The sequence below is a fragment of the Ochlerotatus camptorhynchus genome, unplaced genomic scaffold (genome assembly GCF_037179485.1).
Source record: "Ochlerotatus camptorhynchus isolate MF236.1 unplaced genomic scaffold, CSIRO-AGI_Acam_v1.1 ptg000008l, whole genome shotgun sequence".
Taxonomy (NCBI): Eukaryota; Metazoa; Arthropoda; class Insecta; order Diptera; family Culicidae; genus Ochlerotatus; species Ochlerotatus camptorhynchus.
In genome coordinates, this window is record NW_027040500.1 from 623,895 (window position 1) to 876,183 (window position 252,289).

A 252,289-nucleotide genomic window follows, 5' to 3' on the forward strand; every position below is an offset into this window, starting at 1 on the left:
GTAAGAGCATAGATGTAACTCTAAGACAAGTAGGTCCCGAAGAAACGTGCTCAACTTTTTGGCTCAGCTCTGGTACTATCTTCGGTCCCAAGCTAATCGATGCACCCCTCGAAAAATGGGAAAATCCACGAACCCCTCATTTTATCTGTCAAACTTTCATACTTATTTCACATAGTGTAGTACTAGAGTTCCGACTAGAATGGGATACGTTAATCGTTTGCTTGGGACCAATAGGCTAGTCAAGTAGTGAGCCAATTTCAAATCGATAGTTTCGTATTGATTGTTGGTAAGAGCGTGTGATAGAAAACATGAACATGAATTGCAGCAAACCTCACTCTCATTTACCCCCCCTTAACTCACAAGCTCTGAAGAAAAAGGCTACGCTCGACTTATTTCTAACTCACGAGTTAGGCTCCGTCAAGCCTGGTAAAATAGAACACCGAGCTTTCAGTACTGTTTATATTTTACTGAAACAGTCATCAAGCGAAATTCCAAGTAACTGATCACACCAGTAAATTGAATTACTTTACGTGAACCTCCTCCGTTTCACTTCACGCGCTTGACTTCAGGATTTTGTGTGTGAACACTGCAAACCTTTGTGAAAATCACTGAAGCTACTTCCTCGGCTACTTCCAACATTCACGGAATTGGGCAGTTTCTGGCACTCCAAAAATGCAAGCAGCCAGCCGAACTACGAGGAACCTCTGACCGCTGAAGCTGGACTAGCTAACGTCTAGTTTAAGTTTCAACAGCATCATACCAACAATCAATACGAAACTAACGATTTTAAATTGGCTCACCACTTTAGTAGCCTATTGGTCCCAAGCAAACGATTACCGTACCCTATTCTAGTCGAAATTCTAGTACTACGCATGTTTGTTTTGATTCGCTATGAAAGTTTGACAGATAAAATGAGGGGTTCGTGGATTTTCCAATGTTTCGAGGGGTGAATCGATTAGCTTGGGAACGAAGATAGTACCAGAGCTGAGCCAAAAAGTTGAGCTCGTTTCTTCGGGACCTTCTGGTCTTAGAGTTACCTCTATGGTAATAGGGTCGACAGGAGTGGAGATTTCCACACCCACCGCTTCGATCATCTTCATCTGGAAGCTCGGTAGCAGTCGACAGCCAATATTTCTCCTCAATGCGATAGCCACTCCTCCTCCGCAGGAGCTGGTCCGGTCTAGCCTTACGAACCGAAAATCGGGCAGGGGAACATTCATCTCCGGCTTCAGGTGTGTTTCGGTGATGAAGGCGATGTCAATGCTATTTTCATTGAGGAAATCTGCGAACTCAATGATTCTGCTCTTGAACGAGCAAGCGTTCCAGTTGATTATTTTGATGGCTTTATGGTCCATACTTTTGCACGAAGCTGCTGAGGTAGTGTCTTGACTCTTGGTGGTGCGCAATATTATGATCACCTCAGTCACGAGGATCAGTAGTTCGTCGCTTGTGAGTAGAGAATTGTCTCACTTGACACAGCACGGGCGTACGGTAATCCTGGGGTAGTACTGGAAACGTGTCCATGTTGACAGTAGGAGCACGATTATTGCGGTAGCGACCGGGTTGGTTAATCGTGGAAGCCTGTTGTCGGATCTGGATGAAGGCCGCTCGCTTGGAACATCTCCTATCGCTGCCTAGGTGGTTGGAATCACAGTTCACGCACTTATGTTCAGTTTCTTCTTGCGAGCCTTCATGTGACAATTCTTCGTACCGTGTCCAAATGCCAGATAATTAGTGCACTGTGTCACGCCACGGTGCCGATGGCGATACTCCTCCCACTGAATCACGATGTTGAACAGCGCGTGAAGCTGCCGCATAGCAGCCACACTGGTAGAGCCCTTATCGAAGTGCTCCAGGTGCAACTGATCCCGGAATGCACTGGTTTCATCACGTTGATTGGTTGCACTTTAATCTCCGCAACAGGGAGATTTGGAAGACCACTGATCACCATTTCTAGTGGTTTGCTTCCAGGGACGTCGTGAGTGTAGAACTCAAACCGGTTCAGGTGAAGAAATGTGCCAACTGCTTTGTAGTCCGCCAGAGTTGAGCACAAGATTTTGATTAGCCAGCTCATTCCTGAGCAACGCGAGTTCCTTCGTCGAAGTGAATAGTGGGTAAACTTTCTCCCGTTTCTCAACTGGATCTATATCTGTTTCTTCGGGGAGTGCCGAGAACGGATTACTGTGAAGCAACCTTTCCGTGTGTTGTGGCACCAGCTTTCGTGCGAGGCCTTTTCGGGGCATCTTGAACGGATGCGGTTGCATCCAAACTTTGACGACTCATCACCTTTTATTTTTTCAATGGGTGAGTGGAGGCATTCAATTGTTGCTCCTCTACCGCCGATTTAGCGACTGCCACAATAGAGGCGAGAACTGACGACACGTTGCGAGCCAAAGCGAAAACTCGCAACGGGTATCACGACCAAACGACCGACTTAAAACACCGAACGACTCGAGAGAGCGAACGAAAATAAAACCGGCCTGTAGAGCTTAAAGACTTATCAAAAACCTTACCTCCTAAAGTACTCATCCCCTGGGTAAAAATGTCAAGATCACAGGTATAAAAATGAAACTACAACGTGTAGAATCGGAACCTACCTAACTAATAGCCAAAGATTTAAGTAAAGTAAAGGAGAAAAATATATTCAGAACACTATTAAGGAAAAATTTCCAAAGGCTTGGTAGCCATCATCATGAAGTAATGAAATTGGGTTGTTAGCAGAATGCTTAAATAAAACAGCAAAAAAAGGTTATCTTCCATTTCATTCTACTTAATTAATTTTGGTATCCATGACAGATACATGTTTCGACTACAATGTACAGTCTTCATCAGTGTCATTCCCAGTTCTATGTACGAAAGGATGTAGGAATGTTATTTCTCCATACATTTCAACCAATATCCCAATATCAATTTTAATTCAAAAGCGCCAGTTCGTGTTACATCCGAATTAGTTGAAATTTTCAGAGAGTGGTTTTCTCACCGAATGGCACAAATCTGAGGGTTGGTCCGTTGAAAAAAAATGATAAAAAAAAATCTATCATATAAATATGGGCAAGTATTCTCATATGCATTTTTTTCATGATTTTTTTCAAAACAAACTGTGGAAAGTATTATCAAGAATAACTTCTATTTAAATTCTTTGAAGCACATGGCTTATTTGTTTTGTATGAAAAATAAATCGTTAAGTTCAATAGTTTAATGGAATAAACTATTAAAGCTGTTAATAGTTATATGTTGTGTGCTTAAGAATAGTGACAAAAAATGACAAGACATTTTGACCTTTTTATCGGATTTAAATCTAATTTCATTGATGATACATAAAGACAATGTTATAAACTTATTATTCGATCCAAAAACTCCTATACATATTCGAGGAATCGTAAATATAAACGGCCCATATTTAGTGACCTTCTTGCCCCTAGTTCCCCTACATCTTTAACAGAATTTGACCAACAAAATGTTAAAGTTATCATCTAATTCCTGGTTGTTTTAAACTTTCGGTGTTTAGTGGTCACCTTGCATAGCCCATACGTTTAGGCTAATTATATGAATAGGTCGACTTCTTATGATATTTTCTATACGAATGGGACTAGACCTGGATAATCAATCATAAAACTGATTCTACAAACTAGCTACAAAATTACAAGAAAGTTGAAGGCAAATACCAAAGGATTTCTTTTAGTAAAAAAAACGGTAGAATGTTTTCCTATCAGACATCTTACTCTATTTATCACATATATCAAAATGATCTTTGCTAGCATTCAGATTTTCGAGTATCTTGGATTTTACCTTAAATGTACAACGAACCATCCGCCGGTCCTAGGTAGTGCAGTGAGATCAGCAGCACATCGATCAAAGTCCACACACCCAAACCCCCAAAACTAAACAGCTTACCGATTCCTTCCTGCCAATGTCCGAGGAAGAACCGGTCTACGCCAAATCCTCCCAACGTAATGCTTAAAATCAGCGTAGTAGACCAGCGGTAGCCTTGAGTCCAGTTGCATGGTACCTTCTTCATAAATGTCCTGTGACCCATGCATAGGATCTCCGTATTTACGGTGCAATTAGTTTTGAACTGGGAATCTATGGAATTACAGCCACCCTTCTGCTCACAAGCCTGCTCCCATCGTTCCGTTTGATAGCAGTACCGGCAAATGGTTTTCCGTTTGATCTCGTGACTGGGCCCATCACAACTGACAGAGCTTTTAGGTATGCAAGTTACGTTCATTTCCGCTCCGTAGATGCACTGAGCGTTGTAATTGCACTGGAGGCAGGAGTTTGGCAAATCACCGCACAGGGTGCCATTCGGACAGTGACTGGTGTCTGATGGTATTTTAATCTGTAGAAGAGTAAATAGCATGATTTTTTTTTCTTATAATAATGAAGCATAAATCAAATTGATTCACTTACCCCAGAATTGATGGTTAGAGCACTACGGTCATTATCGGTGCTAGTTTTCTCCAGTTTAGTGGGCTGCAATGGAATGTAATTAGTAAAGCAATTTCCAACACTCTTTACAAATTGAAAAAACTTACGATTACTTCTGGATTATTCGAATTTACAGCTGAAAATTAAACAATAAAAATTAATCAAACCCAGAACGAATACTCGTTGCTTCAAATTTAATATTCACTTACAGGTTTGTGTGATCCTTACATGTGTCAGAATCAATGAAATTATCAAAAAGATCACCGATTTTAAATTTAATCGAACACAGCCTCTGCCTAACATTTTCGTTTGCTTTAATCTACAGTGGAAGTGTACTGAACTACTTTTAATTTTTGCGTTATTTAAGTAATTCAATGAATTTATACTGCTGTTTTTCGATTCGCAACGCAAAGAGAACAATTTTTTCGCTGGTTTGTTTTGGTTCACACATTCTCCTGACACCCGAGGGATAGCCCATTTGATCATCCGCTATAACGCCTTTTATTACACGGAAACTTTCATATTATGAGCCCATTAAATATTACGTAACGCACTAGGGGTAGTGGGGGTAGTCTGGGTAACCCGCATAAAACTTTTCACGTTCGGTTATATTCGTTATATTGCACACCCTAATAAAAAATAACCATAAACGAACGACAACCCAAATCATTGAACTATTCCACAAATGGTTTGGATGATACCCAGAACACGTCGTTAAGCAAATTAACCATACAATTTTTATTAGGGCAGTGGTTGAAAAGTCCATTTTGACGCTCTTAATTAATAGCACCATGGAGAGCGGATTTAGAGTAAGGACGTCTTCAACAAAGTTGATGAGTATGACATGCTTTATATTTTGAAGGCATGGATTTTGTGATTAATCCCCCTAAAAGTGAAATGAAAAATTTATTTTTCCACAATGTCGAGATAAATGGTTGACGCCTTTAGCAAAGTTGTAGCAAAAATAATTACAAACAACTTTGCTGAAGACATAAAAGTCCTAAATTTCACTCAAATCAGGATAGAGAGCGTTGTTTGAGGACGGACCCCAAAAACACGTTTTTCATCAAAACACATATTTTCTTGAAGTTTATGTCCTCATTATGTTGAACAAAGTTGATTGGTATACTAAAATACACATCGTTCTAGAACATACTATACCTGCATCATTTTAATAGGATGAGTTATTGATAAATTTTCTTCTATTTTCCTCATATTTTGGCCTTGCGTATCTTTCTTAGGTGCAGGAAGGTGCAGATGAAATCAAATGCATCAAAAATTACATTAAAAGAGCTTTCAAATGGTGGTAAACTTGTCCGTCCACAACCGTCTGCTGGGGAGTTGTGATCAAAACAAGTATGTATCTATATCTTTACTCTGTTTTATGGTATAACCAGTACAAAAAAGATAATCAACTTCAATATATCTACATATTTTTCTTGATTAAATTCTTTTTGTTCGATTGGTTTTGCATTTTTGTTTTTAATATTTTGTATTGTATTCAATTATCTTCATTATTATCATAATCATAATCATTAATATAATCATTATCGTTTCCCTCAGCTTCTTCTGCTAGCAGCTGTTTAGCATCGCTCGACAATGGCTTCTCGTGCTTTTTCGGCCATCCACGAATGCTAGTAATCAATGGATCTGATAATACTAGGAGCCAGTTCAATAGATCACGATTTGTAAGCGATCTTGATTGCTTGCGGGTATTGAAGTCTTGGTATCTGTTAAATAAAAGTTTTATTAATTTATTCGTTGTTATTTTAGTTAAATACATGTACCTCTTCCAATCCTTGTTCCTTGCCTCCCGTGCTTCCTCAGAAAGCTGACCGATTAGAACAAGGAAATGTTCAATCACGGCTGATCCATGTATCAATACTTTATGAATATTATTATCATTATTTATCTTTATTAAGGAGGCTTTCAGCCTGGGGCTGGTTCGCCTCCAAGCTACTTTATGAATACTAGCTGGCAAGTAATACCAGGTTCGATAGGTTGGTGTTGATTAACAAAGCCAAAGCTTGTAGATCTGTGTATTCGGGTATAGGATTGCTCAAAGACTTCTTCAAAGAATGAACCAACTTATTTTCACCTGCAGGACTTGCGTGAGAAACGGTTTTCAGGATATCCGTCACCTCTTTCTCACCTGATTCTCTCATCTTCATTTGTGTCGCAAATGCTAGCTCATTAAGATGGTAGCTGTGTGGTATGCACCAGCCTATATAATGATAGCCCAACATGTATCAGCCTAATGCGTGAGTGACAACAGCTCAGTCACTCAGCGCTCACCAGCTAGCTCACACGAAGGCACTGCTGTACAGTCGTACCGCCATCGCAGTCATCATTGACGAGTGAACCTTCTTTGAGGTAAGTTGAGTGTGTGCCTACTGCTGCGTGTTGGGTAATTCCTAGCAAATGGCGGAACTGCACAGTAGCTATTCTGAACCTCTACAGTTTTCTTCCTCTACGTTGTTTCACAACATTCTTCGAAAGGAACAACCTTCCGTCCTGCCATACTTTTTGCATTTTCAGAAGTAGACGGAAGCAAGTTTAAGCCGTTTTCAGGAAGCGTGAACGGCTTACTGAAATACTCGGCGTGACACTTGACAACCATGCACGAGCATGTTTGGTCCAGAGCTTTTCCAAAAAGTCGCACATCGTTTTCACGGGTTTTCCGACATGTGCAGCCACATCCGGCATAATATTCACATTTATGGCATAACACTGGAGTACCTTCTTATAAACGCAGTTGAATTTTGATGATCGGCCTCCACTCGTTTTTGACCAGAGTGATAAGAGATCACGCTTATCAATTTCAACTTAAATTGAATCAAGAAAGAAAAACATCATTGGCACTTGTTGCGATCCAACGATGAATTGAAAAAATTAAAAGAAATTAAGCCCTTCCAGATAATTTCATTTTACTTCAAAATCCTGCTCTCGTAGCTTCCACTGCTGTCCGGTTTCTTTGACAGAATTAGTCTCTTTCTCCTTCGCTTGGCTTCCGCAGTTCTTCTATCTTACATGCTTTCATATCCCGACCAACCATTCGTGAAACTTCTTCAAAGTTCTTTATACAGAAATAAAGATTTATGTCAGCAATTCTTTACTTTAAATTTTCTATGATTTCGATGTACACATTTAAAAATCTTTATTGATCGATACTTACATTTAAGATTATTTCTTCATCGGTCATATGATAGTAATCTATAAAGGTGCCATACTAAATTTCTTTTAATTTCGATATGTCACATGGACTTTAGTATTCTTTACAAATATTCATCAATAAATATTTAAATACTGATATCATCGTAACTTTGAACATTGACAAAGAACAACAAAGATTGCCATCGATACACATTTATAATCTCCTTGTTTTCGATTTGCAACGCTGGTTAAAGAGAGTTCGAGACACACCAGGTGACAGGTGGCAATGTTTATATTATTTATCGACATATTCGGCATATCATCGGAAGAAGCAATCTGCCGGTAAATGAACGAGAAGACCGATGGCCGCGATGCAGCAAATGTTTACTATTGTCGTTCTTCAAGTTTACGTCTATATATTTCATAACCCGTGATAGCATACGTGGTGGGATTCTCGGCATTTGGAACCCAATGAGGAAAATTTACACCTTTTTTACCTCTATTACACCTACATGGCTGACCGGTTGATGGTTATGACAAATAAATATTGAATTCATGTATGAAAAGATTTACAGAAATTTCAGTACACCACATACTAGAGTGTGTTTGCCTGTCGTTGATAAGCTCATCAACAGCAGCCGTGGATCCGAGGATTAGCAACGAACAACGAAATCAGTAGTTGTGTATCGATATTTTGATTTTACAACAGAAATCGATATTTTGATCTGGCAACACAATCGATATTTTAACATTGGTAACGATTGGTAGCAATATTTTGAGAAAGATCTTTATAAACGATTCACGATTAGACTTTTAGCATCTTTACAATTATTCATGAAATGGTGACGATCGCTATCGATTTTTCTTATGAATGGCTTTGAAGATCGATGTATAGAAAATTAAAGAAAATTAACGAAATGGTTGGTCGGGATACTTTCACAATTCTCGATGAACATTTCAAATGGTCCTATCTGCTTTGATCGATTCTCTTCATCGAATTTTTCTTTTGATAACCACTGCTATGCAAACATATTTCGCGCTAATTATTCAACATAGTTTGATAAAGGAGATTCTTATCTAGCATCCAAAACGTGAAATACAATAGCGAAAAGTTTTGAAGCTGAGTTAATAACGGAAGAGAAAGTCGATGAAGAGAATCGATCAATGCCGATAGGAGCTTTTGAAATGTTTATCTAGAATTGCTTCACGCTTGATGAAAAACAGTGATGAGCACTCTGGAAAAACACTTATCGACTCACAAGTGTAACTGAATTTGACAGTTTTTTTTTCGTTCTTGATGCTTCAGTTTTGCCTTCTGGGAAATGTTTGGAAAGAATATGTGCCGTTCTTGAATTTGATAAGCTCTGAGAAGTGGGAAATTTGTTTATTGAGTCGGTTACTATGGAAACGAATTTATTACGCGGTATAGAACACACTATCCCCTTGTTGTTGACATGACTTCTATAAAGCCTATCAATGGGTGTTTGTTTTGATCATAACTCTCCAGCAGACGGTTGTGGATGGACAAGTTTACCACCATTTGAAAGCTGTTTTAATGTAGTTTTAGATGCATTTGATTTCATCTGCACCTTCCTGCACCTAAGAAAGATACGCAAGTCCAAAATATGAGGAAATAAGAAGAAAATTTATACTATTATAGTACGTTCAGACTACAGAGTTATAACATGTTATAGCACTATCTTGATGGTGGTTTCTGTGTTGCAATTATTTGACAACCGTTATAACATGTTATAACTCTCCAGTCTGCACAGCGTTTTATAGTACATTAAGACTACAGAGTTATAACAACAATCAATAGGAAACTAACGATTTTAAATTGGCTCACCACTTTAGTAGCCTATTGGTCCCAAGCAAACGATTAACGTACCCTATTCTAGTTGAAATTCTATTACTACACTATGTTTGTTTTGATTCGCTATGAAAGTTTGACAGATAACATCAGGGGTGTGTGGATTCATGCAGAACATGCAGGGGTGAGTGAAATAGCTTGGGACTGCTTGGGACCGTTGTTCTGGTACTGAGTGAGCCAAAAATAATAATGATTTTCTTCGGGACCTACTAGTCTTAGAGTTACCTCTATGGTTATAACATGTTATTGCGCTATCTTGATGGTGGTTCCTGTGTTGCAATTATTTGACAACCGTTATAACATGTTATAACCAACAATCAATACGAAACTAACGATTTTAAATTGGCTCACCACTTCTGTGCTACACTAACATAGTGTAGTAATAGAATTTCAACTAGAATAGGGTACGTTAATCGTTTGCTTGGGACCAGTAGGCTACTAAAGTGGTGAGCCAATTTAAAATCGTTAGTTTCGTATTGATTGTTGGTTATAACATGTTATAACGGTTGTCAAATAATTGCAACACAGAAACCACCATCAAGATAGCGCTATACCATAGAGGTAACTCTAAGACCACTGGGTCCCGAAGAAAATCATTATTATTTTTGGCTCACTCAGTACCAGAACAACGGTCCCAAGCAGTCCCAAGCTATTTCACTCACCCCTGCATGTTCTGCATGAATCCACACACCCCTGATGTTATCTGTCAAACTTTCATAGCGAATCAAAACAAACATAGTGTAGTAATAGAATTTCAACTAGAATAGGGTACGTTAATCGTTTGCTTGGGACCAATAGGCTACTAAAGTGGTGAGCCAATTTAAAATCGTTAGTTTCGTATTGATTGTTGGCTATACCATAGAGGTACCCTAATAAAAAATAACCATAAACGAACGATAACCCAAATCATTGAACTATTCTACAAATGGTTTGGATGATACCCAGAACACGTCGTTAAGCAAATTAACCATACAATTTTTATTAGGGTAACTCTAAGACCACTGGGTCCCGAAGAAAATCATTATTATTTTTGGCTCACTCAGTACCAGAACAACGGTCCCAAGCAGTCCCAAGCTATTTCACTCACCCCTGCATGTTCTGCATGAATCCACACACCCCTGATGTTATCTGTCAAACTTTCATAGCGAATCAAAACAAACATAGTGTAGTAATAGAATTTCAACTAGAATAGGGTACGTTAATCGTTTGCTTGGGACCAATAGGCTACTAAAGTGGTGAGCCAATTTAAAATCGTTAGTTTCGTATTGATTGTTGTTATAACTCTCCAGTCTGGACGGCGTTTTAATGTAAACGCCTCGTCAGTCCGTGCATTTAGATCGGATTCTAATATGACGATGACGCTGACGTTGACGCAGAATTCTGCATGGATCCCGCTTCATTCAGTAACGTTTTAAGTTTCTTTTCCCTCGTTGCGTAAAGCGCAGCTGTCAAATTTGACATTTTTATTTTCGTCTTTGCTTTGTCCTTGCTTCTCAAACGATGTTTTGAACGCAATCTTCTCAAGTAGTAGCACAGCGAGCTCTCTTGTTTTACTGCGGTTCAGTCCAGTTTTGAATTTTGTGCCGTTTTGAGGCAGTTGCTTGGCTTTCGGGGTATTTGTTTGTCAGTAAATTGAAATATCTGTGTGCGGTGCATTTTATTCTTCGGATGATAAAAACCTTCTCTCAACAGAAGAAAGAGGTGCAAAATAAAAAAGTGAAGTGGTCGGTGTGACAAAAATAACAAAACAAAAAAAAAAAAAAAATCGAAGGAAAAAAGTCGGAAAATCGTCTAGCTGTCATTGGAAATAATTTTCCTGCACGGAATATCGAATCTGTCAGGGTTTTCCTTGTTCGATTGTTGTCATCCGTCGTCTGGAGGTGCATTAAAATTTTCCTCGTGTTTTTCACCCACTTTATGCGTGAGTTCATGTGTTGCAGTGTCTGGATTAAAGGGCGATTTTTACGAAACCATAAGCGAAGAAAGTGCGAATTCAATTTATGTGTTACTGGTGGCGTTGAAGAGCAAGTTTTGTTTGAAGATTCGTAGACGGAATAAAACTCATTTATTACGGAAAAGGAAAAAAGTGATTCATTCGTAGAGGGGCAAGAAAACGTCACTATTTGGATAAGCAAAAGATTTTCTTTCGGCGTTGAATTACCCACGGGAATTTTTTTTTTTAGCGCTGAATGTGGATAGGTATCTGATGTCATTGTTAAAATAAGATTCAAGAAAATAGCGCTTTAGTTCCGAAGAGTCTGATTGCTGTGTGGAATCGTAATACAAGCCCAGGGGAACTACTGAAGAACACTAGCAATTAACACCGTTCTCCGTGTTTCATTGATTTTTGCGGTATTCTTTGACCTCGGTCGAGTGCAGGCACAGCGGCCTGCAGTGCTTTTGAAAACAATTCAAAGGAAATCGAAGAAAATCATCATATAAGCCGGTGATAGTCGACTAAAGTGGTGGGTTTCCCGACACGCCAAAAGCAGCACGGAGGTATATTCTAAGAGCATTGGAAAGAGGGAGTACACGCTTTCAGTAGACACCAGCGAGCTCCCGTGTTTCGGAGCCAGTCAGCCAAGCAAGAGGTGAGTGCAAAGATCCAGAATTGACTGGGGAGATATAAAAGGGAGAAAAAAGTGGAAATGTGCCAACCAGCAATCATAATAATGGTCTGGCTGAGTTTGTTGGCGCTGAACTGGTTCTTCGTCGAAAACCAGAAGAAGAAAATAAAACTAGATGTTGAGGTATGCAAATTTTGAGTTCTCCAGTTTTGATTCGGCTGTTCCGGCGAAAAGTGTGTCACTGCTGATATAGGCAAGATTTGATACAATCTGGAATGAGCAACTACATAGTTAATAAAAATTTCACCTAAATCGGCAACTAATTTTATTATCTCTTTTATTGAAAACTAGGACAATATTTTTAAGTTGACAGGAATGATATCATAAGGTAAATTGAAAGTCGATCGTTGCAACAAAAAATTGAGCTCAGTTATTCACGCATGATTCTGTGAATTTGGTTGCCTGAATTTCAGGGATCTCGGTTACAAGACTTACGGGAATTCAGATTTTTTTCTACAAATTTTCAACCAATTGCACAGTTAAAAGAAATCCTAATATTTTGTTAAAGATTGTTTCTAACTCTTTAATTTTTGAAACCGTTGCATAGAAATTCATTGATTCTTCCTCCAAAAGGCAAAGTTATGAGCTGACAACCTGAATAACGTGTGGTGTCTCCATTCACCGTTTTTTACGTATACGCTTAAGTATACGCTTAACCCTCTTCTTACCAGCTCAGGTGATCCACATCTTTTCGGTCCGTCTCATGTTTGTTAATCTACCATTAAATATGCAATACTTACTTAAGCTTCTCCATGTGCTCATCCCAACAAACATTGAATGCTGAATAAGAGCTTATTCAGGCAAACATTTACTTCTTGAGCTAAAAATGGCTTATTCAGCTTTTAATCAGCTCAAATTGTATGTTGGGATTATTCTCGTCTATATATATTACTAGCTGATTGTGCCCGGCATTGCTCGGGATTCAATATTCGCTTGAGTTTATGCGCCAATTTAAAAAAAAAACATGCTGTATTGTACGTAGCCCCCCCCCCTTCTTATCTAAGGGGGTACCCCCTATGACCTCCACATACCAAATTTGGTTTCATTTGCTTGATTAGATCTCGAGTTATGCAGACATTTCTGTTTCATTTGTATGGGAACACCCCCCCCCCCCCCCCTTACAAAGGGGGAGGGGTCTCGCACCGTCATAAAAACCTTTCCCTGCCACAAAAAACCCTGAATACAAATTTTCACGCAGATCGGTTCAGTAGTTTCCGAGTCTATAAGGGTCAGACAGACAGACAGACAGAAATTCATTTATATATATATAGATAGAAGATAGATTGATAATTCAACTAGGCAACTATTGAAAAACAACTAACTTTATTGATTGTAAGCTAAAAATTAGAAAAATTAGTTGAATTTTAGACTGGAACTTTTTTTGTAGTAGAATCTTTTTTCAAAAACCTATTTTTGCAACTCAAAACGACGAAAAACCTTCTGGAAAAGTTTAATCGACTATGTTCTTAGGGAACTATTACATCAAACTGTTCAAGAGGCATTCAATAGACCCATGTATCGAACTCATTAAGGTTTCATCTTAGTCCCCGTTCCCAATCGGCATTTTTTTCCGAAACAGATGATAATTCCTTGAAAGTTGGCTTTTATAATGTTTATCATACGAAAAGTGTGGATTTGGAGATTTTTTTTCGAAATCGACGGTGAAACAGAATTGACAAGAAACTTATCCAGGGTAGCCACTGAATCGGGAATTAACCGGGAAGCATACAACCGGGAAAGTACTGTCGTTTAAGCTCACTTTTTACATGTGTACCAACTTTGCAAACCTGATCTATGGCCATATTCATTGTTGAATTGGTTGCAAAATGTAGATAATCAACAAAGATATCTAATTAACAAGATATCCCACTAATCAATCCCTCAAGGCCCAAGCGCAATGACAGCGGAAGCGGAACGGCAGCGGCTGCGGAAAAGCCCGATCTGAGTAAGCCTACTTGTCGGATTGAAAACTAGTTAGATCCAAATCGACATCGGCTACGTTTCTTGATGTCATTTGTGACAACTGCCAAACTTTCCGTTTCCGTTCCGCTTCCGTCCACATTGCGTGTGGGCCTTCATACAAGGCACATAATGACCACCCGTATGTGCTCGCAGTGCCATCTGTTGAGTGCATATCCAACTTCACCACCAGGGCTCAATAACTGACAGATGTCAACGCGGACGTTGATGATCAGTCGAGGACGATACCATCCTCTAAGTCATCATCATTATATTGTGATAGCAAGATTTTTACTTGTTTTTGATTGATCCGATTTTCAATCATTACCACTTTATACGCAACAGAAACACTTGAGAATGTTTTGCTTTCGAGCGAAAGAGTTTCCAATACATCACCGGTGTCAGTAAGATGCAAATCTTTAATAGAAATTGATGATTTGCGGAGCTGGTGCTCAAAATAATCTTAATAAGCATAGAAGTAAACATGGGAAAAGCATTCCAATTATTCCAACACCCAGCCACTGGAAATGCAACGTATCGGAATCATTGCTTTTTTTTTGATAATTACTTTATTTGTACAGGATCAATCGAATAAACTGTACAGAGCTAAGTTATCATTTTCTTTATACATTATAAATGTCTTATATCTAAAATTAAAGAATTTGACCGATTACTCGCGGTCTTCTCGAGGTTAGTGGATGACAATTGTTTGGATCGGGAGAGGGAAAAGGAGATTTGGAATATGATTTATGATTCAAAAACGGAATCATTGCTAAATGTAATAAAATATGCCGTCATCTTTGGCCAACGCCGCACGCATTCTATTATTACGTGCGAATAATCATTACTTTCCTATTTTATAACGTAGGAAGTATTTGTCAACGCCGGTGAAAGCAAACGCAAACGGAAGTAACCGAAGCTGAATGATGATGATGAGTGATGACACTGCTTCGTGTTTTGATTCACCCCTTCTTCCAACGCTGCAGTTCAACGTTGTCTCGTCACAAACCGTTTGGCGCTGTTATCTGTCTCTAAAAATTCCAAAGAGTGAAGGGGGTCTGGAATCAGTAAAACTACATAATTTTACAACACATTCGGAATCATTGCTAAACGTAATAAAATATGCCGTCTTCTTTGGCCAACGCAACACGCATTCTATTCAAAAATTACGTTGGAATAATCATTACTTTCCTATTTTATAACGTAGGAAGTATTTGTCAACGCCGGTGAAAGCAAACGCAAATGGAAGTAGCCGAAGCTGAATGATGACGATGAGTGATGACACTGCTTCGTGTTTTGATTTGCACTGTACCATCCGCTTAGTTGTGTGGGTTCGTACATGTATAGATAGATGTTGGTGTGTGTGTTTTCTTCTAACGCTGCAGTTCAACGTTGTCTCGTTACAAACCGTTTGGCGCTGTTATCTGTATCTATAAATTCCAAAGAGTGAAGGGGGTCTGGAATCATTAAAACTATATGATTTTACTAAACAATCAATTGTAATATGGCCATAAATTAGATTTAAAATTAACCATAGAAAAAAGTATGGTTACGCGATGTTACTGACATATCCGGGAAGTTGATTCGAACCGTTTTTTTATCCTTATAAATCGAATGAGAATTGAAATCTATTAATAAAAATGTGAAGTCGGGTAGCTCGAATATTTCTTTTCAAATCTTTAATATTTCTTCTTTCTTCCAGCTCGCTATTCTTAACTTTTCCTCATAGTATGGATAGGAAATAAAAAAAATAAATCTGAGATCTCAAAATATCAGCAAAATTTTTGTCAGGTTCAAGATCGTGATAATTTTCCAAAATGATTACAATCAGAAACTGAAACAATATCCAAGCCCACGACACGTGATTTTTTGGTGTTGAATTAGCAATCTCAATAGTTTTGCTATGCCTGTTCTCCGGCATTTTGAATATTATTGTTAATTTTAGAACTTTTGAAACTTTGCATGTCACAGAATCTACAATCCATTTAAGTCCATTTCAGTCCTGCGTATCGAAGATATTTACAAATTTGAAATCTCACAAATCTTACTGTTACACTTTTCCCCCTATCGCTCACTCTATATCACTGTTACACTTTTTAGAAATTTATAGTCCCATAACCTTGGACAGTTTGATATTGAAACATCCAATGTATGAATTACCTAAACTCTGAATAACTTCTAAAATTAGGATAGGATCATTCTAAAATATCTTCAAAGTGTCCTTCAGGACTACCCTTAATAATCTTATGATTCTCTCTGGTATTCCCTAGAAATTTTCTCCATAACAGTCTCAGAATTCTGTGCAGACCACTTAAAAAATGCCCTCCAACAAATTTAAATTCACTCTACAATTATCTTCGTGCCCCTAATAACTCGCCTTAGAATATGCTTTATTTTAATTTTCAATTCTAGATGGGGTTGAATTTACTCTGTGGGCTCCCCTTGCCCTTTCTCGTAGTTATGCCAATGATTTTAATTATCCTAATTATCCTAATTATAGAACAAAATTTGACAATTTGTAGCGATCTGGAGCCTATTAAATTTTTAAAGCTCGGAATTTTGAAAAAAAAATATGCCCTTATTTTTTTACAAGTGACATATTTATGCTGCTGCAGTTTTCATACATATTTAACCGGAAAAAATATGCTTAATTTCAGTGGCAACTTGCGATTAATAAAATTTGCGTGTACGAAATGCAAGATAAATTTCAAGAAGGAATCGGTTGATTGCATTTAGTTCTCATAATGTGGTTGGTTCAGGCTCCTGTCACATACGTCCAATCACGTGAAGTACATAATTCAGGATAGGTCTACGGATACGGTCTGTCAACTTTTGTTGGTGGACTTGTTTTGCAAATTGCTAATGGGGAAGTCTGGCCAAAGTGTACGGTTCATACGAATTTTCGAAATTCTGTATGGACGAAAGTCTACGAGGAGAGAGGGAGATCTGCTATTCCGTAAAATGGGTTTACGTGATTAATGAAGAGTGCTATGATAAGTACCAACTGTATGGGACAGGAAGGAGGAAGAGTGATACATCCTTATCATGCTACCGAACCACCGCGAACAAGTCCACCGTATCACAATGTGTGTCAGCAGAATACTTCTTCTGGCGCATTTGTGCAGGCTAATCAAATAAATCAATGTTAAAATGAAAAACATAATTTGTCATTTGTTGGAATTGACCACATAATTCGTTGAAACAGCAGCAATGATGAAGAAATATCAAAAATAGATTTGCGATAACGATGCTCGATTAATTTGTATTGCCTTCGACAGATTTAAACAAACCACAGTACATCTGGCGGCCATTCGAGGAAACTCATAAAGTCTGGAACGCGCAAAAAATGGTCAACTTCAAATTGGTGTATTTCTGTTAAAACGCATTAAAAAAACCTAAAATGATGCATTTGGAAGTTGAGTGTATATACAATGGTTGCTATGATGAGTTTTCACCGTTTGCTCTCCAGTTTTCAAAATGACGTCCAAGCAAGAGGAGCAGCGTGTCAAAATTTTGCTCGCGCAACAAGACAATCCGACGTTCTCACACGCCAAGTTGGCAAAATTGCCAAATCGACCATGACAAACGTTTTAAAAGTGTTCGGGGAGCGTCTTTCGACCGCCAGGAAGCCCGGAAGCGGCGGCAATCGTAATCCGGACATGGCAGCGACGACGAAGAAGGTGGCGGTGAAATATAAGCAGAATCCTAACCTCTCCATCTGGGACGTCGCTGGCAAGCTCAATGTCTCCCAAACTACTGTGCAGCGGGCCAAGAAACGAGCCGGGTTGTCGACGTTTAAAAAGGTGAAGGTGTCGAACCGAGATTATAAACAAAACACGTCGGCAAAGCAGCGGTCCCGAAAGCTGTATACGAATCTGCTCACAAAGTTCGACTGTGTCGTCATGGACGATGAAATTTATGTGAGGGCGGATTTCAAGCAGCTTCCGGGACAGGAGTTTTATACTACATCAGGAAAAGGGAAGGTGGCTGAAATTTTCAAAACTATCAAACTATCGAAGTTCCCGAAAAATATCTCGTCTGGCAGGCCATATGCATGTGTGGTCTAAAAAGCGGTATTTTCATTACTACGGGAACCATCAATCAAGAGTTCTACGTTCAGAAGCAAGCTTGCAAATGCTCATTACAGCTAAAATGCTATTTTTCGGATTTTCGAAGTTATGAGATATATTAATGATAATTTTTTATTTACAAGACCCAAGAAGAGAAGGTAAAGTGTGTATATGTCACATAAAACCTGTCAATTTAGCTTTCAGAGGGTCACAATAGTGATTTGCTCTAACGATGAGCAACGCGATCATAAAGTCGCTAGTTGTGTCCTTCTGAAAACAAAATTGACAAATATTAAGGGTAGAGAACTACTTCGGCCTAAGCGCCCATTTTGGGCCTATCAAGCAGAAAACATCAAATAAATCCATGATTTCGACGTTAAAAGGTAAATTATGCGTTTCGTACGATACTTTAGCTCAAATGCTACCGAACGAAGTCAATAAGAACGCGTGCTACGAATGTTTGCACCCAACATTCTCAAATAAAAATGAAGCGCTCTGACCGAATCAATCTTTCAATACGTTAGGCCGAGTTTAGAATCCGTAGGCCAAGTTTGGCGTCAAGAAGCAGTGTTAGACTTTTAACAATATCTCAGCAATTTGTTTCTCTTTATCAAATCTTACGGTACATACGGAAAGGTAAATAGATTTGGAAGCCATCTGTATTAACAACATTCCGTTTGGTGCTAAACTACGCTGGACTAAGAAATATAAAAATAAAAATTATCATTATAGTATCTTATAGTTCCATAATTAGGAAAAATTGCATTTTAGCTGTAATGAGCGGTTGCAAGCCTGTCCAGGAGCGATGTCAATTATACAAGGGCTGGCCCAACCGGCTTATTGGTATTAGTGAAAATGTGAAAATGTCTAGTGGTGGTTGTATTTCATCGCAATGTTTATCTTTTTACACGAAACAGCAGGTAATACATCTGGCAACGCTTGTTAAATGATTCTTTTACGTTCGCAAAGAAGTGCAGTCGAAATGATTTTCGTGGTGTTTTATTTTGTTCACCAAGAGATTTGACCTCCCGTTTATATTAATTTTGTGTATTCGACTACGTGAAGTTGTGAAATGCTACGAAGAACACAAGTAAGTAAATGCAGTGATGGTGTTTTACTCAGAAAATATACGATGTAAAATCATGATATACTTGCTTTAAATTTTCGGATGGCTTGTGCAGGGTGGCAAGTTAACAAGGAAAACCGGGAAAAAACAGAAATGTCATGTTATATACCAGGAAAAACCGGGAACAAATCGGAAATTTTAAAGCAAAACCTTGTAAAATAATAATTTATAGATGTATGTCGGTTTGCTAAGCTTTTTCATGACATTTGCTGCTGCAGTTGAACTATTCCTGAAAAGTGTTCAAAACGATGATCCTATGGTGCCTTTTCTTTTCACCGAATTAACAAATCTAATTAAATTAGTTAAGCTGGGTTTAGACTAGGCAAGTCAAATGATCAACTCATTTGAATTCAATTGGCTTGACAATTTAAGCCTGGTTCAACTTTTTTCAATTCAAGTTACACAAAAATTCATGTAAATTTAGGTGCTCTGAGACTGACATATACGAGCGTCATTTTTGACATAAAATTGAGTCGTAATAGACGCAAAACTCAGCTCAATCAAACGTACTTTTCGTCGAGTACCGAACTTTCCAGTCTCGGAGCACTTAATTTTACATGACATGTTTCTTTACGTCTCATCTTTTATGTCAAAGATGGATTCCGTCACGTGTAAAATTAGGTATTTCTAAGTGTGTAGTTGAATGGCATGGTTTACACGTTCAATTTGCGATCAATTGACTTGCCCTGTCTAAACCCAGCTTTATGGATAAATCGGTCAAACCAGCGCTTTTGAAAGTGAATCTCAAATCGCTCATTAGTGTCGAACTGTCGGATGGTTCTTTCTTGCCGGCAGCCAAGATTGAGCTGGGATTTGCTGTGAAAGCTGCGGTTGAAAGTCCTGTGGGGGAAAACATAGTATCGGAGAAAACCCTCCTAATTTTCCGACAGAACTGTAAGGATTTTTACGTAGCAATCCTTCGTACAATGCAAGATCGATCACCATTGTCATACCGTATGACCAGATATGTTTCTTGCTTGAATGCTGGAGGCGTGACGAAAGTCGGAATCACGAAAAGTCTTGTTCAATATGCCAAAAATTCCTACGATCGGTACAAGGAAACTATCAACAGGAAGAAACAGGATACTATCGATAGGGACAACGTTGCTGAAAGAAAACGAAAAGTTGCTCAAAATGTTAAAAGCAAAAATTCTTGCAACTGCTCAAAAAGAAGCATCATTACTCGACGAGCAGATGAAACATCTTAACCCTTAAATGCGCAATATTGCTTTAAAACAGCATTGCCAAATATGTTAAATCTTTTTTAATAGCTAGATCGTTTATTTGGAAGATTCAATTGAATTTGCTTTACGGAGCCAAGAGTTCACTGTTCATTTTCTGTAACATTTAAAAATGATCGAGTGTAAAATTCATCCATTCAAACATTGCAAGTTTTCCGTTACACATTCTATAGAGGCCTTGTAATCGGAGTGTTAATAACATATAAATGCCAATATCACTTAGGACCAATGTACCCATTTTATTTAGTTAAACAAGGATTAAAGCCTGAGTCTAGAACGAACTAGTTAAAAAAAGGCTTGAGCGGAGATCGAGAAATTGGCCTTAAGCTGCTTGAATACAGTAGAGGTTAGCTAAGTCAAAAACCTTGTACTACAAATGCTCAGTTAATGGATATTTATCTGTCAAAATTTAGTTTCAATTTGTTGACATGAACCGGATGAGCACTATTTTTTTTTTTAATATTTTTTGTTATCTGGTTTGATACATTATATGCATTTTAGTTAGCGAATGCCCTTTGTTTGGTAAAAAGTGAACAACGTTGAATATACTTAATGGAATAATTATTTTACTTCTGTTTTTTCAAACCCAGTTTAGTGTGCATACGAAGCATATAATTTGAAGTATTTCACTAAATACATATATAATATAGTTAAGACATTTCTGTCATGTAGAAGAGTTATAGTAAATTTGCAAAACTGATAGATTTGAAGCTTTATTGAAAAACCAGGAATTTTTAAAGAAGAAACCAGGAAAACCGGGAAAACCAGGAATTTAAAATCAGAAATTCACTTCCCACCGTGCTTGTGTGTACTCAGTGGCGTTTCCTTAACCTCAATCTACCTGTGCACCAACTCTCAAAACATAAGCAATTATCAAAATATTGCTTGCATTGGATAGATATCGAGCAAACTGGAAGATTAAGTGTATTTTTCAACCGATTCGAGTATGAAAATGGCATTAAATCTGGGTTTGAAAGTTTTTGGTTTTTGCAGCTGTATTTTTTCGAATGAAGTTTTATAATTTTATGCAATTTTAAAACGCGAGTGATGATTTCAAACGTGTTTTTAAGTGTTCGTGATTCAGACAAAAATCTTTTCAAATGTGTCCTTGTTGAGGGAAACCCGTTCCGAAAAATTAATTTTTAAAGCATGCTGCTCGTGTTTGTCGAGGAAAAAACGTTATTTCTCTGAGGGAATCTTCCCGAACCGATTCGCGGGCAAAACGGGTACCTCTAGAGCAGTGGCGTCACGTGAGAAAATTCACTAGTTGTGCACCTATTTTATTTATATTTTGTCTGTAACAGTAGAAGCCAATTTTGATACATAATAAAAAAAATGGGATACAAATCTTTCGACGGGGGTACCTGCATAAAAAATAAACGAAATGATGATGGGAAACAGTTCTGCTACCAGTTTTGCTTACTCTTGCATAGAAACATTGATTTTCTTTTTAAGTCTCATGTTTATGATATTTGCCATCGTTACTCACCTTCTGGCAAACGGTCTTTTCAGGAGTTCATCAACAATATCCTGTTCCATGATTCCTATTTAATTTTGCACTATGCTATGAACAATATTCCATCAATGCTCTGAGGCTACTGAATGAAATGCAGACATGGTAGCAGAGATGCCAGATTTATTTTGAAAAAATCTGGCAAAACCCGAAAAAAATGTCTGGCAAAAATCTGGCACAGCAAATTAACATAGGAAGCTGCCAGATTTCTCAAAAAATCTGTCTGGCAGAGCTTAAATTTCTCTGGCTGTGCCAGATAAATCTGGCAACCTGGCAACGCTGCATGGTAGTGAGAAAATTTAAAAATTTAAAAATTCGATGTGTGCGTGTAGGTAGGTATGCAACGAATGAAGGCTCTCCAAGATTCAATCAATTCAGAGAGAAACTCAAATGCGACGTAGCCTATACGTGCCAATTTATTCTCTTATCTTTAAACTGTGCAAAGATAGAAGTGCACAAAATAAACACTAACACAGCGGCAATTATGCTTACGGGACTTCAATACATATACAACTGATCTGGTTGTAAATACGAGCGTATCTGGTGCACAAGCATAAGTGCTCAGACTGGGAGAACTTAGCATGCGGTGGCTTTGGTAGAACGAAGGCATATTTTCCTTGCTTGTTTTGTGTCGCTCATTCGCCATAGAAGCGCAAAAAAAGTGTTGTCTGCACGTGGTAAAATCCCAGCGTGCCCGTACGTGAAAACAAGATCGCTATGCCTCGCTTCTGTTTTACGTACATTTCTTTCAGTGGTGGGTAAAACCATAGAGGTAACTCTAAGACAAGTAGGTCCCGAAGAAACGTGCTCAACTTTTTGGCTCACCTCTGGTACTATCTTCGGTCCCAAGCTTGTCGAATCACCCCTCGAAACATAGGAAAAACCAATAACCCTTCATTTTATCTGTCAAACTTTCATAGCGAATCAAAACAAACATTGCGTAGTACTAGAATTTCGACTAGAATAGGGTACGTTAATCGTTTGCTTGGGACCAATAGGCTACTAAAGTGGTGAGCCAATTTAAAATCGTTAGTTTCGTATTGATTGTTGGTAAAACGGAGGTTGAGCAGCGATGTGGTAAACAATTCAGCTACTATCCAGTGATGTGGTGGATAATTCAGTTACTATCCATATGAAACCAATAAATAGGGCGGACAAAAATGGTTTTAATTGAGTATTAAATTTTTGCCTCTTAATTTTTATGAAATATAAATTTTACTTTTTGAAAATTCGAGACTGTGCAGTGCACGAGGTGCACATATGGACGAGACGCCACTGCTCTAGAGTGCTTGAAAAACCTGGTTGAATTGCCTTAAGAAATTTTAGAAGAAGAGTGAAAATAGCGCATACTCGCAAAGAATGAGATAAGAAAGATTGGTGACGGCTTTGGATAATATTGAGCAAGTGGATTTCTCTACAATTTTTGAAACAATTTTAATGAACTGAAATCGAATACGGGGATTCAAGAAGAGATACGAAAAACATCGAAAAGTGATAGAGAAAGAGAGAGAAGAGTATTCCACTACAGATGCCGATTATTCAACAGGACTCAACGAAAATCAAGATGACAAAGATTCAGCAGCAAGGATACAATACATAAGTGGTGAGATCTAACTGATTACAACTAGATATAAAAATATGAAATGCATCCTACTAAATACGTGCCATCTACAAAGCAGGAATTACTTTGATGATGGAAGTGTACACGCAGTACCAATATACATTTTATATCGGTACTACGTGTATGCGGGGTTTGTTGTAAGTGAAAGTAACCTCGGTATGGACGTGAGTGACCTGGCATTCTGAAATGGGTTACTGAATCTCAACAGAGCTATCACCTTTCAACTTCCGGGCTAAACTTGTTTGCAATGGGATCAGTATAAGATAATAATAGATTATATTGCAAACATTTTTCTTCCATAAAAACACTGCCGGACAGTGGAAGTCTGGGTTTGAAAGTTGGTGCACAGGTAAAAAGTGAGGTTATGGGACGCCACTGTGTATATATGATTGAAGAACATTTCAAAAACAAAAAGATTCCCAATTGATTGACTGTGTCTTGATTCTTAAACTATTGTATGCAGACGACCTGAAACTCTACGTCGTGATAAATGATCCTAGTGATGTCATTTTCTTCCAGCAACAATTGGAAGTCTTCACTGAGTGGTGTCGTATTAATCGCATGTTAGTTCATCCGATTTGCTTTAAGTTATTTTCGCTGGAATGACCCTACAAATCTGCCTAGCTACGAAAGCCATTGTATGCTTATCAACATAGAGTTTTTGGAAGCGAAACGTAACGTAGCAATGGCGAGTTTCGTCGGTGATCTTCTTCAGGGAAATATTTACTGTTCTACACTACAGATTAGTATCGACATCTATACCCGCCGCTGGAATCTAAGATCGCATGCTTTCCTGAACAACCGCCTCTTACGAACCAACTACGGATGGAAAGAGTCCATGCGGAGGATGTGTCGCATCTTTAACAGATGCTACAATGTATTTGACTTCAATGTTTCCCGTTTTAAAAATAAATGCAATTTCAAGAGTATTTTATGTTAATTTGTCTAGAATCAGTATACTGTCATTGGGGTGAATATTTTACCTGCTGACCATAACATAAATAAATAAATAAATAAACATGTAATCTGGAATCAAAAAAATTTTATGCCTAGATTTAAAAAAAATCTATAACCAAGATCATAACATGTTTTCTTTGTTTCAGAAACATTATGACTGTGAACATAATATTTAAGCGGCGCCGGTGGTGTAGTGGTAAGCGTGATTACCTCTCACCCCAGCAGGCCTGGGTTCAATCCCAGTCGGCGCTGCCTGGATGTTCTGAGGCATAACATCTTTGATCACGTTTTCCTTCGGAAGGGAAGGATAGGTAGAGTCCAGGTGTGGGAGCTGCCTCCCTGGCGTCGGTAGCATTGGTGCTCAGCACGGAAAACAGACCAAGGAAAAAAAAAATATAATATTTAAAATATCGGAAAAAAATAACCGCACCAATTTTCTTAATTTGTTTATCTGTGATATCTCGATTTATTAAGTCTCAGTGTTAAACAATGATTGGTCAAAAATCTCTTAAAAATTTCCCTAATTTTTAAAACATCTTTTTAACATCGAGATTTTAAGTCCTAAACGCATGCAACATTTTCTATGCCCGTGATCGTTCCATCTTGAAATCTTTTCCTTGTTCCAGAATAATGACATTTTTTATAGACTACGGTCTTGAAAAGTTGTTTTGGTCTCAGAAGTACAGAAGTTTCTTTATCCTAGATATTTAAAATTGTCAATTGATTGACTTAAATCCGACTACATGAGAATTTTTCTGTGCATCTCCATTTTTTGTTCAAATCACAATTCGCGATTTGAACCTTAAATCTACTTAGTAAATTGTTTTTTTTTTATATAAAAATATAGGTAGCAAAGAGTGTAGAATGAGGTATACTATGTTTTAGACTTGAAGAATGCTTTAAAACTTCGATAACATTTGCAATGTTCCTTGGGAAGAAAACTCTAAAATTTCTCGAAGTGGGTCGCAATCAACGAAAAATCTTTTCAATCAATAAATTATACTATTGATTACTTTTTGTTTTTCTTTTAAAAACACTATTCGGTCTCTATTTTAGTTATTTTAGTCACTACACTCACTACTATTATGCCACATACCCACTGGCAGCCCTGTGTATCTCAACTGTTTAAATTTTTCTTGAAGTTTTATGTTCTACAATTTTGACAGCATTTTTTTTTTAATCTCCTAGATTCAATTCCTGGCCCACCGTGCACTGTGTGACAAGCTATAATTTTATTCTAAGACAAAAAATCTAACCATGTTTGACTACATTTTGGTTCCTTCTGTCCTAACATGTCATGTTTTTTTAGGTTCGGTCCTTATGAATTGTGATATTATTCATGATCTTGGTAATTTATTACCAACCTAAGCATGTGGCATTATTGTTGTAGTGTACCATTTGTAGAAAATATCATTGGTCTGGAACATTTTAAAACACTACCTCGATATTTCACCTCTCATTTCTGTGATATTTCTAATAAATACTTAGACGGTGTCTTAGGCGGAGCTCCTTTACTTTGCAAGCTCGCGGATCTAATACACGTTCGTAGGGCGGTATAGGCTCCTAAAGAAAGCGGTTCCGAAAAAACGTGACGTGTTCTAGACTTTAACTTAGAATACCATAAGAAAGTCAAATATGTTAAAAAATGTCTGTTCTAGAAAGTTATGTTGCGTAGTGTTATTTTTATCTAAAAATGTAATCGATTTTTCTGCAGAAGCGAATAATGGATCCGAAAAAAAAATCAAGACACTTTCCTATTTATGTTTCCAGATTCAGAAAATTAGTGAAGCAGTTGTTGATGAATCGGATTGTTGAAAAGCGATTATGAAATACTAAACAGCTTTTTACAAGCTAACATTGATTTAAACTGAACACAATCTTACAAATCCCTACAAGTGTTTGCTAAGTAAAGCTTCACCCATTTGTCAGCATGATATTTACATCGTTCATTTGTTGCTCCTCGATGAAAGTAAATCGCTCAACGATCAGATCTGCATCAATCGTCGTCGAACAAGCAAACCCTTTCGGCCAACAATCAATGTATGTATACTTACACCTTATTTGCCATCCAATTTCCGCATACACGTCGGTGATTTTCATTTTGATTTCACTTATATTCATACCGTCAATCATCATCGACCGATTGCAAGTCTTCGCCGAGACGGACAGGTGGAGGAGCGTTTGTGCATGAAATAACACAACGGTCAAGTCTGGCTGCATCTATGTGAGCCTATGCCGTGTGCAAGCTAATATTAACATAGCATCATCATCGCCATCATCGGCTTTATTACTATCGTTGATCGCGTGCCGACTGGCCGAGATATGCGCGCTGAATGCAGTAAATCTTACGCTGCGTTGAAACTCTTTTTTTTTGCACTTTTCCGCCGAAGCTCCTAACCGTGATAGTCACACTTTTTGCACACAGCCCAGCCCTGCCCGAGGCGGGTGAAATTAGGGTGGATCATTTTTATATTTATTTCATCACTCACTGAAGTGATTTGTAGACAAAATCAAGTCCGGTGCAGATACTGAATTCAACATGGTGTAATGCATTTCAAAATATGTAATTCAAAGTGATGATCATTTAATAATAGTCGATCTTGAGGAATAAAATATTATCATTTTATCAATAACATCAAGGTGAATACACTCAAGTCTTTTTTACACGGCTTTGTTAACGCGGTATTTTGGTGTGAATACAGACATTTTTAAACTATGTCTATATGGACCATACCATGCTATAATTAATCCCCCGTGTAAAAAATGATCTGAGTGTTCTTCTATTATTACCACAACTAACCATGTAAAATATCGATAAAAGAACCCCATTATTTTGGGTTGGAAAATGACTCAACTTCCCTGAGCAGGGTATCATTGTACCTCACAATGTACAAATTCAGGCAGTAGTAAGTAAGAATAGAAAGGTTTCAGTGAACAACTGAAGTGCTGGCATGAATCTCAACATAATATGCTAGAAAGATAAAGCGTAAAACGGTTAGAAATTAAGTTTTTCTCCCTCCAAATACAAAATTATATCTTTTTGCTGTCCAATATATGCTAATCACAGACCGGCATGCACCTGTACACGTCTTCCTCAGCATATATGTACGGTACGAGCCCCCCTCAGCGTGCACGTGCACCACCCAATGACGGTGCTTTCTTCACAAACAGCTACCCTCAGCAGCTCGAGCTCATCAAAAAGCGGTGCTCGATTAGTTAAATTAAACGAGAGAAGGAGAGAGTTTACCGGTTTATGCACACATGATGCCGGCCCAGGGCAATGCATGATGATGATCATAATGATCTGGTCCATCATTGACTCTAATACTAATAATCATCGTTAGCATAAAAGTTATCATTGACAGCCGCTAATCGACGCACGGTCCGTCAAACGGGAAACGAACGTCGAGGGGGTTGTTGGGTACAGATTAGTGATCGAAGTGTGTTGGTTAGTAGTGCAACGTTTAACTTTGTAGAAGCGATCGGACTCATAGTGTTAATGCAACTAGTCTAAATAAATATATTTCTAAATCAAATTGGCCATTCACGGCATTTAAAGGCTTTTTAATAAGTTTGAAAATTCGGTTTTGATTCCTCCTCTGGCTGGGTGGATTTCTAAATTTCATACCCAGTTTCTTTCGCATCATTTCAGATTCTGGGTTGTCACGAATACGCAATTTTTGTGGATTTTCCGTGGATGTAGCGTGGATCAGCAAAACAATGTTTTAGAATGGGTCATCAATCCTCATAAAATTTGAGCCCATTTGATTGCGATCTCATACTGAACTATCCCTTTAATGTTAATATGGAAATTACTATGGTAATTTTTTTTTTCTTATTATAGTCACTTTGTCACTCTTGGGTCGTTCGTGACTTGTCCCGAGATGAGATTTGAATTATGCTGGGGCTGTCTCCTCCAAAATCAGACCTTTTTTTATGTCATACCAAACTTTATTGTTTATTGTTTATTGCATTCATCTTATTGAAAAAAAAAATAATAACAAAGAAACATTCAAAATCAGGACAGTCTTCTAATAAAAACAGTTAACGGCACATTAAAGTCAAACGAAGAATAAGCGTCATTAAGCGCATTAGCGACGGCACGGATAGATTTTTTAAATCTTTATTAACGAGATTTTTAGCCATCGGCTAGTTCATCTCGAATGAAATGTCAATCCGACATGGATAGATGTCAATTCCTAGTAGCCGACAGTAGGAAGGCAATTTAGCCTTATCTCGTCAGGGCAGATGATAGAGCGCGTAACGAACACACTTCATATGTACATTCTCGAGTCTAGTATTTCAGCATGCTTTTTAAACTTCAATATTGAACGGACTTATGAACAGTACAGCACCCGCAGGCATAGCGGATCGCGAAAGTCTTCCAAGATTTTTTGTAGGTGGTCACTTTAAAGTCTATTTTTCGACAAATAATCACTAAAGTCACTTTTTTCGCCATTCCTTCTTCTTCTTTTTCCTCGCATTTCAAGCTTATTCCCTATGGTATATTAGCTTTTTGCGAGCTCTCAATTTAGTGTTCTAGATGCACTTCCACAGTTATTAATTGAGAGCTTTCGATGCCTGTACCATTTTTGCATTAGTATAATTGTGTGGCAAGTACAATCATACTCTATGCCCATGGAAGTCGAGAAATTTTCCAACCCGAAAAATTCCTTGACCGGACCGGTTGTAACCAGTTTAAAGCTGGGTTTATACAAGACAAGTCAATTGAACAAGTCAGTTGAATTCAACTGACTTGAACGCGAATTAAACATGTAAACCATGCCATTCAACTGACTTGATCAACTCACTTGAATTGAAAAAAAGTTGAACCAGGTTTCAAGCCAATTGAATTCAACTGAGTTGATCATTTGACTTGCCTAGTCTAAACCCAGCTTAAAGGAAGTCTATAGGCACCTATAGGTATGAATCTTCAATGCGAAACGCATACATTTTTGATAGTGCAATTCGCCTAAAGGTATACTTATTCATCGTTGAACTCTTCTGCAGAGTAAAGAAGAGAGCGAGATCGCTTTCTAATTTGCGTTCACCCGCTTAAGGGGAATTTATGGGCAGCGTTGCCAGAAGCTTTCGTTTCCATTCAGCCCTATAAGAGAGAACAGCCCATAATGCACCCCTGGGGTAAAATGCCCACTTATAGAAAAACAGCGATAACTTTTCCTCAGATGCATTTTCCGGGTAACGGATTGTGTTTATTTTCAATTGGAGGTTTCACAAAGAATTCTTGATCATAAAATCATATATTGACCTAATGATTTATTTAAAAAATAGCATTTTGTGCAAAATATGACACAGTTGTTAAACTCGTCGACTGCAAATTAAGCTTTTAACAGCATAAATCGCAAAAAATTGAACGAATTCACATTTCGTATATTTTTTAGATGTTTTACTTAATGAATTACAGTTTAGAACTCTATCGAGACATTATTTCTGATATAACGTAAAGGAATAATCATTTAAAATACCTCATCCCTTTGCATTATCTACTTGCAGGGGTTATGGTTTGTCTATCATGCGGTGCAATATACCCCAGTGTTGTGGTGCGTTTTGGTCATTGTTGTCGTGCGTCTTACCCCAATATTGTGGTGCATATCGCACCATGAATCAGGCGTTTTGCCCCGCTATCATTTTGGAACCAATTTATAAAATACCTTGAAAATCTTGAAAATTCATCATTTTGTAGTTCGAAATCACTTGATCTTCTTAGAAAACATGGTAATGAACCATACACCATTACTTTCTACTTGATTTTAGCTTCCATACGCCAGCAATTGATAATCCCCATAAAAGTGCAATGTGAATTTTTCTCTATTGGTTATTATTTACCTAATTAAATTTATATAATATGTTGCAACAGAGGTATTCCACGAAGGTTCGCAAATCGATCCTGACCGATCATTTCCAATTACGCTGAAACTTTGCACCGTTGTTCCTTTTTAGTAAAGGCGCCATTTTGTGCTCTCAGTTTTTCATATTGAATTACGACTTCTTTTTGAAAAGGGCCTGTGTAAAAATAGTACTAATGAGTTTAAAAATATATATTGCCGAAACGCTTTGTTCGATTGATTTGGGGTCTAGAGCAAAGTTGTAGATATTATTTTGGCAAATATACACTGTAAAAAATTTCGTTTGTATCAATGAAAAAAATTATATTTATTATTAAAAAAGTTAATTTCTCAAAAAGTACACAATTTTCGTTTTAAGCCTCATTGAAGCTCATAATGTTTGCTACTAACTGGCAAAGTTTGGTGATGGTAAACTCAAAAACAAAAAAGTTATGGTTTTTTGAATATTTCACGATTTTTACATTTTCATTAAAAACACATTTTTTTAACCGTGTATATTTTTTCAAGAAATGCATTTTAATTTTGCCCACCTTTTTCGAAGACACCATAGCAATCAAGCAAGCCGTTTTTGCAATGTATTAAAATGTTTATTTTATAAGCGCTTTTCTACACAGGCCCTATTGGAAAAGTAGCCGGGGTTCGCTATTACAATTTGTAATAGCGAATCCCGACTACTTTTTTATTTTAAAATTTCAACTTAAATCCATAAAACACATTTTCTGCTCTTTTTTCCTTGTTTTTTATTCGGAAACCTTATGGACAGATGATACATAATTTATTTTCATTGTAATACACTTACTTTCTATTTTTATTTACAGCACTTCTTAAATACATCGAATATTTTGGCATCATTATCATTACAGTTTGAGTAACGTTTGGCTTTAATTTTATTTTCTGAAACAGGAATGAAAGAAAGAAACTTTTGAGTTCCTTGAATTATTTTTGCATTATTATATTGCTCGTTGAGGTGTGAAGCCATACATTCGTATTCCTCTGTTGTGGCAAAACTAAATGATAATTTTGTTAATTCTTCTTCTTTTCGATTATTTGCCCAATTATAAAGCTCTCTTGCATTTTTTATTGGATGTTCACGTTCTTTGGCCAAACTTGCTCTAGTAGCCATACGTTTTATTGTACCTCCAATAGCGTCACAAGGACCTTTCCCATGTGATGTTGCAAAGAAATGCCATTCGGCTTCAATTCCATACTTTGATTTAAATTTACAAAGGCTAGCGAAATTTTTCCGGTTCTTGTACTGTGACGCGGCTCCATCGGACATAAAATAAATCTTGTTGATATTTTTACTTTGGTTAATACGTAAAAAACTTATCATTTTAGAAATAAATAAGTTAACAGCCACTGAGTCATGCCTTAACTCTTCAGAAATTATAATAAAACTTAAATGTTTAACTTGCATATTTTCTCTAAAATATATAACAAATGGATGAATGGTAGCTTGTTGGACATTCCAGTGATGAGACTGAACTTCATCCTGTAACACAAAGCTGTAGTTTTCGGAAAAATCGCAAGTAACTAAAAATTCACCTTCTTGCAAATTATTTCGTGTAGTTTTCAAAAAATTAGATTGCTGTGTTTTTATGAAATCATGTGGTATCAAACTTGTCAATTTCAAGCAGAAAAATGAAACAAACTCGTCTGCAGGCTTTACAATAGTTTCTAAATCACATCTATCCGTGGTAACCCACTGTTCAAATGAAAGCTGATCAATGCATTTTTCCTCTAATTGTTTTAATAAATTTTTTTCTAATGCGGAAGAGTCTGGACAATCTTCACAACACCGTAGATAGCAATATGTTGTCTTGTTTTCACAAAGTAAGCTGTTAGTGAACGTTTTTACATCATTTAAATGGTTAAGTTTTTTCAAACTGTGTAAAATTAGATTGATGTTTTCATGCGTTGTGCACACGCAAACATTGTGGGTTCCAGAGCTGGTTAAAAGTTTACATTGCTTAGGGCGGAGTTTTGCAAATGAAGAGAATCCAATTTTTACATTGCAGTGAATTTCATTGAATCGTTTATAAGCTTCTCTCAAAGTCATCATTAGTAATCTTTTTTGAATGGCTTGTCGTTTTCCTTCTTTCTGCACAGACACATAATCTTTTTGACCACGCATTGCCCGGCTTATATCATCATCTTCAAAAAAATTTATGACTGCCAATTTTGTTTCATCACTTAAGGCTGTGCCATATTTTGCGGTTTTTGACGAATGACCTTCCTTTATCAACTTAGCCTCTGTTGCAATATATCTACTAGCATTAAATTGATCCATAACTTTTTGTGTTGACCATGAATAAGGCAATAACGATAAAATTAATAATTTTTAACTTCTTGCAGTGGATGCATTGGAAAACTTTTCCTTCATGTTTTCTAAAACTTCTTTGAGTTCATTCACTTCGTCAGCCTCAGGCTCGAAGTTGAAAAGATTCTTTCTAATACCTTCGTTGATTTCACTGTGCTTCTTTTCGGGGTAGTGGATGTAGTTGAGTTTTCCCACGTCTATCGGTGATACCTGGATTCCTGCAATGCCTCGGTTGAATATCTCGATGTTGACTGGTTGAGTAAATTCTTAGTACGATTGAACTGAAGTAACTGATGTCATTGATGGTACAGTTGTAAGGCTTTCACAGCTCGGTACGACAGGTACTATCACTGTAGTTGGCATCTTTGAGCTTCCGGCAACATGCTGTTCCTCGTTTGAGATGAAAAGAGCTTGTTTATCAACACGAAGACGACAGGACGTGCAAATGCGAAAACCAGTATTCAATCCTGATGCTTCAGAATATCCAATCGATTTTAATTTCTGGATGGTAATATTCGAAACATTCCTCAGCTCTTTCGAGCACTTGACTTCCTCGAACGGCCAAATGCACCTGATAAAACATGCTCGTTCACTCATGTTGCTTCCTGTATTAAAAAAATTAAAAATAATAATCTTTAAAAATGATTTCATTGAAATACAACTGAAGGTTATGCTTACCTTTTAACCAAATGGTGTTACACTTATTTCCTATGATAACTTTTTAAGATGTATGCGGTAAAAAGCAATCTTTGTGATCAACTGCTTGTTTTCACCATTCAAACTCATTTAAGTATCAGATCAATAGGTATAATTTCTACATTAGGTACAGACAGATATTTTTGGTGTTCACTACTACAGTGTTGAGTATTTGACTTATTACCGTTAAGATCACTGATACAACTATGCAAAATTGAAGACAATGAATAAAAAAGAAAATTAATCGCTAGTTTGAGCATCATTTCACTTTTATTTAGTTCTAGCTCAATATTCATCAAATGAATTTTTTTGTTTTGTTAGTAACGATACCTTTTCATGGTATCAGATGTAATGAATCCTAACTTTTCAATAGGGCCTGTGTAGAAAAACACTAATGAAATAAACATATCTATATTGCAAAAACGGCTTGCTTGATTGCATTGGTGTCTTCGAGAAAGTTGTGCAAAATTAAAATGCAATTCTTGAAAAAATATACACGGTTGAAAAACATGTGTTTTTAATGTAAATGTAAAAATCGTGAAATTTTCAAAAAATCATAACTTTTTTGTTTTTGAGTTTACCATCACCAAACTTCGCCAGTTTGAAGCAAATATCATGAGCTTCAATGAGGCTTAAAACGAAAATTTTCAAAAATGTACTTTTTGAGAAATTAATTTTTTTAATAAGAAATATATTTTTTTTTCATTGAAACAAACGAATTTTTTTACAGTGTATATTTTTAACATTATTGCTAAAATTATATCTACAACTTTGCTCAAGACACCAAATCAATCCAACAAACCATTTCAGCCATATATATTTTTAAACTCATTAGTACTATTTTTACACAGGCCCTGTTAGAAAAGTAGTCGTGATTCAATTTGAAGAACTGATAACACAAATTGGCATCTTTACTAAAAAAGAACAACTGTGCAAATTTTCATCAAAATCGGAGCCGACAAATTAAAAAAAAAATAAAAAATTCGTCAATCTGTAGAGAATTGCTCAACATTATTTCATCATCAATTATAAAAATACTCTTTATATACTCAAATACGACGATCTAGACTCTAAAAACAATGAATGCGATGAACAGAACTTACAAAAAGTGCATGCAAAGATATACAAAATGAAATATTTATCTTGGCAAAAAATACCAATAGGGTAGAGCGCTACTTCGTCATACTCGCCCATTTCCGTTCTATCGAGCAGAAATCATAAATAATATCGATGAGTTCACCGTACACAAATCGATAATACGTTTGTATCGATGCGTTAGCTCATAAGCTACAACACAAAGCCTATACGAGTGCATTGTATGAATATTTAAACTCATTGTTCTAAAAACAATCTTAAAATAAACGCTCCTAGCAAATCCATTTTTTCTGTTTAAAAATAAATCACATCTCCAATGGAAAATATCCATTAGAATTTCACATAACGCTCATGTGATCTCATAATTGGGCATCGCACTACAAAATCACATGAACCGTATGTATCCAATGAAATTTATGTGATTTATCATATGAATGTTATGTGAATTTCAGATAAAAATCATTAATTTTGTTTTGGAACTATATGAAAACTTTTTCGGTGTAGAACGAAGAAAATCCTAGATAAACCAATGGCGTTTCAATGCGTTAGGACGGAATTGAAACTCGTAGAACGAATTTGCAATCAAGAAGCATATTGTTAGATTTCTTACAATATGTCAATAAATTGTGACTTTTTATCAAATCCAAGGGTACGTATAGAAAGGTGAATAATTTTGAAAGTCATCTATAGTAGAATCACTCCATTTTTGAGTTCATATCCGTTCGAAAAAGAAAGGTTAAGTATGGACGGAAATTATATTCAACCCCTATATAGTAATTTCGCAAAAAATCGCAAAATTTCCTGCCAAAAATAAGGAATTTTACATGACATGTAAACCAAAACCATTTTAAAACTACATCGCTTTAAAATATGTTTTAATTTAATTTTACATTAAAAATCATGCACATTGAAGGAACATGATAAAACTCATAAAATTACACGTTTATTCGACTAATTTTCTCTTACAGTGTATTATTCTCCACGCGATGTAAAAACTTATCGAAGAACATCGAATTTTCGATGATACAACCTATACATTTAGTTGCTCGTGTAAACTTAAATCCTCAAACATTGAGAAAGCGAATATGCCGATTATTCGATCAGTTTTTTCTCCGCCAGGTCACTTCATTAGTGGAGAATGTTGGAAAATTTGTATTGTAAGTTTTGTGCGCTCAATTTTTAATATGTGGAATGATTCATCGTGCATAAGCACGTCCACCAACAAAAATGGATGACAGACAAAATTTTGATTAAAGCGGTTTTATACAGAGAGCACTTTTAGTTCGGTCAGAAAATCAAAAATTTGGATATGGAAAAATAGAAAAACATTAAAAAATGCGCTCGTGGTCCCTTTTTTGTCCTGACTGATCGTTTTGATGCAGCGGTGAAATTGCAAGGTATGTACTGTGTCGTGAAGGTGGGTTATTCCGCGTGGGTGATAAATCCACGTACTTGACAATCAGTTCGATTTTATGCAAATTCTTTCAAAAAGCGAAATGCGTGTAATTCTAAATGTCTTCTAAAATTACAAGGTGAGACCATCTAAAGCCATCCATGTAAAATTTAAGTGGCGTTTAATTTTACATGCATTCGAATTTCAAGAGTCTCTTTTTATGTGCATGGAAATTGGTGTAAAATTACAAAATAATTTTAACTGTGTGCAACTAACAGCAGAACTTTGACAGCCGACAACGGGATGATAACAAAACAAAGGAACACAAAATGGCTGCCACATAGTGCACTGGAGAGCTAGGAACACAGTGCAAAATGATGTGCTAGGCAGCTTTTTGAGTTTTGCCATTTTGGTCAACTTTCTTGTCCAAATACTCCCTCTGTGTATTGGTTCATTCACAAAGGTGAACACGCTCTGGCTGTTTGCTGAAGATGGTGTCTTAGCTTTCACAAAATGTAACGGCTTAATAAAACAATCAAAATGTACATACACACTTAGAAATTTTAATTTTCACACGAGACGTAATTCAGCTTTTACGTAAATCATGGAACGTAAACAAACATGGCATGTAAAATTAAGTGTCCTGTAACTGAAACTTATGCAACTCGACGAAATGTGCGTTTGATTGAAATGGTTTTCTCGTCCTTTTCAACTGATTCTTATGTCAAAAGGTCCACTTGCATGTGTCGGTCTCTGGACACTGAAATTTACATGTGTTTTTCGTAGTGCGTAATCGTATCACTACGAAAAAAAAAAAATGTAAATTTCAGTGCCCTAAGATCGACACATGCAAGCGGCCCTTTTGACTTAAGAATCAGTTGGAAAGGACGAGAAAACCAATTCAATCAAACGCACTTTTCGTCGAGTTAACATAACTCTGTTTGTCTGTGACTTTATGTCTGATATTTGACGTTAAACATCTCCAACTATGTAAATCGTTAACTTCACGTATGAAGTAATACAAAAATCATTAGTTAAACTTACAACATTGATATTGAATATTGGCGGGTCGCGAGTTTACGGAATTTCTCAAGGAAGGTCGTAATCTATAAAAGTCTGCGATCAACTGTATTACTTTGTTACTGTGTCCAATTTTTAATTTAATTCAGTGTTAGTGTTTTGGTATCTGGAATCTATGTACGTGTTAGGGAATTCGCTAACGGATCGTGTATCTACACTCGTTAGACATAGCAATCAAGCACGTTATAAGTTGATTTTGATTAATAGTTGACTGTAGCCTAATACATAACTTTCATACTAAACAAACTTTACAACAAATGGTACAATTACATTTGAAATCCATCCATAAATGGTCAAGTAATTATCGTTTAGAACAGTTTTGTTTGAATCCCAGTATATTCCACAAATATGTAGGTGGTTCTACGTCAACATTCTAGAGTTGAACTTGATACATCATGTTACGCTTGAGGAATAATTATTTAAAAGGTTGAATGGACAGAACATTGAATAGACAAAAGCAGTGCTGTTAATTTTCATATCATTCGATTGAAGATGAACCAATACAACCATTCAATCAATTCTGTGAAAACGAATTCTCACATGCCCATCATTGGAAGGCCCCTTTCTCATTCGAACCTCATCGTCACTGTCAATGGATCATTGAAGATGCTGAGGTTTTGACAGCACCGTACTGTGGCTACCACAGTATTTTACATTGGTTCGTCCGTATACAGTGGCGCCAAATGAAAGCTGTGGTGGGTTCAAAACTCAGTCATCTAAAATGATCCATTGAGTTTTCTTTCCTTTATTTAACGTCGGTCTCTGTTCCGCAATCTAGTGCCAATCACCGACGGACATCGATTGCCATCCATTGACGGCAATCGAATGTGCAGGAAGGCAGCTTCCACACCTGCGTAGGATATCGGACCCATTCAACACACATGGGTCGGGACCAACGGCTTTACCTCGCCTTCCGAAGGAAGACGTGACCAGAGACTTTTATGCCTCAGAAAAATCCCACCGACCTCGGCTGGGATTGAACCCAGACCCATTGGGGTGAGAAAGCAGTCACTCTTACCAGTACACCACCGGAGCCGGCACTGTCAATTGAGTCAGTCACTATCATTTGATATACGACAGAAGAGTATGAATGAAACCCAGCAAAATGATCCAGAACTATGTCGGATCAATGTAAGGCAAATTTTAAGGTCGATGTCGACCCAATGTAGGGTTGATGTTGGGTCAATTTTGGGTTTGTGATGGGTAAATGTCGGGTCATTACAGGGTTGGAGCTTGGTAGAAGTCAGGATCGTGTCGGGTTGGTATACACTCTAAGTTACGATTACCTAAAATTATCGGTAAAAAATATTGGTATTTTTTGCCGATAAAAATCGTTACTCTTTACTTAAAATAGGTTATTTTTTACTTTAAATTAGGATATTTTTATCGTAAATTTTTGGTAATCCATGATTACCGATAATTAAAGTATGTGCACTTTTTTCGATTATCGGTAATTTTTACCGATATCTAGGTATTCTTTACCGACTTTGAGGTATGTGCATCTTAGCGTGTAGCTTTTTCGCCGGAATGTCGACCAGAGCTTCGTTTATGTGTAGGTTACACTCAATTTAATGATATAAAGCGTTTCGCAAATGAGAATGATCCATGCTTTCGAAACAGCTGATAGCGCTTCTCGGAAATTGATTTTTAGTCAATCACCGGAAAGGTAATGAGTTGATTTTTTGCAGCTATTCATCAGAATGTCATTCATCAGCGATCCATGAAACATTTAATAGTTTTAACCACTTAATTTTAATATTTTGATTTCCATCGGAAATTTCTTCCAAATTGCCCTACGACTTCTATCGCAGTTTTTTTTTTCGACCGAAGTCTGCGAAAAATTAGCATGTAACTTAGAAAAATTTCATAATTCTATGACTTTCACATTTCGGACTTCACATAATTATCTAAAATTAAATTTGATAATTAGTTGCCAACTAGCCATATGAATTTAAAAATGATTTAGTATTGCTGAATAAATTAGTTTTTGACGAAGGTTTTTTTTTAGCGTCTTAGAATCATATCGACAGAGCATTTTCCACACTGGTAGGAAGTATTAAAAATCTTCAAGTAGATGGCCCAGACCTTATATAACCGTCATTGGGCAAGGAGGGAGTCCGGATGTTTATCTAACTGCATATGTAGTGGTACCATACAAGTTTTGACCGCACTGTCGCCTCCTGTTACCAATTGTGGAGAATTTGATGTATTCAATGGAAAGCTTATCACTCCGAAAAAATAAAATTACGTTTTGATTGTGTAAACCATATTGCAGTCGGGTCTACAAAAAAACCAGTTTTTTCATGAGATTCTAAAGAAAATCTACGTGTTAAATATTTTTTTCTATTTCATCATGGCAAAAATTTGGACTTAATAAACCGCAAAAATCGGGTTTGTTTTTAGTCTAACTTAAGATATAAAACATGTAAATTTTCTTAACAATCTGAGCAAATTCTATTGTCCTTAGATTTTCCAATACCTTTTAAGAAAAATTAATATTCTGCAATGCTTGCAACAGATCATGCAAAGAAGTGGTAAATTAATTTGCCCTGAATCAAAAGCTCATGCAAAAAAAATAATCCGGTTTCCTGCTCAACGAAGAAAAGACGCCGCTTTATATAAAAAATCCTCTCGCCGACTCAAAACAAAACAAACCCGATCGGGGGAGGCCATTCCGAAGAGGAATCGTTTCGAAAGAGAAACGATTCATTTATATGACTGACGGTCAGTAGCAGAGTCTATTGTTCATAGCTTTAGGTCGGTTTCTCTCCAACAAGCTCCGCGTGGTCAATCGTCATCGGCTGTCACGGGGCAACCGAATGATACAGTCCTCCCATCCATCAAACGAGCAGTGAGTAGTTCACGAATAATAATAATAATAATAAAATCAAATCGAGTATATTGCTTTCCATTCCTGGATCTGTGGCAGCTGCTTGGAATCGTCCGGTGTGGTGTGGTGCCCCCAAAAATTGGACCTCATATTCGATTGATGCCGAGGCTGCTGCTGCTGCTGCTGCGATGACCTAATTCCGCTTTATGGGGGAACCATAAAAAGTAGCCGGGACTGACTAATATTTTTTTTTTCTTGTAGTTTCGGCAAAAGTTGTTCACTGGAAGAAATTGTAAATTGCTCCAAAACACTTACCATGATTGCCGGCATGGCTTGGTTGATATTTATTACAGCACATACGCGTTAGATAAAAATTTACACGCCTATTAGTTGTAAAAATGAGAAAATTACAAATTGATGTAAATGATATGGGATTTGAACTCACGGGGCTGATAGTAGATTTATGACTACGTGTGTAATAAATCTGAGAAATTTTTCTTCACATCCAGCACTTGAGATGATTTCCTTGGAGACCCAACACTTCTTCTTCTTCATCCTTGTTTTGCTGCTCTTACACAAGTTTAAGAATGCTCTCAATGTCTCAACATAGTGTTCTTTGAAGCACTTCCACGGTTATTAATTAAAGGATTACTATGCCAACCAATGCATGCATTTGTATATTGTGTGGCAGCTAATTTCTAATCCGAAAGATTTTCTGTAGATCGGACCGGGAATTGACCCTGCCGCCTCCGACTGAGTAATACCGTGCCTTAACTGACTGAGACCCCAACGTCAACTCGTTTGCCCATTTAGTTGCACTTTTCATGAGGCAACACCCGGAGATGGCATCTGCTCTTCCCGTTCGTAAACCGTGAAAAAAAAAAAAAAAAAACAGTCACTGACAATGATGCAAATTAGTCCACGTTAATGACCTTGCCCTTAAAAAGCTCGAGCGGGCTCTCCCTTGGTTGTGCATAGCCGTCGTCTTCTTGGCGAATGCAGTTGGGTGAAAACGGTAAGTTCAAGTTGCGTATGGTTTCGGATGGATAGTATACATCCACAATTACAATTGGAACCGGTTTTAAACACGCAGTGTGAACGTTTGCCTTTCCCGCCGAATCGTACACCCGGACTCACGGTGAGGCGCATCATTCGAGCATTTTTCTGTACGAGCCAGTTAAATTATATGTGCACTTTCGAAGCACACGAAGTTTTGAAGCACACTGTATGCTTACTGCTGTGCCAGTTGCTAAAAGAGAGCAAGATCCTTTCGATTTCCAAAACTACAAAAAAAAAAATGAATTCGGAGAAGTGGATCACAACTGTGAGCTGACGGGGTAGTATGATTGAAAAGTAAATAAAATAAGCTGTTTTATTGAACCGAAAAGCATGTTGAAGTTTATTTCAATGCCCGGTTGCAAGTGAAATGATTCGTTATCGAATTTGCATTGATGTTCAGGATAAAGCAAATTTGTTCAATTTAATTAGGCGAGGCTAAAAGTGAAATTAAGTGAAAGGAAAGTTCACTTTTCTTTCACATGGATAAAAAAATCAAGCTTTTGTTATTAGCAGTTACTGTAACAGTTGCTGACATCTAACTTTTCAAAAAAAAATCACCACATTTTTTTAACAATTAATGCAGGGCTGTTACAACACTACTACTACTACTCAGCATGAAGCGTGCGTATTGATCGATTTCATACTGACCTAGTGCAGCATGTGTTAAAGCAATACCGCGCACGTTTGAATATTTGTAAACTAAGTAATTGCGCGCATCGCAGTTTCGCGGCGCATCGCTTTATTGTTAACCAAGCAAATTTTGGCCCAGACGTAGTGGCACCTAGAATATTTTTGTATAACTTTTACGGGTATAAAAGCCCTCCAAAAAACTCAATAAAGTCAGTTTCTACTCGGTGCTTACCAAGTGGCATACAACCGGTCTTGAACCAGTTATTGAATTCACTAAGATCCGTAAAATCAGTGCTGACTGCAACTATGTGATGTACAGACACATTCCGCAAGTAAACATAGTGGATCCTAATGGTTGGAACAAAACACTGTTATCTAACTTCTAACTTTTCATAGTTAGAAACTATATTCTGGTTTGTTTTATTAAAGTTACCTTTAACACATTTTGGGCCATTCGTGACTTGTCAGGGATAATACGTGAACTCGTAACCTTCAGCAAAGGAAAAGAACTCTGTGAAGGGATATGACTCTAAACAAAATTCTTGAAGATATTTCAAAGAGATCCTGTAGATAGTTTTGAGCGTATACAGTCAAATTTTGTAGACTTCGATTATAGAAATTAAAGATCCAGGAAAAATTCTGCTGTCTTAGTTCTGACCCATCTACACGCAAACCAAAAATCTATTACAATGAATGTTAGTTCCGTTTCCTATCATCCTCTGTTCATGAACATCGCAACGAATGTTAGAAATTGACCATGCAGGCGATGTAATGTTTTTTTTTTCGACTATACCAGTAAGCTTGTAGAACGACGCACACACTTGCCTCGAATCTCTCCAGCAGAAAAAGCATACGAAGTCGAAGTGTTTGCTTTTAGGCTATTCATACGCAGAAGCATGGAGAGAGCAGTGGAGAAAGCACAGGTCTGATAATCGCAACGTTCGTGGTTCGAGTCCAGTCGGCAATCTGTTTCCTATTTTTTTCGACATAACTAATTTCACTCACTAATACACTCTACATTTTTCGGTCTCCAATTTTCTTGCATTGGACCGCAGCTAGGTATATCGCATCCTCGGTTCATGCGGTCTCCACATCCTCTGATGATGAATCCCACATAATTGGTTGGGTGTACCATAGTGTTCCATTCAGCCCAATCGCACTCGGTTTTGTGCTTGATTTACATGTATATCACATAACCGAAAACACAACACGGGGGAGGGAATCTACCGTTCTTTGATTTGTCTTAGAACAATGTGTCATCTGGACAATACAAGCGGCTATTGTTAGTAGCACACGAAAACTTGATCAAAAGTACCTTATTTCCAATATTAAAATTTAAGGGACACCAACCCTATTGTCTAGCGGCGCCGGTGGTGTAGTGGTAAGCGTGATTACCTCTCACCCCAGCAGGCCTGGGTTCAATCCCAGTTGGTGCCGTCTGGATGTTCTGAGGCATAAATTCTCTGATCACGCCTTCCTTCGGAAGGGAAGTAAAGCCGTTGGTCTTCGGTTCATAAGTTGATGGGTCGATAGTTAGGGTCCATGTGTGGGAGCTGGAAAAAACGGATAGTTGGAAGAAGCTGTCAGAATCTGTCGGCAGATAAACATCCAGAAGCTTCCGGGGAAATCTGAAAATCCTTTCTGAGTAAGTCGGAAGAAACTTCCTGAGAAAGTTTACATTAACTTCCAGAAGAAGTCTGCATAAACTTCCGGAGCAATTCAACAGGACTTCTGGGGGAAGTAGGAAGAAGTTACCAGAAGAAATCTTAAGAATCTTCCGGTGTCAGTCATGAACTTTCTGAGCAAGTCTGGGAAAACACTAAGATGATGTCGGAGGAAACTTCAGAAGGAAGCCAGATGCACTTCTATTGAAAGCCGGAATACACTTTCAGAGTTAGTTGCAGGAATCTTCCGGTGGAGGCTAGAAGAAATTTTTAAGGGGAGCCAGAAATACCTCACGGAGAACTTGTACACAACATCCTAATAAAACTGCATCTAGTTTCCTCGGAAAGATGGAAAAAGTTTTTGAATACTCTCGACCCTCTGACATGATATTTAACATTGGCGTAACTAAGAAGGAAGGTCTTTTGTTTTTCTTTATTTAAGAGATTTTTAGCCATAGGCTAGTTCATCTCTGCTATGTGGAAAGGGGCTATAGCCTCAAGTAGAATGAATCTAGCACCCTCTAGAATAGTTACTATAATTTCTTATTTTCTTTACACATCAAAATTGTTCGCTAATTGGGTTGGTTTATTTCGGAAAACATATCAGTTTTTATAACCGTATGCGTGATAATAAAAAAATCTCAAAAATTTCGTTTTCGAGTTTTTTTTTATCGGCAGGTTCTAATAATGTAGTCTGGATCCATTTCTCTCCAGGTACGGGTCAATGTTTGTCTGAGGCTTGCTGTACTCGGGTGGTGTTTAGAACAGGCCTTGGCCTTCATGACGCGCCATATTGAGTAATCCAACGGATTAAGATCGGGGCTGGATGGCGGTCACATATCCTTCGCCCAGAGCGGAAGATGTTCCTGCAACCACTTCTGAGTGCGGTTCGTGGCGCCCCATCTTGTTAAAATACCACAACAACATTTGGCTTTGGACCGTACTGTTCTTTGATCCACGGAAGAACATACTTACTTAAAATCCCGATGTAGACCTCCGTGTCTACGACCTAGTCGCCTTCTGGAATGAACACCGGGTCCATTTTTTGCCATCGGAAGCCACCAATCCAAACACCATAACACTAGCAGGATGATTGGTCAGATACACGTTCTTGTGCTCGTCGGTCACGTCTTTTACCGGGAGAGAACTAATATACCGGTCGGTTCTGGAATTTGATACGGGATCGACGGTAAACATGCTCTCGTCGGGGAACAGGATTACCGGATTTTTTCGCTTAAGGAAATTCAAGATTTTCTTGCATCGTTTGACTCGTACCTCCCGGATGCGGTTGGTAATCATGTTAGTTTTTTTTCCGTGCCCTCGACTTCGCCCCGCAATCTTCCTTTTCGATCTTCCGAGCCGTAAAGTCACTGATCCCGTGTTCCTTTGCCATTTTCCTTATTGAACGCACTGGATTCACCCGAATCTTCCTTTTGATAGCAGCGATAACCCTCGGAACCCGAGCTGACCTCGGACGACCTGTGACCTCCTTCGCGGATAGTTGTCCTTTCTTTTCTCGGTCTAAAACACTTTTGATGGTCCACCGGGACACTCCCGCGGCGATTGAAATGTCTTTTTGCGACATTTCCGCGTGGGGCAAATCACGAATACGCTGCCACTTCGTCATGGTGCAACTGTCAAACTAAGTAAATCATTTTCTTTTATACACAGCCTACTACGGTATGAGCTATAGGTTACGTGCATGCAGAGAAAACCAAGGCATTATATGCACAGGTGAAACGGGAACCTTATTTGTACGATGGTGCAAACATTATCACGCATACGGTATCATCTGAAAGAGCTTCGATTACTGAGCCCAACGATATTTTTTTCGATTTCACAAACAATCATTCCGGTTTTCAAATCAAGAATTAAATTTTTAATTTTTGACACCAAATCTATTAGTTGTCAGCTTACTCCCATACAAAGTCCCACCATTTATTTCGGTTCCATTTTTAAAGCAGATCACGAATATCGCAAGGAACTTTGTGACAATTTATCCGAAAAAAAAAATCTTTTTGGATTTTAAGAAAACATGCGGTTATGAAGTGTCGCCATGAGTCAAGGGTGTCCAGTTTCCCCTACATGATCCAATACGGTTAGTGTGTTTCAACGAAATTTACGCATTTCAAAAGCACAGCGGAAACCTTTCATTACCGGAGACTGCTGGATAGGTGATAAGTGAAACCCTGCCAATTTAGAGTCGGTACGCTTTGAATCTGTTTGTTTAGAATAAAACGTTATTAGAATAAAATTTGTAATCAGTCACTATTTTAATCTTTTTTTTGTAACATGAATTTATTTCAAGAGTGATAATTCTTCTTGCAGTGTGTAGGATAGGCCTACATTTTGTTATAATTTTTAACATTTAGAAGTTGACGATCTTGTATAGCATTTTTTGACGTTTAATCGTTTTTCATTTGGCTAAATAAAGTTCCCTGAGTTTTCCAGGTTTTTACATAACTTTGGCGGATAATTTCTAGGTTTATAATAAGAAGTTAATTTCATAGTAGCAAAATTGAGGAAACTTTTAAGAACTTCTATCTATCTCAGAAAAGCTAGATCTATAGATCTTTCGAGAATCTTAAGGGGAAGTCCCCGAAACTTTAGCTCAGACTATTGGGTTGGTTTTAAAATCTATTAGCGTTAGTTTAGACACATTCAAGATAGTTCCATGATGTGCTGAAATTAAATCGAGAACCCTTAAGATGTTCCGAGAGATTCAGTACAGAGACCTTCAGAAAATATATAAAAACTTCAGAAATATTTCAGGAACTTCACAAAAATCCAGAGAATTCCAGGGAAGTTTAAAGGTGGTCACGAGAATTCCATTTATTTTAAAGCAGAACCGAGATCTTCATTAAAATTGAGAGCTTTAGGGAAGCTCCGAGAACAAAGAAAAACTCAACGAAATTGCAGAACCCTTAAAGATGTTTCGAGAAACTCGTGGAATTTTCGGAAACATCAGCATGATATTTGATAGAGAAGTTAAAAACAATGTTGAGAAGGATTGCGAGCATCAGGCTAGTTTCTCAAACTACAAAAGAACTTCAAAGCAGTTTCATTAACTTCAGGAATATTTTGGGAACTTTAAAGCTGTTCTGAAGACCTCAGAATAGTCCTTTACATATTCAACTGAGATTTCTCATGCAAATTCGCTTGAAGTTCTCCTAATCTAACGCTCGTATTCTTTCGAAACTCTCATGGAATTATTTCAGAAATGCACTTGAAACTTGGAACAGTTCTCTAAATTCTCTAAAAAATATATCACAAGAATATAGTTAGAATACGTCTTGCAATTCCATTGAAACATTCCTCAAAATGTCGTTGAAACTATCCTCCGAATTCAATTTTCTTTTAATTTTCCTAGGAATTGCCTTGAAATTCTCCTCAGTAAGAAATCCTATGGAAAGATTATCAGATTTTTCATTGAATTCATTTCAGTTTTCCATTGTAATCTCATTCCTTCCCTTGGATTTCTACTCACATTGAAAGTCTCATAAGAATTCATTTTCATGTCTCCTCACAAATTCCTTAGATTTCTCCCCTGAATTTGTTTGGCAATCTCTCATGGTAGTATTTTCCGAATTTTTTTGAAGATCGATCTCTGGAGTTATTCTCAGATTTAATTGTTATCCTCCGTTTAGCATCCCCTCTACCACCTAAGTATTCACCAAAAAAATACGAGTACTTATGCTCCGATTTCATTGTCTTTCACAAACTTCATGTAATTATCTTAATGCCCTTGGAATTTCCCTCTGAAGTTCAGAGGAGGAGAAATTCCTATGAAATTTCAATAAAATTTACATTGAATTCAATTCCGGGTTTTCTTGAAATTCTATTCAAAACTATCTCAGGCTTCATATGAAATGTAAAATTCTTCAGAACTAGCAGATTGCACTTGATATTTTTCTCATAGATTCATATTCAAATCAATACTATTCATCTACTAAAATTGAGTTCGTATTAATGTGACGCATTATTGTATTCCAAAATTATCTTTTCAAAAAGTTTACTTGTTGATGAAAGAAAACTTCCATAAATGTTCGAGATTGCTTCCAAAGTAGAGCTGTTGGGATTAGATAGAAATTCTTTCTTGAGATATTTCAAAAGTTACGGGAAGTTGATTAGAACCGATGTCAATATGGGTAACCAATTGGCTACAAAGTTGACATGAATCACCAAATGAATAGTTGAGGGATTTCTTGCTGAAGAAAAAAATTTGAATATTGAATAGTGTAAAAAACCTGCAGAACAATCATCAAACAGAATATTACCACTGGAATTGCTTTGAGCATTATTCCATGAGCGGTGTTTTGCATTAGAATACAAATCCACACGGTAAGAGAGAACGATCCGATCTGGATTTGTAATTATTATTTTTCTTGTGTCTTAGGGGCTATACATTTATTACGTATGCTTTTTTTGATTTTTCTAACCCAGCTCCCCCTAAGAGTCATACTCACGATCATGTTTAATGTTTTATGTGGTTAATTATGACTAACTTGTTCTGTATTCTTAAGTTATTCTTCATGATTTCGTCATATTTTTCTGATATTTCCTGTCTCCCTTGTATCATAAGAACATTTTTTTTTAAATATTACGTAATAGGTGCATGGTCCCTTAGTTTGTATTGTATTTATATTAAAGTTACGAAAAGATACAGGCGTTTTACGCCTATATGAGCAAGTTATCCCAACTCCACTTGGCTTTTCCCCATCAGGTTTTATTTGGCCAACAAAGGACGGATAAAGAGAATAAATTAAATTGAATAATAAAAAAGTAGAAGCAATTCCTGATCGATTGGAACCGGTTTTATCAAAATCGGCTGAAAACTATCAGATTGGGCGCAATATAATTTTGTTTTGATGAAAAATGATAAATACGCAAAGGTTAATCACATAACTGCCCCATATGTTTCGTAAGTAACCAAGAATAGTCAAATACAAAGCGAAAGGAATTTAAGAATAAGAGAATTTAATCGACCAGATTCACAGCATAACACTGGAGCTCTTTCCTCTCACTAACTTAAGGTCTTATCACTTATACTTGCTCTAAGGCAGTACGTAATTGATGAAAAACTTTTGAAATTATTGTCTGAAAAAGACGGAACGTTTTTTTTAGGCAAACTCACGACCATCTGCTTGTCACTTAACCAATAGATTACCGAGCTCGTCATCTTATTTTAATTGACATCAATTCAAATTTCGGTTCGGTGAAATCTGTAGCGTAATTTCAAACCGTCTGTAATTTTAAAAGTGTAGTTTATGCACGGCACGTTATCGCATTCAAACTAGCCAATTACTAACTGTTTATTATTAAAAAAAATGCACATTCCGTCAGCCAGATGCCAGCAAATTGGAATGCAATCGAGCGTGTAAATTCATTATTTTCAAGTGCGTGTGACTTGTTAGCGTTTTTTGTGTTTGTTTTATCGTTGCTATCTCTATTTATATATGATTTTTTGCTCACTTCAAAGGTTCAATGACCTTCCATTTCTAGTCTAGGTGCGGTGGTACGACTATCTAGTTGTGTGGCATACCTGCTCAGATCACTGTAAAACCTGGAAATAATTGTATGTACGCTTCTCGCATCACGAAATCGAACATTTATACATCGCAAAACAGATTGTAGGTACTTATACCGAACACGTGTATCTGCTTTGCAGTTACGTCGATTCGGACTAACATTTCTGATCGATAGGGTTTCTTTAGGCTGTGTTCCTATCGCAATCTATGATGGCAGGCATATTCAAATCAAACGCTATAAACATTCCTTGAAAATGTTAAAACGAAGATTTTTGATTGCAGACCTTTTGCTTGAAATCTGTCGGCAATTTAGATATGGTTAGGAGTTTTCCTTCTCGCATTTTAGTTCTTCTGGAAACGGTACGTTACAGTCAATGGAGGAAACAAAAGAGCGAAATTAGCAGAAAAACCACAAGCGGCTATGGTACATATACACGTTACTCAATTTTCCACCTACATGACCACGTCGATGAGTGTGCCGTGCGGCCCAATCGGAATCTCAAGAATTGCTAGTTGGTGCTGTTGACGAGGAAGACCACGCCAAATAGGGTAACCCGTATGGGGTTGGGTTTTGATTCGACTCAAAGGTAAGTTCTGGAACACCTAGCAGTGCCACTTCTAGGCCTGAACGTTTTATTCACGCCGGATCCGGCAGCACTGCCATCATTCACTGCCTCCACCACACTTGAATGACTTCGGTGGACTATTATTATTCATTTTATGCGGCTAATCAACATGCTTACACGCCGATTATGACTGCGCGAAGTAGGAAAGCTCCAGAGCACAGAGTTCTTTGGCATTTTTATGGCCGTGCCCTGTGCTTGGTGTAGTTTAAGCAAATTTAATCCAATTTTCTTTTGTAACGCATTGGTGCAGTTGAATTGATCAACTGATCTTCCTACTTCAGTCATTATGCATCCGGAATAATTGGATTGTTTGTCGTGCAGAAATCCAATTTTTCATACTCGGCTAAAAGGGGCTTTAAAAATAGAAGGAAATTCGGTATATTGTGGGTAAGGTGCCTGAACTAATGTTGTGTGTAGCTTTCTTGTGCTCATTCATTTATTTGTGCCAGCCTTTGATTCATTCATTCATTTACGCTGAAGTACGTAGATTGTTGCGCAGAAAACGTGAATAATCGCCTACATGTGTATGCTCTAGAGTCTATATCTAAAAGACCGGTCTGGGTACTAGAGAATCAGGATTAGAACGGTGGGTTTCGGGTTGGTGGCTTTGAATCTACATTATTTATGGCAACTTTTGAAGTTGTAGCAACTAGTAGGTACAAGCTTTCATGAGTTGTGGTGTGCACTGAATGGAAGGATGTACAGTATGCTGTGTTTTGAGTGTGTATTTATTTATTGTGCTACATTGTAGCGTTCAGTTTGTTAATTCCTTTTTTATACATAGAAATTATGTCAATTCTGCAAAAAGTTTTTTAATCAATTTTAATATTACAAAAAAAAACTCAGGTTAATCCACTCCTCGTGGCCGTTTTTCTACTTCTAGGGGCTTTACGCTTCTTTAGCCAGTGTGTTGCCGGCTCTCAATTTAGTGTTGTTATTGCACTTCCACAGTTATTAATTGAGAGCTTTCTATGATAACCAATGCATGCGTTTGTATATTGTGTGTGTAAAGCTCAATGATACTCTATGCTTAGAGAATTCAAAATTTCCAATCCGAATGATTTCCTCTACTCGACTGGAAATTGAACCCGCCGCCTCTGGCTTGATAATACCATGCCTTTACTGATTAGGCAATCTGAGCTCCCCCCAGGTATAACGACATCTCTTCTGATGCTTTCAAACATGATGAATCACGTTTTCTTTCTCGATTCTAAAACATCCAAGGAAGCGAGAACAACATAAACAACAACATTGTTCACAAGCTTATACGCAGCACTGCTGATTACATGAAATATCGTGTATATCAATACCTACCCAAGTAACATTTTAAGTTTTATGAAATACTACAAAGCAACTATAAAACAACATTTATAAAACCCTGGTCAAGGCTATTTTGTCATTAATGCATCCACCAAAACCTCAATAAGACTAGAATATGTCTAGTTGGCCCACCCTGGAGAAGGTTCTGAAGGGTGTATTCTCGAAGCTCTTCAAGATTGATTTACTTCAAAAGGTTGTATGACGAACGCATTGAGAACCATTTGAAAGCTACAATAAAAGCTATTTAGCAACAATAAAAACCCTTTCTGAGCCATTTCTCCTAGCCGCTTGCTAAATCCACTAGGAAAGCATTGATCAAGATAGAAAAGGATTTATGAATCCGATCTTATCAAAATAATTAAAATAGAAACTGATGGTATAAAAATTTTGTTGAATATCCAAATTTATTACAATAGTTCTCATTAAGTGGCCTAGTTTGAAGTGCCATATTAAATTTTATAAATTTTCGAAAAAAGTTAGTCCACCCTCGTAAAACGTCGATTTAACTAATTATTTCACATTGAAAAAAAAAATATATATATATGTATTCTTCAGATTGAGCTTGGCCGAGATTTTTTTTTTACTTTCGCATTTAAATGTTTACTCATTGCTAAATTTACCAAAACATAGTTATATCTAAGGAAATTTAGATTGAAAATCGAAGATTGTATAAAACAAACAAACTTATTGTAACATGGCGGTGGCATAAAAATTGATTTTCATGGGTCATTTGTGAAAAAGTTGTTTGCTTTCAAGAATTCCTTAACAAATTAATAAGGTTTTAAAATGGCTTTTATGAAGAAAACTTGCAGGCTGAATTGTATTTATCTAAAGCCATTTTGCTTGATCCTTACCCGTTCAGATTTATGGCAGCATTTATGGAGGCAAAGTTGCCTGCAAAAAGTTAAACGTCAAAGTTTGTTTATTTTTCGATAGTTGCGCTGTGGAATCCAGGGTTCTTCCAGGTGGTTTTCTCCCGATAGATTGGGAGATTGGTTACTCAGACAGTTTGCGATACTTTTTTTTTTTTTTTTTCCTTTGGTTTGTTTTTTCCGTCGATCTTGTTTTCCGTGCTGAGCACCAATGCTACCGACGTGCCAGGAAGGCAGCTCCCACACCTGGACCCTACCTATCGACCCATCAACTCATGAACCGGGGACCAACGGCTTTACTCCCATCCGAAGGAAGGCGTGATCAGAGATGTTATGCCTCAGAACATCCCGGCGGCGCCGACTGGGATTGAACCCAGGCCTGCTTGGGTGAGAGGTAATCACGCTTACCACTACACCACCGGCGCCGTTAGTTTGCGATACTGTTTTACAACATTTCGCATTTCGAACAGCGGAAAGCGCAATCGTTCCCGAAAAAGATCTCCTTCTTCCGGATGGTTACAGAAGTGCACCATCCAACGATGCAGAGATATACGCTTGAAGGAAATTTTCGAAGAGTTGAATCTTTCGCCGAATAAAATCGCTGCTATGGATCGGAAACCTGCTAACTAACAATTTCAGTGGTTTGCTGTCGGTTGTCATCTTTTCGCAAGATCTGGAGAAGGCTGGTATGTTTTTTAAACTTTCGACAATGTTTTATGAATTCGAGGGTCCCGCTCAGTTTGCTCTTCTCCGCCAGATGGTCAGTCGTTGATGGTGTGCTGGTTCTTCTAAAGAAGTAAATTTTGCTGAAATCGACTTGAATTTTTCATCCTACTTCGTCTATCCTTCGAGATTTCCTTGTCATAAATTTGGCATTTATTAACTATGACGAACCATCTTTTAAGCTCAATTTGTAAACAGAGTAATTGAGGAGTTAATGATGCACTTTAAAAAGCCTAAAAAGCAACAATAAATGCTTTTTGCTCTAACGCAAAACCTAATGGTTTTATGGTTGCTTTTATAATGATAGAACACGTTTATAAAGTATTTTATCAAGACATTAATAAACAATTTTTAATGACGTTTATGCTTGAATTTCAGAACAGTTTTAAGGAGGGATTGATAACTGTTTTAAATTTATTTTTAAAGCAAGAGAGTTTTTGACTTTCTTGCCAGACTATAAAAAGTTTTAAAAACAGCAAAAAGCTGAATTACTAAGCAGGAATGTTTAACACTTTGAAATGCTATATTTAAACTAAATGGATTGTTCATTGCCGTTATAAAACCATCATAAATCAGAGTGGATGCTAAATCGTTACTGAATTGTTAGTTGGGTAACCTAGCGTTAACTACGGGTGCGCTGTATATCGCAGGAATTTAGATGAATTTTCTAACCGCAGGGTAGGTTCCAATTATGGCTTTTTGGCAGTGCTGAGAATCATCAATGTCATTGAAAGTTTTCACGCGGTATTGACAGAATTATTTTTGAAATTGTCATTGACCTACGTCAAAAACTTATTCACTTGTAAGGCAATATCAACGATTCGCCTTATAACAAAAATTGTAATTTCTTGCAATCTCTTTCACATTTTTGCTATCACGACTCGATGGATTTATTTTGTTTAAGTCATTAAATTTCGTTACAAATTTAGGTGATAACAAACACTGGATATGTTCGTCACTGATTACATTGCCGCTGTTAATTTACATGATTTCTCTTTTTTTTCGTCGATCTTGTTTTCCGTGCTGAACACCAATGCTACCGACGTAAGGAAGGCAGCTCCTACACCTGAACCCTACCTATCGATCCATGAACTCATGACCCGGGGACCAACGGCTTTACTTCCCTTCCGAAGGAAGGCGTGATCAGAGATATTATGCCTCAGAACATCCCGGCGGCGCCGACTGGGATTGAACCCAGGCCTGCTTGGGTGATAGGTAATCACGCTTACCAGCATGATTTCTCTTGAAGATGATCTTAAGCTCGAGTGAATGACGAAAGCTGTTTTGTCAATTTCGCCGTGTATGGCCGGTTGAAGTCACAAAGTTGAAAAATTGAGGAGTGCCCATAGGGGACACTTCTAAAAAGAGAGGGAGGGTTCCTGAGAGGAGTTTCTTAAAATAGAAAACTTAAGTAATGCTGTCTTTTTATGCTGTTTCGTGATGGTGGGGGTTTCCTAGGGTGGTTGACAGGGGAGAGTTCAAGTTCGTAGCGATGGTGGTGGTTATTGAAGGTGTTCCTGATAGTGTGATAGCGGGGGTTGTTTCTATCTGTGGTATGCTGTAGGCGGTGATGACTCTATCGGGCTGAGTTATATCTGGTTGTACAGGCCTGTCTCGCGGAGAAACGCCAATAGCGCAGCGGAACGACTGGGGTCCTTGCTGAGGGCATTGTTTATGTTGCAAGAGATACCGTATAGGTCTCTGGCGTCTTGGTATTGTGGGCAGTGGCATATCATGTGCTCTACCGATTGATGGATCTGGCATATTGGGCAACGTCGATGGAATTCGTCATTCCCTACAATATTGTGTGACATTCGAGTGTATCCTGACCTCAGCCTAGACAACACCACTTGAGAACGGTGGTCAGGTAGGTCTTCCCATCGGTGCGTCTCTCCTTTTATCTTACGAATAAAAAGATCTCTTCTGCCTAACCAGTCCCTGCTCCATTTCTCCTATGTTATTTTTAATAGCCAATTCAAGACCAACAGTTGAAATGGCCTTAACTCCATTTTGTAAACAAACCTTGTAAGGCCATTTTCTCGCGAACATTGACATGTAAATTGACATTTGATTAATTGTATGATTTTATGGGGTGTTGTTAAGTGTTTACGGCTCATATTATCTGATTGCAGTGGGCATTTTTGTTTATCACTTGAAGAAGTTCCTTCCTTCTGACCCCTTCAATTGAGATCTTTCTTTTTCTTCTTTGGATGAGACGCATATCAGACACTGTACAAAAATAATAATAATAAAATTTGATAGTTTAGAGATAATATTCCATGTCTAATTTTCTTATGAAAACAGTACCTAATGCTATCTGTGCGGAGTGGCCACTGAACCAGAAAAACCGAGGGAACCAGCAATTAACCGGGATTCTTTAACATATAATTTTTGTTAATAAATATCCATAGTCCAATATCTCGAATATTTCTCTTAGAATTTTAGCCTCATGATATTGAAATGTTTTCTAAGACCAGGGTCTTTAATTTTTTTCACAACCGAATGTTGACAACTTTTGTTAATCCTGGATCTTAATTTCTATGCATGGAATCTGAAATTTAAATAAATGATTTCTTTGAAACTTATCTCAGGACATTTCTCAAGGATTTTTCAACCTTTCAAAATGTCGTCAGATTTACTTTTACCTTCCGGATTTCCCTCAATCAAATTATGACTCTGTCCGGTAGTCCCTAGAAAGTTTGTCCATAAAAGTCCATTTTTGTGCATAACACTATAAGAATTTCTTCCAGACTACTCTTGAAATTTGCTGTACATTTATCTTTATATTGGAAGTGTCTTGACATTTTCATTAAAATTCCCTTGGATATACACTACACAGAGTTTATTTGAAAATATGCTCAAAATTCCCAGCTAATTCCACCCAAACTTTTTGATATTTCGTAACAATTCTTATAAATTATAAATTATCTTGAAATTGAGCTTGAGCTTGAGCTTGAGCTTGATTGACCGCCCACGGTTGCTACTCTGTTACTGCCAGATCAGCTGTAATTACACAGAGAACCAATAGACGATGCTTGGGACTAGCAATCATCATCAATGTGTAAAAACTGGTGATCTTAAATTAGGCAATACCAGCGCCGGCCGCGCCCGAACACAGGTCAAGAAAGGAATGGGAAGGATTGTGTTGACATGACACTCGCTTTGATGGAAGCCGAGAACACCTCTGCACTTCCACGAGGAATCACTGGGATGTTGGATAAGAGGGTTGGGTTTGCAGCAGGGTTCGTTTTGGTAAACGATAAGCTGAATTGATGTCCTAACGATCATATAACGCGAAGGAGGTTGGGACTAAACCCACGATTTTCTGCTCAGTAAGCAAAAACGTTTGCCACAAGGCAGACGAGCACCTTTTTAATCACCGAGTTGCTGTTATTACCATGTAGTCATATTAACAAATAAAACGATTGACGAATCTTGAATGTGGATGGGCCTGAGATTAGACTCATGATGTTCTGCTCAGTGAGCAAAAACGGTTGCTCTAAGGCCACCGAGCCCCTCATATCACATAATACCGTTGCTCAAATTTGTGTATCCATTCAAACCCGGAACCAACGACAACAACGAGTTTCGCAAAATACACGATACACAAGCGATTTTACCATAAATCTCTTTGATATGTAAGGACATAGGACCGCGTTTTTCTGCTCAGTAAGCAGGCCACTGTAACCGACGATCTTTCAAATAAGAAAACTAAAAACTACGAAAAAGTACTTAGGCCTTCATTAAGTTCCACTTTCACGCGACGTTCAATGACAGGGTCCTATCCAGGACTACATCTGAAAAATCCAAATCTGGCCAACGCCGACCCTAAACCTAAACCTGTTCTAAAGGGTGATACGGTCAAAATTTGGTCAAGGGAAAACGCGTGTAAATCGGTGAAATCGTTTATTTAAAAAATCAAATTAAATTTCTTTTTCAAGTTCAATTAGTATAAAATTCAGGAAAAATATTCAGTTAGGCTTCCGCTTTTCCAAATCCGAATTGCCGGGCCTTACGCTTGACCCCTGCCATCAGATTTTGTACAGCCACCTTGTCCACCTTCTTCGCCGCAGAAAGCCAGTTTGCCTTGAACTGCTGCTCGCCCTTAGCAGTTTTTTTGGTCTTCTTTAGGTTCCGCTTGACAATAGCCCAGTATTTCTCAATTGGGCGGAGCTCTGGCGTGTTGGGAGGGTTCTTGTCCTTGGGAACCACCTGCACGTTGTTGGCGGCGTACCACTCCATGGCCTTTTTACCGTAATGGCAAGATGCCAAATCCGGCCAAAACAGTACGGAACAACCGTGTTTCTTCAGGAAAGGCAGCATACGTTTATTCAAACACTCTTTCACGTAAATTTCTTGGTTGACAGTCCCGGAAGCTATGAAAATGCTGCTTTTCAAGCCACAGGTACAGATGGCTTGCCAAACCAGATATATCTTTGCGAACTTTGACAGTTTCATGTGCTTGAAAACATCTGCTACCTTTCCCCTTCCTTTTGCCGTATAAAACTCCTGTCCCGGAAGCTGCTTGTAGTCGGCTTTGACGTAGGTTTCGTCGTCCATTACCACGCAGTCAAACTTCGTCAGCATCGTCGTGTACAGCCTCCGGGATCGCGCTTTGGCCGTCGTATTTTGTTTATCATCGCGATTTGGAGTCACTACCTTCTTGTAAGTCGATAGTCCGGCTCGTTTTTTTGGCTCGATGCACGGTTGTAGACGATACACCCAGCTTATTTGCGGCATCTCGGAGAGAGAGGTTAGGGTTTCGCTTGAAACTACCGGCAACTCTCTTTGTCGTCTCAGCGGCTTCCGGTTTTCGATTTCCCCCCGATCCAGACTTCCTGGCTGTCGACAAACGTTCCCCAAACACTTTAATTACATTTGTAACGGTTGATTTGGCAACTTTTAGCGATTTTGCCAACTTTGCGTGCGAGTAGCTCGGATTTTCGCGATGCGCGAGCAAAATTTTGATACGCTGCTCTTCTTGCTTGGACGGCTTTTTGACAACTGAAGAGTGAATTCCAAAATCAAAATAGGAGCAACATTCTACACACACACACCTTCAAAATGAGGGGTGTTCAGGTTTTTTAAATGCAAAATTGAAAGAAATACGTCAAGTTGATATTGACCAAATTTTGACCGTATCACCCTTTAATCCACCTGAAATGACTAACGAATGGAAGACTTTGACTACCCAGCCATGCAATAGTCTCATTCCGTGCCTTATGGCAACTTGATGATTCTATTGCGCTCATCTTTTGGCACCACCCAGGGGAGACTTGGTCCTGTACCCAATGCTTTACTTATCTCCATTCCACTCAGCTACTCGCAATTTCTTGTGATATAGTGGGCGGAATATTATTATATGAGACAATTCAATGCAGACGTCTTTCCAAATTTGGCAGATCGACAGGTAATCGGTGAGTTACCACGATAGTTGCTATTCAATAGCTCGACAACGTCCCATCGTCAACGCCTGCTATAAGAATTTCCCATTGCAGACGCCAACGAAATGACGTAATCGAGCTATCGATCAACTACCCTGGTTATCGCCTGGTACTTTATAGCACGATGCTAGGAGGCGAACCGGAAGAATCGATGAGCTACCTCTCCCCCTCTTTTAGGAATTATCTTGAAATTATATTCAAACTAGCTTTAAATTCTTTCTTTTATAAAAATGAGATTCTCTTAGTATTTGTATGTATGTTTCGTTGCAGCTCTCATAAGAATTTTTCTTTGATTAATCGATCGAGATTGAGATTAAGAGATTTTCAGCAGTAGGTCATAGCTAGATGTAGTTTCTGGATTATAGTCATATCATCATTAAATTTTCCTCATGATTAACTCAGTTTGAAATCCCTTGGAATACTTCTTAAAATTATGCCCGATTTGCTTTTGAGTTCCATTAAATAGTATTCATAATCCTCATAACAGTCCTTCAATTACCTTAAATTTCTATTCTAATTGCATTGAAATTATCTCAACATTCGTTTTAATCATCTCTACACTAAGAAAATAGCCAAAGAATTCAAATTTTATTCCGTAAACCTCGTGCATTAAAAAAGATGTCAATTGATAAATATGGCCTAATTCCGTGAAATCAATCATGCTGGTATTAATTTTCTACCATATTTAGCTGTTTATTTGTAACCGGGAAAAATATGGTGGAGAACTGGGGAAAACCGGTAGAAACCCAGGAATTTAAATTCTTAATTTCAGTGGCCACCCTGCTATCTGCAGCTTCATTGGTGCGGAGATATTCATTAAAGCCAGTAGTGCATCCTTGAAAATACCGAACAATAAAAAAAAAAATGTTCCCCCCAACCGAAAGGGGAGGGGTGTTAAGCACTGACCGGCACAATGAGTTAATCTGAAATAAGCGTAGATATTGTGTGAAAAGCATCAACCCAACCCGAGTGATTTTCTAGCCCGGACCGGGAATCGCACCTGTCGCAACAAATTAGTTTCAACTCACACTCATAACGCCATAAAATCATTCTAGCTTAAACTTGATGCAATTAGTAACAGTAATAACAATGAATAACGCTAAAATATAAAGCAATGTTTTTTTTCCGAGCACTGGTTGTTAGCAATGGAAGAAATTGAAATTGCAAGCTTGATTTACCATGATATTTAGGTTAATTCAAACTAAATTATTGTTGCGTTACTTGTATATCACATATTCCAAAAGTTTAAAGAAATTCCTTGAAGTTAAATAAAAATTTCTGATCTTCAACAAAGTTTCTTGTAAAGTCCTCTAAAGTTTGCTAATGAACAACAAAGTATGATGGAGCTTTACGAAGATCACTGAACTTTTACAAAATTCACTGATCAGTTACAGTTGTCAGCACTCCGCTTGAATCCACTGGATATCTACACTTTAACTGATATTTTAACAAAGTTTTCTTAAATTCATAAAAGTTCAATAAAGCTCTACAAAGTTTGTAGTACTTCTTCAGAATTTACTGCATTTCAAGATAGTTTCTTGAACTGTATCGAAATTTTCTGATTTCCACAAATGTACTTGAAGTTCTGCAATAAAAGCTCTTGGAAGTTCTTAAACTTTACCTGATCTTTTACGACGTTCTCCGAACTTTGTCAACACACACGGATCTCTTTCGACATCTCCAACGTAATGTTTTGCTGCAGCATAGGCACTCGGAACGTTTTGGTCGGTAAGTTCATGGTCACACAATTAAAACGACTACTTCTCGTTGGTAATCCAGCTAGATCCAGCTCATTGTGCTACATACCAGATTTTGAAGTTTATTTGCTTCACTGTAAACAAAGCTTGACACAATTGTCTCAATAGTTGGTGAAATCATGTTTACAACATTTTTTTTTTATGTTTACGATATTTCTGAAACTGATTCGGGCATATTCTCATTCAAGTTTCGAGAAACCAAATATCAGTAGATCTTATCTGTAAATTCTGTTTGGCATTAATCTCCGAAAGAAAATGATGGATTGGGAGCAATTTAAAATAAGCAGTGGATGTTTTGTTTCATTTTAAAGAAAAGCACTGATTACTGTTTCACGTTCTATATTTTATTAAAATGTAGTAATGGGGAGTTTTCCACGTAGTAAGATGCGTTATCAGGTAGAGTCATTTAATAAACGTTTTATTCATACAGTAATCAATAATTCATCGTATTCGTGAAACTTCTAGAAATCCTGAGATCTTTTGGAAACTTCTGAATATTTGAGATACCCCGGAGCTACAAAAATTTTGAAATATTAAATATGAGATTTTCGCGAACCTCTTTATATCGAGTAATTTTTCCAGACATTCTTGCAGCATAACTCTTAAGCCCCGCATCTTCTGAAAGTGCTGAGACGACAATTTGTAGCATTAAAACTAAAATAACTCCAAAAAACTCATAAACTAACACTTCGAGATTATAAAGTTTTGAAGATTACTTAACCCCACTTTTAAGAAGCTCTTCGAATCAAATAAAGTTTGTAAAGTAATTCAGCACTTTGGGAACCGAGACACCGTTTTTTCGAGTCTTAGTCTAATCCAATTTTTATTTGATATCATATATGCAATCAAAAAGCACTTTACAAATCTGGCAATAAATCTGTATTGGATATTTACCCAATTTACAAAAAAAAAATGCCAGTAGACATCAGGAGATTTCATATCACACACACGGCCATATAGGAGCAAAATCATTGCCAAAGGCAATAGACTGGGCAATCGAGCAGATATGCTCATGTGGATCCTTTTGCAAACGAAGCATCAAATTGCAATAGAATTCAATCAACTTTCTTCCTGTCTGCTCTGCTTTGCATTTCAAACGTTGAATTACATTTGCCATCTACATGTTTGATTCTTGTTTACGTATGTCACGACACGTATGAGTTCAAGTCAAAACAACACCAACGACATTGTAGGGGTGTGCCTTTTGAGTTGTCGTCATTACACCGGTACGAAATGCTAATTAACACCCCCGTAATAGTATAGGGCATGTAAAGGTAAACGACAAGTCATAATTACATGTTGATAAAACGGTTGATCGCTATCACCGGTGGCACAAATGTACAACGATGGCTGACTAAACTTTTCGAGAGAGTTCCCGACAGATGGTAATTATGTTAGTGGTGGGCTTTCTTATTAAACAACAAACAGTCTCAAGAATAACGAATAACGGAAAACCAAAGTGTGAAAACGCGATACATTATAGCCAAAATGCAAAAACAAACAAATCCGAGTTCCGAACTTGGCTTGATAGTGAATGAAAAACAAATAAATTCACATGGTTACGACGCCGTCTCTAATCGCTCAAGTGTCGAGTGGCGTGTGTTTAGCCGGCAGGGTCGAAAGTAAAAACAAATGTAAACAACAACAAACACGGCGTTGATCGCGTCGTGGGTCACCACCACCGCCGCCGCCCGGTTGTCTAGCTATCTGTAGAGTGGGGAAGTACAGGAATTCCCCAAATAGTGCGGTCGGTGGTTCCGTCCACGCATCGTAGTTTCTCGACTGTTTTCCAACCAATTGATCTGGTTTTCTGTAGGCTTCTGGTTGACCCATGTTCACATTCCAAAAATCAGCTCTATTGGATGGAGGACAGTAGAGAAAATGCGGTGGGAGGACGGAACCGCCCATCGTGCTATTCAGGGGATTCCTGTATTCCCCTTCTTTTTCGCATCTCGTCCTCATTGAAGTGATTTCCTAACTTTCCGTGTCGATTTCGGTCTCGCTAATCGTATACCGGGTGTCGAGTGACCAAAGACGTGCCGGAATGCACCAGTTTTGGCCTTTGGTGGAAGCAGCGAAAAAAGTTGGCCCCCTTGTTTATTTTGATATTTTAAGGTACTGTTAGTTCGTTAGTTCAAAACATAATTCCAAAATAAAACTAATTTTTGAGCTAACATACTTGATACAGAACATTACGGTGTCGAAATAAAGAAGGGAGTCCCAACTTTTTGCGTATCAAAAATCTGGCAATGTGGCGTCGCTGGGTGCAAGCAAGCTTAAATTGCTATCGTCACGTTTCTATTTCGTCTTTCATAAGTAGGGTACGATGGTGCAAAACGCAGCGTTTAAACAAAATCGTGACTTGCTAAAATTGTTGAAAAAGTAATTAAGTATGGATCATACAAATGTTTTCTACGAAGACTGAATGATTTCGAACTCCAAAACGAAGATTTTTTATGATTTTTTAAACATTTTTCAATTTGGTTCCAAAATGATACTGGGGTAAAACGGCTAATTCATGGTTCGCACAACAACATCAGGGTAGAATGCACCACTTGAAAGATGTTAACTATAACCTGCATGTAGATAATTGAAAGGCATGAGGTACATTTAAAATGATTAATCCTTTATTTGATACGAAAAGTAAGGTTTAAATAGAGTGTTAAAATGTAATTCATAAAGATTTTATGTGACAAGTAAATTCGTTCCAGAATTTTGTGATATACATATACTTTTTTTTCTCTTGATTTCTTTTTCGCCGATCTTGTTTGCCAAACTGAGTACCAATGCTACAGACGCCAAGAAGGTAGCTCCCACACCTGGACCCGACCTATCGACCCATCAACTCATGATCCGGGGACCAAGGGCTTTACTTCCCGGCGCCGACTGAGATTGAACCTAGGCTTTTTGAAGTGAGGGGTAATCATGCTTACCACTACACCACCGGCACCGCTCGTGATATATACTGTTAGATGCTTAATTTGTGGTTGATTATTTCAACAACTTTGTCATTTTTGCACAAAGAATCAATTTTCAGAATAATCAATAAGCTGATGCATAATTTCTTGACCAGGAATTGTTTGTTTTTCTGCAAGTGGACATATAGCCAGGGGTGCATTATGAGTTGTTCTCCCCTATAGGTAATTATACGGGAAATATAAGGGCATCAAAAGTGCTGACAGTACCAACCGGCCCGTCGTTGCATAGTCATTGACATCAAGTGGGATCCATACCGTGACTAAAGCAGAGCGTAGTCCTGTTAGTAATAAACAATCGATATCATTGTCTGGTTGATTCTTGGATGGTTGATTATTTTGTTGTCATGCATTTTGGGGTGAAATTGTTATCTTCCTACACAGCAAGAAATTAATTTTAATATTACCTTAAGGTGGATGCACTCCAATCGTGTCAAAAATATGGTGTATATTACTTGCCAAAAAAAGGCAAAATTATCATTAATACAGTGCATGAATTGACATTACGCTGCTTTCACTGTATTTGTTTATTGTTGTGGCCATAAAAATTACATGGGATTTCCGACATGATTGATGTGCATCTTCTTGGATGTAATATTAAAATTTATGTTTTGCGGTGTAGTATTTTTTTACCTGAATTACTAATGGAATACGTTAACGAAATTCGGAGTATAATTCTATAGAAATTTCAATGCAATTTTCAACTACAATTCAAAATTGTGATGAGAATTCTAAGAGCATATGAAGCTGAAGTTTTTTCCGAAGAAGAATTCGGAGGATAATATCAATTTTTTAACAGTATTCTAACATTCATTACTTATGAAATGTAGAGGAGAATTCGAGTAATAGTAATAGTTATGAGTAGAATTCCATGGTTCTTATGATTTTTATTTTCCTGCAAACTCCTCAGGAGAATTCTTAGGTTTATTCCATCGGAAATTTTGAGAATTAATTGAAAATTATGAAAATGATTCTAATAATAATCCCATATAAATGCTGATATGTATTCCAGTGCAAAACACATCAAAAGCACTTCCACAGTTATTAATTGAGAGCTTTCGATGCCAATACCAATGCATGAATATGTATATTGTATGGCAAGTACAGGGCTGTTAGAATAGGTGCGGATTTCACGATTTTCGCGGATTGGAACATTCAGTCGCGAAAATCACGGAAACATTAAATGATGTCGCGAAAATCGCGAAGGGACTGATGTTATAGGTTCTGAAATCATTCTGGAGATCAGATTAATTTTCCACTAGATCACCCAAGACTAATTCAATATCTGTAGTTTCGAAATATGCCCAAATCAAATTTGCAGTGTCTATGTGGATCATGCCAACCTATTTCCAGATCGATATTTCGATACTACAGATATTATCCCAGTCTTTGTTGATCTAGTAAAAAAATCATCTGAACTGCAGGACGATTTGGTGAACCTAAATCGTCTGCTATACGTGGAAATAATTAAACATTATCCATATAGACACTATGAATCTGTTGGGACATATTTCGATACTAAAGACATTATCCCAGTCATGGTTGATTTAGTAGAATAAATCATCTGAACTCCAGAACGATTTGGAGAACTTAAAACATCTGGTATACATGACAATAGTTCATGCAAGATCCACATAGACACTGTGCATCTGTCTGGAAATATTTCGATACTAAAGACATTGTCCCAAACTCGGTTGATCTAGTAGATCAAATTATCTGAACTCCAGGACGATTTGGAGAACCTTGAACATCTGGATTGCTCGGAAATAGATCATGCATGATCCACATAGAAACTTTGAATCTGATTTGACAATTTTCGATAATACAGGCATTATTGCAGTCTTGGTTGATCTAGTAGACCAAATCAACTGATGTCCTGGACGATTTCAAATACCTATAATTTCCGGTATACAAAGTAATAAGTCGTGCATGATCCACAAAGTCTCATATATACGATTCGGTTATGATTTGACAACGAAAAGTGCTAGGTTCACATTAGAAATAAAAAAAAAATATGAAAATGGCTTACCATTGGACAAAACCCAAGGAATATTCGTGTAAACACAACCGCGACGTGACCAACAAGTGTGACTTATGAAACTCTGGTAGTTTCTCGATTATGTGCAGGGTGTTTGGTTTGAATCTGTAAAAAAATTAGAAAACTAGAGCCAAATTAACTACAACATTTAGGACGGCAAAATACGTCAGAGACGCAAAGGTTAATTTTCAAGAAAATTTGCATTTCAAATGAAAATGCATTAAATTTTTTTAAATAATGTTTCATCAAATCTAGGCCGGTATTATTCAATAGAATCTCATAATTTAAGGGTGTTTTATTATGTTCACTAATTACTCAGAATTTATACTATACATGAATAACTGAAGAGAATATAATGTTATTTAAAAAAATCAAAGGTTACAAACGATACTCCTTTAGCTCAGTCGGTAAACTCGCAGCTACAAAGCAAGTCCATGCTGGAGGCGACTGAGTTCGATTCTCGTCTGGTCTATTGATGTTTTGGGTAGGAAAATTTCTCTAATTTCTTGGGCATAGGATGGTACAGGCATAGAAAGCTCTCAATTAAAATGTGAAAGTACTTCAAAGAACACTAAGTTGAGAGCAGGCAAATATCTAATATGCTATAAGCAATAAACTTGAAATGCTATGTAGTAGTATACAAATGCTATTTTTAGGCAATTAAAACAGTTTTTTTTGTCGCGGATTAGTATTTGAAGTCGCGGATTTCTTTTGAGAAATCGCGGATTTCGCGGATCAAATTTAGAAAATCTTGTTACAGCCCTGCATTTTCTAAGTGTGCGGAACACATATGAAGAGTTTGTTTGTTTATACTTATTTGCTGCCTGTTACGTTATCAATTCAATTCCAATCGACTGAACTATCGAAAACTGCTTTAAAACGATTTTCGCAGGTCCGCGACCATTAGTACCGTCCCAATGACGCGTTTATCTAGATAAAATTAATAAATAGCAGATGTTTAGCGATGGGCCCAATCTTAGATCCATAGGCCAACATTAGAGCCATTTCCTCTTTATTTTGATAGAGTTATTTTAATGTGTTATAGGGGAATGGCTCTAATATTGGCCTATGGATCTAAGATTGAGCCCATCGCTAAAAATCTGCTATTTATCAATTTTATCTAAATGAACGTGTCATTGGGACGGTACTACACTGAAAATGTATTTTCGTTATTTCTCTGAAAACCGTTTCGTAAAAATCAATATCGTACATACAACACATCTATCATAAATGGTACGAAAAATTCGTTTTCCCAGTCATCTGGCGCAATGTCAATATTACGCCTTATTCGTATAATATATAAATTCATCTTCGTACAATCAAACCAACAACTGCGCTTATAGTCTCCTAAAGTTCTGATTGTGTGTTGGAGATGGGATACTGGTTTGACCAATACATGCAAGCTACCATTATAAATCAAAATACTGGTCACGGTGGTTTTATGTCAGAGAAAAAAAAAATACATGCAAGCAGCAGAAAAAGCAAACAAAATCGAATTACCGCTACATGAGTACTTCTTATTTGCCTTTAGCCTTTCCCTTACTCGTAGCACAGATAGAGTGATGGATAAGGTGCATATCTGGCTATTGCAAGGTTCATGATTCGAGTCCGGTCTGAAGCCTAATTTTATATTTTTGTCATGTTTATCGCTTACAATAATGAAGTTATTTTTAACCATCCTCACTAACACACTCCACATTTTTCGGTCTCCACAACCAACACTTGAGGCCCGCTGGTTGGGTGTAGCAATAGCGAGTGTGGCAGTTCTAACGAAACTAGCTTCATACAATGTACAAATCCATTTCGTTGCAGAAAACAACGAATAAATTCGTAGAACAAACGAGCGATTTCGTTGTATAAACGAAATTTTATTTTCAGTGTATTGGATATTTTTGTATGGGCCATTAGGGGCATTTAAGCCGATCCATTTCCCGTATTTACTTTTCAGTGTGTTGCACTAGATAACTTAATCTTCATTGGAATTGGATTAATTTATTATAAAAATTCTAAGGTGGGCTCACCCATTGGACTTATCATGGGGTTCGACTCTTAAAGAGTATTTCTAGACCAGAATCTTAAATATTTTATTGCAAGGATGAAATCTAAAAATATATTTAAAGTCACAGAGTTTTAAAAGTACAGAATATTCAATCTAGAATCCTTAAATATTGTCGATTTTTTAATTGACTAGACCATCGATTCTCAGCGCTCCAGTACCGTGTAGTCAAGCTAGCAGGGTGCCACTGAACTGAAAATAATCTTGGATTTTAATTAAATTTATTGAAACATTTTTCGTTCCTATGTTGATAGAGTCCTATTATTGAATCTGTTAAGTGCGATGTCTCGAATATGTCTATAAATGTAGATTTTACGTTACTTTTCCATAGCACCAACATTTTTCCAGAGTCTAGGGTTTTTAATATGATTTTAACAAATTTTAGAAATTTTCTCCACTTCTGGAATATTAAATGCACGTTCATAGAGGATTTTTCCATGTTTGAGATCTCACAAACCTTACCGTTACACTTTTATGAAATGTCTTGCTCAATATTCAGTTTTCTACAACCAGGATCTTAAAGATTATTTTCAATTTTGGCCCTATCGTGCAGAAAACATCAAATTAGTCCATGATTTAAAAATAAACAACTCAATTATACGTTTGGTACGATACTTCAATTCAAAAGCTACCGAACGAAGGCCATGAGAAAGCGTAATATGAATGTTTGCACCCATTATTCTCAAAAACTCCGACTGAATCAATTTTTATCTTTATCCGATAGGTCGAAGTGAAATCAATATGTTTGGGAGTTTAGGGTCAAGCAGCAGTGTTAGATTTTTAACAATATCTCAACAATTTGTTTCTCTTTATCAAATCTTACTGTACGTACGGAAAGGTAAATAAATTTAGAAGTCATCTGTAGTAAACACATTCAATTTTGTAAAAAAAATACACTCGAATACTAGAGACAAAGGGCGGGTTGTGCTTAGTAGACCCAAAATTAGATCTAAGCCCTATGTAATTTCAGTTCATTCTTGATAAAAACAAATCATAGTTTTTACAGCAATTCGGCCATCTCTTTGTTTTTCATGGGTTTTCGCATAACATTTATGCGATCACTTAACTTTTATATGATTTTTCTTATAACTTTCAGCGGCCTCATAATTTTCATGTGATTTTGAGGTGGGTTTTGCGGTTATGTGATCACAGGAAAGCTAAGTGAAATGCACATGTTTTTTTTCCATACCTATGTGTTATTTTTGTTAAGTTTACATTAAAGAGAAAATCAATTTCATTTAACCAGGGATACATTACTGCGTGTGCAGTTAAAATCCCTTTAAACAAATTAAAAATCATCACTACGGTCACCGTATCGAGTCGATCATGAGCAAATAAAGCTGCACATGGACCAAATTAGGTTCTAGTTTCAAATTATTCCTTTGAAACAGTTGGAGTCGGTACTCTTTCTTCGACTCTGACTCCACGAATCAAGCTTCATAGCTCCGATTCCGACTCCACAGCCCTGGTTTAGCCTTATTTTTTTTTTAATTTTCGAAGAATACGGATGATGTATGGCGATGTATGCATGATATTTAAAATTACAAATAAATGGTCTATTTAACCATGTGACTCATTCGGCTTAACCGCATCCGTATTAATGGTGTTTTTGGCCTAAGGTCGGATTCAGTCAGAATCCGGAGGAAAAGAATATAAAAGGCAAGAACTCCTCTTTCATCAATTCTGAAAATATAATCACGGTTTGTGAAGTTTTCAAAAAATTATGCTTGATGGAAAACGAAAAAAAAAAAATTTTTTTTTTTTTGCGCGCAAGGGAAATGGCTTTAATGTTGGCTTATCGATCTAAGATTAGGCCCATCGCTAAAAATCTGCTTTTTATCAATTTTAATTAGATGAACGCGTCATTGGGACGGTACTAATGGACATTTTTCGTCGCTATTGAAAATTTAGTCGAATATTGAATTTATGTATGGGCCCAAATTAGGGGCATTTATGCTTTACATTACATCAATTTCCCTAGCTATTCAGTTGAATCCTCATGAATAAATATGGACGATAATAATAATGAGCATACGGAGTAGCTTAAATAAGTACTGAATATTTAATGGAAGACTAACAAACATGAGACGGACCAACAAATTGTGGGTTACCACCTGTCTGTGCTACCATAGTAAGGAAAGGATTAAGTTCGTTTTTTTCCGACAAATTCACCCGGAAGCTGAAAAGTTATCTGTACATATGGCCGCAATAAACCCAGATTTTTGTCAATCGAAGGTGTACAATCAAGAGTGCCTGAAAAAACGCATTCGACAGTTCGTTAAGGCACACAAAAGATCTGTGAAGTTTTGACCGGATTTAGCAACCTATCACTGCAACCGGAAGGTGATTCAGTGGTACCGTGACAGCGGGGTGGACTTTATTGGCAAATACATCAACTGCCAACTGCCCCCAATGCCAGCCAATCGACAAATAGTGTACAGTTGTAAAGCGATAATTGAAGAAGACTGGCAAGATGACTGCAGAAATAGCTGCGGAATATGCGGAATAATAGTTGGAACTAACTGGTCACTGAGGCATGCTGGGGAGACACTGTGCAAACAATGATGGTAGGTGTGAAAGAAAATTCCCACAAATTGTGCATAACCACTACTAAATAATGTTTTCGTTACTTTTTATTAAAAGTCTATTCAATACCTTTCGATTTGATGCATTTGTTTTTCTTCTGCGTCAAACCAATCTCAAAATAGAGCTGTTTTCTCACTTCCGGATTCTAACTGAAGCAAAGTTTAATGACCCATTTTCAAAAATAGTCTTTGAATTTTTTTCCATTCGACCTTTTGAAACGCTGCAGCATTTTGTCGTTCGGCTCTCTTGGAGTATTTTTACTAGTTAATATTTTAAGGATTTCAACAATCAATTTATAATGGCTTTAATTATTCTTGTTCAAGTAAAGTTTATTTTCCTGGATTTGTTTTCCGTCATTCTCTAACAGATCACTTTAAACAAAATCTACTATATGTAAGTATAAATACTTACAATAATAAGAAGCAATCATTTGCTCTTGATGTAAAACTACTTCACTATTTAGAACGTCTCTTTCGATGTTGGATCGTTCACACAACTCATTGAATAAAATGTTTGCACCGAAAATCTACTAGCTCTCGTATTCACACCAGTATGAACGTGTTTCTTCAATTTCTAGCAATAAAGACAAATACTTTGAATTGCCCGAATAACTTCTGTGGCACGCTCAAATTCATTATTCTCGTAAGTGAGCACAATATACATTATAAATGCGCCCTGGCTCCCTTTGCCGCTTGCACGGGGGTGTATAATCAACATATATCTATGTTCCATGGGACGATAATTTTACCCTTATAAGAACGTTATTTACGACTATACGAATCTCCCCTGGTGACTGCAAACTGTTAGACGAAGAATTTATCGATCTTTTTCTTTATTTAGAGAATTAGATTAGTGCGAAGTAGTAATTCTCTTATGCAATATGTAGTATCAAACAGATAAATGCTGACGGCATGTGGAATTTAACGGTAAGGGCTTTATTGGTTCCTTTGTTTTGGATGCTGCTAGATTGATCCCTCAAGAAGACAATCGACATTCCAACAGTTGGTTTCATGCTTTTCTTTTTCATCATCATTTGTTATGATTATCACGGGCGATGTTGCTCGCTATCACGTGCTCCATCTGGCAGCACGTGGAGCATAAATATTGATGACCACTCAAAGCGATGATGATGCTAATAGTGAGGAGGCCAGTGCTTTCCATTTCTTAGATATTGCATACGGTAATAGTTGTAGAGCTGCCGAATTCATTCCTTCCAAACACCGACCGCCCGGAGAAGAAGGTACTCGACGGATGCATATCCAAATATTTGTATGGTCTACTTGTATCGATTGTTCAGAGGAAAAGCGAAAGTAAAGTTCAATCGACTGGCCTTCACGGCAATTCGCAAGGTGAAAATGAAAGCTGTAAACGGGGAATCTATATAAGGAACTGTGGATGCTGGGTAATTATTCTTTATCAAATATGGAATGAGTAATGTGTATTTTATACTACTCATCTGAAAAGCTTGCCTCACATAAAGGTGTAAACAATCATTAAGTAACTGAATTATAAACCGTTTCGAGCTGCAAGTGGCAGACATGACACCACTTGCTATTTTTGTGATGCAATCAAATCTTACGAGTGTTTGTTAACAGATTTGTATTTTTGCTTTTCATTCGTTTCAGGTCGACAGAACTTCGGCAAACTGGCCGCGAGCTACCAGCACTGTTATTAATGTGAGAAAATGTCACCGGCAAGATTGTCGCTTCGGGAGGAGGACATTGTTCGGTTAGCTTTGGAATTCCTAAACAATCGCGAGTTGCACATTTCTCAATTATCGCTAGAGAGAGAAACGGGTGTCATAAATGGCCAGTATTCGGACGATGTGCTATTCCTGCGGCAACTTATTCTCGATGGTCAGTGGGATGATGTGGTGGAGTTCATTCAGCCATTGGAAGCGCTGCAGAACTTTGACATGAAGCAGTTCAGGTACACCATCCTTCGACACAAGTACATAGAATTATTGTGTATAAAGTCGGAAGCTGGTGGACTAGGAGGACCGCCTCTGATCAACAATGTCGAAGGAGCAGTCGAGGAGGTGGTCCAGGTGCTCAGTGAGCTGGAAAAACTCTGCCCCACCAAAGAAGAATACTCAGCACTGTGTCTGCTACTGACGCTACCGAAGCTCGGCGATCACATGCAGTATCGCGATTGGAATCCAAGCAAGGCTCGAGTGCAATGCTTTCGGGAGATTTTTCCGCTGGTTGAAAAATTTTTGCCTGGTGATAAGAAGGCCGGTACACCGCAGTCCATGTTTGCCAAAAATGATCGGCTTGTGCAGTTATTAATTAAGGGTATTTTGTATGAATCGTGCGTAACGTATTGTCAGGTTAAGGCAACCGGAGCAGCAGATACCGCTTCGCAGAAAATCAACTTCTCGAGGGTACTGGATGGATCGATAGGTGAGTCTCAAATAGTTTTTTTTTTTTTTTTTTTCCTTTGGTTTGTTTTTTCCGTCGATCTTGTTTTCCGTGCTGAGCACCAATGCTACCGACGTGCCAGGAAGGCAGCTCCCACACCTGGACCCTACCTATCGACCCATCAACTCATGAACCGGGGAAGGCGTGATCAGAGATGTTATGCCTCAGAACATCCCGGCGGCGCCGACTGGGATTGAACCCAGGCCTGCTGGGGTGAGAGACAATCATGCTTACCACTACACCACCGGCGCCGTTAGTCTCAAATAGTATTCAGATATTGAATACACTTATATATAATAGCTGTTTTGAAGAAAAGTTGATTATGGGTGGCTAAACATTTTTCAAAACTCGTCTTTATAGACAAGAAGATTGCGTTACATTTGGAGTAGAACACCGACATCTCAAATTTCCTAGAACGAATCTGGAATTAAATCTACTGCCAGTTTGCATTATTCTTGCACCAAAATGATATATGGGACTGTTTGTAAACTACGTGGACAGTTTTTTCGAGATTTTAGTCCCACTTCCCAGCGTAGACAATCGTCCATACACATTTTTGCAAATTTTTATGGACCGTAGACACTCGACAATTCTTATGTCGAATATGCCACTATGCCAAATTTAAACTTTTTTGAATTTTCATGTTCAATGCATAAAGCAGCCTATTGACATAAAAAATATTAATTTTAACTATTCCCCGAGCCAAATCTGAGATCAATTTGAAAACAACTCTAAAAATTGTTGTGATGTCGCTGATAATGATTGCTGTGTATGCTGTTGTTTTTAACGGTTAAAATATCAAAATTGAGATCACAAAAATCTTCCTGTTACATTACATTGTAAACTAATTCTGCTATCAATGAGAGCAAACTGAAAACTCAATTTGATGAACGTTTTTCCTGTTGATAACAAGACGAGCAGCGGCGCCGGTGGTGTAGTGGTAAGCGTGATTGCCTCTCAACCCAAAAAGCCTAGGTTCAATCCCAGTCGACGTCGCCGGGGTTTTACTGAGGCATAAACTCTCTGATCACGGGAGAGAAGTAAAGCCGTTGGTTCCCGGTTCATGAGTTGATGGTTTGATAGGTAGGGTCCAGGTGTGGGAGCATCCTCCCTGGCGTCGATAACAGCACGGAAAATAAATCAAGGAAAAAAAAAATGAAAACGAAACTGCAATAACATATTTTTGAAGAGCAATTGTACCGCAAAACGAAAAGAAAATTTATTATAAACATTGTCAATCGCGTCATTTTGATGCTGGACTTTGCTCGGGTCTTCATTACTGCGAAAGTTTTTCTTCGAACGTCACTTCGTTGCAAATTGTCGATGTGAAATCTGCCTGCATGTGAGACCAATAATTTGACCAGTAGGGTAAATGCTCCTATAGTTGTGATACGTAAGAAGCATTTTTTCCTATTGTTGCTTATGCAGTCTCCGTAACAGCTATAACCTTATGAACTTTCAACTATCAATTATATGCGGCGCCGGTGGTGTAGTGATAAGCGTGACTGCCTCTCACGCCTCCCACAGGGCCAGGGTTCGATCCCGGTCGGCGCCGCCGTGTTTTCTGAGGCATAACATCTTTGATCACGCTTTCCTTCGGAAGGGAAGTAAAGCCGTTGGTCCCGGTTCATGAGTTGATGGGTCGATTGTAGGGTCCTGGAGTGGGAGCTGCGTCGCTGGCGTTGGTAGCATTAGTAATCAGTACGGAAAACAAGATCGACGGAAAATAAGATCGACAGAAAACAAATCAAGGATAAAACTATATGCCGGGTCACATGCAATTTATTGTATCATTTAAAGAAGGAATGATAAGAGTAGTAACGTAAAAAATAATTTGATCAGAATAATGTTTTGTCCATAAAACCCTCAATGGTAAACCTGATTCTATCGTCATTCTATCTTTCGTCCAGTTGAAGTTTTGTCCTTCACAATTTTAGTTCTTTCTGAGTATTGTTCACCTTGAATTATAGATATAAAGAGTACGCATCTAATCATGTTAGAATTAAGTCAATTGATTAGCAAATTTGACACTAAGATACAAGTTAAAAATAAATAAACTTATATCAGATCTTCGCTATTATTTTACTGTTCTGAACGTTCTAGATTTATTTATGGATTATGGTGATTCGTTAAAAAATATTTGAACTTTTTACAATAATCCGAATTATTATCCCAAGGATTGGAAATAACTTGAGGTTCCAGTAAATATATTAACTTAATTAGCTTTCTGGCCCATTTATCGATGACATGTATTTGACACACTGTGTCTCCACTCTCCTCTACTGATCACAATTTTTACGAAATGGGTTTATTTTCTAACGAGAATAAGTCATTGATCATTTTTTTCTCTGTTCGGAGCAAAAAACCACTGCCACCCGTAATTTGATCTATTGTAGTACATTCCGTGTTAGACTAGCCCACATTTATATGAGAGATATTCTTTCTTGAGGTGATGTATGCATTTTGTCCGTATATTGCAATAAAATTTAGGTAGCTTATGCAACGTATCAACTAGATTACAACTAAAAAAAAAAAGTTCATATTTTCACAGGCTCGTGTCAGTAGGTGAGATAACCACTCTCTGAATGTCTTAGCTGCCTTTGATTTCTGTTTATATAGGGGATTTGGTTCAAATATACAAAATGCTCATATATGTATATTCAAAAACGAATATCTCAATAAAACTAACCGGATTCATTATGTAGTCCTCAGCAAAAATGCTACTCATTATTAGAACTACAAGAAACTTTGTTATGATCAATAGAGTGTACGGGTGTCATTTTTTCATGTATTTTATTCAAAATCTCCATACAAATTTCAAACTAAAAGTGTCAGCTCACCCTATAACCAAATGAGCTGAAACGTTCAGAGAATGGTTTTCTCACCTAAAGGCACAAATCGAGTGGTTGGCCCGTGTCCGTGTGCACTAATGTCGTATTACTTAATCACTATTGAGAAATGAAGTATTTGGCTATGATACAGTTGTCATTCTTGCCTTTATCGCAAGGAATCGATTCTAATTGAAAGGTCCCGCTTTTTATACCCTTCGAAGACTGAGAGCACCCTCCAAAGGCACGCCCCTTTGTCAGTCAAAACTGGATTCCTTAGCAACAAAATTAAAAAATGGCACCGATAATGACCATGCATCACAACTCTAGTCTTAACCACTTCAAACTAGAGAACAATGAATATATGATTAGGAATCAAATAGATGAAGACTAACTAGCTCATTTTTTTTTCCTTTTTTAAAGGTCATCCTCGGTGGACAAAGCCGAGTCTTGTCACTATCAATAAGGCATAACAAGTAACAAGGACTAAGATGTGTTCCTTTGATTACTGAAAAATCATGTTCCCCAAGTTTGAAGCAGTCAGGACTAGGAATCGGTGGTAGATCTTACATCCCGTAACGTATCACGAAAAGGTGATCTACCCACGTTTTGGGGCCATTATTCATTTGTCATAACTTTTAATAAAATTGGTTAATGTTAAAAGAAATAGAACACAACTTCAAACAAGAATGTCTCACTTTCCTAACTTTGAAGTAAACTGATTTAAATCTTTAAAATAATTACGCATAAAACCCTTTGCAAAGAAAATGTTTTGGCTGTATTAAATTCTAATCCGATGTTACTAAACTAGTTGCAAATAAAAGCTATATTTATCTACTTTCAATTTGGTTTGGTGGACCTGAGTATTTTTTTTATCAAAGGGACGCGGTTTAGTGCTAACAAACTTTCAATTATATAGTAGGTATAATTAGAAATGAATTAACTTTAACAGTTCGTTTAAGGAGCACTAGAGGGTTACATATAACTTCGACACAGTTAAGAATGAAATTTCATAACTCCGAATAAAAACAGACGAAAAGTCTAACGAAATTGACGAAACTGCCGTTTGTTGCAGCTCACTTTTAAGATACAATTTTCAAACCATTACATAGGGTTTTACCTCACTTTACTTTACCTCTATTTTTCGAACGGATATGAACGCAAATAATGAGTAATTCCGCTATAGATTACTTTATTTACCTTTCTATACGTACAGTTGTATTTGATAAAGAGACTCACATTATTGAGATATTGTTACAAATATAACACTGCTTCATTATTCCAAATTTGTTCTACGAGTTTCAATTCCGTCCTAACGCATTGAAACATCACTGGTTTGTCTAGGTTTTTCTTCGTTCTACAAATGAAGGCAGAAAAAATGGATTTTTAGGAGCGGTTCTTTTGTTTTGAAAACAATGAGTAACAATTGAACAATTAAGTGGGAGCAGTAATAACTGGCCCAGGGATAGACATGTCGCATCCTGTGTGCAGATGGCCAACTGTGTTCCAAGCTGAAATCCAAGCAATTGTAGAGTGTTCCATTATATGTTTGCGTAGAAACTATAAGAGTTCAAATATAAAGGGCGAACACGAAATTATTGCGACACCGAAAATGTCATGCCAATTTTCTTATAATGTTTAGAATCAAACCAAAATTTTAGGGTAGTTTTATACATATATTTACTTCAAAAATCAAAAGAAAAGTTAATCGATGGAGCCTTGAGTGTAAAATTGAACGCATTTTCGCTTGATGCCCTCCATCAAAGTCTTTACAGTGTCATCCGGTACCAGTTTCTCAGTTTTTTTTCCATTTCCTTAACATGTCCTTCTCGTCTTTGACTGTCTTCTTGCTCTTCCGAAGTTCCCGCTTCATTATTGCCCAGTACTGCTCCACCGGGCGCAGCTCCGGACAGTTTGGCGGATTCATGTCCTTTGGAACAAAATGGACAGAATTGGCCACTCCAGGACACTTTTAGAATAGTGGCATGATGCCAAATCCTGGCCAAAAAAGCGGAGCTTCGTCGTGCTGCTGCAAGAACGGCAAAAGGCGCTTCTCGAGGCACTCAGATTTGTAGATCTCGCCATTTACTGTGCCCTTTGTCACGAAAGGCTCACTCCTCAAGAGTCCGCAAGAGCAGATGGCCTGCCAAATGAGATATTTGGAGGCGAACTTCGACATTTTCTTCTCCTTAAATTTGTCGTCCACATCGAACTTGCTCTTGCCGGTGAAAAACTCCAACCCCGGAATTTGCTTAAAATCGGCTTTTATATACGTTTCGTCGTCCATCACACAGCAGCCATATTTTGTCAGCATCTTCTCGTAGAGCTTCCGTGCCCGAGTTTTAGCCGTCGATTGTTGTCGGTCATCGCGGTTTGGGAAGTTCTGTACCTTGTATGTATGTAGTCCAGCTCTGTTCTTTGCATTCTGGACGTAGCTCTGCGACATGCCGATCTTTTTAGCCAAATCACGGCTTGAGACGTTGGGATTTGCTTTAATCATCCGCTTCACCTTTCCCTCCGTCTTTTTGTTCTCCGGTCCCGGTTTTCTTCCAGCTCCTTTGCCGTGGTCCAACGTCAACCGCTCCTGGAACCGCTTCAACACTCTGGAGACGGTTGAATGGTGAATGTTCAACATTTTTCCCAACTGCCGGTGCGACAGGTCAGGAAATTCCAGGTGTTTGGAAAGAATTTGTTCTCTCAACTCGCGTTGGTTCACCTCCATTTTCGTTGAATCGAAAAACAGGACTTCGAGTTTGACAGCATGTACACAATACACATCAATGAGAAAGTGTGCAAAATTTGGTTGATTTTTACCCAATGGTAAAAAAGTTATGCCCTGTTGAATGTGTCGCAATAATTTCGTGTTCGCCCTTTATGCATAATTTCCGACAGTCAAGCTGCTCTAAATGCTATTTAGTCGGCGACATGTACATCAAAACTTGTCTGGGAGTGTTTTCAATTTCTTCAAAAATTGGCTTCCCGACCAGAAGGAAGTATCAGAAATAATGCCCACTGTGTTACTGAGATATAAAATTATTCGTAACATGGTCTGTTATAAAACATGTACCGTTAGTAGTTAAAATAACAAAAAATATAACAAGAAATCTTCTACGTACTATCAAGAATATAACAACTATTGTTGGGGTAATATCATATTTTTAACACACCTTGTTACAAAATAATCCATTAGGGTAAAAACTAAAAAGGGTATGAACTGGACTTTTTAACACGGTTTTGGGTAACATATTTTTAGAGTGTTTTCTATTTTTAGATTGTTGTTAAAATATTTCAAAAATCATATACTAATTCTCAAATATTGCCGTTTACATTGCACTCGCTAATAAGAAATTTTATTGTTTTTCTGATTATAAAGTAGCCTAAGCATTAAACTTAGCTATATGAAAGTAATTAATTTAAGTATATGTATCAAAACAAAAATAAGATGAAAGCGACTCATTGATTGCATATGCACTATTTGAATTCTAATACAGTGTTAGTTGCACATTTTGTTTGGTTATGCGTTGAGATCTGTCTCCCACACCATTGTAAATATATTCGAGGTTAATTTTGGTTGCTAATGTTCGACGATTAGTGTTGCAATTTTCCATTGATCATTTTAATTTGTATATCATCAAAAACATATTGATTTTCACAAATTGCAAAATATTTTTTTGAAAAGGCTCACGCCAAAATTCAAAGAACGCAACTGAACTGGTAATTTATGTTTTTGGATTCCGTTCATGAGCGAATATATTGCGGATTGCTTTGGTTAATAGACTCACGTGAAAATATTCGATGGAGGAAAAAATATATTCCCACATAAAATACTAAAGCAATAGCATGTAAACAAACCGATTTTTTGATACGCCACCTAGGAATGCACCCTTGCTACTGGAAACTGTAGCAACGATACGAACCAATGTATGCTAAAAACGGTGTGAACATTTTGTGATGTGACAAAATTATTTTGCAAGGAGTCTAATTGGGGGCAAAATGTGCAATATCATTGGTTCACACTATTATTGCGCAATCGTTCCTAAACAGTTAAAATCTAGGTAAGCCTTTTGATCAGAAGCGTCTTGCAGTGGCAATTTCAATTTTATAATGCTAGTTGTGCATTCTTAATCACCAACGTAACATTTTCAGGTTTTACGGAATCAATTTATAGTAGCCTAGTCGCTTTGGGCTAGGTAGTTTGATTAGACTTGCGAAATGAGGCCCCTGGATTTCCATCGAGCTAGGGAGAATCGAGTTAAGGAGAGATCGAGTAAGGGAGAGTTGGCTGTAATATTTTTTTTAATTCTTAGCATCCCAATCAGAAGAGAATGCTGTAAAAAATAGGGAAAAAAGCACTAGCTTTGGCCTATGGATCTAATAAAAATCTCTCGTTCTTCAATTTTTCGTAGAACAATGCATCATCTGGACAATACAAATGAATATGTTTGATTTTTAGTTTATCATTATCAAAAAAATGCTTGCCTTCGAAATTAATTTATGGGCCCAATATTAGGGACATTTTGGCTGACATTAGGGACATTAACCCTATTAGCCCAATTCCATGTGACACACTTTTCCGTAGCCCTTAAATAAATTTAAATTCTACTACAGGCTCAAGACTAAAACAAAACAAAAATTAAAATAAAACAAACCGTTTCATTTTTCGTGCTACTAATGCTAACAAACTTAGTTAAAATGTTGTTTTAAATTTTATTCTAACAAATTGTGTAACAATTTTATACCATACTCATTTCACCACAGAGCTCTTAAAACAAGATTATATCAACGGTTGTTATGTATAACAGAAGTTGATATAATCATGATATAATTTTGTTATAACGTTCTGGTCAGGTTATCATTATCAAGTCAACTTATATTGGGTTCCTGGTCATTGCGGGATTGACGGAAATGAAAGAACTGATGCACTATCAAGACTCGCATCTTCTCATAAGTTCATAGAGCCAGAGCCTTTCTGTGGCTTATTAGCTGTATCTTTTAGAATGGAGCTAAAACCGTGGGAATCTTCAAAAATGGAGGAAAACTGAAAGAATACTTCCATTGCTAGGCTGTCGAAGCGATTCATTAATCCAAACATTTCTGTGACGAACAAAATCCTGGAACTTTCTAAGAAAGAGCTTAGCATATATACAGTTCCTGAAACAGGTCATTGTCCGAGCCGTTATCACTTGAAGCTGATTGGAAAACTTCAAGATGATGTATGTCGCTTCTGTGGCATAGACTCGGAACATTTGCTATGCAACTATCCGGTAATTTTCCATAAAAGGCGTAAGTTCTTCGACAAGGGGCTGATATAACCCTTTGACTTTTGGAGAACAACTCCCAGTACGTCAGTGCACTTTATTCGAAGTGTAATGCCTTGCTGGGATAACGCTATTAGTCAAACAATGCCGATCACTCCTAATAATAGTGATACGGCATCCTGATATAGTTAAAAAAGGGGAATAGGGGAAATGGCGCTAATCTTAGCCTATGGATCTAAGATTAGGCCCATGGCTAAAAATCTGCTATTTATCAATTTTATCTAGATGAACGCGTCATTGGGACTGTACTAACGCATATTTTTGGTCGCTTTTGAAAATTTAGTCGATTGCTGAATTGTATGGGCTCAAATTAGGGGCATTTAAATTACATGTGATATAGGGGAAATTACATCCATTTACCCTATATCACAAGTGATCAGAAAAATGGTCGCAGGTGAATACACCCGACAAGGATAAAAAAGAAGAAGCAAAATCAATAAAAATTGAGATAATCATAGTGGATTAAAAATTTCCTCAGCTTCGTTTCACTTTTGTCAGATTTGGTAAATGTTGCAAATATTACATAAGAAGCAATACTTCGTTTTGCTTGAAATAAAAAAATGCCACTTCACACCGGTCTGACGTAATACCGACAAAATGTCAAATAATTATGCAAAGTTTTTTGCAAATCGGAGAAGGTCGTGCCTGTTCGATTCGTCATTTCGTGTGGAATTTCTCTTCAGGAAGATTGGATTATGATACCCTCGATGAAAGATCATTACTCGATATTTTTGTTTTAATTTTTTAATTATTAGCATAGAAAATCAATGCAGAGTGCAAATTGAAAAAACACTCGAACCCATTAATACATGGGCCGGGAAATTTTGAGATGAACTAGCCAACGGCTAAAAATCTCTCTAATAAGGTTAAAAAAAAAAAACAAAAAAATGGGCCGGAAAAATTCCAACCACATTAGCTAGGATTGGATCCAGCCACACTGGAGTGAGAAAGCAGTCACGCTTATCACTCAAACACCGGTGTCGTCTTACGTATAAGTTGAATTATTATTGATATAAACAAATTTGAACTAAACAATGGAAAAACCGAATTTAAGAGAGTACGACGAAGCTTAGATGAGCACAATAAAATGGCATGACACCCCATTTCTCAATAAAAAAATTATCAATTTTTTAACTCCACAGGTTTCACAGATTCGGACCTATCGTTACTCAGCTGGTTACAGAGTATTCCGGCCGAAACATTCTCGGTTCCATTCGAGCAAAAAACTCTCAACGTGGACGTGGAAAGACTGGAAAAACCTTCACTTGAAACCTCATGGACTGAACATATGCTCATCACTCCCATCAAACCGAAAACTTTCCCTCATTCTGTGATGCCATTTACGCGGCCCCGTAGCGCAGCGGACATCATGACCCGTTCGCTGCTGCCCTCACTGGACGCCGTATCAACCTGTCTCAGTAAGTTACAGTGTGCGGTTCTCACTTCAGATTATTAATGATATTTCATTGCCGCACGTAACCCAAAAGGTCAGTAGGACTCTATAGCCAATGATATCCATTTTTCCCTGTTCCCGTTACAGATCCTAAAGCAACGAACGAATCGTTTCCCATGTCCCGTTCAAGTTTTGCCAGTTTCCACTTGACCGGAATAAAGCCTACGAGCGGCAAAATGATGACCTCAAGCGTGGACCGGCTGTTCGAGAATGGCGACGGCGGTGACGTCTACCGCAGCAGTAACTTTAGCGAATATCAGGTTTGTAGATTTGTAGACTGCTTATCTGCTTCTTTTCTCGATTACGCGCCTCTTGCAAGCATAAATCTGGAAATGTAGCTTGCTTGAAATGGCATATTATTATGCAACTAGGATTCCATCCCTACTTGTCGGTATCAAGCACAGGGGTGTAATATCCAAACCTGAATGAAAGTATGCTAACAGCTTTTTTGAACAACTTTTCATGTGGCAAATAATTCTTTTCCCTCTCTGGGCCAGTACTTTCTTTACCATCCTCTGCATAGAGTTCTTCTGGCGAGCGTTGAATAAAAAGGAATCAATAATTTATGAATATGCATATGTATAGCTACCGGCATCTCGCGCACAATGCCCTCCGTATCCGCTGGTAGTTAGTTCGGGCCCATGGTGGGTAGAAAGGCGATGTAAAACGACGTGTTTGCTTACAAGCTGTAGAACACAGCCTATGATAAACTGTCTCAGTGGAAAAATTGTCATTCTGTTTACTTTCACTTGTTCTATTCAAAGCTTAAAGCCTCGGTGTTTGTTTGTCAAGGCTCCAACGACGTTGGAAAGCTTTCAACATAGCGTGGGTAAACTCAATCTTTCGACGTTCTATGCCTGCGGATATTTCCTCTGGTACAGTCTGCAGTTTTTGTTTTAGGTTCATCTATTTGACATTATTTCTTTGTAAACGTCATCCCCGAACCATCATATCATATGATGTTTCAGCTTTTGGAGTCACTAAATCAAAACTGACACCGTTCATTCAGAAAGTGGGTTGTTTACACGAAACTGTGTGTACAAACAAATCTGTTATAGATCGTTTTTCACTAGGTACACTGCAACCTGCTGTGAGCTTTTATGGCATTCTATACCTACAGAGAGAGGAGATTAATGGGGTGATTCAAATATGACATCCACACCCCCTCCCTCCATGTAACACGCTTTTTCCCATACATGTTACACATTCTAGGACCTCTTCCCCTCGTAAAGAATGGACGTCATATTTGAATCGCCCCTTACTAGTTCTCTGTTGCAACTGCAACCGTTATAGAGGAAATTACTTTTTTTTTTCTTTCCGCGTGCCCTATCTCGTTGGTAAGGATTGGGCTCCTGCAGCCAGCACCGTTTCATATGACAGCGTTGCACAATCTTTGCTGCTCTTGTACATTGCGCCAGAAGTATGTCGTTACTAGGCGGGAACACTTGATTCGTGTTGATTTTGGGAACGTTTTTTTCACAGCTAATCAAGTTTTATGATTGGATGCTGGGAAGCAATGACTCGTGAGCACGTTTCGGTTCTTTTTTTTTGTGTGTGTGTTCGTGTGGGTTTTGTGGTAGGAGGTCCTAGCCCTAGATATAAGTATTCAGGTGCTTCCGTTCTAAGATTCTAGTCTAAACAAGGTGTCAACTTAGGTTCCTACAGAGCAACAGAGGAAGCACATTACTTTTGCATCATGTTACGTGTAGTAATGGTTTTGGTTCATTTGGATTAAGATGCTTTGTAAAAGTTAACAACAGCTAGTGTCAGCGCTAGGTATATCGTTTGACAGTAAACTATGATACGATCAATTGTGTTGTTGTTCTATGTTGTTTAACCGAACAAAAATGCATTGTTTTTCAGAAAATAAAGCCGTCAAAGTTTTTGTGTTTTCGTCAATTTTTCATTTTTTTTATGTCTGGTCCTCCGAAAGATCTGTAAAAGTTCATGAAACTGATTTTAGAGCTTTGTGAGTCTAGATCTCTGTTGTTTTCACCCTTCTTACAAAGAAAATTATACATTAGGGTGGGTCACCGTTTCTTGGAAAAACGTAAACTTGACCTCAGAACAACCCTTGTTTAGTTCCATTTGGGGTCCCAATCAACTGTGAAAAATTTGGGGACGATTGATTGTAACCCGGCTTTCCGCATTGCGTTTGACATTTGTATGAAAATGAGTATGGGAAAACCTACTGCATAAGCATTTTCATCCCTAGAGACCACAATTTTGCTTGAACCATGCAACTAACCATGTTTAAATATAGTCCAAAGAGTGCCTAAAAACTTTGTCAAAAGAAGTGAGGTGCTAGAATGTCTCTAAAAAAAGTTATAACTGTTCAAATATTTATGGTTTAAATGAAATGCCAGAAAGCACTTTTCCTGCCAACACTGCCGGTGTACCAATGGAAGTCAGATTTGAAATTGAAATAATTTCTGAGTTTCTTATCTGATCGATTTGGTATGTTGAGATGAATTATTCAAATTCAATTTCTCAATCTTATAAGCGTTGTTAGATATAGGGGGGGGGGGGGGGGTAATTGTAACCCCGCCCCCTCATTCATATAATTGAAGGAAAGCTTCAAACTGAAATAACTTCGTTGATTATCATCTTTTAGAGTTGGTATGTTCAGATGAGTGATTCAAAAATATTTGCTCAATCTATTAGGCGTAGTTGGGTAAGAAGGGGGGGGGGCGCCTCACTTACATCAGTGAAAGTAAAGTTACAGACTGAAATAATTTCGAAGTTTCCCATCTCCAGGTAGTATGTCCGGAAGGGTTATTTAAAATCATTTGCTCAATCTCATAAGCGTAGTTAAAAAGGACAGAGCATTTCATTCAACTGTCAAAATAAACTAATCTGTTGTGTTTGACAAAACAAAAAGTAACTCTTGAGTTAAGATTAACTTTCATTTTATTAGTGATCAATGAAATCACCTTTCGTATATGACTATGAACTCCGAAGTTATTTCAGTCTGTAACCCTTACTCCACCGGTGCCCTTAGATTTTCTCGCAAATTTTCTCACACACACATCTTTTACCGATGATATGTGCTTACCTATCAGTATGTTCAAACTTTCTCATAAAAAAACATTAGATTGACTGCAAAGTCGCTAAACCGCAAATCAAAGTCAGTCTGTAACTTTACTTTCATTGATATAAGTGAGGGAGGGCAGGGGATACAGTAAGTCCCTTCCCCATATCCAACTGTGCTTATTATATTGAGCAAATATTTTTGAAAAACACATCTGAATCTACCAACTCGACAAGATGAAAAACAACGAAGTTATTTCAATTTGAAGCCGGCGCCGGTGGTGTAGTGGTAAGCGTGACTGCTTTCTAACACCCCAATGGGTCTGGGTTCAATCCCAGCCGAGGTCGGTGGGATTTTTCTGAGGCATAAAAATCTCTGGTCACGTCTTCCTTCGGAAGGGAAGTAAAGCCGTTGGTCCCGGCCCATGTGTGTTGTGAATGGGTGCGATATCCTACGCAGGTGTGGAAGCTGCCTTCCTGCACATTCGGTTGCCGTCAATGGATATGGCAATCGATGTCCGTCGGTGATTGGCACTAGATTGCGGAACAGAGACCGACGTTAAATAAAGGAAAAGAAGAAGAAGATTTTAATTTGAAGCTTTACGAAATTATTGTTATGAGTGAGGTTGCCTGGGGGTATAGTAAGCCCCTCCCCCCTTTAATTACGCTTATCACATTGAGCAATTGTTTTTAAATAATTCACAGCAAATCCGTTAGATACGAAACTTCGAAGTTACTTCATTAACTTTATTCCAATTGATATGAGTGAGGGTGGTGGGCGGCCCCGTCCCCTTCTCCAACTGCGCATATCAGATTAACCACCTTTTTTTTTAGCAATGCATCTGAACATACCAAATCTATAGAATAAGAAAAACCGATTTTTTGAGTTTGGAATCTACACATCTATAACTTTTTTTAGAGACATTGTAGCATCGTACTTCCTTAAGCAAAGTTGTTAGGCACTTCCTTGACTATATACTTTTGCATGGTTAGTTGTATGGTTTAAGCAAAACTGTGGTTCCTAGGAATGAAAATGCATAAAAGTAGGTTTTCTCATTCTAATTACCATAAAAGTTTCAAACGCAATGCGGAAAGCACAGTTGTTTGTTACCCTAAGTGGAACAAAAAAAAAACATTGTTCTGGTAAAATGGAAAAATGATGAACCCTAGTATAAATACCAAGGGTCAAGTGTCATGTACCAATATACTCAGCTTGACGAGAACGGAAAATGTCTGTGTGAGTGCCAACATTTTTTTCAAGACGTGTAACCATTGAACCGAATTGGTCGCAACAACCACCAAATGAAAAGTTCCTTGGTTCCATAGAATACGTTTAAATATTTTTGAAATCGGTCTACTGGTTCCGGAGTTATGGAAAGAACAAAATTCGAAAAACACGGCTTTTGGGCACTAAGTCGTGTTTCTCGACAACAACCAAACCGAATTTGACTCAACATCCACAAAATTAATGGTATCATGATCCTATAGGACGCATTGTTTATTTGTTTTTTTTTTAACACATTGTAGGTCATTAGTGACTTGCCCAGGGTGAGATTTGAACCCAAGTCTTTCAGTGTGAGAAGCATGGATGCTAACCGTTAACGCCAGGCCCGTATTCAGTTAAATATTATGAATGCAAAATCAGTAATCAAATTGATGTAATTGAAAGCAAGATTAGTTGTTCGTTTGATTAAACAGTGTAAAATTTTGCTCTAATTTTTGCTATGTCAACCGTTAAGGAGAAGTTTACCGCTCAAAAAAAAAAATAAAGTTTTGATTTTTATAAAAAAATTTGGGTTAGGCAAAAATGTGCGTCTATCTTGAAAAACTGTCGCATTAATGGCCCTTCGCTTATTTTCAACTTCTATTCAATTTTCATACTGCCGTACTCTAACGGAACTATCCACCTACCCTCTTCTAAAGATCATTCTCTAGCTAATAAATCATCACACTAAAGCTTCATGTTAGCATTTCCAACCAACAATAATAAAACGATTCCCTAAGGAATAGTAATTTGATAATAATGTGTCGTAATAAACCCTTTGGGAAACTGACAACATTTTTGAAAATAAAATCTTCTTAAGCCTATTTTAGCTTGAAGCTTACCGCCGCACAGTGGTAAGAAATCAATAAAAGTGGAACGTGGCCATTTGCGATGAAACTATTGAATGTTTTCATGTCTTCTAAAATGTTTCTTTATTTATTGAGTACTTTATATGAGTGGTAAAATTTTATTTTAAGGGTGGTATTACACTATATATTATAGTATAATACACTTAGATAAAAAAAAACAATGCTTGTATTTCTTGTTAAAATGGATGGACATCTTTGGAAACACTGTAGATAAAGTCACTTTAAGAAACTTTGTTGAAGACGACAATTTTCTATCTCTCATTTGGACGAAGTTATAGAGTGGAAATATAGAGTTATAGTTATAGAGTACAAACGGTAGTACCCCTTTAAAAAGCGTTTTTTTTTACAATAACTGTTTTGTTTGAATTTTCCAATTATTTCAATGTTCTACAAAGATGTAAGTGCTCTAAAATTGCACATATTTGTTCAAAGAAATAAATCGTTATCTCTTCGTTCAAATGATTTATGTCCGCTTTTATATTTTTTTTAATTTTCATAAATTTTAATCTTCTGGAATTCAAGTTCTTCAAAACTATGTCTGACAAAGATTACTCACTAGATGGCGCTAAAACGATAATGATCAAGTGCGCCATCTTAAATACTTATTATATGACGATATCTACAGATCCCGTCTTCAGAAAAGTTGTTCAGATGGACAAGACCTATCTTAAAGAAAATAGTTTAGTTCAGAATTCACTCACCAGGCGGTGCTAGTGTGACATTCATTTTTCATTGTTTGCCCTAGTTTAACATATGGACTAGATAGAAGGTTTCCGTCTTCGGTAGAGTTGTTCAGATGGACAAGATCTATCCTAGACTATCGATGAACAACAGGAAATTATATGAACCGTTGCTTACTAAGAAAACATTTTTAAATAAACGAAGCTTAAATTGAGTTGCGTATTTCTTTTTAAATATAGATGACAGGAATCTACTGAACAGATTTGGCAACTAATGGATTATTTTTTTTCTGAAAAAGAGAGAGCGATATTCTAATTAGTTAAAATGGCAATCAATAAAAAATGATTGTCACAAGAGCGCCAGTTGGTGAGTGAATTCTGTACTGAAATTTTCACCTCAAAATAGGTCATGTCCATCTCAACAACTTTGCTGAAAAAGGAAGCCTTCTATCTATTCTATTGGTGAGTGTATTTTGAAACTCTTTACCTTGGGATAGCTCTTGTGCATCTGAACAACTTGGACGAAGACGGATACCTTATATCTAATCAAGATGTTAAGTTAGGACAAACAATGAAAAATGAATGTCACACTAGCACCACTTGGTGAGTGAATCCTGAACTAAACGCTTTTAGTTAAGATAGGTCTTGTACATTTGAACTACTTTGCTGAAGACGGGAATGATCTATATGAGCAGGGTCTGTAAATAACGTTATATATGTTATATATTTAAGATGGCGCATCTTGTTTATTTTCATTTTAGCACCATCTAGTGAGTAAATTTTGTCATACACTATCCATAGTTTGAAGACCTTGTATTCTTGAATATCATTGCATATTTAAGCAACATTCTATATGGTTGGGATCTCATGATATATTCATCTCTAACATCAACATATGGGTATATTTTTACAATGACGTCTCCCCCTGACAGTGACAAAAGTCCCCTAAATCACCCTTTGCAAATCGTTTAAAATTTCGAAAATCCATTGAAATTTCGTTAAGATACGGCAATTTGAATTCGGGGTCAAATTGAACCCAAGGTACGGACATATTTCAAGTTTTTTGGAGCTGATTTCATCTAATATTACAAAGCTCTGGTGGATGCACCACGGAAGGATTAGTAAAATCTATCGACAAATAAAAAAGTTACAGCCTTTCAAAGTGGCCTGGGGTCAAATTGACCCCAAGGTTAAACAAAAGGTTAAGGTGGTGTATCTTGTAGGTTAGCTGGTATTAGCAGCTAATCTCAACGTTATTTTGTTCAACAACTTATACCCTACTGTTACATTTTTACATGAATTACAAATTACCTCCATGTTTTGTTGCGTTTTGCTGTTTTCATGACCATTTCTCCTAGTATGTATTAACATTAGACTAGTTCGCAACTTCGGCAAAGTTGTTTGAAATATATAATACCTAGTACCGTAAAACGGGGTATCTTTGATAATGCGGGTAACTTTGATAGTAGAATACAATGTTTATATTTTCTCTCTGCGCCTTTTCCGAATTGGAAACATTGGTTTCATATTGTAGCTTAGAGCATTTCCGTTGATATGGTATATAGTTTTTATATTGTATGTGTTACATATTTTATAAACATATTAAAATTCAATTTTCTTGTTTATCGCCTATTTGAAAAAGCACTTAAACCATCACTTATGAAATGTATTTCTAATACAGCCATCACAAAATAAATGTTGTATTCTTATTTCTTTGTGATGTTTTCTAATTATTTACTCATTCAAAGTTGCAACGCATTTTCTTCTACATTCAACGAGCATTATCAAAGTAACCCCAAAGCAAAATAGTGATGTTCGGTCACAAGACTAAAAAAATAGTGCAAATGATTTAATTTCCGTCAAGCATATTACATAGCAAGGATCATCAGTATTTGTTTAAAAAAATAAAATTTGAAAAAAAAAAATAATTGCTGTAAAAAATATTTAGAATATACTTAACATAAACTATTAATGTTACCCCGTTTTACGGTACTCTCAATCTAAGTCCGAGCTTTGGTGAAATTATTCACATGCAAACACATTTTTTCTACATCATGATGGTTGGATATAAAAAACCGAAAATCCTGTCCTTAAGATTTTGTTTTTACCCAGCTTTTTAAAATTATGATATAGAAAACATATTTTTACATGTACATACATGAATCTATGGGAAAAAAACTATTTTCTTGGATTTTTTTATATATATTATCTTAAAGATAAAGCAAAATGTGCAAACAATTTTTATTTTATTGTCGTGGCGATAAGCTTCGCGTTTACACCGTATTATTCAAAGGAAGCTGGGTACCCGGGCAATCCGTTGCGCACATAACGGTTAAAGATTGATTCATTAGTTGTGTGTTTTTTTTTTTTAATTTAATAAAAACCAGTTGGCATTTAAAAAATCAACGACGGTTTTGACGACGGTAATTTTATTTGTATTTGTTGTGTATGAGTTCCCAATCGAATTCAAATGCAAATTATTGTAAGCTTTGGCGAATTGAGTTTGTAACCGTACTTCAATCCGTTCAAGCTTGCGCATTTTCAATTTTAAATCAACTGTCTATAGATATAAGCTTCTATCCCGTATCGCACTCTCCATATCGTAGTTGACAACTTTTTATTAAACAAAATCAACCCCCGTGCACTGCCAGTTCTTACGATTGCCAGCATGCTTAATTGCCGATAAATTAAAACCAGAACGCCACCGTTGCCGAATCGCACACAAAGCACTTTGCTCACTTGTTGCACCCGCGCGCGCCAAACAGGGACCAGGCTGGATTAAATATGCATCTAATTTTTGCTATTCTCTCTCGTTTCTTATCCCACTCACCAGCAGGGACTTCCATCAATAGAAGAAATCGCTTCAGTGCAATCGAAATCACCCGAACTGCAAGCCGTTGCCGGTGCAATTGTGAAAACCAGTGACATTCACCAGAACAGTGCCGAACGGGATAGTCCCAATACGAGCAACTCCACGGCGAAAAGTTCCCGTCGAGATTCGCTGACGGATAAGATCGCCACCACCAATCAACCAGTGCCAACGGGCCTTCCTCATCACAGCCAACTTCCACCGCCGCCACCTACGGTTGGTCCACCACAACACTCCTCCTCATCCGGGGTCCACTCCGGGATTAGTGCTAATAGCGCTGGTAGCAGCAATCACCAAGGGCCTCCGCATCCTCAGGTTGCACCACCGCCACCTCCTACCGGTGTGATATACGACCATCCTAAGTAAGTCAAATTTAGTTTTTTTTAAATATATAGTACTTAATATACTAATGTTTACTGTTTGTTTTTTTAGAAGCAACGAAATCCTAGCAAACGGTGGTGGAGGCGAGCTGTACGAAAAGTTCAAGCAGCAAAAGCAGAACAAGGAGAGTGATTATATTATGAACGGAAATCCGACCATCATGCCACCATCACATCCACCGAGTAGTCATAGTCAGCAGAATGGCGCCGGCCCGGTCGGTAGCAATGGTCCGTCACGGCTTTCGCATTTGGCAGATGAGAGCAACGGAAAGGATTTTGAGGTGAGTAGAAAATGATTTCGTAATTTCTCTGCATGCGAGCTGAGTTCACCTATATATTCGCCGTCTACTTGTCTGTGAGACGTGTCTTATCATCCACTTTAGATCCACATGAAAGCGCCTAAATACAGACTTAGTGAGTGGCTTGCGTGTTGCCTACCGTAAAGGCGAGACGGTTTATTTGCAGAGGCAGATTGATTTTTTTAGTGGTTGTATGAGATACTCCAGTGGGTGCATGACTGTCCCATTTTTTTTATTATTATTAATTTATTTGATAAGGCTCAACCGAATTAACTTTACAGAGCCGAGGATTCTTGTTCACTATACAATACATCTTAAAACTATAGTCAAAAGCAGTGATGGCATAATTCTCACTCAAATGATTTTGTTTCGCTCTCAAGGGCTCCTAATATCACGCATGATATTAGAATAAAATATCAAGCATGATATTGTTTTAACAAGCTCCTTTGATATTGCGAGACTATTCAGAACATGTAAAATTGCAGCCACGAGTTGACTTACCACAAAAATGATTCCTTTGCACGTCGTTTTCTTAGAAAGAGAAAGCATAGTTTGCTATCTTTCTTTACGCTTCACAAATGGCAGACACGAAGTTACTGCTGCCAGCAGTGATGGAAGTTTCGTTTCGTGTTCGGATGTACAGCAAAAATCTTGAAGCTCAAACTCAACACAGTTTGGTGAGAATTGTAGCCGGGGAGTTTTGTTAGCATGATATCATAGCAACCGTATCACAGCTTGTAATATCATCGGCTGTTGTTTGCGTGTTGAGTTTTTGGTCTACGATACTCAAATGAGATTATGCACATTGGTGAGATTAGATCTTTTGATATTTTCACAACACTGGTCAAAAGGTGCAACACAATAAACATTTTATATTCCGCTATTCAATAACGCACCTCCACCAGAACGGGAGCCGCTTCCAGTGGTTTCATTGTATGGCAGATTCGCCAACGGGGATCAGAGCGCTTCCATTGCAGCAATGGACGCAAAACGTAGTCAGCACTCACACATTCATCACGAAACGGTTGCTTTCCAAAGTCGGCGTCGCATCGACTGAAAGAACTGCTGATGAAGAACAATGAGGAGGACCACACAATGGTTGCTGCCGAGTAAACAGACGATCCTGTGGCACACATCGAGAGTGACCTGCTTCTGTCGACAGCGGAGTGAACACTGACTGTCCCATATTGCAAAACACAAAATTATTGTGAAAACCTCGTGCAAAGTTTGAATACATGTTTTGCTCGAAAAATAAAGTGCTGTTGGAATATAACTACACTCAACTCTCCAAACCCAATAGTCTAAACTCGACATTTTCTATAACTATATATAATAAAAGGACAAGGCAATAATGCCACATCCATAATGTGCAAAATACCTTCAAAGAAGTGATCAAAAACAGATTATAAGCATAATCTGTTATGCCATAGATCAAATCTTATGAGCTTTAAATGATTCAGTCATTTGCGGTAACAGTGCTTTCCCGTTTTGGTAACACAACTTCATCGGTTAGTCCGCATCGTGCTCTCTAGCCGTGCGGATCTATTTGCTTTTTGCTGAAGTAAGTGTTACTGCTACCTAAAGCTACAACAAATTTAAACAGCGCTTTTCAGTGCTCAATATACCGTAAATTTTCTACCTTGTTCGACCCTTGATCCTTGTTTGGTAATCCTGCTTAGATATCGATTTGGAAAAGTCCTCTTTCTTATATTAATCTGCTTGGAAGTCGATTAGGATAAAAATTTTACTGGCACCATGGCGCCCATGCTCAAAAGAAAATGGCCATCTCTTGATCCCCCTTCTGATGAAATTAATTTGAGCAATCAATTTGATTTAGCGGTGCCGGTGGTGAGTGGTAAGCGTGATTACTTCTCACCCCAGCAGGCCTGGGTTCAATTCCAGTCGGCGCCGCCGGGATGTTCTGAGGCATAACATCTCTGATCACGTCTTCCTTCGGAAGGGAAGTAAAGCCGTTGGTCCCCGGTTCATGAGTTGATGGGTCGATAGGTAGGGTCCAGGTGAGAGAGCTGCCTCCCTGGCGTCGGTAGCATTGGTGCTCAGCACGGAAAACAAGATCGACGGAAAACAAATGAAGGAAAAAAAATCAATTGGATTTGCTCACGGGTGATGATAATGATCCAAGAAAAAATTTAGTAAACTTTCCTGGCTTAATGTCAACAAGGAAAAGATTCCCCGCACGGAACTTTTGAGCTTCGTGAAATTCAAGTTATCACTGTAAATTGGCCGTAGGCGTGAATGACGTGTATTGGCTGAAACCTTGGACGGTTTCAAACGTCTTCTCTAGTATCTTACTGAAACAGCTCAGAAACTTGCTAAGCAATTCGAAAGTTCCCATAATTTCAGTTTGGGTCTTACTAAAACTAAACTATCTATAACTAAAAAGTTTTATAATATGAAAGCTCCAGGTGATGATGGAATTTTCTATATCCTCATCAAAAAACTCCCAGAGAGTACCTTGTCTTTCTTGGTAAAATTATTTAACAGATGTTTCCATTTGGCATACTTTCCAGATAAATGGAAAAATGCAAAAGTTGTTCCAATTTTGAAACCGGATAAAAACCCAGCTGAAGCTTCAAGCTACCGTCCAATAAGTTTGCTTTCCTCAACAAGTAAACTTTTTGAAAGGATAATTTTTAGATAGAATGATGGTTCACATTAATACGAACTCATTTTTTGCAGATGAGCAGTTTTGATTTCGCCATTGGTACCCTAATATAATTGGTATGGTTATTTTGCAGGGTATTATCCAAACCATTTGTCGAATAGTTCGATCATTTCGGTTATCGTTCGGGTATGGTATTTTTATTAGGGTATTCAACTAGTCATCAACTCTTAAGAGTTACCAATTTAATTCGTTCAAACAAACTGAAGGCTTCTAAGCTGGAGTTGCTCTTCTAGACATAGAAAAAGCATTCGACAGTGTTTGGCATGAAGCTTTGATTGCTAAATTGAAAAAAGTTTAATTTTCCGCTCTATACCATGAAATTAGTTCAAAATTATTTAACTGGCAGAACTCTACAGGTAAATTATCAAAATTCCAAATCTGAACGATTACCTGTTAGAGCAGGGGTTCTCAGGGTAGCATTCTTGGGCCTATATTGTATAACATTTTCACTTCGGACCTCCCTGATTTGCCTTAGGGTTGCCGCAAATCTTTGTTCGCCTATGACAGGTATTTCCGTATTCGTGTTATTTGCAGCAGGCTGCAGAAAAGTTTAGATATTTTCTCTTCTTATTTTCAAAAAAGGTAGATTTCTCCCAACGCTTCCAAAACTCAACTTATAATATTTCCACATAAGCCTAGAGCTTTTTTTTTGAAACCTAGTACACAGCAACAAATTAATTTTAATATCACATCAAAGTAGATGCACTTCAATCGTGTCGAAAATATGGTGTAATATTACTTGACACAAAGGACAAAATTATCATTAATACAGTGCATGAACTGACACTACGCTGCTTTTACTGCATTTGTTTATTGTTGTGGCCATAAAAATTACATGAGATTTTCGACATGATTAAAGTGCATCCTCTAGGATGTAATATTAAAATTTATGTGTTGCTTTGTAGTAGTCACATAATCACTATGTACGGAGTTCCAAATTCCTGGTCAAACTAAGTGAAACATCTTGAATTAGCATTAAACCAAAAATTAACATTTAAAGATCACATTGAGGGCATTCAAGCCAAATTGTAACAAATATATAAAATGTGTGTATCCTTCTTTAAGGGGGTATTCCCTATCTTTTGCTTTTTTCGGCCTGTTTTTCAATTAATTTTTTTTCAAGGAAAATGAATAGTAATGCGCCAAACTCTTTGGGATTCTTGTTTATTGAACATTAAAGTTTACAAATAATTTTTTTTTGACATAAAAAAAAGACATCATTGACGTCACAAAATGGCGGCAAACAGACCCCTGTTCGCCGCAAACGCCTGGACGGGCGAAGACTTTTCTCTGGAACGGCTTCATCTGAAACAGATTTCGTGATGAAGTTAATAATCTGCATAAGATTCTCTGGAGCTTCTCCCGTTGGCAGCAAAAAATCTTGCAAATTAACAAAATGGCGGCCATATGAAAAAACAGGCGATTTTTAGCCCGCTTTTTTGCAGCTTTAAGGTGCTTCAAACAATGTTAAATGTTAATATTTTTGGCTAAAAGTGGGAGAAGCTCCAAAGAATTTAATAAGGAACAAAATGCGCAAAGATTCAAGTCAATATCTCTTATAGTTTCTGAGAAAAATCTTCGCCCGATAAAAAAATGTGGTTTCGAGAAAAACGCGTTTAAAGTTTTGACTTTAGTTAAAACCATTTGGGGGTTCTTACCATTAGTCAGCTATGCCTGGACACCGAATTCGCTGATCGGAAAACGGCTTGGGGGGATGAAAGTATATAGTCTAAAGTACAAAAAAACGTGTAAAAAAAAATTTGATTTTTCGAAAAAAAAAAGATCGGGAATACCCCCTTAAACAGGAAATCCAAAGTTTGTCTGACAAACCAATTACGTTTATTTTTGTTAATTATGAGCTTACATTATTTTAACATTTTAATTGATTAGCCTATCAGGCTCTTCATCTTTGTTTTATAAGATATTCTAATTCACGTTTTTCTACTAGTCTACACCCCTTGGGGTGTGTTATGTTTGAATTGAAAAAAAAAGTGATAACCTACCTAACTACGAGTACAACTTAGCCTAATCTGCTGGATCCCGTTTGATCTGATGAGTTGATCTCAGACAGGTGTCTCTGAACCTTTCCAGGATAAAAACTCTCCGTTCTTCTAATGTCTGAATTCCAGCCAGGATCTTGTTCTGGATCCTTTGGAGTTTGAGGTGATGGCATTTGGTACAACTCTCCCAGATTGGCATACGGTTCTCGATTACGGGAAGGATGATTTGTTTGTAGACAGCAAGCTTATTTTCAGGGACAGAGTAGACCTCCTGTTGATGAGTGGATACAGGGATCTTATCAGGATGTTACCTAGGATGTTACACTTGGTTTTCGTTTTATCAGCTTGCTGTCTAGTGTTAAGCCGAGGTAGCCTACCTCTTTCGACCATTCCACCACTGTGCCGTTCAGGTAGATCTTATTATTCTCCGACGGAACAAGTCTGCGAGATTTAAAGTGTGGAAAGATGATGACCTGGGTCTTTGCCGCGTTGATACGGCTCTTCCAGCTGTTGACGTCCAGGCCTCTCTGTAGTTTGGCAGTCAGAGCTCCGATGACCCTACCCTTGTAGACGATGGACTTCATCTGCGAACAGAGACAACGATCCGCCATCAGGGAGAGCCGGCATATCGGAGGTTAAACAAACAGGTTGAATAAAATGAGGCCAACTTTGCCTGACGAATAAACTTCTAATATTTAAACAAGTTTTTAGACCAGCCATGCTTTACGCTGTGCCAATATGGTCTAGTTGTTGCACTACCAGGAAAAAAGCACTTCAAAGGATTCAGAACAAAGTTCTGAAAATGATTTAGAAGTTGTCTTCCTGGTACAGTACTACCGAAGTACATATAATTTCGAATGTTGAGACTTTAGAACAAATGTCCAACAAAATAATTAACAATTTCAGCCAAAACTCGTTGCAATTCTCAATTGCAATGATTAATTCCCTTTATACTTAGATTTGTTTAGTGTTAGTTATTAGTTTAAGATGTAAATTGTTATACTGACATTGTGGAACAAATTAAGGGTTAAAAAATAAACATCATCGTTTATTTGCTTACCCGTTGTCCTTGGGGAAATTGAACAATACTTATCATGAACCAGTACCTTTTTCATGCGACACATCAAATTTTAAGAATTGGCAGTTTAATTGAGTGCCATATTCATATGTGTAAATATAGTCATATATCACAGAAGATGGAATAGTTCGGAAATTTTCTTAAAATTATGGTCGAATAAAAACAAATTAAATAAAAAAAAATGTTATTCGATGATTCTTTAACTCGATAGTCCCTTTAATATCGAATTATGGAAAGTGTATTATTAGCAATTTGATAAAACTATACATTTTTTTAAAAATAAATAAGTGTCCCATGCCTTTTTTTTTATAAAATATCAAATTTTGTTTTTAATTATATTTTTTAGAAATATTAAAATAATATCAACATATGAATTCAACCGAAACTAAAAAAATAGCATATCAAAATATGTTATCAACATGATTTCAAAGACATAATTTGATATAATTTTGATAGTATTTTGATATCCGACTTTGCTCGGGTCCTTATCCCTGAAATCTACATTTGTTTACATTCAATTTTTTTTACGAATCATTCAGGATGTTTGCTGGTTTTTTCATGAACATCACAAAGGCAATTATGATTTTTACAGTTATATTTTACCATACGTATTGATATTAATCTACCTGCACATTGCCGAATATTCCTATTTTACTTTCGTGGGCTTAGTCGCTTTCTTAGTTCATATTTAAACATGTTTTCATAAATCTCATTAACTCTCAGTTCTCTCCCAACAAAATAAATATCGTCAATCATATCTGTTAACATATGCTCAATGTGAAGGAATTGATCATTCATAATAAGAGTCATCGTAGCCTAATTTAATTCCACTGGAATTTGTCATGAAAGATATACTCTAAATTAAAAAATTCACATTGTATGCTATTGGATCTAATGAACTTCAATCGTTCGTCACATTTTAACTTTTGGGGTTTCTTCGGGTTCCAAATTCGCGAATGCCAGTTTTTGATTAGAGGTGAGTCTATTATTTGTCTTTAATGACAAAAGCGATTCATTATCTTAGTTGGTTAATTAATGGCACCAAGAAATGTGCAAAATATTGCGATGCAATCAATTATTATTTTGCACCTGAATCGAATCAAAAATAAATGTCATGTGAAATGCTATCTTCTAGCAAGGGTTGCAAGATAATTTAGGTACAAATCACTGCTGCCGAATTGTATTTTGTTTTCTCCGTCCATCTCTTCGTCATTTAGTGATAGTGATAGATTAATACGATTTGCAAACAAGGGATATACTACAATAGATCAAGGTCGCAGTGAATGTATGTCTCGAACAGAGGAAAATACATATTATGTCCACCGTGTCTCGTTAGCGGCGCCGGTGGTGTCGTGGTAAACGTGATTGCTTCTCACCCCAAAGGGCCTGGGTTCGATCCCAGTCGGTGGCCGCCGGGATGTTTTGAGGCATAAAATCTCTGATCACACCTTCCTTCGGAAAGGAAGTAAAGCCGTTGATCCCCGGTCCATGAGTTGATGGGGTCGATAGGTAGGGTCCAGGTGTGGGAGCTGCCTCCATGGCGTCGGTAGCATTGGTGGTGCTCAGTACGGAAAACAAGATCGAGGGCAAACAAATCAAGAAAAAAAAAAATCGTTTAACATTCGCTTAATATGATCGTCGTTAAATCAGAAAAGTATTCAAATAAATAATTGGTACATGGAACGGGAAATAACATCAAGATTATTTTGTTTCTCATCTGTAAATATTGTCGAGAATTACTTAAGTTCAAGGTAGCAAATCGTAAACAAGGTAGAGTAAGTCATTATTTTTCATTCCTTTTCTGGACTGCTTTTGCCAAGTTCTCGTGGTTCACAATACACGATGGCGACCGATATTGAGTAAATATTTAGGTAAATTATTTAAATCACCAATTAATCATCCAGGTCAATACTTTTAACGACCGTGTCTCGTTACATACGGTTTACAATTCACGGAATGGTTGAACAACCGAACCGAACCAACCACCTATTGTCACCCAGGTAGCTCTACACGCGAGAAGTTGCTTCTCGTGTGATGCCGTTGCTCCGTAAAAGGTAAATCATTCAAGTTCAAGCTCGTCGTCAACATCGTCACTAGCCATTTAAATAAACATCATATCTCATTCGCAGCGGAAAGGAAAGACCCTTGACAATACCTTATTTTTCTGTAGGCTTAAGTCAGTCACTGTAGTATAGGGTTCGATTGGTGTCAATTTCAAGGCTCGGGCTTAAATACTGAAATCAAGTTCTCCTCCTACAACTGCTTCTTGGATGCTAACACTAATTCACCGCAGCGAATGCAAACACCATAAATTATCTGAACACAGCCTATCGACATTTATGTTGTGCTTATGGTTGCTAGACGCATAAAGTGATGAACTTCATAATCACCCAATGTGTTTAAGTGGGAACCGTTTTGACTACTATGAAAAGTATAATTTGCGGTGGCACTGTTTTGCAGATAATAAAGTTAGAGCAGAACATAAATCTAAATTGTGCATTAGGGCGAGCATCACGCACATCGAATCCATTTGAATTTGTCTGAAATGTAATAAAGAAATCAATTATGAATGATAATGTCAAGATATTTGTTTGGTGTAACAGGTTTAGAGACAGCAGCACTGAAGGTACGGAAAAGATGTATCTGCCCGTCGACCCTTACCAACAATGCTGGCTGGCATATAACAAGAACAACAGAGCATAGGATAAATACGTTATGGCACCGTCATCCTCAATTTACTTCTCATGGCAAACGAAGGGGTTCCATAATGTGCTTTGACAGAGATACACAAGAATGGGAAATTGGAACAAACAACAATATACATGCCTTAAGCAAAGATGAAATATGTTTTGGACAAAAACGTAATGTATGGAGCGTGACTTTTTTGTACGCCAACAACCCACCTTGAGCCTTACTCGATCATCTCAATACGTTTAGTTTAACTGGCTGGGTCTTGCCAAAAATAGCGCTGAGCCTATTCGTCACTAATTAACACTAATCCGTCGAACTCGTCGAAATGCGTATTCGGTTTGACATGGCCGCTCGGCGATTGTGGATGAATTTAATTAACCAGTTCTACCTACACTGCAAATTTGTTGTTACAAGTGTCGTATGCGCACGTAAATGGTTACACCGATATTATTTTTAGAAAGCTGAATTTGACGACGGCAAGCGTTTGACATGTGAAAGTTGTTCCTAGATAAGTAGGGCCGTTTTTTTGGATCAACCGCCTATGTCCTGCAATAATTTTGCGATATCAAGACGGATATTGTAACGCTGGGTATTGATTTTCACATTAAAGAAACATCGATAGGAACTTTAATTTGGGGTCTTTTTCATAAAAAAATGACAAGTTGATAATCTGACAAGTTCAAACCCGCTTAAGTTGACATTGGTCTACATGTCCATTGTATGTGATGTGTTTTCAATTTTCGGTTCAGTTTAGGAAATCTTTCGGGTTGGACATTTTCTCGACTTCCCTTGGCAGGTATGGAAAATTCGTTTCGATCGAAATAGGTAATAGTGGTGACCGTATTATTGTGCGTGTACAATATACAAGTTCATGCCTTGGTGGGCAGAATGCGCGCAATTCAATAACAGTTGTTTTTTTTTTATCAAAGAAATTCATATGCATTCTACGCCGTATAGTGAGAGAATTCCTAACTGAACTGTTTTACATTCGGGAAGCTTTAGTCTCCTTAACAATTTTGGCGACTGTTGACAGCAACTTTCTGAATAAATAATAAAATACCTAAAATCAGCTCACAAGCTGACTCAAAATCATAAATTATTGAATAACAAACTGTTACATAAATGTATTATAAGTGATACAAAAAAACTTCCTTAGCTCAAAGAACACTAATTTGAGAGCCGGCGTTAAGTCCCAGTGCGGACGTAATAAATCCATAGAAGGAATAGATAAAAATACGTTTCTTTTTTTTTGTTAAACTGTATGTTGTTGATATGACAATTGAAAGCTTCAGTTTATTTTGAGTTTGAAGTCATTTATGAATTGAAGAATAAAAATATTCCATATGCTAACAGAAATTTGTAAAAATAGTAGAACTTTTCAATATACGTAACATATTCAGGATTGATAATCTTTTTAGACTGATAATGCTCCTAGTCAGGGTTACTGATATTCGCATCGTACGCCTCGAAATCAGGGCTGTCTTGCATCAACGTAGAAAAAGCGAAGTCAGTGATGAATAATATTGTATTACTATCTTCGTCGCACTCCAAACAGTGCATGACAAATTCCGTATGAAGATTAAATTCCTCTTTCATTTACGTCGTGAAAAAAACTATATCAGTACGTTCTCGCTCTCTCTTAGATCTGCCGGTTTCTCGGAGAGGATTAAAAACTGCACGTTTTAGTCAGTCGTTCCGTATTGTTTGATATTGATATTGTTAAAAAAAAAAACTTATAATGGATATCAAACGGATTCGATTTAAGAAAATTGAAGTATTTTAGGCATTTATATAGTTCACAATAACAATAGTAACTGTATCTCAGTATACAACATTTAAAATATGCGAAAAGCTTTCCAAAATTTATGAAAATCGATAACAATTTAATTTCATATATTAATAAGAATTTTTGTGAATCTTTCGATTGATAGGCCCTTTTTGTTAAGCCGTTGTGCTTGTCATTAGAAATGGTACGCTCTTTGCTAAGCCTTTTCGCAACGTAAAATAAATTCAAAACAAATCATCGGCCCTGCCTCAAGCAGTAGGGCCTAGCTTTGGTTTGAAAATTTTCAATCTTGGGCCCTTCTACGTCACTAGGTCTATTATTGAATCGAAAAATTTCGTTGATCAAGCGGTGCTAAAGAATGGTATTAAAACCCGATTTGTTTACGTTTTAAACATAGGCCCATTTCAAATGTTACTCTAGATTTGCTTTTTTTTCTCGATGCATGATAGAAAAAAGAGAAGTGAAGTTAAACGATGCGATAGGATTTGTTCAAAGGGATTACTGTCGGCCCCTCTGGAAATGATGGTTTTTGTACCGCGACAATTTATTTTTGGTTTTCGTGAAACGTCACTGACCAAACTGACCGTTACCAACCCGGCTCGAAATCACTCTTCTCCGAACGCGTTTGAAAGAACGAAGCAAAGCAAGCATTCCCAAGCGATGCGAACGCTGCTTTGATGTGAGTCTCTGTGAGTGACCAAGGAAGAGTATTCCAGCTGTTTTTGCTATCCTCCTTTCAGCCTCGTTCCATTTGCATCGTTCGTTAGGAAATTGTTGCGATCGGATACGAATATAGTTGCGTGCGATTCGAAGCGATGCGATGAATATTCGCGGTGAATATATGTCGCGAATGCAATAAATAGCAAAGTTAACTGTGAAATGTTGAAAAAAAAAAGTTAAGTGTCGCATTGGGAGATAGCGATCATGCTTGAATCAAGTATTGGCTAGTAAGGAATTTGTTCACGAATACAACAACAATATTTTGCATTTTTAACTAGACTCCTCAATAGTGCGGAATTACTAATAAAAGTGCAATTTTACATTGTATCATCTTGGTTTCCTTTGCGCACTGTTTCGTTAGAAATCAAGGAAAAAGTACGAAGAGGACAACAGAACGATTAAACGTAAAAGCACACTGTTATTACCCAAGTAACATTTTAAGTTTTATGAAATACTACAAAGCAACTATAAAACAACATTCATAAAACCCTGGTCAAGGCTATTTTGTCATTAATGCATCCACCAAAACCTCATTAAGACTAGAATATGTCTAGTTGGCCCACCCTGGAGAAGGTTCTGAAGGGTGTATTCTCGAAGCTCTTCACGATTGATTTACTGCAAAAGGTTGTATGACGAACGCATTGAGAACCATTTGAAAGCTACAATTAAAGCTATTTAGCAACAATAAAAACCCTTTCCGAGCCATTTCCCCTAGCCGCATGCTGAATCCACTAGAAAAGCATCAATCAAGATTGAAAAGGATTTATGAATCCGATCTTATCAAAATAATTAAAATAGAAACTGATGGTATAAAAATCTTGTTGAATATCCAAATTTATTACAATAGTTCCCATTAAGTGGCCTAGTTTTAAGTGCCATATTAAATTTTATGTGAATTGTACGTGAAAACATCGAAAAAAAATAAGTCCACCCTCGTAAAACGTCGATTTGACCAATTATTTAACATTGAAATAAAAAAATATATTCTTCAGGTCGAGCTTGGCCGAGACTTTTTTATATATTTTCGTATTTAAATGTTTTCTCATTGTTAAATTTACCAAAACATAGTTATATCTGAGGAAATATTTATTGAAAATCGAAGATTGTAAAAAACAAGCAAACTAATTGTAACATGGCGGTGGCATAAAAGTTGATTTTCATGGGTCATTTGTGAAGAAGTTGTTTTGCTTTCAAGAATTCCTTAACAAATTAATAAGGTTTTAAAATGTCTTTTATGAAGAAAACCTGCAGGCTGAATTGTATTTATCTAAAGCCGTTTGGCTTGATCCTAACCCATTCAGATATATGGCAGCATTTATGGAGGCAAAGTTGCCTGCAAAAAATTAAACGTCAAAGTTTGTTTATCTTTCGATAGTTGCGCTGTGAGATCCAGGATTCTTCCAGGCGGTTTTCTCCCGTTGGATTGGGAGCAGCTACTCAGATAGTTTGCGATACTGCTTTACAACATTTCGCATTTCGAACAGCTGGAAGCGCAATCGTTCCCGAAAAAGATCCCCTTCTTCCGGATGGTTACAGAAGTGCACCATCCAATGATGCAGAGATGTACGGTGAAATTTTCGAAGAGTCGTTCGCCGAATAAAATCGCTGCTTTGGATCGGAAACCAGCTGATCTCCGCTAACTAACAGTTTCAGTGGTTTGCAGTAGGTTGTTATTTCTATTGTCATCGCAAGATCTGGAGAAGGCTGGTATGTTTTTCAACTTTAGACAATGTTTTATGAGTTCGAGGACCCGTTCACTTTACTCTTCTCCGAAGGGTGGTCAGTCGTTGGTGGTGTTCTAGTTCTTCTAAAGAAGTAAATTTATCTGAAATCGACTTTATTTTTTCATCCTACTTTGTCTATCCTCAATTTGTAATCAAAGTAATTGGGGAGTTAATGATGCTTTTTAAAAAGGCTAAAAAGCAACAATAAATGCTTTTTTCTCTAATGCAAATCCTAATTGTTTTATGATTGCTTTTATAATGATAGAACACGTTTATAAAGTATTTTATCATGACATTAATAAACAATTGCTGATGACGTTTATGCTTGAATTACAGAACAGTTTTAAGGAGGGATTCATAACTGTTTTAAATTTATTTTTAAAACAAGACAGTTTTTGACTTTCTTGCCAGACTATAAAAGGTTTTTAAACCAGCAAAAATCTGAATTACTAAGCAGGAATTTTTTACACTTTTAAATGCTATATTTAATCTAAATGGATTGTTCATTGCCGTTATAAAACCATCATAAATCAGAGTGGATGCTAAATGGTTACTGAATTGTTACTTGGGTAGTGTTCCCGCACTTTTAGTCGCACTCCCAATGTGCGTAATCCGCTATAAATAGTATTAGTTCGTTCTCAGAAAATTAATTATGAGTATTTAATTTTGTATAACACATATTTCATACAATAAAACTGCTATCAGCATCGATCCTATTATTGAGACCTATTTTTATCTCCATGAAAAGGATTTGCGTAATTTCGTTCCAAATTTAGCTAAAACAAAAACTGCAAATATTGGACACTGACAGCATTGTGACTGACTGTTAAATTTAACTCGGCAATTGGGACACAGCCTCAATAGAGGAGAGATTAAAGCCTTTTATTAAACGAAACTTAATGAATCGATGTGCCTGCAGCGTATGTACACTGTACCATTTGCGATACCCGCTTCCCGCTATTGAAAGATAACAATGACATTATTAGTCGACATTCGTACTAAATGTTAAATGTTGAAAGTATATTGCCTCCTTAAGTATGTCGTGTCACTTACAGCTGTTAAACTGTAGTTGTCTATACACATCAGCTCATTAGATGCTCTACAAGTTTCAACAATGAATTTTCAAAACTAGCTTGACACAGTTTTCTGATCGTAGGGATGGTGGGGATAAAATGGGCACTCTAAGGATATTGTTATTTATTCATTCCTTTATTTAACGTCGGTATCTGTTCCGCAATCTAGTGCCAATGGGCCGGGACCAACCCTTCCGAAGGAAGACGTGACCACAGATTGTTATGCATCAGAAAAATCCCCCAGTCCTCGGCTGGGATTGAAGCCAGACCCATTGGGGTGAGAAAACAGTCACGCTTACCACTACACCAACATGCACACGATGCATCGATGGTGAAAGTGAAGTAAGCGACAGTTCTGAAAGCGACGAAGAAATGGGTAGCGATGAATATTTTTTTTATATTGAATATAGATAGTAATCATTTGAGATATAGGTAGTAATCATTTGAGGTAGTAATGTTTTTTTTTAATGATCAACATGCGTATTTCCGTTATATGTAAAAAAAGACCAACAGTGACATAATTATCCGGGAATTCGTGACCCTATAGGTTGGTAATAAGCAGATCGGCTGAGAATACTAAAGAAGACTAATGATTTGGGTAGCTGGTTTCCCAACAAACATTGAATGCTGAATAAGAGCTTATTCAGGCAAAAATATACTTCTTCAGCTTAAAAATTGCTTATTCAGCATGGGCATATTGTTGGGTTGCCCAATTTGTCCAACTTTGAGCTGTTAGCCTTGGAAATAGTGCTATTTCGGGTCAACACCTTGAATATTTTGAAGAAATATTAAAGATAGGATCTTGCTTCCTAAGGCAAAATGGCGTATTAAAAAAAAAACAAACATTTGTGTAGAACATACTATTGTCAAAAAATTGCTTCCTGGAAAGTTATTGGCAAAACATTGATTTTCTGAAGGCTCTTACCGAAAATAGTACATATCTCGGTAAACATAACAGATAGCGGGTTGACGTCTTCAGCAGAAATGTTTGATTTAATACTGTCTAAACTTTGCTCCAGATACCAACTTGCTATCTCGACAAACAAAACATGGATTTTTCAATCTATTTGCTACGTAGATTAATCATGAAATGGCTAGTCCATAAGAAGGTGCTTTTTAAGTGCACAAACTTCTCCCAAGACACTATATGGCTTAAATAGACCGTTTTTTGCATAAGCAAAAAAACGCACGTTTTGGCACTTTTAGACCAGTCTGCACCGGCGCCGGGGGATATTGTTATTGTTAATGGTGGAATTGAGTGTATTCTCAGTATCTTATTAGACATAATTTTAGTTTAACTTATATGTGGTGACACTAAATACAGATGTTAAGTTAAACATTGAAAAATGTTTTTTTAATAAAAACCAAAAAACCTTTTTGATTTAATTTACTTTTGAAGGTGCGGGTAAAACGGGCATGCGTTAGGTTAAATGGACATTCAATCGTAAGGTTGGTGAAAGTATTTTCGATGATTATTTAGTAATATGTGAAATAGCTAAAAGTTTTAGGAACAGAATGGCATGTTTGAAATACACGCCTAACATTTGAAAAGACCTAAGCTAAAAAATTGAAAGATTTATTATTAGCATTATTTTCACGTAAATAATGTATTACTCATATATGTATGTCATAATATTCCAGCTTGTTAGTTATGCATGAATGATCATCGTATGAAATCTACAAATTAGAAGTAACAGTTCATGTTAACACATTTACAAGGCTTTTCTTCTTCATACCTGTCCATTTTACCCCATCGGTCAGCATGTTTTTAAAATGCTAAACCCCATCAGTCTATTTTATATAATCCAATTCTCAACATTTTAAGACGAGGCATTATTGATTAAGACCATAGACCTGCATTTTTGCAAATGGGTAGCGGTTTTAGTAGTTTGCACACGTTTGCTCGTTAAATGCTTAGTTTCGGCATTGGAAAAAAATTAAACTTGAACGCGTGTTTAGAATGGTGTCACCAGACATGGAAAATCATTTACATTCATTTCATGCATTCTAACTTTTTTCATCAACAGAATTCCGTAAAATGATGTATAAAACTTTTTTTTAGTTTTTATGATTAACTACCACTTTTGTGAATATCTCAAATCCGTATCTCTTATGCATGACGAACTAGAGCGGGCAGAACTTGTGATTGTTTTTCAATGAATGTAATTTACATTCACTGGAAAACAATAGTGGCAAAATTATGATTATGATATCATGATTAGCCTCCCAAAATTTAAACTCATTTGATAAGATACTGACTTGGCACAAACTATTCGTAGTTTATATGGAAATTACTATGGTAAAACCAAAAATTTTTTGTTCATTATCTTCTACCCGTTTTCCATATTGCTTATTCGAAAATTTCTATAACTATTCTTACGGGAAATTTTCTAACCTACAACTTTGCGGAATTTCGTTTTTCAGCCAAATCTCATATTAATTTGTTATTAATTGTTTAAGTGATTGATAATCTTATGGCATGATCAAGCAGCTGTTCTGTGGGCAACACTGTATTCTGCAGTGTGACATAGTAGCCATGATATTTGTGCTCTATTCTTCGCACCAGTAGCACTGGTAATGGTAATGCTGGTTTAAGCTTCAAATTTTAAAGATATTGTTGAAAAAACCGAAAAAACAACAATTTTTGAACTTTATTATCTCCCAAAGCGCAAAAAATCGCAACCTAAAATTTTCAGCAAAAATTTAGCAATACTCGATAAACAAAATATCAAAATTTGAGAGAGGTATATTTTGGTGTTTTTGGGATTTCTTCATTTTAGTGGAACATGTTTTTTTTTCAAAAACTTTTTTAATGCATTGAAATTGCGATTTGAAGACTTGACGACTTTGACAAAGTTGTTTATCTTGATAAAATCAACAACTCTACTTAAAACAGTACGCTGTGGAGTTTTGACGTCTTATAAAAGTTATAGAAAAAAACATGTTCCACTAAAATAATAAAATCTCCAAAACACCAAAATATACCTCACTCAAATTTTGATATTTTGTTTATCGAGTATTGCTTAATTTTTGCTGAAAATTTCAGGTTGCGATTTGTTGCGCTTTGGGAGACATTAAAGTTCAAAAATTGTTGTTTTTTTTCGGTTTTTTCAACAATATCTTTAAAATTTGAAGCTTAGATCAACATGTTTCTCAACAAAAGTTATTTATTTTATGCATTTGCATAAGAGAAAAATATAGCATTATATGGTTGTAAGCAAAACAACCGAAACAGAAAGAGAAAAACATATTTTCGACATTTTTTTTCTCTAACTCCATATAACCCGGAACCAGTAGGCTGTGGAAATTTTACGTTTTCAAAATAATTGTTTATTTTGTCAATATAAACAACTTTGCTCAAGACATAAAGTCTTCAAAACGTCAGAGAAAGAAGTTAGATTGTGGTGCTTTCTTTGCCGAAGAGTTTTGAACTATTTGTTTATGTCAATTGATGGTCCTTATTATGATGAGAAACTTTGCCGAAGACACCAAGTCGCGAAAATGTTTCGTTTCTGAGTTATTAATTTTGCTCCGCTAGATTGCATTCCTGGCCCGGTGTGCAATGTTGCCTACTGAACAGTTGAATGAGCATAATCATAAAACATCAGTGACTTGAATCATTAATAACTTTTGTTCCTTACATTTGATTGAAAAGTGGTTTTCAACAAAGTTGTAGCTGAGAAAATTTGCAACAATCACTGTTGTCATTTTTAAAAGCATAGTGAGGTGGTGAATTGTTAGATAGATATGAACAAAAACATAAGTTTTCCCATAGTAAATCCCATATAAACTTGAAATGGTTTGTGCCAAGCCAGTTTCTTACTTAAGTAGTTCAAATTTTGGGAGGCTAAGCAGGACCCAATTTGGAACCGTTTAAGCACTGTGGAGCGAAAATTTCAAATTTTGCATCAGTCTAGTGGGCAGTGTGCTCTACACTTCAAGTTTTTTTCTTCAAATCATCCCAAATTTAAACATTACCCATTGAGTGTTGATTCACAACGAAATATTGTGATAGAGCACGGACTTGAGATTACTAGGGTATTAAATAATACAGAAACTTTTAATTATTACTATTATTATATCCGCAAAAATCTAAATTTGGACAGCAACCAAAATCACCTATCTAGAATTGTTTAGAATTAAATTTAAAAACCCAAATTTGGCAAACACCCACCAGTATAAATAAATCAAGGAAAATGTTCTAAATTGGCCATTTCATTATAATGTTCATTATAATGAAGCATAGAACTTGAAAGAACATTCTCTTAGCGTAAAATCACCACTCCTAGTTTATCTGAACTATTTCATACTAGGAATCTATAAATCATATTATGGTTCCTCTAAGTGGCCCAAGACCTTCAAAATAAAACCCATAAATTACTCACGTTAAATACAAAACTTTATTAATTAAACCTTTTTCAATTTTTGTTTAAATGAAATTATTAATTCCGATGAAAAGTTTCACATACTAATTCCAAATCTAAAGAGCCAACATATGTACAAAACAAAACATATAGCCTACTCATTTGGTCAAATTGAAATATTTATCCATTCATCCATTACCCATCTCAATGAAATACTGTGACAGAGCACGGACTTGAAATTTACTAGAGTATCACATAATCTAGAACCTATCAAGCATTAAAAAAAAAATCCAAATTTGGTCAACGCTCACCAATAAACAATTATCCTGACGTTCAAATAAATTACGGGCTTCATCAAAGTTGTAGCTGCTTCACATAAGTACAGATAGCAAATTTTTCCGTACATTATTACGGCGAAGTGCTACACGGTCAATTAGAACAACCCAAATTTAAGTTTAGTTCACTCATAATCGCCAAAAGTGCAGGGACTCTGCGATAAGTAAATTTGCATCAATTTCCTGTGGAAAACCTCAAAAATCTGCCGAAAATATTACTCAGTCTAGGATTAAAGATTTTTTTCCTAGATTTGTTTTCCGTCGATCTTGTTTTCCGTGCTGAGCATCAATGTTACCGACGCCAGGGAGGCAGCTCCCATACCTGAACCCTACATATCGACCCATCAACTCATGAACCGGGGGCAAACGGGTTTACTTCCCTTCCGAAAGAAGGCGTGATCAGAGATGTTATGCCTCAGAACATCCCGGTGGCGCCGACTGGGATTGACCCCAGGCCTACTGGGGTGAGAGGTCATCACGCTTACCACTACACCACCGACGCCGCTTAGGATTAAAGGTTGTACACGAAAAAAAATGTAACACTTTCTTTTGTGTATAACTTTGTATTGCATTGGTAAAAATTGATGAAATTTTGAGTAAAGCTAGTTTAGAGTGCAATGTTTAGATGTGCAAAATCTCGTCACAATCTGTCAATTGGTTATCGAGATGGCTTCCAAGCAAGAAGTACTTCCACAAAAAATTATGGAAGCAGTCGTCGAAAATCCAGGCCAGTCCCACAGGTGGATCGCGAAACAGTTTTGAATAGACAATTAGACCGTGTCCCGAGTGATAAAATCGTTCAAGGAGACTCAGACAACCCAGCGACGAGCTGGCAGCGGAAGAAAAGCGAAGACGACCGACCTCGTGAACGCAAGGAAGGTGAGGGATTACTTCAAGCGCAATCCGAACCTTTCGATTCGGGACGTGGCCAAGAAGGCCAATTCTTCCGTCTGGTTCATCCAGCAGACAATGAAGCGGGTCGGATTTCATGTCGTCAAGGTAAGGAACGCGCCTAACCGAACCGATAAACAGAATACGGTTGCCAAATCCCGCGCCAGAAAGCTGTGCCGCGATTGATTTGTGCAGCAGAAATGCATCATAATGGACGACGAGACGTACATTAAAGCGGACGCCAAGCAGATCCCGACCTAGAGTTTTTCGTCGGGAAGTCCCGCCTGGATTTTCCGGAGAAGTTCCGGAAGAAGAAGGTCGATAAATTTGCCAAGAAGGCGATCTGTGGGTGCGGCAAATTTAGCAAGCCGTACATAGCGACCGGCACAATCAACGGCCGAATATATAAAGAAGAATGCCTCCAGAAGCGCCTGCTGAACTTCCTCCGGTCCAACTCAGGTGACACTCTGTTTTGGCCGGATCTGACATCGTGCCATTACGCGAAACCGGTGGTGGAGTGGTACGAAGCCAACGATGATGTTTTTATGCCGAAGGAGGCAAATCCGCCAAACTCGCCAGAAATTCGCCCAATAGAAAATTCTGGGCGATTATGAAGGGCTAGCTCCGAAAAATAGGGAAGGTCTTCTAAAACGAAAAGGATTTGAAGAAAGAGTGGATGAAAGTGTGTAAGAAAGATGACGCAAGTGTTGCATAGGATTTGATGGGTAGCGTTAAGTCCAAGGTGCGGGAATTTAGCCTAGGAGAGGAGGTTGAATGCACCAACTTTGCAAAAACACAAATAGCAACCAAAAATACCCATTAGTAACGTCCCAATAACGCGTTTATCTAGATAAAATTGATAAATAGCAGATTTTTAGCGATGGGCCCAATCTTAGATCCATAGGCCAACATTAGAGACATTTCCCCTATTTGTTTATTTATTTTTGGTGATATTTTTTGTCTGCTGAATTTTTTTCGAGTACAGTCTTTACTACCAATAGACTGAGGGAATCTAATCTTTACTTTTCTCATATTCGGGATTTTTTCCTGGGCAAATCTGGAAAAACCTGGAGAGGCACAATTTACGCATCGCTACTATGTGTAAATAAAGAACACTTTTCCCATAATAATTTCCAGGCCAGTGCAGTACGAATTTGCATCCATTTGGTTGATCAGGACCTGATGTACAATATATTGAGTGGCGTGGATCAAAATCGCTATTTTGTACCACCCTTAAGTGCAGCGAACAACTTTACCGAATTCAGATAAATTCTGTCTTGCATAGCTCCTGATCTATATGAACTTAAATTTTCCGCCGTTTACTCAGTGTATGGCAAGACATTCATTTACATTAATTTGCCTCTAACTTTTTTCATCAACAAAAAACCGTAAAATTAGGTATGAAGCTTTTGTAGCTGTTGATATTAACTACAACTTTTGTTAATAATCAAAATCTGAATCTCTTATACATGACGAACTAGAGCTGGCAGAGCATGCCATTGTTTTTCAGTGAATGCAATTTACATTCACTGAAAAAAAAATGGTGGGTTCTTATCATGCATAAGAGATACTGATTTGAGTTGTTTACAAAAGATGTAACTAATATTAAAGCCTACAAAAGTTTCAAACACTATTTTACGGAATTCTGGAATGTAGCAAATGAATGTTAATGAATGCACGAAATGAATGTAAATGATTTTCCATCCCTGGACAAGACTGCACGTGAGACTTTTTGTTGACTCGACTGCTGGAAGGTTATTAAAAAAAACTGGTTTTATGTATTTTTTAGTTTTTTTTTCTTGATTTTTTGTTATATAAGTAAAAGTCATACAACTTCTGAAATTTTGAATGATAAATTAAATATTTCAAAATATCTGATGTTATTAAAATTCGATTTTATTCGTTTACTTTTTGCCATCTGATGAGAATTGCAGAAAACACACAAATGAAAAACGTATTATTAATTTCACACCCAGTTGTGAAAACAATTCACAAAAGTTCACAGCTTCCAGAAACCATTTTAACAAACCATATTGATTTCATTTGTGTATTGTTCGTTGTTTTTTTTAGATTGTGGGTATTCTTTTAACGAGGCGTCTACTTCCTCGCCTTATTGTGGTATCCATTAGTTGAGGTTGAAATTATTCGTACAATAGCAGATGAGTGTCATCCATCACACTACACTACATAATACAATAAAGAAGGAGCCTACATAGTTTTCAAACTGTTTCAGCAAACTAAAACGAAAAAGTTAGTGGCGACAGCCAATCGACAACTTTATAAATGGCAGTACGCCCTCTAGAAATTATGAAGATTATTCAATCACTACAACTTTATGGCTAGGAAACAGGCGATTATTGATGCGAGTTTGGACTGTTTTTCACTTTGAATATTAAACAGCTTACCACGGGATGCTCTTGATCGGGGATGATGACTGTGAAGACTGTAGTGGTATTTATTATGAATTCATTTTAGAGTCCGATCTCGTGTGAGTCAATAGACATTTTTTTCTGCAGGTCTCCTCCGATATGTAGATCACTCATAGAGAGTGGGACACCAACTATGACGGGAGTAGCGTTTGGCGACAATTGACACCTGAAAACGCGCCTTCTCTTATTTGCTATATCTGAATGAATGAATTGGGTGAAGACGCTTTTGTCAGAAATTGTAAACAAACAACTCAAGTTGAACAACATGCATTAGGTCCTCAGTAACATTGATCGATTCTCTTCATCGGCTTTCTCTTTCTTTAATAATTGGATACTCAACCGTTTGTTATTGTGTTTGTTGTATAAAATGTTAGATAAAAGCTTGTTTTATCGATCTGTTAGCTGGAATTAAATCGAAATGTCTTAATATGACCGTGAGAGTGCAAAGAGAAAGTCGATGAAGGTAATATGTCAATGTTACTTAGGACCTAATGCATTGTCAGCTTCTGTGAATGAATAAGTTAAAGCTTGCGAATTTATTGTACCATTTTAAATATCACACACATATGAATAATATGAAATTGAGTGTTTATATGCCGGCAATAGGCCAGAGGAAGTGGTTCAAAGCAGGTTCGAGCAAACGCACCGCATATTCCAGATGTTACAGTCCCTGCCATTGCTCTCTAATACAAGCATTGCTTTTTGAAATATCAATACAGAGCTGGAAAAAGGGCCTAAATGCTTTTGTAAACAATGTCTTCTCTAGATGATTTCAACGGTAGGGGCAGTGTACCCGATAGTAATTTTGGTTTGCGTGGGCGTGTCTTGAGTTCCTAGAAATCATTGACAGCAGTCATTCTTCAGAAATGCTCTTTTTAGGCCCTTTTTCCAGCTCTGTATTTATTTATATTTGTCGTCAATCAGTGTAGACCGTTTTACAATTGTTGCGTTAAGTACTATTTTTACATTTTTTTTTCTTTGTTATACATCATATATGATGTTTAGTGTTTAGTGCATAATACTGAATTATCATTCATACAAATTTCCCATCACATCGTTTATGTTGTAATAATTGTGTTTTTTTTATTATAACGTGAACTATAATTTGGCCGTTTACCCACTTATCGTTGAGAAAAAGTTGATATTTCTCGTCTTCCAATGTCTTATTGTTGATTCGCTACAATTACGCCGTGTTTAGTGCCATTCACACTTTATCTACGATCCAACCGTCATTTTCCTCAATTAACTTAAGCGATAAGCAAAATTTATACCAGGTAATGCCGGTTCATAAACGTTTTGCCTATCGGTGTGTGCATTCAAGAGCGAGGTGTTTTTTTTTCAAATCTGGATCACCTTGCTTGCCATGCCGGCTTTTATTTGCGGGTTGTATGTAAATATCGGTAAATAGCGTGGACACACGCGCATACTCATAAATATGGAGAAAAGTTCCTCTTTCGTGGGAAGACATCCAAGGATGCTAACGATCAATCGACAATTGTTCGTATAGTCGTGTGCTGTGCACTGAATGCAGAAATACAAACTTACGAACAATTGAGTGATCGCGGTGTACTCTTATACACATTGGATCGATTAAATCAGCTGTTTGTTTGTATTTTAACGGACTCCTGCTATGTGCTAGAACTAGAACTTGGCCATTCTAGCTTTCCTTTTATGGCTACTTGATTGCCGCTTGAACGCTACAGCACAGCGTAATTTGAGGGTCATATTCTAGCGGGCCAAGTTGTAAAATATAGATGCTTATGATGGCATTAAATTTTTGTAACATGACACTGATGTCCTCTTGCCTGTACCGTACTGTTAGTGTTTGTTATTAATGTACGAGGCTATTAGTTTGATTGGATTGAATTTATAAACGCCGTGTAGTGTAAAATTTCCAATCACAACATTACATTAGGGATGCCTTGAGTGTGGGTAGCTAGTGTGAAGCAAATCGTCATCGCTCTGCTGTCGACCGGTATGTCGTAAGGTATGAACAGTGTGGCTAGTTCCATTCTACTATATATGTAAGATGGGACCTTTCGATAGCTTAGCTAAAAAAGGTGTACCATGTGGAAATGAAATTGTATGGATTTTGGATACCTTCAGTTAAAATTAAAATGTTCTCGATGTATGTTTCAACTTATTTTCAATACACAATGTTAATTTTCATAATTAGTGCTGTCTTCAGGGTCGGATTTAAGGGAGAGGTAAAGAGGGCAGCTGCCCTGGTTCCCCGACCATGGCGGCTGAGCAAATATTTAGTGTATTTTAAATCGTTCAATCGTAAAGTTTAGTTCTGTACATATGGTTTAATTTTATACGTTGGTTTGCCAATAAATTTAAGCCTGTTGGTAACCAGTTTTTGGGGTAAAACTAACGATAACTGATAAATGGCTGTGTTTTTTTTGTTTGCTGAACATCGAAAGTAATGTTTTAAGAAGATTGATTTTGATGCACTGACGTCTATAATGAAGCTAAATATAGGCTTCAATGCTGCATTGATGTTTCCAATTATTTTTACTGATTATTGTTTTTATGTAGCATTGAAACAAAGAGAATAAACGCATAAAATTGATCACATAATTCTTTCATTATTGAAAATTGAAATTGATGAACTTATGGTTTCCTGATGAATGTGGGCGTCTTAGTGGAATACCTGTATATTGAGAGAGAGAAGGATTAGTATTTTCCATTTAATTCCACTACTTTATTTGCTTATCCTTGACAGATACGCGTATTTCGTCTACAATGTGCAGACTTCTTCAGTGTCTTGTACTAATACTCGACTGAAGAAAAACATCGCATTTACCGAATATATATTAACACAGGTACATTTTCACTTAGAAACTAGGTAAACTTAAATTTAATTTTCTATAGGAACAGGTACTCCGCTGCTTACTCGTTGATGTGTCCTAGGTAGTAACTTGAAAAGCCATGTGTGTCCGTTTCCTTGATCCCTGTTGGTATTAAAATTAATAGTCTGTGATGATCCTATCGTTCCGCATGATTACTTATTATATTGAGTGTTTTGTTTAGTTTTTGGACATTTTTGAAATATAGGAAAATATAGAAACTGGGTGAAATTTTCTATTTCTATACTCTATTAAAACAGCATTTTACCACTTCTCTTGAAAATAGACCGAAATTTAAATAGCTTTAAAGCATGAAATTTACATTTGCTTCAATTTTCGCTTCAAAATTCAAGCTCCCCTGCATTCGCTAAATCGATATAAAAATTGAACTGCGAGATATGTTTTTGGATCAGGTGAGCACGAATTTGGAATGGAAAAGCAATGAAATGCCACATCGGTGACTTTTCACAGAGTAAATATTGAACTGTCTTCCCTATTTTGAATATGGCAACATGGGCTGTTCGTCGGTGAGGAAAGTCCGTGTTGAACACATCACCAAATTTTTCAATTAATTTACCGGTTCTTTTGCTCTTCCACTTATGTTCTGATTACACACTTACTATGTTTCCCGGAACTCGGTATATTTTCTGACGAGATTAGAACAGTTGAGCACTAGGCGTTCGTTTTGTTAATTATACCAGATGCTGAATACTCGGTGGTTAAGGGGGTAGTCCACTCTGGCGGCATGAAAAATAGGTCATTTTCACTATTTTTTTTAGGGTAAATAACGGTCAATTCAAAAAAAGGAATGCATGGTTTTGTCAATTGAAATGTCCTCTTTAATATAGATTTTTTTTTGGCGCAATTGGGTGTCTCCTGTAGCCGCTGCACCAGGTTCCCCAGGAGACTCCCGTCTGAGTCGTCACGGGGCGGGACGTCTGGCGGTCACACCACTAGAGCTGGAACAACGAATTTTTTGTGGTTATTATCTGATAGATGACCCAGTCTTGTACGTAGCCGTTTTTGATTTGGTTAAAAAATAAAAATTTGGCGACGTTTTGAAAAAAAAAAAAAAACAGTCCGTTTTTGTACCCTAAAATTGGAGATAAAAGCTTGCACCAAAAATCCATTTTTGATTCTTTTGAAAATCGGCTACGTACAAGACTAGAAACAAAGGTACTTAACTCGAAAATTCAATCGCCGTTTAAATCGAATGAGCCGTTTCTAAAATACAGCGCCCGCCAATTTTGAAAACATCGTTTAGAGATAATCGCGGCAGCAGTTGGAACTACTAAGACACGCCGTTTCGCCGGTAACGGGTGGGTACTCCGAGCGCTCACCTGAGCGCGCTTGGAGCGTCTGGACACGAGTCCACTAATCGGCCTATAACTTTGGAACGATGTCACTTGCGGACTTGCGGACAAGTCTATGTCAAAGTAGACATTCCAAAGTATTTTTTAAGCAAAAAAAATTTTTTTTGAATATTCCAGAGTGAACTCTTAAGAGCTTGTCAAATATTACCGAAACGATTGCTTTAGCGTGTCGACAAATCAGTACTTTTTTGATAAGCTTGTAAAAAAAAAAACTACGAGATTTTGATTTTTCACATGCTTAAATGTTTTTAAAAAATCGGATTTTGATGCAATTTGTAATTATAGATGATATGGTCCATATAGACATATTTTAAAATTTTGTGTATTTACACCAACAATTGTGATTTTTTTAGTATGACATTCGATTACCCATAGCTTGAAACGAATAATGTGATTGGAATCAAGTCGATAGGTTGTATCGTTGTCGAGGAATTGTTAAAATCGTCCCGTGTAAATCGCGAAAAACCGTGTAAAAAAAAAGACTTCAGTGTATGTAGGGTTGAAATTACCACACTCTCGTTGAAGGTTTACGGTATGCCGCTTCTTGATATGGAGGACCTCTGCTGTTATTATGATCCCGGGTTCTCGATTCTTTCTAAAAATGTTGTTTTGTTGAAGTTGAACACATGTCCTTCCTTCATGCTAAAGGGTGATACGGTCAAAATTTGGTCAATATCAACTTGACGTATTTCTTTCAATTTTGCATTTAAAAAACCTGAACACCCCTCATTTTGAAGGTGTGTGTGTGTAGAATGTTGCTCCTATTTTGATTTTGGAATTCACTCTTCAGTTGTCAAAATGCCGTCCAAGCAAGAAGAGCAGCGTATCAAAATTTTGCTCGCGCATCGCGAAAATCCGAGCTACTCGCACGCAAAGTTGGCAAAATCGCTAAAAGTTGCCAAATCAACCGTTACAAATGTAATTAAAGTGTTTGGGGAACGTTTGTCGACAGCCAGGAAGTCTGGATCGGGGGGAAATCGAAAACCGGAAGCCGCTGAGACGACAAAGAGAGTTGCCGGTAGTTTCAAGCGAAACCCTAACCTCTCTCTCCGAGATGCCGCAAATAAGCTGGGTGTATCGTCTACAACCGTGCATCGAGCCAAAAAACGAGCCGGACTATCGACTTACAAGAAGGTAGTGACTCCAAATCGCGATGATAAACAAAATACGACGGCCAAAGCGCGATCCCGGAGGCTGTACACGACGATGCTGACGAAGTTTGACTGCGTGGTAATGGACGACGAAACCTACGTCAAAGCCGACTACAAGCAGCTTCCGGGACAGGAGTTTTATACGGCAAAAGGAAGGGGAAAGGTAGCAGATGTTTTCAAGCACATGAAACTGTCAAAGTTCGCAAAGAAATATCTGGTTTGGCAAGCCATCTGTACCTGTGGCTTGAAAAGCAGCATTTTCATAGCTTCCGGGACTGTCAACCAAGAAATTTACGTGAAAGAGTGTTTGAATAAACGTCTGCTGCCTTTCCTGAAGAAACACGGTTGTTCCGTACTGTTTTGGCCGGATTTGGCATCTTGCCATTACGGTAAAAAGGCCATGGAGTGGTACGCCGCCAACAACGTGCAGGTGGTTCCCAAGGACAAGAACCCTCCCAACACGCCAGAGCTCCGCCCAATTGAGAAATACTGGGCTATTGTCAAGCGGAACCTAAAGAAGACCAAAAAAACTGCTAAGGGCGAGCAGCAGTTCAAGGCAAACTGGCTTTCTGCGGCGAAGAAGGTGGACAAGGTGGCTGTACAAAATCTGATGGCAGGGGTCAAGCGTAAGGCCCGGCAATTCGGATTTGGAAAAGCGGAAGCCTAACTGAATATTTTTCCTGAATTTTATACTAATTGAACTTGAAAAAGAAATTTAATTTGATTTTTTAAATAAACGATTTCACCGATTTACACGCGTTTTCCCTTGACCAAATTTTGACCGTATCACCCTTTAATCAATTCTGCCCGGAAGCTACTGCAATTTATATTTCATTTGCCTCCTCCACGTTCCGTCATCCATCTGCACTCCACCGTAGATGGTACGCAACACCTTCCGTTCGAAAATTTCACGAGCATAGTCCAGGTCTCGTGGCCGTAGAGTACCACCGGTCTAATCAGCGGCTTGTAGATAATCAACTTCGTGCGGTGGCGAATTTTATTCGACCGGAGTGCCCTTCGGAGTCCAAAGTAGGCACGATTCCCTGCCATAATGTGTCTTTGAATTTCTCTGCTGGTATCATTTTCGGCGGTCACCAGTGAGCCCAAATACCACCTCGATTTCGTCACCGTCAATCTGAACTCGGGGTGGGAGGCTAACATTGTCTTCCCTAGAACCTCTTCCTTTCATGAATTTTGTCTTCGATGCGTTGATGGCAAGTCCAATCCGCCTAGCTTCAGCCTTCAGTCTGATGTACGTTTCCCCCATCGTCTCAAAGTTCCGTGCCATGATGTCGATGATATCGGCGATGCCAAGAAGCTGGATGGACTTCCTGAAAATCGTACCACTCGTGTCTATCCCAACTCTTCTGATCACACCTTCTAACGCGATGTTGAACAGCAGACACGAAAGTCCATCACCTCAATGTCCACTAACTCGATATCGAGTTATAGAACCATAGTAAAAATGAATGTCATGACTACTGTGTCAGCGATTTTGTATGAGATTGTTATTCTTTCACTCGATCATTCTGTAACTCGATGAACTCTTCAATATCGAGTTATAGAGAACTCACTTTATCTATTTATGTCAATAGATGCTCCTTTTTATAGTGAGACACATTCTACCATAATGTTTTCACGTTTGATTTTTTACACTTAAACTGTAACTAAAAAAAAACAAAAAATAAAAAAATAATCCTCAAATATTATTGCAGATTTGGAAATTGTGATACATTAATACTATAATTGATCCGTTACATTCAGAGATAACTATTCTACGAACGAAAGGAGCACTGATGTGTTACCCTCTCTGTTTATGGGTAAACTAGAAGGTGAGCTTAAGGAGACAGGATTGCTTCCAAAACGATCGTGGAGATATGTAGACGATATCTGCGCCACCACTGGCACCCCTCACCATCCCTCTCCAAAGAGGGAGTTTGGTAAAGAGAGATGAAAAACCCGATTTGTACCTTCCTTAAAAGTTTTCCTAACTCGCTATTCTACTATCAACAGGGTGCGTGACGAATTTTTGCAGTAAATGGCATATTTGAGAAAAAATACACCATTTATTTATTCTAGCAATGAATTTTGTGCGATTTATTTTCTTTCGCAACATATGGAAGTTGTAAGTAAATTTATTCAAAAAAATTGCCTTCCTTTTCGACGACTGTAGTTAGACGCTTCCGGAAACTGCAGTATGCACGTTTTAAAATGTTTCGATCCATCGATGTCATCACTGCCTTGATTTTAGCTTTTAGCGACTTAAGTGTGGTGTGAGGGGTTCTATTGGTATCCCGTTGGACGACGCCCTATACAAAATAATCCAACGGATTGATATCGGGACTGCTTGGGGGCCAAATTTCTTCCTCCCAAATTTACGAAATATTTTCCGTAAGCCATTTCTGTGCTAGTATGAGCAGGTGCTCCGTCTTATCACTTTCCCAAGCCTTTTTTAATATTATACACTGTTCATTCAGACACATTTACCGACCGAATTATTTCTTTCATGCATACTCCGGCGCGCAACAAAGCGACAACGGCTGACAGATTGCTCTCTTGTTTCGACATCTTTACGTTTACTTAACATTGTTTGTTTAAATCTTACACCTAACAGTATAAGCTATCCAGTGCTGCCAAATATATCTAAATCATGATGCACAAGCATGAGAAATTACTATTTGAAATTTACTGCAAAAATTCGTCACGCACCCTGTATATGCAATTTTCACACCGCCGTACTCTAACGGAACTATCAACTCTATGCTTTCATCTACTCCATCTATCGTATAAAAATTACCACTACAGTCTCTTATTTGAAATTAACATCTTCAACTATGTAAAATCGTTGACTTCACGCAGAAGTAAAACTTAACATATAGTCAAAGTACTTTCTCGTTGGTTTGATGTATTATGTCAAAAAATGATCTAGGGACATTTTCAAGCTCTCAACATTTCCGGGGAACTTTGAGATTTGGACGTAATTGCTTTTGTAAACAAACAAGTCAAACGCCGATTTCTCACGAATAAACGCTCAATCTCGCAAACAAACTATACCAAACGATAGACAAATCATTCCTCTACCTGTTTGTGTGGTTAATTTTCGAGATTGAGTTTTGAATCGCGAGAAATTGGCGATTGACGTGTTTGTTTACAAAATCAATTACGCCCAAATTTCAAAGTTCTCTGGATGTTTGAGCACCGGTAGCTTTAGTATCCGTCCAAACATCGAGAAAAAAAATCATGTCACAGATCTTTGAGTTACTTTTTAAGTCCATTAAATTGTATTGTATTTTTTCCATACTAATATTCAGGTAAAACAAAAACAGAAATTCAAAGTGCAGGTCTTAGAATTTTTTTAAACTATAAAATGTATTCCTAAATCTCTTATTTTTCGCGATCGAGATTTTAAGTCCAAGACGCATTCAATTTTGTTTTATGTCCGTGATCATTCCATCTGGGAAAATTTCCTCGGTGCTTTGAACATTTCGGTTTGCACATTTTTCTCTGTGCCTCTATTTCGCGATCAAATAACAAATTAGTGATTTGCAGAGTTAAAAAAATGGAGGTTAGAATTGGAACGTGCGTGCTTATTAAATTCATACTTATTTTTCGATAACAAATTTTTGTGATCCTTAAATTATTTGTTTTATTTAAAAAAAAAATGAAAAATACCGGAATAACGGATGATTGGAACCATATCTTTCCGATCAATAAATGTCACTAATGGTAACTTTATTATTGTTTAAAAGTCACTATTTGGTCACTTTTTCCGTAATTTTAGTCACTAAAGTCACTACTAAAGGGTGATACGGTCAAAATTTGGTCAAGGGAAAACGCGTGTAAATCGGTGAAATCGTTTATTTAAAAAATCAAATTAAATTTCTTTTTCAAGTTCAATTAGTATAAAATTCAGGAAAAATATTCAGTTAGGCTTCCGCTTTTCCAAATCCGAATTGCCGGGCCTTACGCTTGACCCCTGCCATCAGATTTTGTACAGCCACCTTGTCCACCTTCTTCGCCGCAGAAAGCCAGTTTGCCTTGACTGCTGCTCGCCCTTAGCAGTTTTTTTTTGGTCTTCTTTAGGTTCCGCTTGACAATAGCTCAGTATTTCTCAATTGGGCGGAGCTCTGGCGTGTTGGGAGGGTTCTTGTCCTTGGGAACCACCTGCACGTTGTTGGCGGCGTACCACTCCATGGCCTTTTTACCGTAATGGCAAGATGCCAAATCCGGCCAAAACAGTACGGAACAACCGTGTTTCTTCAGGAAAGGCAGCAGACGTTTATTCAAACACTCTTTCACGTAAATTTCTTGGTTGACAGTCCCGGAAGCTATGAAAATGCTGCTTTTCAAGCCACAGGTACAGATGGCTTGCCAAACCAGATATTTCTTTGCGAACTTTGACAGTTTCATGTGCTTGAAAACATCTGCTACCTTTCCCCTTCCTTTTGCCGTATAAAACTCCTGTCCCGGAAGCTGCTTGTAGTCGGCTTTGACGTAGGTTTCGTCGTCCATTACCACGCAGTCAAACTTCGTCAGCATCGTCGTGTACAGCCTCCGGGATCGCGCTTTGGCCGTCGTATTTTGTTTATCATCGCGATTTGGAGTCACTACCTTCTTGTAAGTCGATAGTGCGGCTCGTTTTTTGGCTCAATGCACGGTTGTAGACGATACACCCAGCTTATTTGCGGCATCTCGGAGAGAGAGGTTAGGGTTTCGCTTGAAACTACCGGCAACTCTCTTTGTCGTCTCAGCGGCTTCCGGTTTTCGATTTCCCCCCGATCCAGACTTCCTGGCTGTCGACAAACGTTCCCCAAACACTTTAATTACATTTGTAACGGTTGATTTGGCAACTTTTAGCGATTTTGCCAACTTTGCGTGCGAGTAGCTCGGATTTTCGCGATGCGCGAGCAAAATTTTGATACGCTGCTCTTCTTGCTTGGACGGCATTTTGACAACTGAAGAGTGAATTCCAAAATCAAAATAGGAGCAACATTCTACACACATACACCTTCAAAATGAGGGGTGTTCAGGTTTTTTTAATGCAAAATTGAAAGAAATACGTCAAGTTGATATTGACCAAATTTTGACCGTATCACCCTTTATTACATCACATACCCACTAGCAGCCCTGTATCTGTCAAGCAAGAATCTTTGTCAATCCTCCTAGAGACCATTAAAAGTGCACGTAGGGATATCAAGGTCACTTGTGAGCAGGAAAAGCATGAATTGTTACCGTTCTTGGATATTCTAATTATCTGAGAATCTACTTTACTGAAACTAGAAATCTACAGAAAACCGACAAACACTTCCACCTATTCTCATGAACATAAAGCAGCTGCTTTACATGATCCATAGACTACAAACTTTGCCACTTAGTGTAACAGGAAAGGAAAAAGAGTTAGACTATATTTTTGAGACAGCTAGATTAAACGGATACCCAAGGAAAACCATTCGGACCATAATTGAAAAACACTTTCTTTCTTCTTTCTTCTTCGCATTTCAAGCTTATTACATATCGCATTTTAGCTTATTGCGTGCTCTCAACCTAGTGTTCTAGATGCACTTCCACAGTTATTAATTGAGAGCTTTCGATGCCTGTACCATTTTTGCATTAATATGATTGTGTGGCAAGTCCAATCATACTTCTATGCCCAGGGAAGTCGAGAAATTTTCCAACCCGAAAAATTCCTAAACCGAACCGAGAATCGAACCCAGCCACCTCCAGCATGGTCTTGCTTTGTAGCTGCGCCTTTACCGACTGAGCTAAGGGAGGCCTCAAACACAAAACAACTGAGCTAAGGGAGGTCCCAAAACACATAAACAACGAATACAAAAGATCATTGACTACATTAACACCAATAACATAAAACCTACGACGACTATAACTTAACTAGACCATTACAAAACATAAGATAGACAAAAAGAACGCTAGACACAAGATTTAAAGAACATTTAACAGAAGTGCCAAAAGCTACTAAAGATACGGAAAACGGTATTCATTACCATTTTTGGCACACATCACATCGTATTTACTGAAATACATCAACTGACAAACCCTTGGAAACTAGATAAAGCTGAGAGTTTATAAATTTACAATCAAAGGTTAGAAAATTTACTAAATAAGGCCTAAGTAGATGGATATTCGTTGATTTTTAGACTATAACCTGCAACGCGGAAACAACAAGCCCAAAAAAAAACTTACCTCTATAAACACAACACGCGTTCACCTACATGACAAACATCCTGAACGATAAACAACATACCTGAATAAACACATGACACATTGATCTAATTTCCTTCCTACTAAGCACAACCCGCGCTTTACCTTTCTTTTCTGAACGAGTTTAATCAATAAATGGAATATTTCTGTCAGAAATGATTTCTAAATTTATTCACCTTTCCATATGTAGCGTTGGATTTGACAAAGAGTCACAAATTGTTGAGATATTGTTTAAAATCTAATACTGCTTCTTGATTCTAAATTCGTTCTACGAGTTTCAATCGTTTTAACGGTTAAAATATCAAAATTTAGAGCAAAAGAATCTTCCTGCGATATCACACTGCAAACTAATTCTGCTATCGATGAAAGCAATCTTAAAACTATATTTGATGTACATTTTTCTTGTTGATAACAAAACGAGTATTAAATTTGATGTTCTGCTAAGGCAATGAAAACAAAAAGGGCACAACATATATTGCAAGTTGTACATAACATTGCAGTTGATAACAAATGTTGTTGTGTTATTGTTGTACATTTGCTCTTCAAACATATATTGTTGCTGTTTTGTTTTCATTGCCATAGCACAATATCAAATTGAATACTCGTTTTGTTATCAACAGAAAAAAAATGATCATCAAATTGAGTTTTCAGTTTGCTCTCACTGAAAGCAGGATTAGTTTTCAATGTGATGTGACAGGAAGTTTTTTTTTTGCAATCAATTTTGACAACCAAAACGACAGCAACTTGAGTAATCATTATTAGCAACATCACAACATCAAATTTAGTTTTCAATTTGAAATGAATGAATTAATTTCCATTGCAGAACTAAATTCACTGATATATAGTATTCATATATTGTCTTTGCTCGATATTTGTAATTGTAAATTCAACATCGATCAATATTGAAATTATTATGATTGGAATTTGGCATCACTGCCTTCGGCCGCACGGATGAATAAGGTAGCACACACTCTTGCTCTGCGAAGGTGTCGCCAGAGAATTTACCCATAGCACGCTGCTGCTGCTTACGGGGACGGACGCTCGGTTGGTGACGAGCATGGAATGGCTGGCGGGTGACGACGTCGTCGTCAGCAGCAGCCCACCATGGGGAAACTAGTTGACTACGATACCGCCGCTGTTCGTCGTACACGTATGATTCAGCCGAGCATCAGTCAGTTACGATCGTTTGATTCGCGAGCGGGTCGATTGACCACCAGTCCGAGTGTCCGGTGGCGGTAGATTTGTTTATTGCTGAAATTTTAGGACTCCATTGTGATCGTTAAAATCAGTTTGTTGCTGTTGTGGTTCACGGGTCATCTGCGATTTAAGGTGTTTTATTGCGTTCCGCGTGTATCTTTCCTTTCGCTGGGAGGGTATGCCTGTGAATTGAGATCCAAAATTGGACAACATGCTTTTCTGAAGTGTGCGGGATTTGTTTTGACGTCTTTATTTGGTGTTATTTGAAAAGACCGCGAAGGAGCACTGTGTATTTGAAGTGACTCACCGTATTGTGGATTGTTTTCTCTCGGTGAATAGCATTCGTATGGTAAAGACTTCACTTGAAAATGGCACACCATCATCATCATTCCCACCATCATCGTCCCAGCGTCGTGGATAAGCAACTGATGAAGATCGACGAAATATTTTTAAATCAAAAAGAAAACGAAGTGAAAATTATAGAATCAAGAACAAGCCGACATTGCAGCATCCATGGAAGTCACCGACGAGGAAGTGTATGTTCGGCTACAAAACGAGACTATGTAAGCTCTATGGCAGATTTGAGTGCTAGCAAGAGAGCTTCCTACGGATCGATCTACAATGTTGGCCGAGAAGCTGAAATGGCTAAAAGAAAAACTCGATTGGCAAACAGGAACTCAATTGCCCATTTTGGTGACCTATATTCTAGTAAGAAAAGCTTATACAACCCCGATCGGCGGCGTGATAGTATGCCAATTCTGAACAAGCCGGTTCGTCCCATGGAACATCCTTCCGATTTCCCGTCAATGCTTCGAACAAGTTCTGTTTCCACTGTTGACCTTCGACGAAAGCCATCTATTACCGGAAGATCAACAGCAAGCAAACGCAGCAGCCTTAACCTTGACGATCACCAAATACACCTCCCGTTTGCTCCAAGTACCGGAAAGCTTCATTCGATTCTCAAGAACAAGGCCTCATCTCCCTCTAAGGACAGCGAAGACAGCAGTGAGCATGAACTGTGTGACCTTACCAAACGTCTTTCCTTCGATTCGGGCATAGTGAAGCAACCAATCATAAATCGTCGGAATTCGAACGACTCCAGCTATTCCTCCTACTCGCGGCGGATTTCTATTGATTCGCTCGATGCAACGCGACGAAATTCCAGGCGATTTTCCGATGTGTCGTCTATGTTTGGCGGCGACGAGGACAGCGTCGTTGGCACTGGTGGAGGTATCGATCTCGATCGGATTAGAGTGTTGAACAATAACTTCAGTAACAGTTTCGGTGCTGAGTCTGGCAAACATGAGGTAATTCATTAGAATAAGTGTATGGAAAAACAATTTTCGAGAGGTCTGGATGAAGTACGGTACCTGTACTGTTACAACCGGCGTTGTCGTCGTCGTCGTGTGCAACAACACACAGCTCTCAATTTGCTTATTTGCATAACGATTTGTCATTTTTCATCGGTTTCTTTCGTCACTCACGGCACGCCAGCTCCACGGGATTTCCGAATGGTGATTTTTTTGATTTGTCACCGGACACTGGATGGGTTTGATTGATCCGTGGCATTTGTAAACAATTTTAAGATTTTCTCGATTTGGCGGGTTGTTCTATTAGCTTCGAAAGGGTATATTTATGATTGAAAGATTGTGAAAATGACTGTTTTTGTCTATGAGAGCAAGAGCATGAGCTTGATTTACCGCCTGCAGTTGCTACTCCGTTATTGCCAGATCACCTGTAATTACACAGAAAACCAACAGATGATGCTTGGGACTAGCTATCATCCTCAATGTGTAAAAACTGGTAATCTAATACTTTATAATAGGATAACAGCACCGGACGCGTCTGAATGTAGGTTACTCGCTTTGTTGGAACCCTAGTAATCACTGGGATGTTGGATAAAGGGGTTGGGATTGCAGCAGGGTTCGCTTTGGCAAACTGTACGCTGCATTAAAGTGATGTATTCAATTTAAGAAGGAAAGCGACTAACGAATGTTGAATGTGTAGGAGCCTGAGATAAAACCCATGATGTTCTGCTCAGCAAGCAAAAACGGTCGCCTTTAGGACCACCGAGCCATCACATCATTTATCATCTATTTGTTATTGTAATTGTTCAAACCCAGTACTGACGCTGACAACGATAAGTTTTGACACACGGTGAACGAGCAATGTATTTTAATATGAAGAGAGCTGGATTGATCCCATGATTTTTTGCTAAACCATCTTACGCTAAAATAAGCCACTGTGACCGACGATCTTTCAAACCTGAAGACATAAAGCTTCGAAACAGCACTTAGAACTTCACTTAATTCTAATAAAGTTGCACTAAATTACACTCACCAAAACATTATTTTGGTTCAGAAATGGATAAAGTATAAACCATAATTTCTAACACATTTCTTGAGCGACTACAATAAACTTTTCAGTGTTCACTCGGCTGTCGACAAAAGCAGGCCACTCTCGATGTCGACAAAAGCAGGCCACTACGCGATCGTCTGTTTTCTCGGCAGCAACCATTGTGTGGTCCTCCTCATTGTTCTTCATCAGCAGTTCTTTCGGTCGATGCGTCGTCGACTTTGGAAAGCAACCGTTTCGTGATGAGTGCTGACCACGTTTTGCGTCCATTGCTGCAATGGACGCGCTCTGACCCTCGTTGGCGTACAACAATTTGCCATACAATGAAACCACTGGAAGCGGCTCCAGTTCTGATGGAGGAGGCTTTTTGGATAGCGGAAGATAAAGTGTTTATTGTGTTGTACCTTTTGACTATAGTTTTAAGATGTATTGTATAGTGACCAAGAATCCTCGGCTCTGTAAAGTTAATTCGGTTGAGCCTTATCAAATAAATTAATAAACAAAAAAAAAAATACAATAAACTTTATTCAACTTGTTCAAACACGATCGTGATTGTGAGAACGAAACTCGTTCCCCGAAAAACGACGTGGGATTCATCCACTAAAAAATATTTAGCTCAACAAGTCCACGTTTTTTCTTTAACCGATTCTATCATGCGCACAATTATTTTGGTTATTTTTTCTTCCATTTCATTTTATTTTTGCGTTGCGTGGCACCACTCCCGATCATTCAGTCTAATGGACGCTCGATCGCGATCATACCATCACCGATATTTGTTTTTATAAAGAACATATTTAGGGGCACGCAATAACCTTTAATTCCGACGCAGGTAAGACCTGAAATTAAATTAATTCTATTAATTACAGTTTGAACTACTTTAATTACACACTAACGGACTAGTAACTTTTTAAGTCCATTAATTTCGTAATTAAAGTCTGTTAACTAAATTTTCAGTACCATTAAGTACATTTTGAGTACTTTCAATTTTAATATTGCGTGAAAAAAGGACACAGGACGCAGTTCAAAGTTAAAATGCAAGCAAAAATAATTTAAAATGCATTATTTGCAATGAATAATTTGATGAAAGTAATGAAAGTTAGTTTGCCGTTCTTAAGGCAAATTAACTTTCATTACATCTTCAAAATGGATTAACTGCATTTATTACTTTTGCTTGTATTTTAACCCCGACCTGTGCGTGCTGTGTCCTTTTTTCAAAGCCATATTTGTGTGATTTGAGCATAGGAAACGGTTTTCTGGACTAAAACCATGTTTTCTGAATAAAAAACAGTGCACATTATTTGTGGAAATAAGTTTAAAATTTGTACTAATAAGACTGTGCAACAAATCGGAACTTTTTTTTCTAGGACTGAGAAAGTTGACCATATTTGAATTTCTTGTGGTCCCCTGAATAAAAGTCCTGAACATACTTATATCCTAACACGTCCTAATTTTTTGGTACCGACCTCCAGAGTTGGTAACGGTCAGTTTGGTCAGTGACGTTTGACGAAAACCAAAAATAAATTGTCGCGGTACAAAAACCATCATTTCCATACATCCTTCATCATTGACAAAGAGAAGCCGACAGTAATCCCTTTGAACAAATCTTATCGCATCTTTTACCTTCACTTCTCTTTTTTGTATCATGCACGGACAAAAAAAAAAAGCAAATACCGTCGAGCGTGCATGTGAGCAGATTAGTAACCACACTATGAGAGTGAAGACGCAAGCCTGTTGATCTCAACGTAGGTGGTTCGAACCCGTTTTGTACCCATTTTAAGTTTTTTGTGTTGCTTCCAACGATAATCATTGTTTGTCAAACAATGGCTGACTAAAACGTGCAGTTTTTAATACTCTCCGAGTAACCGACCGATCTAAGAGAGAGAGAGAACGTACTGAGCCAGTTTTTTTTTCACGCCGTAAATGAAAGAGGACTGTCTTCATACGGAATTTTTTATGCGCTGCTTGGAGTGCGACGAGTTCATCACTGACTTTGCTCTCTCTACGTTGATGCAAGACAGCCCGTCGACCTCTTTATGAATTTTGGTGTGTTGTCCCGATGTCGGTCGTATACTGCCTAACTAAAGCATGTGACGACATTGCCGTCCAAGAGTTTTTTGTAGAAAATGACTTGAGGAACATTTTTTTAGAATATTTGAAAAAGTCATCTCGTTGTTTTACCCCTCGTTTGGGTGATTTTTTTAAATTGGGTAACCTCCATAAAAATCTATAATTCATGTAAATTCACTGTAAATAATATGTGCTGGTATGTTGAGATTTCCATTAAGTAATTATTTTAATATCCCAAAAGAATGAAAACACTCTAAATGCGATGATTTTAATCATATTTTATTGTTATTTTATTCAATTTAAAAATATTATTTGTATTGTCTGATTATAAGAATAACACAACTTTCTAGGACTGATAAAATTGACCATATTTGACTTTCTTGTTGTCCCCTGAGTAAAATCCTAGAACATACTTATATTCTAACACGTCCTAATTTTTTGGTACCGCCCTCTTTATGAATTTTGGTATGTTGTCCCGATGATGGCCGTATGCTGCCTGACTAAAGCATGTTACGATATTGCTGTTGAAGAGTTTTTTTTTGTAGGAAACGATTAAAGGAAATTTTTTCTAGAATATATGAAAACGATATCTTGCCGTCTTACCCCTCGTTTGGGTGATTTCTCAAATTAGGCACCCCCTCCTAAAAAAATTTAAAATCCATATAAATTAACAGTACAACCATTACGCATACTATTATTCCTCATTTTGGTTATTTTTCTTATAAAGTACTCACTCAAAGATCTAAAGTTATGGGAAATGCTCATTTGGATGCGCCCAGATTTCTGGTTATTGGCAATTTCTTTATCTTTAAGAAATGAAAAGATACGATTGATTTCAAGATATAGTTCAAAACTATGCTGAGTTTTCATTGCCAAATTACTTAACCGCTATCGCTATTAATCTTGGATCTGAGTCAATATGTAGCTAGGTCACTTACGAGGGGCACGCAACACAAAGAACCCCCCGTTGGAGTTAAAATGCAATCAAAAGTAATTAATGCGTTTTGAAGTAGTACTGACGGTTATTAAAAGTATCTATCCGTAATTAATGTAATTAAAAGAATTGAACATGTAATAAATGTACTTTAATTACGAAATTACAACTGTAATTAATGGAGCTAAAAATTAGTTAATGTTCTACATTGTGTAATTAATGTAATTAAAGCAGTAGTTAATGGAATTAATTTAATTACAGCCGTTGCCTGCGTTGGAGTTAAAGGTTATTGCGTGCCTCTAGGTCACTTATGATATGATAAATAATGGATTCCAAACTGTGTTTATTGAATAAATTATGTTTGTATAACTTGTATCATCTTTTATTCAACGCTTACCCTAATTTAATCGTTGTTTACCATGCTCGAAACAGATGTCTAGAGTTGCACAACAGCAGGGTATTTTATGCCTAACGTCCATTATGCCTAACATTTATTATGGCTAACGTCCATTATGCCTAATGACTTAATGCCTAACGTCCGTATGCCTAACGTATTTATGCCTAATGGGGTACACTTAGGCAAGGAGCGAGTTATGATTAGTAGGCCCAAAATTAGATCAAAGCTCTAAGTATTTTACAGAATCTATTTGACAGAATTCTTAGTTTCATGTCGATCAGAGCTCGTCATGTCATTAAACAAAACAATTCTCATAAGATGTACCGATTGCAACTCTAAAATGCTATAAAAATTGATCAGTTGCAAAAAATGTTGATTTTCGTCGTCAAGTGAAGGTCATTCACTTAGGTGAAGTTCGAGAATCATTGCAACGGCACGTCGACCTAGACATGATCACGCCGCGCCGTAAGGAAATCGCATAAACTCACAAATCAATTAACCGCTCTCACATTCCATGCAAATGAGAACGAGGCCGGTCAATTGCATCAGCAGCCGGCGCCGATGAGCGACGCTGCATACATTCTTTCAAGAAGTGGCATTATTCACTCTGACCTTAACCATCTTCCTTTTCGAGCTATATAATCATTTTGCTTACCGATATAGGTACGTTGCATGTCTGCTCGGTTAAGAGGAACTGTTGTTTATTTATTTCTCACCGGCTCAACATTTTCCCATTCCAAAATTGCGCGCCCAATTGAATTTGCATTTGATCGATCGGTCACGAATTTAACCACATGTTTAACGATCAATTAGCTGCCAGTGTGTATAACCTACTACTGTGCGTGTTATGTTCAACTGAGTGAATTACATTTCGACAAGTACAGTGCAGTGATCAGCCGATTGGCGCAATTTTCTAGGAGTTGCCAAAAGTAGGAAGAACTTGGCAAAATATGTAGTATGGGCGCTGTTAAAAGACTTATCATTGTTTTTAATTATAATCCGTCGCGGTCCATTAATCATCATTATCGTCACCATTTTAAAGTGTATCGAGTTGGGAGTCGGATTAAAGTGATTTGTGGGATGTGCTCGTGGTTGACTTCGATGTTGTGAAAATGTGTGACGGCTTGTGTACTAACTGCAGGAAGCTGGTTTCCGGATAGTAAAATAGTGGAATTCGTGTCAATTAAATTAAATTATTACTGTATAGAATAAAGACTTCCTATGCCTAATCAATTGTTCTCAATAAAATAATCAAGGTTGACTGACTGTTAGCTCTCGAACTATATTTGAGAGGTTCTTTTCCAAACAGTGGAAGGTTGCAAAATTTACAGCTAACCTATATTGCTTAGAATTCACGATTATAATTATTTCTCAAATCTCGCTCAAAGCATTAACCGACAACATCCATCTGCATGAAATGGATCAACAATATTTCCTTCAATTAAGATTCGTTTTTATGAATTTGATTGCATTTGGTAGTAAAATTTTATGATCGCTTCTTAATGGAATGCCGAGGTGAATTTAATTGTTTAAAGCGTCCAATGTTTCATCCGTTTCGGAGTGATTCACTTTTCGCTTTTGGCAAATTCTCGGTTGATGATCGCGCACGGTAGGATCTGATTTTTTGACGTTGATGATAAAAAGACCGATTTTCAGGCCATCCTGCCATGGCGGAGGCATACTAGGCATTTATTGTACTATCAGTATAGAAATGGGGAACAATAATAAAATGACAATAACAAAGTTGTACACACAAGTGGGGACATCTATCGTTTGATTCAATTACTAATGTTTAAGGTAAAGGCGGTAAATGTTGTTACAGTTCCTTGAAGTTATCTTATTATTAAGTTTATTGATTACTTTCTGTGGCTTCGTGTCTGCACTCATCTTCCGTAGTTTTATTTATATATGTGTGATTTGTATTAGCAAATGCTTTAAAGTTTTTCTTCTTCTTTTTCAGGTATGTATCGATAAACGGACATTAAACATTGAAAAGTAAGTGGTGATTTTCGGGGTATAACTGATTTTAGCGCATTTCATGGAAAAGCCGCAACGGCTAAAATGTTAGATTACAGGACAAAATTCTTAGCGCAAGGGTGGGCTAAAGATCGCTCTAAGATTTTCATAGCCCGTGCAAAATAAAACACAATGTTTTGACGCGTCGCAAGGTTATAAAAAGGTAATACATTTACCCTACCAATCTTGGAATTTAGAACAGGAAAAATTCAATAGTGAAGGAATAATTTTATGTTAGAGCATGATTGCGTGTCTTTTTAAGATGTTTTTAGGAATATCAAGCTATTGATATATTATCAGGAATCTGAAATTTCCTATAGTGGGGCAAAAGTTCATGTCTTGTCCCAAACGTATGTAAAGGGTCGTTAAGTTCAGGCTGGTAGCAGGTCACTTTTTAGTGGTTATGTCACTTTTTTCAATTGAGTCACTAAAAGAAACTTTTCATTAAAATTTTTCAAAAGTCACTATTTCTTAAAACTTTGTCACCTTTTTACGACTAATGTTGAGGGTAAAGAAGTCGAGTTTATAAATTGCTTTGGTAACAAATTTTTATTAGAAAGACTCATTCTTCTTCTTCTTCTTCCTCGCATTTCAAGCTTATTACATATGGCATATTAGCTTATTGCGTGCAATCAACCTAGTGTTCTAGATGCACTTCCACAGTCATTAATTGAGAGCTTTCGATGCCTGTACCATTTTTGCATTAATGGTTGGCAAGTAGAACCATACTCTTTGCCCAGGGAAGTCGAGAAATTTTCCAACCCGAAAAATTCCTAGACGGGACCGGGAATCGAACCCAGTCACCTCCAGCATGGTCTTTGTAGCTGTGCCTTTACCGACTGAGCTAAGGGAGGCCCCTTTCATTCAAAATCAGTGTATAAAGTCTGTTAGAAAGAGTAACGAACAGATGGAAATATTAACTGTCCAATTGATGTTTTTTGTCCCTTGAATTGTTTTCGGTGCTGAACACCAATGCTACCGACGCCAGGGAGGCAGTTCACACACCTGGACCCTACCTATCGACCCATCAACTCATGAACCGGGGACCAACGGCTTTATCAAAGATGCTATGCTTCAGAACAATTGATTTTTTTTTTTCTGATGTTATGCTTCAGAACATCCCGGCGGCGCCGACTGGTATTGAACCCAGGCCTGCTGGGGTGAGAAGTAATCACGCTTACCACTACACCACCGGCGCCGCTGTCCAATTGATGTTGACGGAATCTAGAATTTTTTTTTCCAATTCTGTGATATAGATATGTCGTGATATAGGGGAAATGGCTCCAATGTTGGCCTATGGATTTAGGATTGGGTTCATCGCTGAAAATCTGCTATTTATCAATTTTATCTAGATGAACGCGTCATTGGGATATTTTTGGTAGCTATTGAAAATTTAGTCGATTGCTGAATTTATGTATGGGCGCAAATTAGGGACATTTACGCCGACATTACATCCATTTCCCTTATCACGGATATCCGGACAAATGCATCTTACGACCTCGCTACGAGCGATATGAAAACCTCAACTATTTTTCGTTTTACCTGCCGATTTAGTTCCACAGACCTCACCCTACCTTGGGTTAGTGTTGGGTCTGAGGATTTACGCTAGTAATATCTAAGGTCTGTACCTGCGTCTTTTCGGTTCGCTGTGCAGTTTCACTTATCACTCAATTGTGGTAGGTGATGTCTTTAAATAGCTTAGTGTACACTAGCGAAGTTGGTAAGTCTGGTAAAATTTGACAGATTGATTTCGGTATTTTCCACTGAATCTAAGAGCCAGATACTATGAAAAACAATTTATTGCAGCCCACATATATATAATGTATAGGAACTGTATTTCCATCAATTTGAGGCACTAGAAAAAACAGTATTTACTTTCTTTATTTCTTTTCATCATTCAATATGCTATTTCCGTAACAAAAAAGTAAATTTTTCTATGTCTGTATTGGTTTCTAAACGTTTTGCTAGTGTGTTCCATTAGTTTACACTATAGAGAATCAACATTTGAAATCCATCAACACGTTCGCCTCAGAAAACCCTAACTACCTCGACTGGGATCGAATCCAAACTAGCTTTGGCGAGAGATAGCTACACTTACCACTCATCCAAAGGTGCCATCTAAGAAGAATTTTGTTTCCACGTTGTTCTTTTCCAACGCTTTCCGAAACAAACTACAGATCTTATAATACAGTGCGTGTCAGAACAATAGAGCTACCTTAATTATTATTGTCATTTAAAACATTGTATGTATGTTGTTCTCCAAGCCTTACGAATTTTATAGGAGTTATGAAACAACCTAAGCGTCTTTAGTCTTCAGAATTTGACGTTATTTTAATGTAAAACTCCTGAGATATTGTCGAATATTTAATATTGGATGTATCTCACTAATTTTTTTTTTGCTTTCATGATGTTAATATACTCACACAAAAAGTTTTTCATAAATTATCAAAACACTGATGAATTTAACGGCACAGTGTTACAGGAATTGGTTTTTTAAAATTGTTGTATTTTGCTCAATGAAAGATTATAATAAAATAGAGTAATTTAAAATTTTTAAAATTGTTCTACATCACTCGAATTAACGGCGCCGGTCTAGTGGTAAGCGTGATTACCTCTCACCCCAGCAGGCCTGGGTTCAATCCCAGTCGGCGCCGCCGGGATGTTCTGAGGCATAACATCTCTGATCACGCCTTCTTTCGGAAGGGAAGTAAAGCCGTTGGTCCCCGGTTCATGAGTTGATGGGTCGATAGGTAGGGTCCAGGTGTGGGAGCTGCCTTCCTGGCGCGTCGGTAGCATTGGTGCTCAGCACGGAAAACAAGATCGACGGAAAGCAAACCAAAGGAAAAAAAAAATACATCACTCGAATCAATGGATCACAACATTCTAGCAGTTTAAAATGACGTTTCTTACCACTCGAACTTTGTCATGGAACAATATTTGGAAACAATTTCTTCTATAATTTGGAGAAAATAGGTTCTAATTTATGCTAAGCTAGATCTGGGATCATTTTTTAACGCCTTTCTGGTAGACGGTCGTCTCAAAACTGCTCAACAATGTGATTATTTGAAATGTTTTCTCATTCAGATTTTTGTGTTCATTAAATATCTTATCTTAATGCAAAAATTGAAAAATTTTAAACTTTCAAAAAAAAAATTATTCAATTTTTAAAATGAAAACAAGTAAGTTGGTAATCGTCAAATTTTGAGATTATGTTCATTAATGTTCAGGTGTAAATATATTGGCATCATGAAGACAAACAGTTTATTGAAAGATATCCAATATTGCATAGTCAACCAAATCTCAGAAGTTTGTCATTTAAATTGTGTCGTAGTTTGTAGAACTATAGGACACTCGTTTGTTCAAAAGCCCTGACAATACTATTTTCTAGTGGATTTAGTTGTTCGCCTAGTTGGGCCCAAACATGTGGTTTCTTTATGTCCTTCACATCATCATAGAGTATTTTTTGTACTGGCAAAACTTCTCAAAATCTGCCATTAAGTTTGCGAATATTTGTCCCATTGCTGAAACGAACTTTCATTCGTTTTTAACAGAAAAAATCGGTCTAGCTACGAATTGACTGAAAACTCATCAAAGTTTTGTAAGAGAAAAGGTTTTTTTTTCTAAATAACCAAACAGGTTTGGGCCGAAGGGTCTTCGATTTCTATGAAACTTCGCCCATAGGTAAAAGGCATACGCATTGAAAGTGCTACACATACAGACGGTGTGCGAGGAGAAAGAACGATTTGGTTTTTGAAAAGAAGAGCGCTAGACCGGTCATCAGTTTTTCGGGCATATCTCAAAAACGGTATAAGATACCATCTTGAAATTTTCACCGAAAAAAGATTATAAATTTCCAAAAATGAAAGCATTTTTTTGATACAGAAATGATACCGAAGAAAATTTCCATAGCCTTTCTTTGGGATTTTCTTTAATGGTGAAAACTTTCATAAGATATTTGTTTCTAACTGTATTTTTTTAACAATGGCTGACAAAACTTCAAGTAATTACTTTAACTGTGCAATGGTTGATTCAAAAGTTATGATTTTTTAAATTTGGTTATCCGGAAAAATTGTCAACACTGATTTTATTTTTTATTTTTTATTTACTTTTGTTAATATATCTATTAGAGTGGGTCATCGTTATATGGAAAAACGCAAACTTCACCTCACCAATCGAGAACAACCCTTTTTTGGTTTCCATTTGGAGTCCCAAATAACTGTGCAAAATTTGGACGAGACTCGGCTTTCCGCATTGGGTTTGAAATTTGTATGGAAATTAGTATAGGAAAACCAACTTTTTTTTAATTTTTATCCCTAGAGTTGTATATACTTATGTGCACAGTTTTGCATGAACTGTGCACATAAGTATATACAAATATAGTCCAAGATGTGCCTAACAACTTTGTTAAAGAAAGTACGGTGCTAGAATGTATCTAAAAAAAGGTATAACTATTCAAATATTTATGGTTTGAATTAAACACCAAAAAATTCTTTTTCTGCCAACACTGCCGGTGTACCAATGGGAGTCAGATTCCAAACTGAAATAATTTCGGATTTTCTTATCTTACTGATTTGGTATGTTCAGTTAAATTATTCAAAAACAATTGCTCTATCTCATTTGTGTAGTTGGAGAGGGGTGGGGTTAATAATATACCCCGTCCCCCTCACTCATATTAATAGTTTCAAACTGAAATAACTTCGGAGCTTAGTATCATTTCTAGTTCAACAGCAATATTTGCTTCAAGGGATAGAACAGCATCGAAAAGAGTACCCTGAGAAATCGTAGAATATATTAAAATTAAATATAATCATTACAATCCAATGACATTTGTGTGAATATATCTGACATTGTATATTGCACCAAAAGAGTAGGGAAGAGAATGGGAGTACTCGCTTTACAACTGCTCTTATGAGATTGAGCAAATGTTTTTGAATAACCCATCCGAGCAACTCGAGAGATAGAAAACTCCGAAATTATTTTATCTTTACTTTCATTGATATAAGCGAGGCCCGAAAAGCATACAGTAAGTTCCTCATATCTAACTACGCCTGTTAAATGGAGCACATGTTTTTGAATACATCTGAACATATCAACTTGACAAGATCAGAAACACCGAAGTTATAGCAGTTTTAAGCTTTACCCAACTCTGCTTTGTAAGTCAACTTTTGCAGCGTTGTGCTGTAAAGTAGCTGAAAAAAAGCTGCAGATACAGCTACAAGCAGAAGCTAGCAAAATTGTTTTGTAGAGCGTTTACTCAATTTTTTACAACCATTATTCAATTTACCAATCTCACTGAATAACAACAGCCAATAAACGCTAATGTCACTTTTATACACATCCTAATCAATTTTCAACTTGTAGCTGCCAAACAAAGCTAATTAAGTGAATATATTACTCATTTGAAGGTTTCGACACAACCACCCCCTCTTGCTGAATAACATAAACATCAAAAGTGTTTTTTCAACAACTAAACAACCTGTACTCAGCTAATCAACTGGGTTAGCGATACTTTGGACGCATTTTTACAGTCAGCTAGGTTTATTTTAAGACGTGTGCAGTTTTACAGCTTCTACTCTACTCCTTTACAAAGGTGAAGTAACTAGTCGAGAAAAGTGAGTCATGTGCACTAGTATAAAGCCTCTACTCAGCGATTTTGTTGTAGAAGGGCATGTTGATTTTTTTACATCAGTTCAAAGTGTTGGCGTAGCACAGTTGTTAGTGTCAAGGATTGCCAAATGCGGTCGTCTCGAGTTCGATTCCAGATTTCCAGTGCAGGGTAAATAATTTGGTGGTGTTGCTTGTAACTAATTTGGATTAATTTGATTTACAGCAAAATATAAACTCAATAAATTCATCATTAAAAATATCGTAGACAATATTTAACCCGGCTTCAAGACAAAGCTGTGTAGTGATTATTGAATAACCGGGAAAAGGTTGAATAAGCGCCTTTCAAGTCCACACACAACTAAACAGCAGGATAACAGCTGTATAGAAGCGTTAATGGATATGCAATAAGAGCTTGTCCCAACCGTCCCAACAGCCATAAGTAACTGACTAAGTTCGCCAGATTTGCTTGTTTAGATGTTGAATAAAGGTTTCCTCATATCGTATAACATTTGAATACAGCTTAAAGCTGTATAAATGAAATGAGTAAAGCGTTTTCTTTGTGAAAATTGTTAGTTGGGTACTTCCATTTATATGAGTGAGGGGGGCGGGGTTTAGTTAGCCCCCGCCCCCTCATATCTTAATATGCCTATGAAATTCAAAAATTATTTTTGAATAATTCATCTGAACATACAAAATCGATAAGATAAGAAACTCCTAAGTTATTTCAGTTTGAAACTTTACTACTATTGATATGATTGCAACCCCCCCCCCCCCTTATTACCCCTCCTACTACGCATATGAGATAAATCTATTGTTTTTTTTTAAATATTTCATTTGAACATACCAAACCGATAAAATAATTAACTTCGAAATTATTTCAGTTTGGAGTTTGACTTTCATTGGTACACCGGCTGTTTTGGCAGAAAAATTGATTTTTAGCATTTAAATTGTTAGGCACTCTTGGACTATACTTTAAAGTATTTAGATGCGTGGTTTGTGCAAATTTATGGTCCCTACTAATAAAGATGCAAAAAAGTAGGTTTTCCCATACTAATTTCCATACAAATTTCAAACGCAATACGGAAAGCCGGGTCAATCGTCCCCAAATTTTACAAAGTTGTTTGGGACCCCAAATGGAACCAAAAAAACATGACCCATCCTAATATCTATGGACTCTGCCTATAGGCGAAGTTTCATAGAAATCAAAGACCCTTCGGCTCAATTTGTCCGACAATTTAAAAAATCTCCAAAGTTATAAACCTTAAATGCAGGATGTTGTGTATGGTATGGGAAATGGATGTAATGTCGGCCTAGATGCCCCTTATTTGGGCACATACATAAATTCAGCAATCGACTAAATTTTCAATATTTACCAAAAAAAAATCGAGGTGGTCGACGAGTTCTTGTATTTTGGCTTACTGGTGACCGTCAAAAATGATACCAGCAGAGAAATTCAAAGACGCATTGTGGCATGCCTACTTTGGACTCCGGAGGACGCTAATTGGATCGGTGGACCTGGACTATGCTTGTGATTGGTGTTTTCGAACGGAAAGTGTTGCGTACCATCTACTGTGAAGTGCAGTTGGATGACGGAACGTGGAGGAGGCGAATGAACCACGAATTGCTCCAGCTGCTGGGAGAACCATCCATCTTCCACATTGCAAAAATTGGCCACTACGGTGGGCTGGGCATGTCACTGGGCTGGGCACTTCACTTATCAAGGTGAATCCTGAACCAATTCCTGTGACCTTTGTGGAGACGCAAGAGTAAACACGATCCCCAAAACAACAAAATCGCTCTAATATTCGTTCCTCACTCCCACCAGATTGCAAGAACGTGGCCGGTGCCGTTATTGGTATTTTATATATGGAGTCATTGAAACGTGTGCAGTCAGATTAGATTGTCCTCCCAACCCCATTCAGTGGATTCATTGTGCAAATTTCACTGATTCTGATCAATCACGGAATAGCAGCCGTTGATACGAGCAGTCGGTCTAAGCTAAGCTTAGTTAAGCCTATTGAATGTTTGTTTCAGAACCAATTTGGTTGACTTTTTGTGGCAAGTCTTATTGTAAACAGGAGAGCAGTATAGAAGATTGATTTTTTTAAATTAGACCTCACTGTTCCAGATATTATCGGAAATATTCGATAATGTAGCGATCATTAATCAACGCGTTATTTGCCATCCACTGCAACTAGAACTTTTCAAAACTATTAAAATTTAGCGTGAGCGTTTATTTTCCACACCCTGAATAGTGCGTGTGTGGAGCGACTCTATCCTAACTATTCCCGCATCATCCAGACCTTCGGTAGCCGCTGCTGGTGGTGCTGGTGACGAAATCGACGAAACATTTTATCTGCTTACTTGCCGTACTTGGTGTGCATGTATGTAGATTTGAAATTAAAATATTTTATTCAAACTAACCTGACAGTTTTGTTATTTTTACGCCACCAATTTTTTCACATGATTGTTCAGTGCGGATCGTTCGTTTTCCCGTTGATTTACACCTAATAGCACAGTGTAGGCTAGGATGCAAATTACGGTTCATGTACTTTTTTGCGCACGATTTCCAAATAACAAAACGGCAACAGTGATCCTGGGGGCAGGAACGAATGCCTTAATGAGTAAGTGCATCCGTAAGTGCAGTTGAATCTTCATTTTAAGCGCTGGAAGCAAACGGGCGTAGAAGCGTGCGCTCTTCTGTGTGCTACCCGATAATCGCAATTTATTCCAATAACTCAATTGAAGTGAGCACATGCCATTTATAGAGGGAATCTGCGGAGTGCTTTGCGTATGTCTCCATTTAATTGGTTATCGGCATAAATCTCATTTGTTTCGTACTATCTTAAGGCTAACGCCAGTCGTTTTCATGCCCAGCCGGCTACTTTTGCTGCTCGTGTAAATTAACCAGCGTACGTGTAATGCATTCAGGGCAGGGTATTGTGAGGGCGGCTTGTGACTTTGATGGGAAATATTGAGATCTTTGAAGCTTACGGTGGCGCAGAGTCATGGAAACGCGTGGTGAGTAATTGATGCCTGATACAATCAGAAACAGATGTTGATTTTGTTACACTGAATCTCTTAACCTGTTTGACTGTAAAACTGAACTACACATTGACAGTTTGTTTGATGAAATTTGATTACTGTTTAGACAGGCTATAATTCCTACAATGTTAGCGACAACAATGTAACTAACTGGACACCTTTTTACGTGAATTGATTTGTCTTCAAATGACACCAAAATGAAATGCAACTGTTTTCAAAAGATCAAAATCCACTCAAAGAACAATATGGTGCCCACAAAAGCATATTAGTTCAGCACCGAACAAGAAAATTAACCGTGAAAAAAGGCATCTAAATAGTACGATTTATAGAGATACAAATATCGTTGAAGCACATTAAAATCTAAACCTTCCCAAAAGGTTTATTTTAGTTGCTTTCAACAGTTGCTCTGCTGTAACAACAATAAGACAGGGCTGGCCCAAATGAGTGAAGTAAAAATGAAAAGGCATAACTTTGAATCGGTAAGATATTTTTGATTCATTTTTTTTGGTTTTGTTACATTTTGAAATATAACAGGATACACTTTCAGTTCAATCCAAACACCTTAAGCTTTTATGATTGCCTTGAGCCTTTTCGGAAAGGTATTGCAAGCGATACGCACTTAAGGAATGCTAGAATTGTGTTCTATATTTATTGCAAAATTGCCTTGAATTTTTAAATCCTCATTGGCTTAAGATTTTTAAACCATAACATCTCACATGAGACAGTCCAATGGATTCGCCGGGATGAGGCTAGTCACATTTTTTAGGGATAAAGTCCGACAAATGTATGTTCAAAATCAGCATCTCTGGGTCAGTTTTGATTCAGCTGGGTGGATACTACCCATTTCTTAGTGAAACATTGAAATCAAAAACTGCTTCAGTTATTTTGGTCAACCCTGTAAAGGGTGTCCACGATAAAATTGTCACACTATGAAATAGCTCTAACTTTTTAACCGTTGGGTAGAATTTAATGAAAATTTGGGTGGATTTAGTTCATAGTGCATTATTTACATCCTGCAAGTTTTAAAGTCCTGTGATCAAAACTCGCGGAAATGGAGTCGAAAGAACAGCTTGTGCGTGATAAAATCTTGCGCATTCATCACGAGAACAAGGATCTCTCGCATCGTTCCATCGCTAAAACGTTGGGAATCGCGAATTCCACGGTGTCGCGAGTGATTAAGCGGTTCGAGGAACGGTTGACCACCGATCGGAAGCCCAGAAGTGAAGGAAAAAGTATTCCGTACAACACCAAAAATCACAACCGCGTAGTTGGGGCCTTCAACCGAAATCCGAACGCCTCCGTTAGGGATGTGGCTAAGAAGCTGCACCTAAGCCGAAGTTTTGTCCAGAAGGCCAAAACTAAGGCTGGGCTTCGAACGTTCAAGGTACAAAAGGCCCCTAATCGCGACGAGAAGCAGAACAAGTCCGCCAAAACCCGTGCCAGGAAGTTGTACCTCAACATGCTGACGAAAGTTGAATGCTGCATCATGGACGACGAAACATATGTGAAGGCCGACTTCAAACAGATCCCCGGCAACCTGTTTTTCACGGCCAAGGATAAGTTCAGCGTTCCGGAGTATGTCCGCACTCAGAAGATCTCCAAATTTGCGAAGAAATTCCTGGTTTGGCAAGCCATCTGCACGTGCGGGAAGCGGAGTGCACCTTTCGTGACCCAGGACACGATGAACGGACAGGTGTACATAAAAGAGTGCCTCCAGAAGCGGCTGCTTCCTCTCCTGAAGGCCCCAACGTCCCAACAATCTTCTGGCCGGATTTGGCCTCATGCCACTACTCCAAGGACGTGCTGAAGTGGTATGCGGACAATAAGGTCAATTTCGTGCCGAAAATTTTCAACCCTCCCAACACTCCGGAGCTCCACCCCATCGAGAAGTTCTGGGCGATTATGAAGCAGCACCTTCTTAAACGACCTAAGGTAGTGAAGACAGTCGAGGAACTGAAGAAAGTATGGGTTAACATGCAAAAAACGGTTGATTCACAGGTTGTGCAGAATCTTATGGCCGGGGTTAAGGCCAAGGTGCGGGCATTTGCGTATGGACTGTAAATAAAATACGAGTAAAATGGTAAAATGAAGTTTAATAGTTATTTCTCAATCCCTGAAAATTTGATGGCAATCGGATGAAAAATCGAATTTTGTGAATCAATTTTGTGTGTGGCAATTTCATCGTGGACACCCTTTAGACATGGAGAAGACATTTACAGCTGGATTAACAATCGTAGGATAAATCGGAAAGTTGTGGTTTACCTGTGCTACCGTGGAAGGAAAGGGTTAAGTCTGAAATCATTATAATTTGAACCACCATATGCGTAAAATGTTCCATTCTTACAACCATGACACAAACAAATGACTGCATTCCTCTTCGAAACCCGTTAAAACCTGGTAGCGTATCAAACTTTAAAACGGTATTTGCAGATTTTTATGGCCCGGTGCTTGAGACCACCATTAAATTGATTTAATTTTCGCCGCGCACAAAACTAGTTGCCAAAATACAACAAAAGTAACAACGCGTCACAACTCTACTACTACAACAAGTGTGGAGAAATGTACGCCCACAATTCAATCAGTTTGCTTTCGGCGGTGGCGTCAATCATAGCACATAAAAACTTTGCCACTCGAATAAGGCAACGGCTTCACGATCCCTAGCAGATCTCAACAAACTGAACAGTACAGAACAAGCTGAACAAAAGTTGGGGAGTCTTAGAACGCCATCGCTTAAAAAGGAATGACAAAATATTTTGATTTTACGTTCGCGTTAGCCTTGTGTAGGCATATAGACTCTCGCTGAGGCATTCCTCCAGAACAATCAATAAAACACTTTGCCAATGTATGTTTCTACTAGGGAACTATAAATAATGCTATGCTTATTGGTCCTGCCACCAAAACTCACCTGTTAATTGTTTTTCTGCTACACCCACATCGATTCATGTTAATATACGGCACAAAAATTAACATTTAAATTGATTCCATTAGTTCAATTATTTGGGGAGATATACATCCTTCACAACAATTTATCGAAACGACTTTAAATAAAAAAAAGACAAAAAAAATAATCTGCAATAGTGATCATCGGTTCGTAATGGTCGTTAATACGTTGGTTGTGGTGTTTCTTCACGGTGTCTCTGGTAGAATAAAATTATTATAAAAATCAGTATCGGTGAAACTCCCACCAAACAAAGTCTTATGAACCCCTCTTTCATTGGAAGCTAGTTCCAAAATTTTCTATTTGGGGGTAATTTTTTTTAGGCAATAAAGAATGTTTTTGGATGTGATTTACACTGCAAAAAATAAAAAAAATAAAATATTTTACTAGGCCCCCCGGTAGAACATTTCCATACTTGTCGCATATGAAAAGAGCAAGCGTAAGCTTTCGTTTGGTGGGTGTTTCAGCGATAATGCTTTTTTATAAGTGTCTCTGACACCGTGCCTTAAAAGTCCATTCATCAAGCAGATAGATCGACCTGCTCGGGGTGTGCTTCACGAGCAAAGTATTCCGATGGCAAAGTAATTACGCATACGTAAGCTGTTTAAATATGCAAGCACGTCAATCGGTGGGGAGCTGTAGATCAGGAAATCAGTAACTTATGAATGAGACATCATCGTGAATTGTAACCTGTTAACCGCCTACGTTTGACTTACATTTGACTTGTAACGAATAAGGATTGCAGTCACAGAGCAAAGTGCGCAGTTGCTCACAAAACGCTTAATTTATAAATGTGTTATTTTTGTAAACCAAACACAAATTTGTTGAAATCCTTTTCTTTGGTGATTTACTTTATTTTATTTTTTTCATTGTTTTCATACAAACTAAAATTAAAATCTCCATACATTTCAAGGTAGGTGGCCACCTAAAACAAAAGATTTTCCATGCAGTCTAAAATTATTAAATTCATAAAAAAAGTGTTATTATTTAAAATCTATCGTATTTTAATTGTTTAAATAGTTGAATACACATGAACGAAAATAATAAGCAAACGGAGAATCTTAATTTTTTTTTTCCTTGATTTGTTTTCCGTGCTGAGCACCAATGCTACCGACGCCAGGAAGGCAGCTCCCACACCTGGACCCTACCTATTGACCCATCAACTTATGAACCGGGGACCAACGGTTTTACTTCCCTTCGGAAGGAAGGCGTGATCAGAGATGTTATGCCTCAGAACATCCCGGCGGCGCCGACTGAGATAGAACTCAGGCCTGCTAGGGTGAGAGGTAATCCCGCTTACCGGTACACCACCGGCGTCGCTAGAGAAGCTTAAATAAGTAGTGACTTTTAATGGCGGATTAACAAATATGAGATGGTCCGAAAAGTTGTGAATCACTTGTGCTACCATGAGAAGGAGAGGGTTAATTAGTATTTCAGCAATTTTTCCCATTTAGGTGCATTTTTTTCTTTTACGTAAAATAAGTAAATTACTTAATTTTACCCACGAAAATCTGCCATACAAGTTGAAGCCATCAATTACCTTTTATAAACCACCTGGGATCCATTAACATTGAAGCAGCTTTTCTCATCTATGGGTCGACCCACCGTGGAAACTTTGTGTTTTTCAAGCCGATTCTATGTCAATCTGTTTTTAAGTGTCAGGTAATCATATGTATGCACATACAGCATATTATATACAATATTGATAAGTTGGAATATTATTAAAGTTCAAAATTAGAAAAGAAGATTGAGAACCGCTGCATTAAAGTATTGTTTTACTGCGTATAATCGCATATCAGCTCCATATGGATTTTCATAAATATAGAAATAACAACGTTATCCACTATCATTTGGTATCTAATTTCATATTATAATATGATGATGATGACCACTCACTGTAGCACGGCAACTGTCGGTAGACTGTGGACTATCCTCGCTGTTCGACATGATTATGTTTAATAACCTCTAATTGTACAGAATATTGAGACTGTTTTTTTTCTTCTTAATTTTCCAAGTTCAAAATTTCATCTATAAAAAATTTTCATGTCTTGGAATCCTAGTTAAATGTTTGATTTTGTAGATCATAAAAACAATCCTTGACTTTAAACAGATCATGGGCTTTTAGACTAAAGATTACTTTACAACCTTTTAAATTGTTAGGCTTACGAAAAACATTGATTGAATTATACAAAACAAAGTGACGCCTGCCCAACCTTATTAAAATTTAGTTTTTAAATGATTTAACATGTTTCAAGCTTCATTTTAGTTTATTTCTCATTCATTCTGGACTGAAATTCTTAATGATAAAAAAATGGACTAAAATTATGTCATTGCTGAGATTCAGCGCTGGTTTATAAGAGGTTCCATTTAGAATTTGGTCGCTCAAAATGGGTCATTTCTCCAAAAGAAAATAACATGCAAAAACGCTAAGGGTATCATTTTGTAGGGTTTTTTATTTGACGTTAGCGGAAACATACAAAAAATATTCGTCAGGTTTTCGGATGAATTTTTAAAATTTTCGCTTAATACCTCCCAGCATACCTACACACCATACCATGTAAATTTCGGTTCCCTGAGACCGACACATGTAAGCGGCCTTTTTGACATAAGAATCAGTTGAAAGAAACGAGAAAATCAATTCAATCAAACGTTCTCTTTGTCGACTTGCGTATGTTTCGGTTTGAGAACACTTAATTTTACATGAAATGATGGTTTACGTTCCATGATTTACGTTCAATATGGATTACGTCTCGTGTAAAAGTTATTTCTAAGTGTGTAGCACAGTAGTGCTGTCAACCTTATCTGCCATCTTTTTCCACCACTTCTCCAAATCAGATGGTGTTTTGATTGTTTTGCCACATTTGTTCAATTTACGCTTGATAATTACCCAACATTTTTCGATTGGATGAAAATCTGGACAATACACTGAAGTCTTTTTTACACGGTTTTTTTTTTCACGCGGTTTTTTTACACGGTTTTTCGCGATTTACACGGTACGTTTTTAACGATTTCTCGACAACGATACAACCTATCGACTTGATTCCAATCACATTATCCGTTTCATGCTATAGGTAATAGAATGGCATACTTAGAAAAAAAAATCACAATTTTTGGTCTAAATAAAGTTTTTTTTTAAATATGTCTATATGGACCAGAGCATGCTATAATTACAAACGCATCAAAATCCGCAAAAACATTTAAAAATGTGAAAAATCAAAATCTCGTAGGTTTTTTTTTACACGGTTTTTTTTACACGGTACGTATCCCCGTGTAAAAAAAAGAGCTGAGTGTACTTTTTTTTTTCAATAAAATCGACATTCTTGCTTATACCATTCAATGACATCCCTGCTGTAATGGCAGCTGGCTAAGTCTGGCGAGAACTTTACGGGACCTTTGTGTGACTGAATAATGGCAAAAGTCTCTACTGGTCGACATTCCTCCTTGTAAAGTTGTTCATTTATAGTTACGTTACGCTTCAGTGATGAAAACCTTTGTTTTCGTTCCAAAACTGATCTGCCAATTCATCAACTTGTGAGACAAATTAGAACTTACCTGGAGCATCCCCCTTACGTTTGGCGTTTCTTGCTACGACAACTAGAGACCCCAGACAATTAGAAGTCGTATAACAATGTACACACAGTATCGTAAATTGCTACAGTTTAAGTCAACATCGTATATAGAAATGACCTAGATCGCATTATGTTTAAGTTAAATATAGTATAGAAAGCAAATTTCCGATTTTTTTCCGATGAATCATTTTTTCATTTATTTGTTTTATTTGTGATACAGTACAATCGGATTATGTCGTAAGGTTTTTCAAATTAAATTTGTTATTACAGATTAAATCGCATATGATGTTAAATCAACTCGTTTAAAAATAAATTATAATGTGCACGTATATGACCTCCACTTTTGTACGTATAAGCAACTTTTGCATTCTGTACGATTTGTTTGTTTGTATATCGGGGAAATGGCTCTAATGTTGGCCTATGGATCTAATATTGGGCCCATCGCTAAACATCTACTATTTATCAATTTTATCTAGATGAACGCGTCATTGGGACGGTACTAATGGATATTTTTGGTCACTATTGAAAATTTAGTCGATTGCTGAATTTATGTATGGGCCCAAATTCGGGGCATACAGGCCGACATTACATCCATTTCCTCTATGTTTGTGTATTACACTACCTGTAGGTTCCACCTACATATAGTATTAGCTTGGATTTGAAATGACTTTCTTTATATGGAAACTATTGGGAGGCAAAACTTCTTCGCCTCAGATGAGATTTAATTTATACCCATTGGGATGAAATAAACATCACGCAATCACAACAATATATGCGGAGCGCCGATAGCTACACAACGAACTAAAAAAATATCAAACGTTAAATTAGTGAACGATGACCAGTATGTGAAGTGATCTGTCTGTTAGTCTGTGATAATTGACTATGAAAAACGACGATGCAATAAAATAATATATATAGAATAAATGGCTCTAATGTTGGCCTATGAATCTAAGATTAGGCCATCGCTAAAAATCTGCTATTTATCCATTTTATCTAGATAAACGCGCCATTGGGACAGTACTAATGGATATTTTTGGTCTTTATTGAAAATTTAGTCGGTTGCTGAATTTATGTATGTGCCCAAATTAGGGCCATTTTGACCGACATTACATCCACAGACAAACAGACGTAACTCTTTGAAAAACTTGTTCTTGAAAACATAGTATCTCAAAACATATAACCTCAGTAACGACATCTATCTGGCTTCTCGCGGAAAACAAGCTTGCTCGCTAACTCGTATACAATATTGCATAAAATTTCTATAGAATATATAGAAACGTCAAAGTGATCCGATGCCAGCGCTGCGGCGAGTAGTTCGCGGAACTGATAATATTCAAATCAACCGTTAAATGCATGAACGAAGATACACAATGAAGAGTTACGTCTGTTTGTCTGTGTTACATCCATGTCCCCTAATTGTATTAATCTAGGGGTGCGACACATCTAAATCACAATTTTAGATGGTCGAAAAATCTCACGCTAGTCAATCAATCAATAATCGATCATCTTTCATCTTTTGCATCTAAATCTATCTATTCGCATCGCTCTCTACCATTTTGCAGGAAATCTTCGAAATCTTCATCAATATCATTATGCTCACAACATCAAAGCAATATTTTTACTGTTTCTTAGATAGAGTCGTGGTATATACAGTTATATTCCGAAATCATTGAAAATAGTAGGCCTGGACAGTAATTCCATTGCTTAAGAAGATTCGGCGTATAAAAATTAAAAAATCAGTTTTCAAAATGCTAGGTAAGGGAAATGGATGTAATGTCGGCCTAAATGCCCCTAATTTGGGCCCATATATAAATTCAGCAATCGACTAAATTTTCAATAGCGACCAAACATATCCATTAGAGCCGTCACAATGACGCGTTCATCTAGATAAAATTGATAAATAGCAGATTTTTAGCGATGGGCCCAATCTTAGATCCATATACCAACATTAGAGCCATTTCCACTATATCACAAAATCTACGCTTTGAAAATTTGGTTGCTTTATCTATCTAATGCAGGGTAACCAGAAAACCGGGAAAACCCGGGAATTCGACTAAAGAACCGTAGGGTCGAAATTGGCACACCAAATATTCAGAATAAACCATTGAAACAGAGCGAATGTCTTGCTGCATAATTTTCTTCAGTTTCCCGTTTTAGGCTTTGTTTTTTTTTTTTATTTAATCACTCAGCAATATTTCAAATTGATTTTTATCGTTTCAATTTCAAATGTTAAGTACATGGGCCATAAAAGAAAGTATTGAAGATGCTGGACTTTGGAAACAAATATTTGTAAAACCAAAACTGAACTATTCTTTTCCGGGGTTTTAATTTTCGTTATTCAAAATTCTCATGATATGAATTCCTTAATTAACTTGGATTTCTGCTCTGAACTATCATAGAATTCTTCTGAAAGAAACCAGAAAACACTCCGCGTAATAATGACAGTTGAATTGGGTTCTTTAATTTTGAAAAAATGTAACGTTTTTTATACATCATCTGAAAGAGCTTCGTTTTCTGAGCACAGCGATATTTTTTTTCAAACCCGCACACTTTCATCTTGATTTTTAAATCAAGATTTAAAGCAAAATAATAACTTCACTGTTTGACACTAAACTAACAAACTGACAGCTCGTTCCCATACGACGTGACACCGAGGGTCGCTAATAAGATCATTTTTGCAAATGTAATCGTACTTATTTGAAATAGTTCCAGTGTACCAACATTGATGAGATTTTGGGTTTGGGTTCCATTTTTAATGCAGATTACTAATATGCATTTTCTTCAATACCTTTAAAGAACCCAATTCTTTCTGCAATATCCTTGAAAGCCCTTCTAAGAATTTGATTGGAATCCTTCTTAGAATTCCCTTGAACCTATTAGGAGACTTTGATTCATTTGAATTTCTTTTTATTTTTTTTTCTTTTAACTCTATTCAAAACAGCAGAAATATTTCGCATTTTTTTTTAGAAGCCCCTTGGTGTATTTTAAAGAATTTCTTTCAAACCATTTTTTTTGTAATCAATTTTGTTGGAGCTCTGTGATTATTTTTTCACACTGGGGTATCACCAGAACACACTGAGAACTCTGTTTCTTGTTGAATTCTCATCATAATTCTCTTGGATTTTTTCTTAAAATTCATCTGTCATTTTCCTCACGATCCCCATCTTTTCAAAATAACGTAGGAATTTTTCTTAAAGTTTTTTTTTCACAACTCCTTTTGAAATCTTCTTAAATTACCGTAGAACGGGGTAACATTGATAATTTTTTTTAAAGTTTATTCTAAATATTTTTTACAGCACTGAATATTTTCAAAATTTTATATTTTTAAAACAAGTACTGAGGATCCAGGAGTTAATTCGTTAGTTATTTGTTCAGAAAACATCATAGGCAATAAGAATACAACATTGAATTTGTGATGACTATATCGGAAATACATTTCATAAATGATGGTTAGAGCGCTTTTTCAAACAGGCGAAAATTACGGTAATGGTTTTTTAATCTGTTTTTAAAATATGTAACACATACTATATAAAAACTATATACGATATCAACGGAAATACCCTAAGCTACAATATGGAACCAATATTTCTAACTTAGAGAAAGCGCAGCGAGTAAATGTAATCTTTATATTATACAATCAAAGTTACCCGCATTATCAAAGATACCCCGTTTTACGGTACCTAAGAATTTAATTTAGAACTTGCATTCTATTCCACAGAACTTCCTTGAAATTCATTTAACAATTCCTTAGGACCATGTTAGAATATTTCTGGAATTCTGCTCAGAACTTCTCCTTCGCAAATTATGAGGGAATCCTCCTCAATATTTTTTTGAAATCAACACTTAGAATACTTTTAAATTTTACTTAAAATTCCAAGGTTTGTGCGCAAGATTCTATAAATTGTTCGTAATTCGTTATAACCCTTAAAATGCCTCCACGACTCATAAGTATGATTTTTTTTTTTCAATTCTGTGGTCTTGAAATTTTTCAAAATCTCACATTTTAATTATTTTTTCTTCAAATCTTGCATCACGAAGATTGTTATTAATCACAAATTTAGAAAAAAAGTTATTGTTTCAGACTCTACACAAGTTTCAAAGCCCCAGAATCTTGGGAATCTTCCTAAATCACATTTGTTTAATCTTTCAGTAAATAACGTTTCAGTAATATTCTTCAAGTATTGGTCTATTGGACGTAGGTATTAAATTTAATGAACATGTTTAGTTTCACGTTGAGCGAGTTCCAACGTCAGTAGGTTTTACATATTTTTTTCTTCGTGTTTAACTTTGTACATCAGCTCGCATCAGCGTGAGTACTAAAGGCTAATATTTATGTCAGTATAGACAACGAAGTTAAGACACATTTTCTTTATCAGATATCCATAACAATTTTCTCTTATTCTCATGTATATCAAGTTAATTTTTTCTGAAACATTTTTTTAAATAAATCTCTTATTTTTCACAATTCTATCTTAGAACCTATTCATCTAGGTAGCATTTGGTCTAGTGAACTTAATCTCTGTTGCTCAATAAATTCTAGCTATAACAAATACTTTCTGTAATTTTGCTGACCAAGTTTTTAAAAATGTGTACAATTTAGTTTTTTTTTTGTTGAATATTAGCAACCTGGAAATTTTTAAGACTTGAATCGGGAAAACTGGGAAAAAAAACCGAGAATCTCAAAATGAAAATTCACTGGCCACCCTGTTATAATCAACAACATTAATAAGAGGTTGTTCAAAAACTACATAGGATCTTTTGTAGGAAAGGAGCAAGTGTCTTCGGTTCATATAAATTAAAATTAAAAAAAAAATGCGTAGACATTTTTCTACGCAGCTGAAGGTGGGTTTTAAACCCTTCCAATCCTATCTACGTAGTTTATGGATAGTTCAATCAATAATAAACAGGAGATTGCATATGTAATATGGTTCGACATTACTGATTGCCGATTTGCATTGATCCACCCTTTTTTTCCGTACTGAGTACCAATGCTACCGACGCACCTGGACCCCATCAACTCATGGACCGGGGACCAACGGCTTTACTTCCCGAAGGCGTGATAAGAGATTTTATGCCTCAGAAAATCCCGACGGCGCCGACTGTGATTGAATCCAGGCTCTTTGGGGCTACACCATCGGGGCCGCTTTATTCGGAACCCCTTAGGGAAGACGTCATTTCTACATTTTAGGGTGATCACCCATGTAGACACATATAGTACAAGGGAGAGGGGGTCCAAAGTTGTTGCTTTATCTAACGTAAACAAACGTTAGACGTTTCTTTAAGTTTCATGAAGCATCAGTTTTGGTCCCCCTCTTCATTGTAGTGTATGTTTCTACATGTTTGGTCATCCTAAAATGCAACGTGATTTCTGGATTTTCCCTTATGAAGTATCTAGTGTAATTGGTGCTCTTACCCAGGTGCCCAACGTTACGCACATGGGAGCCGTACCAATTGTCAATTGATAATACAAAAATTAGTGAAATTGTATGGCTTCTTGATGATTTTTAAATCCGCAAATAACCAGCAACGGTTAAAGTCAGTCATACAAACCATAAGTAGGTCCATTTAGTACAAATCGTATTCTAGATCTACGATATATAAGTGCTAAAATACACTAAAGACAACGGCGCCGGTGGTGTAGTGGTAAGCGTGATTACCTCTCACCGCAGCAGGCCTGGGTTCAATCCCAGTCGGCGCCGCCGGGATGTTTTGAGGCATAACATCTCTGATCACGCCTTCCTTCGGATAGGAAGTAAAGCCGTTGGTCCCCGGCTCATGAATTGATGGGTCGATAGGTAGGGTCCAGTTGTGGGAGCTGCCTTCCTGGCACGTCGGTAGCATTGGTGCTTAGCACGGAAAACAAGATCGACGGAAAAAAACAAACCAAAGGAAAAAAAAAATGCTAAAATAGAATTTTGTTTACTACGTATGTACTAAATTATTATTAATTAATGTTACTGTTATACTAAACTTTACAACTTGAACTATTGAATGTACAGGAATTTCTGAGCAAATTTTAAGATAAATAATAAATTAAATGACGTTACGCAACTGTTTAGGGGTACTAGTTATCGAAATTCAAAACAAGCCCCGTTTAATTGCAAGTTAAGCTTTTAAAATTATACTTTCAACCCCTCCATCCCCCAGATAGCATCAATTTAAACTTTCGAGCATATTGAGGCAGATTCATGTACCATACATGATGTCGCGCAACACAAACTTTGATGCAAGATTAAAGCTGTGCGCTGACGCTTTCCACATCAAGGAGCTTTTCTCTGCTTGCATGCAAGCCACCTTCATTTCATCTGGAGACTGTTTTCGGCATTGATTGATATTGTGCGCGTTCCGCTGAGAGGGGTGATTTTAATTTGTTCACACTCATGATAGGGTTTCGTGCTACTTCGTCATACAGAGGTATTTTTTTCAAAATTTGATTTCTTAACAAATTCAAGCTATGAACTGATATTGACGATGCATTAGCGCTCTAGTTAAAACCACTTTTAAATCTAGAGAACAGGGGACAGAAGATATGGAAATTTGTCTATCCTATTTTTTTTTTCTTGTTCCAAGATCATCCTCATTGGATGCGATTTGAGTTTTGTCACTATCAATAAGGCGTAAAACATAACACTAATTAAGATGTGTTCCTTTGATATTTGTGAAATCCTGTCACTCGTTGCTTGGCCTTTTTATGGGGATATCACCAAGTGATATGAAATGATTATTATTATTTAGCTTTATTTAGGAGGCTTTCAGCCTAGGATATGAAATGAATTTAAGATTTGGAAATTCAAATATCCAACATCCTACACCCTACCGGGAAATGTAAGATTCTATCACAGATTTGTATGAAATTAGCAATGTTTCGTGACATGATTTTTTTTTTTTATGTGCTCCCCGGAAGGTTTTTAAAATAATTTCGTAATTTTTATGTTAGCTTATTTTTCGAACCAAGTTTGCTTCCTTAAATGCATTACGTCTAGAAAATCAGCTCGTAAAGGTTTTATACAATAATATGTAGGGTTAACTACCCCATTTCCGGCCTATTAAGCACAACCCGCACTTAGTCTTTCTTAATCTAGCGCAGTTTAGCACCAAACGGAATGTTTTTCACTTATCACTGATGGCTTTCAAATTTATTTACCTTTCCGTACGTACCATAAGATTTAATAAAGAGAAACCAATCGTTGAGATATTGTCTAAAGTCTAACACTGCTTCTTGACGCCAAACTCGGCCTACGGATTCTAATCTCGGCCTAACGCATTGAAACGGAATTGAAACGCAAAAGAATTCACTTCTGCCTATCGGATGAAGATAAAAATTGATGCGGTCGGAGCGCTTCTTTTGTTTTTGGGAATAATGGGTGCAAACTTTCATACCACGCATTCTCATTGACTTCGTTCGTAAGCTTATTAATTAAAGTATCGTACCAAACGCATAATTGATTGGTTAACTCTGAAATCATAGATTTATTTGAAGTTTTCTGCTCGATAGGCCCAAAATGGGCGATTAGGCCGAAGTAGTTCTCTACCCTATTCTGGACAAACTTGTACGCTGCAGTCCATTGCAAGAGCTGCCATTACATTTGTTGTATGAAACATATGCAGAGGATGTAATAAATCCAACCTTACATTGAATGTAAGAGGAATTTGTTTTGCGTGTACAATTTTTCCTTATGCGAGTACTTTTTTAATTAGTTTTTGTCTACACCGTAGAATTTCAATGCGAAGTGGATGCTTAATAATTCCGTCGCTCACATAACAATTAAATGCCCTAATTTGGGCCCATACATAAATTCAGCAATCGACTAAATTTTCAATAGCGAACAAAAATATCCATTAGTACCGTCCCAATGCCGCGTTCATTTAGATAAAATTCATAAATAGCATATTTTTAGCGATGGGCCCAATATTAGATCCATAGGCCAATATTAGAGCCATTTCCCCAATTTAAGCAATGTTTGCTTTTTACCGTGATGAATAAAAATACGCATTTCCTTCCTTAAAGGAGCGACATCTTTGGAAAGACAACGGTTTGTTAATCCATTAAATGTTCTTTTATTTCGCAGCATATTAAACATGCGTTCCGAATTCAGCAGCCACTCAACCGCTCAGCAGACGAGAAATTATTTGGAAAAAAAATTGGCCAAATTGGCAAATCGACCTCATTTCATTCAACCACATTCCAGCATGAGAATTTGGGAGTTCATCATCTGCTAGCTAAGTTGTGGTTGGTGGAAAATCGGCCACCACACATCAGCCTCAATTATTGACCAAATAAATAGGTTTCTATTGGCGTAATTACCATTCCTGTGTTTTGTTTCATCTTCGTCGGACCATATAAGAACTGTTCATGTTATAAAACGAACACACACTTTCAATCACATCTTTTTTGTTTGATTTACTTGATCTTTTCTTCGGCAAGTATGAAGCTATATTTGTAAGCAGCATAGCAAAATGTATGAACATTCCATATAAAGTATTGCGTATTTTTTTCAATATTTTATATCATATATATGTCAATAACAAAAAAATTCGTACTCATATTGATACAGCTTGAACACCTGGGTTTATTTTAAATTTGTGTTAAGCAAAATAGTTTAATTTTTTTTTTAATTCTTAATGACGATACAGGTTTGTTGAACAAAGTATACGATTTTTATGTATTTTTTTATATATATTTTTGTTTTTAATAATTTTGATTCTTTCTTTTCCTGTAGCTTACGCTATTCTCTAGCAGTTTTCGTTTAATTAGAGTTGAATATGCACATTTATAACACGTGAGACAAATGTCTATTTGACTGGTTGTTGTTCTATGCACAACTCAACATATTTTGTTCTAATTTAGTGTTCTGACAAGAGCAAAAGAAAAGGGATTGTGCCTAAAGGCATGCACATATATGTATGCAGAGGATCCAATGGATAAAAAAATGCTCCTTTGTTTACGTGAGAAAAAATAAAGACGGAAAACATAGAATTTATTCTGTATTTTTTTAATTCTCTTTCTGTAACGATTTTTTTTAATGTTTATATACCTACAAGTTATGAGTTTTAAAATCAAAAAAAAAAAAAAAAAAAAAATAGGCAGTGCATAATGTGGTCTGGCTCATAATCTTTACTGATCTAGAATAAACAATACTGATACAACGTAAAATGAAAAATTTACAGGCTTTTTTGGTGTCCGTTTTATAAACTAAACAGTCCTTAATCTGCACGGTATTACTTGAAGTAGCTCACATTGGAAGTCTCAGCTCGTTCTTGCACATATAAGCGCATATAGTGATAGTCAAATGTTCGTTTTCTCGGATAGTTAAACCAAAAATATATTTGGACAAAACAACAGCAAAAACATACAAGTGGATGCAATCGCTCAACCGTCAACAGGCCAGCTGCTAAACCCTCTAGAGCACAAACACCAAATGACTGAAGATGTCGGACAAACATCATTTACCAGATTAACAACGGACGGGTTAAATTAATACAAAAAAGCTTTCTGAATTATGAAAACGAAAGCCAATGTGGGTCACTATCTTTTGCGATTTCTGTGGATCGTCATTTACCGTGTGGGGGTTTTTCACTGACAGTTATTCTCGCTTTCCGGTGGATGATACGCATAGTTCGAAGAAGTAGTGTAATTAATTTCAGCACACTTTATGGTGTGCTAATTGTTTTGATTTTTTTGATTGAAAGTAATTGAAGTGTATTTTTTTTTTAATCTAGAGAAATTAATCGTGTGTCTATTTCAGATTTTCAATTACGTACCGTAGGCCTTTTTTAACCCAGACCTCACATTCCATTACGTTACCATCTATTATGTATTCCAACAAATAATTTCGGTAAACAAGGAAACCTTAATTTCTATCATTTTCATAGCAGCTCATTCAAGAGCACTTACGATCATCCAACTGCTGCTGATCGAGTACTATCGCAGCAACCTGGCAAAGGGAGAGGAAGATAAAGAATCATCATAATGTTTGCTCTTGAAGAAAGATTCGTAACCTCAAAAGCGTTGAACGATGATCTATTACATCACACAAGATCTCGTACTTGAGTATACTCGTACTCCATGGCAAGCTTGGACGTACGCATTTGGGACTGAAGAGTGCTGCTGTTTTATGATGCATACTTACTGTTTTCTTTTTTTTTTCGTCATGATATTCATCCAAAATGGCACCTCGAGCAACATAGTAGATTAGCGCATAATTGAAAATGAAATACACTGAGCAACATTTAGGGTTTTGGCCAAAAAGTGGGGGATTACATTCTCGGAGCCAAAAGGCCACACGGTCATTATGTCAGTCGGCTTGGCACAGTTAAAATAAGGTAAAGCACCACCACCCGACCAATTTTCATCTTACGGGTTGGTTCGTCAGGCAGAAAATAACAATTACAAAAATATTTGGTTAAGTAACTGTTGGTGGAAGGAAGCTCATTGCTATACGGATCAGCCGGTAGTGTATGGTTTTGCTTTATTTTCACCGAATAGAGTTGGCTGGAAATTGTTGAAGCGGTGATGGAGTAAGGTAAAAAATAGCGGAAAACAAAGAGAGCATTATCAAAAGCTGGTGCGAGTTGTAATACTTGATACAACTGAACTTGACGCAAGAAAGCTGCACTCACTTAGATTGGTGAGAGGAATGAGGCATAGAGTAGCAGCCGGTTAAAAAACCTGAAATAAATATTTGACATTTATCAACAGTCCAATTTTAGTGGTTGTCTGTGACATCACTTCACTAGTACAGGCTTGGGTGAAGATTTAATTATCCACCCAATTGCTTCTCACTGTCGTCGTTGAAAGTGGTTTTTCTGTGCGGCTAATGCTTAATCTGTGTGAAAAATGCTGGTAATATTACCTTGATTGAGTGTTAATAGTCGCGTCCGGTCAGCACAAAGCGACATCATTTTATTTACAAACGATTATGTTCTGCACGAAACAAATAATGTTTATATCAAATTTCTGTAGAGTTACTTTATTTCAGTTTTTTTTTATTTCAGTTACAAAAACAATTAAATGCGATTATCTAAAGCCTAGTTCATAACCATTTTGTCGTTGTTAGCTGTTTTGACGTATCAAATGGTGTTTAAAACAAAATATTACCATATGTGCTTTTTTCGTTGAATGGTAATGTTTTTGTTCTTTTTTATAACGTTTTAAGGTCATTATCCTGTTTCAAGGTAATTTTGGTGTTTTTTAAGGTTTGTAGTGTAATGATTTGTTCAGCGTTTAGATAGCATTAAGCTGCCTAAATCTATTTTAACATGTACACGCACTCCAAACATGTATTATATTGAATGTAAGTTGCATTTCCTATCATCCGCAAGAATGATATAAGTTGACCGTGCAGACGCTGGAAAGCTTTTTTTATTTAGTATTCTGTCTACGCTTTCGATTATACAAGCAAGTTTTTATTTTTAACAGTGTAGCACGACTAACACACTTGCTTTGATTCTCTCCAATTCCCGTTCAGCAGAAACGTATACGAAATCAAATTATCGTTCTATGAGCGCTTCTTATACAAATCTAATGCGTGGATGGGCTTGTAAAATCTGGTCATTACCATGTTTCCATGTTTAAATTTAGAAATCAATTTAAGTCCTCCACATTTGTTTTGGTATACACAAATAAAAACACATACCATTTTTTTTTGATCATTAATTACAATACTTTCTGGTGGAAAACTGTCAGAACTGCTGTGGGGATTTTAAAAATATTATAAATCCCACCTACCTTTCACACTTAATGAAAGTCATGAAATTGGGTTGTTTGTGGGATACTGATAAGAGCAAAAAAGGGTTATTATTTTCCATTTAATTCCACTTTGCATTTTGTATCCATGACAGATACGTATTTCGACTGTGCAGTCTTCATCAGTGTCATTTCTACTAAAGATCTATTTAAATCTAATCCTCTTAAGTACTTATCGTGGTTCTTAAAAATCATGTTTTTATACTTATTCGATAGTTCTAGTAATGAACATATGGACCCCTCGTTAACTGGGGGCTCGAATAGTTCAAGAAATAGATAATTTTATATAAATTCTTGGATGATTATTAATATATCTCAAAAAATTCCTGTTAAAAACGTAACATAGTGCTACAAATCACAGCAAGTAAATGAACTTTTCAAGTGACTTATTGTAGTTTGTTAGTCGATGTGAGTATGTTAGCTATGTATCAATGGAGACGTATGGTAGTCTAGTCGTATAGGAGTACTGAGCGAAACCCCAAAACTTGATAACTTAAAAAAAAATTAACTCTACAAAGCCTCTGTCTATAAACCAGAAAAAAACATAAAAACAAATAGGGGAATTTACGTATTCTCGTCAATCTAAGCAGCGTTCGAACTTCTATTAGCGATTTCTCAGCGTCGCACACATACATGACAGGTTTGTTTGTTGACATTTATCTGCTGCTTGCTGTTCTACCAATTTCAATCGACAGAATTGATCAAAACGGGTTGAACATGTTTTTACAACGCTCTTTTTCTTCGGCACCCTTTCCATTTAAACTGCGTGTTAACCAGCTGTTCTATTATCGGCAACTCGAAATCAGCCGTATTTTGTAGTATGTATATTTCATTTAAAGAAAAATATGGTATAACAGGAATTCACAGTCGTAAAAATGTAATCAGATTGAAGCTGAAAAGGTAAGGAATCGGCTTAATACAGTCAGCGAAGAGTTTTGATGGGAAAATACAGTGAAATAAACGTTTCAATTTCGGTTGCCGAAAACAGTCAATGGGTGCCGAAGCCATAATTTACCCTACAATATCATTAATTTTTTTTTTCGAAATGTTATTTATAATTACATTTAAATTTTCATCATTGAAATTGGCCCAGTGGTTCAAAAGTTATAAATTTTTAAAAGAAACCGATTTTTGGACCACCCTAACATGAAAATGGGCAATCTAATGACAAAATAAAAAAATACTGGTCTAATTTTTTGCGATAAGGAACAAAACTAAAAAAAAAATTACGAAATTCTTAGAACCACTTTATTGTTTTTCTAGGGAATGGCTGTATGTATATATTTCGAAAGCTTTTTGCTTTCCAAAACCGTTTAAAAATCAATAATCGGTTGAAGCATGGTTGAGTTAATCATGCTCTGTTTTTTTTAACAATAACAATAAATGTTGCGGGTGTTAGAACAATTTAAAATGTGATTTCATGGTATACTTGACTAGACTTACAACCTCCAATAGGTCACTTGAAAAGTTTTTTTTTGTCTTATAACACAGTGTAATTTTTGCATATCATTCGAAAGGGGAACGGCAAGGCTCTTTCATTTGGAATATTTAGAATTTTTGTCGGCCATATTTAAAATAACCACCATACTAGTTTAGGTTAGTTTAGCGTAGACTGACTGCACATATCAATGGTTGCTACCCTGAATGGGGCTGAAAGTGAGTGTCCATTAAATGTAAAAGTTTCAGTGACTCCATATTGTAATGATCAATAACGGCGCCGGCCACGTCCTTGCAATCAGGTGGGAGTGGGAAAGGAATATTAAAGTGACCTTTGCTGTTTTAGAGACCGCGTATACCCCACAAAGGTTACAGAAAAGAAGATTTTTTTTAGTACCCGAGTAGCAGACTTTTGTCACAACAAGTTGCAGCAAACTTTTTATGACTGAAATGAGTCGTACACATGTTTCAAAAATCTATTTGCGACAAGCGTGCTATTGGGTAGGTTGGGTACATTGAATCGGGATTCACCTTGATAAGTGAACGATCGTAGTTTTAATATTGTTTTCCGAAATTGAAACGATATGCGATATTTTGATGGCTGGTAGGAAAATGGTTCGACCCTATCAACTCAGTAAAGTAAACGGGCCTGGGATAAAACCCACGACCTTCTGTTCAGCTAGCAAAAATGGTTGGACTAGACAACAGAGCCCCCTACATTACAACATGCTATTCAAATGAAATTCTAACGCGCTTAAGCATGCGTGATATTTTTCCGAGAAAACCTTTTTTTTTGCAGTCTCAACTGTGTTCGATCTCACTAACGATTGTCTACATACCGGCGCACACTGGGGCAGATCAGTCAATTTCTCGGAAAAAATAATAACTTTTAAACGAAGCATCCAATCAGCTTGCTGTCTCCTGTAAAGTTGATTGTATTAGTTAAGCGCTTCTTCTGAATAAACTAATAAGTTCAGAAGATGGCGCACGAATCTTACTTTTGAATAAAGCGTCCTAGACGTATGGTGTTTCCAACAAAGTTGTTCATCAATCAAAATGAAGGAAAGTTACTGAAGACATAAAACTTCTATAACCTTAAGTTTCGGAGATATAAAGTGTATTATGAGCCCAAAATTCTTATTTCTTAACTATTTTATATATTTTCATATGTTGTCTCTGGTTTTTGCATTTATTGCATGAAATTAAACTAGTTGTGAATTGTCATTGAACTATTTGTGAAATTTATAGCGGTTTTAGTGAAATATTCTCGAAAAACATGATATTTTGTCTGTATTTTAGGTGGGTGGGATTCTCGTAAGGGCAGCTAAGTGCAGCTTAACTGTCTCTTTTGTTAGATCATGTCATCGTCGAAAATATACCAGAAAACTGAAGACATGATATTCAATGATTTTTTTTTAATTTCACTGTTCGTAACCCGACAAAAAACATCCTTTAGCTGTTTCAAAAAATGGATAACACTATATAAATTTTTTACGTGTCACCATTTTTAAATGCTGTGCTAAATGTTGAGATTGTTTACTAATTATGAGCTGCCAGCTAACTCATCCGTAGATTTGCAGTGTTTTTAGCTTAGTTACAAACCGATGCATTGTTTACAAAAGCTGATACGTCTCTTCTAAAAAGTAATCGTGAATTATTCATGTGCGTCAATGTTTCAGAAGTTGGTATCCGTAAGCGTAAATTTTGAATAGTTCAATGACAATTTGCACCCAGCCGGCGCCGGTGGTGTAGTGGTAAGCGTGACTGCTTTCTAACACCCCAATGGGTCTAGGTTCAATCCCAGCCGAGGTCGGTGGGATTTTTCTGAGGCATAAAAATCTCTGGTCACGTCTTCCTAAGGAAGGGAAGTAAAGCCGTTGGTCCCGGCCCTTGAATGGGTGCGATATCCTACGCAGGTGTGGAAGCTGCCTTCCTGCACATTCTGTTGCCGTCAATGGATGGCAATCGATGTCCGTCGGTGATTGGCACTAGATTGCGGAACAGAGACCGACGTTAAATAAAGGAAAAGTAGGAGAATTTGCACCTTGTTGAAGTTCGTTGCAATAAATGCATAAACCAGAGCATACATATGAAAATATATAAAAAAAGTTAAAAATTAAGAATTTTGGGCTCATAATACACTTTATATTTCCGAAACTAAAGGTTAAAGAAGTTTTATGTCTTCCGCAGCTTTCCTTCATTTTGATAGATAAATAACTTTGTTGAAACACCAAACGTCTAGGACGTTTTATTCAAAAGTTAGATTCGCGTGCCATCTCTACGACCAAGTTGTGAACTAATTAAGTTGTTCAGAAGAAGCGCTTAACTAATTCAAACAACTTTACAGAAAACAGTAATCTGATTGGATGCTTCGTTCAAAAGTTATTAGTTTTTTTTTCCGAGAAAATCACTGATCTGCCCCAATGTGTGAGTAAGCGTGCCACAGAATGAAGGAAATTAAGAAACCCACATCTTTTATGCGATCGCGACCAAACTCTATTGCGTTGTAAAAAGTTTTTTTTTTCTAGTTGTTCACATTTCGCCACATTAAATACCAGACGATACATAATTGTGCCCTTTTCGCAATTGACTCTCGCCGTAATATCTCAAGGGACACTTAAAGTAAGGTTATTCGAAAACAAAAAAAAACTCAACCCGCAGTGAATAACGTCAGTTATGCATATGTGCACGAAGAAGTAGAAGAACATTTTTCAATTAGAATGAACTCACCTAATCAATACATCTCGATCACATTCCGTCCGGGATTGCATTCCCGTAGCTTCCACGCATATTTTCCTCTACCCAAATCTAAAGCTACGCGGTAGTTCGGTACGATTAACTTCTCTCCCATATCGCTCTCACTTTTACGTTGCTGGCACACAGTTTATTCACTCCAATCAACCAAGATGCAAGCTCAAACATTGCATGATCGAACGTATTTGTAGTATCTATTATTTTAAGAGCACACCACACACGTGTTAACAAAAGCCTCATCACCCCACCTTAACACTACTGCACAAGTGATCGAGGTCATACCTGGAAACAAAAGGGAATGTGAGAACAGCGCAAAAACCACAATTACAGCAGCAATTCGGAACAAAGCGTGTCCGATCATCGATCACCAAAAACACAACCGAAAACCTCCGATCAAAAGAGCAAGCAACAACAAATAAACATACACAGCGGACGACTCGAATACAACCGTCTCGGTTGCTGGCTCAACTTGCACTCCATATTGAATTTAGTCGTCATATTTTAACGTAGGACTACGTCTTTCGGGAAGATGGGGGGTACAATTAATGAAAAGCGAAAAATGAAATTATGAAAGATTTTGCACGTAAATAACTTAATTGGCCCTGGACCAATTATTTATTATTTATATTCAATTATTTTATCACTAATCGATCAGAAACATTTCTACGCATCGATAACAATGCTCTTGACTGTTGATTTTCAAATTTAAGCTATTGAAAAAGTGCTAAATGTCAAGCATTGTCCAAAAGCTTCGAAATAACTAACAAATCCACCAATTACGTACATGCATGTGCTGCTTCCCCAACACAGTCATCAGAGAATGGTTCCTAGATGAAACAAGTCGAAGTGACATTTGCCTCCAATCTTCGGGCGTGTACGAACAGGGAGGATACAATTGCGGAACATTTTGTTGCCAAGTCAGAACCACACGCCCCCAACGACCACACAAATGCTGTTTTTTTCCTTGGATTTGTTTTCCGTGCTGAGCACCAATGCTACCCACACCTGGACCCTACCTATCGACCCATCAACTCATGAACCGGGAACCAACGGCTTTACTTCCCTTCCCCGAAAGAAGGCGTGATCAGAGATGTTATGCCTCAGAACTTCCCGGCAGCGTTGACTGGGATTGAACCCAGGCCTGCTGGGACGCTTACTACTACACCACGGGCGCCGCTGCTCTCTAGAGTTGTAATCTTGTAACCAAACTTGGAAGCAGGGGATATTCTATATAAATTCTATTCTAACTCTTTTCTGAAATGAACTTGGTGGCTCTGAAAAGGGCCGTTTTGTTACATTGGTGAAAAGTTTTAACCTCCGAAACCGTACAGAGTGTGTCCCTGTCGCTTCAGAGCGTAGACAACATCCATGGTCGTGACAGTGTCACCTTCAGCACACCTCGGGTTTCCTCGAAGATCAGACCGGAGACGCTTGACACAACCACGTCGAGCCAGACGACGAATGACAAGCTTGGAACCTGGATGTTTTTACCCAGAATCTTCCGCTGACGCTGGCGCCTCCTTTTGCAAGCCAATATAATATGTCCAATGGGAAGCGAGAAACAGGTAGCTATCTACGCTTTTCACTTAGTGTCGATTCAACCGCTCAACGACAAACAAGCATCAAGTGGTAAGGGAAGCAAAGGCTTGGAAAAGGCGGCGCCAGCGTCATCGGAAGGTTCTGGTTGAAAACATCTGGGGTATTACCAAGCCTGCCATCCGTCGTCTGGCTCGACGTGGTTGTGTCAAGCGTCTCCGGTCTGATCTTCGAGGAAACCCGAGGTGTGCTGAAGGTGTTCCTAGAAAATACGCGTGATGCCGTCACCTACACTGAACACGCCAAGCGCCATGGATGTCGTCTACGCTCTGAAGCGACTGGGACGCACTCTGTACGGTTTCGGAGGTTAAAACTTATCACCAACGTAACAAAACGGCCCTTTTCAGGGCCACCAAGTTCAATTCAGAAAAGAGTTAGAATATAATTTATAAAGAGTAACCCAAGTAACCCAACACCCCTTTCAATTTGCCACTAAATACATGATACAAAAATCAAATAATTTGTTAGAGAAATACATTATGCTATATTTGTAGGCTTATCGGTTGGTTAAATTTATTACGTTTCACTTTCATAAACTGAGAAACCCGCTCCTGCTGCGCGACATCTTCGAAAACGTCCAAACCTTTAAATAATACAGAGTACAGAGAGTACAGACTAGAAAATCGAACAAAAATTTCGTAGTGCTACGTCATCAATGCGGTCGTGTCTTGTACACCACCCTCTCTAACTTTTTTTTTTTATTAAATGAGTTTTTCACAAGCTCATCTCTCACCAATTTAAAAATGAAGCACGTAATTTGAAATCTGAAAATTTTTCCTGTAGGTACCTATCAATTTATGACAGAGCACTTTGTTTTTCCGTAAGGAAACAGAAGAAAAGAAAGCGAATCATCATAAATTGTATGGGATCATATTATCTCTTCTTTTTCTTACGATGAACAAATGCCTCCTTACTATTTTGATATGTATCTTTTAGGAAAACGTTTCAGCTTTCAAATAACGTGTTTAATTTTTAAATTGGTGGGAAGAACTATTTAATTCTGGAAAAAAGGATAGGACGATGTGATTATGGAGAAAGGATAGGACGATGAGAACAAAAGGGTCACTTTTCCTATAGTAATTCCCATATAAACATCAAAGGTCCAGTGTGGTATGAGATCGCAACCAAATGAGCTAAATTTTTAAGAGAACGATCAGGACCTGATTTAGAATCGATATTTGGAACCACCCTTATGTATATCATTCGTTTTAAGAAGGTTAACTTTGATTAAAACAAGTACATTCAGCCTATTTGTATTCTTCCTGTGAGACATAATCTGGCCTGCTCTGCGCGGCAGGCAAGTTGAGGTGACTCTTTGGCACCTAAGCCCTTAAAGAATGGATAGTGAAATCTGTACAAAATATAGCCCTTAGATATTTTTATTATTTCCCATCTCTGAAATATTAAAACTCTGTTATTATGGGGACTCCCTTCTGGAACTCCCGCCCATCCCCTAACTCCGTATGCTCGGGGTTCTCTGCTGTAACCTCACCTCACCAGCTCTGTAATTAGGGGGGGCTCCCGTCTGAAGTACCCATCCCTCGTTTTTAAGAGATGAACCAGCCCAAGGCTAAAAATCTCTCTGATAAAGCAAAAAAAATATTCTAAATGTTTTCTTTATATGCAAGGTAACAAATACTCATTTCAGCTAAAACAATGTTTTTCTAAATTATGAAATAATTAGATGCTATGATCATATTTTAAATAAGTAAGATACGAGAAGAGGTTGCAAAGAATGTGTTTGACATATTAAACCTGTTTATTTCACTTCATGAGAGTCACAATCAGCGATTTTTCACTCACTCACTCACTCAGCGATCAGCAAATCGCTGATTGTGGCTCATAGAAAGCAAAATATACAGGCTTAATGTTTCAAACGCATACTGTGTAACCTCTTCTTGTAAGTTACAAGTAAAACATGTCGTCATATCATCTTTTGGTTTTATTATTCCGAAAAACATTATTTTAGATGAAATGAGTTTTTGTAACCTTGTTTATATGGTAATATTATGTGACTATTTATGGACGTTTAAAAAAAATCTAATCTATTCGAGCAGCTTTGCGAAAGTTAGCAGACTTTTTGTCCATAGTAATCGAATAAATCGATCTTAAAAAACAAACAAACTTTTAACTTTTTTCGTCGTGAACGTATTTTAATTATGTTAAATGTGTTTTAAATATCAATATTTTTACTAAAAATGAGCAACATTACAGCTAATTTGGTATATTGTACTTCAAGAAATTGTTGTGTTGAAAAGAGCACTTGAATAAGAAGCATTTTGCAACAACTACTCAAACTTCATACGGACTTAGTAAATCAAGCCCAAAACCATACATTTTAAATCTTGATTAGCTGATCAACAAGCAGCAATTTTTATCCACATTTTTACAATTGCAGCGCACTGATTTTATTTTCGCAAAGAATTAAAAAATTCCATACATTTAAACCAAGAAAACCATTGTTGGATGAAGGTATCGTAGGTAGGTTACATTCAATAGGCTCCAAGTGTACCCCAACTGTAAACAATTGAGGATTATACCAACGAAGTATATACCTACCAACAATTTTCGGCCAAAAATTATCAAGCATCTGATCAATACATTAAAACACTATGTTTACCCGTGTATTTTCCCAATTTTCTTTTTCTGTGGTGAAGCTTGAGCATTTTACACACTAGTTGCATCATGCTTGGTTTTATTTGAACATCGGAAAAAGCATTATAAGACAGTGCAATGCTTTTTGGAATGCTATGTACTAAACGCCTGCCAACTACCACAAAGCTGCTCGAAAGGGTTTGATTTTTTTCCAAAATTATATCCACACAATATTCCCGTATAAAGAGAACATTGAATAAATATTGCTTCATTTAAATATTACACTTAGAGTTCTGTGCAGATTTAAACGTACGTTACCAAGTGAAGTTAAAATGTCTACCTCACTCTGACTCCGGCTTCGTATTAGTAATCAATATTACCAAGTTGACTAGATCTTCCTTTTCACAAGATAGCACCACCAAATAAATCATCATTTTAGCGTGCAATGCACTACCATTAATACTCCAATTAGACAATTCTCCCACTTCTTAATCGTTGAATACATGCGTTAATTAACTGCAGCTCAGTAGTGATTAAGACAAAATTACACCGCACACATCATCTCACTGTCAACAATGAAACAACAACGACGGTGCAATGAATCAAACTGACGCTTCGAGGTCTGTCTCCCCTGTTCGCTGTTGCTGCATGCGTACCACAGACAGACCTCATCAACATCATCAGCAGCAGCCACAGAAATAATATGTACAGAAACAGAAATGTCATTTTGAAACCAACCGTCCAATATGTTATTGTTTCACGTCTTTTTATGTGATTGTTCGCATGACTTTGAAAACCAAAGCATTGCATTTATTGTTTTACAATCTCATTCAGACGTTTTAATAGAGCAGAAAATGGGTGGCAATCATCAGTGATGTACCGATCTCTATTTACTCTCATGTGACGGCTGTCGTCATTAGTGCTAATTTTGTTTTTTTTTGCAAAATGAAATCACACTCACATTTATTGATATATCATTTCAATGACAGAGAGGATGAGCACCCATGAGTCAAATTGGCTTTCAGTTTCGACAGGTCCGAGTTGGAGGCGACGACGACGGGTGCTGAAACTTGTAATGATCGCATTGGGCAGCAGCAGCCCCCCTCAGAGGCATCCATTTGAACGCATTTGTCGTTGCTTGTTTGCGGGTTGATTGGATTTTAATCGGCGAGCTAATTTTTCATTTCGATGATCAATTTTTTGTTTGTTTCGGCTTCGGACGCTACGTCTGACATGGTTTTGATGTGTTTTAACAGACCGAAAGAGAGTGACGCTTTATGCCTGGATAATTCGAGCAAAGGTTGATGAAGCTAATTCACAAATGGCAAATTTGAGTTGAAATCGAAGAGGTGCAGCAAGAGTATAAATGCTTATAATTTCAGAGGTTGTTTTCTTACAATTCGTTTTCTTCTTCTTTTTATTCTCCTTCTTCTATCTTTATTAAAGAGACTTTCAGCCGTAGCTATACAATGTGTACACATGTACACAACAGTAGAATTTTTTTTAATTGTTGTTAATTGTCCGAGATTGATTGATCCTCCGCCTGCGGTCTTTTTTATTTCACAATTTGATACTCTATGTTTTTTATATGAAAGTACAATAAATTAAAGGGACCATTTTCAAGTTAATCAAATCAACCACATTTAGAAAAATTGATGTAAATTTAGATGCTCTGAGACTGACATATACGAGCGTCAATTTTGACATAAAATTGAGTCATAATAGATGCGAAATTCAGCTCAATCAAACGTACTTTCGAACTTTTCAGTCTCGGAGCACTTAATTTTACATCACAAGTTTGTTTGTTTACGTCTGAGATGTAAAGGTTAGGTATTTCTAAGTGTGTAAACTAACCTGTTTTCTTTGACCAATTAATTAGTAAAAATATTAAGTAATACTCTAAGCTGGCCGTCTTACTTCACTTCAGCAACATGTTGATGGTATATCTTGCTCAGCATAAAATTTAATCAGATCGCTTTGCAACAGCAAAAACACCGATACCCAGCCAACTCAATTCAAGTAATATGAGTAATATCACATTCACTCTGTTACAGATGATGGTTTAATTGGGTGGGTTATAAGAAGAACCACTTCAACCGGATGCAGTTCAAAGAACAGTTTGCAACACTAACAGCTGGATTTCTTGCCTCAGCAAGAAGGTTGCATAATTTTTACCAGTTGAAATTAACTCTTATGATTGTGGTGCACCAGAAAAGCCAAATTACAATAGCACACAAACAGCATATGCACGCTGAAACGTGGAGCTTCTCTGAGTACCTATCCCATATGAGATATTGAGCTACACTAGAGGTTATACACATTTTCCTATGTTATTTTTCAGCATCCGAAACAATAGCTTCACAAAACTCTCACACACATTTATCACGAACCGTTTTGTTATGGTAGCATTCTCGTTGCGAATCTCCGCTGCTAATTACGTTGGCAGCTTTCGCTTTCGGTTGCAAGCAGTTGGGCGGTTTGTGCAAAAATGTCGTCATTCGGTTCCGGTGGGAAAAATGACCCGTCTATTTTTTTTTTTCGGATTTCCGTAGCTACAGAAGCCCGGTGGGTATTTTCGGTGTATGCCGTCGGCATGAACTGATTTATAGGTTCATATCTCGATTAAGTTGCATAACATTATACAGCCTCTAACTCGACAGATCTTGACGATGATTGGTTACGACGGTGGTGTTGTAGCTGCTGCTGCTGTTGGTTGTGTTGTCGTTGCCGAACTATTTTATAACAGACATTATTTTTATGACAAATTGATAGCGTGTGTAAACTATTCCGTTCAGGAAGCAAGTCTGTCTTGCGACCTGTGCAGAGATAAATTTGGAGAAAGTATTTTTACGGTTATGATCTTTACCGATTAATTAATTCCGATGAATGTTCACTGGTGAGCCAGTGGGCTTTAATAGGTTCAACAAAATTTTAGCTGTTCGGGTGTGTCGCTTACGAATCGAAAATTTATTGTATAAATATTAAAACAAAACCAAAAATGCTAAAACGATCTTACCTTACCTTTTGGGTCTTTTAGATTATGAGGATTAGTTGACTGATTTGACAGCTTTATGTTAGATTGTCAAAATTTCACCTGTCAACTCAGATGAGTTTTATATTAATCACTATTTTCACTAAGATGGTTTTGAACTGATGAACGTAATCTGTTTTGTATGTTGTAATCATGTTGTAATGATGTTCAATTTAATAAATATCTTCGGATGAATTTTTAGTGAGATAAAGGCACATCTGATGAAGGAGTCTGAGAAGAAGAAGAAGTCTAAGGAGGGTTTGAGGAGTTTATTTAAATTTAAATTTCTTTGATAGCCACTTAAATTTTTAAATTTTTGCTTGTCATTTAACTAAGCTAAGCTAAGCTATATACCAGTTTTTCTTGTTAAGGAAACGATACTGAAGGTTGAGAACATGTGCTTAGTTGGGAGAGTATTTACGCTATCAATTTGAGTCATATCATAATGGTACTCATCAGTCCTTAAAACAATTCTTCTTCGGCCCTGGGCACCAATTGAGAATATGTGGTTCGATGTGAGAGAAAGTAGTTACGAACGGGGTGAATCAAACACGCGTACAAGGGTAGTACATTATCGCTTCGGAATCAGACTGATGGTAACATCAAGTCTACACGGGTAGAAAAAAATCTTAGTCATACAAAATTATAATCTTGATACCATAATATGATATGGATTAGTATTGCATAAGAGGTAAAATATCATGAAATAATATCAGAAATTCGTTCCTGCAATATCGTTCTACTACCAAATTAAACGATATCAAATCAATAACAAAAATCTGGAGTTAAGTTGTTGGTTTGGTATTTAACTATCAGAATTTGTTTTATAACGGTATTCGGTATACTTTTTTTTTTTTGATATTATTCCTATGTCATGCTCATCGTTGACGTTATGCGACGAATTAAAATATTGCTTTAATTTGGTTTTTGTCATTGTAAAGTCAATGTTATCGCAGTGCTTATTATATGTATCCATCATTTGGTTCAAGGGTCCAAATTTGGCATAATTCGTACGATGACGATTTGTAGCAAATATATTTCTATTTCGTAAATGCCTAGATGGTGTATATAAATTTAAGAATGACAATAGTTCCATTGAATCAATTCGATGTGATACGATATCGTTTACGAAAGAAATCATAGCAAATTCACGACGCTTTTTTAATGTTTGGATATTTATGAGCATACACCGAGCTGTGTAAGATGGGAGAGGAAATACAGTCCAACCTAACTTGCGGAGTGCATACAATAGAAACTGCTTTTGAACGGACTCTATTCTTTCTTCGTGTGTGATTAAAAAAGGTGACCAAACTATGCTGCAATATTTTAATATCGATCTTACATAAGCAATGTACAATGTTTTTATCGTATACGGATCGTGAAAGTTATAGCAGAAACTAGTTTATGTTGCCGTAGTAATCCAAAGAGAAAGATAAATATCAACAATGATAGGCCCTTTTTACATATGTCTACGAGAAATATTCTAGTATTTAGCAGGGATTTTATTTTCACCAGGACAAACCAGGAAAAGGTCTGACATTTTAATAAGCCATCAGAAAAATAATCTTGTTTCAATTATTACACTTTTTCTTCTTATACTTATTCATTGTAAACATATTTCTTTCTTATTCGCTTTCAAGTATATTTTCAGGTTAATAGATAGACTAAATCAATTCCAGGTTTTTGGGGTGAATCCTTAATCCAGTTAATACTCTTTAAAAATATAAAAAAATCAATCCCAGCTTTAAAATGTGATACTCTTCAGGGCTGGTAGCGAGTCACTTTTTAGTGATTTGGTCACTTTTTTCAAGCCAGTCACTAAAAAGTATCTTTTTTTAAGGCCAAGTCACTAAAGTCATTTTTTCTTGTAATCAGTCACTATTTTCAACTTTTTGGCGTGAAGACTTGCTTTGTGGCGTTTAATCGCCTTTCTCTATCTACAGGGTGTCTACTCATTTTTCTAAATATAATTACCTGAGTTTTCCAGGTTTTTTTCAGTAGGTTAAATATGTTTTTTTGGTAGATCAAAAACAACATCTTCACAATCAAATCCATTGAATGTTGAAGTTTAACACTTACTTAATTTCTCACTTAATAAAGTTAAAAAAAAACTTACTTAATTTGAGTAAGTCTAAGATCTAAAATGTTTCAATATCTTGAAGTTTCCTATTCCATGTTCAAGATATTTCAAATTTTCAAAGTTCCTGAATCAAGGAAAAAGATAAATGATTTATTTTAAGTTCGAAATTGTAGGAACTTTGGAGTAATGAAAAGAAATGCTGAAAATTTCAGTGAAGCTCGGTACAAAAACTGGGGGAACATAAGGGAAGTTAATACGCTGAAAATATGGGGAACTTACTGGAATCTTTAAGAACCTCAAAGCGGTTCTTTAAGCATCCAAAAATATTCGGGAACTTTTATGAAGTTCCTGGAATTTTAGAGAACTTCACAGGTGTCAAGCGAACTTGAGAAATATAGAAAACATGAGGGATATTGTGCAAATGTTTAAGAAGTTCTAAGTACCTCAGAAAAGATAGATCTAGAGATTTTTAGGGAATTTCAGATCTTAAGAGCAGTTTCCGTAGCTTTAGTCCAGACTTTTGGAGCAGTTTAAAGATCTATAATCGTAAATTTAGAAAAATTCAGGATAGTTCCATGATGTGCTGAAAAAAAATCGAAAACACTTAAGATGTTCCGAGAATTTCAGGGAAGCACAGAGTCCTTCAGAGATTTTATGAAAACTTCAGAAATATTTCAGAAACTTCTCAGAAGTCCAGAGAATTCATATGAAATTTAAAGGGGTTTACGGGAACTCAATTTATTCCCGAGCAGAACCGAGATCTTCAATAGAATGGAGAGCTTTAGGGAAGCTTCGAGAACATCAAGACAGATCACAGAATCAAAGGGCAGTTCAAATAATTTCAAAAAAATCGAAAAAACCTTAAAGAAGTTGCGAGAAACTCAGGGAATTTCCAAAAACTTCAGCAAAACTCCGAGAGAATTTCTGGAACGTGATAAAAATTATATGAACACCTGGAAAACGTGAGAGTATTTTAAGAGTGTTATGCTATGGAGATTTCAAGAATTTAAAAATGCGAAAATTTAGCTAAATTGATTAGAGAAAATATACGAAGTTCCATTAATTAAAAAAAAATGCGAGAACTTTTACCAACTAATGATATCTTTAAAAAATTCCAGAGATCTCCTTAAAAAATTTAGATACCTTTAGATAGTTTCATGATATACAGCGAAGTTCCGGGTACTTCAAGGACGATCATATAGCTTCAGAATAATCCCATTAACTTAAGCAAATTTGCAGAGACTTTCCTCGGAATTACCTTGAAATTCTGCACAATAAGAAACCCTTTGGAAAAATTCTCCGAATATTCATTGAATTCATTTCAGATTTCCTTTTGAATCTCACTCCTTCCATTGGAATTCTACTCAAATTGAAAGTCTCCTAAGAGTTTAGTGGTATTTTAACTCACAAATTCCTCTTCTCATAATTTGTTTGGCAAACCCTCCTGAATTTATTTTCCGAATTCCTTTGAAGATGTTCTGGAGCTATTGTAATCCTCCTTTTAGTATTTTCTAAAAGATTCCAAGGACTTATGCTCCGGATTCGTTTTCTCCCACAACTTTATAAAATTATCCTCAGAAGGCCCTTGGAATTTTGCTCTGAACGATTTGTGCTCCTCAGAAATTTTCAGAGTTTTCATTAAAATTTGCTTCTAATTCAATTAAGGGTTTCTTGAAATTCTACTCAAAACTTTCAGGCTTCACAAGAAATCTTAAATTCCTAAGAACTACCTGAAAAACAGATTGCATTTGATGTTTTTCTGAAGAAAAAAATCCCTGAACTTTTTTGAATTGTTAAGAAATTATAATAAAATTCCACGAGCTTTTAAAAATGTGCATGGATTTTGACTCCAGATTCCAGATTCCAGAAGTTTTATAGCTTTTAAGTCCAGAACTAGTTCAAATTTAAAATGTCTATGTTCCCAAAAAAAAAAAAAAAAAAAACCATTTCAAGTCTCTGCTTTTTTAATTTATTACTGAATATTAGTCCGCTGTGGATTTATAAAGTTCAAAGTGTGAATGTAAATAACGAGAAAAATTAAATGCTTGTATTTTAAAATTCATTCTTTTCTTTAAATATCCTTAGTAAGAAAATTATTAAATTCTCTGAGCCTTCCAGGTATTTTAAGAAAAAATAAAACTTCCTAAGAATTCCCTTTTTTCCAGGGTTTTGCAGTTAGTAGACGCCCTGACTAATACCGTGGGTTTGGCCATAAACTTTCTATGGAAAATTCGTTTTAAAGGTTCATATCATACATTAGTGTTTATGAGATACTTGTTGAATAAGTCTAAAACACAAAATGGATTCCTACGTTTTTGCTCAGGCAAGAAAAGGATAAAGTTTGATATTTTTCTATATGATGTTCTATTGTTAAATGCTATATTAAATTCAAAATCATCAATTTTTATTTTTACTTGTGAATCCGTGGAATCTTGTGGATTATATTTGGTGCAGTGGTCTACTTTTGTGTAAAATGCTTAATATTAAAAATTTCAAAATGGTTTGCAAGAACTAAATTTTAGGAATCTTTCAATAATTTATACGGAAATCTGTATATACATTAATTTATAGAGAAGCATCCACATGTAATAGGGCACAATATACTGCGATGGTATGAAAAGATTATTAGACTAGCGTTGGTTTGAAATCTTATGAACAATTGATCAAGTTTTGAAATCTGTTGATACTCAAATTGTGCAATAATCATTAAAATCATCGGAAATTCATAAAAAAAATTCAATAAGATTTTTAGAAATCGCGTTCTATAGAACCATGAAACCTTTCATTTGGCGGTTGTTGCGTCCACTTCGGTGCAATGATTGCCAAGAAACACGTCTTAGATGAATTTCGTTATACACACACATACACACACATACATGCTCCGATTTAGTCGCACTAAGCCGATTGCTATATGACACTTGACACTCCAGGCCTTAAATCGATAGTAGGTTTTCCAAGCGATGTGTATACCCTTCTTTGTAAGAAGGATTAAAACGTTAGGTCAAACCCTTTCCCATATGGAAAAATATTGATACACCGACCATTATTTTATTCATTAAATTATTTACAAAATCTCTTTTTTTTGTTATACTTTTAGGTAAGTCACAGATGCGACAGCAGTTATTGCGGAATCTAAACTTGTCCAGTTCGGTATGTACCATTTAAATTCCGCGAGCTTTAAAAATAAATCCGGATCATATGCCATATTATTCACGATCACCCCGTGAATAATTTATATTGATGATTATAAAATCACGCTGACGACTATCTTCCTGTTTTGCATAGACTTACAATACCAGACTTAGTATGTTTTGATCGGCTTCCATGCACCCGTCAATTATTCAAATGAATCCCCCTCGAAATCCACTCGCGGCATTTAGGAACAAAACAAAAGACCAAACGAAAGAGCCAAGCATTTTCTTTCCGGTTCTTCGTCACTGTTCGCTTTTTTCCTCTGTGCAGTCGCAAGCCGCTACTGCTGCCATTCATTTTAGCAATAAATGCACTTGGTTCACAGAAGTAAGTATATAAGAGGAGATTTAATCTATCGATGTAATATCAATTTTGTTATTTTGCTTCGCTTTTGAACCGAGCAGTGGCATAGCAAGTCGGGCAATATTTTTCGCTTCCCTCATCTGGCAGAAGTGAAGAAGAAAATAATTAAGTAACGAAAACGAGCGATTGTGCAATCTGAATCTAATCTCAAGGATGCTCTTGAGCGCAGTTTCTCTGTGGCCATCCGTTGAAAATTGCGTTGCTTTAAGTGGTATTTTTTACGTTATATCTGCTACCGCTTAAGGTCAATTTTATGTAGCAGGAAACGGAAACCCAAGTTCCAAACAGCTAACCAACCATATGCGGATAACGAGCAAAACTTTGTTTCATTGCATTTTTCGCAAATACATACTGATCATTGTTGTTGGTAGCTGCAAGGTTATGCTCCATCGGTTCAGTAGTGTGTCATTGGATTTATCGATTCGTAGCTAGAAAAAATGATTCGCTTGGTTTGATATGCAAAAGATTTCAATGAATCGAAGCGTAAAACCCGCTATTGAAAATAAAAACCCGATACTTTCATCTTTTCGATCTACGGAATGAAGACAGAATAGGGGAAACGGTGTGCTCTATGCTCAGTTTGGAAGCGATATAGTATTTGGAAACAATGCTTTCTGTATAGTCTTTTTTACGGGAAGCGATGTTTGTAAGCTGGTTCAGTCAAAACATTTGAATAAGAGGCAATATTAATATTCCACAGTCGATGAAACGTATAAAAAATTACTATGCACGAGTGACGTTACTCAAATATTAGTCTGCCATCAGTTGCCATAGATCTAAGGGTCTTTGCTCAACCATGGAGAAAATTCAATTCATAATAATCGAGCAAATTTTCATCGCTCTGAAACAATGGTCTCACTTCTCTCGTTCTCATGCACTTCTTCCTTCGACTGTCTGCTGCGGTCTCTTAAAACCTCAAAAATTGCTGGTTCAACAACATCTCAAGCGCATAAGATTAGCGGTTCCCGCTACGAGCACTATGTCTTGTCAACCTGAAATTATAAACCTGCAAGAGCCGATACTGTATTTGAAGCTGAACAACGTCGATGTAGGGGAGAACGGTCCATAATGCACTCCGGGAGTATTATGCTCACTTGCAGGAACTCTCAGATGCTTTTCCCGGGTAACCGATTGTCTTTATTTTCATCTGGAGGTTGCACAAACAATTACTGGTCAAGAAATCCTGGATTAGTTTATTGATTCGTCTGAAAAAAAGTTTTTGGGTGAAATGACAAAGTTGTTCAAACCACCAACCACAAATTAAGCTTCTAACTGAGAGGTATATTCAGCGCCGCGAGTGAGGTTAGGTGACTCGCTTTCACTAATGAGGTGACAACAGTCACCCCAAGTGAGTTGACTCTCCATTTAATTTGCAAGGAAAATCAACTTACTTGGGGTGACTACCCAAGCAGCACACTTCCATCGACATAAGATGCTGCAAGTTGATTGAGACTGGAATAAGTTGCACACAAGTTACCACAATTTTTCAGTGACAAGTGTGCTGCTAGGGTATTGTCACCTCACTAGTGCGACTCACTTCACTTGTAGCATGTAATAGGTCTCAGTATATATCACAAAAGTATGAAACGAATTCACTTGTTACGTCAATTTTAGATATGTTTCTTTGTGAATTCCAGTTTAACACTCTATTCAGACCTTACTTTTGGTATAAAATAAATGAATAATCATTTAAAATACCTCATGCCTTTGTATGCTGGTTATGGTTTACCTCTTTCAAGCGGTGCATTTTACCCCAATGTTGTGGTTCATATTACACCAAGAATCAAGCGTTTTACCCCGGTATCATTTTGGAACCGAATTGAAAAATATTTAAGAAATCATTAAATCTCATCGTTTTGGAGTTCGAAATCTCTCGTCCTTCGTAGAAAAAATTGTAATGAACCATACTCAATTACTTTTTCCATAATTTTAGTTTCCATATACTAGCAATTCACGATTTTGCTTAAACGGTGCGTTTTGTACCATCTTACCCTTCAAAACTTACTTTCACTCGTTGGAGTCGCGCGAGTGCACATTCGCATATACCTACACTCACAGTTTGAGGAGTCGGATGGGAAGCAAGATAATGGAGGAAAACTGATTTTCAATTACGATCTTTGCTTTTGAATAATGACGAACGTTGGATTATGGAGCACACCGAACAGGATTCGGTGGAGAAAAATCCAATTTGTGGCTTAATCAAATACGTGTGCGATTTGGCAAGGCCGTTATTTTGTGAATTAATCAGTTCATTATTAAGCCCATTACACGGCACACCAAATTAATAGAGTGTAAGACTGGTTGGTTGGCGGTTTTGACGTGCTGTTGTGTGTACTAGGAAGCCATTGGGGATCCAGGTTTGGGGATTGATAAATTCAATTATTGAGAGTATAATGCATCATTGCTAGTCACATTATACATCCTGTAAAACTCCAAACATTCTCAATAATTGAAGTATGCGGATAATGGAATTCATATTTGGTGCTTCTATTACATATGTTTTCATCGATTACATTGTGCGACTATTTGGATTGTTTCCTAGAATTGAATTTTTTTTTACCATAACTGACTTTCTTATGGTCTTCTGAGGTAATGTCTAGAATAAACTTTTTTTTTTTTCTAAAGTGTTAGCTTTTTTAATTTATATGTTTCAGAAAAAAAATCGAAAAATTTAGACCTTTTAAAAATTTAGTTAAAGGTCAAAGTCTTACACCCAGTGTGTAATTTGGAAACTGAGAGGGTACTGCCAACCATTGGTCGAGTTGATCTGAAATTCGTCTTGGTTGTATTGGACAACCCAAGTAACAATTTTGGTTTCATGAACATCATTTAGACTTCTTTTTTTTCCTTGATTTGTTTTCCGTCGATCTTGTTTTCCGTGCTACCAATGTTCACCAATGCTACCGCCGCCAGGGAGGCAGCTCCCACACCTGGACCCTACCTATCGACCCATCAACTCATGAACCGGGGACCAACGGCTTTACTTCCCTTCGTGATCAGGCGTGAAAAGAGATGTTATGCCTCAGAACATCCCGGCGACGCCGACTGCGATTGAACCCAGGTCTGCTGGGGTGAGAGGTTATCACGCTTACCACTACACCAACGGCACCGCTTATCATTTAGACTTGTAGAATGCTTTAAAATATTTATAAAACATGCATTGCTTGCTTTTCTTCGGTTTAGTCTAAAACAAAACGATTGATTCTGACAGGGTCCATGGCTGCGGATTAGTTTATTGTAATGTAATATGCAATCATGATAAATAAATGTTGCAGCTGGGCATCGTGACTAACATTCGAAAAGACCTAAAATAAAGGTAATATATAATTCCCCATTTTTAAAATTTGCAATTACTTGAGAACACATGAACTTGGTAAAATCTTTATATGAACTATATCATTACCAATGATGAGTAGGATCCATGTTTGGTATCAATTTACTTTAAAATACGAAACTCGAATACGTTATAAAATTTGGTAAAAACAAAAGATAAATAAACAAAATATTTTGAGCTTTTTTCCACCAGATTTAAGGAAATAATTTAAACTTTCTTCTCTAAAAAAAACGAAATTTACGATTCTTTTGAGCGAATTATCTTTGTTAATTTTAAACACGATCTTACAGTGATTTCTCTCAGTATTTGTTCTTTTCGAATATACAGTGGTGGCATTTAAATTAACACAATAGGCCGATTTTCATACAAACTAGCCAACTTTGGCATGTTGCAACAATGTTTTGTTATGATCAATTGAGCTGAAATTTTGACACAGAACTACAAATATGCTGAATTTTACGTGTACGTAATATCAAGTTATTGGAAGCGCTTGCCGGAAATTGACGGGCTGGTTGAAAATTGCCAACTAATTAGCACATTTATAATTTGAAATTTCCGAAGTCTATTATTTCGGAAATGTTTAACCATACCGTTAATAACTTTCTTTAGCACGCCGTCGTTTATTGGCAATATGGTTGAAATTTTTAAAACTATAACACTTCGGAAATTTCGAATTATAAATGTGTAAAAAAAATCGGACTAAATTATCTAAATTGTTTAAAATAATGCTGTTTCGATCTTGGAACCTACAAATTTTAAAAGTGCTGATTTTTTGTCAGATTTAATTTTCCAGTTATTTTAGTCTTAAAAATAAAATCCCGTTACTGTTTTTTCAGCAACACCAAGGCTCGCTTCACCATAAAAAAAAATTCGAAATTGTAATATCATTAGATTTTATAATGATACTTTGTAATTAGAACTTACAAGAAAAGGTTATGTCTTCTTCTTCTTCTTCCTCGCATTTCAAGTTTATTGCGTATTGCATATTAGCTTATTGCGTGCTCTCAACTTAGTGTTCTAGATGCACTTCCACAGGTATTAAATTTGAGGGCGACCCCGGCGTAGTGGTTAACATCCATACCTCTCACGCCAAAGTCACGAGTTCAAATCTCACCCCCGGACAAGTCACGAATGACCCAAGAGTGTTAAAGTGACTATAATAATAAAAAAAAAGTTATTAAATTGAGAGCTTTCGATGCCTGTACCATTTTTGCATTAGTATAATTGTGTGGCAAGAACAATCATACTCTATGCCCAGGGAAGTCGAGAAATTTATCAACCCGAAAAATTCCTAGACCGGACCGGGAATCGAACCCACCCACCTCCAGCATGGTCTTGCTTTGTAGCTGTGCCTTTACCGACTGAGCTAAGGGAGGTCCCAAGGTTATGTGTTTGAAAAATAAAACCAGTCAGTTTCGCTTTCAGAGAATCACAATTGATTTGAAGATTCGTGAACGGGGAGGGAGGGTCATCTTGCAAAATTGGAAATTTAATTGCCTAAATCCATTGGCCGCTCTGGTTTCGGCTCATTAGATTTTCGGTTGTATTATTGTGGACCGGTGATCGAATTTTAGTAGGTCCAAGCCCCAAGCGCGATAAAATATCTGATTGAATTAGTTTTTGCAATCGTTTTTTTTTTTTCTAGATTACTGCTGAAATGTATTTTTGTGTGCTATCACATTTCCTTTTGTTATCCCGTATGACCTCAATTGCGTGTGATCTATTGTTCGGTTGATGCGATGAGCGAGGCTTTTGTTCACGCGAGTGTGGTGTGCTTTAATTATAATAGATACTGTAAACACGGATCGATCATGCAGTGTTTGAGCTTAACTCTTGACTGGAATGAATGGCCGGGATTGGTGATGAAAGTGAAAGCCAAGCAAAAATTAAAATTATAAGGATGAAACATTAATCATACCTTTTTCTTGTGCTGCTCTATATATGGATCATAAGAAAGTGATATTGTTCAGTTGGTGAGGCTGTGCACATTATGCTTTTGTTGATATTGATCGAGATTTACGCATGATATCAATACCTTCTTGTGAATTCTTGTTGTACTATAAGAAAAGTATCATCAAATTGTTTGGCTCGCGTTGAATGCGCGCGACAGTTTATGTTTGGCTCGTTTTTACGTTCATACAGTATGCAAAAAAAGTTTATCCACCCCCCTACCAATTAACATTTCTTTTTGTTTTTCTGGTGAAAATCAGTTTATTTTTATGAGTGTTCCGCCATGATTTATCAATTTATGTTTATTTATCACATTGCCATTGAAAATACGGCGTTTGTATCTTTTCTTGAGATTTCATGTGATAAATTATGAAAAATGGTAAAAAATTACGCAAAAAAAGTTTATCCACCCGCAAACGGATACTATGATTTAAGTATTCTGCAACTTTATCGAATGTTAACATTGTGTCTATCTGTCATTTAGTGCTCTTGAAGTTTTCGTGCTCAAAATTTTAGTTTTGTGTTCAAAATTGGAAGTTATTTGTTTCAAAATGCCTAAAAAAGATCAAATTTCGATCAGAATCCGAAATTTGATTATTGAACATCACAAAACTCGCATAAGCTACCGTGATATTGCCGATATTGTCCAGATTCACAAATATATGGTCGCTAGAATTGTGCAGATGTACAAAAAGCGTGGTTCTATCTCACCAGCTAAGTGATCGGGGCGTCCTTCAAAGACAACTGGCCGAATTGACAGAGCTATCTTGAAGAAGGCGGAGCTGGACCGGGGACTATGAGCTCCAAAAATTGCGAAACAGATTGAAAGCGAGTTTTCCATTTAACTGACATCACAATCCGTACGAAATCGTCTTCACAAGAAAAGTCTTAAGGGCAGAGTAGCTCTTAAGAAGCCATGGTTTTCCGTAAAAATTAAAAAAAAAAAGATTGAAGTGGGCCCAGGACCACATTCTAGCACAATTCTAGCGACCGTATCTTTGTGAATCTGGACAATATCGGCAATATCACGGTAGCTTTTACCAGTTTTGTGATGTTCAATAATCAAATTTTGGATACTGATCGAAATTTGGTCTTTTTTGGGCATTTTGAAACATTTTTGAACAAATTTTGAACACAAATCTGTAAATTTTGAGCACGAAAACTTTCAGAGCACTAAAAGACAGATAGACACAATTTTTACATTCGATAAAGTTGCAGAATACACACTAAAACTCTGTAAAACACACTTAAATCATAGTATCCGTTTGGGGGTGGATAAACTTTTTTTGCGTAATTTTTTACCATTTTTCATAATTTATCACATGAAATCCCAAGAAAAGATATAAACGCCGTATTTTCAATGGCAATGTGATAAATAAACATAAATTGATAAATCATGGCGGAACACTCATAAAAATAAACTGATTTTCACCAGAAAAACAAAAAGAAATGTTAATTGGTAGGGGGGGTGGATAAACTTTTTTTGCATACTGTATTTATCTCCCAGGAGCCATTTATTTGTTGAGTGGAGGATCGTGGGTTCTGCTTCAGACTCCTTTGCGTTTTGGGTTGATGGAGTCTCATTCTTGCATCATTTGCTTACCATGCTTTGATGGGCCTCATTCATTTCCGGGGTGAGTTCTGATCTGATTCATATTCCCAAACAACGAGGACGTCCTTCGTGTGACAATCAAAGAGACGCAGTGGTGTTCTTCGACCAGCAGTTTACTTAAGCGCTCGTGAGATATTGCGGTGAGAGGTCAATTAAGAAACCCGAGCAGAAGAAAATAACTAATGAATACCGAATTCTGACCTGATACCAAAATTTGGTATTGACCAGCATGACCTAAGAGGTAAAATACCAAAGAATAATACCAAAAAAATTTATGCAACATACCTTGTAAATAACAAAAAATGATATTTGGATACCAAAAAAATACCTGTGTGGTATTGTTTTGGTATTGGATTTGCATAATTTGGTATTGGAATAGTATTGTGGAAACATTTTTTTTTTGGTATTATTTTTTGGTATTTTACCTCTTATGTCAGGCTCATCCATACCAATCTAAGGTATCGAGAAATTCGTTCCTGCTGCGGGAAGAGGCATCCTTTAGTGCCGTCTAGTGACGATATACAGGCTGTGTTCTTTAAGCATTATTTGATGATATAATATAAAATATATTAATATCTTTAATTTAATTAGGTCTGATCGTTTATTTTCGCTTTACTGACTTTTTCAGCTGTTTTTGAAACCCAGTTAAAAAATATTGACGATTATAAAAAAAATCTTTGTGAATGTATGTATTAGGGTCCCATGAACAAAAAAACACTTCTTTACGTGGGAAAACATTAAGACAGAATCATTGAATTTATTTGGTTTTTGTTTTTAGAATGCTTTTGTTGTAATTACCTTCTTCAAATATGTATTAAAAAACTACAAGTTTGACATTCAATATTTTGATCAATGTACACAATATAGAAGTAACAAAATACAGAAGCAACGTAAAATGAAAATGTTTGCGGGCTAATTTCAGTGTACGTTTTATAAAATGAACAGTCGTTAGTTTGATATGTATGTACATTTTGCATTTCCAGCTTTTGCTATTTTCGTATTAAGCAGTGAACCTTTTACTAACAGGCCATTAGCTTTGGGATCATACATAAGTAACGTAGCATATTTTTTGCCAATTTTGTACACCTTTTCCGTCTATAATCTTCTGTGATAAATGTTGTTTGCAATTCTGTGCCTGTTACCCAACCCTGATGGAACTTTTCTCGTGTGCTTGCTATGGATGATAATGTTTTTGCACTACTGACCATTTTGACTCAAGACAAATCTTGCAAAAGGGTGTTTCACATATGTCTTTTTTTTTCTTCAAAATATCATAACTTGAAATACGTTGATTTTATTTTTTTTTAATTATACTTAGGGTAAATTCACTAATTTTCGAACATTTTGTACGCAAAAGGATCATAAACATAATTCATGAAATTAAATTACCACATATTTCTCCCATTTGCGTGACTTCTTTCTTACCCCAATCAATGAAGTCGCTACATATAACTAACAACAGAAAATTAAGACTTGCGTACGTACTCTGATTAGAAGCGACCTAAAGAAAAATCAACATTAAACGAAAATCTGAAAATAAACTGAAATTTAAATCCACGCTGGCGAAATTAGGTTACTCAACCACAAAAACACTCCCCAACACTGTTTTTGTTGATTCTGTGTAGAATACTCCAACCGCTAAACAAACTTTACACTGTGCTTTGTGCGGAAGTAGCATTGCATGCTCACCTTCAGATGCAGACTATACCAATTACCTACCAACCGTTTCAAAACATCAATTTCTTCGGTAGCCGCAATTCGTTCGCTACTAATCTCACTTCAACAGAGTACCCCAGCTGAGAAAACTCACGCCGCAACTCTCTGGAGCACGCTAAACCAGCCACCGACCATTTCTCACTTCTGGCCTAGCTGCAGGCCACCTTATGTTACTGTTACTGCGCTATGAGGAGCCATCAAAACCTCCCATCCCCCATGGCCTACGACGAAGCAGAAACATTCATTCAGTACTTGCACAGCTCTCTCGCCAATCGGACGCGTGAATTTCTACACACGGGCGGACTGCGAATAACGTCGACGACGAGAGGAAAATCTTTTCCGCGCTTTTAAAACGGTAGCAGAATACATTATTCGCGCTCATTTACAGAATCGCTTTGCTTTTTCTCGCCGTTCTCTGTTGATTGTAGAACATCTTGTGGCACTGTCTGCGCATCTGGATCTTGGGTGATCTGTATTTGTGCCTGGGTAGTGGAACATATGTGCACTTATGTTTATTGTGTGATTTGCATTTTGCGGGAAAAAAAATTAGCCCATTGAACGAGGCACATCGGAATTGATAGCATCGCTGAACACAGATGGAGGATTGAGAAGAAGAGAAGATTTGTGTGTAAATTACGGAACAGAATCTCCTCCAGATTGCTGGAATACCTGAAGAAACCTACTTATATGTTGCTGTTGCTGCTGGTAGTGGGATGGGTGGATCATGAACGGGATGCGATCGATTCAGCTTAGTGCATCAGCAGCAGTAGCATCGCGGAAAACGAAGAAGAGAATATAACTGTGCTTGATCGTGATGATTATCTCTTTCTATCGCGGTGTTTTGTGCTGTGTGTGTCTTTTGCTGCTTTTTCTTCTGCTGCTACGTCACAGGAGTTTGGATTTTGTACAAAGATTGAACTGGCCCGACCGGCTGCTGCTCCTGTGTATGGTAGATGGAAAACAATTATGAACAACGAAGAAAATACTTTCAGTGTTACAGTTAGATTTGCGCATCGTTTTCCCCTTTCTTTCAACAACAGTGTGGAGTAAAAGCCGCCAGTTTGTTGTATGCGGTGGCGTTATGTTACTCTTTTGTGTGTTCTACTTGGAAGATTCGGGTGTTGCATATAGGGTGGCAAAAAAAAATGCAAGACGATGAATATATGAGACAAATGATTTATGAGGGGAAATATCTACTATTTGCAAGTCAAATATAGGATGGAAACCTGTAAAACTGGGAAATAACCGGGAATTTGAAAAAAAAAAGTAACCAAGAAGACCGGGAAAAACCAGGAATTCGATGGAAGAACCGGGAAAAAACAAAAAACCTAACATACGCTCACAAGTTTATTTTTATGAATAAAAACTTATTATAAAGTTTTTGAACATAAAACTTAAGAATTCGTTATGATTTCTAAACCATGTGGTTTCCATTTTTTCAACTTACGTGTTACTTTTTGAATTGGTATAACATTAACCATTTTAATATTCTAAAATTAAACATTGTTTAATCCAAACTTGGATTTATTTCCGGTGACTCTAATGCCATGTCCAGGCTAGGAAGTTGTAACGCCTTTTGCAAGATACAAGAACAATTGCGATACAGTGTTCTTGTATCACGGAATCCGTCGAGGCGTCCCGGGCGTAGTGATTGACATCCATAACTCTCACGCCAACGTCACGAGTTCAAATATCATCTCCGGATAAGTCATGAATGACATTTATCGACACCTGTCTATAACACTTCACAGCTCTTTAAACATGACATCAATGTAAACCATATTTCATAATAAATTTGGAGGTTTATTTGTGATATGATATTCAACATTGCGAAGAGTAAATGTTCTTTTCACATGACAATACATGTCAAAAAAATATTAATATTACATATTAAGAATTAACGGCGCCGGTGGTGTAGTGGTAAGCGTGATTACCTCTCACCCCAGCAGGCCTGGGTTCAATCCCAGTCGGCGCCGCCGGGATGTTCTGAGGCATAACATCTCTGATCACGCCTTCCTTCGGATGGGAAGTAAAGCCGTTGGTCCCCGGTTCATGAGTTGATGGGTCGATAGGTAGGGTCCAGGTGTGGGAGCTGCCTTCCTGGCACGTCGGTAGCATTGGTGCTCAGCATGGAAAACAAGATCGACGGAAAAAACAAACCAAAGGAAAAAAAAAAATATTCAGAATTATCACGGAATTCTTCTTAAACATAAGCATTTTTATGGAGTCCTTCCTTTGCAACTTTTATGAGAATTGGATTTCTTTGAAATTTTTCCCTATACTTTCTCAAATATTTCATCAGAAATACCTTCGAATTATTTTCTACATTTTCTTGAAACTTTTCTTCACAATTTCTTTTAAAGCCTTAATTTATGTATTATTCTCAGAATACAATTAATTTGAATTGTTTTAATTTCCTGGAAGTAATTTTCTGAATATTTCTTAGTAATTCTTTCTTAATATTTATTTGAAATTATTCTGAAAACATCCTTTAAATTCAGCATACAACTCTTTTTGAACTCTAATCCTTATCCTCTAGGGAGTCTCATTAAAAGTGTCCGACTCGTCTTGCTGCTCTCCTTACGATTTTTATTAAATTCTCATCAGAATCACTTAAGAATTCATTTCAGAACTTCCTTTCTTCTCCACAGAAAACCCTTGCGATTAATTTCGTAATTTCTTAGAACTTTATCTCAAAGTTATCTAGAAGTGTTATCCAGAACTCCCTTTCCCTTTTTTTTAGAAATCCTCAGCATCTTTTTGGAGTTAACACTTTAATTTGGTTTAAATTCTCCCCAAAATTCTTAAGGTATTCTCCGCAGAATTCTGTAAAATAAATCTTAAAAGTTTCAGAACCCTGAATTTCAGTCCCAGATTGATGAAAAGATTTCCAATTCTATTTTTTTTTTCTAAATCTAGAATCACGAAGATTTTTATAGATCACAAATCTTGAAAATATGGCATAACGGGTGTTCAATAAAAAATGAGAATTTTTCCAGTCATATACTGCCCATAATCGCAAGTCAGTCCCATCTGTAAAAAACTGGAAATGAGCAAACGGCGTTCAAAGATTTTACAAGTTTTCTGATTTGGCACTTATTTTGGAGGAATAAATTTAAAAATAAACGTACAATGTGATAGAATGCATCTATGTTTACCAAACAATAATCGTGAATTTTTTTATTTTTTCGCCAAAATATGAGTGGGACTGTCTTGCGAATACATTTAACGCCAATGAGAAAAATAACCGTCAGTCACAATTCCATGACGATGCTGCATTAGTTTAGCACAGTATTGAAAAGTAGAAAGATACCGTGGTCCCATAGAACGTTATTGAATGTTTCTGGATTTGTTCCGCTGGTTCCAGAGGAATGGCTAGAACATATTCCGGTGAGTATGGGTCTTTATCAGACCAGAACTTTTCATAAACGTGCCAAACCCACCATGCAATAAATCAATTCACATGAGAATTCAAAAATAAGATCAATAAGAGTCATGATGAGTGACCAGCACCATGTTGGCCACACCCGGATATATACCGGGTGTCCCCGAGAAAGTGGTGAATCCTTTCTAAATCAAAATCCATCAATCGATACATCAAATCACATGAGAATTCAAAGCCATATCCATTGGCGGTCAAACTGAGTATCGTAAGAACTATATTGGCCACATCCGGGCATGTTCCAGATACCCTAGGGGAAGTGGATAAATCTGTCTTGAGACAAATCTCATGATGCGATGTGTTGTCGAACGTTTCTAATGGGACTGACTTGCGGTTACTTTTCGCTGTGGGACAATTTGACTTGGTATTGTTTTTCATTTTTCTTGAACAAACCACCTTTTTTCAATAGCACATCTCAAAAAACATAGAAAGATAAAATGAATAATGATGCTGAATCAAAATTGATAAAAATGCAGATTGGACTGACTTGCGATTACCTTTATCTCATTTGAGTGGCTCAGAAGTAAAGGGGTGCAAGTAACAAATAGAGCCGGATAATATTTTAAGATAAAATTAACCATAAGTGCATATGCAATTTATGGACAGCCCCTAATGTGAATAACGTAAAAAAACGTTGCTCATATTTGCAAACCAACCGGATAATTTTCAAGTTCGTCACTTGCATCCCTTTCCTTCTAACGCCCTCATTTGTAATCAAATTCAAAATTTCAAAACAACAATTTCTCAATCCAATCTCTCACTGTTTATAATATGGTCTAATAACCCATTCAGACTGATAGTGTTCAATCTAGTGACTAGAAAAAAATGTCTATGATCCTCAGTAAATTCAGGGGCTTCGAAAACATGAGGGTTAGGGCTTAATAAAAGTGATACAAATCAAAATATTTCGAAAATAACATTTACTTTTCGAATATTTCATATAATCACGTCACAGCTATTGATTGCTGCCAGTTGACTAAAAGAATAGAGAAAGGACTGGCGGTACTCGCTTTACAACTGCTCTTATAAGATTGACCAAATGTTTTTGAATCACCCATCCGAACAACTCGAGGGATGGGAAACTCCAAAGTTATTTTAGTCTTTATCTTTACTTTCATTCATATAAGTGAGGGGCGGAAAGGAGCCCACCATATCTAACTACGCCTATGAAATGTAGCACATGTTTTTGAACACATCTGAACATACCACCTTGACAAGAACAGAAACACCGAAGTTATTGCACATACCAAATCGATAAGATATGAAACTCCGAAGTTATTTCAGTTTGAAACTTCACTTCTATTGATATGAGTGATACCGTGCCTTTACTGACTAGGCTATAAGGCCCCACAATTTAAAAGTAAAAAAAAAAAATAAGTAAATTAGATTTTTTTTAACTATTTTTTCAAATGAAGTAATGAAATTGGGTTGTTAGCGGAATGCTTAAATAAAACATAAAACTCAGCAAAAAAAGGTGGGAATGACACTGGTGAAGACTGCACATAGTAGTCGAAATACCAAAATTAATTAAGTGGAATTAAATGGAAGATTTCTTTTCAAAGTTAGAAGAATAATGCCTTCTGCAAAGTTAGCTAGCTAGCTAGTTAGTTAGCAAGCTACTTTGCTCAAAAAGTCATAACTCTATGTGCAGTACTTTTAGAATTATTCTAATTTACATTGCATTGTAACCATATTAAATATACCCATATGAAAGCTTTGTTCATGTGTCAGCTTGTGTTCATAATGAAAACGGTAGGGCGAGATAGTTTAATGTTTTCCTAGCATTTAAATTCATTAATCATCCCAGATAACTAGAACGCATAAATATCAAGGTTATTTCTTTGATATTCATGCTTGTACATATACATACAAATTGTACATAAAACTTGAAACATACTTAAATGTAAATGAGTTGAATGGGGTAACTTTAAATCAAAAATACGCAAAACAAATGGCATATACAAAAAATAAATTATTCATGAATTTCTTAAATCCTCTGTAGATGTTTGAACTCTAATGGTAGTTCTTATACCTGCCTGTAGTAAACAAGTTATTTTTCCCAGAGTAGTTTTTTTTTCATGCAAAAGCTTCATAAGATTTTTTTCTAGGTTCAATGTATTGGCAACAATATATTTACTTCATAAAATTAACTAAGTTTAATTCTACACAGTTACCACATTGCAAAATTTGGTCATGTCGTGATTTTTCATAGATTCGGTTTATTATTTATAAAAAAGACTGTAAGAGACTCTTACATTTTACTTGTTTATAGGAAAGTTTGAACATACTGAGAGGTAAGCACACATCATCGGTAAGAGACATGTGTGTGAGAAAATTTGCGAAAAAATCTAAGGGCACCGGTGGGATTCGAACCCACAATTCCCATTCAGTACACGGGTGCATTGCCAATTATACAACGGTGGACCTATGGTCTACGGATGTATTTGGCTAATGACATTTGAGTTTCGAATCCGTTCCCCACCCTAGTCTTTTTGCGCAAGCGTTCTCTGATACACAACAATCGTCTATTATCGACGATATGTGCTTGTACCGCAACCACTCAGTGTTTGTTCACATCGACTGATACTGAGTGGTTGCGGTACAAGCACATATCGTCGATAATAGACGATTGTTGTGTATCAGAGAACGCTTGCGCAAAAAGACTAGGGTGGGGAACGGATTCGAAACTCAAATGTCATTAGCCAAATACATCCGTAGACCATAGGTCCACCGTTGTATAATTGGCAATGCACCCGTGTACTGAATGGGAATTGTGGGTTCGAATCCCACCGGTGCCCTTAGATTTTTTCGCAAATTTTCTCACACACATGTCTCTTACCGATGATGTGTGCTTACCTCTCAGTATGTTCAAACTTTCCTATAAACAATTAAATTGACTGCAAAGTCGCTAAACCGTAAAATCAAAAAACTTACATTTTACGGTTGTTTGAACGATTAGATGTGTTCCTTATGGCCTATGGAATTTCCATAGGCCTTAATTGGATTGGAACACATTATAGTAGGAACGTATATCCATAACTGGTACACCTAACCTACCTAATATTCATTTTTTGTATAGCATTGCGTACATTATAAGAGTGTTGAAAAGTGCGATAACGCTATTAAAAGTGCACTTTTACGTTAGAGCGTGTTAGTGTTTTTGGCACACTTATTCCTTGGTACGTAAGAAATAAGTGCGCAGAAGACACCATACAACGTAAAACAAAACTTTATTAGCGATTCCGCTCTTTTGAGGAGTTAGAAATGCAAAATACATTATAAGTCTTACGATGTTATCCAGTTTAATTTGTCCTATTGCTTGACATCGATTTTTATAGTGTGTGTGCAATTTAGCTTCATCATCGTGCGTTGATTTTTTATATACGATTTTGACTTAGTTAGACTTACACTTAATTACGATTCTCTCGTTGCATCGTTATATCACTTCTAGATGTCTAGAAATTCTGGTTTGATCAGATCGATGACCTGTTCATTTTAATAATATAGATTGGAAGAATGCAGATTAACAATCCTTATTTTTTTATTGTCACAATCATTTGAAAATAGATGTAACTAATAGCCTCTACAGTTAAGATAACATTAATAGATACACACAGAAAAATTTGTTTCAGGGCGTTTTTGATTCAAACATAATGTATCACTATTTCAACAAAACATATTTTTGAATCAACAAAATGGTTTTTAGAATCAACAAACAGATTATTGACTCTACAACCGGTTTGTTGATTCAAAAATATTTTTCTTAGAATTAACCGAATAATATATTTGAAACAATATTAAAAATATATTAATCCCTGAGTCAAAAATATATCCATTTGGATTTAAAAACGATTTCTCTGCGTGTACAAATTAGGATTTATAGAGTTCCTATCCTTCAACTCATTTCTGGTCATTTTTCCAGCAACTCGCAAAAGAAGTATCCGAGTATCATCCATCATGACGATTGCTTCCCGGGAGGTAGTTACATAAACATACGCACGCTCGTAATCAATATATCATTAAAAGTGTACGCTTCTAAATCACTTTCGTTGAAATTTCAATCACACATCACCGCTGTGAAGATCAATATTTAAAAGGGAAAACTTTCTTCGATTTTCCACCTGCGCTCAACAATGACTTTGTTGTTCGGTTTTACATCATCCTAAACTAAACTCGAACCTCACAACCGACTTCAACCGAAAACGAAAACTACTGGTAAATGAAGTTCGAAGAAGCAGTGAAGATAAACGCCACCAACCAGCAGCATCAGCAGCATCGCTTAGTGTTTTTATTGGTGCCAAGCGTAGTATTTTCCTTTTCGTTATTTCAACTGTTTTTGGAAAGTCTCTTTTTCAAGTGTTCAAGTTGTCCGTCAGAGGCGCAACAGATTCCATGGGTAGTGCGTGCAAATACCTTGCTTGAAAGCGACAATGTGCAAATTAGTGAAAACTCATCAACTTTGGGAAAAGTCAGTGAATTTGAAATTGTATTGATGATTAAGATCAGTGAATTACCTCCTGGTTGAAGAGGAGCTATAAAGCAGAAACATTGCGTCGCGCATGCGGAAAAGGTACAAAACGACAATGAACACTTTGAAGCATAGCGAAATGTAAGCAGCATATCGCCACCAAGTACAATTAATAACGCGAGAAGTGCTTTATGGAGTAGTCTTTATCGCTTAATCACTAGCATCGAAACGCGCTTAGTAGTGAAGGTACAAAGCATCATTATCGCTTGAACTTTTTCTCGCTGTGGTCACTGTCATTTAGTGGCTTTGTGTTTTTGGGGTGAAACTTTTTCCCGGTGATGGTGGTGATGACACTGCTTTCATTAACGTCCCAACTCAACGAATCAATGCTACTCCGATTGTGACGCGTCGTCGCGCGGTGATCCCTCATTGAACCGACATAACTAACTCTCGAAATTGGCTACCAAAGGCAAATCTAGGTGGCTTCCTCACTCTTCCTAGCTCTGCTCGTGGAGCTAGTTGTTTTTGATGGTGACAAACTTTTTTGAATCCGGATTCCAAACATGGTACTCACGACGGCCCGCTTCGAACGCGGCTTCGGTATAAACGGAATGGCCGAGAAGCGGTACTCGGATCGCCGGCTGAGACCATGGCCGCCGACCTACGCCGAAAAAGTTGCCAAATCCCGCTGGATGGCGGGAAACCTGGAAATGGGCAATATCGCAATGCGCCCTGGGTCAGCCGGAATGGCCATGCCACCGGGAAGTGTGTTCAATGGCAACATTGGCCCAACGGGGTACCGATATGGGCCACCGCCGATGCTAACCCGACAGAAGAGCGATATTTTCCTGAACATGAAATCATCGCAATCAGTGTTCGACTACAACAACAATTATCTGATCAACAATATTGCTGCCCGAAAGGTGAAGAACATCGCCGGAATGACCGCTGTGGTCGATAGTGACAGCAATTTAGAGGAAGTACGGCGGATGAGGTAGGATTTAATCGGGATGGAGTTGGATTTTTGTTTTGCGAAATGCGCTGTGTCGAGATGGGGGTGAAATTCAGAACATGAAAAAAACGATGGATTTGTTAATCAAACGAACTTGTGACAAAATGTAATAACTTGGTTTTATTTATCAGATAAAATCATTTGCTAATACCGTCATATACCGGCTTTGTTTTTTTTTTAATTTTGCTGGCTATTTTGGTCATTATAATGTTAATTAGAGCAAGACCCAAGACATCTTAGCACCTTAACTATATCACTAGCGTATACAATGCCCGATAAATAAAATGTTCTACATACAGGGGTAGAAACCGCACCCAGCACAGACGAGGAAATAAATTGACGCACAATTTTGTGTTTGCTATTTCACACTTTACAAACGCATCCCCAATTGCACAATCTGAAAAGTTTTAGTGAAACACAATATTTTACCACGCTAAGGAACTAGCATCCCAAGCGTTGTTTTTATTTATGTCGGTTTTTGAGTTGCTTTTACCCGAGCTTTAACCCGAATGTGTTCTACACGGATGATCAGACCGACTTAAAATTGAGTCGAGCTGTAGCATAATTAATTGGAAATAAAATTGCTGCTTTCATCTCTATTGTTTTACGGTTTTTGATATGATTATGATAGTTACTGATTTCGATATAATTAGTTTGTAAATTTCAAGAGATGAACTAGCCCTCGGCTAAAATCTTTAATTAAAAAAAAAGTGTGTTAATTTCGTTTAATATTAAAATATACTTATATATTTACATTATTATATGATCAATTTTCCCACTGGATTATGGTAGATGAACGAAAGTACGATCTTTCAAATGCAACCTACAGTATACAAATCAGCGCTATTTTGAGATATGAACAAAAAGCCGTATCTGATTTTGTACACATGTACTAAAACGTAAATTTGTCGAAACTCTTAGCTCGCCCACGCAAACTAACACCATCATAAGGTAGGGCAAAGTTAGTCCAACGTTCTGGTGGTGTTATTTTGCGTAGGCGAGCTAAGAGAAATTAATTTAATTAATCTTAAATTTAAATTATTGAATTATTTGAGTCAAGGTTATGAAGCACTGATTGGATTCTTTTGATATGTCAGTAATCTATCGCTTTAACTTTCGCGGTGAGTCTTATGATGGTAAGCTCCAACCGGTATTATCCTCGGATTAAATCCCATTCAAAAATGTCCGGCTGATTTGATGCTCACATCAGAGTTAATCAACACGACTCTAAGCTAACATTTTGCAGATCGTTCAAACAGGGACGGTATTAAAAGTTATTTCCGAGTTGGAGCTTATCGCCCTTAGTGTCCATATGACCTTAAACGCCGTTTTATGTCCATCCAATTCGACGGCTTAGAGAAACCCAAAGTCATAAAATCTTCAACAGTGTTAACAAGAACCGTTTGTTCCAATGCACCGGCTTTCATGCGGTTACGTTACAGGCCAACAAAAAGAAACTATGTATTGAAGCTTATTAATACAACTCAATTTACCGGTGCCAATGTTTTCGACCAACGCGGCTTACTACCGGTACGATCTTGAACAAAACGTAAGCTGCTGCTGATGATACTCTGGCACTGGTTCAAGGTCATAAATCATGATACAGGAACATGCTTGTTGCTCTACATTCAAGCTGAACAGAGTACTTTAAATTCCATTTCACTTATGTGCGTTCTGCGCGGTAAACCTGATTTTCGTTCAACCAACGTGCATGTCGTGCCAGTACGGTTAGCAATTGTGGCTTGTGGTAAACATAAATACCAAAGAGAAATTCTGGTTTGCACTAGGCTGAAGGAGAAATGTCGACTTTACCGTTAATTTGCATGTGTTGCATTTGAGTTATTAGCTTCCTATCAGCGATAGATAAATGACTATTTTAGTTCACGTTTTGTGTGTTGGTTAAAAAAATGGGAACAACTGGTCTGTCAGGATTTCGACGAAACGATGAAGCAAATATGCTACTTTCATATCTGAATTTCACCTATCTCGAGAGAAAATTGCGCCTTCTTTGACATCACGCAATCTGGACCGTGTTTCGCAAGACAAAACAAACTGGCAATTTTCTACGATCCGCAGGCGACATTCTACGACGCAACATGGCGGCGCAGGTCAGTTTTTGCATCACCGTTTACAAAAGCAACCGACATTCTTCCATCTCAATTCGGCGACCAAGTCGAGGTCCAAATCGATGGACGATTTCACCACCGGCGGTTTCTTGTTCGAGAACGGATACAACAAGTATCGTGCGCGAAACGGCAAACTAAACAACGGCAGCAGTCTGAATGGTAGTCATAGTGTTAGCAACAACATGATCAATAATAGCAATAATAACAACAACAGCTCAAGCAGTCCCAGCCACTCCGGGATCCATACCAATGGGCTGCGGCATTACAATAATAATTTCGCCAACAACCTGAACGGTGGCTTTAGTTATAATGATCACCTGAACGGAGGCGGCGGAGTCGGTGGAGGAAAGTTCCTGTCCATGAAGAACCACTCCGTGGACAATCTGCTGGAGGTCGACGCTAACTACGAGAGCTATTACCAGGTACTTTAGTTATTACATACATATTATTTGTCTTTGTTAATTATTTAATGCTGAAAAAACTGGGTCAGTTATTGATTTTTCCTGCTTGATCTTTGATAATTGTATCTAAGTTCTTTTTATGATTCTCGTAACTGCTACAGACCGTCTAATACAAGTCTAAGACCATATGGTTCCAACTTTCTATTAAAAACCAATTTGGACACACGTAAATGGTCCCTTCTATACAGTTTTCTCTAAACTAGCAGCACTCTCTCCCAGTCCAACGATCCAAAGAGATGGTTCCGATTTTGAAAAATGATTATAATTAAATGAATTAATTTCATTTGCGTTCGCTGTTTATAGCTACTTTGGTTCAGTACCACAAATTGAATAAACAAAGAAACGCCAAGCATGCCCCTGTGACCCAATTTTCCCCATCGGATACACACACTTGTACCGAACACCGCAATCGCAACGACCAGTAGACCTTGCCGTTTCATGCTAGAAATCTTTCCCTCGTGTAGGTTAACGCTTTTTTGGCCCGTCGTCCGTCTGGCTTTCCATCCAGTATTTCTAGGCTCTCATCACATACCACCTATACCCCTCAACCTTTTCCCAGATTCTGTCCGATGATGTTCATGCAAAGCGAATCAAAGCATAATTCGCGAAAACCGGGCTATTGTTTGCCTCAGCTCGCGCGCACACTTGCTCTGCAAAGTGTAATCATCTTCGGCATCTGCTGACTATAAACAAGATTATTTTTTAAATAAAATAAGGCTTGGATCTAATGTTGGGCCAAAGCAAATTGTTGAGATATTGTAACTCTAAACTCGGCTTAACGCATTGAAACGCCATTTAACTTACTTTGACCTATCGAATGAAGATAAGTATGGATTCGGTCGGATCACCTCTTTTGTTTTTGAGAATAATGGATGCAATCATTCATATCATATCATATCATATTCTTATTGACTTCGTTCTGTAATTGACGCATAATTGACTTGTGAACGCTGAAATCATTGATTTATTTGATGTTTTCTGCTCGATTGGCCCAAAATGGGCGATTATGCTGAACTAGTTCTCTACCCTAGCAAACACCATCTCCAACCACAGAAACAAGAGAGCGAGAAATACCTTCTTCTTGCTTCTTTTCTTGTCGTCGTCTTCTTATTGTGTGATGCATTCGGTACAATCAAACATTTGAGCGTGATGATCAACATTTTTCCCGGGGCATCTGACGGCTGACTGACGGGAAGCTTTGGTTCCAGAGCTTTACTCTCTTGTGTTTCTTCCACCATCATTATGCCTAATTTATAACGGTCGCGCCGGCGCAAACATTTAAACAACACCGGAGAACTCGTTCAAGGTGCTGAAGTTTCTCCGCCGCGGTGCCTTGGGGGATTTTATGGCTTGTTTTAGTATAGTACTTTCTATACCGTGTTGTTGTACTGACCTGGTACAATAAGCTAAGTTTCGATGCGGCCGCAGATATATCACCATGGACTGTCTTAATAATGGATTACGATCATAATATGCGGGATGCATACAATTAATATGAATGTTTATAACCTGGAACTCAACTCATGACTATGTGTGGATCAATATATTGTAGCATTCAAAATTTACGAATGTCCTGGCCTTTGTGTCCGATTTTCCTTCTTTTCCAAAAACTTAATTTTAATATTCTAAGAAAATGTCTTTTTAGATTTTGTCTTAAAGATGATGCAACTTGCACGAATTATTGCTTACAAATATATGGACGGTTGCAAAGAATATTTGGAATATTTCTCTATTTATTTGCATTATATTGAACAGAAATTTACACTTATTTTTTGAACTTTGTATCTTTTTAGGTATAACGCTTAAATTAAGTTTTCTTGATTAGGGAATTTTTCAGCCTGGAACTGGTTTTTGGTACACACTTAGATTATTTTACAGGAGTCAGTATTTTTACTTGGTTTTTGAATTGCTGAAAAAGTAGGTTAAAACGACAATGTTTATGTTCTTGAAATTATATATCATGAAATTGGGATTAACAGAACTAAGTCTGTAAAAGTTCGGAACAAATTTTCTCATTTTTTACGTAGGACTACGTCTTTGTTTTCTATATGGGGGTACACTTTGCGAGTACGAAATATGAGCATGTAACGAAAAGGTCAGGTTTTGAACGCATATATCTCCAAATCATTAGTGTGAAATATGTCATGCAATATGCCATTCGACGGGCAATTTTATGGCATATAGTACAAATAGTGCAAATAGTTAAACAGCTAAGAAATTTAACTAAAATTTGTAGCATCAAAATTTCCCATACATTTGCTTACACCATAAGGTGTATTTCCTAACAAAGACATCACATAGTTAGTCCCAAACGAATCAAGCCGTTGCCGCATTTCTTTTCGAACTTCAGACGTGTTCGAAAGGCTCCACAAACAGCTTGCTGCCAAGGCTGCCTGCAAGAGCGCTCTAGACAGAGTAGCAGTGATGAAGCCGCACTGTCACTGTTTGGGTACAGTTGCTCATCGTGAGAAAGCATTGTGGGCCACCGTCATCAAGCACGTTATCGTCATGTCCCAAGCTCAAACTAGCTCACCGTATCCGTGGAGGTCTCAGAATTATCCAACCACGACAAAGATCGAACAAACCTGCCGCGTCCAGAAGAATACGAACCTGTGATAAGTGGCGTCACGATATAGTGCGTGTTGTTCATCGGCAAAGAGCCGGGTAATTTGCTTGCCACTCGACAGACGACGATGCGTATCAAACCAAAAGCGTCCTTTTCAGGGCGACACAAATAATTCCTCTTAAAGAGTTAATTTTCATAAATTTTCTAGAAGCAAAACCCGCCTGAACAAAAATCACACAAAACCGTCTTTTTCGGGGCGCCAATATTAATTTGACCACCAAAGAGTTGATTTTGATAATTAACCATTTTGTCAAGCTTCTGCATTCATTTTCCATCATATGTCACTGCTGTTGTTTGAAACTACGCAATTGTTCACTCTGTAATTGTTCACAGAGGACAGTGCAGTGCAAAACTTGTCTGGTACCTCTATATATGCATGTAGATTAACATTCGAAGTCCCTCCCTTTTACATATTCTGCACAAAAAATACATCCTAAGTCCCCCTCTTTTTACATATTCTGCACAGAAAACTTTGTACAGAATATATAAAAAAGAAGGGACTTCGGATGTTGATCGAAATGCATATATAGAGGAACCAAAAACGGTCCTTTTGAGGGCTATGCAACATCAAAACGGCTCTTTTCAGAGCCACAAACCATCAAAATGACCCTTTTCAGGGCCACCACAATTTTCGGGCCACTGATCATTTCATATTTACGTACATTAAACTTTGTTACTAATAAAGACTTGTACGGATTGCTTCATGTGGCTTGAAAGTTCTGTCGGAACTTTATTTGAACTTTAGGAACTTGAAAGTTCTGTCTTCAAAAATATGTTGCTGCAGTTTTGTTTTGATTGCCTTAGCAGGACATCAAATTGAATACTAATTTTGTTATCAACAGGAAAAATGAACATGAAATTGAGTTTTCACTTTGCTCTCACTGATAACAGAATTTGTTTTCAATGTGATGCCACAGGAAGATTTATTTGCTCTCAATTTTGATATTTTAACCGTTAAAACGACCAAAACGACGATCCTGAGCAATCATTATAAGCGAAATCACAACATCAAATTTAGATTTCAATTTGATCTCAGACTTTGCTCGGGACCACAATGAAACTGTTACCCCACGTTTGCTGTACTGCAGCATACAATACATGGAGTAGCAATTTCAGGTGAAACGGAGCATTAATTTCCGAGATTTGAGCAATTGAAACTTTGAAGTGGAAGTGCATGCCGGAGCAAAGTCTGAGATCAATTTGAAATCTTAATTTGCTGTCGTTTTGGTCGTTTTAACGGTTAAAATATCACAATTGAGAGCAAACAAATCTTCCTGTGACATCACATTGAAAACTATTTCTGCTATCAGTGAGAGCAAACTGAAAACTAAATTTGATATCGATTTTTCCTGTTGATAACAAAACAAGTATTCAATTTGATGTTTTGCTAAGGCAATGAAAACAAACCCACAACAACATATTTCTGAAGAGCAAATGTACAGCAAAATGAAAACAAAGTTAGGTATCAAATTTGTCAATTGCGTAAACTGAAATCAAATTATGATTTCAGTTTGATGTTGATATCAAAATTTGATTGTATACCCGAGCAAATGATTACACAGGTGGCTGTCGTTTTGGCCGTTTTAACGGTTAAAATTTCAAAATTGAGAGCAAAAAAATCTTCATGCGACATCACATTGAAAACTATTTCTGCTATCAGTGAGAGCAAACTGATAACTCAAATTGATATCAATTTTTGCTGTTGATAACAAAACAATTATTCAATTTGATGTTATGCTAAGGCAATGAAAACAAACCCGTAACAACATATTTTTGAAGAGCAAATGTACAGCAAAATGAAAACAAAATTTGGTATCAAATTTGTTGATTGCATAAACTGAAATCGAATAAGGATTTCAGTTTGATGTTGATATCAAAAATTGATTTCAATTTGCTGTCATTTCGATGCCGGACTTTGCTCGTGCAAGCTGAAATGTGTGCACTTAAAGTTTCGGATTGGTTACGAGAATAAGGATCTCACAGCGAAACACATAAATCATTAGATGTTATGGCGATATTTTGCACTTGCATATTACAAGAAGAGATTTTTAAGTATGTGGTTCGACACATGATATCTGTCAATATCAGAAAGGGGACGTCATTATTTGTTTGAAATTCTGAAGCACTTTTTTTTCGTTTAAAACCGAAGTTTTGTCAATGAAAATATGTTCACTGTGTTCCGGTAGGCAAGTAAAATGTGTGTCCATTGCATTTTACTTGCCTACCGGAACGCCTTTTTATGAACGTAATATTGGTTTTGAATGGCAAAACTGATTTTGAATTTTTGAAAATTAATGACATTCCCTTTCACCTTAAGAGAGTCATAGTTTGATGATCACGAAGAGTGAATATTCACCGATCACAAAATTTCTGATTGTGACTCTCTAAATGCGAAATTGACAGCTTTTATGTGTAACATGTGTAACACATAAATTACATTCTCTTATTGTAACACACAAGTACAAAATATCATCATAACATCTAATGATTTAATAATTCAGAAACCATTTTTCCATAGCAAACGAATGACGCAACCCTGGTTCAAGCCTAGGATTCTCACAAGCCCCCGGCAAGGTGACAGATTTCACGTACCCACTTGCAAATAGTAGATGTCGCCACACAACGTAAACAAAGTTATTGTCCTTCTCTGGCGCAACGGTATTTCTCTATGTGAAACCAACATTTTGTTTCACCATGTGTGGATGTCAAACAACATGCAAGAACGCCATATGAAAAGAGCGAAACGATTTTCGAGGTTAAATGAAATAAATCCAAACGAATTGAAACCGATTGATGGTGGTTCGTTTTCTTTCATAATAGAATGGCAGTACAAATACTTTGCATTTGCATTTGCATTTGCATTTAAGACCTTCAACAGATGTACAAAGAACACCGTTGTACCAACCGGTGGAAACTAACGTTTTTCAATTGGCTCACTACTTGACTACCCAAGTAACATTGCAAGTTTTATCGAGGTTTTAAAACATGCTACAAGTCTAAATCACGGTCTTCAGAACCCTTATAAAACCAAAATTGTTACTTGGGTAGCCTATTGGTCCCAAATACATCTAAAAGCATATCCCATTCTAGTCTAAATTTTAGTACTACACTGTGTTTTTATTAGCTATGAAAGTTTGACAGATACAATGAGGGGTTCGTGGATTTCACTTTATTTCGAAGGGTGCATCAATTAGCTTGACACCGAAGATAGTACCAGAGCTGATCCAAAAAGTTGAGCACTTTTCTTCGGGTCTTAGAGTTATCTTTACATTCTAGTCTCATTCTAGTACATTTCGCAGTACTAGCAGCTTATAATTAGTACGCTCGTACTTGCTGCAAAACCATTATGTCTCTGTTCATCATCGATGATTATAGTAATAGTGTAGAAAATACTGAAAGTATCCTCGCTCAATTCTCATTTGTTTCGATTAATTTGATGATAATCACATATTTTTGATTTACAAACCACATGTTTAAGCATTTGGTTCTGTACTGAGGTTACACAACAAAGTTTCATAAACGATTATGAATTATGATTATGTGCATATGGCTGAAAATAAAAACGACATTTCTCGCTTGCATCACTGGCCTTCCTATGTCACTAATGTTAATTTTGACGTCGGACGTTACGTGTACCATACGCGAGTCCCGTTTTGTTAGATGCGCGACAATAGATGAATTTTAAACTAAAATTTTATTTACTCTACATCATTTCCACATTTGCCCTATTTGGTGCTGGTGGTTCTGTCAAACTCACGAATTTTAGAAGTGTTAAATTCGTGAGTTTGACAGAACCACCAGCACCAAATTTTCGGGGTACACAGGAAATATACTGGAGTTGTCAAGTTGCCCCCGAGTTGGTTTCTTATTGACCTTTAATGCGCATAAAGGGAATAGGAGCTTTCACAGAGCGCATCGTAAACGTATAAACCATTGAAAATGCGTAAACGTCATTACAATTCAAGGGACTCTAGTATTTTTACGACAGTGCATGTAGGTATCCAGTGTAACGCATATTAGCCTAACTTGTATTGTATTTATCTATCTTTTTTGTTGGAAGAGGAACGAGTAATTTTCGAAAAGGGGGACATGGAACAAAAAAGGTTGAAAACCACTGTCTTAGCGGAAGTGAATAATCACTGATCTAGTAGTTTGCACTAGTGCAGAATTCCACGCAAATATAATCACAGTGAATATTCACCTCCGTTTATAGATACGCTATCTGTTTCAATATCCCCGCGCTTTTCAACTTGCCTCTGTATACCTTACCTGCACTGCCTGAATAATTGTAGTCTAGTTTAATAGTTTACAATATCTTACCAAATCGATATTTAATCAATTAACTTGAGATGTTTGTTTCAATCAACTAATTCTTAGTTGTGGTTTAAATTCGTCATTTCATAGTTTCTCGACGAATTTAAAATATTTCGTTTTAACAAGGTCGTTTTTTTTAAATTAATATTCCAAATTTTGTATACACGCTTTTGCGCAATTAAGGCCCCCGTCTGGAAGTATTATTGATATTATTCCCTTGCTGGGATTTTTTAGAACATCTAGGAAAACCCGCAAAAATGAGCTAGAAAAATAAGCTAATCGAAAAATCGAAGCACACTACGTTCTAGCATAACTTTCTGGCAACATGATAGTTGGAAAATTTTTGGAAAAATCCAACCCACAAAAAAACTGGGTTGTTTTTCCGACATGAAGACCACCCGATTCCGGCCACGTGATTGTATAGATGTAGACACCATGTGCTATCTTTCCCCTCTGATAGCTCATGATCTTTATTCTAAAGTACATGATAATTGTATACTAGAAGATTCGTGAGAATGTCAGGAATCTTGTGGTGTACTTCAAAGTACAATTTTCCGACTTTCCTCGCATCGTTTTTCCATTTTCATTTCATGCATACCATTTTCCCGATATACCGGTACATGGCGAACAAGGCATGGGAAAGAAAAAAAACTGTACTAAACACGAATGCGCGCGAGGAGCTTTCGGCTCACATGATTTTTGCGGACGGCTGACTGAAGCATGCGAATAGTGGTGTCGTATGTTTAGCAAAATATAATTCAAGTTGTTGATAATGAAAAAGGTCATCAAGAAATAAAATGCCTTTCCCTACCTCCTCCATTTCGCCCTGAATGACAATGGGTCCAAACATGCACTGGGAAACATAGTGTTCTCTGCAGGTCGATGAAACTAGCTAGGTTACTTGTGTTTTCTTTGTTTGGAGTAAACATATAAATATTGTTTGGGAAGCAATACAAGCAATAAGCAAAATATCCTCCCACTTTGATATTGACTATATAATCTACACAGAAGGTATTATTGATTTCCGTATCTAGGAATCACATTCAAAACTTCATATGGTATAATTGCCAATAAATGCCAATAAGAAGCTCCGCGATGCGGATAGGGTCACTATTGATGGTGTGATTTGTTGTAAGATGTAGATCTCACCGAGCTAATTCAATTAATAATTACGATATTACAGCCGATAATGACAAGACTTTGCTATGATGTATTCAGAAACTTTTAATAACTTATATCAGCAGAAAAAAAATGCATCAGTTAGTTGCAACATAGGGAATTGCTTTCTTCAACTGTTGCAAAAAATTAATGCTTCGTTCAGAGTTGGGCACAGTTTAGTTAATCCAATAGGAACATTTACGATAGGGATTATCGCTTCCGCTAATTTTTTAACCGGTATAAAAAATCAGAGCAACCTGTATTTTGAGACATTCATGATTATAATTTATAAATTTTACACTAAAAGACTCCTGAAATAAGGTTGGAATGAAACTGGTTAGCAGCTATCGGATATCATAACCTCCCGATAATCACATTACGTAATAGTAATAGTAATAGTTTTTGGTTTGTTTGACAAACCGCGGTAACTTTATGTAGATAGTGTAACAGTCAATTTCCGGCAGATATTAAAAGCCACAATTACTTACGACTACGATACATATCATTCTCATTAGAAGTGATCATTCCTACTTTCAGAAGAAAGAAATATTTATTTGCTTCGCGAAGAACGTCGTCAGCTTAGCGTACACTAATGTTCATAAATGTGGGGTTCCCTAGATGTTTCACTATCATGTATCTCTCTTATCTAACATCAGCGAAAAGGTACTTTTCAACATTATTCTAGAAAGTTGCAAAGATTATCATCAACATTTATTCATCATATCATTTTATCCTTCATTTCCACATCAAGGTCAGATAGGCTAGGTGATGTAGAATTTAATTTTTCATTTATGTGTTCACGAACTTATCCTTGATAGTGTACGAACAGAAACAGTGCAATGACGTGTACTAAAACCGAATATGAGCAACAGTTGTTCGTATTTTCGATTTTCATAAACCGGACCGACACATCGATCAGTTTCAGTCTACAGCATGATGTGCTCCTCTCTACACATGTCAGTCGGGAGTACGTAGACTTGGAAATATGATGGTAAGCATTCTTATGTTGAACCGGCCTTCCCCGATACTGCGCCTTGAAGGATGTTTCTTATGGTTTCCGAGAACGCCAAGTAACCAACTGCAGTGATATGTAAGAAACTAAAACCCGTGATTTCAGTAACTACATGTGGTGTTCAGCATTTTCGCGGAGAAGCTACCTTCCCGATACCTGAAAAGTGGTTCCTGTGAACATTCCTTAGATTCGGTAATATTTTTACGAGTTTTTAGAAATGCCAAGTGACTATCTTCATTGATATTTATGTTCAACTGCCGGTGATTTCAGTGAGAGGAAATTAACCTCCATGTGGGTTCAGCATTTTTAACAGAGAACCAGCCTTCCCTGATAGTGTACCTTGAATAATAGGTCCTAAGGTCATTCATGAGATCCTGAAATATTTTTCCGAGTTATCAAGGGCAAGGGACAATTCAATGGTATTTGATTTCCCCCACCATTGTTTTCAGTAAGAGGAAATTATCCTAAATGTGGGTTCAACATTTTCATGGAAAACCGACCTTCTCCGATACTGAACCATGAAATAGTTCCTATGGCCATTCCTGAGATCCGGAAATATTTTTACAAGTTTCTTGAAATGCTAAGGAACCAACTTCATTGATATTTGACTTCAAATACCGGTGATTTTAGTAAGAGGAAATTTACCTATATTTGTATGGAGAATAAGTCTTCCCCTATACTGAACCTTATAGAAAAGTTCTTATGACCAGTCCTTGGATCCGCAAATATGTTTCCAAGATTTTTGAAATGTCACCAATTGCAATGATATATAAGGTTAAATACCAGCTATTTCTACACAGGGGAATCAAATAGGTAGAGATCAATATTTTTATGAAGTTCCTCCCTTGTGCACCTTGAAGTTATACCATTCCTGACCGCTGGATTTTTTTTTCAAGGTTATTGAAATGCCAAGGGACCAAGTTCAATGACACTTGAAATCAAATACCACTGATTTCAGTGAGAGGAAGTTAATCTAAATGTGAGTTCTGTATTTTCATGGTGAATAGGTCTTCCCCGATACTATACTTTGAAGGATAGTGCCTATGACTATTCCGGAGATCCGGAAATATTTTTCAGAGTTTTTTTTTTAATGTCAAGGGACTAACATCAATGCTAATTATATGAGTTCAAACACTGGTGTGTTCCGTAAGATAAAATCAACCAAAATGTGGGTTCTGCATTTTCATGGAATGCCGGCATTCCCTGATACTGTACCTTGACGAATAGTTCCTGGGATTCAGATATATTTTTTGAGTTTCTTGAAACACCAAGAGACCAATTGCAATGATATTTGAGCTCAAACACTGCTATTTGCAATAACAGGAAATCATCCTAATTTTGGGTGCAGCATTTTATGTAGGCCTCGCTTGACTCAGTCGGTAAGGCGCAGCTACAAAGCAAGACCATGCCTGGACGTCACTGGGTTCGATTCTCGGTCTGGTCTAGGTTTTTTTTTTAAGTTGGAAAATATATCGAGTACCCTGAGCATAGAGTATCATATTGTACTTCCTACTAAATTATACAATGCAAAAATGGTACCGGCTTCGAAAGCTCTCAACTGTGGAAGTGCATATAGAAATCTAAGTTTAGAGCACGCAATAAGCTTGAAATGCGAACAATAAGAAGAAGATTTTCATAGAGAACCGGCCTTTCCTGATACTGGACCTTGAAAAATAGTTTCAAGGCCATTTCTGAGATTTGAAAATATATTTTCGAGTGTTGTGAAATGACACGTGACAATCTGCAATGATATATGAATTCAAATAAACACAAAAAAACATTCTGAATTTTACTGGTGATATAAACTTCCATTTCACGTAAACTAGCTACTTGCATGAAACGTTGCTTACAAATATGGACAGTTGGATAGAACAAATGGAATATTTCATTTCATGTCTCATAAATTTACACGATCTATAATGTAAACTTGTATGATATATGACACTCCATTTATGTACATCATAGTAACGGTTATTTACATACAATTTACATTTTACATACACGTGAATTAACTGAATTGTAGAGTTTAGCATATTCATGGAGATAATACCACGGAACCTTTCTTAGATCAGTCCGTTTTAGCATAGATCCATTCTGGAGGCGGCTGGGTCCGATTCCTAGTTCAGTTCGGTGGTTATTCATCTATGGAAACATTGTATACATTTACGATATTTGACAAATCTCAGCTAATCATGACATTCACTTATTGCAAACAAAATTAATGAAGAAAACAATAGTACTGCAGTCCTGATTATCACCTGTGCATCGAATAACTGAGTATGATTGTACAGCTTTCCCCCAAAGAACGCATTGCCGACTGTGTTTTACCCACCGCTTTTACTCGGCGAATTTTCAACCAACCGCTCTGATTTTCTGCGAGTGGCTAGTTCTCTATTGACACTACTAACATATAAAAAATCATACCAACTCGTTGAAAACATGCAGAAAAAGACGTGACGTTTTTCCCCATATCATTTCCATGACATTTACTCTGGTTATGACACTATATATTAACAAAATTGACAGACACTGTTTAAAGTGTTTATCAAGTTTATCTAGTGAATATATCATGATCATCTATAATATAGTGAGCAGATATCAACAACAGAAAATCACCTACTTGTTAAATAAAAGCTAACTATGATCCAAAACTGCAAAGCAGGGAAACATATTTATAAATAATTATTGATTTAAATTATTAACAACGATGGAATAGAATTGGTAATACGCCCAAGGACAGAATGTGATTTGTGGGCTCGAGTCCCGTCAACAATACCTTTTTTTACTATTGTCTTATGCATGCTTGGCATGCACAGTTGTTCACACCCACTGCTCATTTGGTAATAACTTTTCACTCAGATGTTGAAACTTATTTTTCTTTAAAGTAATTGATAGATTAGGCTCATCGTTTACTATAGATATGCGAAGATTAGGTAAAGCCTAACATTTGAATCAGCACTAATCAATTTAACACTTAAATTCCGAGATGTGTAGTGAGCATTTCTCACCTCATTTTTACAACGCAAAAACAAATACAGTTTACTACTAGCATTAAAATCTACTTATTTTTACATATCTATAACAAGCTTATACTCTATTCTATCTACTGCTTCAAAACGAACTATGTTCCGTCAACTGTGTGCAAAGTTATTAGCAAATGAGCAGTTCGTGACCAAAACTGTGTATGCCAAGCATGGTCTTATGCACACATTCATGCCCTGCTCATCATATGTGTCTGTAAAAGACTCTTGAAAGCAAATACCTTGACTTACTCCGAAGTAATTGAACTATCGTTAGAATAATGATTGATCATAATCATAATCATTAACTTAAGAAACATGGAAATTATGCAATCGCTAGAGATTGATTCGATTTTTTATTTTTATTTAAGAGAAAATAGTTACAAAGGTACGGTACGGGCCTACGATTGAACTTACGACCTTATGCCTAGTAAACAATAACGTTTTGACAATTGAGATTCGTAAATGGATAATTTATCACAGTGTTTCATAGAAAAACTATATAACTGATATATTTTAAGTATTAACAATTAATTACCAATATATTATATTTTTCAAATTATTGATGGAATAAAAGTGTTTCAAATTCCCATAGTTATCGAACGAAAGAAATTATTCCAAACAAATCTCGTATATAAGATAAAACATTTTCCTGATAGCTGTTGTTACATATTATATTAAAACACATGTTACATATACATAGTTGAAGATGCTAGTTTCAAATAACAGACTAAAGTGCCTTTTTTATACGATAGATGAGAAGATGAAAACATAGAGTTGATAAATAGTTCTGTTAGAGTACGGCAGTGTGAAACATATGATGAGCAGGGCATGAATGTATGCATGAGAAAATAGTAAAAAAAAAATATTGTTGGAGGGACTCGAGCCCACCATTCTATTCCATCGTTGTTAATAATTTAAATCAATAATTATTTATAACAGCGCCGGTGGTGTAGTGGTAAGCGTGATTCCCTCTCACCCCAGCAGGCCTGGGTTCAATCCCAGTCGGCGCCACCGGGATGTTCTGAGGCATAACATCTTTGATCACGCCTTCCTTCGGATGGGAAGTAAAGCCGTTGGTCCCCGGTTCATGAGTTGATGGGTCAATAGGTAGGGTCCAGGTGTGGGAGCTGCCTTCCTGGTACTTCGGTAGTATTGGTGCTCAGCACGGAAAACAAGATCGACGGAAAAAACAAACCGAAGGAAAAAAAAATTATTTATAAATATGTTTCCCTGCTTTGCAGTTTTGGATCATAGTTAGCTTTTATTTAACAAGTAGGTGATTTTCTGTTGTTGATATCTGCTCACTATATTATAGATGATCATGATATATTCACTAGATAAACTTGATAAACACTATAAACATTGTCTGTCAATTTTGTTAATAAATAGTGTCATAACTAGAGTAAATGTCATGGAAATGATATGGGGAAAAACGTCACGTCTTTTTCTGCAGGTTTTCAATCAGTTGGTATGATTTTTTATATGTTAGTAGTGTCAATAGAGAACTAGCCACTCACAGAAAATCAGAGCGGTTGGTTGAAAATCCGCCGAGTAAAAGCGGTGGGTAAAACACAGTCGGCAGTGCGTTCTTCGGGGGAAAGCTGTACAATCATACTCAGTTATTCGATGCACAGGTGATACTCAGGACTGCAGTACTATTGTTTTCTTCATTAATTTTGTTTGCAATAAGTGAATGTCATGATTAGCTGAGATTTGTCAAATATCGTAAATGTATACAATGTTTGCATAGATGAATAACCACCGAACTGAACTAGGAATCGGACCCAGCCGCCTCCAGAATGGATCTATGCTAAAACGGACTGATCTAAGAAAGGTTCCGTAGTATTATCTCCATGAATATGCTAAACTCTACAATTCGGTAAATTCACGTGTATGTAAAATGTAAATTGTATGTAAATAACCGTTACTATGATGTACATAAATGGAGTGTCATATATCATACAAGTTTACATTATAGATCGTGAAAATTTATGAGACATGAAATGAAATATTCCATTTGTTCTATCCAACTGTCCATATTTGTAAGCAACGTTTCTTGCAAGTAGCTAGTTTACGTGAAATGGAAGTTTATATCACCAGTAAAATTCAGAATGTTTTTTTGTGTTTATTTGAATTCATATATCATTGCAGATTGTCACGTGTCATTTCACAACACTCGAAAATATATTTTCAAACCTCAGAAATGGCCTTGAAACTATTTTTCAAGGTCCAGTATCAGGAAAGGCCGGTTCTCTATGAAAGTCTTCTTCTTATTGTTCGCATTTCAAGCTTATTGCGTGCTCTAAACTTAGATTTCTATATGCACTTCCACAGTTGAGAGCTTTCGAAGCCGGTACCATTTTTGCATTGTATAATTTAGTAGGAAGTACAATATGATACTCTATGCTCAGGGTACTCGATATATTTTCCAACTTAAAAAAAAAAACCTAGACCAGACCGAGAATCGAACCCAGTGACGTCCAGGCATGGTCTTGCTTTGTAGCTGCGCCTTTACCGACTGAGTCAAGCGAGGCCTACATAAAATGCTGCACCCAAAATTAGGATGATTTCCTGTTATTGCAAATAGCAGTGTTTGAGCTCAAATATCATTGCAATTGGTCTCTTGGTGTTTCAAGAAACTCAAAAAATATATCTGAATCCCAGGAACTATTCGTCAAGGTACAGTATCAGGGAATGCCGGCATTCCATGAAAATGCAGAACCCACATTTTGGTTGATTTTATCTTACGGAACACACCAGTGTTTGAACTCATATAATTAGCATTGATGTTAGTCCCTTGACATTAAAAAAAAAACTCTGAAAAATATTTCCGGATCTCCGGAATAGTCATAGGCACTATCCTTCAAAGTATAGTATCGGGGAAGACCTATTCACCATGAAAATACAGAACCCACATTTAGATTAACTTCCTCTCACTGAAATCAGTGGTATTTGATTTCAAGTGTCATTGAACTTGGTCCCTTGGCATTTCAATAACCTTGAAAAAAAAAATCCAGCGGTCAGGAATGGCCACAGGAAATATAACTTCAAGGTGCACAAGGGAGGAACTTCATAAAAATATTGATCTCTACCTATTTGATTCCCCTGTGTAGAAATAGCTGGTATTTAACCTTATATATCATTGCAATTGGTGACATTTCAAAAATCTTGGAAACATATTTGCGGATCCAAGGACTGGTCATAAGAACTTTTCTATAAGGTTCAGTATAGGGGAAGACTTATTCTCCATACAAATATAGGTAAATTTCCTCTTACTAAAATCACCGGTATTTGAAGTCAAATATCAATGAAGTTGGTTCCTTAGCATTTCAAGAAACTTGTAAAAATATTTCCGGATCTCAGGAATGGCCAACTATTTCATGGTTCAGTATCGGAGAAGGTCAGTTTTCCATGAAAAAGTTGAACCCACATTTAGGATAATTTCCTCTTATTGAAAACAGCGGTGTGGAAACATAAATATCATTGAATGGTCCCTTGATAACTCGGAAAAATACTTCAGGATCTCATGAATGACCTTAGGACCTATTATTCAAGGTTCACTATCAAGGAAGGCTGGTTCTCTGTTAAAAATGCTGAACCCACATGGAGGTTAATTTTCTCTCACTGAAATCACCGGCAGTTGAACATAAATATCAAAGAATATGGTCACTTGGCCAGGGTTACTTCCACTCACTTCGCTATAAAAAATGTTTTTCGGAATTATGGAATCACTGGATGCTTTTATGAAAGTTTGTACTTGTCAGAAGCAAGAAGAGGTTGGAAGGTATGTATTTGACACATAAAACCTGTCAATTTTGCTTTCAGTGCGTCCCAATCAGCGAATTTATGACTCGTGAGCGTTCACTCAGAGTGAGCGCTCACGAATCGTAAAATCGCTGATTGTGACGCACTGAAAGCAATAATGACAGGTTTTATGTCTCAAACACCTAGTTTACAACCTTATCTTGTGATTTACAACTATTTACTATCATTATAATATCTAATGATTTCATAATTTCGAAAAATAATTTTTTATAGCAAGTGAGTGGAAGCAAGCCTGCTTGGCATTTCGAAAAACTCGTAAAAAAAAATTCTGAATCTATGGAATGTTCACAGGAACAATTTTTCAAGTATTGGGGAGGTAGCTTCTCCGCGAAAATGCTGAATACCACATGAAGGTACTGAAATCACGGATTTTTTTTTCTTACATATCACTGGAGTTGGTTAGTTGGCGTTCTCGGAAACCTGGAAAATATTTTCTGATCTCAGAAATGGCCATAAGAAACATCCTTCAAGGCGCAGTATCGGGAAGGCCGGTTCAACATAAGAATGCTGACCATCATATTTCCAAGTCTACGTACTCCCGACCGACATGTGTAGAGAGGAGCACATCATGCTGTAGACTGAAACTGATCGATGCGTCGGTCCGGTTTATGAAAATCGAAAATACGAACAACTGTTGCTCATATTCGGTTTTAGTACACTTCATTGCACTGTTTCTGTTCGTACACTACCAAGGATAAGTTCGGGAACACATAAATGAAAAATCAAATTCTACATCACCTAGCCTATCTGACCTTGATTTGGATATGAAGGATAAAATGATATGATGCATAAATGTTGATGATATCAGGCGTAACATTTGATAACGGCACAAACATTTTTGTAAACACAAGTTTGTAAGGCCCTTTACACGTGAACAGAAGTACGCCCACGTAATCCAACAACATCATCGGCTGGGGGACACTTTCCCCTTTCCGATTATTATCGATGAACATTTAAAATGGTCCTATCTGCTTTGATCGATTTTCTTCATCGACTTTCTCCTTTCATAACCACTGATATGCAAACAGATTTTGTGCTAATTCTACCACATAGTTTGATAATAGAGGTTCTTATCTAGCGTCCAAAACGTCAAATACAACAGGGAAAGGTTTTGCAGCTGAGTTATTGACGAAAGAGATCAATGCAGATAGGACCTTTTGAAATGTTTATCTAGAATTGTATTGGTTTGCGTGGGCGTACTTCGGTCGCGTGTAAAGGGCCTTACAACTTTTGTTTACAAAGGTGTTTGTGCCGTTATCAAATGTTACGCCTGATATTCTTTGCAACTTTCTAGAATAATTTTGTAAAGTACCTTTTCGCTGATGTTAGATATGAGAGATACATGATAGTGAAACATCTAGGGAACCCCACATTTATAAACAGTAGTGTACGCTAAGCTGACGACGTTCTTCGCGAAGCAAATAAATATTTCTTTCTTCTGAAAGTAGGGATGATCACATCTAATGAGAATGATATGTATCGTAGTCGCAAGTAATTGTGGCTTTTCATATCTGCCGGAAATTGACTGTTACACTATCTATATAAAGTTGCCGAGGTTTGTCAAACTAACCAAAAACTATTACTATTACTTCTATTACAAATAATACGTCAGTATAATTCGATAATAGCTAAACAACATTATTTCAGGAGTCTTTTAGTGTAAAAATTATAAATTATAATCATGAATGTCTCAAAAAACAGGTTGCTCTGATTTTTTATATCAGTTAGAAAATTTTTCCTTTGGTTTGTTTTTTCCGTCGATCTTGTTTTCCGTGCTGAGCACCAATGCTACCGACATGCCAGGAAGGCAGCTTCCACACCTGGACCCTACTTATCGACCCATCAACTCATGAACCGGGGACCAACGGCTTTACTTCCCATCCGAAGGAAGGCGTGATCAGAGATGTTATGCCTCAGAACATCCCGGCGGCGCCGACTGGGTTTGAACCCAGGCCTGCTGGGGTGAGAGGTAATCACGCTTACCACTACACCACCGGCGCCGTTGAGTTAGAAAATTAGCGGAAGCGATAATCGCTATCGAAAATGTTCCTTGTGGATTAACTAAAATGTGCCCAACTCTGAACAAAGCATTACCTTTTTACAACAGTTGAGAAATGTTTTCACTTTATCAATAAATGTTACTGGCATTTGGAATAAAGCAATTGCCTATGTTGTAACTAACTGATGCATTTTTTTTTCTGCTGATATAAGTTTTGCAAAGTTTCAGCACTCATCATAGCAAAGTCTTGTCATTATCGGCTGTAATATCGTAATTTTTAATTGAATCAGCTCGGTGAGATCTACATCTTACAACAAATCACACCGTCAATAGGGACTCTATCCGCATCGCGGAGCTTTTTGAGGTATTGGCAATTATACCATATGAAGTTTTGAATGTGATTCTTAGATACGGAAATCAATAATACCTGTTGTGTAGATTATATAGTCAATATCAAAGTGGGGGGATATTTTGCTTATTGCTTGTATTGCTTCCCAAACAATATTTATATGTTTACTCCAAACAAAGAAAACACAAGTAACCTAGCTAGTTTCATCGACCTGCAGAGAACACTATGTTTACCAGTGCATATTTGGATCCATTGTCATTCAGGGCGAAATGGATGATGTAGGGAAATTTCTTGTTGGCCATTTTCATTATCAACAACTTGAATTATTTTTTGCTAAACATACGACACCACTATTCACATGCTTCAGTCAGCCGTCCGCAAAAATCATGTGAGCCGAAAGCTTCTCGCGCGCATTCGTGTTTAGTACAGTTTTTTTTCTTTCTCATGCCTTGTTCGCCATGTACCGGTATATCGGGAAAATGGTATGCATGAAATGAAAATGGAAAAACGATGCGAGGAAAGTCGGAAAATTGTACTTTGAAGTACACCACAAGATTCCTGACATTCTCACGAATCTTCTAGTATACAATTATCATGTACTTTAGAATAAAGATCATGAGCTATCAGAGGGGAAAGATAGCACATGGTGTCTACATCTATACAATCACGTGGCCGGAATTGGGTGGTCTTCATGTCGGAAAAACAACCCAGTTTTTTTGTGGGTTGGATTTTCCCAAAAATTTTCCAACTATCATGTTGCCAGAAAGTTAGGCTAGAACGTAGTGTGCTTCGATTTTTCGATTAGCTTATTTTTCTAGCTCATTTTTGCGGGTTTTCCTAGATGTTCTAAAAAATCCCAGCAAGGGAATAATATCAATAATACTTCCAGACGGGGGCCTTAAGTCATCTTAAGTTGAACGTCGATGCTCTTCAGTTGTGCCGCAGCCAGCAGGATGCAGCTTATATGAATATCTAATAGAATTTTGAATAATGTTTGAGTTTATATGCAAAGCTGCCCGGATATTAAGTTCACCTTCAATGTGCAGTCTGTTGATAATATTTAAATAATGTTGACCTTCAAAGATGCATGCTTGATCAAAATACTGATCTTGATAATAAGTTATTCCTTTCTCTACTATGCATCCATATGTTTCTCTAATTGATTCATCTAAATTTAATCATCTTCGAATACCTTATGTTTAATTCAAAACTGATGATGACCGATATGCAAATATCAAATATATTACGTCACATTAATGAGTCTAAAATCAGCAACAGACTGAGTGATAAACTAAATGATCTATTCATGATCACTCAACTGCATCTATATTTTTTTGTACCTATGTTGGCGCTACCTCAGGCACTGTTTTCAATAAGCCACTCCGAGCGTGCACACCTGATCGTAGGATGCTTAGGTTTCATTTCGTTACCATTTGACTTTTAGAGCCATTAAAGCGGCTCAGTCAACCCATCAAAATAGTGATTTGTTGACCACATGGTTACGCGTGCTCTCTATGCTGTGTGTAAAGTAAGGCACGCGCAATTTCACTGACTGGCTACGAAAGGGAAACTGTGAACCGTGTTATTTTGTTTTTTTTTCCTTCTTCTGTTTGGATTAACAAGAGGATTTGCAAGTGGGTTTAGGTAAGCAGTCAGTTAGTAGTCAGTCTGCTGATGAGGTGAGATAATGGTATTGCTGGTTGCAGGACGGTGGTGTCTGATTTGAAAGGGAAATGAGATAATTCACTTAAGTGAATCCAAAATAGACGTTACAGAAATGGTTCGATTGCTGTAACGAGGGACCGATTGATTGATTTTATCTGAAAAGGTATCTTGTTTCGTAAGTTGTTATTATTGAAATCATCTATCATTTGTTTTACTAAAGTTTCCACAAACATGCTTGCCTTTTACAAAATTTAGGTTAAAGAAAGCAAGCATCAGTTATGTAATAATATCGAGTATGGCAAAAAAACACTTACCAAACTCAAATTTAAATATTAATTGAGATATAACGGGAAACAACTACTGTCCATATTACATCACGTAATAATTCGATATTTATCGCAAAAATAAAGTAATACAGAAACCGGCAATCTGCAAGTAACTATTTGGAGAAGCATACAAATAAGAGCTTAAACTCGCACATACGGAAAGGAGAGAAGAAAATAAACCCGAATGCATTGGTCCATAAAAAGGCGACTTGTAAAAACCAGTTCATCTTGTGAGGCAACTGCACGGTTGCTCCTCTGGCATGTCCGGATGTGAATGTTTCGTCCATATAGTCGACCGTAAACTACCGGCTTGGCAAAGATGTCTTTATGCGGGGTGTTTTCCACTGAAAATTGAAATTTAAAATCGGTTTGCGCAATTGCGAAATACACATGCCTCCGCGACGAAATAGTCGTGTTATGCGTATGAATGTGTGTTGAAAGCGCATAAAGTGCTCTGCGCAGTTCACGAACCTTTAATCAGCAACAAATTATAGCTATCATCATCATCATCGTCGTCGTCGTCATGATCGCTACACCACCTGCAGTAAATTATCGACGGTGGTGGCTAGGTAGGTGCACGAAAAGAGAATGTATGTTTGCGTCGAGTGTTATGAAAGAGGTGCAATATAATCATAGACTCCATTCTCGTTGTTCGCCTCGTTGCGGAACAATTTCCGTCGAACAGAATCAACCATATACCATATCGATCGCAATTTCTTCGGTTATTTATACTCGATCGGTCAGTGTAATTACAGGATTAAGACTTTTTGTTGTTGCTTTTTCTGTGTTTCCAATGGTAATTCGTTCGTACTCAGCTGATGACACTGACACGGTTAGAGAAGATGCTGCATATCGAAATGTAGGTGAACTTGATTACTTTTTCTTTTATCAAATTTACCGTATGCTTTTGAAGCTGATTGGTGGCATTTCTTTCCGTTGAATATATAATGTGCAGTTTGTGCATCGATATAAATAAGCCGATTAACTTTGTTTCAATTGATATGTAGGTTGTAGACTCATTACAGGTTTTGCTTTAAACTACCAATCTTCTCATTCCTTTTTTTCCCTTCGCATCCATTTGTAATTCTTGATCTAATGGCTCATCTCTGTGGGGTCCAAAATTGCACTGAAATTCTTTGGATGTTTCCATCGGCGAAATTTTGTGCAGAATCTACTTAAAGCAATTTTCGTGGCCTTGATACAAATTATATGCATTACAATTGAGCTATTAACGGTGCTGGTTGTGTAGTGGTAAGCGTGACTACCTCTCACCCCAACAGGCCTGGGTTCAATCCCAGTCGGCGCCGCCGGGATGTTCTGAGGCATAACATCTCTGATCACGCCTTCCTTCGGATGGGAAGTAAAGCCGTTGGTCCCCGGTTCATGAGTTGATGGGTCGATAGGTAGGGTCCAGGTGTGGGAGCTGCCTTCCTGGCCGGTAGCATTGGTGCTCAGCACGGAAAACAAGATCGACGGAAAAAACAAACCAAAGGAAAAAAAAAAACAATTGAGCTAGCAGCGTGCATCGGGTTTGTTTCTAGTTCGCTGTTATTTTTTTTATTTCGTACACGTGAGGCAGGTTTCAGTCGGGTATCCTTATTCCCGTATGTTTTTTTTTGCTCGTAAGGAAGGATTCGTAGATGCTTGTGCTTCAGCAGGTAGAATGCTGACCGGACAGCGAACTAACGGCGTCCAAGTATCCAGAAAATGGATAACGAACGAAAAAACCATCCGGGAATAGGGATTCCTTACTATAATCGCTTTTCACAACACAAATAGGGTAAGTGTGCCAGTTGTTGGCCCTAGTGGCTTTCAAATTGGCCCTACCTTAAATTTCGCATTTTTTTCTTTTTTCAACATATTTATTTCCATACAAGGTTTATAACATAAATTTTGCCATATACCTACTTACGGAAATAAAACCACGAAAAATTCCATGAGCTGGAATGCAAGTGCCAAAATTCGAATAATTTTGATTCTCACAAATAAATGAATGCCAATATCATACTGATCAATGCTACAATGAACAATGCTTCACAAAAATCCGCCATCATGAATCCACCATTTTGAAAATCATCCACCATTTTGAAGTTGGATTTTTCATTGTATTATTGAAAATAAAACAACTACAACAATACTGCATTTATATAGATCAACCATTATACCAATCTTAGATTCATAGGCCAACATTAGAGCCATTTCCCCTATCATAGAAGTTCACTCGTCATATAGTAATATATATAAATGTTTCTCGTGAAAAAACAAACCAAAGTTTCGTTGTCAACTGCACCCCCTTTTACGGTACATATTGTTTCTTTTGCCAAAATAAATGTTTCTCGCGAAAAAACAAACCAAAAGTTTCGTTGTCAACTGCATCCCCTTTTACGGTACGTATTGTTTCTGTTGCCAATTGGACAGCACGAGCAACCTACTGTTATTCACTGTAGCGACCGATTCAATTCCAGATCCGATCGACGACATTCTTGAGTTGGAAATTTTCTTGAAAATTCATGCACTGGCATGCGAAGAAAGCTTCCAATCATCAACATAACCGTTACTCCCGGTAAAATGATCACTGTTCACCGAAGACGTCGAAACAAATTTCTACAGGAAGAGAAATTGAAAAACACTCATAATTTCACCAGTTCTACTTATAAGGAGCAGTAGTGGAAATATTCTGAAAATATCAATTACGCAGGCGAGATATTTTCACTTGGGATTTTAAGAGTTTACATAAACTGTGTGTTATTCATAAGCTACGTAGACAGTTTTTGAGAGGTTTTAGACCCCCAACAATCGTACATAAAAAGTTATGACAATTTATATGTTTCTTGAGTTATCAATTAGGTAGGTTTCGATTCTGCTACATGTAGTTAATTTTTATACTTGATCTTCATATGTTTATCTAGGGTATGAGTACTTAAGTAATGAGGACTGTAATACAAAACAAAAACTATATATTGTTGTCGATGTTACACGGGAAAAAATCCGATCTCCAAATAAGAAAAATGACTCATGATTTCATGAACAAAGCGTATTTTCATGTTATGAAAATAATATACCACGAATAATATTCATGATATCATGAGCAACTTTTGCGTAACGCAGCAAACATTCCCAAAATCATGAATCATCAGAGTTGAAGTCATGATCTAAATTCATGGGTTTAACTTTTAACCAAAAAATGTGAAAAGAATAAAATAAAGCATCAGACAGGATTCGAACCAAGAACCTTGGCATCATTAAACTTATTCTTTGACCACTAGACTATCAGTACTTGTATAAGATGGAAGACATAAGGCGTATAAGAGATTGTAATGCTCTTCCCAAATCGTAATAATCGGAGCCGAATTACTTTCATTCATCGACACATTTTATTATACCTGCTCATGTATTGCGGCCTTCCGCGCGCGCTTAAGCTAGTGGCAAACTCTCCCTCTCCATGCCTGTCTGACTTTACCTAGTCTTTCTTTTGTTGTCTTAAGGCTAAATTTACATCCTACTCACTACGCTCCTGAATTTCGCTGCGTTCGATTCGCCAGACTGACTACGTCAACGTCCTCTCACTCATACTCCAACGAGACTGCTCGGTACGAAATTCCTAACGCTGCTGTGCTTGAGTACGGATACGCCACACTGCGCCGGACGGACCACGTCGATGTCCTCTAGCACACACAACGAAGCTCGAATTGACCTACGGTCGCTCGTCAATGCATTCACTGAACTGCCAACGCCGTCGATGTTGCGCACCGGCCTCGATGAGGCGACTTGGCCCGGAAACCACAAAAAAAAGGGATCCTGTTTGCGGGAAATGTTGTGAGTTTTGGATCAATTTCATTTGCGGATCAGGTCAACTTACGACTTGGTCGACCCCTTTTCGCTTCTTTCCGTACGATTGATCGAAATGATGGCGTTCTGGTCAGTCGCCGCACCTGACAAAATAATCCACATCAATTGCCGCTTCCACAATGAGGTTATTCAAAATTACCTGCAGCGTCCTTTGTGGTAGCTATTTTACCGTGCTGCAAGCGATCGAATCGTGCTTATCTCCGTCTTCCAACTCCGTACTTTTGTTTGCCTGAAGTACGAATCGAGCATGAGATTCACGTGGGATTAGGGAAATGTCGTGTGTTTTACCTGATATGAACTGCGAATCTGTCTGCAGCCGACATCGGTGGACCACCAGCCCGTAGCTTTTCGCGTCTGCCGTCGCTTATTTGCGGAATGTCTCGTCCTTGAACTTGCGTAATTTGTTTTGTTCACATGCACTTTGTAAGTTTTAGCAAATCTCCGACGACACGACTTTCCTACGGAGGACGAAGTATTTGTCGTTGCTCTCCGTTCGCAGTCACCAAAGCACTCGTTTTTTCTTTTCTTCGCCTGGGCGGAAGATCCAGTCCCCGTCGTGTGTGTGTGTGGTAGTGTGCGATCCGCTTTTGCGTTTCTCGCTTCGCATAGCAGGGTTGCGCTCAAGACTGTGCGAGGGGTGATGTAGCGGCAGTGTGTGAGGCGACATCTATATCTCGCTTTTAGTATCTAGACTAGTTGCCTTACTAACTATTTTTTTACTGTTAGCGATAACATTGCATGAAACTGAACTATAACGCTACAAGATACCTATGTAGTGCGGTTTATGAACACGGTTTGCCAAGTACTTGTAACACTTGTAGCGGTCTTGATTCCACTGCATTATGAAATCATGAATTTCCATGACGAAATCATGAATCATTGTTACGATTTCATGGGATGGCAAGTCAATCATTTCACAATCATGAACATAAACAGTCATCATCCGATTTACCGGTCCAATTTTAGCTATTTTTTGGGAGCTAAAACAGCAACACAAAAAGTTTGCGTACAATGTTTTCAATTTTCGTGAAATTTCATTTAAATTTACACAAATCATCGGTTTCAATTTAGTAGATTCTATAGTAATGGAGTATCGGCTAAAAATCTCGGATGTTTTCATGAATTGTTCGATTTTTTAACTGTAAAGAATTTCGAGCCTTCTGAAAGATCCTCTTCTTAACTACTTATGAAAGTTGTACGAAGTATTTTCCATTGACTAAGCGACGCTACAAATAGTGATACACGGCTCTGGATTTGTTGTACCATCTTGTGAAGTATACAGAGCTCGAAAAGCAGTGTAAATTTCTGTTCAATATGATGCACATAAATGGAGCGTCACATATCATATAAGTTTACATTAGAATTCATATAAAGTTCTGATACATATAATGAAATGTTGTTAATATTGTATCCAATAATCAATCTTTGTAAACAACATTGCTTACAAATTGCTCGTTTAAGTGAAAATAAATTTAAGTTTACGTGAACATGTCGGATAAAATTGTAAATTTTTATAAATTCGGTGATCTTGAGCGTACTTTCGAATGTGATTGCCGAAACATAAAAAGCAATTCAAATCCTTCAAGGCATTAAAATAAAACACCTGCGATAGCATCACTACATAAATGATGAGTTCTCGTCTACTGTTCTGTTTTTGTATGATATTTTGTGTACAATAGTGAAAAAGAGATGGCAAAACATGCATCGAGACACCTAAGTCTAGGGCAAACGTATTTTTCTGATTTAGATGCCAGACAAAAAAGCTTGCACAGTTCGAAAAAGTAGTGTAAATTTATGTTTAATTTGATGCATATAAATGGAGCGTTGCATATCATATTAGTTTACATTGTAAATCGTGTTAAGGTCTAATACATTTCATAAAATGTTCCAAATATTCCATACAAAAGTCCATTGTAAAAAACATTGCTTACACGTTGTTCATTTGTGTGAAATGTAATACAAGCTTACGTGAATGAATATTTACATCCTAATTAATTTTTTACTGCGTGTTACAATCATGGCATGATTTAGTATTAATTTGAATAAAACTCATAAATGTGCTCGCTGCTCCTTGTTTCCCGCTGAAAAATCGCTTTGGTGCATTGGTGAGCAGTTTAGTAGTGGAAATGTAAGCGGGATGATACCGAAGGACACGCAGCGACATATATATAAATTTTTTTTTGCCTTTGATTTGTTTTCCGTCGATCTTGTTTTCCGTGCTAAGCACCAATGCTACCGACGTGCCAGGAAGGCAGCTCCTACAACCGAACCCTACCTATCGACCCATCAACTCATGAACCGGGGACCAACGGCTTTACTTCCCTTTCAAAGAAAGGCGTGACCAGAGATGTTATGCATGGGGTGAGAGGCAATCACGCTTACCACTACACCACCGGTGCCGCTGGTATTTAAAAAGTATTTTGCATGTAATTTTTTCGTATTTTACCTCGTATGTCATGCTGGACAATACCAAATTTTAGTATCAGGTCAAGTTAGGTATTCATTAGTTATTTTCTCTTGCTCGGAAAACGCAGTGACGTACACAGCAAAAAATTAATTTTAATATCACATCAAAGTGGATTCACTTCAATCGTGTCGAAAATATGGTGTAATATTACTTGCCAAAAAGGGCAAAATTATCATTAATACAATACATGAGCTGACATTACGTTGCTTTTACTGCATTTGTTTATTTGTGTGGCCATAAAAATTACATGAGATTTTCGACATGATTGAAGTGCATCCTCTTGGATGTAATATTAAAATTAATTTTTTGCTGTGTATAATTTTACATGCATTCATTTTAATGTCGTGTAAATTTAAAAACAAACTTAATGTTACATAGATTTGCATGTTCTTTTTATGTGTATTTTACATTAAAATTTTAAAAATTTTTAATCGTGTCCGATCTAAGTTCAAATAGTGTCATTTTCTCTAACGTACACCGTATTAAAAATTCATTAAATTTCTGCGATATATAGCGCACACATTATTAACGCTTGATTTGACGTTATTTTACACTATAGTTCATGTAAATTTAAGCGCAATATCACATAAATTAGCAATTTTGTATGAAAGCTTGTAAAACATTTCGTTATTTATGCGTAGTATAGCTCAAAATAAAACGAGAAGAGATTTTGCGACAGTTTAAGTTAATAAATTTTATCTGGGTACAAATGTTCTTTTGTTTTGCTGTTTCCTAAATGAAGAAGTAAGGATTGCAATATTCATAAAGCATCGTATCGTCCCAAACATTTCGAGTGCAACATCATAAGGCTCGCAGAAAACAAATCTGAATATTATGATGGTGTAATCATCCATGTGTATAAAATAAACTTGTATTTCTGTCAGTCAAACTATACACAGGTAAGAAATGGACGGTTGCATACAATATTTGAAATCTTCCATGAAATTTCTTATAGCATTACACATCTAGGGTACACAAGTCTAAGAGGAAGTTTACCGCCACGATAAAAAAAAAAAAAAACGTTCTGATTTTTCTAAAAATATTTGTTCATGATGAGATAGGTAGAAGAAATATTTTAACATGTAAATTTTCTCACAAATTTAAGGAAGAAACTGATTTTCTTGGATTTTTTATATTTTTCCCAATATGTTTAAGAAAAATAAAAACGTGCCGAAAAATACATTTTAATTTCGAAGCGGTAAACTTTCCCTTAATGCAGCTTATTCTTTTTCCACTTTTTTCGTGCATATAATAGGTTTTCATTTGAGTTTTAAACAACCTTAAGTGTTAAATATGGTAAACTTAGACAGCTCTAAATAAAAAATGAAATATGCATGACGAAAATAATATCTTCAGAGTCTGTGTTGCTGTTTAAAATTCAATAGTGCCGTTTTTATTTTATGCATCGCCATTCCATTTCCGCGAACTGCCTGAGCTACATCGAAGTTGTTTTTCTCCCATCGTGTGTTTCTATCGACACTGATAATCGGTTTGCAATATCTACTAAATGCGATCTGAACGTGAAATGTGCACCTCCCACCGACACCACCAACGGTATTGGTACAATCACTGCACTGCACAACGAAAGTGAAATGTGTAATGCCATTTGCGAAGTGCATAACATAGTTGTTGTGCAGGATGCTTCAGATGCTGTCAGCAGCGTTGGATTGTCTCGGCGCTCTAAACCAAACAGATACCTATCGATCTCCAACATTATCCATTGGAGTCTAGTAAACGTGCACAAACCCAACTAAGTAGTGAACATCAAAGTTCAAATTAATTGCCATTATGTGATTACTTCATTGCCGTTACCGTTCGATCGCTCAAAGGTGGGTTTCGAATTTCCTGTAGAAAAAAAAAACCACCAACAGGTTGATCATTAAAAACAACCAGCTAAACTTGACTTTAAACTTCACCGTTTGGTACATTTAGCTATGCGCATGCACTGATGGTAGTAGGACGGCTGGTTCAACGCCGACTAACTGGATCGCTTCATCCTGCCCGTCTACAACTGGCTGGCCACCGGATCCATGTGGAGGTTGAATTGAAAATCGCGGAATAACTGGAAATTGACTTTCTCGTTTACGCTTGCTTTGGCACACGCATCAAATCTTAATGGGTGGTTACGTTATAGGTAGGTGCCTTTTCGTCATCCAGCTGCTGACAATTACCAATTTGTATCAACCATCATATGCTCGAACCTAGGAAAGCCAATTTTTAGTGGTAATTAATTGGACAATCCCTCGAGCGGTCGTCTGACTTACAGCAACCGTATTCTCTCATCCTTCAACAGAAGTGTAATTGAATTGGTCCATCCAAATTAATATGTTTACGATTGTTTTTTTTTCGGCCAGTGTGGTAATTGTTCAATTGATGAACATTTTTGTTTGTAGGAGAGAAAGCTCGATATAATAACAACACCGCAAAGCGGATGTAAGTTTCTCATTATTGAATTCATATTTAATACTTTTTATGTCAAATGTTGTAAAGCTAGAATGTACTCTTACGCTCTGAAACAAAACAAAAATGCACTTGAAGAAAAATAATAAGTGACAATAATCAAATACACCCATAGTTCGATTTAGTCTGCTTTGTAGAGTGCAGTTGAGTAGTGGTGCCATTTCTTATTGACGCAAGCTGTATGCGTAGTAAAGGCACGGTATTACCAAACCGGAGGCTTTGGGTTCGATTTCCGATCCGGTCGAGGAAATTTTTCAAGTTGGATATTTTCTCGACTTCTTTGGGCATAGAGTATCATCGTGCTTGCCACACAATATACAAAATGTATGCATTGGTTGGCATAGATAGCTCTCCTCGATAAGGTATCTACACGCAACACAAATAGTATGAACATCAAATGGAAGGATGGATTTCTTACCGTCTCTGTTTATTTTTCTTATAACAAATGTTATATCAGTTCTTACAAAGAACTGTAGCGTGCAAGCAAATTTTTCTAGAATTAATATTTTCGTTTAAAACCTTCATGAGTTAATATTCTAGTGACAGTGCATTTGCAGAAATAAACTTGGTTTAAAAAATAAGTTAACATCAAAATTACAAAAAACAAAAATTAAAAAAAAAAAAACCTTCCATTATCTGTTCATGCAGTGATACAAAGACTACATGCTTTTCATGCAAATCTGTAGTAGATTCTTACATTACCCGGTTGGATATACAGCAGCATTAATTACTGAATAAGTATAAATGTTTTTATGTAAACGAATCGTAAAATTTTGTTATATTCCCAGAAATTACTCTTATGGATCATTTGGAGAGTTAAGATTTATAAGATTTATGGTCTTGAAATTGGAGATCGTAGTGAGCTGTGCTCGAAGAGAGACTTAGAAAATTTTCAGCCGTCAATTTTTGCTCCGTTTTTTCTAGACTTTTGTGAAGTTGTAATTAGTGTTCCTTTAACTATTTGCCACCCCAGAGTTCTTAAACCACTGATCATCTCGGAACCTAGCACCATTGGTTGTTCTTTGTGGCTCTTTGTGTTCCTTACAAGTGGGTCAGATTCTCCGATTAGCAGCCTGAATCCATTCAGCCACAATTGTGCTTTCATCATCTGACTAATCAACTGATTGGCCATACAGGATTTTTGGTTCGCTTGTCCGATACTAAGAATAGGAAAACCTATTTTCGAGCCCAGTCAACCAACCCTTGAGTATGGAGATCACTGTAACAAGACATCGTTCATGGATCAATTTGGTGAGTCCGTTGCAATTTATTCTGGTGCTAATAATTGGCAGGATCCAATATTGGACAGTTTGATGTTTATAAAGTACTATCAGTTAAAACTGTGTTTTTGAGATTTGTCTATATATATTCTTTGGTGCTTCCTACATCGGTTGCAGGACAGTGTTACCGATTTATATTGGATAATCGAATAAATACCATAAACGAACTGTATCTCGGATAGGTAAACCATCCCACATAGGGTTTGGATGATACCCCGAACACGTCGTTAAGCTCTCTTTTATGGTTATTTTTATTAGGGAAATGATAAGACAATCTTATTCAAATGTCGTAATAATACCTCTGACCAAGGAAGAATGATTTATATAGTTTTCATAAAAGTTGACGATACAAATACTAATGAGGAAAGGAATTCCGCATTTCCTTTTCCCAAGTCCTTTTCCTCTCCTTCCCTTCCCTTCTTCTCTTTTCAGAAAGCGAGTAATGGCGCTATAACCATATGCCATATAGGGCTAGGACAAGAGTTAGTGCTCAGGTCCCAACCGCTAGAAGAAAATGGTAGCGAGCAAGGGCGCTATAACCTAGGCTAATACAGCATTCCCTCCGTATAGGTTACGTCCGCACACCGCTCTCTGTTGTCCTTCGACTGAGGTCGGCTGGATCGATTGAGGGATGGCAGTGGGTTGGCGGTGCCGTCCACGCTTGTACGGAGGGAGGACTGTACGCTCGAACACAAGGGGTAAATACCTGTGTTCCATCCCAGGAGATCGGACAATCAAGGAGTGTACATTAACTTTCTTAGCTCTGTCACTCCCAACGATTTATATAGCCTATTTTCAAATCCTGCATACGGAGCGGTTGGTACGGTATGTCCCCGCTCTTTGATTACCTGTGGATTAAATGTTAACCACTGTCTATACTTATTAAGTAGACATGGTAAACATTCACTTCCACAAAAATTAACTTAACGCTACACAGTAGGCCTGGCCGCTTTATTGTTTGTTTCACATCCTTGATGTGCAGCAGGCATTAATAATGACAAGAAAAATGATAGATGTATCATTTTCCAGGATTCTTTCAAGTACTGGCTGTGTATGTGTAGACTAGACTAGATAAGATTTATGGTCTTGAAATTTACCCAAAACGATTTCGAAATTAACCTTCATCAAGCGTCTATATTTATATTATAAAGATAAATATAGATAAAATCTTCACAAATCATCAATAGATTGAACTCATAAGACCTTCAGAACTTGACTTGACTAATTGTCTATGAGATGTTTAAGATGCGAAGCACTTATTGCTTGGAAGCCATCTCGATAGCCACTTAATAGATTGTGAAGAGATTTTGCATATGTAAACATTGCACTCTAAAATAGTTTTACTCAAAGTTTCATCAATTTTACCAATGCAATAAAAAGTTATACACAAAAGAAAGTGTTACATTTTTTTCGAGTACAATCTTTATATCCCGTGTCCTTAGTTTAGTGCATGTCGTATTACTCCATCACTATTGAGAAATGACTAAGTATTCGTTTTTTTAAAAAAGTTGTCATTTATCGTAAAAAATCGATGCTACACTGAAACAAGGACCATAGTTAGGAATACTATTTTGCAGAAAACACTTATTTTCAATATAACCACGCTTATTGCTGTTGAATCTACTATGAATTCAGTATAGTTGAATATGAATGTTAACAAATTTACTATGATTCTGACAATACTACTATGCTTGCTTAAAATGCATAGTAATTTTGATAGAAATAATAGTAAAATTAAATGAAATTGTTTTCTGCAAAAATCTATTGGTGAGGGTATTTAATGAAGGTAAGCCATATGATACACCCTGTCAGTGTTGCTGGCAAATTTAGATTTTTTTTTTTATAAATATTGAAATTGCCGTCCAGAGCTCGAAGATAAGGTTTCTGAAATAAAATGAAGATATAACATAGTGAACTCACCATCGTTGTCACACCCGTAGCTAATTAAAAGGAAGGATTTTTTTTTATTGATTGAGGGCAAATCCCGCGGGAGTGAAAATAATTTTACTACCTCTTCTCCCGTAGGCCCAAAACCTCTATGTCTTTTCAATTTGAATCATGATCAATTAAAGAAAACTTAAGTTCTTGTGATGCATTAAAATTATACGAAATTTATGTCGTTTTTGCTTTTGCGGTGTAGCTGCACCGGTGCTACACTGCCGTACACCGAAATAATTTAGGGTCTAGATATAGGATGCACCTTTGTTTACAAACAAATGATGTTGAGCTGTCAAAGACTCGCGCTTATTCCTGCTTACACTACACCGATGCTACACCGCAAAAACGAAAACGACATAACTGGAACAAGCCCACCAAATACAATAACCATGGCAGAACCAACACAACCAAGTTTTGTAAAATTTCTGAAAGAAAAGGGGGGAAAAACATATACAGGGAAAAATACTACCCAAAATTTGAGTTCTTTTTACTCAATATTGAGTTCAGCCTCTTACTTGCACTCTCTATTGTTGTCAAAAAAGGAAAGATATAGTTCAGCCCAATAAGTTACTTTTGAGTAAATTGCATATTCTCAAACTTACGTGAATTAAACTTGATTTTGGGTAGAGTATACTTAAGAGTAGATTTTTCTTTTGCTGGTGTTAAATGGAAACTACTATATGCGATTTACTCAAATTGAGGGAAAGTACTTAATTTTGGTTAGTTTTTCATCTTTTTCATCATCTTGGTTGTTGTCTCGCATATTTCTACCATTCTATACTCGGTCCCTCCCATTTGGCATATTCTGCATAAAAATTACATAAAATTTCCCTCCCTTTTAACATATTCTGCAAGAAAATACTATTTATCAAAAATTTCTAGGAGAAAATTGAACGACAATGAATGATTTCTTTTGACTTATTTTGACCATAATATGCATCCAAAGCGTTCCATCCACTTTTTCAAATTTCTAACTTACTATCAATGGAACAGCGCCATCAATGAGAAAAAATAGCATTGACTAAATGGTGAAAACTATTTTTGTAGTTCTTTAAAAATTCTACTCTAACTCTTTTCTTAAATGAACTTGGTGGCCCTGAAAAGGGCCGTTTTGTTACTTGGTTGTTGGTGATAATGATGCGTGCTCAGGCAGCTGCGTGTTCAGTTACGGCATCACGGGTCACATTTTCTCGGCACACCTCGTACATCAGACCGGAGAAGAGCTTACCACCACGTCGAGCCAGACGACGAATGGATGTTATCATGCAGAACCTTCCGATGACACTTGGCGACTCCTTTACCAAATCCTTGCCACGACCAGTCATACCTCCTGGTTATTTGCTGTTGAACGGGTGAATCACAACTAATGCGAACGCGCAGTTAGCTACCTGTTATATAGACAACCAACTCTGCCGATACCATATTTTCTCACTTCTCATTGGTAACTGTGAATAGCCAATAGGAAGCGAGAAAATATGGTGTCATCGTGTGATAACATCCAGGGCCTGCCATTTGTCGTCTGGCTCGATGTGGTGGTGTCAAGCTCATCTCCGGTCTGATGTACAAGGAAACCCGAGGTGTGCCGAGAAAATGTGATCCGTCATGCCGTCACTGAACACGCAGCTGCCTGAACACGCAGCACGTCATCATCATCTTTCAAAGCCCTTTTCAGGGCCACCAACATTTTCCAAAAGAGTTAATTTTCCGAACATGTCCCAACTAAAATTCATATCAAAAGGTTCTTTTCAGGGCAATCATAGTCATATTAAAGAGTATAAACAGAGAGAGCCCCGCTTAAATTCCTATCCCTACACAAAATACAAGCTCCTGCTGCAGTTAATAAAAATATTTATTATATCATACCACGTAGTCCTACACACTACCAAAAAGTCATGTAAATTTCCGTGCCCTGAGACCGACACATGCAAGCGGCCCAAATGACATAAGAATCAGTTGAAAGAAATGAGATAATAAATTCAATCAATCGTACTTTTCGTCGAGTTGCGTATGTTTCGTTTTGGGAACACTCAATTTTACATGACATGTTTGTTTACGTTCCATAATTTACATCAAAGATGGATTAAATCTCGTGTAAAATTAGTTATTTTTAAGCGTGTACGTCATCATTGCGTACAACCCCATTGGGCTGTTCCTTGTAGTTTTTTGTGATACTCATCATCACAGAATCCAACCTTGAATCGTAGACCAGGTCCATCAACAATACACTCGTTCCGAGAAGGGGCTCATTGTCATCTTCTTCTTCTTCAGGTTCGCTCACTACCCGGAATGAAGGCTCGGTGCGGTTAGTAATATCAAACAGTGTTACATGCAAACGAAAAAGAGATACAACCAGGATTAGTTTTTTAAAGTAATAGTCGTCTGAATACCCAACTAACCATATCTCAGTGACATTGTCTCACTCTCAACCTACATTAAAAGTTATTTTTTATTTAACACCATTTACTCTTTGAATCAGCGTACACCAACATGATAATCTTCTAAGAAACACCTAAGAATGTATAGATATAAAGCTCAAAATACAGTTTTAACTGATGGTACTTTATAAACATCAAACTGTCCAATATTGCACCCTGCCAACACACGGTGCCTGCACGGCAATGTGGGCCGTCAGATTGGTTCATCGGTTGCGAAGTGAAGTGCTTCTCAAACTGACGCGATACATTTCTCAATTTTTCAACGTTATCCTAACGTAAACTTAATATTATCACCCATATGCCCGTCCACGCCCGAAACCAATCCACCACACAAAATCAAATCAAAATGTTTCTGTATGGCAACCACGTCCAGACATAAACAAGAATATGGGTGTATATCTTCACAGTAACAACTACGGGTAATCATCGAAAGTACTTGCATTTTACTCAGGCACTTTTGAGCAAACTGCAATCACTCTCTCATACTCGAAATGTGCCACGACCAAATTGGCACAACGACGCTATCTGACCAAATCGCAGGGAGCAACAAAAATTAAGCAATGGCACCGATAATGACCATGCAACAGCACCCTAGTCTTAACTACTTCAAACTATGGGACAACGAATAGAAGATTAGGAATCACATAGATGAAGACGAACTAACTCATTTTTTCCTTGTTTCAAGATCATGCTCGGTGGTCAAAGTCGAGTCTTGTCACTATCAACAAGGCATACAAAGTAACAAGGAGTAAGATGTGTTCCATTGACTACTAAAAAATCCTGTTCCACTAGTTTGAAGTAGTCAGGACGTGGAATCGGTGGTTGACCTTACATCCCGTAACGTACCACGAAAAGGCGATCAACCCACGTTACGGGGCACGAGAAATCTTAATGGGGCCTTATAAGAATTGACCCATTAAATTGCATCTCTGAAGATTATTCGGTTTGTGTTGATTTGAGTTGATTCATAAGGCTTCCGAATTTAACTATAGGCAGGCCTGCGTAGAGTTTTATAACTCTGCAGCGCGGATTTTGCGGAAAGCTTATAGCGCATTGCGTCATTATAAGTGCGATGAAAAGTGCCGAAACGCTAATAAAATTGCGTTTTACGTTAAATCGTGTTGGTGTCTTCAGCGCACTTATTAAATGAATGTGTGCGTAGAAGACACCAAAACGATACAACGTAAAAGCGCAAAGTGTGGTATCACAACTTTTGAGGAGACCAGTTAGAAATGCCAACTACAATATCGAAGAAAAATTTTCACTTTTATTCAAGTGGTCATACCCACTATTACTAATTTGCTGTTCATCAAGTTTCTAATCCATATTGTGAAGATTAATAATATTTAGAAGTAAATATTAACATTTTTTTTAAATTGGCTACTTTAAAAAAAGATAATTTGTTGCAGAAACAAAAGATAATTCATCCATCTTAGGCGCGGTCCACAAATTACGAAAGGCAAAACATATGGATTTTGGACCCTCTCACCCTATTCAACAGTACGTAACGCTTAACAAGACTCCCTCCCCCAAATATTACGCAATACTCGCTCACTCGACCCCCTTATCGCAAGGATTTATTGAACAGCAATTTTCGGTTAATTTACAGAACATTTATGACGCACAGGGCAGTAAATCGTATGAGTAAGCTGTAGTTGCAAACTGAGTTGCCCGAACCTAGGTCAAATTTACAGGATGTACTTTTAAAAATAAAGAAAAATAGCATAAAATGTTATGCCTAACGTCCATTATGTTTTGCCTATGTTGTGCAAGCACAACGTCCATTATGTTATACCTCTATTATTATATTTAAAAGATTTTACATTATGCATACCGTATGTATGCTCAATACGGTACAACCAATAGCGATGCTTTAAATTACATGAATATTATCAGTAATTCTTACGGGTAGATTTTTTCAACTAGCTTGAGCGCAAAACTGGAAGTCTGTGATTTCTATTGATTATTCACAGAGAATCTTTCAGAATTTCGGTAAGAATTTTGGAACTTTTACGAAGCTTATGACTTCTTTGAGAAAATATAGCTCATCTTCTCAAAATGACCTATATGCGTACAACAATACTATTATTCCCTGGTGTATTATGGATGGTGTGAATATTCACATCGGTGACATGGCCCCTGACCCCCCTTGTACATCATAAAATGAAAATGAAAATGAAAACAATACTCAGACAACTATTCTTATCTCCCTCAATTTCAGCAGTCCGACCACAACCGGCCGAAGTTCGTTGCCGTGACATCGTTGGAGGACGTTCAGGCGGTACGATGTGCGGAGTTCCATCCCAATGGCCGAATCTATGCCGTTGGTTCCAACTCGAAAACTTTCCGAATTTGCGAGTACCCCCCACTGTCGGAAATCAGGTAAATTACTTCATTTGTCTCACCTCTGACTGTCACGATCAATTTTGCCTTGCGTAACCAAACCTTTCATGACTCACGATATGTATCACGAATTATTTCACGCACAAAAATTGCTTCATTGCAAGCTACACCGTCGATTTAACGCATTTGGATGGATCGCACATTGTATTTTGGCTTGTTTTGTTCTTGCTGAACCATGTCAAATGTTATAAAAAAAAAACCCTTGTTTCCACCATTCACATTACATTGCTATCAACTTTTTTGCAACCATAATACCACTTCGTGCCAAAAATTGCACTGACTGCGATGTTGCAACTACCCATAATTAGCCTCCAGTTCGTTCATTACGCCAAGATCTGTCTTAGCAGGCACATTTCCAAATTTCCTCACACATTCCCAGATTTAGCCGGTTCCACACGCCCAGTGCACAGCACATTCCACCACGATTGCCAAAGTTGTTGCTTGCATGCTATTCCTCCGCACGCGCGTTTTCTCATCGAATGACGACAATGACGACGCCGACGGCGCGGTGCGCGGTGGCGGTTTCATAATTGCAACTTTCCATCTCACGTGAAATGCACTTGATGTTGACTCTCGTTAAGTGGCTGCGACTTTTATTCATTACCGCTTCTGACACATCACCAACAGCACTAGTAGTAGTAGTAGTAGTAGTAATACTATAACTGCATCTTTGCACATCTACTCACCATCATCCATCAGGGTTTTTAGAAGGCAAATTACTGAGACAACACAAAATTTGCCGTCAGCGGTTTTTCTCATGTCTGTCTCCTGTGTGCTTTTCTTGTATTTTTTCTGTGCAATTCCAATCAAACTAATACTACTACGACTGGAAACTCCCAAGCAGTAAAAGATGTGAAAGTGGTACAAGTTGGTGAGCGATTATATTTTATATTGTTTTTATCGATCATCATCTAGTTTGAAGCGATTTTCCGAAACATCATCAATTCTGGCTACTTTTTTGTGATAATTAATTTTGAGAGTATGGCAAATATATGTCCATTTGCCGGCATTAGGGTAGATAGCATGTTTTCTACAATTAGTGCCATTTATTTAACAAATAGTACTACATCATCACATATTCTTATAAATTTGGATTATACCTATTAGAAAATGTTGACAATTATGAATGACATCACTACAGTCCACATTTAAGTAACATAACATGTTTTCCAAGCGGAATGGTTTCGGGTCAAATTTTCAAAATCAGTGTCGGATAGAGGTGCATATCCGATGGGTTTCAATTGTTTGTGATCCACAGTACTCTGCGCCTTTTCACAGAACCTTCTAGCAATCGGAATCAATTATCGATTGGGTTCTGACGTATAGATGAACACAGTTTCGCTAAACCTGTGCACTTATTATGGTGTTGATTAACTTTTGGGGTAGGAAACTAGTTAACAGTAATGTTTGACGAATTTGGTGCTTTCAGTAGTTTCAGTGGCATTTGTAGTAACTTAAATAATATAACATTCATAAGGACCTTAGGTTAACCTATTTTTGCTGATTATGTGTCTTATCGAGACTTGACTTGCTTAGACAAATTCCAAATTCTGAGTGTTTCACAGCGTTTAAAAACTTAGTCCTTGCGAGTACTTCTTGAGCATTGCCCACGTCTCGTGCCCATAAAGAAGTATGGTGAAGTAATCAATAAAAATATTATCCAAAACTTTCAAATTGCACATATTCTGTACTTTTGCACGTTTAAACCATTTTTGTGTATTATTGTATAGGAGAAATGGATGTAATGTCGGCCTGAATGCCCCTAATTTGGGCCCATATATAAATTCAGCAATCGACTAAATGTTCAATAGCAACCAAAAATATCCATTATGTAGTACCCAATGACGCGTTCATCTAGATAAAATTAATAAATAGCATATTTTCAGCCATGTACCCAATCTAAGATCCAAAAGCCAACATTAGAGCCATTTCCCCTACGATGCGTTTTTTTTACGAGTTTATGTTCAATCACAGAAACGACTTTGATATTTTGGTTGTCTGAGGATGGTATGAAGCAAACATAAAACGCATTTTCTGCGGCTTTCGCGACTGCCATGAGTGGCAGTTTAACAATATAAATTTCTAATTGCATCCGCCTGCGATGAGTTCTGAATTGACATGGTGGTCCAATGAAATGTGAAATGTTTCGGATTGGGTTTGACTTTCTGTATAGGATGTGATTATTTGTGGTTTCTTATGTTTCGTGCTAGTTTTGAGTAATTTCAGTTACTGGTCATATCCCCTAAGGCAACCGTGTCCATGTGTGGCTAATGTTATCCGTGTGCTCTAATCTAATGAAAGTGTGTTTTTAAAAGAACGGTGTATTGTTTAGTTTCTTTTTCAACAATTCACTAAATAAATAGATATCACGCGATCACTAATCAATTCAACTGCATAATCTATTTTATGTTTGCAATATTTATCGATGCTTATTTATCACTTCAATAGCATTTTCCTTAAATCATATAGTAACCATGCCATTCATCTTCCAGGGAAGACCATACCACCTACCAGCCAACGGTCCTGTTCAAGCGAACGAAACACCACAAAGGTTCCATCTACTGTATGGCTTGGTCTCCGGTGGGTGACCTTATAGCGACCGGTTCCAATGACAAAACCGTGAAACTGATGCGCTTCAACGAAACCCAAAAACAACTGGAAGGCCAAGAGATCGAACTGACGATGCATGACGGAACGGTTCGAGATCTGTGCTTCCTGGAGGACACATCTAACAAGTCCAGCCTGCTGATTAGTGGCGGTGCGGGTGATTGCAAAATCTACGTTACCGATTGTGAAACCTCTACCCCATTCCAAGCCCTTAGCGGCCACGGTGGCCATGTGCTATCGCTATACAACTGGGGCAGTGTGATGTTCGTCTCAGGATCGATGGTATGATGAACAATGAAGGTTGATTAGTGGAATGTCAAATTTTTAATGATATTCTTTTAGGATAAAACTGTTCGGTTCTGGGATCTGCGAACACGTGGCTGCGTCAATATGGTTACCCCTGCCACGTCACCCGGTTCTCGACAAGGTTCACCAGTGGCTGGTGTATGTGTTGATCCTTCCGGGCGGCTATTGGTTTCAGGTCATGAAGACAGTTCATGCGTGCTGTATGACATCCGGGGTAACCGACCGATCCAGTGCTTCAAACCACATGCATCAGATGTTAGGTAATGTACCCTTGCGTTAAATTGTATACCTTAACAAACGACATTTCCAAATGATATGCTTATGTCTATGCTCTCACATGCAGATCCATTCGTTTTTCCCCATCGGCGTATTACCTGCTGACAGCCGGGTATGATAACAAGCTGGTGCTAACCGACCTGCAGGGTGATCTCACGATGCCACTGCCCTCGGTCGTGGTCGCCCAGCACTCGGACAAGGTGATATCGGGTCGCTGGCATCCGACAGATTTCTCATTCCTGTCGACGTCCGCTGACAAGACGGCGACGCTGTGGGCGTTGCCACCGGTCTAAACACAGCGAGCAGGCCGGGTGGCAATAGATGCGTGATGATGAAGAAATGAAAAGGGCAAGGAGATATTGCAGATAGGGGTGACGAGAGAGAGAGAGAAACAAAGAAAATCAAGAAGTTTGTGTACATTGTTGATCGTTGATCGATTTGCATATGTGTGTATGATAATTATAATATAAATATTGGACATACATAATTATTACTTAATATTTAAGCAGTGCATGCAAGAAGAAAATGCAAGTATAAATTTACCAAAACAGAAGTAAAAACAAGACACAAACAAAGTTTGAATTGGAACGCTGGAATGTAACAGTGAATCTGCATTCAGAAGGGTAACGGTAGAGAACTAATGGATCAATAATGCGAATTAACTACCTGCAAAGACAGAATCATGTGGTAAAACACAGTCATTAACTCAGTTACTTATAGAGGATATTACGGCTTCGTCAGTAGATAGATACATTTTATTGTCAGGGTTGATAAAAGTCATGTTTCAAAATATCGTCGGACCAAAATTGAACTCATAAAGATTTTATTATCCCCTGACTATATAAGGTATAGATATAGAAACTGGCGAAGACTTGACACACCAAAAGAATGTATGCACCTAACAGCAGTACCTAGAGCGGTTTATCACTGCTTGATTGGGTTAATTTCTGTTTCAACTCATCGAGGCTTAAGCAATACTTTGATTAGATGCTCAGTCATGTTGCTGCGAACTAGGCTTGCGAATATAGGTTGCTGATATTAGGACCTCCATGAATAGATCACATAATCCAAGCAGTTTAAATGACGTTTTCTACCGCTAGATCTTTGCTGTGGAACAATAATTGGATTTTTGCTTCTTCAGTTATCTCGAGAAAATCGGCTATTGTTTATGCTTGGTTTGAAAAATCTCGAATTTAAATCGTTGGTAAAAGGTTGTCCCAAAACAACTCGACAATATGATAATTGCGGTTATTAAAAGTAATTTAGCCAACCTTAGTTTGGATCAGCAAAGGGACTCAGTTAATCAACCACTGCAATACTGTAGTGACTATGATTATAATCATTGCTACCAATCTAAATCAACTTATACAACTAACTTTTAACGAGTTATATTCAACAATTATTTGGAAATTTGTTATGCTGCTCTAATTATGCGGAACAGCATATCCTACATGGATATATTTTTGGTGTTTTTTGCTGAATGGTTATCTAGAATACCTTTTGTTATTTAAAAAATATAACCAAAACAAATTAAGTTCTCACATGAGGATTAACCCATGCGTACCTAAGTTTTTTCGTCTAAAAAATGATAAATGGATCCCATTTTATAATCTTTTACCGATATAAATAAAACAACTTCCAATCGATCACGAATTGGTTTTAGTTTTTGATTTTTGCACGGTTAAGTGGACTTTTGCTAAATTTTTAAATATTTAAAAAATGCGTAGGGTCCAAACCTTTTATTTTAAAATAGATTTTGACCCCATACAATGTTTAAATCCTTAAAAAAAATCAATTTACGCGCAACATTAAAAAAATGTTAAACTAGAAGCATTTCATGATCGATTGCAACCCGTTTCATCAGAATCGGACAAAAAATGACGAAATGGAAGCAATATCTAACATTCTAGGCTAAATATTTTTGGTACGCAACGATTAAACAGTCAGTTCTTAGTAAGCATGCTTAGCATGCACAGTTGTACACACCAACTGCTCATTTGTTAATAACTTTTGAAATTTGGTTTTCTTTAAAGTAATTGATAGATTAGGTGAATCTTAACATTTGACAACACTTAAAGTACGAGATGTGCACTTCATTTTTACAAGGCAAAAACAAATACAGTTTATTACTAGAATTAAAATCTACTTTTTTACGTATTTATAACAACTCTATTCTATCTATTGAACTCTATTCTATCTACTACTTTAAAAAGAACTATGTTTCGTCAACTGTGTGCAAAGTTATAAGCAAATGAGCAGTTCGTGACCAAAACTGTGTATGCCAAGCATGTTAGTAAGAACATCTTACATTCTGAATTCAGAGAGTAAGTTGTAGATTCTGAGTCAGTTATGAACATTATTATATATTCTGTAATAAGAAGTTGAGTTTAGGCCCAACCAAATGTGAAGCTGATGAACCCTTGCAGAGTTCTTTTTCGCAACTTCGCAATTTCACTAGTCAAAATATTACGATTTTTGGGAATACTACGTGTTATTTGCTGCGGAGAAGTTATTTTTTTTTAATTTACGATTTACATACCTAAATCATGAGATGTGTGCTTTTGAATTTGCGAAGTGTGATAAGTAAAAGAACTACAAGGAAACCTTAATACATAAATTGACTTGTTTATCTGAACTGTTCAAATCCAACGGTTCTTCCAAACTAAAAATGCTGCATGCAGTCTAAGTTGAGTTGTATCTTTGGCTACGATACAGATACAAAAAATGCACAGTCTTAGAAAACTCTCAATTAATTTGTGTAAAAGTGGACCGATTTCTTCTCCTCCGCTTAAGCCCTTAACCAACCCCGTAACGTGGGTAGATCACCTTTTCGTGGTACGTTACGGGATGTAAGATCTACCACCGATTCCTAGTCTTAACTACTTCAAACTATAGGAAGTCTTAGTCCTTGTTACTTTTTATGCCTTGTTGATTGTGATAAGTCCACGGGTGGCCTGGACCAAGGATGATCTTGACACAAGGAACAATTTTGTTGCTATGGAATCCAATTTTGACTGACAAAGGGGCGCGCCTTTGGAGGGTGTTACAACACTCCGAAAGGTATAAATAGCGGGACCTTTCAATTAGAGTCGGATCCTTGCGATAAATGCAAGAATGACAACTGTAAAAAATCGAATACTTCATCATTTCTCAAAAGTGATGGAGTAATACGACATGCACTGAACTAAGGACACGGGATATACTACAATAGATCAAATTACTGGTCGCAGTGGTATTATGTCCCGAACAGAGGAAAAAAAAGCCTTAAACCAAGTTTAACGATATGGGTAAACCTGATTTACGACTTAAGCACATATGAAGTCATCATTCCATAGAGTACTAAGTCTACTGTATGCGTAAATTTCAAGTTGAGAATGACCAAATCAAAAAAATCAATGATACACTATCCAAAAAAATACAAACTTAGCGAAATTCTTAAGTGCAACCTGACTGTGGAAATCTCTTTCCGTATTGGAAATCACATCGACAGGATTGCATTCTTGAATTCATTAACGGCCGTATAAATACGAAAAATGTGATAACTGACCTGTTCCATTTCAGGGCTTTTTTTTACAAAAGATCTATATATTCTCGCTCTACCTCATTTTTTTATAATGCCGTTTGACATGAAGCCATTTAGCATATATGTGGACAAATTTGTTTATACCGATAAATATATTTTTTTTTCCATCTGGGCTGTTTGAAGGGAATATGAAAGATCAGCTCATAATCAAAACAAATGAAGAAAATGTAATTGTTTAACGGATATTTTCCCTTCTTTTGAATACATTTTTTTTTTGAAGAACAAATCGTAGTTAAAAGCAGTAATATTCCATAAAAATTAATGTTTTATTCGGTTATGTCTAATAGCCATTATGCCAAATGGTATTACATTAATTACCCGATTTTGTCAGCCCCCTTTTTGAAAATCGTTTCTTATACTCTACGAAACTCATGTGCTTTTTCAGTGGTCTTATTGGACCAAAGTGTATACCATTAACATCCATCTAGAAGATGAATATAAAAGATTTTGAATTACGGTTATGAAAAATTATTCAAGGATAGAAGCCTGATGCGTGGAGGGGCTCACTAAATCCGGTCATAACTGAGTCAAAAAGCATTATCCCAAACGGGGTACAGCCTTTTGCAGATTTGTCAGATATTGCCAAATTTCCAAAGATGGCTACTGAACGATATTCTTCAAAAAAAGTCTTGTAAAATTATTCTTAAGAGATTAAAAAAACTAGAACAAGCACATTGAAATGTTTCAGTGGTAGGAACGAATTAAAACGCCACTATATATTGCTGATTGCATCTGAAACTGGACTGTCCCAAAAATGCAAAAAGAGTGATAAAAGTGCACGTTTCCGTCAAATCGTTTTGATGTCTTCGGAGCACTTATTGCTTGCATCATAAGGAATAAGTGCACCGAAGACACCAAGACGATTAGACGTAAACTTGCAATTTTATCACACTTTTTAATAAGTGAAAACGCGCCTATTAGTCCAATTTGGTGTGAAATGCGCAATATATCTGGAAAAAATTATACAATACTCTTTTGAAACATATTCAATTAAAAATAGTGATCGAAAACCTGAAGAAGTCATTAGGGAAGAAGCATAAATGACGTAACATATTGCGGTGAGCGGCCATATAGACAAATATGCTCTAAGGGAGAGAAGGTCTAAAGTTGTTGCTTCATCCAACGTAAACAAACGTTTAAGGTTCCCTCCCTCTGTAACGTATTTTTCTTCATTGCTGATCACCCTAAAATGCTACGTCATTTAAAGTTGTGTTCAATATAATAGCAGCGCATGCCGATTTCCATGCAAGATGGACAACTTCGACATGATGTAACTTTGTTAACTTATGATCAATTGATTAAAGTCAAATCAATCAAATATGTCCAATTTTACGATTACGGAATACCAAATTTTTGGAAGCACCTGTTGGAAAGTGAGACACTAGGTAATTTTTTTCAAAATAATAGCAGTTTTTGATTTGAATTTTTATGTACTGCAAATATTTTAAACAAGTTTAACTATTATGTACATTTGTTAATTGGGTGGGGATTGTTAGAATTTTGGGATATGTAAAATTTTTAAATCTCAAAATTGAGCTGAAATGCAAATTATTAGTACTGCTCAAGGGGTAGGTCACTCCGCACACCAATCTTGGGCCCTCATTTTTATCAGTGTGCCCCAGGTATACCGATTGTGCCGGTCATAGAGCAAGCTGCGATAGTTTGTAAAATATTGCCAATTCAAAGAAAAACTAGCATTTGGTGTCAGATTATCAGCTTTAATAGCATGCTGTGGCTGTCAGATGCGTCGAATTATTTTCACTGAAACGGCAATAACCATCCCGGCAACCCGGTATTTCTGAAACCTTGAATGTTTTTGTTCGAAATCGTAATGATAAATCGGATTGAGGATGACGTGGGAAGTGGCGGGTGTGCGAAATTATGGTATTTTGTGTCCTCAAAATAATAAAAGTCCTGTGTTTTAGGGTTTTATAATGCCCTCAAAGGCAGACCAGAAACCTAGCCTTTCGTGATGCGAAAGCAACGGCCGGAAAGAGTTGGAACCGGTGGGGAACATTATTGGAGACCGACTATAGAGGATGAATCCTGTTGAATGTGGGCGTCTTAGTGGAATACCTGTATAAAAAGAGAGAGAGAGAGAGAGATTAGTAATTTACATTTAATTCCACTACCTTATTTGCTTATCCTTGACAGATACGCGTATTTCGTCTACAATGTGCTAATCTTTCACTCTCTCTTTATATAGAGTATCATTAATAGACTTCTGTAGTTTGTTTTGTGTGAGTTGCAGGCATTATTTGAATTTAAGGTACTAATGGGATCTGATTAACTGCCTCTTCCTCTTGAGCTTACTCTAGAACCTACATTTCGTATTTAGATCTATATTTGAACTGCTGGTCTGAGTTCTTATGGTATATTCAATTGAAGGATGTTCCTAAATATACAGTCAAACAGCATGAAATGTGAGTTGTACAGCAGTGGTCCAATTTTATTTACAACAATCCAATGAGTACGAAGGTGTGCCAAACGTGTGCCGATGGATATTCCCAAGCTGTGCCGAATCTAATTTCGGCACAATGTGCTGAGTGACTTACCCCTTGGTACTGCTATTATTTTGAACAATTTTACCTAGTGTCTCACTTTCCGGCAGGTGCCATTAAAAATTTGGTATTTTTTAATCGTAAAATTGAACATATTTGTAGTTCTGTGGCGAACGTTTCAGCTCAATTGATCTTAAGAGAACAAAGTTACATCATGTCAAAGTTGACCATTTTGTATGGAAATCGGCATGCGCTGCTATTATATTGAACACAGGTATATGATACTGTATAATGTAAAATGCGGTAGTATGCAATCCCGGGGAAAAATGATTTTTTGGCGTTTAAGATACCTTATTTACCTTATTTACCTTATTTATAAATCCACGAAAATATATTGATAATATATTCAAAGTTAGCCACAAGTCATCTTGCCCTGGGGGTGCATCATATCCTATATTACCCTACAATCATCTCTCTATACCTCGATATTGAAGGAAACATCGTAGTGTTCCGATTCTTGATGTTGGTTTGACGAATGTCGAGTCATTATACCGTGGACCTCCACTAACTTTGATGAGCCTTATTAACTGTTTTGTTTTGTTATTCGTTACGTTTCACAATGTTCCATTTTGTTTTACTCCATACCATGACTTGAATGACGTTTGAGCAATTTTCAATTTGCGCGGTGTGCAGATTAGCGGGGTTCAATTTAAAAAGTATTAAGATTAAAAACGGCCAGGGTACCGGGGGTCCACGGTAATTAAATCTGAATTTTGCAAACTTTAGATCTTCGCCTCGAAATTAAATGAGTCAAATGAATGCGCAATTTCTAAAAAAAAGTGTGCTTATTAACTGAGAGTAACCGAAAGTTGACAGATGGTCAGAAGACAGACATACAATGTCTTTTATATCTGTTGACTTTTTTTTAGGTTTATCGTCATGCCAATTGAATTTTGTATAGTTCTTGAAGCATTGAAAGTTGAATAACGAATTAAGTTATTCAGTTTTATAAAAGCCTCACTGTTCATAAACATTTAAACGACTGCAGCCATATCTAGAAGGTGCTGGTTCTCTAAATAGGGAAGATAACACTCTTGGTGAAACAGCAAACTATCGTGGGCAAAATTCCTTCATGTACATTTATTTCTTCTCAATATTGGCTTATAGTTGGCGTACAAACTTTAAAAATTGATATAATTCAACGATGCAACATTCAATGGCCTTCATTTCACTTAAGAATAAGGTGCAATTCGATTCCAAACATCACCCTTACATTGAAATTTAATCAACCACCAACCAGACAATGTAACAATAAGTTAAACCAGTCAAGCTTAATCAGCAACCACATACAGCAGCCAGTTAGCAGCGTGAGATTCGCATTAAATTTCAATTAGGCATCCCTCTTTCGGGCGCCAGAATCCCCCAGAAACTCATTATAGACGCTTCTCTTCAACCCTTATCATCGCTTGTTGTGCAGAGGATAGGAAAAATCTAATAGTCATTCTAATTTTTCACTAATCTCCCACCCTTCCACTCCGGCAGTATAACAAACAGCCTAACCGGTGTCGATATAGGAGACAACATGTATAGATAGAGCATCCTCCACCCTGTTAATTGTTTTCATCTCAATTCTCTCCAATTACGTACTCACAGGGAGGACAAATGTTTCCAATAAAAGTATTTAAAGAGCAAAGCATGATGTAAGCAAAAAAAAAAGAAAAAAATGTGAACAATAGTAAATTATGATTACTAACACTAATCATCATTACTAGCTAGCTTTAGTAGGCGCAATAAAAATGTGTAAAAAACGCATTCGGCAAAACAATATTTAGACACGGACATCTGATCATTATTTTTAGCTGTTGATTTTGTTAATATAATATTAGTATTTGCATTAACTGTAAGACTTATTTACTTTAAATCGACATCAAAATGACAAAAGTAGACACATACATACTCACCCACTAGTAACATGCGTCAAATGACAATTTTTGTATCATAAAAACATACAGATGGGTACATTTGTTTATTATTATTATTTTTATTTTTTCGACGGAGAAATCCAAAACACTACCAAGACAGTAATTAACGGGGAAACTGCTGACAAGTTATGATTAAAATGAAAATAAAAGAAAACCCGTAAACTATTAACAATAGCATCGATGCGTGTCAATAAATTGCCTTTGTAGGTCTGGATGACAGCCATAGGAGATATGACAATCGTGCTCTAATTCATTTAGCGTGAATCGGCTGCTAAACAGGAATCATTAGCAGATGATAATTGATGTAAATTGGTAGAGAGAATTTGTAGCACGCCGCTGCGAGATGCGGTGCAATCCATGGTGTGAGGCTCTCTGTTCACAGATTGATTCAGTAGACAGGCACGCGACAATGAGTCGAGTTGTTTGTTTAACGACTGATGAACATCCGCATCTCAAATGTATAGGGAATTTCTGCGCAGTTGTCGTTAGCGTGATTGTCTCATAGGTCCCAGGTGCAAGCATAATTGTCCCATGTGTATATCAAAGTCCACCAGCAGCATAGCAATGACCGAAAAGTTGCGAATAAGTCGATCAATAACATGCGTTAAAAACCTGAATGTATTTACCCATAGTGTGATCTTAAACTTGTTTGAAATTCCGACAAAAATGATCATGTTCGCAACCAGGCAACATAAGCCTGAAAATCATATTTGTGTGTCGGTGCGTAGGAGGGAAAGGGATTGAAATTAGAATATTATCGAATTGCATGAACCTTAGATTTTTTATCGTCGAAGATTGGGCAGTAGGATTAGAAGCAAGATGCAGAAGGTTTGAACATACAGTCACCACAGTATTATGGGCCAGCTAGTCACTATTATGGGTCGGTCAGTTCTGCGTGTTAATCATATGGAAGTGACCCATAATGGGGTGACTGTATTTATTCAGCGAAAATTTAAAATTAAGCACTTTAACTAATCATGTTTTTATTGCTTCATGTGTGAAGGTAATGATTTACATAGTAGGAGATGCTTAATGCCAAATATCAGACTTAAAGTGGTCATTTTATACGATAGATGAGGAGAAGAAAGTATAAAATTGAAAGTTCCGTTGTAGTACCCGATTCGTCCCTTCCTCAAAAATTGTCCTTTGCTCGCTTTCTACTTTGTATATACAATAATTCAAGCATAACTATTCAAATCAACGTATCTGATTTAGTAAACAATCGACGATTTGTGACAGCTTGATTCTGGCTCCTTTTGACGTTCATATTTTTCAAGTCTGCTTCTCCCTAATAAAGCTACTCTACTATAGGGGAAGAATAGCGTCTTGTTCCGATGTTGAATAATACCGGGTACAAAACTGTCAAACTGCATAGTTTTTTCTCGCTTCGACAGTTGTGTCCCTATTAGATGTAAGGAAAAGATGTTTCGACAGCTACGGCAGCGCTATTCTTCCTCTATAGTTTATTAGCTCTATTTTCTCCCTCCCAGCTCACTGCTACCATAGAGGTAACTCTAAGACTAGAAGGTCCCGAAGAAACGTGCTAAACTTTTTGACTCAGCTCTGGTACTCTCTTCGGTCCCAAGCTAATCGATTCACCCCTCGAAACATAGGAAAATCCACGAACCCCTCATTTTATCTGTCAAACTTAGATAGCGAATCAAAACAAACATTGCGTAGTACTAGAATGTCGACTAGAATGGGGTACGTTAATCGTTTGCTTGGGACCAATAGGCTAGCCAAATAGTGAGCCAATTTAAAATAGTTAGTTTCGTATTGATTGTTGCTGCTACTGAACTGTTTCTATATAAAAGAATATAAAGAGAAAGGTAACTCTTAACAACAAACACTCAAATAGATCCATATTTTGTATGAAAAAAAAAACATCCTGTGGAACATTTCAGTAGGTCTCAAAATGTCATCTAAATTTTGTCGTTTCGAGTCGGCATATTCACCCCTATTCTGTATTTCGTTTCGAACGAAATTCTCATACAAAAAAATATTTTTTTGTATGAGAATTTCATTCGAAACGAAATACAGAATAGGGGTGATTATTTTAAATTTTATCAAAAACATGTTTTCGCGAGTTTAACATTAAAATGATAAAAATACTTCTACTTTGCGTTCAGAATCATAATGGCCTTTCTGCAATGATTGATTTTATTAATTGACTTTTTGTTTTGTCTCGGCTGTTTTAGCATATCTCGGTGCGTTCGTTGTTTTTTGATATCTAATCTTAAGATTACTGTAAAACATTCGAAAAATCTCGGATTTTTTTTTCAACTAGCCGTTAATTCATAGCGTAAACTGATCTGGAGAATCGATCGTCGCAGTAAAGTCCATATGATTCTGAACGCAATGAGGCATGTGTGTTGCGCTGGGTATGAGTAAGGTTACATAGTACCTGTCGATGGTTTTTGTAACTGGGAGTCACATGCTTTTTTTCTATACTGGGGGTCACATTAAAAAATCAAAATTCAGACATGTAACGAGAAATCCCAAACACGGACGCAACGATGGAGCGCAAATCGAACAAACGACACATTTCGCATGCTCACATGAGCGAGCTCAATGCTTGGTTGATCGCTCACCATTTCACCAATGAAAGGAAGAGAAGAGAAAAGCAGCGATAGTAAAAACTGGCTAGAATTTCGGTAAATAATTGAGCTATCAAATAGCGGAACCAATCGAGCAAAGCACGACCAACAACAGAAAAGAGCACATCAGCTATTGCGAACAAAACTTCGGAAACCCTTTTCTCGTGACTCAAGGCTCGCCTACGTAAACTAACACCATCTTTGGGTTGAGGAAAGTTTCCCCTATCCGATGATGCCGTTAATTTGTGTTCGATTGGCGAGGAAAGAATAATCAACGTTATGTTTGTAAAAGCTGAAAGTACCTTTTCAATTGTTGGTCTAAAATATATTGAATTGGTTCCGCTTTTTGATAGATCGAAATTCTTTCCGCCAGACTATGAATATACCGACTATAGAAAAAACGCTTGCCAAATCGTTTTCTTCGTCATTTACTTTCGAGCAACGGACGGATTAGCGTGGGACACGACGTATGAGTGGAACAGCACCAGTGCTGTAAATTCTCAAAATCATTTGAACATTTTTGATGAAAATGAGAAAAGTAGCTATTCGCTATCAAAGGGGACCTCCTCCGAATGAGTGATATCAGTTGCTTAGTCATTTGACGAAGGCATGGATCATTCTCATTTGAGAAACGCTATATATCATTCGATTGAGTGTAACCTACACACAAACGGAGCTCTGGTCGACATTCCGGCGAAAAAGCTAAGCCAACCCGACACCAACCTGACTTCTATCAAACCCCAACCCGATGTTGACCCGACATAAACCCAAAATTGACCCGACATTAACACGACATTGGGTCGACATCGACCTTAAATTAGCCTTACATTGATCCGACATCGGGTCGACTTGTCTGTTCGGGACCATTTTCCTGGATTTCTTCCAAACTCCACTGTCGTATATCAAATGATACTGAGTGACTCAATTGACAGTGACAATGAGCTTCGAATGAGAAAGGGCCTCTTCAAATTATGGTCATGTGAGAATTCGTTTACACAGAATTGATTGAATGGTTGTAGTGGTTCATCTTCAATCGAATGATATGAAAATTTACAGCACTGAACAGCACGCATCGCACTAATACCACCGGTTGGAAACTAACGATTTAAAATTGGCTCACTACTTGACTAGCCTATTGGTCTCAAGCAAATCGATTAACGTACCCCATTCTAGTCGAAATTCTTGTATTACACTATGTTTGTTTTGATTCACTATGAAAGTTTGGCAGATAAAATGAGGGGTTCGTGGATTTTCCTATGTTTCGAGGGGTGCATCGATTAGCTTGAGACCGAAGAGAGTACCAGAGCTGAGCCAAAAAGTTTATTACGTTTCTTAGGGACCTTCTGGTCTTAGAGTTACCTCTATGATATAAGTGCGGACGCTAAATGCCCTTATAAAAATATCATAAACGAACGATAACCCACATCAAAGAACTATTCGACAAATGGTTTGGATGATATCCGGAACACATCGTTAAGCATAATAACCATAAACATTTTATTGGGGTGGTTTGGGCAAAATTAATTCCCAATGAGTTCATTTTTGGAATGATTATCAGGACATGCTTTGGAGTCGTTTGTGGAGCATTGTGGAGCAATTGGAACAATTCAAAATTTGCATCAGTCCAATCGCCATGCAACACGCGAATACCAGGTTGCAACCATACTTACACCCATCACTGTATGTGGAGATGTTTTATCAGCTGCAACAGCGACTTCACGTGATTGCTGTACGCTGCATAGCAGTAGCAGCATCTCCCTCGGTTACTCCTTGCTCATAAGCCGTCATCACTCATTTCGTTAGATCTCCAATGTGTAGGTTGCCTACCGTCCAAGCAATAATTGAACCGTTGCAAGACAAAGTGGTACATATCCAATTGAGTAAACTTTACAGGAGATGCTATAATACAGGTACTAGGGGAAATGGATGTAATGTCGGCCTAAATGTCCCTAATTTGGGCCCATACATAATTTCAGCAATCGACTAAATTTTCAATAGAAACCAAAAATATCCATTAGTACCGTTCCAATGACGCGTTCATCTAGATAAAATTGATTAATAGCAAATTTTTAGCGATGGGCCCAATCTTAGATCCATAGGCCAACATTAGAGCCATTTCTCCTATAGTGTAATATGGTGTGATGCGATGTAATGCAGTGTGCCTTTGCATACTGTACACAGCAAAACATTAATTTTAATAGAGGAAATGGCTCTAAAGTTGGGCCTATGAATCTTAAATTGGGCCCATCGCTAAAAATCTGCTATGTATCAATTTCATCTAGATGAACGCGTCATTGGGACGATACTAATAGATATTTTTGTCTGCCATTGAAAATTTAGTCGATTGCTGGATTTATGTATCGGTCCAAATTAGGGGCATTTAGGCCGACATTACACCCATTTCCCCTATCTCATCAAAGTGGATGCATCAATCGTATCGAAAATATGGTCTAATATTACTTGTCAAAAAGGACTAAATTATGATTAATACAGTGCATGAACTGACATTACGCTGCTTTAAATGCATTTGTTATTTTTGTAGCCATAAAAATTACACGAGATTTTCGACATGATTGAAGTGCATCCACTAATTTTTTTTTGCTGTGTATTGAGATGTATGTAGGATGCTACAATGTAACTGATGTGTAAAGTAATGTATTGTACCCAGCAAAATATAAAAATTGCTATCACATCAATGAAGATGCATTTCAAGTACGGCGAACGTATCAAGAGCAAATTTTCATTATGTCGAAAGTAACATTCGCACCGATCCTAGAAAAATAAAGTTTTCCTTTGATGACCGAATAGTTATTCCTATTTCCAATTAAACACATATAATCTCATAGTAATAATAGCAATGTTGTATGTAAGTATGTATGTAAGAAGCCACCATCTTAGCTTAGATCTTGTCCTACATGCGGCTCCACTCAACAGCAAGATCAATTTTTGTAATCATTATGAATTCAACATACTGCCGTATGAAGGGTCAAAAAGGGTTGGGTGGGCCCGTACACAGAGAGACTTACGCGAAACCCGTGGGAATAAGATAATCTCCTTCCAACGATATCAATAATCATATCTCATAGTGATAGCCAGGCTTGCTGAAACTCCTCAAACTCACTGGAGGTTTTAAAACAATCTTGTCCTGCGAGTTTAGCTAGCCCTCACTTCGAGTGAGTGGCGGCAGGAACATGGAAGAAGTAAACAAAAACTCCTCGAGAGAGAGGGAGAGTGAACTTCAGCGAGAGGATGATTTGAAGTAAGGTGCGCTTTTCGAGACTCCGGATGACTTTTTTGTTCGACGCAAGAAACTCAGAGTTCACCCAGAGTGAGAGTAAGAGCGTGTGATTGACAAATCCATGTTTCAATCGACCACCGTGACGCTGCAATCGCAGCGGTGATAAGTCCGGAATAATGTGTCAAACTGAATACATTTTTGAAATTTCCACCAAAAAACTATTATTTTCTATTCATTCTAGCGAGTTTCTGTGGAAGTCAAAACATGATCCGAGCAAAAAAGTAGTACTCGTAATAATGGTACCTATATAATGCTGAATTTTATCGTGCTTTGTTTCGAAAATATCTTCCAAATAAACAAACATCATCCAAATCACCCGATGCGTCCATCGACTAAATCCATTGCCACTTAAAAATTAATTTCAATCGGTGTATTAATCAGCACATTAAATCGTTTTTCGTCTGGTGCTATACCGAGCAATCGGCCTATTTAATAATTTTTCGTCGATTGATTTAGTCGGCCAACTTTGACTGCTGTTTAATCGGCAGTTGATTTCAAACCTTAACATGTTTTCAGTGATTTATAAGTCTTGAAGTAGCTTTTTATTTAAGAACAATGCATTACAAAATAGTTTTATGCATTTTGTACAAGATTCATCCATGCTGACAACAAATTTTCATGAAATTACATTGAAATTAAATAATTTGGCAAACAATCAATGAAATTTTCAAGGGCTGTCACAGACTTATCACCGTCGGTTAGTGCTTATTCCTGCCACCAGGCGCGCAGGAGTTTAAGTTGGATTTCTCAATAGAAAACATGAACATGAACGGCAGCAAACCTCACTCTCATTTTATCCCCCTTCGCTCACAAGCTCTGAAGCTCAGTGGAATTATTTGGCAGTATGCATTCTACTCCTCAGAAAAATGCTACGCTCGGCTCATTTCAAACTCGCGAGCGAGGTTCCATCAAGCCTGGTGATAGCAATGTTTAACATTTAAGCACAGACAAACAGACATAACACAGGGGCCAGCAATTTCCTCTTATAATACAATAATACATTATTTAATCATTCCTGTTTGATAAGTTTACAAAGTTTGACAAACAAAAATTAGCATTGCAGT

General features: G+C 37.1%; 2 protein-coding genes across 6 annotated transcripts; one reads left to right on the plus strand and one right to left on the minus strand.

The window, feature by feature from the left end:
• Positions 1-3,701: 3,701 nt before the first annotated feature.
• amx (almondex) lies at positions 3,702-4,828 on the minus strand. The gene is made up of 4 exons (XM_065217891.1): positions 4,638-4,828; positions 4,536-4,564; positions 4,411-4,473; positions 3,702-4,339 (listed from the first exon to the last, which is right to left on the minus strand). Exons 1-4 carry the CDS (start codon positions 4,729-4,731, stop codon positions 3,791-3,793), a joined length of 735 nt encoding a protein of 244 aa, XP_065073963.1. The 5' UTR covers positions 4,732-4,828; the 3' UTR covers positions 3,702-3,790.
• Positions 4,829-10,994: 6,166 nt separating this feature from the next.
• LOC135698564 (WD repeat-containing protein 47) lies at positions 10,995-239,323 on the plus strand. Of its 5 annotated transcripts, XM_065218607.1 has the most exons (12): positions 11,058-11,074; positions 11,392-12,042; positions 70,750-71,526; positions 80,833-81,108; positions 81,231-81,403; positions 89,820-90,217; positions 90,288-90,516; positions 233,894-234,054; positions 234,920-234,946; positions 236,568-236,964; positions 237,025-237,248; positions 237,332-239,318. In XM_065218607.1, the coding sequence occupies exons 3-12, from the start codon at positions 70,809-70,811 to the stop codon at positions 237,555-237,557; spliced, it is 2,829 nt and encodes a 942-aa protein (XP_065074679.1). In that variant the 5' UTR covers positions 11,058-11,074; positions 11,392-12,042; positions 70,750-70,808; the 3' UTR covers positions 237,558-239,318. The 5 variants fall into 5 exon arrangements, with proteins under 5 accessions (XP_065074693.1, XP_065074687.1, XP_065074700.1 ...); XM_065218621.1 differs by having other exon boundaries at positions 10,995-12,042; positions 89,823-90,217; positions 237,332-239,320; XM_065218615.1 differs by having other exon boundaries at positions 10,996-12,042; positions 233,897-234,054; positions 237,332-239,317.
• The last annotated feature ends 12,966 nt before the right edge of the window (positions 239,324-252,289 follow it).

Bases quoted from the DNA above. Each gene is read 5' to 3' on its own strand.
- amx (XM_065217891.1), bottom strand. From the start codon at position 4,731: ATGTTAGGCAGAGGCTGTGTTCGATTAAATTTAAAATCGGTGATCTTT. The intron at 4,474-4,535 runs GTAAGTTTTTTC...ATTCCATTGCAG, and splicing joins CGAATAATCCAGAAGTAATC to CCCACTAAACTGGAGAAAAC. The intron at 4,340-4,410 runs GTAAGTGAATCA...ACTCTTCTACAG, and splicing joins CTCTAACCATCAATTCTGGG to ATTAAAATACCATCAGACAC.
- LOC135698564 (XM_065218607.1), top strand. From the start codon at position 70,809: ATGTCACCGGCAAGATTGTCGCTTCGGGAGGAGGACATTGTTCGGTTA. The intron at 81,109-81,230 runs GTAAGTTACAGT...TTCCCGTTACAG, and splicing joins CGCCGTATCAACCTGTCTCA to ATCCTAAAGCAACGAACGAA. The intron at 236,965-237,024 runs GTATGATGAACA...ATATTCTTTTAG, and splicing joins TGTTCGTCTCAGGATCGATG to GATAAAACTGTTCGGTTCTG.